Raw genomic sequence first — 288,358 nt, 5'->3', positions numbered from 1 at the left:
TCTTCCCTCTTAATGAGTAAAGGTTGTTGCCTAGTTTTAAAATTTCTGAGACATCCTTTTGCCAAAATAAATAACTTCTGTGTAACCTGGAATTGTGTTTCACACTATCAACTTTTTTGAACCTCTAATTACTAATTAGAGCTTTTAGTAAAAATTAATGAAATATAAGTACTGCTGTACATGTAAGAAAAGAAACACACTTGGCTATTGTTTTGAGGACATGCATTTAATTTTAAATTTTACAATTTAGATTCAGCATGAATTGCAATAAATGGATCTTCAGCAGAGTTACTAATAGAAAAATGAGCTTTGCCATCATCAGAAACGTAAATTTTAATGCCTGTGCAATTGCCATTAATTTTATCTCCAGAAATGACATCACAGTATGTGCCAGCAGGAAGACCAGTTTGCAAAGTTAAAGAAAATGACCTGTAAAATAAAATTTAAGGTTGATCTTCAATACAATGAAAATCAAGAATACAGACTAACACAAATAAACAGCATAACTTTATGTTGTAGAAACAAACCTAAGCAGTGAAGTCTTATTAAGAAGAAAACCCATATGCCTCTCTAGTAGGTGGAAATAGCTTTCTAGGACCAAAAGTAACCTTACAGAAAACCTAGCAATTTCCTGGTTAGTAGTGAAAATATTACCAAAACATCAAAGTTGAAGAATATCACTGAAGATTGGCAGGAACGGTCACACTTTGATAAAAGTTCTACCTTGGTAAAATCAAATTTGTTCTCAACTGAAATTAATACCAATTACTCTTAAAAATTTAAAGGGTATTATTTTTTAACCTCCTTCTTCTCCCATGAGATCAAAACGAATTTGGGATGCACATAAAAATAATCTAGCATTTCTATGAAGAAGTGATAGTTTGAAATATAAAGCTTTTTCACAAAAACTTATTTTGGTATTTTCATCTACAAAAGAAAGAAATTAAAAAACTAGACATGGGCTTTTTTGGCAGGAAAGAGATCAACTTGACTTGTATATTGATGTATTTATTTACTTTTCATCAGTGAAATATAATTTATACTAGAGTGAGCTAAGTATGAGTGTCAGTTGGTCTTGGACAGGGACAATTCAACTGTTTACACCAAGGTCTTCTGAGCTATATCTTAGATAATCATTTATGCTTCAGGTAAAGCATATAAGAATCACAGATGAAAGGCCAATAATGAGAAGTTTCAAAAATAAAACTCAAATCTCCTGAAGCAAAACAGTAACCACAAGATACATATTATTCATACATGTGCTTTAAAAATGTTATTTGTCACAAGGAGACAGAGAAGTGAAGAAAGTGTACCAAAAAACTACGTAGAGCAGTCATTGAGAAAAAGAGTTAGAAATAAAGATATTTTAGTACCTAGGCAGCATTTCTCCATGGTTAAAAAAGCAGGATTATAAGACACTTTTTTTTAATGATTTCACAATCCTTATATTGATTGTGATTTTATATATTGATTTTGTGGCATGTGTAGGTGAGCATATGCATGTGCATCATATATATGCATATGATACTGCAAGGGTGCACAGAAAGGATTCTGCTTACAACAGAAAGCACTTATGAAAAAAAAAGAACGAAGGAGTAACAGCCATCATCCTTTTGCTTCTGCCCAATTTTGATCTCTATTGTCTTCTTGCTCCACTGACTACATGATTTTTCAGATATGATAAAAGTCAATGAACAGAGAAAAAAAAGAATAAACCAAGAACATACTGGTACAAAATATTATTTTTAATTGATATTTACTTACCAGTCATCATTGTTGAAAACAATGAATCCTCTGTTTCCTCTCCCAAAAGCCACTTGGTTGCTCCCATTATCATACCAATTTGTAAAAGGCTGGCCATCCACTACATTGCGGAAAATAACCATGTTCCTAAAAACACAATACCATATAAAACGTTGATATTCTTAAACTTCAACTGTTTTAAATAAAATGCAGTGGAAAGTTTACTATTAGAGGACATGTCTAAATACATATTCTCACCTTATTTGGCGCCATCGATGTTCACAGACCCAGTCATTGCCACAAGTAGTGTCTGGATTAATAGTAACTTCTTTAATTACTCCATTATTATTTGGTGGCCCAACCCAATCATTAACATCCTTAAGTAGGGGGGAAAAAGCCAAATTTTACTATGCATGTATTTACCTCTTCCTTCTCCTTTACACCAAACCCAACCAATCCTGTTACTTGTGTCTCTGCATTCAGTGACTTTATCTAGAATCCAATGCCTTCATTAATGTTTATAGCCCTTTACTGGGTCTTCATCATCTCTCTATCCTCTGGTTTTCTTCTGGCATATTTCAAACAAGGTAACAAATTTTTATCCTCTCCTTTTCATTCCAAAGAACTGCAAAGGCTTCTTTGCTCTGTCACCCAGGCTGGAGTACAGTGGCATGATCATAGCTCACTGCAGCCTTGATCTCCCAGGCTCAAGCGATCCTCCTATCTCAGCCTCCTAAGTAGCTAAGACTGTTGGTGTGCACCACCGCAACCAGCTAATTTTTAAAAAATTTTCAGTAAAGACGAGGTCTTGCTAGCTTGCCCAGATAGGTCTTGAACTCCTCAGGTCAGCTGATCTTCTCGCCTCGCCTCACTAGGTGCTGGGATTACAGGTGTGAGCCACTGCACCTGGCCTGCAAGAGCTTCTTAACATCGTGGTAAGCCATGCAATGTCATTGAAATGGGAAGGGCATTAGTACTAGAAACACCAGGATTAAAACATAGGCTCTATTACTAGTACCTGAGAAAATTTAATCAATACACTTAATATCTCTGTGTCTCAGTTTCTTCATTTGTAAAATGGGAATATTGGTTTTTTTGCTATAAAAATTAAGTAATATATGTGAAAATGCCTTGAATGTGACATGTGCTGAATAAATATTAGAATCATTCATGCTTCTTTTTAGATAAATGTACAAAACAATACATCTGAACATTATTTATAAATTGACCACATTTTTCATATTATGGTTTTCTGATTGGCACTTTAAAAAATCTTCATTAAAAAATCCAGAGGAATCTTAGGAAGTTTTTCAGTGTTGACCTTAGAATCATGTCATATGGTGAAAAGTGAACAAAACTAAGAGTTTTTAGCATGCAGCAGTCCTGGCAAAGTGGAAATGTTATAGTAATAGAAAAAATAAAAATACTCTATGACTCCTAACATCAGAAATAAGACCAATTAGTAGAAATTAAAAGAAGTTGGCTCAATATAAAAGTACACCTTCTAAATATTAAAGCTGTTTAACAATAGAATAAATTGCTATACAAAGTGCGGACTTCTCAAACTGAAAGGAATCTAAAAAAAGCTAGCTAGATATCCGTGTGACTCATAGGAAGGAGGAATTTCTGCTTTAGTTCTGAAGTCTCTGATGCTGTTTCTGAACCCTTTAGTTTAAAAGAAAACCTTCTACTAGCTTTCCAAATATCTTTACACTGTAATTTCTCTGTTCCTTTTTGAAACTTCTCATCAGATTAATGTCTTTACCATACTCCCAAATATTTTTCTCATTCTTACCTTTCTTGGAATACTCTCTAAATTTCTATTCTTTAGTACATATCATTTCCTTCCTCTTATATGATACTTTCCCTATTTAACTCAGCTCAATTGATTCATTTCTTTCTATTCCATATAACTTTTTAAAAGTATTTAACAAACATTTATATTGTTCTCACTACGGGCAGATGATGTTTTAAGTTCTCTAAAAGTGTTGGCATGTATAATCTTCCTATCAGCCCTGAGGTAGGTACTTATTCGAAGTATATATTTTAATCCCTGTGTCTAGCTCTTAGTTTTGAGTGTTTTTCTGTTTTTTGTTTTTTGTTTCCCTGCGGGCTAAGGGGATGTTTGTCATATCTCTGAAACAGCTTGCATACTCTTTGTCAATGGAGAATATAAATTTTACTCCTTTAATATAACCTACATTACTAAAATCACAGCCCTGTATCCAGTTTACAATCAATTAAATATTTGTTGAATAAATATATAATTAATAGTTGTCATGTTAAGTTAGAATAAGATTGCTTCCTTTTTCTTCAGAAAAGGATATATTGAACAACTCCAAAACTTACGTTTCCATTTTGAAACTGTCTTGGCCAACGGTAGCTTGACATTACTCGTGTAAATCCGTAAGGATGAGCAAGCATAAATCCAACTGCCATTTTGTACAGCCTGGAAGTTACATAATTATATTTTCATAGGATGTCAGAATATTCTTGCCATCATTAAAAGACGTGTTAAAAAAATAGAGAACTTGGTTTTCTACCTAGCATCCCAGAAGGTAAGAATAGAGGCTCCTCCAGCCCCATGTCCTCGTTGATTGTCATGGTTATCCACAAAGACAAGCGCTCTGTCAGAAGGTACGAAACCCCAACCTTCTCCCCAGTTCCTATTTTTGAAAAATAAGATATACGTTGATGTATCATTTCACAACAGTTTGAGAGTAACTTAACTGTGCATCTCTCTCTGTAAGGCATGGCATCTGAAGATTAAATTCTTTCTCTAATTAAATGCTTTTCCTGTAAGAGATATATATATATATACACACACAAACACACACACACATATATATACACACACATCAAACACACACACATGTGTAATCTACATGTATGGTCCATATTTGTATATACATGTATGGAATACTTACATTCATATTACAAATATAAGATTTTTGTTATTAAAAAAGGTCCTTTCAGAGGTTTCAGCACATTATCATTTAGAGGCACTCCAGAAGGATCAATATCCATATCACATTATACAGAATTCTCTTCCCCACAACAATATTCATGTGCCTAGACCAAGAAGTTTAATCTAGTTTAATCAAACTAGACCAATCTAGTTTAATCAAACTAGATTAAAATAAGGCTTCAATACTGTATTGTTATAATATAAATATTTTTTATATTTTTAATTCATATAATACATGTAAATTCTACAGGATGGAAACTTTGTACATACTTCATAAATGATAGGATCATTTTAATAATAACCTGGCTTTAAAAGATTATATGCAAACATCAGTCAAATCCAGTATATTCATCTCGTACTTAGATGAAAACTCCTAGGGTATGTTTAGCGTTCCTAGACATATTGCCTTGTGACAGACACTCTAAATACAAAAGATGATTGATTAGAGTTTAGGGCACTAGAATACTTATCATTCACAATTGACTCTTTGATAGTTGTCTGAATAAGAATGTTCCAGAAGATAAGTCACACTGAGGTAGTATGACTAATAGATCCATGAAATACTTCAGGGAAAAGTTGTATTTATTTACTTTAAGTAAGACATCTTCTCTCCATTCCACTTGCGAATAACTGTGCCGAGTTTTGCACCATACTTGAATTCTGTCACCCGGCCATTACCAAAGTAGTCACTGCTTTTAATTGGCTCACCACCCAGATCAATTACCTAGTAGAAATTTAGGAAACAATAACATTTTGTGTAAGGACTTTAAAGCATTTTAACCAATAAGTTAATATTATATAAAAATAGCTTTATGCTATTTGTTATTTATTAATAAATTAAGCTATTTATTATTTCTTTTTGTCTTGTTTTGTTTTGTTTTTTAGAGACAGGGTCTTGCTATGTCGTCCAGGATGGTCCCAAACTCCTGGCCTCAAGCAATCCCCCTGCCGCAGCCTCCCAAAGTGCTGAGATTACATGCACGAGCCACCATGCCTGGTCCTGTTTGTTACACGAAATGTGCAAAATGGTTTTCTTATTCCTATTATCTCAACAGGTAATATTCTTATATTCTTTTATTTGATAAAGTATAGGCTACAATATTGAAAGAAGCATAATGTCAAAGATACCTGTTGTCCTGTGAAAATACTTACCTAATTTTTAGTCTTCTACATCAATGATAATAATAAGAGCTCACACTAATAAAACATTTAGTATCGACTGAAATTCCTTGATAAATATTAACTTGTTTCATTATCCAAAGAAAGTAAAGACATAACTATTATCAGTATCCTACATTCTGTGTACCTCCATAAAACATGTTGTGATAAAGAATTAGATATGCTGTATGTGAAGAAGAGGAGGTTAAAGAACACTGTTTTATGTAAATGTCTCATTCCTTATCCTACAGAAATTGCATTTTTAATTAAATCTTCCATTAATTTTCTAACGAATAAGATGATATTTTATAGGCATATAAGTATTGATGTACCTCCTGGTAAATGAAAGGTTTACTTCCTGCAGGGAACCAGTTACTGTTTAGATTATGCAGTTTGTCCAAAATTGCCTTTATGTCTCCAGGCCACATGTGCTTGGAAGCATCAAGTCTGAACCCTGCAACACCAATGTCAATGAGATGGTTCATATATTCGGCAATCTTAGAACGCACGTAATCCTTCTCCAGTGCAAGATCAAGAAGACCAGTCAGACGACAATCTCTGACCTGTTGAGGTAAAAATGTTATGATTGATTCATAAAACCTCATTTTTCTCCTGAGAATCCATTGGATTATTCATTTATTCCATGATTCCTCAAGAGATATTCTATAGTGACTTCCTTGCATTGGGCACTGGGGATGCTCACATTCTACTACAGATGTATCTTTGAAATATTTTCTAATAGAAAATAGAGAATTTAGGAAATAAAGTCGATGAGATTTTTAATTGGGAACTTCTTAGAAGTGGGCAAATGTGTATTGATTAAAAATCTTAAATCAATATTTGAAAGTTCTTAAATATGGATTTGAGTTTCTTAAAGTAGTCAAACTTGTTAACTTCTGTCCCTAAGAGATCTAAATTCCTATTTTAAATGAAATTCAATTAGCTACATGTCTACAAGAAAAGGCATATATTACTCTTTTATTCAGATCACTCTCGTAAAAAAATTACCTGAGTAGCATCATTGTAGTTCTCGATATCTCCACTTCCAGTTTTACATTTACCATCATTGAAATCCCATCCAGAATATGGGACTGCTGGAAAGTCCCTACTTCCAGGGTTGAAGTAACTTCCACAGGTACTGCTTGTTCCTGCACTCACAGCGTTACCACACATATGATTAATTACAGCATCCACATAAATACGAACCTAGAAAACAAAGTTTCTACTTCAGTGTGACTTACAGAGAGGTAGAAATTTAAAGCATTATTGATGCAAGTTTATAGTATGTTAATAAAACTCCAAAATATTTCATGATATCTTATAATTATTTTCCTACAAGATCAAAAATCAACTGTGAAAGGAAAGTAATGTGAACTAAACACCTACATGCCTTCTAGACACTTGGTCAAATATTTATAGGAATGATAAATTGAGAGACCAGAAACTACCATAAATAGGAGGAAATGCAAAAAGCCCACTTTGGGAAGACAAAACTCAGATGAGAGTGGAAAGGTTATTGTTTTGGAAATTTCAGTGGGTCACCAGGAGAAAGCCTGTACTCTCTATGAAGCTTTTGAAGACAAACAAGGTAGCTATTAATCTCAATTTATGCTCCTCATTAAATAGAGAAGCTAGCTATTCACCATGAAAAACCCAAGAATTACGGATGGAGACACAAGTCACCTAAAAATGATAGCAAACATTGTAACTGGAATTATACTTCCTAACCAGTAAATTGTTTCCGGGAAATACGAACAGTTATAAGGGTTAAAATTTGATGTTTTGCTTTAGAAGCAAATTCTGATTTAAACTTTAACTTACCTCTTTAGTAGATAGCACACACACAAATATTCACAAAAGTTGAACATAAATAAACAGTTAATTTTGAGTTTTAAATTATGAAGTAAAATTAAAAAAATAAAATACGGAAAATTTTCTGCTGAAAAGGAGCAAGAAAGAAGAGAGAGAAACCATTTTCCTGTCTGTTATTTTTAAAGGAAACTAGAATTCACTTACCCCAACATTGTTACATCTAGTCACCATGTTTCTAAATTCATCTTCATTTCCAGATCTTGTGCATAATTTATAGCTAACTGGTTGGTATCTTTCCCACCAAGGTCTGAAAGGGTTGTAAATTGCAACATTTTCATTTGGTGGAGAGACCTACAAATTAAACAGTCTTCATAAGTACCAAATTCTGTCTTACTGTGTATCATTGAATGTTCTAGAAACTAATCAATAGTATAAAAGATTCTTGAATCTTGGTATAGGCAGCTATCTCTTGAAAATATTAACAGCACATTGGAGGGCTCTTGGTGAAGAAAGATTATCTCAGAAACAAAATATAAAGTTGCCAAGAATACTACATAGATTTTCCCTCAGAAATCTCTTTTACTTAGAATACTTACCTGTGAAGTAAAATGTTGCCCAAGCTTCACAGATAAGATCAGAATACTATTTCCTACAAGCACAGTGAATTCCGCAATTGATACTATGAATCATACCCACCTGAACCCCTCCAAATCCCTTCGGAGCTAAATATCGCTCACATTCAAGAGCAATATCAACCCATCGCCATTCAAACAGATGAACAATAGATGTCCGTCCTTGTTGTGTATTTGGGGAATACTGAGCCCAGCAGAACCCAATGGTGAAAAGCAACAGAAAGAACTTCATTTTGCTTTGAAGTTGTCAGTGTCCTTTCCAGAAACTATTTATATTCCTGTAAGAAGCACATTTTACAAAGTAAATATTAGCATGAATAAATACTTGAGGGCAAACTGTTTATTCATAATCTGAAAAGGATTATCAATAATAATCCTAACAGGTAAAGAACATCAAAAAGTCTCTCATGGAAATCATCTAAATGACCTTTTAGATATTAATGTTTTTCTTAGGTTCTGGCAGCACTTTTATTTTTCCTTAAACAGTGACCTGTTGCTGGGGCCTAATGTTCTCACATAACAGTAGAAAACCAAAATTTGTTGTCATCTCTTTAAAGATCCAGAATGGCATACAAAAAAACTTTACATAAATTAAAAGGATGAATACTTTTACAGGTATAAATGCGAACCCCTTCCAACTCAAGGTAAGTAACAGCCCACGGTGCTCTGGTAGATAACGTAAGCTAAGAAAGGAAACTGGGTCCTATGGCTTGGACTTTCCAACCCTGACAGACTGACAGGACAGAAACAAGTGGTCCAGAAGCCCTTACCAGCCTCTAGACAAATCCCAGAACACTCAGCCCTGACACATTAATACCCTGTACAGATCAGAGACTGCTGGCCGCACAGACTCACCGAGCCAGACTGGTCTTCCACAAGCATGTTTTTAGCCATGAAGTGACCAAGCCACGTGTAGTAAAGACTGAAATCAAAGATATGTACAGATACCAAGGGCAACAGTTAACTTGAATACAAGGTCAAAATCAGCAACACATTCTACAATCCAGTGCTGATATTGAGAGGAGACAAAGACCCTCTCCTTGTTTTATATTGTTTTCTATTCAGTAAAAACAACCAGGAAGTACAACCAAAGACATGCAGCCCAGCGCCAGGCCTGAAACCAGGCCTGGGCCTGATTGGCCTAAACCCAGTAGCTAAAAATCAACTTATGATTTAGAAGCTGATATTATTCACAGATTCCAGACATTGTATAAAAGAACTCTGTGAAACTCCCTGCCCTGTTCTGTTTCTCCCTGACCAGCAGTGAATGTAGTCCTTGTCACGTATCCCTTGCTTGCTCAAATCAATCACGACCCTTTCATGTGAAATCTTTAGTGTTGTGAGCCCTTAAAAAGGACAGAAATTGTGCACTCCGGGAGCTCAGATTTTGAGACAGTAGCTGGCCGATGCTCCCAGCTGAATAAAGCCCTTCCTTCTACAACTCAGTGTCTGAGAGGTTTTGTCTGAGGCTCGTCCTGCTACAATGTCAGATACAAGCTTCAAGGACAACTTCTTTCCAAAGGCTTATTCCAGTTTGGTGCGGCTAGCATGTGGTGTATTTTTTAATTTACCTGACCAAATGCACAAAGGGAGAACACATTCTTTTTTTAATCGTCTATATAGAGTCAGAAGTTGAGTCTTTTAAAGGATTGAAATAAAACAGAATATTCTAACTGGACTAAGATCATACGGTATGCGCCTTATTAATATGAACATTTATTTCCAAATATTTTGTTTTTATAAGAAGTGTTATAATGAACATCTGTATACATGTTTACACATGGGTAATTCTGTATGCTAGATAAATGTATGGTAAACATGAAGCATATTTTTATATTTTCATATTGTGCAAAATTGCCCTTACAAAATTTATCAATTTTTACTCTCTAGTAGCAGTATATTATAGTACCTTTTGCCACACTCCCACCAAAAATTAATATTATCATAGCTCTAATTTTTGACTAATAGATTAAAAATGATTTGGGTCGGGCACGTGTCTCACTCCTGTAATCCCAGCACTTTCGGAAGCTGAGGCGGGCAGATCACGAGGTCAGGAGACGGAGACCATCCTGGCTAACATGGTGAAACCCTGTCTCTACTAAAAACACAAAAAACTAGCCAGGCATGGTGGTGGGCCCCTGTAGTCCCAGCTACTCTGGAGCCTGAGGCAGGGGAATGGCGGCCTGAAGGTGGTAGGTGGAGCTGGCAGTGAGCCCAGATCACGCCAATGCACTCCAGCGTGGGTGACAGAGGGAGACTCCATCTCAAAAAAAAAAAAAAAAAAAATGATTTGTGTTTTTCCCAATTACTAGCAAGGCTGAACATCATTTCACATTTTTTGGCCTTTTGAGTTTTCTCTTGAAATTTGCTTCTTCCTTTTCCCATCTAGTTTTGCTTTATTTTTTGTTTTTTATTGAGTGTTTCGAGTTCTTATGTTGTTATCATTTGTCATGTACTGGAAATATATTGTCCTAATATATCACTGTTTTTTGAAGTCTTTCCAGTGCAAATTTAAGCAATCATGGATGCTGGTAAGAATTAGGACAGTGCCAAAGGTATGCCTGCATTATTATTTTTTGTCCAACTACAGTCATGCATTGCTTAATGACAAGAGTAGGTTCTGAAGAGAAAGCCCTTAGGTAATTAAGCCACTGTGCAAATGTCATAGAATGGACTTCATTAACCTAGATGGCTTAGCCTATTTCTCCTAGACTACAAACCTGTAAAGCATGTTATTTTACTGAATACTATAGGCAACTGTAACACAGTGTACTTGTGTATCTAAATACACTTAAACATAGGAAACTTCCGATAAAAATATGGCATAATAAACTTAATGGGACCACCATCATTTATGTGGTGCATGACTGTATTCAACATGCAAAAGGTTTTAAGTTTTAAAGTGATGATTTGTTTAATTACAGTGATTCCTCCTCCCTCCATATCCATGAGGAATTTGTTCCAGGAACCACCATGGATACTTAAAGTAATAATTACTCAAGTCCTTTATATAAAATATAATATTTGCATATAACCTTTACATCATCTCAGATTACTTATAATAACTAATGCAACATAAATGCTATGTCAAAAGTTGTGATACTGTGTTGTTTAGAAAATAGTGACAAGAAAAAAGTCAACACATGTTCAGTATAGATGCAACCATCATTTTTCTTATCTTTTCCTTAGATATTGTTTAATAAGATTAGATTTAAGACTAAGTGGTAAGGAGGATGGGAAGAGAGACAGAGGAACAATGTATTAATGATAGCTTTGGTGGTGGTTGTTGTTGAGGTGGCCCTATGTCACCCAGGCTGGAGTGTGGAGATGCAATCATGGTTCACTGCAGCCTCAAACTCCTGGACTTTAAGTGATCCTCCCTCCTCAGCCTCCCAAGTTGTTGGGATTACAAGCTAGACCCATTATGCCTAGCAATGATAGGTTTTTTTTTTCAAAGTTAAATGTCATTATTTTTTATATTGAAATATCTTTTACTACTTTTTCGAAATATTACTGATTACTTAGAACCCAAAGTCTGGAAACCATTGAAAAAATGTATTCCAATAGTCTCGTTCACTGCTAACATTCTCTGATCCTATGATTTATCCTTCTCTTGGCATTCTACATCCTAATGGCAATATGAAAATCAAAGAGCTTAAGGAAATGTTGTGGCTGTATCAATCAGGACAGAATAGGCTATTCTGCAGTAATAAAAGAAACTAAAATTTTTCAGTGGCTTACAATAACCAAGTTTCTCATGTTCAACTAGGATCAACAAAGGCACTCTTATTAGTCCATTTGTAATGTCACAAAAACTTCATTTTGACACATGGTTTAGCAATTGGGAACTCCCCAAAGTAAAACATTCTTTCTGCTCACATTTCAAAGCCAAAGCAAATCATGTGTACATTCTCAAATTCAACAGGATGAGAGTATTTCATTTGCAGGGAGGATCAATGATATTTCTGAACAACAGTACACTGCATATATGAGATCAGAAATAAAAACTGTAACAGGAAAAATAAAAGAATTTTCATTAGAGTGAACATTTGAAAAACAAGAAATGCGAGTTTAAATATATATTTTTAAGGAAAATACAATATATACAGAGCTTCTCACATTCTACCTCAGTCTCTTACACCTCCATCCTTTCCTTTGATAGCAAGACATTCAATTTCTTGCAAGTTTATATGATCATTTCTATGCATGTTTTCATGACTTACTTCATCTAATGTTCCCATAAACAACATACATTGTTATTTTACATAGCTACCTTTTTCTAAGCTTTGAAAAGTTTCATGAAATTGCTCACATCTTCTTAAATTTTAGATATTCAAAGATTCTGGTATATAAATACCATATTAATTGCTATTTTCTAATTTACAAAAAAATTAAAATAAAATTTCTTATGTAAAAATGTATATATATATATTTTAATCTTACTCCATCACCCAAGCTGGAGTGCAATGGCGCAATCTCAGCTCACTGCAATCTCTACCTCTGGGTTCAGATGATTCTCCTACCTCAGCCTCCTAAGTAGATGGGACCACAGGCACGTGCAACCATAACCAGCAATTTTTTTTGTATTTTTAGTAGAGACGGGGTCTCACCTTGTTGGCCAAGCTGGTCTCAAACCCCTGACCTCACGTTGATCCGCCTGCGTTGGCCTCCCAAAGTGCTGGGATTACAAGCATGAGCCACTGCACCTGGCCTTTTTCTTTCATGTCTAATTGACACCTTTTAAATGGATATAACTGCCTCAAGTATTTATATATTAGTCATAGATGTTCTGGTCTTATTTGATTTCCTAGATTTTCTTCATTGCTTAGACCTTGTGCATGTTGGGTACAGGGTATATCTTTCCTGATGCATTTTCAATGCTGTGTGTGTGTGTGTGTGTGTGTGTGTGTGTGTGTGTAATATTTCCTGTTAGCTTTTATGTGGACACTCTATATAACGTTTGTTTTCAGAAAATATAGGGTGGGATATTTTGCAGCTTAAAACCCTGGGATGAGAACCCTCTATTCGTCTTGAAAAACATCAGTTGTTCCTCTTAGGTGTCTGACACAGGGGGTTAGCTCACATATCTACTGAATAATCCTACTGAGGTCATTAGTTATTACTATGCATTACTAAAGATAATTAAATGTAATAAAGTATCTTACAGTTGACATATTAAAGAACTTTCCATTACTCACAAAAGGAAGTGCTGTCTTCTCACAGAGTAGTAAAGACAAAATAATGACTACAAGCACTCAGCACAGTTCTTCTTGAGATTTCAGAATTCATTTAGATAATGGTTTCAATCTCCTAGGTTCTCATTTTCTTGAACTCATCTGCTTCCATCACCTTGCCTCTACGCTACTCCCCTCTTCACATCCTAAAACTTATACTCACTAAGTACTATATACTTAGTACTATTCTACTATACTTAGTACTATTCTACTATACTTAGTATACCATACTTAGTAATATTGTATACTATTATACTCTCATATTTTCAATTTCAGTCACCCCTCTCTTATTTATATCCCCCAAATTTCTAGTTCCCACCTCAAGAAGTCCATTGCATCTTCAACCACACTGCAATCTACAATTGATCATTCCATTTTCCACTGTCTCAACCTTCTTTATTTTCTCACTTCACTACTTAACCCAGACTACTTTCCACATCCCTCTTTTATAATCATTCTCTTAAATGTATCAACATCTCATCACTGACTGTTTTATTCACCTAGAGAAATCTCACCTTTAGTTAAACTGAATTCTGTACTTTTTCAGTGATAGCACCTATGCTGAACTCAACTGGAGAAAAACACAGAACCACATTGACTGATACCACTTAAATAAACCACAGATTTCCTAAGAGTATGCTTACTTTCCTACACTCCTATCTATTCATTTTACATCTCCTTTTCCTTCCTTACTCCTTCGTGACTTCCTCCCTCTTTATGAGCTTGCTTCCTGTTTCACTGAGAAAATATCACAAAAATTTGACATGCTCCTCCTATCTACTGGACTACAAACATCTGGAACTCCATAATCTGCCCTTCATCCTGCTGTTACTAATGAGCTGTTTGTGGGCCTATCTTTAAAACTAACCCTTCTATTTGTGTCCCAGGTCTATGGCTTCAGCAATATCCCTCTGTTTCCTGCATTATGCTTTTTCTGTCTACTGAATCAGTCCCATTAGCATACAAACCTACTATATCATCGATCTCAAAATAAACAGCTTTTTGATACTACATTACCCTCCATTAACAACCCATTTCTCACATCCCCTTGAAAGCAAGACTCCTTAAGTGTTGTCCTCAATACTCACTATATTAAATTCCTCTCCAACATTCTCTTGAATACCTCCTCTTACTCCTGACATCCACCAAGTTCGTCAAAGTCAAGGTCCCAAATCTTGCTCTACCCAATGCTTAATCCTAAGAACTCAACTTTCCTAACACATTAACAGATCACTCCTTCCTGTTTGAGATACTTTCTTCATTTAGCTTCTAGCTATTCCTCCGTAGTCTTCTTTACTAGTTCTTGAACTATTTGGTATCTCACCATTGGGAAGCTCCAGGGTTCACTTCTCCATGCTTCTAATTCCTATCTCTAGTGTTCTTACTTTCCCTACCTCACTATGTTGTAAAAGTTAAGAAGCTATGATTCATAACAGCATTTTTACAGAAGAGCTGAGTCTTTTTGGGCAGTGCCTCTAAGGTAAAGGTGTAATCACAGCCTCAAGAAAGTATCCGTAAAAAGGAATCAAATAGAACAAAAGGAAGTTTTCCTACTTATATACAGCTGAAACTCATTTCATTAAAGGAACAGAATAATTTTATGTGGGAAATATTTTCACCTTTGAGTGATGTTCTGACAGATGAAAGATTTGGGGGTACAAAAATGGAAGACTGTATTATGGCAAGGATACAAATTTTCTAAATTGGGATAAATACCCTACTTCCAAAAAACCAAAAGCCCAATAAAACTCAATGCCAGACAAGTATAAAATAATTATAAAAAAGATTACAATAAAAAAAGTGAAACTGCATTGATATCCATGTAAGAATTTTTAAAGGCAGTTTTTATAATCATAAATAAAATATATTATAAAATTGCCTTAAAAAGAAATTATGTAATCATCTAGTTATGTTCTGCTGCACATCTTAAACCAGGTAAACAAAAAATGCAAACACTATTCCATTGGAAAGAAAACAATTTATTATATCTGAGGAAAGTCATTACAATACATGTAATATATTTCCAATTTACTGATTTAAAGGCGTATGGATTTAATTTTTAAATACACTTTCAAAGCTGTTATGCACAGTTCCATAGTCCAGGTGGTCAATTTCTTCTTCTCAAAGTTGCAAAGCACTTGAAGGACATGGGAATCCAAAGAAACCTAAAAACATCATAAAAGCCCATTAAAAATAGTAAGTATAACACAGGTCATTAGTTTAAAAATAACTGAGAGCTGAACCATTTATATTTAGAAAATTAGTGAATCATGTCAGTTTAACAAAATTTATGTAAATGAACTGCTTATAAAGAAACTGATTTATAACATTTACAAAATCATTTCAACTATGCCTATAGAAAAATAATTACATTTTCAATATCTATAGGTTTTGTACTTTTAAGGTGATAATAACCAAATTTTCAATTGTTTTCATAGAACTAAGAATAGTATCAGATTTTTCAACAAAGAAACACAGAGGCGCCAACCCTTTATTTTCCTAGTTATTAATATCAGGTTGGGTGCCTATGTTGATACTAGGTACCTAACCATTTTACTCTAACAAACGAGTATCCAAACTGCTCAGTCCTTAGAATTACTAAGGAAACCTTTTCAAATCTGATTCTGATACTCCATTCCCAGAGATTCAGTTGTATTAGTTCTAGGATAGAGTATAGGAATCTTAATTCATAAAAACTCTTCCTTGGTGGTTCTCAAACTTGGTTGCACATTAAAATCAGCTTGAGAGGTTCATTCCAACATCTGTGCTACACTCTCAACACATCAAATGAAAATTCTGACCAAGGGAACCAGGCATCAACACATTTCTTAAGGATTTTTTTAGGAGGGAGAGGTTCTCACTCTGTCAACCAAGCTAGAATGCAGTGGAGTGATCATGGCTCACTGCAACCTCAACCTCGGGGGCTCAAGTGATCCCCTTGCTTTAGTCTCCCAAGTAGCTGAGACCAGAGGTGCAAGCTATTTATTACTAGCTATTTGTCCAAAGGTAAATAAATGAGTATATCAAAGAGATAACCACACTCTCATATTTATTGCAATATTCACAATAGCAAAGATATGAAATCAACCTCTGTCCATCAATGGATGAATGAATAAAAACAACATGGTATATATATACACAGTAGAATACTTTTTGTCCATAAAAAAGAATGAGATTTTATCATTTACAGCAAGATGGATGGAACTGGAAGTCATTGTGTTGGGTGAAATAAGCCAGGCACAGAAAAACAAGTATCACATATCCTTATTCTTACATGAAAACTAAAAATATTGATCTCATGGAGGTAGAGAATAGAATTATAGATAGATACCAGAGGCTGGAAAGTTTCTCTGGGTGGGAGGAATAAAGAAAAGTTTGTTAATAGGTCCAAACATACAATTACTTGGAAGACATATGTTCTAATATTTCATAGCAGAGTAAGGTGACTACATATAAACAGCAATGTATTGTATATTCCAAAATAGCTAAAGGACTTGAAATGTTCTTAACATATGGAAATAATACTTGAGATTATGGACACCCTGGTTACTTTGATTTGATCATTATAAAGCTTAGGCAAGTAACAAAATATTACATTTACCCTATGTGCATGTACAACTATATTAATGAAAAAATAGTCTTCTACAATAAAATTTTATTATTGTTAATCTAATTGAGAATTCATGATGATTTAAAGATTATTTGGCAAAAATGTTGCCTGTGCAAAGCAAGCTTTCCTTCCTATGTTGTGCAAATTATTAAAGTAATATAAATATGTATATAACTTCAAAAAATGATATTTCAAAATATTGTTCTACAACACTCAAGCTTTTAATGTCACTGATATTATGTTTTCCAGTAACAGGTAATAATTTAGCACTCCCTGTAAGTTAAGTTCTCTATTAGCGTATTTATTTTTTCCAACAAACTTACAGACTGGATATTTAGGTCCAAAAACTTTAAATAGCTTGTCTCGCATTACTTAGCAAATATATTGTATTTTTGAGATCTGACTTCAGACTCTATCTGTTGTATTACGCTAGTACTCCAATGCTAATCTCATTTTAATCCACTACAGGAGAACTATTTACTCTCTCTCTGGAAAATTTTAGCACAGCTTTTTATATGATTTTCTGAAATACATATAGTATTATTTATATATATATTATTATTTATATATTATATATAAATATATATAAATATACATAATATATAATATATAAATAATATTTCTATCAAGTTTATTTTTTATCTATGCATATTCTTAAGCTCCTAATTTTCTTTATCGTATTTTCCCTAAAATGTATTCAAACTCAACTTAATTAGATTTTTAGTTTTATGGTGGTATAATTCACAAATTAAAATTATATATATTCAACGTGTACAATGTGAGGTTTTGAGTTTTTTTTAATTAGCCCTAGTTGAGAAAGGCAAATGCTTAATGGTACATACTAAAAAGTATTCAGGACAAGGCTGCTTAACATAAACTTGCTAATTACCAATCAATAGACTACTCAAATGCTTTTTTGATAAACAAAAGCTACAATTGTAGGTAGCGTATTTTTACTGGTTTCCTTTACACTGAAGCATTTTTTCAACTAATATATATCTTACAAATAGTAAAATACATAAATCTTAAGCATATAGCATTATAATTTTTATAAGTGTATATATCCCTATCACCACCACCCAAATCAAGCAAGATATGGACGATTTCCAGCTCCCACACCCCTGGCTCTCGCACTTTCTCAACCAGTTACTCACCAATGGTCATCATTATCATGAAATCTATCACGATGGATTTCCCTACTCCTCAATTTCATATAAATGGAAACTTGCTGTATGTAATCTTTTGAGTCTGACTTGTTTCACTCAGTTGAAATTTGTGAGAATCATCTATGTTTTGTGTAGCAGCAGTTCATTGTTTAATTGCTGTGTGGTATTCATCGCGGGAAGCAAAAGTAATTTATTTATTCATTCTACTGTGAATGGGCATTTGTGTTGTTTTTAGTTTAGAAGTTATGACACATCAGTGATTTTATTTGATAAGAACCCTAGGAGTTGCTGAGTTATATAGAATCGATTGCCTTACACATGTTGTTTACGTTTTGCCTACTATTTTATATATTTCATCCTTGATCTGTTTGTCTCGCTACTGTTTGGAACAAACCTGGAGCTCCTTATAGGAAATTGATATCTTTTTTTTTCTTTTCTCAACTTCTATTTTAGGTTCAGGAGGTACATGGGCAGGTTTGTTACGTGGGTAATTGCATGTTGCTGGGGTTTGGTGTACAAATGATTTCATCACCCAGCTAGTGAGCATAGTCCCCAGCAGGTAGTGTTTTGACCCTCACTCTCCTCTCACCCTGCGCCCATCAAGTATATTTTAAAAGGACTTTCACAATCAAGCTAATTAACATATTCATGTCTTCACATAGTTATCATGTGTTGGGAAAGGGTAATAGTTAAGATCTACACTCAGTGAACTTAAAGCATACATTATTACTAACTATTTTTACCCTGTTGTGCATTAGACCTCCATAACTTATTCATCTTATAATGGCAAGTTTTCATTGTTGTACCTGTAGTATTTTTCATTCTCTGCCTGGCTTATTTCACTTGGCATAATATCCTCTAGGCTCGTTCATTTTGTTGGAAATGGCAGAATTTCATTCTTTTAAATACGGAATAATATTCCGTTGTAGATAGATAGATAGATAAATAGACAGATAGATGATAGATATCATAATTTACATACCTACTCATCTGTCAACACTTAGATTGTTTCCATATTTTGGTTTTTGTGAATAAAGCTGCAATGAACACAGGAATGCAGATATCTCTTCAAGATAGTGATTTTATTTCTATCGTATATAAAAGGAAAAGTATATAAAAGGTATATACCCTTTTTTTGAGATGGAGTCTCACTCTGATGCCCATGCTGGAGTGCAGTGATGCAATCTTGACTCATGGCAACCTCTGTCTCCCAAGTTCAAGCAATTCTCCCTGCCACAGCCTCCCAAGTAGCTGGGATTACAGGTGCCAACCACCACGCTGGGCTAATTTCTGTGTTTTTTAGTAGAGATGCGGTTTTGCCATGTTGGCGACTCTGGTCGTGAACTCCTGACCTCAGGTAATCTGCCTCCCTCACCTCTCAAAGTGCTGGGATTACAGGTGTGAGCCAACACACCCACAGGTATATACTTTTATGCCTAAAAGTATAATTTCTGTAACATACGGTACATCTTTAATTATTTGAGGAGTGTCCATGCTGTATTCCATAATGGTTGTACCAATTTACATTCCCACCAAAACTCTATAAGGGTTCTCTTTTCGACACATTCTTGTCAACACTATTTATCTTTTGCCTTTTTGATATTAGCTATTTTGAAAGATGTAATGTGACATCTCATTTTGATTCCAGTTTATATTTCCCTCATGTTTAGTGATTTTGTGCACCTCTTCATTCATGTGTTGGCCGTGTGTAAATCTTCCTTTGAAAAAATGTCTATTCAGGTCTCTTGCTCATGTTTTAATCAGGTTACTTTTTTTCTGATTATGAGTTTCTTATATGTTTTAGATATTAATGCATTATCAGATATATTGTTTTCAAGTACATTCTACCATTCCATGGGTGACTTTTTATTTATTTATTTATTTATTTATTTATTTACTGTGCCACAATCTTTTAGTTTGATGTAGTTGTATGTGTTTATTTTTGTTTATCTTGTCTATACATTGGGATTCATAGCCAAAATATCATGCCAAGGTCAATGTTATGGAGGATTTCCCCTGTTTTCTTCTAGGGATTCTTTGGTTTCAGATGTTATGTTTAAATTCCTTTTCAATTTTCAATTTATTCCTGTGCATAGCATAACACTCCAATTTCATTCTTTTGCATGTGGGCCTCCAATAATTCCAACGCTATTTATTGAAGAGACTATCCTGTCTCCATTAGGTGTTTTGGGCATGTTATTGAAGATTCTTTGACGATATTGGTGTAGGCTTTCTATTCTGCTCCATTCTTCTATGTGACTGTTTTCATACCAGTATCATATATATATATATATATTACTGTAGTTTAGTAATATAACTTGAAAGTGAGAAGTGTGGTACCTCCTACTTTGTTCGTCTTGCTCAAGATCAGTTTGGGTAATTATAGTCTTTTGTAATTTCATACAAATTTTAGGATTTATTTCTGTTTCTGGAAAAATGCCATTGGACTTTTGATAGGGATTACATTGAATCTGTAGATTGCTTTGTGTAATAGCATTTTGACAATATTAATTTCTCACATTGATGAACACAGAATGTCTTTCAATTTCTATTACTTTTCTACTCTCTATTTCTCTATTTTGCTTTGATCTTTCTTATTTTCTTTCTTCTATTAACTTTGGGCTTAGTTTGCTCTTCTTTTTTTCTAGTTCCTTGAGGTTTAATGATAGATTGTTTATTTGAAATATTTGTGTTTTTTTTAATGTAGGTGTTTGTCATTTCAAATTTTCATCTTAGCACTGTCTTACTGCATCCCACAAGCTTTGGTGTATTGTGTTTTCATTTTTGTATCAAGATTTCTTTATTTTCCTTTTTATTTCCTTTTTAAACCACCAGTTTTTAAGAATTGTGTTATGTTCACTTCTTTTTGAATTTTCCAGTTTTCCTCCTGTTAATTGATTTCTAGTTGTATACCATTGTGGTCAAAAGAGATACTTGATAAAATTTCAATCTTCTTAAATGTATTAAGACATTTTGTGACTTCAAGTATGCTCTATTTTAGAGGATGTTTCTTGTTAGCTTGAAAAGAACACCTGTTCTCCGGCTGTGGATGAAATGTGAACATACATCTGTTAGGTCCGTTTGGTCTAAAGTGCAGATCAAGTCTAATTTTTTTTTCCTTACAGATTGTCTGTCTAAATGATCTATCCATTGTTGTAATTGGAGTATTGATAATTTCAACAGTGTCAATAAGGTTACCTATATCTGTAGTATTATTGATTGCTCTGTATCTCTCCCTCCAGATATTAATGTTTGCTTTACATTTTCAAGTGCTCTAATGTTAAGTGCATATTTATTTATAATTGTTTCATCCCTTTAATCAACTCATCCCTTTATCATTATATAGTGACCATCTTTATCACCTGTTAGAGTTTTATCTTAAGGTATATTTTGCCTGATATAAGGATAGTTATCCATGTTGTTTTTTTGTTTTAATTTGCATGGAATATCAAATTTTCTCATCCCCTAAATTCACACCATATGTGTCCTTGAAGCTGAAGTGAGTCTCTTGTAGGCAGTATATTGTTGGGTCTCCTTTTGTAATCCATTCAGCCACTCTGGCTTTTGAATGTAGAATAGAATGAATTTATCTTCAAGGTAATTATTGATAGATAAGAACATACAATTGACATTTTGTTCATTGCTTTTCAGCCTTTTAACATATTTTTGTTCCTTTATTTCTCCCTTGCTGTCGTTCTTTGAGATTTTATGATTTTCTGTAGTGACATGCTTTGATTTCTCTTTGTCTTTTGGGTATCTACTATAGGTTTTTGCTTTCCGAATAGCATGAAGCTTATACATACTATCTTGTAGTTGGAGCAAACTATTTTAAACTGAGGTTTGATCATATTCAAAACTCTATACTTTTACTCAGCCCACTATATTTTATATATTTGGTGTCACATTATATATTTTTAATATTCTATATCTATTAACAAATTATTGTAGCTATAATTATTATTATTTTGGATTTTAAGCTTCATACTAGCAATAAAACTGATTTACACACCACTACTACACTATTAGAGTGTTCTGTATTTTTTATATATTTACCTTAATCAATGAGTTTCATACTTTTCTGTGCTTTCATGTTGCTCTATAGCAAACTTTTGCTGCAAATTCAGAAATTCTTTAAAATAATTATTTTGAATTCTTTGTCAAGAAGTTTATAGATTTTTGTATTTTTGCAAGGTTTTTCATGTCAAATAATTGTTTTAAAGGAGAGTAATTAGTTACAAGAGAATAAATAGGCAATTCAACCAAAACTTGAAAAAAAACAAAACACAAACCAATTGAGAAGTTCCACAGACAGATTGAAAAAATAGAACCCAAACTAAAATTCTAGAGCTAAAGCATAAAATAAATGAAATAAAGAATGTAAAATGAAGAATCAACAGCAAAATTGAGCGAGAAGAAAGAATCTGTGAATTTGTTTCAGTCAGGAGCAACCTGCAAAGGGTATTTCAGAGATAAGATCTCTTCATCCTAGAAAATATCAGTAGTCTCTTTCACCACAAGTTCAGCTGACAAAGAGACTAAACCAGTTCATCTTCCTTCTAGTCTTATTCCTCGGCCATTTGCCAATAAAGAGAGTGAATAGATTGAAGGTCAACTGCTTTAATTACGTCCTCACACTGCTGAATGAAGTTTGTTCAACAATTGCCAAGCTGATCATCTAGCATATTCTTTGCTATTGCTTACAACACGTCCTGACTTCTAAAATTAGATTTGTACATAGGCTCAAAGCCCAGCATATCCCAGTAGCTCACTGTTCAAAGTAATAAATATTTGATTAGGTCTTTAAGGCTAAAGACCTCAAAATTTCTAAGAAGTTTGTGCCATAGACAAAATCTGTTGGTTATTTTCTTTATATATAAGTCCACCTTTTACTGTATTAGTATTTCTATACTGGTCCTTTTTTTTTTTTTTTTTTTTTTTTTTTTTTGTGAGATGGAGTGTCACTCTATCTCCCAGGCTGGAGTGCAGTGGTGCAATCTCCACTCACTGCAAACTCCGCCTCCCAGGTATGGGCCATTCTCCTGCCTCAGCCTCCTGAGTAGCTGGGACTACAGGCACCCACCACCATGCCTGGCTAATTTGTTTTGTATTTTTAGTAGAGACAGGGTTTCACCATGTTAGCCAGGATGGTCTGGATCTCCTGAACTCATGATCCTCCGGCCTCAGCCTCCGAAAGTGCCGGGATTACAGACGTGAGCCACCGAGCCTGGACTCTATACTGGTTCTTATAACTTATTTGGGCTGGAAATCTCATAGTTTTAACATAGATGAAGGGGTTATTTTCCTATAGATTTTGATTTTTTTGTTACATTCAATTTTTATTAAAGGGGAGTTGGAGTGGAAATACTTTTGCTCTGCATCTTCAAATACAAAAAATGAAACATTTCAAAAGACCTACCATGCCATAACTGAAATTTCTGTGGTTTGAAGAAATCTACCAAAAAAAAAAAATTGCTTCAACTATATATGTTTGATTTTTTTGTGAATTAGCTAAAAGTTTTGTAAGACTTTATATTAACTTTGGAAAGATGCGAAAAGCTTTTGAAAAGCAAATGATTACATTTCTAGTTATTGTTTTGAATTCTAAAAGTGTGTGAATGACACAGGCAAATATAAGTGTAAAAACAAGGGTAAGAAAAGGAAAACCACAACTGATCTTTACATTCACTTTTAACTATTTTAAATAAGAATCATCAATGGAGTTCAATTTTATGGTCAGTGATAAGGAATTTAATTCACTTCAAGAAGAGAGCAAAAAATACTGCATTAGATTATGTAGGCATTTTAAAAATATATACTTTTGGTTAATATTTTTATATATTTTGGATTAACTAGAGAATCAAAGGTAAAATTATCCTAAGGCCTAAGAAATTATTGGCCAGTTTCCACTAAATGATAAGTTTTCTGGAGAAAATGCAATACCTGTTTTATCTTTTTACCTCTCATATCTAGAATTATACATTGCTGGTGGTGTGCATTGTACTGCTGTCAATTTGTGATAGAAATATTTAAACAATGTTTTGCATTTCTCTGATGGCCAGTGATGATGAGCATTTTTTCATGTGTCTTTTGGCTGCATAAATGTCTTCTTTTGAGAAGTGTCTGTTCATATCCTTTGCCCACTTTTTGATGGGGTTGTTTGTTTATTTCTTGTAAATTTGTTTGAGTTCATTGTAGGCTGGAGAGGATGTGGAGAAATAGGAACACTTTTACACTGTTGGTGGGACTGTAAACTAGTTCAACCATTGTGGAAGTCAGTGTGGCAATTCATCAGGGATCTAGAACTAGAAATACCATTTGACCCAGCCATCCCATTACTGGCTATGTACTCAAAGGACTATAAATCATGCTGCTATAAAGACACATGCACACGTATGTTTATTGCGGCACTATTCACAATAGCAAAGACTTGGAACCAACCCAAATGTCCATCAATGGTAGACTGGATTAAGAAAATGTGGCACATATACACCATGGAATACTATGCAGCCATATAAAAGGATGAGTTCATGTCCTTTGTAGGGACATGGATGAAACTGGAAATCATCATTCTCAGTAAACTATCACAAGGACAAAAAACCAAACACCACATATTCTCACTCATAGATGGGAATTGAACAATGAGAACACATGGACACAGGAAGGGGAACATCACACTCTGGGGACTGTTGTGGGGTTGGGGGAGGGGGGAGGGTTTAGCATTAGGAGATATACCTAATGCTAAATGATGAGTTAATGGGTGCAGCACACCAGCATGGCACATGTATACATATGTACTAACCTGCACATTGTGCACATGTAACCTAAAACTTAAAGTATAATAATAATAAAACAAAGAAATATTTAAACAATGTTTTTAAATAATATTCTCCTAATTAATTAGTATTTCTCAATTACAATGTCAGTGTTTTCTTTTCATTTATACCATGTCATTTGTCACTAAAGACCCTAAATATTCTTTCTAATGAGTTAAAAGAACATGAATAGCAAATTTTCAGCAAAACAATACTTGTCAAACAGAAAGATGGAAAAAGAAATCCTATTTAGTTTAAAATACAGAGAGGACTGACACTGATGGAATACAAATGTCTAAGAAAGAAGTGTACAGAATTCCTATAGTAACACTGAATTTTTGTAAAATATACCTCCAGGAACAGAGGCTCCATTTTAGATATCATTGTGTGTGAAAAGCATTCTTTCTTAGCAAAGTTCCAATATTCCTCTTCAATTTCAATATGACATTTTATTCTAAGGTTAATAGATATTACTAATGTCCTAATTGTCCTAATATGTAGAATATCAGCTACAACAAGACAAGAAATATACAGCAGATAATTCTGTGGCTTTAATGTTATTGCGAGACTAACAGAGAAATCAATTTGGACTCAATGTAAGATCTTCATACATTCAGTCCCAAATAAGTCCCAAATAAGGCATTGCCATTGTGAAAAACTTTGAGTTTAGGTCTGGTAAGATAAGTTACTAAATATTAATAATAATCACAGCACTCTGTTAAGGCACATATCTCAAAATATGTCTAAAATGTAAACATTGTAACAAGTGCTATATATTTGGACAACATTATAAATACATTTGGATGACTGAGTGAAACATGTCGGTTTCCAGCAGAATTATTTATACGTGTGTGCCAGAGGACAGGGAGCTTGGAGCAGTTCTAGGCACTGAAGCAAGTTTAAAGCAACAACCCCAGACAGTCCAAAAAGGAGGTAAATAATGTGTGTTTTAGTCTGTTTGGGATACAATAACCAAATACCATAAATTGAGTGGCTTATAAAAGCAGAAATTTATTTTCCACAGTTCGGGAGGCTAAATTCAAAATCAAGCAGATTTTGTGTCTGGTGAAGACTAACTTCATAGTTCCTAGAGGGCAGCTTGTGGCTGTGTCCTCATTTGCTGGAAAAGGCAAGCATCTTATTCATAATAGCACTAAAAAGAGTTCCACTCCCAAGTTCCTAATACTATGCCCTCAGGTGTTAAAATTTCAACATATTACATTTGGGGGTGCACATTCAGACCATAACAATGTGTGATTATTGAAATAATTCTAACAGTGTTGTCATTACTAACAGCTAATGATGGATTCATTGAGACTTCTGAAGTGTTCCTGCTTGCCTACAGGGTTTACTATAATACATACATATATATATATATATAGCAAGGAAACTGCAATATATATATATTGTAATGTATATAGTAATATATTTCTTGTTCTGAGAATAAGACAAGATCATGAGGTTGTATCCTAGAATGAAGTTTAATGCCTATAAGAATCCAAGAAACGTAATCCATGTAATCGGAAATGTTTTATTTCTTCATGGTGGATTTCTCGACATGATCAGAAGCTGTACTGATGGTATAATTCAACTAATGAGAAAGACTGCAAGAGTCAAGAACTTTCTTCTTCTCAAGAGATTGAGAAACCATTAGGGAAAAAATCTCATAAAGAAAGAAAGGCAAAACTTTGTCAAAGGATAAAGGACAACAAATGATTCTGAGATCTAAATAGTGTCTCTTGACCTCAGACTTGTTGTTCTTGTGGTTGTTGCTTGGCAAGTCCACAGACTGATGGTTAAGGCCAGAGAAGGAAATTATGCATACAAACTGAAAATCTTTGTCATAAATTTGGATTAAAAAGCAACAATGATTTGAGACCTAACGTAGCACATCACTGTTGAGGGAAAGAGATTCTTCACAAACAAAACAAGACTTTGGCATACAAAGAGCTTCCACCCATCAGTAAGTAGATGAGTTCCATTAGTGGTTTTGCCGTGAAAGAAGAACTTCAATACAGCATGACCTTTTTACAAAAAGCATTAGCATCAGCAGGAAAGAGACTGTTCCTATACTGATTAAAAGGCAATTTCACCTGGCTGCTTAACAGGCACCTCAGGAGCCATAATATAAAGAAGGAACATAGCTGGTACTGCATGATTCTGAGGAATATGTTCAGACATGAGATATGGTACCCAGCCCTTCAGATAGAGAATTTGGAGGCATTGAAAGCAAGCTGTAAGTGCCACAGTAATAAACGGTGTCAGTCTTAGACACACAATGAAACATAAAACTTGGAACTCATTTTCACTTAAATCTGGAAGTTAATACCTCACTCGAGAAACAAAGCTGCTCTTTAAAGAACACATTCTATTCAACAAGGCTGCACTTTCAGGGAGAATAACAGATTAATTACTCATGAGTCCAGGATATGATGAACAATTAAGATTACGTGGAAATAGAAGACCCTGGAGACATAAAGGGACATGAGGGACATATATGTGTGAGAGAAGGTGAAAGTGAGTACAGAGAAAAACAGTTTTGGAGAAAGACTACAGAACAAAAGAAGCAGTCAGTTAGGCTGGGTGCAGTGGCTTACGCCTGTAATCCCAGCACTTTGGGAGCCTGAGGCAGACGTATCAACTGAGGTCGAGAGTTTGAGACCAGCCTGATTAACACGAAGAAACCCCATCTCAGGATCCCTTGAACCCGGGAAGCGGAAATTGCAGTGAGCCAGGATCGTGCCATTGCACCACAGCCTGGGCAACAAGAGTGAAACTCCATCTAAAAAAAAAAAAGAAGCAATTGGTGTTAGGATAAATGCTTTGGCTTTTGAATGACAAATACAATCGAGCTGACTGAAGTACAAAGAAATCTGTTAGGCTTTCTAACTGGGATACGTAGGGATACAATATATTAGACCTAACTCCAACACACAGCCTGGAGTAAAGCCCAGGCAAACTGCAATATGAAGCAGAACTGCCCTTAAATAACCTGGAAATTTGGGAGAAAAAAATATGTTGTTTAACGTTACTGAGAATTTAAGGTTGTTTTGTAACATTATTGCAGCAGAAAATTAAATATTAAACATTTTTATCTACTTATGAGTTACATTCAACTCATTAAATGTACCAAAAATGCTTGGGGAAATAGTAACAAAATTTCCACATGTGATTAGATTATTTCACAGTACTCTTTTAAAAATTTTAATTTTTTAACATTTCAAAAACATTTCCCATGTAAGATATTAAAATAAAATATATAAAAATATCACATTTTAAATTTTATTTTCTATACTTGAATTTAAAGGCAACATTTTATGGCTGTATAAATGTTTTCAAGCCTGCTAGGACAGGGAGGAAAAAGGTGGAACAGGCGTTGATCTCACCTCAATCCACTGAAACTTAAGACAGAAAACCTCACTGAGAGTTTTTCTACACTGGGTTCCACATAACATTTCAATTTTCCATGGGGCAAGAAGGTGAGATTATTTTTCTACGTTAAAAAGTAAGTTTGTAACCTTCTTTACTACATAGTCATCTTACACAAAAAATTTTTAAAAATCTTCTTACTACTAAAAGTAATTTGTTTGTGTATCTCTTAATTAAATCTAAATATAGTTTAAAAACAATAATTATGCTAAATTAGACATCATAGAGGAAATATCTCCTTTCTTCATAGCATAGGTAATCACAGTATGAAAAAACGCTTTTTCCTATAACTCCTATAATCATATCATTTCCAGAAGATGTCCTGTGTTAAAAAATCTCAGTGTGATGTTAATAACAAATGGCATATTTTAATCCACTAAAGAGAGATCTATATCTCCTGCCATCTTTGAAAGTTTATATCTATAATTTTTTTCTTTCCAAAGCTGTGATTATTCCAACACACTATGATAACTTAAAAGTTATCAATGTAAAATATTTTGGTTCACTGGGAAGGATACACCTTTTTAAATTTTTAATTGTTGTTGGTACATTGCAGGTGTATAAACTTACAGGGCATGTGTCATATTTTGATACAGGCAGACAATGTGTAATAATAACATTAGGGTAAATGGGTTATCCATCACCACAAGCATTTATCCTTTATGTTACAATCCAATTATATTCTTTTATTTATTTTAAAATGCACAATTAAGTTGTTATTGACTATAGTCACCCTGTTGTGCTGTCAAATACTAGGTCTTTTTCATTCTTCTGTTTTCTATACCCATTGAACATTCCCACTTGCTTCCCATCCACCCTTCTCAGCCTCTAGTAACCATCTTTCTACTCTTTATGACCATGAGTTCCACTGTTTGTATTTCTAGCTCCCACAAATAAATGAGAACATGTGATGTTTGTCTTTCTGGGCCTGGCTTATTTTACTTCACATAATAATGTACAGTTCCATCTATGTTGTTGCAAATGACAGGATCTCATTTTTTTTTATAGCTGAATAGTACTCCATTGTATGTATGTACCACATTTTCTTTATCCATTCATCTGTTGATGGATATTTAGGTTGTTTCCAAGTCTTAGCTATTGTGAACAGGGCTGGAATAAACATGGGAGTGCAGATATCATTTCAATATACTGATTTTCTTACTTTTGGGTATATACCTAGCTGTGAGATTGCTGGATCACATCATAGCTCTATTTTTAGTTTTTTGATGAACCTCCAAACTGTTTTCCATAGCAGCTGTACTAATTTACATAACCATAAAAAGTGTATGATGGTTCACTTTACTCCACATCCTCACCAGCAATCCTTATTGCCTGTCTTTATATAAAAGCCATTTTAACTGGGGTGAGATAATATCTCATTGTAGTTATTATTTGTATTTCTCTGATCGATGATGTTGAGCACATTTTCATTTGCTTGTTTGCCATATGTCTGTCTGCTTTTGAGAAATGTCTATTTAAATCTTTTGCCCACTTTTTGATCCAACTATTAGATATGTTTCCTCTAGAATTGTTTGAGCTGCTTAGATATTCTGGTTATCAATTACTTGTCAGATGTGTGAAAGGACAATATACTGGGCCCCTGAAATCACTAGGGAAAATTCAAGCGGGAAACTGCCTAGGACAAACCTTCCTCCCATTCTACTCAAAGTCACTCCTCTGCTCACTGAGATAGATACATATCTGATTTTATTCCTTTGGAAAGGCTAAGCAGAAACTCAAAATACCAGGGGATTTCAAGATTTCAGTCTAAACCTTCACCCAGTAAGTGCTTTTTGTCCCACAATAACAGTCATTCATGGTACTCTATGAAAAGATATTTCATCCCGAGTGAATACCCTCATCCCTCTCCATTTTAGTTGCTTTTCCTTCATGTAAAAGCTCACCACTGCTAAATGAATTTGAACAGTTTATTAATGAGACAAGTTAATTTTCTACAGCTGGGAGGCATATATAGTGACAGTCTGTTAAACCTCAAACCTCTCTTTCTAGCTTCTGCCTGGAAGAAATTTAGAGTCACAGATTTTACCTAAATTTTCAAAACCTACAGCACCACCTCATGAGATAGGATTTTTTTCTGCATAGAGTCTTGTTGGCCCTTTGCCAAAAACCTCTAATACCCAGATTTCTTCCACTTTTGTGTTCCTCTGTCAGCAAGCAGACTCTATGCCCCATTTGTAGGGAAAAAAACTCCGCATTCAACAGTTGGGAGGAAGCCACCCTTGAGAGACAAATTCTAGCCTCAGTGCTGTTCCCATCAGAAGGAGGACAGCCATTAAATCCATATGTTCTTTTGAGGCACCTGTTCTGCTTCCAACAACATTGGCATTTAATCAGAAAGGGGATTTTGTGTTTAAAAGGCAATGGGTAAAATTTTCTGGGAATGCACTGCTTTTCCAGGGCCATAGCTAGAGGAAGCAGGAATAGGGTTAAAACACTCCCTCTGTTAAAGTGTCTCACCCAACTTTATCTACTGTACAATCTCCTGGGAGGCCTAGGAACCCAGAAGGGCAGTGAGATGAGGCATTGTGCTGGTAAGCATGACTACCCCTGCCAACTAGCACCTCCAGATACATGGGTGCAATTCATGCTTGCATCCATGGGCTGCACCTATGATGGTTGCCAGGACCCAAAGGAGATGGGAGGAAAGAGAAGAGGGACACCCCTGTAATCTTTCTCTTCAACCTGGGTCACTTCAAAAGTTGAAAGGAGACTAAGGGACACCTTCTACTCCCCTCTTTTTATGCATGGGTAACACCCCATCTTCAAGCCTGCATTCCCCTTGAGTTATTCTTTAGACTTCAGAGCCTGAAGTTCGCTCTGGGCAAGTGCCAACTTCTCTCATGTATAGAGGCCTTCCAGGATATAACCCAAGTATTTAAACTCTCCTAGAAGGATGTTATGTTACTCTGAAACCCTAACTGCTGTTGAGAGACAGGCAGCCCTACAGGTAGCAGAAAAAATCAGAGATGAGCAGCATGTTTCCTATAGCCAGTCAAAAAGGGAAAGAGGGTGAGAAACAGGCAGAATCCCCATTCCCAGTAGGAAAAGAGGCAGTATCCCTTGAAAACTCTAATTGGAACCCTACTAAGCCCATAGATGATTGAAAAATAGAAACACTTTCAGATGTATACGGTAGAAGTCTTACAGGGGACCAGAGCCAAACCTGTTAACTACTCTAAGCTATCCATGATAGATCAAAACCCAGATGAAAATCCCTCAGCCTTTTTATAAAGGCTGAGAGAGACTTTGGCAAAACATGCTTCCCTATCTCGTAATTCAATTGAGGGACAGCTCATCTTGAAAGACAGGTTTACTCAAGCAGCTCCTGATATTTGAAGGAAGCTACAGAAACAGGCTATAGAACCAGATGGCACCTTAAAAAACCTTCTAAGAGTAGCCACCCCAGTCTTTCATAACAGGTACTAGGAGGAGTCTCAGAAAAAGGAGAGAAAATACAAGAAACAATCAGAGAGAGGGTACCTTGGAACGGAATCCAGGCCTGGGACTCCGTAAGCTCACTGTTCAAGTCACCCCTGTAAACTGGTTAGTAACAAACTTTGCTGCAAGTCTCCATCTTGTTTTATGTCCTTGACCATAACCTGTAACAATGTGGCAGTACTTCTTTTTAGCCATTGCCTTTTTATAATGGTGGCCCGGGTTCGCTCCTGGTTTGGGTAATGAATACTTACAAGTTAATAGCTGTGTGACTTTTAATCTTCTCTTCCTCCTCCATGAACAACTCTAACTTCCTTTCTGAAATCTTCTTTTCTCTGAATTGACTTTAAAGGTTCTAGATCTGGTAAAAGCTGCTTACCACCACTTATAAGATATCTTGTATACTCGTGGTTAACTTATAACCTAATTGAGAGTTGTTGTTTCACCTTTGATATTACTTTTGGTAAAGTCAAAAGCCAGAAATATTACCTGCTTGATTTAGCTAAAGTCAGGTAACAGCATATTTCAAATGATTTTCTTAAAGAATGCTCAGCTTGATTAAAAGTGGATATTCATGTTATAGGTATATTTAAAAGGCCTTTATGTTTTTCTCTTCTTGGATTGTGTTTTTCTTGAAAAGAACTTTTGTGTTGACTGAATAAGTTTTCTCCACTCTGTCTTTCCACTCTTAATGAACCCAAGATAACTTTTGTTTTGACTGAATAAGTTTTCTCCACTCTGTCTTTCCACTCTTAATGAACCCAAGATAACTTTTGCTGGCCTGATACTTCTTGGGAAAAACAGAAAAGGCATGATGGGTTCCATTTTGGGAGAAACCTCTGTTTTCCTCATGGAATACCAGAATTTAGAGGCTCATAGATAGATTCCACTCAAAATCTGCTTTTGTCTTACAGCTATACAAGTTGATTAGGCCCTAGAAACTTCATGGTTTTCTATCCTTGCTCTTAAAGGGCTCCACTGGAAAGCTAATAATTCAATTAGGAAATGGGACAAGAAAAAAATCTTAGAACTACTGGATCTTCTTCTGTTTGCCTGTGTAGTGATATATGTGTTGTGTGTGATGTCTCTAATGAGCTCTAATTGATTGCCTTAAATAAAAATAAGCACTTAAATCAAATATTTTAGAGGAAAGTTAAAACTCTAATGCCTTTTAGTTTATGGGACTTTAACCTCTAAGAAATAGTAATTGTTTTAAAGATGAAATTGGTACAATGCAAATGTCATCAAAATGTAAATAGAAAGTTTAAATCATGTAAGTTAGATACCAGGTTTGCTAAATGTTTCAAGGTTGTATGCTACCTACCTTACAACTTGGTAAGGCCTGGGGACATATGAAATTAACCATGCCCCTAAATATGATGGAAAAATCAGACTTTATCTGCATCTAGTACATAATTAAAACAACTTACCAGGTTTTATATTAACGTTAAAATTGGTAAGATTTACCATTAAAACATGTAAATAAGACAACTAAAAATAAATTTACCTGCAAGGTGTGTAAGAACAGTAAAATGTGTTTGTCATAAAAGATTATAAAAAGGCATAAAATATAAACCTTGCCAATGAAAAAGGATTATTTTGAAACCAATGTAAGGGTAAAATTTGGCTTTCTTTCCCTTGTACAGATTTTTCATGTAATAGAGAAGAATAATGAAATATTTTGTTTGCCTTGTTGGGAGACTGCCAAAGAGAGAAAAGAGTAGACAGGAGACAAACTGTTTGGAAAGCGAAGTCCTCCCTCTTAAGGAGTAAAGGATGTTGCCTAGTTTTAAAATTTCTGAGTCATCCTTTTGCCAAAATAAATAACTTATGTGTTACCTGGAATTGTATTTCACACTATCAAGTGTTTTAAACCTGTAACATTTGACAGGCTTCCCAAAATCAAACTTCACATTCAAAATTGTCTCTCCTGAACCCTACCTTTTGTATGCTACAGAGGGCCCTGAAGCATCCAGAAGAGAAGTAAACAGAATTTTTTGACAGGTTCATGTAAGTGGGATTGACAAAATTATGTTTAACCTTATTCAGGTTATATTTTAGTGATAATATTAATATATGTTCCAAAATTGTATGGGATTTTAAAAATTCTAATGCTTGAGAATATGCTATGGATCATAATTAGGATTATTGTATTAAGTTATTGCAAACCACAGAAATAACCAAATATCTTTGCCAGTCATGTTTTTCACTGTAACTAACCTGAACACTATGTCATCTACAGATAAATGTTGTCTTGTTTTAATCCTCTTCAAAAGATGTTTTACAATCAGCTGTAGGACTTTACAATGTGCTCTCAAATGCAGGTTTCTGATAACTTTGGAAATCATGACATGAGAATAAAAGAAATCATACAAGAGTCATGAAGATCTTAACTGTTTATGAATATCAGACAGGAGTTAACTGCATGAACTAAACTAATAGAAGTCTGAAATAATCTTTTTTTACTTTTTGCTTAAAACATTGCTGTTCTTTGTTTTGTTCTTCAGAGTTAAGGAAACCTTTCTTTTAAGCTATCTACAGCTTTTAAGAATTAAGTAAGGTATACACCAGTGAACAAAATTTGGAGCGTATTTGTTTCTCTCTGCCAAGTTACTCCAGAATTTGGAAACTATTTGGGAATATTCTAAACTTATGGCAATATCGTTGTTTGCACCAGTGCAGTAAGAATTCATTTTCTTTTGCAACATGACACAATTGGAGAAACTGGTTGTTTTACCAAGGCTTTGATTGGATGGATATGCTTCTCTTTGAGGAATCAAGCTTCACTTACAGAGCCAATAAAAGCCCATTGGGAAATGTGGCCTCCTACCTTGTCTACATAATCTGTGTACGGGGTTTCTAATCTGTGATGAGTAAAGAATGTCACTATATAACAGTCCCAGGAACCACATATTCTTGTGACATTAAGAAGAGAGGAATTCACTCAACTCATAGGTATTTGAGGGTACAAACTCATGGCCGGGCTTGGCTTTAAAAAAGTCCTATCTGAGATCTCTTGTGGAACAGAGTTCCATCAAAGCTTATTTTAAAAGACTGCAAAAATAATTATTTTTGCTGCACATTATGCAAATAATCAAGCCAAGTATGAGCCTAAGTTTACATTGCAAACAACTCAGTCGTAATTTGTTTTTAACAAAATGACTATCATGATTTGTTTTGAACAAAAATGAGGACTGGAGAGAGCAAAATTTGATTCAAAACTTATCATACACTTGTCATTAAATTCTAATCTCATTAGTTGTTTTTAAGTTTTGCCTACTCTATTAGTCTGTTCTCATGCTTCTAGCAAAGACACATCTGACACTGGGTAATTTATTTTAAAAAGGATGTTTAATGGACTCACAATTTCACATGGTTAGGGAGGCCTCACAATCATGATGGAAGGCAAAAACTTGGAAGTAGACAAGAAAGAGGATGAAAACCAAATGAAAGGGATTTCCTCCTATAATACCATCAGATCTCCTGAGACTTATTCACTACCATGAGAACAGTATGGGGAAAAACACCCATCATGATTCAATTATCTCGCACAGATCCCTCCCACAACACATGGGAATTATGGGAGCTACAATTCGAGAAGAGACTTGGGTGGGGACAAAGCCAAACCATATCACGTACATTTTAGAATAACTCTGCTTATTCCTGTAAACAAACCAGCAATCTCTGGCTGCAACTCAAAATAAAAAAGGAATAAGTAGTGTAAAAATCTGAATCAATATTCTAGTTTTGGGCTATTATCCTGCAAATCCTACCAGGTTATGGGAGTATACAGGGTACCCATAACCCAGAGGTTTCTTTGTTTGGGAAAATAAAACCAAGGAAGTTCACCAAAGCAAAGCCCCATGCACCCAAATCTTAGTAGGCATAACTATAGCCACTATTTATCTGGGCATGGCTGAAGCCTTGAGATTTTTGAGCTTTCATTACCTATCCCCTTGTTTCATTTTTATACATGTCCTCTAATAATCCATTTTTTTTTCTTGCCTAAAGTCTATCAAACTACAAATGTTGATGCAAATGAAACCATGCATGGACACAAATTTCTTCCAAGGACCCTTAGAAAGCTCACAGAAGGAACCCTAGCTGCTGTTCCCCATACAATGCCCCTTTCCAGCAGGAAGTAGCGAGCATCACCCCACCTCGCTAACAGCAGTTAGGCTCTCCACTCCCGTGGGTAAAAATGAGAGAGGAGAAATAAACAAACCAGTCAGGCAGGCAGTTAGGGTGGGTACTCAGTTGAATTCATTCAAACAAAAGAACAGCCTAAAAAATCAAACTATAGTCATAGATAAGTAAACTTGCATAGGGGTGTTTGACTAAGACATTCCCACAGCCACACAGACAAGAAAATCTACACAGGTAACTTGTGCAGACATACTCACAATAAAAAGTTCCATCCCCAATGATGTGGTTTGGCTGTGTCCCCACCCAAATCCCAATTTTAATTTCAACATGTTGTGGGAGGGACCCAATGGGAGATAATTGAACCATGGTGGCAGGTTTTCCCATGCTGTTCTGTTCTCGGGGTAGTTAATAATCTCACAAGATCTGATGGTTTAAAAAAGGGGATGTTCTCTGCACAAGCTCTGTTCTCCTGTCTACTGCCCTGTGAGACATGCCTTTTACCTTCTGCCATAATTGTGAGGCCTCCCCAGGCACGTGGAACTGTAAATCCAATAAATCTCTTTCTCTTCTAAATTTCCCAGTCTTGGGTATGTCTTTATCAGCGGCAAGAAAATGGACTAATACGGTAAATTGGTACCAGGAGTGAAGTGCTGCTAAAACGATACACAAAAATGTGTAAGTGACTTTGGGACTCTGTAACAGACAGAGACTGGAACAGTTTGGAGGTCTCAGAAGAATACAGGAAAGTGTGGGAAGGTTTGGAACTCCCTAGAGACTTGTTAATGGCTTTGAGTAAAATGTCAATAATGATATAAAATCCAGGCTGAGGTGGTCTCAGATAAAGATGAGGAACTTGTTGGGAACTGGAGCAAAGGTGACTCTTCTTATGTTTTAGCAAAGAGACTAGTGGCATTTTGCCCCTACCCTAGAGATTTGTGAACTGTTGAACTTGAGGGAGATGATTTAGTGTATCTGGCAGAAGAAGTTTCTAAGCAGCAAAGCATTCAAGAGGTAACTTGAATATTGTTAAAGCATTCAGTTTTAAAATGGGAAACAGAGCATAAGAGTTTGGAAAATGTGCAGCCTGATATGATTGAAAAGGCAAATCTCTTTTTCTGAGAAGAAATTCAAGCCAGCTGCAGAACTCTGAATAAGTAACGAGGAGCCAAATGTTAAACTCAAAGGCAATGGGGAAAATGTCTCCAGGGCATGTCAGGGGTCTTCACAGCCGACTCTCCTATCACAGGCCCAGAGGCCTGGGAGGAAAAAGTGATTTCTTCGGCTGGGCATAGGACCCCTGAGCTGTGTGCAGCCTAGTAACTTGGTGCTCCTCATCCCAGCCCCTTCAGCCATGGCTAAAAGGGGCCATGGAACAGCTCAGGCTATTGCCTCAGAGGGTGGTAGCCCCAGTCCTTGGCATTTTCCATGTATTATTGAGCTGGAGGTGCACAAAAGTCAAGAATTGAGGTTTGGGAACCTCCCCCTAGATTTCACAGGACATATGGAAACACCCAGATGTCCAGGCAGAAGTTTGCTGCAGTGGCGGGGCCTTCATGGAGAAACTCTCATAGGTCAGTAAAGAAGGGAAATATGGGGTCAGAGCACACACACAGGATCCCTGCTGGGGCACCACCTAGTGGAGCTGTGAGAAGAGGGCCACCTTCCTCCAGATCCCAGAATGGTAGATTCCCCGACAGCTTGTCCCTGCACCTGGAAAAGCTGCAGACACTCAACACCAGCCGGGGAAAGCAGCTAGGATGAGGCTATACCCTGTGAAGCCACAGAGGCAGAGATGCCCAAGGCCATGGGAACCCACCACTTTTAAATAAATAAAAGATTAATAAGAGAGGGAAAAAACATATTTAATAATGTAGATAGCCAAGAACGTAAGAGGTATCCACAAAGAGAGTGCAAAAATGAAGTCCTTATGATATGGAGTTCCTCCCAGCAATAGCCAAAAGAAATAAAAATTTAGACAAACCCTCTGAGAGGGTTGGTAGAACATCAGTAGCAAGACAGTGCAACCTGCATCTCTATCTGACCATCTACAAATTCTCAGGGCATACAATCTGATGACTGACTGCCTGTACAGCAAGCCCAACAATGTGGACCCTGCCACCAGGAAGAAAGTGAATCCAAGCGCTCAAGACACAAAATGAGACACACAGGAAAGCAATGGCTCTCCCTGGGAGTGAAAGGGTCAATAACCAATGATACTCAGGAGAAAATTCACCAGAATCACATTCCAAAGAACTAATTCTTATAATTTTATTCTCGTGCAAATCTGAATTTGGAAAAGAAAAAACAGAGTTCTGTATTTGTATTTTTGTAGGCAAAATTCCAGGATCTGGTTCAGTAAAGTTTTCACATCAGCTTTGTCAGATCTCAATTGAGCTGCAGCCTCTGGAGCAAGTGGGATGCCCTGCCTGTCCATTCATGGTTGCCTAAGCCATAGGAAAGCAGAAACACTTTTTCTCTTCCATCCTAGGTTCAGTGTCTGGGACCCTACAAATTAAACTGATCACAGACAAGTTAACAAGAAAAATAACAATTAATTATGTACATACACATGGAAATTCACAAAGAAATGTGATGCAAAGAGGCAATTAGGATTTGGGGTGTATATCTTAGACTAGCCAAAGAAAAGAAGTTTAGGGCTGCTCGGTGCAGGAGGTAAGTTACGGGAAAGTGGGGGAAGAAATGTATTCTAAATCAGGATTGTTTAATAAAGTTTCTTATGCAGATAAGTCATCAGCTATTAAGAGTTGTCTATGGAGTAGTTTTCTTACAAGTACACTAAAGGGAGACGTCTTTACAAATTGAAATTTATGTCTTGCTTTTAGAAAGGTGAAAGTCAGTGAGCTAATTGCTTTCTGCTCAAAAAAATTATTGTGCAAAAATGGCATATTTTGGAGGGGCATATTTTGTCCACTTCAGGATATTTTGCTGGATGCAATTCTATATTTTAATGTATTATAGTGATATTCATCATAAGATATGAAAATACTTTATTTCTTCTACAAAGAGAGCAGTATCACTAAAATCATCAGTTCCTGGTAGAATGTGGGGCTTTCTTTAATTTTATAGCATGCTTGAGTTGTCATTTGACTGACAGCTAAATCAAGGGATAATTCTATTTTTTCCCTCCCTATGGTAAAAAACAGTAAGCAGGAAGCAGGTTGTCATAAAAATCAATTATTTCGACATATGCCAATAGAATCCTGGAGCAAGCATTGACAAATACAGGTTCACGCAAATCTAAAGCCATTCAGAGGTTGGCAGTCCTATGTGTTAGTGAGTGAATTATGATGGAATTTAGTTTCATTTAAATTACAAAGCTGGAGGCTGGGGGAGGAAGGAAGTAAACTATAAACGTAGTGTACCCTATAACTGAATAAGTTAATTCTATAGTAATATTAATAAAGGGACTGATAATTACTTCCTAGAATTTCCCAGTGATAACATATAATTATGTTGCGTAAGTACAGATATCTTTTATATTCAGAGATGACATTGCTGGTATGAACATATCAAATCTAATAAGAAAGTCTTGATAGAAAATGGATCCTTCTGTTATTGGTCACATTCTACCTTTTCATCATATTTTTCACTAGTGTTCCATAAACGTGCTTCTCTAGCCTCACTGATTAACTGATCTATTTTCTGCCATTCATCTCATTTATTCCTTTGTGCTTTTGTCATACTTTTTCTTCTTTTGGAATAAATTTCCCTCCTTTCTCTTCCTTACAAATCTCTCTTACCCATCTCAAGACCTTCCTTATCATTAAGCTTTCCCAGGCCATTTCAGCATATGTACTATCCCCTTCCTTTGAAATCAAACAACATATTTCCGTACTTTATTATGCATCACTTTAACTATTCCTCTGTATTCTTATTAACACATCATATAGTTATATTTTGCCTTGCCAGCTATCCTCTGCACTTAAACATGGGTTACATGTTTCAAAGCACCTAAAAGAGTGCTGCGAAAAATAAATGTATGTTGCATTGGTTGATGTGGGTCTTCACTGTAATGTACAGATTTATTTAATCTTTGCTTGAGGTCATAGAGCACACATAAGATATCTGATCATAATACCTGAGCGTAACAAAGCTGTTGATAAAGTTTTGGAATTAGACTTTCCTACAAATTTTATGACCTAGAACTAAATTAGAAACAACACTAAAGTTAAGACAGCATTTTGTGTCAACTAGCTTTCAGCTAACAGTACACAGACTGAATGTGGAAAGATGTCAAACAAGAATACATTACTTTCTGCTCCAATTCCAATGCTTTGTGATTTTTCTCTTTGAGTTAGATTTTAGGAGAGTATCAGTACTGTGCTGGCCCAAAGTACTGAGAATAACAGTTACTTTTTTTTTTTTTTTTTTTTTTTTGGGATGGAGTCTTACTCTGTTGCCAAGGCTGGAGTGCAGTGGCATGATCTTGGCTCACTGCAATCTCCCAGCGCCATTCAAGCCATTCTCCTGCCTCAGCCTCCCGAGTAGCTGGGACTGGGACTACCAGCATGCACCACCACTCCCGGCTAATTTTAGTATTTTTAGCAGAGATGGGGTATTGCCATGTTGGTCCGGCTGGTCTTGAACTCCTGACATCAAGTGATTCGCCCGCCTCAGCCTCCCAAAATGCTGGTATGACAGGCGTGAGCCACCGTGCCTGGCCAACAGTCATGTCTTTACTGAAAAGATGAGGAGGTATGCATTTAGCCAGAACCAGTGGTTAGTATATCATATATGGTTTCTCATTTGACACAACAAACTGAGAGAGTATATATTGTTTCCATTTCACAGATGAGAAAACTAGGTTCAGATAAGTTTTTCAAAAATGTCTACTGAATTGATTGTGAAAATATAATAATTACTCAAAAATATCTTTGAAAATATTAAAGAAAAAATAGTGAGTTACATTTGGTAAATTTGCAATTATAGGAAAATAATAAATACTACTTTATTGAAGTCTAAGTGGTGGTTGTTTTACCTAAAAACCTTTCAACACACCTGTTTCTGCCTAAAAACAGATTACATGAGTGACCCTGAGCCACACTTCTTTCTTTTATCTTCAAAGTTTATGTTTAAGGACAGGATAAAATGAGCAAATAGATAACGTATAATGTGTATTTGCACATCTGTTCAATTTCTTGTGAAAGGTGTTTAAAAGTCTTTTAATATATCACTTTTCCTACTGTTTTCTTAAATATCGTTTTTATTGACACTCCTAAATGATTTTTTCTAAAACTTTATGATTTCTTACCAAAAAATTGTAAGTTGCATCTGTTATATCTAGATTTTTTTATATCTCCCTTTGTGTGTGTGTGTGTGTGAGGAAAGTTGTAAGAGCAAACAAAACAGAAGAAAAATTGAGACTCACTTAAACTAGCCCTTAGTAAGACCGTGAAATTGTTTCCAGTCACTTTCAAAATAAAGAAGGAATTTGCTTTGATATATTCATAAAAATAAAGTGTTCTAAAACCCTTGGTTAAAATGCTTAGAGGTTTTTCTATCTTTTCCAAAAAAAAAAAAATCTCATTTTTCTAAAATGGAAAGTGATCTCTTTAAAGATTTGGATTATTAAAAATCAGTGTCATTTTGGAAGCTATCATATAGATCTAGCATTTAGGTACACTTTATGTGGAAGCTGATTGATAATGGTGATACTAATAATCATAATAATGAGCTCACTTTGGACAGGTACTGAGCTAATGCCCCAACCATTCCCTGTGACTAGTCACATTCTATGATTGTAAGTTCGTTGGTTCAGTTTGACTTGTAAACGGAAGTCTAATTATACATAGTAATGATTTTTATCACAAAGAGTTATTTTCTCTTCTAAGAATAGAGAAATAGCTCAGTAATTTCACAGGAAGAATTAGATCCGTAGATAAAATGAAATATCTAAAGGATGAAACTGCTATTATAAATTAGTATTACAAAGTTCTAAGAACATAGTAAAATGAATTTCACATTTATTATATTCAGATGAATGTGGCATCATTTTCCCAATAATATTTGAATTATTCTTCATTTACTTACTGAGAGTATAGCTCACCAAAGAATTTACTGTTGTTATGGCTTACAAATCCTGAAAACATGATGGGTTATTGCCAAAGTAGTTGATTTCCCCATGATTTTTATGATCTGAGAAATCAGGGTTAACCAGAAATTAATTAAATTTGGGAAGAAATAGGAAAAAAATGAGAGAAACATCTGTATTCCAGGGCCACATCTTCATTAAAAATGTTCTCCTTCTCAAAAATAGATACATTTTTTCTCTTATTTTTCTCTTTTATTATTATCTCAATTCATTTTACAAATAATTATTGATCTCTTCGTAAGACATTCTGGATAATGTCCTGAGACTAAGGATTCAATAAAGAACAATGCAGATATTTCCCACAGTACTATGCTGAGTGATAAGAAGTACAGAGATTGCTAACAGTCATCAGGGGACTTGACCTAATACTGAATAAATATTCATGCAGGATCAGCATTTGAATTAAGATTTGAATGATGAACAGGAGTTAATTAGGAGAAGAGGTAAGAAAAGAGCATTCCAAGCAGAAAGAGCAGAATGTCTCTTGAATTGAAATTAAAGAACTAAAAAGATCTTGTTGAGTTGCAGTAACTAAAAGATTAGCATGGTTAGAGATCAGAAATTAAAGAGGAGAATTGAGTGAGGTAAGACTTCAAGCACAGGGTTACAAGCCCTGATAAGAATTTTGGCTTTTTATCCTAAGGTAAGTGGTGGTGGTTATCTGATTTGAAAAGATCACTCTGATCGCATGGTAGATAATGGAATGGTTGGAGAAAGGACTGAAGTGGACGCTGATGCTGCAGTCAACCCCTCAATAATCAGCATAAGTGCACGTAAGCTATTCTAAAAGTTAAAATTTCAAGTAATAGACAGGCTTGTTTTATTCTCCGAGAAAAGCTCCGTAACCTCTTGTACAAATAAATTCCCTTGTACAAAAACTGATATCCCATTACAAAACCCCTTTCAAATATCCTTTTTGAAGCTTGCTAGCTTATGTCTCTAATGTTTATCTTTTCTCTCCTGCTGGGGGTAAAGATACATGTTCACCACTACCTGTGTATCAAGGGCACTCTCCTCTACTCCTCTGCTAACCACTAAAAATTCTTAAAGTGGCTCTCTGGTTACTCTCTTATAAAAATGAAAGAATGTGGTTCTGACATGTTAAGAAACTAATATGAAGTGCTCCCAGCCCCTGGCTTGTGATTACATTCTCTGTTTACATTCTGCAATGCATTTGTTATAAACAATAAAGTCTGGCTTTAAATTAAGAGTCGATAGTCTTTTCACCATATTGCTGGAAGTAAAATAGATTTTGGTCATTGAAGAAAAGGGTTACTAGATAGTAGAAGTAGAAAGAGAAAATAATATAGTGAAGAAATAGAATGCAAAAATCTAAAGTATTCAGTGCTTTATTTGTTCTGGGAAATGTAAGAGAAGAGGGTTTCAAACGTAAGCCCCAGATTTCTGAACTGCAGGACTGAAAAAATGGTAATGCTAGTTCCTGTGTTTGGGAGTACTTATAAAAACAGGAGCCAACCATGCTAAGAACTCAGTTAAGAGGATTCCAAAAGAGTGGAGAAACACATACAAAAAGTCCACAACATAAAATAAAAATACATGGCATATTTAATAAAATGACGAAAGACCAGAATACCTAAGGCTATGGGATTGTCAAGGGAAAAGAATAGAACTGAGGTTCATGTCTGATAAGGTGTGATTTTGTAGGCTACCATGAGTGGTTAGAATTATTCTGAATGCAATAAAAATTTAAGAGTTTTAAGCATTAACATTTTAATTGGATTTAAATTGTATGAATATAATGTTGTGGTCTTTAGTAAAATAAAGGGAGACAGTAAAATAATGGAAATAGGAGACCAGTTGCAGAGTTGTTTTGGAATGCAGAGAACAGATAATTGTGAGCTGGATAAAGGGGTGATAGAAGATACAAAAGAAGTGCAATAAATGAAGAGATATTTTGAAGATACAATTAATAGTTCATGCTAAGGTTTATATGAAGAGATAAAGTTGTTGAGCTAAGAGAGATAAATCAGAAAATATCCTGGGTTTCTAAGCAGTAAGAAAATAATGTAGTAAAAGGTTTATGCAAGGAAAAAAAATGAGGGTTCCATTTTAAATATGTTAATTATGAGATGTCTGTGGAACATGGAAGTGGTGATAACAAGCATCTGATGGAAGTATGAGGCTGAAGTCCAAGTTCTGAATTGAAGATACCTAGGTGTCCACAGAAAATATTTGTTTAAAATCCATGGAAATGATTCCAATCACCTAGAGAAGAGAAGATAAAGAAGAGAAATAGATAAAAGTTAGGACTTAGGTGGAACAGAATAAGATGATCCACCTAAGAATAAGATAAAAAAAAAAACAAAAACCTGAAACAGAGCAATCAATGAGACAGAAGGCAACCAGGAGAGTAGAATAACACGAAAAAAGGAAGATAGAAAGAGAAAGTGACCCACCATCATTAATACTGCTATGAAGTGGTTTAAGGTGAGGACAGAGAAATATATTGGACTGGTAACATAAATGTCACTCATGATGTTGACAAGAGCAGACTGAATGAAGTGATAATGGTGAAAACTGGACAGTAGAGAGATGAATAATGACGGAGGCTGAGGATGTGGAGACAGTGTGATAAAAAGAGATGTTTAATTAGGAGAGGGAGCAAGGAAATGAGCAAAGTAATATACCCAGAAGAATATCTGAGGATGGTCATTGATGTTTTTAATTGGAAGACTGTAATACATGTAATCTAGGATGACTAATGCAGAAGAAAGGGAAAGACTGCTAAATCAAAAGAGGGAGGATAATCTAAAGTCCTCCAAAAGATAAAAATGGAATGGTATCATTAACTTAAGCAGAGAAAATGGCCTTTCTTAGAATGACATGTACTTTCTTTATTGTAATAGGAGAAAAAAAAGGAAAATGCTAGAGGAAATGCAGGACAACTCTCCAAGTGGCCTTGGAGCAACCCAGGTTTTCCTCCTCTATAACTTGTGCATCTCAAGAATAGCTGTAGAATGAGCTGGGAATGCAACATCCTGAGATAAGTCTCAGACTCTCTTACTGTGCCTCTTAGAACATTTCCTTAAGTGCTTTAGCCCAGTGTATCATGGGATGCCTGGGTTATAAAACACGGGGCAGGCTTCTTTCAAGGGTCCCTCAGCTGTGGTACAAATAGGGCATGTGCAAATGAGTCTTCAACACCCTGGGCAAACGGTCTGAGTCTTGGGAGGCTGGCTCCTCCTGAACGCCGGGCTTCTGTGTCACTTGATGCCTATCTATAAGCAATAAGCCTGCTTCATGCAACTTTTTGTGTGTATGTTCTAAATCACTGGACTCAATCTTAAGTAGTAGAAACTGCAGCCCAAGATGCAGTGAGCCGAAGTGGTACCAATGCACAGTGAATCTGCTTTGTGGCAGGGACAATTTATAGGTGAAGAATAGACAGTTTCTGAGTTATGGCCTCTATGTTCTCATTTAAGCATAAACAAAACAACTGAGAGTTATAAGGAAACCTAGATGAGAGCCCTAATGAATTCCATATGTAAAGTCAAGATGAAGAAGAATGAATAGGTAGAGAATTGGGAAGAAAACCCAGACTACAAGGTGTCATGAAAGCCCTAAATAAATATCCAGATTGTAGAATAAGAAAAAGAACAAAAAGTCATATACAACAAGTCTAAGCAATTAGGAAAAAAATGAAAAAGAAGGAAGTCTATAAAGTAGGAGAAGATTCCAGTGAGCTCAATAGAACTGATAACTGTAGATTGTATAATTTAGGTTTCTTCTATTTTTTAACCTTATTAACACCAGAAGTACTTGCATATTATAAAAAGCATACAACCGGGCTAACTTTGCATGGGAATCAGCATTAAACCAGCTATCCCTAACTAACTGATAAAAACACTCCTTGGAAGGATTATAGAATGGCAGAAATTAAAGGTACACAGCTCGGTAAATGATGCTAATGGCAACAAACATATTGGTTGAGATGCTTTTCTGAGTTCATAGCTTAAATAGGTTAAAGTCAGTCTTCTAAAGCATAACAACTTGCTGACTATTATTATCTTACACTTATTCAACAATTAAGTGGGATTTTAATACTATTGGTTTTTTTGTGAATTTTACAAGTTGATTACTAATTAGAGCTTTTACTAAAAATTAATGAAATATAAGTATTACTGTATATGTAAGAAAAGAAACACACTTGGCTATTGTTTTGAGGATATGCATTTAATTTTAAATTTTATAATTTAGATTCAGCATGAATTGCAATAAATGGATCCTCAGCAGAGTTACTAATAGAAAAATGAGCTTTGCCATCGTCAGAAACGTAGATTTTAATGCCTGTGCAATTGCCATTAATTTTATCTCCAGAAATGACATCACAGTATGTGCCAGCAGGAAGACCAGTTTGCAAAGTTAAAGAAAATGTCCTGTAAAATAAAATTTCAGATTTAACTTCAATACACTGAAAATCAAGAATACAGGCTAACACAACTAAACAGCATAACTTTATGTTGTAGAACCCTAAGCAGTGAAGTCTCATTAAGAAGAAAACCCATATGCCTCCCTAGTAGTTGTAAATAGCTTTCTAGGACCAAAAGTAACCTTACAGAAAATGTAGCAGTTCCCTGGTCCGTAGTGAAAATATTACCAAAAAATCAAAGTTGAAGAATATCACTGAAGATTGGCAGGAATGGTCACACTTTGATAAAAGTGCTAGCTTGTTAAAATCAAATTTGTTCTCAACTGAACTTAATACAAATTACTTTTAAAAATTTAAAGGGTTACATAAGTATACATGTGCCATGCTGGTGCGCTGCACCCACTAACTCGTCATCTAGCATTAGGTATATCTCCCAATGCTATCCCTCCCCCCTCCCCGTACCCTAAAATTTAAAGTATAATTTAAAAAAAAATTTTTAAAGGGTTTTATTTTTTTAATCTCCTTTTTTCCCCATAAGGTAAAAAAGAATTTGGGGCATACATAGAAACAATCTAGCATTTCTATGAAGAAGTGATAGTTTGAAATATAAAGCTTTCTCACAAAAATTTATTTTGGTATTTTCATCCACAAAAGAAAGAAATTAAAGAACTAGACATGGGCTTTTTTGGCAGGAAAGAGATCAACTAGATTTATGTATTTATGTATTTATTTATTTTTCATCAGTGAAATATAATTTATACTAGAATGAGCTAAGTATGAGTATCAGTTGGCTTTGGACAGAGACAATTCAACTGTTTGCAACGAGGTCTTCTGAGCTATAGGTTAGGGAATCATTTATACTTCAGTAAAGGATATAAGAATCACAGATGAAAGGCCAATAATGAGAAGTTTCGGAACTAAAACTCAAATCCCCTGAAGCCAATCATTAACCACAAGATACATATTATTTATGCATATGCTTTAAAAATATTATTTGTCACAAGGAGACAGAGAAGTGAAGAAAGTATACCAAAAAACTACATAGAGCAGTCATTGAGAAAAAGAGTTAGAAATAAAGATATATTAGTACTCAGGCAGCATTTTTCCATGATTAAAAAAACAGGAATATAAGACATGTTCTTTTAATGATTTCACAATCCTCATATTAACTACTTTGTGTATTTTGTGGCATGTGTAGGTGAGCATATGTATGTGCATTCAATATATGCATAAGATATTGCAAGGGTGCACAGAAAGGACTCTGCTTACAACAGAAAGCCCTTAATAAAACAGGAGAATGAAGGAGTAACAGCCATCATCTTTTTACTTCTGCCCAATTTTGATGTCTATTGTCTTCTTGCTCCACTGACTACATGATTTTTCAGATATGATAAATGTCAATGAACAGAAAAAAAGGAATAAACCAAGAGCATACAGGTACAAAATATTATTTTTAATTGATATGTACTTACCAGTCATCATTGTTGAAAACAATGAATCCTCTGTTTCCTCTCCCAAAAGCCACTTGGTTGCTCCCATTATCATACCAGTTTGTAAAAGGCTGGCCATCCACTACATTGCGGAAATTAACCATGTTCCTAAAAACACAATACCATATAAAACGTTGATATTCTTAAACTTCAACTGTTTTAAATAAAATGCAATGGAAAGTTTACTATTAGAGGACATGTCTAAATACATATTCTCACCTTATTTGGCGCCATCGATGTTCACAGACCCAGTCATTGCCACAAGTAGTGTCTGGATTAATAGTAACTTCTTTAATTACTCCATTATTATTTGGTGGCCCAACCCAATCATTAACATCCTTAATTAGGGGGTGAAAAGCCAAATTTTAACATACATATATTTACCTCTTCCTTCTCCTTTAAACCAAACCCAACCTATCCTGTTACTTGTGTCTCTGCATTCAATGACTTTATCTAGAATCCAATGCCTTCAATAATTTTTATAGCCCTTTACTGGGTCTTCATCATCTCTCTATCCTCTGGTTCTCTTTTGCCATATTTCAAACAAAGGTAACAAATTGTTATCCTCTCCTTTTCATTCCAAGGAACTGCAAAGGCTTCTTTGCTCTGTCACCCAGGCTGGAGTACAGTGGCATAATCATAGCTCACTGCAGCCTTGATCTCCCAGGCTCAAGCGATCCTCCTATCTCAGCCTCCTAAGTAGCTAAGACTGTTGGTGTGCACCACCGCAACCAGCTAATTTTTAAAAAATTTTCAGTAAAGACGAGGTCTTGCTAGCTTGCCCAGATAGGTCTTGAACTCCTCAGGTCAGCTGATCTTCTCGCCTGGACTCGCCAAGTGCTGGGATTACAGGTGTGAGCCACAGCACCTGGCCTGCAAGGGCTTCTTAACATCACTGTAAGCCATGCAATGTCATTGAAATGGGAAGGGCATTAGTACCAGAAACACCAGGATTAAAACATAGGCTCTATTAACAGTAGCTAAGAAAATTTAATCAACATACATAATTTCTCTGTGTCTCAGTTTCCTCATTTGTAAAATGGGAATATTGTTTTTTTGCTATAAAAATTAAGTAATATATGTGAAAATGCCTTGAACGTGACATGTGCTCAATAAATATTAGAGTCCATCATGCTTCTGTTTAGATAATTGTACAAAACAATACATCAGAACATTTTTTATAAATTGACACCAGTTTTAATATTATGTTTTTCTGATTGGCACTTTAAAAAATCTTAATTAAAAAAACCAGAGTAACCCTAGGAAGTTTTTCAGTGTTGACCTTAGAATTATGTCATATGGTGAAAAGTGAACAAAACTAAGAGTTTTTAGCATGCAGCAGTCCTGGAAAGTGGAAAAGTTATAGTGATAGAAAAAATAAAAATACTCTGTGACCCTTAACATCAGAAATAAGACCAATTAGTAGAAATCATGATAAGTTGGCTCAATATAAAAGTACACCTAAATATTAAAGCTGTTTAACAATAGAATCAGTTGCTATACAAAGTAACAGACTTCTCAAACTGAAAGGAATCTAAAAAAAGCTAGCTAGATATCTGTGTGACTCAGAGGAAGGAGGAATTTCTGCTTTAGATCTGAAGTCTCTGATGCTGTTTCTGAACCCTTTAGTTTAAAGAAAACCTTCTACTAGCTTTCCAAATATCTGTACACTCTTATTTCTCTGTTCCTTTTTGAAACTACTCATCAGATAAATGTCTTTACCATACTCCCAAATATTTTTCTCATTCTTACCTTTCTTGGAATACTCTCTAAATTTCCATTCTTTAGTACATATAATTTCCTTCCTCTTATTAGATACTTTTCCCTATTTAACTCAGCTCAACTGAATCATTTTTTTGTATTCCATATAACTTTTTAAAAATATTTAACGAACATTTATATTGTTCTTACTGTGGGCAGATGATGTTTTAAGTTCTCTAAAAGTGTTGGCATGTATAATCTTCCTATTAACCCTGAGGTAGGTACTTATTCGAAGTATATATTTTAATCCCTGTGCCTAGCTCTTATTTTTAAGTGGTTTTTTTTTTTTTCCTGTGGGCTAGGGGGATGTTTATCATATGTCTGAAAAGGCTTGCATACTCTTTGTCAATGGAAAATATATATTTTACTCCTTTAATATAACCTGCATTACTAAAATCGCAGCCCTATATCAGGTTTCTAATCAATTATTTGTTGAATATATAATTAATAGTTGTCATATTAAGTTAGAACAAGATTGCCTTCTGTTTCTTGAGAAAAGGATAGTTTGAACAATTTCAAAACTTACGTTTCCATTTTGAAACTGTCTTGGCCAACGGTAGCTTGACATTACTCGTGTAAAACCATAAGGATGAGCAAGCATAAATCCAACTGCCATTTTATACAGCCTGAAAGTTACATAATTATATTATCACAGAATATCAGAATATCATTACCATCATTAAAAGATGTGTTAAAAAAAATAGAGAACTTGGTTTTCTACCTAGCATCCCAGAAGGTAAGAATAGAGGCTCCTCCAGCCCCATGTCCTCGTTGATTGTCATGGTTATCCACAAAGACAAGTGCTCTGTCAGAAGGCATGAAACCCCAACCTTCTCCCCAGTTCCTATTTTTGAAAAATAAGATATATGTTGATGTATCATTTCACAATAGTTTGCGAGTAACTTAACTGTGCATCTCTTTCTGCATGGCATGGCATCTGAAGATTAAATTCTTTCTCTAATTAAATGGTTATTCTGTAAGATATATATATATATATATATATATACATACACACACACAAACACACACTCAAATATATATACACACACACACCATATACACACACGTGTGTAATCTACATATGTAGTCTATATTCGTATATACAAGTATGGAATACTTATATTCATATTACAAATATAAGATTTTTGTTATTAAAAAAGGTCCTTTCAGAGGTTTCAGCACATTATCATTTAGAGGCACTCCAGAAGGATCAATATCCATATCACATTTTACGGAATGTCAAACTAGGTTAAAATAAGGCTTCAATACTGTATTGTTATAATATAAATATTTTTATATTTTTAATTCATATAATATATGTAAATTCTACAGTATGGAAACTTTGTACATACTTTATAAATGATAGGATCATTTTAATAATAACCTGGCTTTAAAAGATTATATGCAAACATCAGTCAAATCCAGTATATTCATCTCGTACTTAGACGGAAACTCCTAGGATATGTTTAGCGTTCCTAGGCATACTCACTTGTGATAGACACTCTAAATACAAAAGATGATTGATTAGAGTTTAGGGCACTAGAATACTTATCATTAACAATTGACTCCTTGATAGTTGTCTGAAAAAGAATGTTCCAGAAGATAACTCACACTGGGGTACTATGACTAATAAATCTATGAAATACTTCAGGGGAAAAGTTGTATTTATTTACTTTAGGTAAGACATCTTCTCTCCATTCCACTTGCGAATAACTGTGCCGAGTTTTGCACCATACTTGAATTCTGTCACCCGGCCATTTCCAAAGTAGTCACTGCTTTTAATTGGCTCACCACCCAGATCAATTACCTAGTAGAAAATTAGGAAAAAGTAACATTTTGCATAAGGACTTTAAAGCATTTTAACCAATAAGTTAATATTATATAAAAGATAGCTTTAAGCTATTTGTTATTTATTAATAAATTAAGCTATTTATTATTTCTTTTTGTCTTGTTTTGTTTTGTTTGTGATAAAGAATTAGATATGCTGTATGTGAAGAGGAGGTTAAAGAACACCATTTTATATAAATGACTCAGTCCTTATCCTATAGAAATTGCATTTTTAATTAAATCTGCCATTATTTTCTAATGAATAAGATGATATTTTATATGCATATATGTATTGATGTACCTCCTGGTAAATGAAAGGTTTACTTCCTGCAGGGAACCAGTTACTGTTTAGATTATGCAGTTTGTCCAAAATTGCCTTTATGTCTCCAGGCCACATGTGCTTGGAAGCATCAAGTCTGAACCCTGCAACACCAATGTCAATGAGATGATTCATATATTCGGCAATCTTGGAACGCACATAATCTTTCTCCAGTGCAAGATCAAGAAGACCAACCAGACGACAATCTCTGACCTGTTGAGGTAAAAATGTTATGATTGATTCATAAAACCTCATTTTTCACATGAGAATCCATTTGATTATTCATTTATTCCATGATTCCTCAAGAGATATTCTATAGTGACTTCCTTGCATTGGGCGCTGGGGATGCTCACATTCTACTATAGATGTATCTTGGAAATATTTTCTAATAGAAAATAGAGAATTTAGGAAATAAAGTCGACGAGCTTTTTAATTGGTTGGGAGCTTTTTAAAAGTGGGCAAATGTGTATTGATTAAAAATCTTAAATCTATATTTAAGTTTTTAAATATGGATTTGAGTTTCTTAAAGTAGTCAAACCTGTTAACCTGTGTCCCTAAGAGATCTAAATTCGTATTTAAAATGAAGTTCAATTAGCTACATGTCTACAAGAAAAGGCATATATCACCCCTTATTCAGATGACTCTCATAAAAAAATTTACCTGAGTAGCATCATTGTAGTTCTCGATATCTCCACTTCCAGTTTTACATTTACCATCATTAAAATCCCATCCAGAATATGGGACTGCTGGAAAGTCCCTACTTCCAGGGTTGAAGTAACTTCCACAGGTACTGCTTGTTCCTGCACTCACAGCATTACCAGACATATGATTAATTACAGCATCCACATAAATACGAACCTAGAAAGCAAAGTTTCTACTTCAGTGTGACTTACAGAGAGGCAGAAATTTAAAGCATTATTGATTCAAGTTTATAGTATGTTAATAAAACTCCAAAATATTTCATGATATCTTATAACTATTTTCCTACAAGATCAAAAATCAACTGTGAAGAAGTAATGTGAACTAAACACCTACATGCCTTCTAGACACTTGGTCAAATATTTATAGTAATGGTAAATTGAGAGAACCAGAAACTACCATAAATAGGAGGAAATGCAAAAAGCCCATTTCGGGGAGACAAAACTCAGATGAGACTGGAAAGGTTACTGTTTTGGAAATTACAGTCGGTCACCAGGAGAAAGCCTGTACTCTCTACTAAGCTTTTGAAGACAAATAAGGGAGCTATTAGTCTCAAATTATGCTCCTCATTAAATAGAGAAGCTAGCTAGTCACCACGAAAAACCCAGGAATTATGGATGGAGATACAAGTCACCTAAAAATGATAGCAAATATTGTAACTGGAATTATAACTCTTAACCAGAAAACTCTTTCCAGGAAATATAGATAGGTATAAAAGTTAAAATTTGATGTTTTGCTTTAGAAGTAAATTCTGCTTTAAACTTGTTTCTTTGGTAGATAGAGAGCACATACACAAATATTTACAAAAGCTGAACATAAGGCAACGGTTAATTTTGAGTTTTAAAGTATGAAGTAAAATTAAAAAAATAAAATATGGAAAACTTTCTGCTGAAAAGGAGCAAGAAAGAAGAGAGAGAAATCATTTTCCTATCTGTTATTTTTCAAGGAAACTAGAATTCACTTACCCCAACATTGTTACATCTAGTCACCATGTTTCTAAATTCATCTTCATTTCCAGATCTTGTGCATAATTTATAGCTAACTGGTTGGTATCTTTCCCACCAAGGTCTGAAAGGGTTGTGAATTGCAACATTTTCATTTGGTGGAGAGACCTACAAATTAAACAGTCTTCATAACTACCAAATTCTTACTCTATATCATTGAATGTTCTAGAAACTAATCAATAATATAAAAAATTCTTGAATCTTGGTATATGCAGCTATCTCTTGAAAATATTAACAGCACATTGGAGGGCTCTTGTTGAAGAAAGATTATCTCAGAAACAAAATATAAAGTTGCCAAGAATACTACATTGTTTTTTCCTCAGAAAACTCTTACTTAGAATACTTACCTGTGAAGTAAAATGTTGCCTAAGCTTCACGGATAAGATCAGAATACTATTTACTACAAGCATAGTGAATTCTGCAATTGATACTATGAATCATACCCACCTGAACCCCTCCAAATCCCTTGGGAGCTAAATATCGCTCACATTCAAGAGCAATATCAACCCATCGCCATTCAAACAGATGAACAATAGATGTCCGTCCTTGTTGTGTATTTGGGGAATACTGAGCCCAGCAGAACCCAATGGTGAAAAGCAACAGAAAGAACTTCATTTTGCTTTGAAGTTGTCAGTGTCCTTTCCAGAAACTATTTATATTCCTGTAAGAAGCACATTTTACAAAGTAAATATTAGCATGAATAAATACTTGAGGGCAAACTGTTTACTCATAATCTGAAAAGGATTATCAATAATAATCCTAACAGGAGAAGAACATTAAAAAGTCTCTCATGGAAATCATCTAAATGACCTTTTAGAAATTAATGTTTTTTTGGTTCTGGCAGCACTTTTATTTTTCCATACACAATGATATATTGCTGGGGCCTAATGTTCTCACGTAACAGTAGAAAACCAAAATTTGTTGTCATCTCTTTAAAGATCGAGAATTGCATACAAAAAAACTTTACATAAATTAAAAGGATGAATACATTTATAGGTATAAATGCAAACCGCTTCCAACTCAAGGCGAGTAACAGCCCATGGTGTTCTGGCAGACAACAGAAGCTAAGAAAGGAAACTGGGTCCTATGGCTTGGACTTTCCAACCCTGACAGACCGACAGGACAGAAACAACTGGTTAAGGAGCCCTTACCAGCCTGTAGACAAATCCCAGAACACTCAGTCCTGACACATTAATACCCTGCACAGATCAGAGACTGCTGGCCATGCAGACTCACCAAGCCAGACTTGTCTTCCACAAGTACGTTTTTAGCCATGAAGTGACCAAGCCACATGTACTAAAGACTGAAATCAAAGATATGTACAGATACCAAGGGGAACAGTTAACTTGAATACAATGTCAAAATCAGGAACAAGTTCTACAATCCAGTGCTGATATCAGATACAAGCTTTAAAGACAACTTATTTTCTAAGGCTTATTCCAGTTTGGTGAGGCTAGCATGAGGTGTATGCATTTGCCAGGGGCAAATTTTTACTTCTGAATTAACCCATGAAGCAATTGCTAGCCATCTGCTCACAGTCCATTTAGAAGCATTTGCGGTGGACGATGGAGGGGGCCAAGTCATTGTACTATTGCTTGCTAATCCACATCTGCTGGAAGGCTGACAGTGAGGCCAGGATGGAGCCGCTGATCCACACGGAGTACTTGTGCTCTGGGGATGCGATCATCTTGATCTTCATGGTGCTAGGTGCCCGGGTGGTGATCTCCTTCTGCATCCTGTCGGTGATGCCTGGGTACATGTTGCCACCAGATAGCACCGTGTTGGCCTACAGGTCTTTGCGGATGTCCACGTCACACTTCATGATGGAGTTGAAGATGGTCTGGGTGGATGCCACAAGATTCCATGTCCAGGAAGGAAGGCTGGAACAGCGTCTCGGGACACTGCAACCTCATTGCCGATGGTGATGACATGGCCATCAGGCAGCTCATATCTCTTCTCCAGGGAGGAGGAGGATGTGGCAGTGGCCATCTACTGCTCAAAGTCCAGGGCAACATAGCACAGTTTCTCCTTGACGTAGTGTCTGATCTCCCGCTCGGCAGTGGTGCTGAAGCTATAGCCAACCTTGGTAAGGATCTTCATGAGGTAGTTGGTCAGGTCCTGGCCAGCCAGGTCCAGATGCAGAATGGTGTCAGGGAGGGCGTAGCCCTTATAGATGGGCACCATGTGGGTGACCCCATCTCCAAAGCCCATGACAATGCCAGTGTGCAACCACAGGTGTAGAGGGACAGCCTAGCCTGGATGGCCACGTACATGGCCAGGGTGTTGAAGGTATCAAACATGATCTGAGTCATCTTCTCTCTGTTGGCCTTGAGGTTCAGGGGGTCCTCGGTCAGCAGCACCAGGTGCTCCTCCAAGGCCATGTGCAGTCCCTTGTAGAAGGTGTGATGCCAGATCTTCTCTATGTCATCCCAGTTGGTCATGATACCATGCTTAATGGGGGTACTTCAGGGTCAGGATACTGTGCTTGCTCTCAGCCATGTAGCCCACATAGGAGTCCCTCTGGCCCATGCCCACCATCATGCCCTGGTGCCGGGGGCACCGATGATGGAAGGAAACATGGCTGGGGGTTGTCGTCCCCAGCAAAGCCAGCTTTGCACATGCTGGAGCCATTGTCAATCACCAGTACGGCAATCTCTTCTTCCATTGCGACTGGTGGAGGAGTGGGACAGTGGAGCGGCAGGACAACATGGTGCATGGGCTGGCAGAGGTGACTGGTTTTTTCTTACTGATAAAATCTTAACCTTTTTAAACCTCTGGCAGTGTACACACACACACACACACACACACACACACACACACAAACCCACATAAATAAGGACAGTAAATATATATTTAAACACATAAGGACTGTATTTATATATATATATACACAAACACACACATATCTACACAGTCCTTATGTGTGTGTGTGTATGTATATATAGACTCTGTGTGTGTGTGCGTGTGTGTATATATGTATATATGTATGGTTTGGCTGTGTCCCCACCCAAATCTCATCTTGAATGTAGTTCCCATAACCCCCATGTGTTATGAGAGGGACCTGGTAGGAGGTAACTGAAATTGAATCATGGGGGCGGTAATCCCATACAGATGTTTTCATGATAGTGAGTGAGTTCTCCCAAGACCTCATGGTTGCATAAGGGGCTTTTCCCCCTTTTGCTCAGAATTTCTCCTTCCTGCCATCAAGTGAAGAAGGATGGGTTTGCTTCCCCTTCCACCATGATTGTACATTTCCTGAGGCTTCCTCAGTCATGTGGAACTGTGAGTGGATTGAATCTTTTTCCTTTATATATTACTCAGTCTTGGACACTTCTTTATAGCAGCATGAGAACAAACATATATATATACACACACATACATACAAACATATATATATACACAAACATATATATATTCCATATATATATAATGCAGTGTATATATATATAGTCTATATAGTCTTTATATATGTGTGTATATATATAAATCCTAATAACAAATAAGGACTGTCTTTTGTTTGTGATATCCGTCACTAATAGAAAATAACAATTGAAGCCAACTGAATTCTCAAAATATTTAACTATTTTCAAATTTTTGTCATGTTTCCATTTCAAACAGACATATTATGTGATATTTCCATTTTTAAAATCAGCCCTGTTTCCCATCCTTAATTCAAAGTTTTGGTTATTTAAATTTCTCCATTAATGATTTAAGAAAACGTTTAAAATCTCAAAGCCCATGAATTGGAGAAACTAACTTTTTTCCCCTTGATCAACTCATGTGCTTAATATAGTGCATATAGTAGTAGGATTGGTGGTGGTGGTGGTTTTCTCCCTGTAGGCAAATATTTCTTGTACCTGACAAAATGCTAAATAAATAAATTTGTGTAATTTTTCCTTCTTAATGTAATGTAAGTGAAATGCTATGAAAGGGAGTAATAGTACAGGTAGGAAAAACTTCATCCATCCATTCAACAAGTGTTAAGTGTGTGTCTGCTTTTTGCTAAGCACTGTAGGTGATGTTCAGGAGACAATTATGAAAAAGACAGGTTTCTGTTCTCAGAGAACTTACATTCTAGTGGAAAGAAAAGAAAATATATTAGTAAATAACAGTAATAGCAACAGTACTAACAGTGATGATAAAAATAATTTCAGATAGCAATAAGAACTAGTATAAAATCATAAAATAGAAAGTGACTTTTCCATCAGGGTATTATAGACTGGATGGTAAGGGAAGACATCCCTTAAAAGAGTGACTTTATGATGTGATTTGAAGGATTAGAAGTGTCCAGTCATTTAGAGATCAGAGAAAGAGCAACAGATAGAGGAAAGAGCAAGAGTAATGTCCCAAGAAAGGAAAAAGCTAGTACATAAGACACATTAAAAAGAAATCAGTGTGGCTAGAGCACATGTGATAAAGGGTGGGATAAAATGAGATGAGATCAGAGAGGTAGGCCAGATCATGTAGAACCTTGTAGAACATGAAGAAAGAGAGAGCTGTTAAGGCTGTGACATGGGGAACTGAAAGACTAATAAACTTTAAAAGAAAATCACCCTGCTTCTGGGAAGAAACCAGATTATAGGAGGATAAGAGTGGAAAGGGGTAGATGTTAGAAGACTTTTACAGTGGTCCAGGAAAGAGGTGAGTGGCTTGGACTAGGGCATAGACAAGGTATATTTCAGAGGTAAACAGGCAGTAGATTTATGAATAGATTAGAGCTGAAGGATGAGGAAAAATATTAAAGATATAGGTATTTGGGGATGATACCATTTTTTAACATGAGACAAAATGAGGAAGTACCAGCTTTGACGAAGGGTATCAGGAGAGCTGTGGATCTTAACTATTCCACTGTCGATCCTGATGCTGCCCTTTGGTCCTTCCGCCAGCCAATCCTGTGAACTCTGTTCATTGCAAAACTAGAAGTTCCTCATATTTTATATGAAATATCATACCTTCATGAATTTCCTAGTGGTTTTGTTTCCCATATCATCCCCTTCCACATCCAACTTAGTGTGGAAGCAACTACTTTTCCTTCCACATTAAGTTGAAACCACAACTTTATGAAGCTTACCCTCATATTCTCAAGCATAGTTAGCTCCTCTGTTGTATGAAAGCTTCTTAATTTATATGACATTAAGCTATATTTGACTTCTTTTGTAAGTATATTATAATTAACAATTTACTTGTCTGTCATTCTGGACCAAGCTTCTTGAAGTTAGACTTCATATCTAGTATTTCCAAATCCTAGTAAAATGATTGACATTGTCTTATGTGCTCAATAAATGGCTATAACATGAAAACTCTAGGTTCCAGGTATTGTGCAAAACATTGGCATAACATGGGTTATGTCCTCATTGATTTTCTAAAAATCAATGAACTCTATATTAGAAATTGTGCAATAAACTTGACTCTAATCCTAGCAAAAGTGTTGTACACATGTTGGAACTAAGGCCCAGACAGACTGGGTAAATTGTCCAGGCTCATATGGTAAGTGACAAAGACAGGATTTGATAATAAGTCTGATTGCAAGTCAACATTCTCTGTACTACACTAATGTTTCTCCTAGAATTCTAGAGTTGTGATGTCTAATATGGTAGCCACTAGAAACAATTGGCTACTAACCAGTTGAAATGTATGTGGTTTCAACAGAGATGAGTAGTAAGTGTAAAACACACTCGGATAGTGTGAAAATAAAAAGTAAAAAAATATATTTTTATGATGTTTACAGGTTGAAATAACATACTGTGATACATTAGGCTAAACAGAATTTACCATTAATATTAATTTCCCTAGTGTCTTTTGGTTTCTTTTAATGCAGTTAGTAAAATACGTTAAATTACATATATGATTTACATTCTATTTGTATTAGACAGAGCTGTTCTAGAAGTTATGTTCAGTTAGAGAAGGGATATGTCCATACACAAAAACAAACAATAAAGTGAAAGATATGAACATAGTTTTAAGAGGGTTACGATTAAGTGCTTCAGGATTTAATTGGTAGGAAAAGTTCTTTCTGACAGATGGGAATAAGGGGAGATAAAATTGACTTGAAGAATGGGTTTGACATCAATGAAAAGAGATAGGTAAAATTGCTTTTAAGTAAGAAAAACATGTAGAAGAGCAAGGAAAATGGCAAGAAGTCAATACAGTGTTTTAGAAACAAGTCAAGTGTGAGGGAGACATGACAGTTAAATTTGGAAAGGTATATTGGGGACACTCAAAATCAGGGAGAAGAAAAAAGTACTTACCTCAGAAGGTTTTTTGGTTGTTTTAAACAGGAAAGTAATAATAAAAACTTTTAATTATATCAGATGGACCAGAAAACAAAGAGATAGGAACATTAGTAAGCAGAGCAGTGACAGAAATCTGAATTAGGATTACAGCAGTAAGAATGAAAATTAGGGAAGTGTGATAGTTATATTAAAGGGCATCCAATGAATGACACTTCCCAGTATCCATACCTATATAAAGTCTCTCTCTACAAAGACTATGGAATTAGCTTGATATTTGTTTTATCCGATGGGATATCAGCAAACAAGACACAAGCAAAGTTTGACTGGGGTTTGCAGAAGGGAGTTTGATCTCTTGGAACTCTGAGATCATACATTGTGTTGTGAGCCTACCTGGGATGAAAGATCACTTGAAGTCTAGTTGTCCCTAGTCATTCCAACAACGTGAGTTGACTCGCCAGCTAATAGTAGTTGAGTGATGTGCCAGGAAAAAACATGGTGTATATAGTCAGCCCTCCATATCCATGGGTTCCACATCGCCAGATTCAACCAACTGTGGAAGAACATATTTTTAAAGAAGGATAGTTGCATCTGTACTGAACATATAGACTTTTCTGTCATTATTCCCTAAACAATGTAACTATCTGCATAGCATTTATATTACAGTAGATATTACATCTCTAGCAATATAGAGATGATTTAAAGTATACAGGAGGATGTGCATTGGTTATATGCAAATACTATGCTATTTTATATAAGGCACTTGAGCATCTGTAGATTTTGGTATCCATGGGAGGTCCTGGAACCAATCCCCCACAGATACTGGAGAGATGACTGCAAAAGGCTTGGTACTATCTGTGGTTTCAGGCACCTGCTGGGGGTCTTGGAACATATACCCCTGGAATAGAGGGGAAATGTTTATGTAAAACAGAGAGGGGAGATATAACAGACTTGGTGGAGACTGTACAGAAAATGGTGGTTAATCAGATATAAGAGAATAGAGAATATAAAGAGTCAAATGGGGACTCTGTGATTTAAACTTTGGGTGAATATTAGAATGGCAATGTCTTTATGACTGATAGTGCAATCTAAAGGCAGATTTGGTTTAGAGAAACCGATGAATATGGGGACATATTGAATTAGAGGTACCATTTTTAAAACAAATGGGTATATAAAAACAATTAAAAAAAGATATGAAGAAAGAAGCAGAGAATTGGTAGTTTTCAACAAAGCAATGACAGTCTAAGAAATGGAACAAAAAATACTTAACTGATTTAACACAGACACTGAACAGAACAGATGCTATCCCTAAGCAACTACTATACAGAGGGCAGTGTACACTGGCTGAATTATCAGGCCTGGAGAGTTGTACCCTTGAGGGCTGACAAAATACCAAAAAAGATATTGGATGAAGTCACCAAGCTTTATAAATGATGGGGTACAGGGAGTAGGAAGGAGATAATAAAGAGGTGCCTTCAAAGTAGCAAAGGGAGTTTTATTACCCGAGATGATTTTTAAAAGCAAATAGGGAAGGAAAATTTGCAGGGAGTACAACAAACTAACTGGATACGGGTGAGTATCAGAATTTAAATAGAAGACTGACTAGATAGTGATACAGGGCTGATGGTGTAAAGAGTTGACAGAGAAGAGGGGCACCATTTGAACTTCATGCTTGACTCAAGGTTCCAAATGTGAAAACGCAATTATTAGGAGTTAAGACAAACTATAAATCCTGACTTTTCCATTTATAACCTGTGTGATGCTGGAAAATAACTTCTCTAAATGTATCTATTAACTAGAAAAAGTAATGTTTACCTCATAGAGTTATTGTGATTAAACGAATAATGCAAATAAAGCTGTTATCCCAATGTATGGATATGGTAAAAGCTCAATATGGTTGATAATGTTATTTTTGTATTGATATTTTTACCTGGTCCTATTAAAAATCCTATCAACTCATACTGTCTTTCCGCCTTCGCTCTACTAACACTTGGCCATTCTGTCTTCCCATTCTACCCTTCTTAACTTCTAATACTTTCTACTTCTCAGAAGTATTTTCATTTCCAGTAAAGGAATGGACAGAGATGAAAAAGAATCACCAATATTTTCTACCTGCAATTTTTTCCTTCCTTCCCTCACAGTATTCTTCTTGCTTATTCGCTTAGGATTTCTGGCAGATCCATGGTAGTTTTGAAATATACTTTTCAACAATGCCAGATCAATGAACTCTGTTCTTGTAATAGCAAATCAGCATTTTTCACAATGCATTTGGAATGTTGGTAAAAAAAAAGGGATAATTTGCAGATATAATTTAGGGAATTTAGCACTGCATGAAAGGTAGAGTTAGACACACATATAATAAGCTTCTACTAAGAGTCAGGCATTATCATATATTTTCTCATTTGATCTTAATTTTCACCTCAAACAAGCAATCTGAAGAGCTATATACCCCATAGGAGAAGCATTAAAACAATTAAAGTATATTTATGTCTTCTGAAATAAAAATCTGCACAAACAATTCTTAGCATCTTCGGCATCAAAAACACAAAAATAAGGATTTAAAATAGTTGTTATATCTACTTTCTGAAATAGTTATTCTAAAAGAGTTATCCTTAGAGAAGCTATTCAGTTATTAGTAATATACGGCATTATTGCCCATATTTTGTACTTCCTAGAATGCTCTACAAAGAGAAAACTTCCCTTTACTCTAAAGCTCTAACGGTTACTATCATGTGCCAAATGACATATCTTGGGAATTCCCTAAGAATATGAAATAGGACATTTGATAATATCCTGACGACAAAGCAATAGTCACTAAAGATTTATATTTGGAGTGTCAAAACATATTCTCTCTTCTCATTTGGGCTCATATAAAAAATAAAATATATCCGGTATCAAGAATTAACTCAAAATTAGCCAGTTTCTGAGGGTCTCAAAAGTATTTTTTCAATCAATATCATATATGAGGTATCTATTTTGACATCCATAATATAAATGGCATTATAGGGAAACGGCTCTAGTGTAAACTCAGTATCCCTCTTGACACATCAAGTACCATAAATTTAATCATTTAGCTCAAAGCCTACTTAAATCACACCAAAGCCTTGACTTAAATAAAATGAAAGAGCTCTATTGTTAAGCAGAAAGTAGCAACTTCCAAATAACTTGTCTTTCTAGAGCTCCCTTTCTACTTATATAACTATCAGTTATTTACAAGTTCTTTCCCCCTATCCAAAGTAGCCTCACATTTATACCAGATATTATAGTTTTTTAACATGCAAATGAATTAACATTGACAAAAAAAAAAAAAAAAAAGACAAGTTATCTATTAATGTCATTCGTAGTTCTTAGCCTAGATGCCTTATAAATATCTTTGGAAGTAATTTAAGTGTGATTAAAAATTACAACTGAAATACCTTAATGTCACATTTATGAACTTGATCAAGTTAGTTGTTTCTCTTACTAAAAAATAAAGTCTTAATTCCTCTGAGTTTTGCAATAAATTAGGTACAATTTTCTCAAAATAGTAAACCTTCAACCACCAGCCCTTCCCCCAACAGTTTTCTGTTTTTCTTTTGAAAATAAAATAAGAAAGAAAATAAACCTGAACTCAGGATAAGTTGCAATGTAAAGGTTAGAGAAAAGAAAGCACAGATAATCAAGTTTGCCTAACAGATCTCTGAAATCAGAGAAACCTTTTGAGCCAAGGCTAAGACACATTTTCAATATAAATAGTACATTTTGTACTGCACAGCACTGAAACATGATTTGTCAACAAACTGAAAATAGATTGTGAAACTCTATATCAAATCATGTGACAGAAACCACTTATTTCAAGACAAAAAGTTGGAGGAGGACTTACATAATACTCAAAAAACATTAAAACAACTTACCACATTAACTTCTCTCAATCAGCAATCTCCCAAACCCACAGTTGAGTGTTTTACAATCATAAAATAAAAATCTCACAGTTCTGGTTTTGCTTTTTCTTCAGTTGGAAAAAAAATTGCTGAATTTAGAATCTTATAGATTTTCTATAACCTCTTACTTTCAATATGTGGCCCTAGAGTCCTACTCCAATTCTCCAAATCAGATTTGTACAAGGAATCTTCTCTGAACTCCAGTATTACAACAGGTTGATCACCACACTCCTGTTTCCTAAGCAAACCACTGTCTTCTCTCCTCTGCTCAGTTTGCTGCCCTGCCACCTCTTCTTACTACACTATATCTCGTCTGCTTTCTGTCTTCCTTCCTTTTTCTACAATATCCTCTCGCAATCTCTATTTCTTTTCCCTGAACCATTTATATTTATAATATATAGGGAATATATAGATAATAAACATATAGGGAATAAAATAATCTTAATAAAATAACCTTAAAAATAAAATAACCATATAAAATAAAATAACCTTAAAGACCCGATTGGCATAGGGCTGGGTTAAATTAGTTAAATGAGACTAGAATGTAAGCAGTGTCACTAAATCAAAAATTTAACTCTTTGAGACCAGCCTGGCCAACATAGCAAAACCCTGTCTCTACTAAAACTACAAAAATTAGCTGGGCATGGTATCTGGCACCTGTAATCCCAGCTACTTAGGAGGCAGAGGCAGGAGAATTGCTTGAACCCAGGAGGTGGAGGTTGCAGTGAGCCGAGACTGCGCCACTGCACTCCAGCCTGGGCAACAAGAATGAGACTCCGTCTCAAAACAAACAAAAAACCAAAAAAAAATTAACTCCATGCATCACCATCTACTAGATGCTTCACCATGTACATTTTTTTCTGTATGAACCTTAGAAAAAAATTAAAGTCTATGGATTTCATACTAGGTTCTCAATTAGGAAATGAAGATATTGTTGATAAATATAAAAATAAAATAACCACTAACAACATATAGTTACTATGTGCCATTTCTATGCATTATCACTTTTACTTATCACACACGCGTACCCTACATGATAGAAATATGATTATCCTCATTTTTAAAATGAGAAAAAAACACTAAAAAATTAAATAATGGGATTTATTAATGGTCAAATTGTAGTACATGTTGGGACTGAATTTCAAAGCCAAGAAGCCTAACTCCACAGTGAGCTCTTACCTACTAATCAGTCTTATATTCCCTTTCATTGGATTGTTAGAAAAATCAAATAAAATATTATATGAAAATATTTTAAAACCTGAGTTCTGCTTAATCTGATTAATTTTTAAAAGATTAACAGTAGAAAAAATTCTGCAAAAATAATGTCTTGGAGGATTAAAAATACAGAAGTAATTTCAAAAATAAAAACAACTGCAAACTGGAATAAAACAGTGTTCAAGTATTCTAAGGTCACATTATTGTCTTTGGCAATGGACATAGGCATTAACTTTGGACTGTGAGAATATGCATGGGTATAATCAGTGCTAATCATTAACAAAACAGAAAATGTGCCTAATTCCTGTGGTATAGGGTAAAAAAAATTCAATGTAAATTGATTAAATGTTTCTGCTAAATGCATTTTTAGACAGATTTTTTAAAAACAGATAGAAAAAAGGTAAAGGTAAAGCTAGAACCAAATAAATGATGTAAATTCTAACCAAAGGAAAGACAGTGAGGCTTTATTAGTATTGGACAAAGATCTAAGGCAAAATTAATACCACAGTAAAATGGTTGTACATTTATAATTAAAAATGTTTGACTCTCTGACTAGAAATTCAACAAATATATGTTTACTCACCTTATAACATGTTTAAAATTACTAAAGCAAAAATATTGACAGTACAATAATAGGGAAATCTACAATTATGAGAGAGTTTTAACAACCTTATTAAGAGCAGGCAGATTTCAACAAGTTTTAATTAACCTGACCAAATGCACATACGGAGAACACATTATTTTTTTAATTGTCTATATACAGTCAGAAGTTGAGTCTTTTAAAGGATTGAAATAAAAAAGAATATTCTAATTGGACTAAGATCATATAGTATGCACTTGTTAATATGAACATTTCCAAATATTTTGTTGTTATAAGAAGTGTTATAATGAACATCTGTATACATGTTTACACATAGGTAATTCTGTAGACTAAACGTAGTGAAACTTGAAGCACATTTTTATATTTTCATATTATGCAAAATTGCCCTTACAAACCTGTCAGTTTTTACTCTCTAGTAGCAATATATTATAGTACCTTTTGTCACACTCCCACCAAAAATATTATCGCTCTGATTTTTGCCTAATAGATTAAAAATGATTTGTGCTTTTCCCAATTACTAGCAAGACTGAACATCATTTCACATTTTTTGGCCTTTTGAGTTTTCTCTTGAAATTTGCTTCCTTTTTCCATCTTCTTTTGCTTTTATTATTTTTCTTATTGAATGTTTCCAGTTCTTATGTTATTATCGTTTGTCATGTATTGCAAATATATTTTCCTAATATATCACTGCTTTTTGAAGGCTTCCCAGTGTAAATCTAAGTAATCATGAATGCTGGTATGAATTAGGACAGTGCCAAAGGTATGCCTGTATTATTATTTTTTGTCCAACTACAGTCATGCATTGCTTAATGACAGGAGTATGTTCTGAAGAGAAAGCCCTTAGGTAATTAAGCCACTGTGCAAATGTCATAGAATGGACTTCCATAAACGTAGATGGCATAGCCTATTCCTCCTAGGCTACAAACCTGTAAGGCATGTTATTGTACTGAATATTATAGGCAACTGTAACACAGTGTACTTGTGTACCTAAATATATTTAAACATAGGAAACTTCCGATAAAAATATGGCATAATAAACTTAACTGGACCACCATCATATATGCGGTGCACGACTGTATTCACCATGCAAAAGGTTTTAAGTTTTAAAGTGATTATTTGTTTAACTACAGTGGTTCCTCGTCCCTCCATATCCATGAGGAATTGGTTCCAGGACCCACCATGGATACTTAAAGCAACAACTGCTCGAGTCTTTTATATACAATGTAGTATTTGCATGTAACTTTTACATCATCTCAGATTACTTATAATAACTAATGCAACGTAAATGCCATGTCAAAACTTGTTATATTATGTTGTTTACAAAATAATGACGAAAAAAACTCAATACATGTTCAGTATAGATGCAACCATCCTTTCTCTTGTCTTATCCTTAGATCTTGTTTAATAAGATTAAAGACTAAGTGGTAAGGAGGATGGGAAGAGAGACAGAGGAAAAATGTATTAATGACAGCTTTTTTTTTTTTTTTTTCAGTTGGGGTCTCCCTATGTCACCCAGGCTGGAGTGCAGAGATGCAATCACGGTTCACTGCAGCCTCAAATTCCTGAGCTTAAGTGGTCCTCCCTCCTCAGCCTCCCAAGTTGTTGGGATTACAAGCATGACTAATTATGCCCAGCAATGGTAGGTTTTTGTTGTTGTTGTTTACAAAGTTAAATGTCATCATTTTTTATACTGAAATATCTTTTAATACTTTTTTTTGAAATATTACTGATTATTTAGAACCCAAAGTCTGGACCATTGAACAAGTTCATTCCAATAGTCTCTTTCACTGTTAATATTCTCTGATCCTATGATTTATTCTTCTCTTGACTTTCTACATCCTAATGGAAATATGAAAATCAAAGAGCTTAAGGAAATGTTGTGGCTGTATCAATCAGGACAGAATAGGTTATTCTGCAGTAATAAAAGAAACTAAAATTTTTCAGTGGCTTACAATAACCAAGTTTCTCATGTTCAACTAGGATCAACAAAGGCACTCTTATTAGTCCCTTTGTAATGTCACAAAAACTTCATTTTGACACATGCTTTAGCAATCGGGAACTCCCCAAAGTAAAACAATCTTTCTGCTCACATTTCACAGCCAAAACAAATCACATGGACATTCCCAAATTCAACAGGATGGGAGTATTTCATTTGCAGGGCGGATCACTAATATTTATGAACAATAGTATATTGCATATATGAGATCAGAAATAAAAACTAACAGGAAAAATAAAAGAATTTTCATTGGAGTGAACATTTGAAAAATAAGAAATGCGAGTTTAAATATATAAAGAAAAATACAATATATAGAGCTTCTCACCTCCATCCTTTCCTTCGATAGCAAGACATTCAATTTCTTCCAAGTTTGTATGATCATTTCTATGCATGTTTTTATGACTTACTTCATCTAATGTTCCCATAAATAACATATAATGGAATTTTATGTAGTTACCTTTTTCTAAGCTTTGAAAAGTTTCATAAAACTGCTCACATCTTCTTAAATTTTGGATATTCAAAGATCACGGTATACAAATACCATATTAAGTGCTATTTTATAATTTACAAAAAATTAAAATTTCTTATGTAAAATACTTTTTTTTTTTTTAATCTAACTCCATCACTGAAGCTGGAGTGCAGTGGCCCAATCTCGGCTCACTGCAACCTCCACCTTCGGGTTCAAATGATTCTCCTGCCTCAGCCTCCCGAGTAGCTGGGACCACAGGCATGAGCCACCATGCCCAGCAATTTTTTTTGTATTTTTAGTAGAGACGAGGTCTCATCGTGTTGGCCAGGCTGGTCTCAAAATCCTGACCTCACGTTGATCCACCTGCGTTGGCCTCCCAAAGTGCTGGGATTACAGCCGTGAGCCACTGCACCTGGCCTCTTTCTTAATTTCTAATTGATAACCTTTTAAATAGATACAACCACCTCAAGTCTTTATATATTAGTCACAGATGTTCCAGTCTTACTTGATATCCTGGCTTTTTCTTCATTGCTTAGACCTTGTGCATGTTGGGTACAGGGTATATATTTCCTGATGCTTATTCAATGTTTTGTGTGTATGTATGTATGTATGTATGTGTGTGTGTGTGTGTGTGTGCGCGCGCGCACGCTTTAAGATTTCCTATTAGCTTTTAAATGGACGCTCTATATACCGTTTGTTTTCAGAAAATATAGGGTGGGACATTTTGCAGCTTAAGTACTTGGGATGAGAACTCTATTCTTCTTGAAAATCATCAGTTGTATCTCTTAGGTGTCTGACACAGGGGGTTAGCTCACATATCTACTGAATAATCCTACTGAGGTCATTATTTGTTAGCATGAATTACTAAAGATAATTAAATGTAATAAAGTATCTTACAGTTGACACATTAAAGAGCTTTCCATTACTCACAAAAGGAAGTGCTGTCTTCTCACAGGGTAGTAAAGATAAAATAATTACAAAAAGCACTCAGCACAGTTCTTGTTGAGATTTCAAAATTCATTTAGATAATGCTTTCAATCTCCTAGGTTCCCAATTTCTTGAATTCATCTCCTTCCATCACCTTGCCTCTATGCTACTCCCATCCTCACATCCTAAAACTTATAATCACTAAGTACTATATACTTAGTACTATTATACTATACTTAGTATACTATACTTAGTACTATTATACTATACTTAGTATACTATACTTAGTACTATTATATATTATTATACTCTAATTTCAATTTCAGCCACCCCACTCTTATTTAAATCTCCCAAATTTCTAGTTTGTACCTCAAGAACTCCAATGCATCTTCAACCACACTGCAATCTACAATTGATGATACCATTTTCCACTGTCTCAACCTTCTTTATTTTCTCACTTCACTCCTTAACCCAGATTACTTTCCATATCTCTCTTTTATTATCTTTCTCTTAAATGTAACAACATCTCATCACTGTCTTATTCACCTAGGGAAATCTCAACTTTAGTTAAATTGAATTCTGTACTTTTTCAGTGATAGCACCTATGCTGAACTCAACTGGAGAAAAACACAAAACCACATTGACTGATACCACTTAAATAAACCACAGATTGCCTAAGAGTATGTTTACTTTCCTACATTCCTGGATACCCATTTTACATCTCCTTTTCCTTCCTTAATCCTTCATGACTTCCTCCCTCTTTATGACCTTGTTTCCTATTTCTCTGAGAAAATATAACAAAAATTTGACATGCTCCTATTTACTGAACTACCGACATCTAGAACTCCATAATCTGCCCTTCATCCTACCGTTACTAATGAGCTGTTTGTGTGCCTATCTTTAAAACGAACCCTTCTATTTGTATACCAGGTCTATGGCTTCAGCAATATCCCTCTCTTTCCGGCATTATGTTTTTTCTCTCTACTGAATCAGTCTGATTAGCATACAAACCTGCTATATCATCAATCTTAAACAGCTTTTTGATACTACATTGCCCTCCATTAACAACCCATTTCTCACAACCCCTTGAACGCAAGACTCTTTAAGAGTTGTCTTCGATACTCACTATATTAAATTCTTCTTCAAAATTCTCTTGAATACCCTTACTCCTGACATCCACCAAGTTTGTCAACGTCAAGTTGACAAAAAAGAATGTTTTCCTACGTATATACAGCTGAAACTCATTTCATTAAAGGAACAGAATAATTTTATGTGGGAAATATTTTCACCTTTGAGTGACGTTCTGACAGATGAAAGATTTGGGGGAACAAAAATGGAAGACTGTATTACAGCAAGGATACAAATTTCTAAATTGGGATAAACCCCCATTTCCAAAAAACCAAAAGCCCAGTAAAACTCAAAGCCAGACAAATATAAAATAATTACAAAAAACAAGATTACAATAAAAAAAATGTGAAAGTGCTTTGGTATCCAGGTAAGAATTTTTAAAAGGCAGTATTTGTAATCATAAAAAAATTATATTACAAATTATATATATTTTTTATAATATTATGTTTTCCTAGATGTGTTAAACCAGATAAAGAAAAAATACAAACACTATTTTATTGGAAAGGAAACAATTTATTATATTTGAGGAAAATCATTAAAATACATGTAATATGTTTCCAATTCACTGATTTAAAGGCATATAGATTTAATTTTTAAATACACTTTCAAAGCTGTTACGCACAGTTCCATAGTCCAGGTGGTCAATTTCTTCCTCTCAAAGTTAGAAAGCACTTGAAGGACACGGGATTCAAAAAAACCTAAAACATCATAAAAGCCCATTAAAAATAGGAAGTATAACACAGGTCATTAGTTTAAAAATAACTAAGAGCTGAACCATTTATATTTAGAAAATTAGTGAATCATGTCAGTATAACAAAATTTATCTAAATAAACCGCTTATAAAGAAACTGATTTATAACATTTACAAAATCTTTTTAACTATGCCTACAGAAAAATAATTACATTTTCAAAATCTATAGGTTTTGTACTTTTAAGGTGATAATAACCGAATTTTCAATTGTTTTCACAGATCTAATAATAGTAGCAGATTTTTCAACAAAGAAACACAGAGGCTCCAACCCTTTATTTTCCTAGTTATTAATATAAGGTTGGATGGCTAGGTTGATACTAGGTACCTAATCATTTTACTCTAACAAAGCAGTGTCTAAACTGGTCAGTCCTTAAAATTACTAAAGAAACCTTTTCAAATCTGATTGTTATACTCCATTCCCAGAGATTCAGATGTATTAGTTCTAGGGTAGAGTACAGGAATCTTTATGCATAAAAACTCTTCCTTGGTGGTTCTCGACCTTGTTTGTATATTAAAATCAGTTTGAGAGGTTTATTCCAACATCTGTGCTACACTCCCAACACCTTAAATCAAAATTCTGACCAAAGGAACCAAGCATCAATATATTTCTTAAGGATTTTTTTAGGAGGGAGAGGGTCTCACTCTGTCACCCAGGCTAGAATGCAGTGGTGTGATCATGGTTCACTGCAACCTCAACCTCTGGGGCTCAAGTAATCCTCCTGCCTTAGCATCCCAAGTAGCTGAGACCAGAGGTGCAAGCCACCACACTTGGCTAATTTTTGTATTTTTTGTAGGGACAGGGTCTCCCTACATTGCCCAGGCTGGTCTCAAACTCCTGGGCTCAAGTGATTCTCCCATCTCGGACTTGCAAAGTGCTGGGATTACAGGTATGAGCCACTGCACCCTTTTAAAATTAGTATTTAAGTTCCAGATCACTGCAATGTGCAGCCAAGACTGAGAACCACTGTTCTTGGTGATTACGGTCATCAACCAGTCTGGAAACCACTATTCCTATATACCTGCCAAGACTGTTTTTCCTTAATGCACTACCCTTAGTGGGCATTATGTGTTCTCCCCTCTATTACGCTTTTCTTCTCTTGTTTAGAAAAAGAAAGGGGAAAGAAGAAAGATACTTCTATTGCTATCTATGTCAAAAGAGATTCACTAAGACTTCAGATGAGAGGTCTGCTACTCTCTAGAATTTACATAGTAATCCAGACATCTTAATTTTCAATGTAAGTACTTTTTAAAAGAAAAACATTTCCTTTGCCCAAATTTTAAACACATTATAAATACCTAAACCAGATATATTACACAACAGAAAGCATATGTTATTGAATTAGGTTTAGGAAACATACAAATAGAAGAAACAAGACTGTATTCTGGGTTAAAGTAAATGAACACATTCTCTAAGTAAGTTGACCTGATTCACTAACTTTCCCTCAAAAAATTATATAAAGGACAGCACAGAAAATTCAACAACAAATCTAAAAACACATAAAAGATCTGTTCAGTCTATACAAATAATTTTAGAAATATTTCATTTGAATAAAGTGTAAAAAAGTATTCCTTAACCTGGATCAACAGGTGGGGGAAGGACAAACATTTCTAGGAAAAAAACAAAAAAACACTGCCCCAAAAAGGATACGACAAGAAAGGATACACTTTGCATGACAGTATTACAGCAGTATTTACGCAGGAATGCTTCTAAAGAAGAACAGCAGAATGCAGTTTAATTTTTTTCTTATTTTTCAGCACCAGATTTAAAATAAATGATGTTTAAAAATACAGACTGAAATCCATCTTTCCTCTAAAGTGTTTATAAGACTTGTGACTACCCAGTATAGACGTACAACAAAATTCAAATATTCAAGCCATCTCAGAAGGACTAAATATTAAACAAAATTTTCCCTTATTTACCCATATTTGGCAGTTAAACACCAGTAATTGTGACCAATTACTTCGTGTTCTTTTAGTTTACAGAGGAACAAAAATTTAAATAAAAAACAAAGGAATATATTTCTACTTATTTCTTGAACAATGTAACAAACATTAACATTTAAAATGCTTAATTCTACCATATTTAATCATCAAATTAAGTATGCACTAAAATTACCTGTTTTAAAGACAAAAAATATTTAACTCCACAAACACATATTGTTGTGAAATGTGTTAATAATTTTATATACTCAGCACTGTAGATTTTTTTTTTTTTTGAGATGGAGTCTTGCTCTGTTGCCAGTGTGGAGTGCAGTGGCGTGATCTTGATCTCGGCTCACTGCAACCTCCACCTCGCAGGTTCAGGCGATTCTCCTGCCTCAGCCGCCCACGTAGCTGGGACTACAGGTAGGCGCCACCACACCCAGCTAATTTTTGTATTTTTAGTAGAGAGTCGGTTTCACCATGTTGGCCAGGATGGTCTTGATCTCTGGACCTTGTGATCCGCCCACCTCCACTTCCCAAATTGCTGAGATTACAGGGGTGAGCCACCGTGCTCAGCCAGAATTATTTTTAATGACAGTTTGACTTTTTTTTTTAACTTTTATTTTAACATTTACTTTAGGTTAATTTTAAGAGTTAGAAAATGTATCTGTAAGTGTTTATTCCAGGAGTTTTCAAGCTGTGGTCTCTGGATAAGATGCCTCATCATTACCTGAAACCTCATTAATCTCGCAAATTTTCAGGTGCCAACAAGGGTGACCGACCTGTCTTGGCTTACCAGACACATTCCCCATTTCAGCACTAAATGTCCAGCATCCTGGAAATCCCCTCATTAAAAGGAAAACTGGTATAAACAGTTTCCCTAGGTCCCCACATCAGACCTACCAAATCAACTCTTTCAGGGAAGGAAGGAACCTACGAATCTGTGTTTTATTAGGCTCTCCAAGTGATATGATACATATTAGGGTTTAAGAACCATTGCTTTACTATAGGCAGAAAAAGTTAAAAAAAGAGTAACAGGCACACTCCCCTTATAAGATTCATTCTCCAAACTTAATTTTCACATATAAATGGGTTTTAATCTGTAGTTATAGTTTTGACGTTTAATGGGACTTAACTGCACAGATAGGTATTTCCTCAAAAAAAAAAAAAAAGAGATACCTGAATTACTACCTTGTCAAACTTTTATTCTTAATTTTATCTCAAGAATTAGTCTTGTCTTTTTATTATGTTTTATTCACACTTACCTTTATTAATTTTTAACACTTTCTTTTTCCTTCCTTAGGATCTTGTTTTGGTCTAGCAGATCGAGCAAACTGCTAATAATTTAAAATTAAGGTTTCCTTCATGAATATGCAAGTAATCTTTTCTAAATAATTCTCAAAAACTTTCTAGTGTATGGTGGGAGTATGGTTTTTTAATTTACCTTGAGTGCCTCCTGCCTCTCTTCATGACTTGAGAGGAAATTAATAATTAACTTTTCCTTTACAGTCATTATTTTTTATACCTGGGCCTTTGCTTCTTTACCTATCTTGCTGATTTCTAGTTTGCAAACTGCATTGACTACTAAAAGCAAGATGGTTAATCAATGATATACTCTAGTTATTAAAATTCTCATGTAGAAATATAAATTACAATAAAATGATAAAATGAATTAGTTCTTTTATGACTCCAAATGTACTTCTGGATACTCTAGTCTCTTAGCATGCCTATGTACTTTTGAGCTGCATAAGTGAAACATTTAAACTTGGCTGAAATTGAACAACCTCATGCTGCTGAAGCTCTTTTATTAAAAATCTAAATAACACTGTCATCTGACTCAGTAAGGTGGGTTTAATTGTAACGAATGAATATCTACTGCTAGAATGCCAATTGTGGAAATTTCTAAAGGGTAACATGAAAATTAATTTCAGTTATATCCTTCTAAAAATTATATAGTTTTGAAATAGATGGATTTAAAGGATACAACCACCATGGGTTTTCCAAAAAGCACATATCCATTAGCTTCCTTTAAGGCTTTTGCTGCTGCTTTTTCATTAGGAAGTCCAATGAAAGCTTGTCCTTTCATACGACCTTCTTTCATCAAACGTATATCAAACCTAGAAGGAAGAAACAGTTTTGATTCAAAGAATGTCAGTTTCAATGTGAATGAAAATGTGTTGAATAATCTAACATTTTGCTATTTCAAATAAAAGTGACTACACTATTTGATAGGCACGTCAATTATTCAGTTTTCTAAAAATATATTTCATGTTCTGCACTAAAATTGATTCTACAAGTAGGTAGTATTTGTTTAAGATATACTTTTAACTATTCTCAACTATCATAAAAGTATGTGATTTAAAAATTATACTATTAGCAACTAGAAAACCAAACTTCTTTTTTTTTTTTTTTTTTTTGAGACAGAGTCTCACTCTGTCACCCAGGCTGGAGTGCAGTGGCATGATCTCCGCTCACTGCAAGCTCCATCTCCCAGGTTCACGCCATTCTCCTACCTCAGCTTCCCAAGTAGCTGGGGCTCCAGGTGTCCGCCACCACGCCTGGCTAATTTTTTGTATTTTTAGTAGAGATGGGGTTTCACCGTGTTAGTCAGGATGGTCTCGATCTCCTGACCTCGTGACCTCGTGATCTGCCCGCCTCGGCCTCCCAAAGTGCTGGGATTACAGGCGTGGACCACCGCACTGGCTGCAAACTTCTTAAATTACTATTTATCTCAATTTTTTAAGTTCCTTACAATCTGGCACTATCTGCTCAAGTGATTAAAAAAACAACTACTACTACATAACCAAGAATGGAAAAATAGAAAGGATTAACAGCCAGTTATAAGCAATTATAGAATTCATTATATTATTATTATTATGATTATTATTATTTTTGAGACAGAGTCCTGCTTGGTTGCCCAGGCTGGAGTGCAGTGGCGTGATCTTGGCTCAGTGCAACCTCCACCTCCTGGGTTTAAGCGATTCTCCTGCCTCAGCCCCCCGGGTAGCTGGGATTACAGCCGTCTACCGCCATGCTTGGCTAATTTTTGTATTTTTAGTAGAGATGGGGTTTCACTATATAGGCCAGGCTGGTCTTGAACTCCTGACCTCAAGTGATCCCCCCCGCTTCGGCCTCCCAATGTGCTAGGATTACAGGCATGAACCACCACACCTGGCCTAGAGTTCATTATATTATTATAAGCAATTACAGAACTTCGGAGTAGAAAGGAACCTCAATGATTATCTAATTAAAACCATAATTTTACAGGTGATGTCCAGAGACAGTGAGTGACTCTTCAAAGCAGATAGCTAAGATCTAAAGTCAGAAACACAAACCAAATTTTTAAATTCCTAATATAGTGATCTACTATTCCATGTATCCATTTTTTGAAATTTTTGAGAGAAAATCATAGTCAAAAGCTACTTAGAAAAATCAGATTGTAATTTGCAACTGAAATATTACCTAATATTTAGTCTATGAGACTACCAAAGTAATACATAAAAAACTATCAAAAAATGCAGTAAAGTAATTTTTTTTTCCTTATAATCATGACTCAAAGATGGCAACAAAGAAAAAGACCTAGCATTTTGCATGGCCAGCAGAAAAAATATATTTTGGCATTCTGGTAAGAAGAGGTATTTGCCCCTAATGGATATAAATAGAGAATTGTGAAACACGGTTCCATTTGTGTATACCTATCTAAAAAAATACATAGGCCAGATAAGATTTGTAAAGTATTGGTGTCACTTGAAGATTAAAACAAAATTTAGTTATAGTCACTTCTTTATTTTATCTGCACTCAAAAGCCTCTTACCTTTTCTACTTCTTCTTACTTTTAATTTATATGACAGGGAGTCTTTCATACTTTGGAATTAACAAATACGGTATTGTAAAGAATGAAATTCTAACTCCAAACATTAGCTGATATGGTTTGGCTCTGTGTCCCCAAATCTCATTTGAATTGTAACTCCTACAATTCCCATGTGTCATGGGAGGAACGCTGTGAAAGGTGATTGAATTATAGGGGTGGGTCTTTCCTGTGTTCTCATGATAGTACATGAGTCTCACAAGGTTTGATGGTTTTAAAATAATGGCAGTTTGCCCGCACGAGCTCTCTCTTTTTGCCTGCTGCCAGCCATATAAAATGTGACTTGCTCCTCCTTGCCCTCCGCCACGATTGTGAGGCTTCCCTGGCCTCGTGGAACTTTGAGTTTTCCATTAAACCTCTTTCCTTTGTAAATTGCCCAGTCTCAGGTATGTATTTATCAGCAGAGTGAAAACAGACTAATACAGTAAATTGGTACCAGTAAAGTGGGATACTGCTGAAAAGATACCCAAAAATGTGGAAGCAACTTTGGAACTGGGTAACAGGCAGACGTTGGAACAGTTTGGAGGGCTCAGAAGAAGACAGGAAAATGTGGGAAAGTTTGGAACTCGCTAGACTTGTTGAATGGCTTTGACCAAAATGCTGATAATGATATGGACAATGAAATACAGGCTGAGGTGGTCTCAGATGGAGATGTGGAACTTGTTGGGAACTGGAGCAAAGGCGACTCTTGTTATGTTTTAGCAAACTCTTTGTTTTGGCAAAGAGACTGGTGGCATTTTGCCCCTGACCTAGAGATTTATGGAATTTTGAACTTGAGAGAGATGATTTAGGGTATCTGTCGGAAGAAATCTCTAAGCAGCAAAGCATTCAAGAGGTGACTTGGGTGCTGTTAAAGACATTCAGTTTTAAAAGGAAACACAGCATAAAAGTTCGGAAAATTTGCAGTCTGACAATGCAACAGAAAAGAAAGAGGAGAAATTCAAGCCAGCTGTAGAAATCTGCATAAGTAATGATGAGCCCAATGTTAATCCCCAAGAAAATGAGGAATATGTCTCCAGGGCATGTTAGAGGTCTCATGGCAGCCCCTCCCATCACCTGAGGACTAGGAAGAAAAAGTGATTTTGTGGGCCGGGCCCAGGGTCCCTGTGCTGTGTGCAGCCTAGGGACTTGGTGCTCTGTGTCCCAGCCACGGCAGCTGTGGCTGAAAAGGGCCAACAAAGAGCTTGGGTGGTGGCTTCAGAGGATGCAAACGTCAAGCCTTGGCAGCTCCCACATGGTGATAAGCCTGCCAGTGCACAGATGTCAAGAACTGGGGTTTGGGAGCCTCCACCTGGATTTCAGAGGATATATGGAAATGCCTGGATCCAGGCTTCCCTGGTGGAACTGTGAGTTTTCCATTTAACCTCTTTCCTTTGTAAATTGCCCATTCTCGGGTATGTCTATCAGCAGTGTGAAAACAGACTAACACATTAGCTTTTATAACATTTATAAATCACAACCCTCTCTTTTGCTTTTACAAAACTGGAAGCCTTGCTCAATGCAGTTCTTTTAAAAGATGACAATCTACTGTCAGAATAAGAATCTAAAAAGTTTTGACTCATTGCTTCATATTCCTGGATGATGCATTGAAAGAATGGTTTTCAAAGCATAGTCTTTGGATCAGAAGCTGCAGCATCATCCAGGAGCCTTTTAGAAACAAATTCATGAGTCCTACCCATGAAACCTAGAAAATCAGACTCTCTGCAGGTGGGCCCAGAAAACTGTTTTGCCAGGCTTTCCAGGTGATTCTTATGCAATGTTAAAGTCTGAGAACCATGTATTTAGAGGGAAGATTACGGTCGGAATCCATCACCGACCTGTTTCTGTAAAGAGTTTTATTAGAACACAGCCATGAATATTCATTCAGGTTTCATGGCTGCCTTCACAATACAACTACAAAACTGAGTAATTCCAACAGACACTGTATGGTCTGCAATAAAATAAAAATATTAAATTTTTACTATCTGCCCATTTACAGAAAAAGTTTGCCAACTCCTATTCTAGACATCTAAAAGATTAATTGTGCAACAGAATAGACGAACTTTTTCATATAATTTTTATCTCTAAAAGGAAAATGATGGGATTAAAATAGTGGTAAATTTGTAATAGATAAAAACAAAATATAATTGAAGATTGTATTTTACTGTCACTTACATGATCCGCTGTGTTTCTGATGAAAAGTCAACATATCTTCCAAAAATATATTTAAGGTCCTAGAATTTCAATAAGAAAAAGACAAATAACAAAGCCAGGGGAAAAAAACTTAATAAATAAATAAATACATCAATGCATCAGTAGAAGAGGTCATACTGGACTAAGGTAGGCTTTAATCTAATATGACTGGTGGCCTTTCAAAAGGGGAAATTTGGACAGATACTCACAAAGGGAGTATGCTATGTACAAAGGCAGAAATTGTGGTGATGCTTCCACAAGCCAAGGAAGGTGAAAGTTCGCCAGCTTCTGCATACCAGCAGAAGCTATGGGAGAGGCACAGAACAGATCCTTCACTCAAAGCCCTCAGAATGAACCAATCCTGCCACACTTTTGACTTCAGTTTGCCTCCAGAACTGTGAGACAACACATCTCTGTTGTTTCAGCCACTTAGCCCTAGGAAATTAATACATACCACAAACTCTGTCTCAGTATTTACTGCCAGAGAACCCAAGCTATGAGAGTATTATTTTAATAAAAAATTAACCTGAAAATACTAAACAATAATTTGTCATGCCCTGAAGCACAGTAAGAAAACCACATTCTTAAAGGTAGTTTCAAACAGACTTTAACACATCAACTATAAAACCTTCAAATTATTTTCATTTACATGAAAAAAAATCAATTTATACCTACCTTTTCTTGAACATGTTTAGCTAAATTCTTTACATAAATTCTACAGTTTGGTTCACCCGGTTCATAACTTCTGAAAACTGAAAGTGTTTCCATTTCTTATTAAAAAACAAAAAACAAAGATATAAAATTAAAATATTTTAAGCAAGTTTTTAAAGATAATTACAATTTTGAAACCTAATTGTTAAATAGACAAAATAAGCTTTATGAAAATGTTAAAATTTTCACTTTAACATAAAATGAAAATTAGTTCATTTTCATATGAACTAATTAGTAACAATATTACATAAAATTAGTAACAAAATTAGTAACAATATTACAAATGGGTTTAAATATACTCACTGAAAATCTGAATTGATTATATAAAAAACTTTATATATATATAACTTTTGTTTTAAAAATTTCAGACTTCTAGAGTAACTACAATTTGTCCAATAAAATATCTACTATTAAAGGTCCGTTAAGATGAGTCATGTTATAAAAAAGAGCAAAGTATATATGTTAATTGATTTGGGTACTTATTTTGCTTAAAGTGAATTTCCCAAACCATCAGCCACCTCCATATTTAAATGCAAGAATGAAGTAAACACAGTATCAGGCATCTCAGACAAACCATGGCCTAAGAACCCTTGTATAGCTCCTCTCATTTAATGTCAGTAATCTGTTCTAGAAAATCAGATAGATGTTTTGTGTAAAAATCCTAGCTAGAAGTCTATTTCCCATTACCGTAGGAAAAATTATGTGCTACACATCAATCTAAAGCCTCTAAATATTTTCTGACAATGTACCAAAACAGTAAAAGTCTTTGAGAAGTAGAAAATTATCATGTTAGGATATAAAATCCTAAAATCATGTATTTCTAATCACCATTTTTTTTTAAATCGCTTTGTATGTATCTCAGACACAGTATTTGTGACAGTCTATCAGCTGCATTTGGAAAATATAACTCCAGACTTGTGGGACACACTGACTTATTTTAAATGCCACATGAAAGTTTTAGGAATGAAAACAAAATTTTTTCCTAAATATAGACTGGAAACACTGTATGGAAAGGAACGTTCCCTCCACTATAAAGTATGAGTATTTAAAAAAAACAGAAGAAGTGATTACAAACATTAATTGGAGAGATGTTTTAAAGTATGTGCCTTAAATTAAGGTAAATGGCATGACAGATTTGTTTTGTTTCTATAGAGTCAAAGATATGTAAAATGGAATATGTGCTTAGTTTATTTCGTGACATTACCTTCTCTAGAAATTCTGCCCTTTTCCAATTCCCTTCTAGAAATACATTCTGAAGGCATTTCATCAGAGTCTTCTTTAATCTCCTCTGTGATGTCCAAATTAGGTTTGGGGAAGATTTTTCCAAATCCTATATTGGATGCATCAACTTCAGTAGCAGGTAAATCTAAGAGTTCAATATTAACATTAACCATTAAGAATCTCTCCTTTAAAAATAGTTTTTGGGTCCCCACCTCCTATTTTATATTCAATAATATATCTTCTGGCACTAAAATTCTTTGGTGTTTCTCAATATACTAAAAGAGGCATACACAAACATTTTCTATAAAGGTCCAAATAGTAAAAAAAAAAAATTTTGTTAAAGGGTGACTAGCCATGAGATAAGAAAAATTTATAAAAAGAAAAATGTTAAATAAACACACTAAAAAGGAGCTACCTGAAAAGGCACTACATTCTCACTCACCATCCAAGATAGGAATTAAAACTAGTCACAGTTTTTCACTCACTATGTTTGCAATACTTACTAGAATTCTATCCTATATTCACACAAGTGCTCAAAGATATATGTGCAAAGACATATTCCAGTATTTTCTGCAATAGTAAAAGAAGGGAAACAACCTCAACTTCTATGAAAAAGGCATGATAAAATATTGACAAAATTATATTAAGGGCTATTATACAGCCAAAAAATGTAAAGTATATGTTTATGCTTTGACATAGTAAGCTACCCCTAACTAGATTGTAAACTTCAAAAAAGAGACCATGGCAAACTTCTCCATGGAGGCCGCTAGATAACAAACTTTCAACAAGTCATTAATGAGTGAATGATAAATACCGTCAAAACATTATGTTCATTTAAAAAATAAGAGTGAAATGTGTTCATACATATACAGGATAAGGTCTGGAAGGATACATACATACACACACACAAACACACACACATGTATGTATATACACATACCAAATTGCTAACAGTATTTGCCTTTAGGTAGTAGGACACAGGAGAGTGAGGTTTGAGGTGTTAACTTTTTAACAATTTTACTTTGTTTTGGTTACATTTCTATCAACTTGTATTATTTCAGAAATTTCAAAATAAAGACTTAAAGAACAAAAGAACACCATTATATCATCAAGTTCATGGTTAAAACAAGTAAAAAAAATCTGTAATTTCAATACATTTGTTTTAAACTTAAGAATAGTATTCTTGGCAAACAATCTTCCATGTCTTTTGGATTAAAAAATATATATATGTATTTTTACATTAAGTCTACAACTCACAAAATAGTCACATTGCTTGTTTTCTAACCAGTATTAATATAGTTACACTAATAAAACCATAGGCCACGGCATGAAACAAGAAATGAAAAAGTCAATAAAAGAAACTCCATTATATTTTTAGTGTAAACATCAGCAAAAAGCACTAAATTTCATTCTAGAGGTCATTATTAGCAAAGGGTAACAGTGACAATCTCACCGTTTACCATCAATTTCTGTTATATAAAAAAGTTGAAAGCGGATATTATTCCATGATTTTGGGAAACACTAATTGCATATTTTAAATAAAGTTGACAAATACTAAAATATGAAACATTATATGTAAAACTTAATTCTAACACAATAAGTTGATTTCAGCATGTGAAATAACTAGAATATCCTTACCATGATTTTTTTCCTCACAATTTTGTTCCTTTTCTAAATCTTTCTTAAATGCAGCTGGCATGTCGGTAGATATATGGAATTCAATTCTTTTGTTACCTACAGGTTGTGGTTGGTCAAATACATCTGAAGGTAACAGCACTGGATGTAAACTGCTATTTAAAAACAATCATAGCATTAGTTTGTAATTGCAAATAAAATCCTGAGTAAAATATTATTTCAAGTTTATTTTAAATTTTAAAAGTTAACACTGATAAAGGACTCACTACACTTTTGATATTCAATAAAGTGAGTGACTTAGACTTATTAGTTTAATAAACTTTAATGCTCTAATATAGGTACTACTAAATTATTAGTTTACACATAAAAAGACCGAGGTTCAGCGATGTCAATAATTTGTATAAGGTCATTCTGTAAATGACAGAGAAGGGATTTGATGACTCTTGATTCTAAACACCAGGATATTTATTAATATGCAAAACAGTGCATTCTATGTTTGATATTTTAAACATATCTATATAATATTAGACTTTGATGACTTAAAATTGTCAATAGTCACATTAAAACCATGAAAAGAAACAGATGAAATATTGATAATATAACGTATTATTTCTCATTATATCCAAAATATTATTTCAGCATATAATCAATATAAAAAGTTATCAAGATATTTTACATTATGTTTTCATACAATTTTAATGTGGCTCACATTAATTTCTACTGTTCAGTGTCACTATAAAGATTCAAAGGGAAAAAAAGGTAAAATACTCCAAATCAAACATGTATAAAACAAGTATCATTTTACTGGCAACTTCTGGACTATAACAAAATGTCCAAAACACAGTGGAAAGGTAAGGTATATCTACTAACATTCTTGGATAACTACGGTCTGACCCTTATCCCAAATCTGCAAATTATTTAGGAAGTTTATTACAAGATAAAGTAGTGCAAAAGGAATTCTTAATTTTTAAAAATATCAATGGCATTCCAATGGCTTCTTCAATAAATTCAAACTCCATCGCCTAACATTTAGGGGAGGTTTCACATCCTTCTAGCTTTCCCTTTCATCATTTCTATTCCTATTCAATACATTTTCCTACCTCTGGAAACTTTCCTTTTATTCTTCCACTCACATAGGATACAGTTTCCCTGCCTAATTTTTGTCTCCCCTCCTTAAAGGGCCAGCTCAAATATCTCCTCTCTCTTACAACCTTTTCAAATTTCTCAACTGGCTGTGACCTCTCTTTTCTCACAACCTTTTAGTTCTTAGTTTATATTTCCTATGTCATGTATTATAATTGCTAATGCAATAATCATCTGTGCATTTGGCTTATTATACTTAAGACTATTAACTCACTGTTTGAAAAGACAGCATTAAACTTTAAAAGCATGCTTCAAACTACACACAATATTTAGCAGAAAACCTTACCATACACTCAATAAATACTTAAAGGCACTCGGGTTAGTCCTGTGTGCCAAGTAAAGATATGTGAATTTTTATCTGCTGGGTACTTTTTAAGTAAAAAATGTTTGATATCAGGTGATGGAGTTAAGAGAAACTAAATAACTGTATATAAACACACTGATGTTTATATTAGTGACATTATTCACTAATATATTACACTAGTGACAGTAATGTCACTAACAAAACTGTAAATGCACGAGGAGAAAGAGAAAAGAAATGATAAAAGGAAAGTAAATGAATTTTGTTTTCGACAATATCTTAAGTGCCTATAAGATATTCTGAGTCTGCAGACAGGAAGCTGGAAGCAAATACCTTAAGGCTTACGACAGAGAAGAGAGTAGTGGTCAACTGTGAGAGAATTATGAATATTTGTAAATTTGGTAACTAGGAAGCCAATGTAAACCAAGAACACTGACAGGAAACAAATGCCAGAATGAAGAATGATGTGAATTAAGCAAGTAAACAAAGTACATACAGACAACCCTCATTTCTTAGTTCAAATAAAATTACCTGTGTGAAGGACACAAAGGTGTATTCAACATATCCTTTATTTTTCTCTTTTTTCTCACATGGCGCTGCTTTATTGTTTTAGGTCTTTTGGGCTGAAGATTTGCTAGTTCCATTAATTTGTTCATTCTACAATGAGGAGAGGGATGATAAACAAAATTTCCTTTCTAGAAGCATAGCTATTTACCACTGTTTCTATTAACGTTAAATTTGTATTTTGGTGTATAATTTAAATTATAAAATGATTTACTTACATCAAATATATAGAACACCATCAATTAAGAGATAATCAATTTGATAAAAGCTCAAATACTAAATTGCCTTGCTTAGCTTTCATCTTACTTAGAAAAAATTAAAAATAGACTTAATTACATATTATCAATTTTTAAAATGTATGTTTCATCATAAGCAGTTGCCGAAATAAAATGGCTGGACTTCATGCCAAACGGCTGAACAAGATACAATAATAAAATCGATATAATATTAATGTTCTTAAATCATTTTTATTCATATTCTAATTATTAAACGGAGCCTGGACTGAAATATGTCATTTAAAAGCATTTTGTGAATAACTGTTGCAAATCATTATATAAATAAGGTAACTTAAATTACCTGAGAACTGTTTTCAAATACTGTACTATGCTCTGAAGTAGTTTCAGGAAGTGACAACACCTGTACATAGCTTTTCTCTATTAAGAATATGAATATTTAATATTAAAGATAGATCTTGTCTAGGCATTTCTGTATCATCTACAGAGCAGGAACTTGGAAACCGCTAGTCCCAGCTCTACTTCTCAGGGTGGTATTTGTAAAATACACACACAACAAAATACAAAAGAGAGGAAGGAGGGCATTGTTCAAATAAGCTTTAAACCTTTTTTCCCTGAGGAAAAATGAAAACATATGCTGTAATTTAAACCCTTTTAAAAAACCATGGTTTACCAAAAACTTTATGAAAAAATTTAGTTATTCAAAGTATATGTCCATATTTATAAATTGCTGACCCAAAGTACACCAAGCCTCTACAAGAGTGCTAGGCATATATTCAGTAATTATTGGCTGAATAAATGAATAGTACAGGTTGAGCACCCCTTATCCAAAATGGCTGGAACCAGAAGTATACCAGTTTTGTAATATTTGCATATACGTGAGATCTCTTGGGGATGAGACACAAATTTAAACACGAAATTCATTTAAGTTTCATATACAACTTATACACAAAAGACTGAAGATAATTTTATACAATATTCTTAATAATTTTGTACATGAAATAAAGTTTGTGTACATGGAAACATCAGAAAGCAAAAGTGTTGGCTGGACATGGTGGCTCACGCCTATAATCCCAGCACTTTGGGAGGCCAAGGAGGGCGGGTCACTTGAGCCCAGGATTTTGAGACCAGCCTGTGCAACATGGTGAAACCCTATCTCTACAAAAATATGAAAAATATTATATTAACCAGGTGTGGTAGCACATGCCTTTAGTCCCAGCTACTGGGACTGATGCGGGCAGATTGCTTGAGCCCGGGAGGTTGAATATGCAGTAAGCCATGACTGTACCACTGCACTCCAGTTAGGGCGAAAGAGTAAGACCCTGTCTTAAAAAGAAAAAAGAAAGAAAGAAAACAAGCAAAGGTGTCACTAAGCCAGCCATATGTGGTATCATACTGGTACTCAAAAAATTACAGAGTCTGAAGCATTTTGGATTTCAGATTTAGTTTAGAGATACTCAACCTGTACCATTTTTCTTTTGTTTAGGTCTTGTTACATTTCCTGAAGATAAAAGAGAAGCATGAAACTAGAGCTTGGTACACTCAAAGGCTATGTTCTCTCTCAGGACTCAAGATGAATTACTGGCAGAATTCCTCACTACATCCTTTAATGGAAACCTAAGTAAACAAACAAAAAAGGGTTTGGCCAGGTTACTGTAGCATTTCTAATTACTATCATTATTTTTATAAAGAAAGTGAAGTTCACAGAGGTTAAGTAATTAGTCCGCAGTTAACACTCAACAAGTTAAAGTAACCATCTATCAGGCACTGCCTGTTTCCCTAAATGTCTCTTTTTAAGACAGATAGTGTATTCACTCCCATTTTATAGTTTCAGCCCCACCTATGCTTTGATTTTAACTCTTCCCTTAGAAAGATAATATACTGCACATTGTACCACTACTTGGGTGGACACTGACTCAGTCAAATTGCGATTATTTGTATATGTTGCTCAGAGTCTGCTTGGGTTCTGCCTCATGCCAACCACTCACACCTCCTATATACCACTTCTTCCGTGCACAGTCACCTAAGATTTTGATCATTTTCCCATTAGAGTCCTGCAGACAGGGGTTGACAAACTACAGCTCAATGACCAAATCCAGCTAGCTGCCTGTTTTTGTAATTAAAGTCTAGTTGGAATAAGGCCACACCAACTCATTAGGTATACTATCTATGGATGCTTTCCTACTACAAGGGTAGAACTGAGTAGCCACAACAGAGACCACATGACTCTCAAAGTCAAAAATATTTACTCTTTGGACCTATAAAGAAACAGTTTGGCAATTCCTGTTCTGAGCCAGGCTGTGGATTATATACATGACCATTATTAACAATGTACTATTCTATGTCAGAATCCTTAAATAAAATGCATAGATTGTCAAGAACTATCAATAAAAAGAATAATTCATCTGCAGTAGTTACTAATTATAGTTTTGTATGAAATCCTAAAGAATTACTCTAGAAATTATTCTGAGGTAAGTAGAGTCCAGAAGAATAAGCATCTGTCAAAACATGAACATGGTCGATGTATGTTATGTTCTAAGTTATGTTCTAAGGTTACCATAAACACTAAATCACTGTCCCTAGGAAAATTCAGCATTAGGTTCTTGGAAGTCTTTGTTTACAACATCTTGTCATCTGATCAATACATTACCTTGTTTGATATGTGTTTATGTCTAAGAACACCTTACTTAATATACACTGTTGATTCATTAACATTGACTCACAGTCAATACTATCGTAACTCTGGCCTGAAGGAAAGCCATGTATTTTCTCCATCAGGCTTGACATAGCGTTCTTGAGCTCAGGAACACTAAAGAGCACTTCAACACCATGCTCAAGGGCCATTTTAAACACAAGAGTCACAACAAAAAAACTCAAAAATGTGAAAAAAGGTAGTGCTGAACAGACTATGAAAAGGATACTTGTTTGTAGTATAAGAACTGAAACAAGAAGGCAGAGGGTGTCTTTATTTGACTTCATCTCAGAACGTGTGTGTTGGCTGACTCAAATTTTTCATCACATGGTACAATGTCCATTTCCACAAAAAAACTTTAAAAAGTACATCGAGGCCAGGCACGTGGCTAATGCCTGTAATCCCAGCACTTTGGGAGGCTGAGGCAGGCGGATCACCTGAGGTTGGGAGTTCGAGACCAGCCTGACCAACATGGAGAAACCCCATCTCTACCAAAAATACAAAAATTTATCCAGGCATGGTGGCACATGCCTGTAATCCCAGCTACTCGGGAAGCTGAGGCAGGAAAATCGCTTGAACCTGGGAGGCAGAGGCTGTGGTGAGCTGAGATCGCGCCATTGCACTCCAGCCTGGGCAATAAGAGCGAAACTCCGTATCAAAAATAATAATAATAATAATAATAAATAAAAAGCACGTCGATTATTGATTTTGAAGTCACAAATAAATTTTAGCACATAGGCAAATTCTCAGATATGGAATCCACAAATAACAAGGCTCGAACGTACTTTATAATACCATAATCATCAATCTAAAAAATTATGCATAATCCAAAAATTTTCACTTAGGTCTTGTTATCTATTCTCAGGTCTTAATTTATAGCTGCTATATATGCCTGAGGTGCTGGGGGGCTGAGGACAAATTCTAATCACCCCAAACTATTAAGTATTATACACACAAAATCTAGGGAGAGCAAGAGTCTCTTTCTTACATTCTATGTTTCTTGGAAACTAAACAAATTTTTCATGTTACAAACCTCTGTCGGTCCTCATCATCAGTGCTTTCATATTCTGATTCTTCACTAGATAATTCCTCATCCTCGTCTGGCAAAGGAGGTTCCTCAGGTGGCTGAGGAGATGTGGGTGGAAGAGGTGCATGCAATGGCATATAGTCTTCATACTAATTAAAAGAATAAAACAAAAATACTATGGCAGTCCAAAATATTTATAGAACAAACTCCATCTGAATACTTCATTCTCATTTCTATCACATGGTCTTTTTTTTTTTTTAACACATTCTACACATATTAAGGGAACACCTTGTATGGCAGATCACTAGCTGATGACAAAATTTGTCTCTTCTTCCTTTACCCTCAGCTGAACTAAATTTTCAAAGCTCCTCTGCAGTTATATTTCTCCTTGTAACTGAGTTATAGCCAATGAAATGAGACCATTAAAAACTCCCACATACAATTCTTCCTTCCTGATCTGCAGACTGTGTAGCAATGTCTTCATCAACCTGGGAAGGCACATGGTCGAAACAATTCAGGTGTTTTTCGTGGCTCAGTAGAACAAAATATCCCTCTGCTCTACTTTTGGAAAGGATCTGACATAACCAAAAATAACTTTTATTGTATTAAATGACTAAGAATTTATTTGTTAACAGCAGCTAGTATAACCTTAACTAATTCTCCAGTAATATATCAAGCATTGAGTAGGTGTTGGGGTTACAAAAAGAAAAAAAAAACAAATCCTAAAGTTAATAGTACATACATTAGAAAAGAAACAAATCCCAAACCACATTCTCTTCTATTCATATATGAACACTCAAAGTATTAATAATTTTGCATTGCTATTATTCATAAATATACTAGTACTACAGCAAAAGAATAACTAAAATTATTCAAGAGCAGGTATAGCCTACTTCTAAATTATTGACAGATTTGCATAGTCAAGTCTAATAAAAATATCAGCTCCCTTTTTCGTCTTTTGCAAAAAAAGCTCTATTTGTGACAAAACCAGAACTATGAAATCTTTAGGTAATTTAGTTAAATATAACTACCTTATAGGATGGCACAATGTTTTGGCTCAAAAAACTTAACAACACTGGATGAAATGATAGCCTTTATTGACAAAAGCATTTCTTTCATATTCCGGCTTTTACTCACTTAACAGTTCTCAGTTCTACTATTATCATCATATTACTTTATACCCGTTCCTTATTTTCAATGTACATCAGAGGTTGCTACAACACCTGTATAATTCAGCCTCAATAATCCCATTCAGGAAGAGAAATTTTGACTTGAAAATTCTAAGAGTTTTCTTACCATGGGAGGTCGCGCAGTAATTGGTCCAAAAGGTGTGGGCAAATTCATTTTATTCATAAGATGAAGGACCTTAAAGTGGTAAGACATTTAAATTCACATATAAAATGATTCAACTCACATCTTGTATTTTATGTACTAAGAAACTTTGCTATAACACTATTTATTGAGTGTAAAGGAAGACCTGCCCATCTCTTGCCTTTAAAATCTCTGCATAAGGTAAAACAAGGCATTAGTATATCTCAGATTAACCTTCCTAAAATGTCAATTCTACATGTTCAATTAGTCCCATCGCTAAGAATGTAACGTTCTTGCAATATAAAAACCACTGAAATGATTTTATATCTTTAACCCAATTATTGTAAAATTATAAAATAGAGAAATACATTAAAAAATAAACATCATCTATACTTTGTACTTCAAAAAAATATGTTATTACTGCCAATATTTTTAAGCATTTGCTCAGGGGTCTACTATAACTTTTCTTTTAAGAATCTCTATGTTAATGATGTATTCTAAAGTAATAGAGAATTATCACAAATTACATTTCCCAAACTAGCTTCTGTTTATTAGTATCCACTTATACGATACCTTATAAAAGTCTCTACTTGGAAGTAGAAAATATTTAATTACATTTAAAATACTGTATCACTGGCTGTCTAGAATTAGTCTGATTACTTTTATGAGAATCAGCATGAAAAATAAAGTATCAAGCTATACAACAAGTCCTTTTAGGAAAAGTTTTATTCTACTTACCTGTACATAGAACTTAGGCACGCTTGCCAAGGCATTTACAATGTTTGCTAGGATTGTGCTGGAAGGTGGTGGGTACATATACTTGAGGCATGAATTTAAAGGAAAAGTCAGCCTATAAAACAAAAAACATTTAAGATGCTTATGTTTTCATAATTTCATATCAGTAACTCATTTTAGGTAACCTGATAACAAACACACTGCTCAAATGATACAGTACTATTAGATTTACCTTGTTCCTAAAAGATCCAAAGTACATTTAAAAAGAAAAATAAGCTACTGCATTTCTTGGCAGAGGTTTATCTTGTAGCTCTGAACATCTTAATAGATGCTTTATCTGCACTGAATTCAGTGACAAACTCAACTCAAAATGTTTATTCAACATATTAAAAATATGCATGACATTAAATATCTTTGTTTTTAAAATTATCTTATTTGCAATAAGATATCTGTATATAACACAATATACAATAAGCAATAAGATATCTGTATATTACAATATATAATAAGCAAAAAGCAGTAAGATATCTGTACATCTGTATATAACACAGAACAAAAGCAAAAGAAAAGCAAACAAAAATGCTAACCCATGGTTTGGTGCAATTCCATTTTCTACTGTTAAATAACCAAGTTCTTTTTTTTCTTTATCATCTTCGACAGGGTCATCAGACCTGGGACATACAGAATCAAAGTTAATCTTATCTTTCCAAAGGGTGAAAAACTGCACACAGAAAAGATAAATTACCTTTTCAAACATGTCATTATAAAAACAGCTTCATTAAAAAAAAAAAAAAACTTTCAAGTATTTCTCAAGCAAACACCAATAAATGGGAAGGGAACTAAAATTAACTAAAAGTAACCTTCACTGAATCCTTTCTGTATTATTATTACATTGAGCACTACACATTTTCATATACTCTTCACAGCAAGACTATGAAGATGGCATAATTGTCACTGAACAAAAATAAAACTAAAGTTTACATGGTATAAAACAGTGGTAATCAAATGTCTTTAATGTGTGTCATAATCACTTGGAGAGTTTATTAAAACTCATAGACTTCTACAACATTTTCCCATCCCTTCCATCCCTCAGTTAAGTTTCTGATTCAGTAAGACTGGGTTAAAGCTCAAGGTTCTGTATTTTGATCAAGTTTACAGATGATACAGCTGATCTAGGGACCACACTTTGAGAACCACTAGTGTAAAGCAAATTTGTGAAGCTGTACTACGAAGAGTCACAGCCAGAAACAAAATGCCAGTCTTGATTTCATGACACTGTTATATCTCTGATACAAAGACTTCATACTAGTTATTTTCCCTCCATTGAAAGTTGAAGATGAATTCGTTTCAGCCCACTCCCTTGCCACTTCACAATGATTAACCCATAATATTAAATCTGGTTCCTAATGCACAATTAGCAGCAAAAATAAACATACTGTTTTACTGTACTAGGTTTAATGGAAAAATCTGTCATTCCTCTTCCAATTACTTGCTAGTCTGAAAACAATACAATAACTGTATAACTGATTTAAAAAAACACACACTTTAAAAATGTAACAAAAATGTATGATTTACTGATCTACATACCTTTTTTTTTTTTCAGAGCCTGAAGTGGGACATGGGGAGTGAACTCGATCTTGCTCTTTTGCAAATTCAACGACTAAAGTATGACCTAAAAGTTTCAGTTGATGGAGTCTTGTCAATGCCTTCAGTTAAAAGAACAAGAGTAAACATTTCACAATTGTACCAAAAATGATTCGTTAGAGACCAATTTTTATACTTTTTTTTTTTTTTGCTAATGCTGTAAACAGTTCCTTGACTATTTCCTAATTTATTTTTAATCTCAGGCTATCAAGCCTTTATTACTTATTAAAGGACTACTTCCTATAACTTAGGAAAATAAAAATCTAGCTAAATCCCACTTTATGCCAGCTCTGCTTATACCCAGGCAGCTGAAAATGGCTAGAAAACAAACTAACAAATTTCCCTGGCCTCACTTTCAATTTATAAAAACTACCACAAATCTCAGGGTGATTTTTAATTATGCCACAAAATTACTTATTACAATCTTAGTCTATTTTTTCCACCTATATCTCAGAGAGTATTTTGTACTTTCTCCTTGTTCCTTAACCTCACAATATTTTTCTTGTATTCCGTTAGCTTAGCACCTTGTTTTCTACTTTGAGACAACAGAATTGATGACATGAGAATATCAGACTCCCACTATAACCCCCCATCTACCAGCATATGCATGCTATCTGTTATCATCTATTAACTATCCACATGCCTATCTAAATCCAGCTGCTTAACTTATATACTAAATTCCATCCTCTCATCTCCTCAAGGGTCTTTACTTAGCTATGCTCTGGAATTGTGTGTGGTGAGGGGTGTGGAGGGTGATCTTATTTATACTGTTAATTTACTGTCCTCTATTGGATTATCCGTATCAGTATGAAAACATGCTCCTATTTCTCCCATCCTAAATTTGTATTATTAGTTTTGCAGTAAAACTCTGTACAAGCTATCTAAACCCTCTATCTACAACTCCTCTCTGCCTATTCAGTTTCAAACCTATTTCAATCAGGTTAATGCTTTAATAAGTTTACTGAGACTGCTTATCATAGACAACAAATTTTGCATTGTTGGGCTAATGATCAACTCCTAGTCTTCACTTGGTTGCATTTAACATAGTTAATCACTCCTTCCTGGATACATGTCATTCACTTGGCTTCAAGACTTCATACATTCTTAGTTTTCTTCCTAGCTCGCTGGTTTGTACTCCTCCATCTCTTTGACTTGTGCCTTCTCTCACGTTCTTAATGTTAGAATGCTCCAGAGCTCTTGTCCTGGTCTTCCTCTCTCTCTCAACATATTATGTTGGTGATTTAATCCAGCATCCGAACTTTAAATCTGTATGCTAATGATTCACTAATTTATAATTTCAGCACAGACTTCTGTCCTGAAGTCAAGGAACACATATTCAAATAATGGATAGCGCCCCATAGATATCTAACAAACATTTCAAATTCAACATTTCACTTAATCTTTCCCCCAGCCCCAAATGTGCTCCACCAGGAGCCATCTCTATTTCAGTTGATAGCAACTCCATTCTTCCAATTATTCAGGTCAAAAATCTTGTAATCATCCTTAATGCTTCTTTCCTACATTCCATATCCAAGTCATTAAGAAATCCTGTTTGCCTATACCATAAGGCCATAGTCATCAAAACAGCATGGTACTGGTATAAAAATAGGCACATAGACCAATGGAACAGAATAGAGAACACAGAAATAAACCCAAATACTTACAGGAAACTGATCTTCCAGAAAGCAAACAAAAACATAAAGTAGGGAAAAGACACCTTATTCAACAAATGGTGCTGGGATAATTGGCAAGTCGCATGTAGAAGAATGAAACTGGATCCTCATCTCTCACCTTATACAAAAATCAACTCAAGATGGATCAAGGACTTAAATCTAAGACCTGAAACCATAAAAATTCTAGAAGATAACATCAGAAAAACCCTTCTAGACATTGGCTTAGGCAAAGACGTCATGACCAAGAACCCAAAAGCAAATGCAACAAAAACAAAGATAAATAGATGGGACTTAATTAAACTAAAAAGCTTCTGCACAGCAAAAGAAACAATCAACAAACAGACAACCCATAGCGGGAGAAAATATTTGCAATCTATACATCCAAAAAAACCACTAATGTCCAGAATCTACAAGGAATCCAAACAAATCAGCAAGAAAAAAAACAATCCCATGGGCTAAGGACATGAATAGACAATTCTCAAAATAAGATACACAAATGGCCAACAAACATGAAAAACTGCTCAACATCACTAATGATCATGGAAATGCAAACCAAAATCATGAGGCAATACCTCCTTACTCCTGCAATAATGGTCATAATGAAAAAATCAAAACATAATAGATGTTGGCAGAATATGTGGTGAAAGTGACTTTCACACTGCTGGTGGTAATGTAAACTAGTACAGTAAGTATGAAAAATAGTGTGGAGATTCCTTAAAGAACTAAAAGTAGACCTACCATTTCATCCAGCAATCCCACTACTGAGTATCTACCCAGAGGACAATAAGTCATTATACAAAAAAGACAGTTGCACATGCACGTTTATAGCAGCACAATTTGCAATTGCAAAAATACGGAACCAGCCCAAATGCCCATCAATCAATGAGTGGATAAAGAAATTATGGTATATATATATATAACATGGAATACTACTCAGTCATAAAAAGGAACAAAATAATGGCATTTGCAGCAACCTAGATGGAATGGGAGACCATTATTCTAAGTGAAGTAACTCAGGAATCAAAAACCAAACATCGTATGTTCTCACTCCTAAGTAGGAGCTAAGCTATGAGGACCCAAAGGCATAAGAATGATACAATGGACTTTGAGGACTCAGGAGAAAGTGTTGGGAGTGGGGGTGAGGGATAAAAGACTTCACAATGGGCACAGTGTATATTGCTTGGGTGACAGGTACATCAAAATCTCAGAAATCACGACTAAAGAACTTATTCATGTAACTAAACACCACCTGTTCCCCCAAAACCTACTGGAATAAATACAGTAAGAAATCCTTGCTTCTACCTTCAAAATATATAAAGAATCTAATCACCGCTAACCACTACCATTGTGGTCAAGGCAACCATCAATTCTGGACTGAATTACCACAATATTTTAACGGATTTCCCTGTTTCTACCTTTCCCTCCCTTCAGTCTAGTCACAACAGCAAAAGCAATTCTTTGAAATACCAAGGTCACCCCCTTGCTCCAATGGCTCCCTATTTTACTGACAGCAATCTAAGTTCCTTACTATAATCTACATAATATAGATTCTATGACTTCTCTGACTTCAAATCCAATGATCACTCCCACTCCTGCTCCCACAGATCACTCCCACTATGTCTGCTCCAGTCACAGTGGCTTCCTTGAACAACGTGACAGGCATGGTCACATCCTAGAGCCCCTGTTCCAGCTGTTCCTCTAATTCAAAGGTACTTCTCCCAGAAATTTCATTAGCTAACTCCCTTCGCATCCTTCAAATTGTTGTTCAAATATAACCCTAACTACAGCCTGACCTCTCCCCACTTAGCACTCCTGATCTTATTGCTCTACTTGTCCTTTTTCCATAGCATTTATCATCTTCTAAAATATTAAAGTTTATTATTTATTGTCTGTCTCCCCTTTTGAGAATATGAACTATAATCATCTTTGTCTTCACATATAATCCCAAAACCTAAATCAGCATCTAGCACATAGTAGGTACTTAATATTTTTGAACACATGAAAGTACAAGCCTTAACCAGAGACCGGTTTTGTGCAAGACAATTTTTCCACAGGCTGGGGTGGGGGGTGGGGAGAAGATGGTTTCGAGATGAAACTGATTCATCTCGGATCATAAGGCATTAGTCAGATTCTCATTGAGAGCGCAACCTAGATCCCTTGCATGTGCAGTTCACAACAGGGGCCAAGGCACTGCTGATCTGACTGGAGGTGGAGCTCAGGCAGCCAGGCGGAGTCGCCCTGAATAGAGATAAAGCTTCCTCAGCCTGCCAGTCACCTCCTGCTGTGCGGCCCAGGTTCTAACAGGTGGTGGTTAGGTACCAGGCCGTGGCTGGGTACCAGTCTGTGTCCCAGGGTTTGAGGATCCCTGCCTTACATCATCATACAAAGTTAATTTTAAAATGTTTCAATAATTTTCAAGACCCTAAATGAACTTTAGACCTCTTTATTATCAGTGAAGCCTTGATTATCTGAAATGAAGGTCATCTAACCTGACTTACTCCAACTTTCTTCTTCTCAAATGGGTATCACATATGTTCTTATTTTCAAAGATTTATGGTTTTTCATTTTTAATGTTAACTCCTCCTACCTGACTCGGCTACTTACTCTATTCTTGAACATTTCTCCCTTTGTTTTCTTAATCTATCACTTTCCAATTAGGCCAAATGCTCTCTAGCCTAAAAGCCCTATCAATATTGCCGTTAACCTCTTACTGCTTCCTTTCACTACAGACATTTCCAAAGACAATGACTGGCTCCATGTCCTCTCCTCCAAGTTATTCTTGACCCTAAAACAATGCGTTTTTCATTACCATACTTTATTTACAATGTATTATGATATATTTTTAAAAATACTTTTTTTCTGAAAAAAAATTACCTACCATTATAAAAGTACATATTAATATAATATGAAAGCCCTCTGTAATCCTACTCTCAGAGAAAGATGTTTTTAACATTTTGGTGTATAGTTCTGCCATATTTTTTCTGTGTATATGCTAACATGTATACTATTAGTTTCAAAAAATCTGAGGTTACATCATATATAATGTTTCACAACTTTATTCATGTACTCTATCTGGGCTATCATTCCATATTAACACATACCATTTGACATCATTCTCAGACAGTTGCAGTCCAGTATATGGATATAATGTGATTTAAGGCTTCCCTTCCTTTTACCGATGAGAATTTGGGTCATTTCTATTGTTTCATGGCAAAAAGACTTTAATAGATGTGTTCATTCCTCATTTTGCATCATCACAGGATTTCATCTTCTTAAAACACACTTCTCTTTGCATCAGTGATAATTTCCTTTCTAGTTCTCCTACTTTAACTGCTCCTTCCCATTCTTCTCTCCTAGCTTATTATCCTTTGGGCAAACATATCTATTCACATGGTTGAAGAATCTTTCCATTCTTCACCTTGCCTCAGCTCTCATTAATATTTTTAAATATTTCCATAAAAGTAGCCCAATGACCCCTCCAAGTTAACAGATGACAAGTGAATTCATCCTATGCCTTTGCAAACATCCTCTGGATCCTCATGTCAGCTAATATAACAACCCAAATAACTCAATCCTCAATCTAAATATCCTGAACTATTCTCTCTCAACCCCTATATTATAAAACCTACAAACTCAATCTCTATTGAATATATATTTACTTCCCCCTTTGTCTTCTTACTGTCTTCTTCAGATAGTTATTCTTGCCTTGGCCATTATAACAGCCTTCCATTTGGTCTCCTACCTCTAATAATTCTGCACATCCAATCCATGATATGAACTATACCAGATATCTTTAACAGGCCTGATCATATTATGAGCCAGCTCAAAAGTATCAAGTGTCCACCTACTAAACCAAACTCAATACCTCTCTCCCAGACTCAAATCTATTTTTCAAGTTCCATTTCCATCTCAACCCTTAGCTCCTGCTCCACTTATAACTTCCAATGTCTCACAGCTTTATTTGGTGTTCTGCAAGCCCAGAAGGCCCATCTCCACTTGTTTCCTTCTGAAAAAATCCAATTAATCATTAGACTTCTAGCTAAAAGATCACCTCCTGTGAATGATTCCCTGGCATTATAAAGAAATGTATATTCTCCTTTTAACACTTGAAACATCTTACCTTGTAACAGTCACAGAGATATTTATCAATCTAAATCATTTAGAAATTGTTATTTTAATTACATACGCAGTTAGTTTTTCTTTATAGATAATCTACTAAAGGACTGGGCAAGATCTGCCAACTGACAAATCAAATGTAGTCTGTTGGGGAAACTGTTGGAATACAAACGCTTTTGCTTCTTAAAAACCACAGTTAAACATTATCTGAACCAAGATTGTATAAGAGGATCCTGTTGACAACTTTAATCGTCAAGAAAAAGTCATACCTTTATAGCTGCTTTTTCATTAGGGAATGTGGCAAAAGCTGTATGTTTCTGAAACAGAGTTAAGGTACAAATTACTTCCAATATAATTTCAGTTTCTCACAAAGAAATCTGACTTTTTACCAGTGGAGTAATGTGACATGTTAATAAAATCACGGGAAAGGATGAAAACTCAAGACCATTTAACTGATTACTAATTTCAGTCCAGTGGTTTTCAATACTTTTTGAGTCAGACTTGAGATGAAAGCTATGCAACCTCTATCATATAAAGACACACGTTTTACACATGCAAATAGTTCAAAAGACCAAAAGTTTAAAGACCTGTTCTACACAGAGGGTCACTTTTAACCAACTAAAAATTTATTTCCTTCATTTATGACAGATCTAAAGATTTTAAACTTTCCTCTATACATAACAATGCGTAGTTTAAAAACATTCACCAACAGAGAAATCGTTCTTCAAGGTGCATATTTCCTTTGTGCTTTATCTTTGTAATAATGTTCAATGGGAGAAGTCTATTTTTAAACATAAATTATACGGATTTTAAAAACCATCAGAAAAGAAACACAAATCAACAGTAAAAGAATCACTATGCTAAGGAAGAGCTCTGGTCAATGCTTATTAAAAGTTACTTTAATAATTATATCGCACATTCTAATTTTGTCTAATCTGATACACGATGACCTGATGTACTTAAATTGAGCCATATATAATTTTTTTTTTTTAATTTGCAGGCATAAGTGACATTTAAACTGATCAAAATTGGTCTTTCTTCTAATTCAGTAACTCTCAACTTGGGCTGCACATTAACATTAAAATCACCTAGGGAAACTTTAAAACCACTGAGTCTTGCACCATCGCTATTCCTATTTTAATGAAGAGAAATCTAAAATATCTTTGGATATAAAGCAAAACAAAGTAATTGTGTAAATTCCTACACAGGTACTCTTAACAGCCCTAAAAAATTGTTCCCTAAAAGATGTCATCGGGAAATTTTTATGAAAAGCCTCTTTTTCTAGTTGAAATTCTGCATTTAATTTACGCAAGTCACCAATGTAGCTTCTCCTCTATTTTAATGAACGATTTAACATTGGCTTATAAATGAAGTAGGACTTTAAAAAATCCCTTGATGCACATTTGTAAGAATACTCTTGAGTCCAGGAGAAATAACCCCAAATTCAAAAAAGTTGTGAGGCTCTCAGGATGGATCCGAAAACTCAATATAACTAAGCTAATTTCCATTCTTCTGCTTTGTCGTTCTCACTTGCCCTTTTCTGCAGTGCTATGACTAATCCAGACTCGAGCCGATTAAAACTCCACTTCGCAGAGCAGATATTTTGATAAAAAAGAGGTAGGATGGGGGAGCTCTCATCACACAAGTCCATCTTCCCCACTCGTTTCCATTTTACTCTTGTCAGCGCTCCCCCTCCCCGGTCACTTCCCAAATGCCTTCCCGGGAGACTCCGGAGGGGCGCGCCCTTACCAGTCGCCCCTTATCTGACAGGACCCGCACAGACTGAGCCCCGAAGTACTTCAGCAAGTCCTCTTTCTCCTCAGCAGTAAGCTCAGCCGGCAGGTGCCTGACCAGAAGGGTTCGGTCGCCCCGAGGCGGGGAAAGCGAGGAGGAGCTCGTGCATCCCCTTGATATCGCAAGCGGCTGCTCGGGAGCTGCCATTTTCCTTGGAGAAGCAAAAACAGAAATCGTGGGAAGAAGTCTCAGTCAAAATCGCGGCATCAACACAAGCTGGGAGAAATATTTTTTCCGCCTCGCGCTAAGGATTCTGGAAACCAGGAAATACCGAGAAAGAAAGTCACCTTCTCGCGAGAACTGCGCCACCGAAAAGCGGCAACCCTTCGAAGACTCTTCGGGGAAGGGCGCGGTGCTAATGATTTAAATTCCAGGGGTCTCCGGAAAGACTTACAAGCAAAAATTGGCCCAGAGATGTGCGAGGGTTAACACAAGTTGTCAATCAAAGAAGGAAACAGGAACCCCAGCCACTTCAGGGAAAGAAGGTTGACGCTCAAGGACAAGAGGACTCACGACTGCGCATGTGCGGGCTGGGACCGTCACAGGGCGGGGCGGGGCGCACGGCGGGGCGGGGCGCACGGCGGGGCGGGGCGCACGGCGGGGCGGGGCGCACGGCGGGGCGGGGCGCACGGCGGGGCGGGGCGCACGGCGGGGCGGGGCGCACGGCGGGGCGGGGCGCACGGCGGGGCGGGGCGCACGGCGGGGCGGGGCGCACGGCGGCGAGCGCTATCTGGAGCTGACCGTGCGGCTCTTAATCCCTGGCCTTGGGAAAGTGAATTGGCCTGAATAGCAAGGAGGAGAACTTGGGTGTGGAAATACCGGGTATGTTCTTACAGTATTTAGATGGTAAAATATAAAGCTAGCCAGTTATTCTGTCAACTCATTAGACACCATTGTAGGGAGGAGAACTCAGTTTAAGGGGCAAAACGTTGAGAGTTCAGACTTTTTTCTTGAATCAGTAGGCATTTAGCAGACGGATAGGCCCCTGCCAGGGTTCATTTCGCAGAAATGGCAGCCTCTAGGGAGAGGTAACCTAATAAATAAATTATTGCATGTGTGTGTATGTGTGTGTGTGTAGGGGTGTGTGTGTGTGTGTGTGTGTATGTGTGTGTGTGTGTAGGTGTAGGTACTTTTCTCCCTATTTTACAGCTGAGGACACTGATGTACAAAGAGGTTAAATCACACAGCTAGAAAGTGGAAGAACTAAGTTTTGACCCTTGGTGTTCTGACTGGGGGTCTACATTCTAATCCACTGTTCTGCCTAGATTCTGAATGGAGTGAGGCAGGGATCATCCCCGGAGGGTCAGGAATGTACCCCTCACCCCATACAGAGAGGGCCTTGAGGATTCTAAAGAGAGGTTTTATGCTAGATGTAGCTGCTACAGTCTGGAGAACCAGAGTTCCTCTTACAGTTCTTTTTGCCACTTAAATAAATGTTAGAGATACAGCAGTAAGCAGTATACCAGCAATCTGCTGTCATCCCGCATTGGTTGGGGAAAAGGAGAGAGACAGATATTAATGAAAACTAGAAGACAAACATGAGAAGAACCTTCCCCACACACCCACCAAAATATCAGATAGGTAGAGCCAGACCACGTAGACGCTGTAGATTTGTTAGGAGCCCTTTTTATTTGAGGAACATTTAGAAACTGACAAATTCTTTAAGTAGGTGTGTGTTGAGGGGAGAGAATCAAAGTTTAGGTATGAAAATTTCTCCGGTTGCAATGCAAAAAACAGAAGCAGAAAGACCAGTTGGACTACTGTAGAAGTCTGGAGAAAAACACTACCATAATAGTTTGGTGAAAGTGGACATGTAGAGAAGGAACTGGAATTGAGATACGTTTTAGAAGTAGTTGATAGGAACTTGCAGATGAAGAATAGTAAGCAAGGATAAATTCTGGATTTTTGGCTTAAGCTAGATATTATCCATCTGTAGATGATGATGCCATTTACTGAATGTGAGAAGATTGACCAAGTATAGCTAGGTTAGAAACTGTAGTGGGACATTGGGAATAGAGGAACATATATTAAGTTTAAGGTATCTATTCAGTATCCCTGTTTCAAGTAGGAAGTTGAATGTGTGTGTTTGGCATTCTTGGGAAAGGTTACCACGAGGTATGGCATCAACCTATATGGTATTTATATCTGAAGAATGACAAAGGGTATAGATAGAATTGTGCCCATAATGGAGTCATGGGACATGCAGATGTTGAGAAGTTGAGGCAAGGAAGAAGAAGAAGACAATCAATTCCTGCCCTCTCAATGCTTACTTTCTAAAATCAAGACAGAATAAATATGTAAATAAAGTTCTTTTCAGAGAATAATAAGTGCTTTGGAAAAAATAGGGTAGTGTTATAAACCGATTGGAGTGGTCATGCTATTTTAAACACTATCCTTCAGCGGCTTTTTTGTGTGTGTTCTTTGAAGACTTGTTTGGAGCTTCTAGCAAGGGAGCACTGCTACACGTATGCCCTTACAGAAAAATCATCCTCCTTTATGGGGGTAAGTCATCCTCCTCAGCCGAGTGGGCAGCTTTGGAAGAGACATATATGGGGCAGTTAGGAAGGAAGGGGAACCCAGCTAGTTAGCCAGATCAGCCAAATCAACTGTTGGGATCAGTTGGTGACAGGTGTCATGCAAAATGACCGTCACATCCTCCCTGTGACTCTTATGTTTAGTAAAATGTTCCAGACATAGTGCACATTCTGTAAATATCTATTCAATGAATGAATGCATGAAGGAATTCACTTTTATATTTACCACTGCCTCCTACGGTTAGGAATTACTACAGGGGCTATCAGGCAGAGTTTAATGGTCATTATCTACTGTAATTCAGGTATCATGACTGAGTGGAATAGTTACATGACAGAATTTTATTTTCTCTCTACTTAATTGCTTTTAGTTGTACTCAATGAAATCTACCTTATCCTTTCCTTGACAATATCTCAGGTAGAGGTCATAATTTTCTAGTCACTTTCAGTTGCTATCAGTACAGTTGGTTAGAGATGTCAAGTCCAAACTCCATTAAGGTGTCTCTTCTTACACTCCCCTCATATCAGGCTTGACCTAAAGGATTGCAGGAATATGTAATACACTCTAATCTTTTCTGTGTCTGAGTGTAGGTATGTGTGGTCGTATCTGAGAAGTACCTTTCTCATTCCCTCCTCTTTGTCTAGCCCAGAAGTTGCCAAACTTTTTCAGTTATTGGTAGCTTTATTGTCCCAGCAGTTTTTTCTAGCACCCCTTGATGCCACCTTATTTCCTATTCCACTCTGGTTTTCCAGGAAGCACTTGTTTTATATGAGAGCAACAGCCAAAAACCCAGCTTTTCAAATATATGACATTCTTAAAAGGAATTAAACAGTATCTAATGTTCAAATTGAGAAACATCTCAAGCTGGTAGTTCAGGTAGTGTCTGGTAAACAGTGAGTATTGCTATGTTTCCCTCAAATATTTAAAATATCCTATAGTACCTCTATAAGGTGGCAAGGGTACCTGGGGCACCTTAGCACAGTTTGAGAACTGTGAATTTAACTCATTTTCAGTCTTGATTTTCTATGTTGGGGAATGGGAGGCGGGAAAAGTAGTGGAGCTTGGGAGTGTCTGACTTCACTGAGCAATTGTTGGTTCTTTATCTCATTCTTATTCTCAGGGGTTTTGTGTGTTGATGGAGGTCCCCGCTAATGTGGTGGTTTTCTTGGGTTAATTTTCATCTTCATCAGTTCCTCCATGTTACTGAGTACCTTCTCAGACAGAATTACCTTTTTTGCTTCCTTTGGTTTATGTCCCTAGTTTTCCTCACTTGACCACATGGCTACTTGTACTTCCCTATTACATCTTCCCTTTTACCCCCAAACTCCCCATTTTTCCGCATGAAGACAGGAAAACTGCTGGGTCCTATCTCTGGCATGCTTTGGAGAACTACAATAGGGAGAAGGGTTGATCCCAATATTTGTCCTGGCTTCTAGCCAAAAGCATTCCCCTCACCCTTCATAGCCAAGCTTCTAAAGAGAGAGACATAATTATTCTTATTTCTTCATCTCCCATTCACTCCAAAGTGTGCTCCTGACTTCTGATCCCATCAGTCCACAAGGTAGTTCTTCTTAGGGTCACTAGTTACCTCCCAGTTACTAAATCTAATAGGCCTTTTCAGTTCTCATTTTAGCTTCTCAGCAATGCTTGGCATACTTGACCACTTCTTCGTTGAGACGCTATCTTCCCTTGGTTTCCAAAACACACCACTTCTCCTACTGTTCGATCTCACTTTCTCTCATTGCCTTACTCTAGTAAATCTTTGACTCCATGCTTTCTCCTATTTCCTGTCACCTTGAATCCTTCCCACTTTCATTCTTAGATGGTGACCTTGCTTCTTAATCTCATTTGGGGAAAAAAAGTGAACCAAGTTATAGAGGATTCCCATACCTATTAATCCTAACTGTATCTGTGAGTCTTGGTTAAGCTAACCTCTCTCGGGAAGTAAATCTCCTGCCTTCTCATGTACTTTACTGAGCCTTTCTCATCAGTGTATACAAATGCAATTATTTACCCTTTTGTTTAAAAAAGCCAAAAGCAAATAAAATAATTTTTAAAAACTCTCTTCTTTCCACTTTCCTCTTTGGCTACCATTCCATTTCTTTCTGTTAATAGCAGAACTCTTGGAAATGGTGGTTTATATTTGTTGTCTCCAATTTTCTTCTCCCATATTCTGTTTAGAATATTCCAATCAGATTTGTATCCCAATTGTTTTTCTGAAATTGCCCTTCTCGAGGTCATCAGTGACCTCTACACATTGCTAAATCCAGTGGTAATTTCTTAGATCTTATCCTACTTGATCTATAAGCATTGCTCACCAAACACAGTTGTTTACTCTGCTCTAAAAACAGTCAAACAAAAAACACCCTACAAACAACCAATAAACCAAACTCCCTTCATTTGGCTTGCTGAACACCAAACTTGCCAAGTTTTTCTCCTATCATTCTGATCACTCTCTTTGTTTCTTTTGCTGATTGCTCTTCATCTCCTTGACCTCCAAAGGCTGGAGTTTCCCATGCTCAATCTTTTCTCATTTTGCCCTACTTGTACTGGACAAGTCATCTCATTCAGTTTTATGGCTTTAAGAACCACACATTGATGACTACCAAATCATATCTTCAGCCTGAACCTCTTCTCTAAACTCCCAATCCATATATTGAACTGCTTACTTGACATTTTCTCAATGTTGTGTAATAAGCATCTCAAAACTAACAGGCCTAAAACTGAGCTCTTGATAGTATTCAAAACTTTTCTTTCAGTTTTTCCCATCTCAGTTACCTGTGACTCCTTTATATCTTTTATATCTCATGCCTTGACATTCAGCAAATTCCCTTTATCTTACCTTCAAATTATATTCAAAATTTGACTATTTTTCACTGTTCCCACTGTTTCTACCATCCTTGTCCAAGCAGCCATGATCTATCTGGAATATTGTCATAGCCTCATGGCTAGTCTCCTACTTTTGCCCTTTCTGTCTGGACGACACAGTAAGACTCAACAATTATTTCATATATTCCTTTCCATTTCCCAACTCTCTTGTTGTTAGTTGGGACTATGTGATTCATTTTGGTAGATGGGGTGTTAATGAAAGCAACATGTGTCAATTCCAGAGTATTGCATGGAAGATTGGGTATGAAAACAGTGATCATGTAGGCCACATATTGAGGTGATAGAACCTCAAGCTAAACATAGCCTAGAGTACCAACTCACCACATCAATGACAGCTCCCCTACAGAATAACTTCCCTCCCACCAAACTTTGCATAAGTAGTAAATAACTTTTTTCTCTTAAAGGTATTGATAGCTTAGGACTAGTTTTTACCATGAAAAGTCCATTTTAACATGATTAAAAATATATTGCTTCTTCAATATATTTTTATCACAGCAGCTAGAGTGATTCTGTTAAATCTTCAAAACTCTGCAGTAGCTTTCCCCCTCACTTAGAGTAAATGCTGAAGTTATTTTGATCTGTGAGAATTTACATGATCTAACTCCTCCAGTATATTATTTTTATGACTTCATCTATTCTTCCCCTCTTCTTTCCCTCTGCTATAAATACACTGACCTTCTGGCTGTGCTTGAACACTTCAGACCCATAACTAAGACCTTTGCCTTTACCATTCTCTCTTTCAGGGATGCTGTTCCTACAGATATCTGCATGCTTAGCTCCCTGACTTTCTTCAGATGCTTACATATGACTTTCTCATTAAATTCTTCATTGTCAGTCAACACCATCTCTGCCTCCTCTATTCTCTTCCCATACTGGCAAAGGAAACAAAAACAACAATAACAACAACAACAACAAAAAACCTGAACACTAGATTTTTCAGTGTTTTGGTTGTCACTGTGTAATAAGCCATCCAATTACTTAGTAACTTAAAACAAACATCATCAAAGTCTTTTCTTTTTTCCCAAGGTAGAATTCATGTCTTCATCCCATTTGTTATTGTAGAACTTTTCACCTCTGTTATAAAATTATCATAAATATATTTTATTATAAATAATTATGTACATAATTTCATTATTACTAATAAGCTCCTTGAAGACAGGAATTTCTATATTCGTCTGTATATCTTCCAAGCATTAACATAGTACCTTACAAATAGATTAATGATCATTGAATGTTAAAATATATATTAGTGAATATTTGACATATGTTTTAAAACATTTATCAGTGAATAAATTAATGTTATTATCAAGAAAATAAAAAACACTGCTGACAACCAGGGATTACATATTCAGTGGTTTGCATGATGACTTTAGGAAACCTGTCTAAAGATTTCTATGCAAAATGATCAGAAAGTTAAAATGTCAATATTATTTTTGTTATTTATTGATAGATTAGATTATGTGTGGATCTCACACATAGTTATTTGTAGACTTAGTCTCTGCCTTTAAATAACAAATGAACAGAGGCAGGATTTATGTGAACTTTTGGCTATTGCAGGGGTAATTAGCCTTTTCTTATGGGGTATAGCTTGCTTATGTCTTCTGTTCTGGGATGGAATCTAGAGAAGATAGGGAAATAGCACCCGAAAAATATTCCTGTTCTAAAATACTTTCTTAACTCCATTTACAATTTGGAATCCATTTGGATGGCACATTTTTTTTAATGTATGCAACCTGGAAGGCTATTTTTCTTAATATAAACCTATACATTTAAGTATTAGTTGATATGGTTTGTCTGTGTCCTCACCCAAATCTCATCTTGAATTGTAACTCCCACAATTCCCACATTTTGTGAGAGGAACCCGGTGGGAGGTAAAGGAATCATGGAGGCGAGTCTTTCCCATGCTGTTCTTGTGATAGTGAATAAGTCTCATGAGATCTGATGGTTTTTAAAAAAGTTTCCCTGCACTAGCACTCTCGCTTTGGCTACTGCTATTCATGTAAGATGTGACCTGCTCCTTGCTTTCCACTATGATTGTGGAGCCTCCCCAGCTATGTGGAACTGTAAGTCCATTAAACCTCTTTTTCTTCCCAGTATCAGGTATGTCTTTATCAGCAGCATGAAAACAGACTAATACATTAGTCAATCAAAAAATTAAAATGTACTAAACATTTCAGAAGATGCCTAGAGAAAATGTTTCACCTGATAAATGGTACTGTCATAAGTAGTTGTTTTTCTGTAATGTGACAATGCTAGATTATCTTCTCTTACGTAAAAACGTCAGAAAATACAGCTGGTACCAAAAAATTGGAAAAAGAAAGACAAATTAATAGAAAAATGTGTTTAAAGAATATAAACAGGTGATTTTACAAAAAGGAAACCTGAATGGCCCATTAACATATGGAAAGGTGTTTAACCTTACTATTGGTAATGGGAATGCCAATTAGACCCCACAAGAATATACCAATTCTCAGTTCTCAAACTGGAAAACATTATACATAGCTATAAAATTTAATGTAGGTGTGTGCATGAGGGCAAATGTTTGTCACAGGCATTTAGAAAAGTAAATCTTCATATTTATTTGGATAAATGTTACCATACTTTTTGATCCAGTAATTCTGCTTTTCAAATCTATCTTATAGAAATAAAAGCATCTACATACAGATGCTGAAAGGTTGAATTAGCTGGACCTAATGGGGCTACCAAAAGAAAATCAGAAAACAAAACAAACTATTTTACAATTTCAACATGCTTTATTGGATCTCCCTTCTCTGCAGTCACCCTTAGCATTCCTATTTATTTTGATTTTAAAAACAATCTATTATTTATAATTAAGATTCACTTTCAGTTCAGTTTTTAATACTAATCTCACTTCTAAATATACACCCTTCTCTAAGCTCAGGGAACCTATGGTGGGGAAGGTGACGTAGTCTTTTCTTTCATTTTCTTCATCTCTTTTTCTTTCTGCTTTAGAATCCACTGGGAAAAGTAGTTCTCTCTTTGCTGTTGATGTCCTATCAAGGCAGGCAACCAAATATATGGGTCACCTTAGTTGTCCTTTTGAGGGCCCTGCAGCATTTATGCCATATAGTCTCATGATATCAGTAATATACTTGCTGGTTGACCTCTTACGATTCTTCTTCAGTTCCTGCCTCTAACCCCTCTGAGTCATTCACCCCAACAGATAAACCTCTTGGGTATGGCCCTATACACATAGAGTCCAGCTACCACCTACAGTGATTTGCTGGTCTAGATGTCAATTATTTTCCAGGAAATCTCAAACTTCTTAGGACTAACTTACAAGTGGCCTGAACAAAATGACAATTTTTCCCTCACTTAACTCTCTAAGTACCTCTGATCTCCCCCTTATTCAGTCACAAGAGAGGGATGCTCCTGACTCATATCAAAACCAAGGTATTAAAATTAAACTTTAATAAAATATACTAAAAGCTATAGTGGTGTAAAAGTATGAAATGATTTCTTTTGTCAATTAACTCCAGTGACAGCATTGAAAAACTTTGTTCTGTAAAAATTACAAACTGTCAGAAATTTTGCTTTTTGAAATTATGTTAGTGAGACAGGAACACCCCACTATTGCCTGAAGAGCTAAGCTATGTGGGTACTTTGACACAGAGAAGCAGCCTCAATTTTCCACCCAGGTGCAAAGCTTCAGATAATGTTTTTCAGATACAAGATTCCACAGTCATCTTAACTTTGTAGATTTCAAGGAAACAGAACCCTATACCCACTTCTTAGTCCAGGCTTTATGCTAATACAGCCAGGCTATTCTTTCAGCCTATCAAAGAACTGTTCATTTAAATTTTATTTAAACCCCACCTTACTCTTAAATGAATCAGAATGCTGGCTCTTCCTTCATCTGTTTTGGCAAAATGCCCCATCAATTGTGTAGTCTTTTTTTACTGCTGCAAAATGATAAACTTACCTTTGTCAGACCATAGATGTGTCATAGTCTGGTGGTCTTTGAGCAATTTATTAGTCATGCCTGAATAACATTTTCTGTGCCCAACACTCTCAAAGGTATTAAAAAGACATATATCACAGTAGATGAAAACCAGTATGTAACTGAGTTGTTATAGGGCTGAAAGCTGCTTAAGAAAGTAGAGAAAAGAAATAAAATAAAGCAGAGCCTAATTTTTATCTCCGGAATCCTTTAAGTCCCTCCATTTAGTTGACTCTTTATGTTTCACCCTTACATTCACCTTATGCTACATGGAAGCTAAACTATACTTTCTTAAAGACACCCACATATTTTTGTCTTTCTATACTCAAATATGCTGCATAGGCCACACCCCTAATGATTTTCTTGATTCTCATCTAAATGTGACCTTTCATTTGATTTTCAGAAAACTCTTTGGCTTGTTATGACACATACAATTTCCCTTTTATTATAATTATTGGAAAATGTGATTTGGTTGACTTTTAGATTTCATCATATGTCTTCATCATTTTCTCTTACCTGGAATGTTCCAATAGCCTCTTGATTAGTTTCCTCGCTTCTATTCTAGGCACTCTACAGTGTATTTTCCTCACACTAACTCATGTGATTTTTAAAAACATAAATTACATCAGATTACTTTCCTGTTTGCAACCTTTTATTGGCTTCCCATCACAGTTGGAATAAGACCTACAGTCTTTCTCTTGTCATATAAAGCCCTTCTTGGTACTTCTATCATCTTATGTCCTACTTCTCTGCTTCATGAGCACCCCCCATTAGTCATTCTTGCAGCAGTGGGAGTGGGGGTATAAAATAAAAAACCGAATCTTTTCAAATGTCCTTTATCTCTCTAACATTCCTCTTCCAGATGCTCATATCCCTCATGTTTACTCAGTTTTTATTCAGATGTGCTTTCCTCAGAGAGGACTTTCATGCCATCTCTGGAAATAGCATTTCTCCTCACCTAACCAACACTAATAACTTAACCTTGCCTTATTAATTTCTTGTAAAATAACAGCCCCAAAATATATACTAATGTGTGTGTGTGTGTGCACGTGCATTTGTTTGTTAGAAGCTCTATGAGGTAAGAGTTTTTGTCATGTTTGCTACTTTGTTCACCTGCCAAAAGTAGTACCTGGCACGTTATAGGTATGCAATAAGTAGTTGTTGAATGAGTGAATAAACAGATGAATAAATGAATGAATGAAAGTTTTCCAATCATGTATTTACCTTGCTTGTGTTTGCCACACTATTACACTTTTAGTTTTATATTCAGAAGTGGCTAAATCATAGACTTGAGAGGCAAAATATCTGAGATTTATATACCTGCTCTGTTATGTGACCTAGGAGAAGTTACTTAATCTGTCTTTTTCAATGTTCAAATATATAATAGAGATAATGATATGTATATCTCATAGGCTTATGAGTATTACATTAATTAATGTGGCACAGAGTGCTGTAGAAGTTGTTATATTTGTTATTTTAACATTTAATTGGTGATTATTTGAATAATATCTGTCTTCTTCGTTCAACTTTTGGGAGCCATATTAATTTTTATCCATCACTTTATCTTCAAGCCACAGTTTGTAATGTGTACTCTATAAATATTCTTTGAACTTTTTTATAAAAAGCTGGTTTCAGTTTTGAGATCATGCATGCATGTATGTTTGAGTGCACTGGGCCTATTTTCATATTCTGTAATTACCAGTCATTGTCACTAGATGGCAAGTTTGTCCCAGCCAAGGCAAAATGTTTTAAGACCAGAAACTGAAGAGTAGCCCTAAATAGGGGAAAATGTCATGTATGTGTTTTTGTAGACTGGTAGGATGATAAACATTTACTTATCAATAATAATTTTCCATATTTTATTCTTTTTTTCATTTCATTAGGTACTCTACCTTCCTGGGGAGCTCTTTTGTATAGTGATGCATTTTAGCATTACTGTCATGCCATTGACCCTTTGTTAGTATATTCACACGTTTCTATTTAAAAAGCAATGTTTAAAAAGGTCTCTTAATGTATTCTTTATCAACAGATGTTTCCCAAGTCTTTCAAAATCATACCTTTTACCTGCTGGTTCCAAATATGTTTTGATTTTGTCTAAGACATAAGCTACCCTTTTTGAGCAAGAACTTTGTCTTTTTTTCTGATTACTAGCCACCCTATATCAATGTGAAGTATATGTCCCTTTTGATTATTTTAAACTCTCAATGTACCATCTTGGAAAAAGAAACTGTTAGGCTCAATGCTATTGTACCTGTCCAGCTTCACCTATGTTTAGCAAAATTATCAAAAGGCTCCTGGTGTAAAGGAACAAAAAAGAGTGTTAAGGAACCTACAAATTAGATAATCAATCTGTAAATGATCATCTTATTGAATTATTACAATTATCTTCATAAATATAAATTTCTTAGAATTGGTTAAATGTATATATATGCTTTGGCAAGTTAAATTTACCAAAATACATTAAAATTGTGGGCATGTAAACAAATATAAATAATAGTACCTTTAATATGGTGCTGATTGTTTTTAGTACAGCAATATTTAGAAAGAATCATTATTTTCTTTTAGGAAGTTAGCTACTGAATAAAATAGACCTAAAAATTAACTATTTTTTGATATCCTTTTTTTCTGTGCCTTGATGCGTCATATTATAGGTTAAAAGAAAGAAATGTGGTTACTTTTCTTACAACTGCTAAAATACTTTTTCCCTCTTTTCCTCTTGTCTTAGTCCATTTGGACTGGTATAACAAAATACCATGAACTAGTAGCTAATAAACAACAGAAATTTATTTCTCACAGTTCTGGAGCCTTAGAAGTCCAAGATTGAGGCACAAGCAGACTCAGTGTCTGCTGAGTTCCACCATTTCCTGATTCAAAGATGATGCCTTCTCACTATGTCATCACATGGTAGGAGGGTCAAGGCAGCTCTCTAGGGCCTCTTTCATAAGACCATTAATCCACTCATGACTTAATCACCACACCAAAGGCCACATCTCCCAATATTATCTATCACCTTGGGAGGTAAGATTTCAACATAAGAATTTTGGGCAGAATACAAACATTCATACTTTAGTATGTCTTCTTATTATGAAAAATGACTATCTTGGCTGTGCGGGCCCTTTTTTTGGTTCCATATGAAATTTAAGTGGTTTTTTTTCTAATTCTGTGAAGAAAGTCAATGGTAGCTTGATGGGAATAGCATTGAATCTATAAATTACTTTGGGCAGTATGGCCATTTTCACTATATTGACTCTTCCTATCCAGGAACATGGAATTATTTTCCATTTGTTTGTGTCCTCTCTTATTTCCTTGAGCAGTGGTTTGTATTTCTCCTTGAACAGGTCCTTCATGTCCCTTGTAAGTTGTATTCCCAGGTATTGTATTCTCTTTGTAGTAATTAGGAATGGGTGTTCACTCATGATTTGGCCCTCTGCTTGTCTATTATTGTTGTATAGGAATGCTTGTGATTTTTTCACATTGATTTTGTATCCTGAGACTTTGCTGAAGTTGCTTATCAGCTTAAGGAGGTTTTAGGCTGAGTTTTTTTTTTTTTTTTTTTTTTTTTTTTTGACAGAATCTTGCTCTGTTGCCCAGGCTGGAGTGCAGTGGCATGATCTCGGCTCACTGCAACCTCCACCTCCCAGGTTCAAGCGATTTTCCTGCCTCAGTCTTCTGAGTAGCTGGGACTACAGGCACGTGCCACCATGCCTGGCTAATTTTTTGTGTTTTTAGTAGAGACGGGGTTTCACCATATTAGCCAGGATGGTCTCGATCTCCTGACCTCGTGATCTACCTACCTAAGCCTCCGAAAGTGCTGGGATTACAGGCGTGAGCTACGGCGCCCAGCCAACGATGAGGTTTTCTAAATATATAATTTTGTCGTCTGCAAACAGAGACAATTTGACTTCCTCTCTTCCTATTTGAATACTCTTTATTTCTTTCTGTTTCCTGATTGCCCTGGACAGAACTTCCAATACGATGTTGAATAGGAGTGGTGAGAGAGGGCATCCTAGCCTTGTGCCGGTTTTCAAAGCGAATGATTCTGGCTTTTGTTCATTCAGTATGATATTGGCTATGGGTTTGTCATAAATAGCTCTTACTATTTTGAGATATGTTCCATCAATACCTGGTTTATTGAGAGTTTTTAGCATGATACAGTGTTGACTTTTATCAAAGGCCTTTTCTGCATCTATTGAGATAATCATGTGTTTTTTGTCATTGGTTCTGTTTATGTGATGGATTACGTTTATTGATTTGCATATGTTGAACCAGGCTTCAATCCCAGGGATGAAGCCAACTTGATTGTGGTGGATAAGTTTTTGATGTGCTGCTGGATTCGGTCTGCCAGTATTTTATTGAGGATTTTCGCATCCATGTTCATCATGAATATTGTCCTGAAATTTTCTTTTTTTGTTGTGTCTCTGTCAGGTTTTGATATCAGGATGATGCTGGCCTCATAAAATGGGTTAGGGAGGGGTCCCTCTTTTACTATTGTTTGGAATAGTTTCAGAAGGAATGGTACCAGCTCCTCTTTGTACCTCTGGTAGAATTTGACTGTGAATCTGTCTGGTCCTGGGATTTTTTGGTTGGTAGGCTATTCGTTACTGCATCAATTTCAGAAGCTGTTATTGGTCTATTCAGGGATTTGACTTCTTCCTGGTTTAGTCTTGGGAGGGTGTATTTGTCCAGGAATTTATCCATTTCTTCTAGACTTTCTAGTTTTATTTGCATAGAGGTGTTTACGGTATTCTCTGATTGTAGTTTGTATTTCTGTGGGATCAGTGGTGGTATCTCCTTTATCATTTTTTATTGTGTCTATTTTATCCTTCTGTCTTTTCTTCTTTATTAGTCTTGCTAGCGGTCTATTTTGTTAATCTTTTCAAGAAACCAACTCCTGGATTCAATGATTTTTTTGAAGGGTTTTTGTGTCTCTATCTCCTTCAGTTCTGCTCTGATCTTAGTTATTACTTGTTTTCTTCTAGCTTTTGTATGTGTATGCTCTTGCTTCTCTAGTTCCTTTAATTGTGATGTTAGGGCATTGATTTTAGATCCTTCCCATTTTCTGATGTGGGCATTTAGTGCTATAAATTTCCCTCTTAACGCTGCTTTAGCTGTGTCCCAGAGATTCTGGTATGTTGTCTCTTTGTTCTCATTGGTTTCAAAGAACTTCTTTATTTTTGCCTTCATTTTGTTATTTACCCAGTAGTCATTCAGGAGCAGGTTGTTCACTTTCCATGTAGTTGTGCGATTTTGAGTGAATTTCTTAATCCTGAGTTCTAATTTGATTGCACTGTGGTCTGAGAGACTGTTATGATTCCTATTATTTTGCATTTGCTGAGGAGTGTTTTACTTTCAATTATAGGTCAATTTTAGAATAAGTGCTATGTTGTGCTGAGAAGAATGTATATTCTGTTGATCTGGAATGGAGAACTCTGTAGATGCCTATTAGGCCCATTGGTCCAGAGCTGAGTTCAGCCCTGAATATCCTTGTCAATATTCTGTCTTGATCTGCCTAATATTGACAGTGTAATGTTAAACTCTCCAACTATTATTGTGCGGGAGTCTAAGTCTCTTTGTAGGTCTCTAAGAACTTATTTTATGAATCTGGGTACTCTTGTATTGGGTGCATATATTTTTAGAATAGTTAGCTATTCTTATTGCATTGATCCCTGTGCTACAAAGCTGTAGGCATCATGCTACCTGACTTCAAACTATGTTACAAGGCCACAGTTACCAAAACAGCATGGTACTGGTACCAAAATAGATATATACACCAATGGAACAGAACAGAGGCCTCAGAAATAACACCACACATCTACAACCATCTGATCTTCAGCAAACCTGACAAAAACAAGCAATGGAGAAAGGATTCCCTGTTTAATAAATGGTGCTGGGAAAACTGGCTAGCCATATGCAGAAAACAGAAACTGGACCCCTTCTTTACATCTTATACAAAAATTAACTCAAGTTGGATTAAAGACTTAAAGGTAAAACCTGAAAACATAAAAGCCCTAGAGGAAAACCTAGGCTATACCATTCAGGACATAGGCATGGGCAAAGACTTCATGACTAAAACACCAAAAGCAATGGCAACAAAAGCTAAAATTGACAAATAGGATCTAATTACACTAACGAGCTTCTGCACAACAAAAGAAACTATAATCAGAGTGAACAGGCAACCTACAGAATGGGAAGAAAATTTCACGATCTATCCACCTAACAAAAGTCTAATATCTAGAATCTACAAGGAACTTAAATTTACAAGAAAAAAAAAAAAAACCATCAAAAAGTGGGTGAATGATATGAACAGACACTTCTCAAAAGAAGACATTTATGTGGCCAAGAAACTATGAAAAGAAACTCATCATCACTGGTCATTAGAGAAATGCAAATCAAAACTACAATGAGATACCATCTCACACCAGTTAGAATGGTGATCATTAAAAAGTCAGGAAACAACAGATGCTGGCGACGATGTGGAGAAATAGGAACACGTTTACACTGTTGTTGTGAGTGTAAACTAGTTCAATCATTAAGACAGTGTGGCAATTCCTCAAGGATATAGAACCAGAAATACCATTTGACCTAGCAATCCCATTGCTGGGTATATAACCCAAGGATTGTAAATCATTCTACTATAAGGACACATGTACATGTATGCTTATTGCAGCACTATTTACAATAGCAAAGACTTGGAACCAACCCAAATGCCCATCAATGATAGACTGGATAAAGAAAATGTGGCACATATACACCATGGGATACTATGTAGCCATAAAAAATAATGAGTTCATGTCCTTTGTGGGAACATGATTCAAGCTGAAAACCATCATTCTCAGCAAACTAACAGGTATAGAAAACCAAACACTGCATGTTCTCACTCATAAGTGGGAGTTGAACAATGAGAACACATGGACACAGGGAGGGGAACATGACACACTGGGGCCTGTCGAGGGGTGGGAGGCAAGGGAGGAAGAGCATTAGGACAAATACCTAATGCATGTGGGGTTTAAAACCTAGATGACAGGTTGATAGGTACAGCAAACCACCATGGCACGTATATACCTAGTTAACAAACCTGCACATTCTGGACATGTATCCCAGAACTTAAAGTAAAAATTTTTAAGTGATTATCTGTTACTTTATTCTACTTTTTAAGAATGTCTTAAAATGAATATTAATTTATTCTGGCATTGATTTTTTTCCAAGTCAACCCAAACATAGCTGAGATGCTACCATTAGCAATGTAGGGATTCAAACATACTGATAGTCTCTCTCAGGTTAATTGATTCAATGTAAAAGTAAACATTCATTGACAGTGATTTCCTGTATTACGGAAGACTTGTATGAGACTTGCATTGACTTCTACTTCCTCTTTATTTTTCCTACCCCATTTCCAACTTCCCTTTCAAATCTGACTCATAAATTTATTTTATATCCAACTTGAGAAGATATTAATGACATAATCTAATATAATGAGAAGGCATTATCCAAGTACATTTTTCAACTATATACTATCCTACAAATCTCTGAGATTTTGTCACTGTCTCACTTTTTAAATAATGATTATAACTTAGTTGAAATTATACATTACTGTTATCAAAAGATAATATGTAGTTATTGTTGAAACTATACTGATTCACAAAAGAAAAAAATGTAACCCTAACAACTATTGATAATCTTCTAACAACTTAGTATAATTCCTTCTACTCCTTTCTCTTCCTGTATTATTAATATGTATTTATAAAAATTGAACTCAGTATTACCATTCATATTGGTTTGTAATGGTTAGCAATGTTTAGTTAACTTTTTTGTGTGATTATACATTGTTCTGCAAATCATGTTTTGTAGGATTCTGACACTGCCTAACACTGTGCATCTACGTATCTGTACCTCCTGTGACATTATATTGTTGTATCTACCTATGGGTTTATACTTCTTCAGAAGTAATCTAAATTTCTCTTCTGTATGATTTCAGAAGGCTTAGTCTGCAAAATGGTCTTCACTTCAAATGTCACCAAGTTACCCCCAAATGCTTGTATGTCCTACAAATTTGTATGGGTTGCTGATTACCATCTTAGTTCCCTACTTTTCTTGCTTTACATTCCCCTCCTCTGCCACTTTTTGATGGGTGTGGCAATCGTGTTTCAAATATGGATGTAGGTTCATTCCTTAATTTTCTCTCTCCGTTACCTCAGCCTTTAACAATAATGTATTAAAGACGGGGAATAATAGAAGAAAGTTTCAATATATTTTTAAGAAGAAAGCTTGAAACTAGAGATGAATACTCCCAGAGTTTATAGTTAAGTCCTCTTTGGTGTTATATGGGTACCCTATTGGCCCCTTCTCTCTTTAGTTTCTGCTTATAGAATTCACTTCTTATTTAAAAAGGAATGCCTTTGAGAAAGTTTATTTTCCTAGATGTTCAAGTCTCAATTCCAAATCCTTACTTTCCATCATGAATCTCCTCCCTTCCAAGATGACTGACAGTTGGAGTTCCAACACCCTTTGGAAACACCTTGACTCCTATTAATATGAATAGGTCTTGTTCTAGAAAGCACCATCAGGGAATATCCAACAGGGTGTACCCACTAGGACACAGTATCGTTCTACACTGGTAAATTTCCCAATGTAGAAGAATACCCTGTGAGGGAATTAGAGCTGAATAATCCAGGTTGGGTTCCAACAACCTCAGTCCTGCTCCTAAAGAATCTCTCCATTTGCTTAAGCTCAAATTTTACCTTCTCACCTTTATCTAGTATCTTGTTTTGATTTATTCCTGTGTGTAACTCTTTCAATAAGGATAGGCAGACAAAGGAGACAGATATCCTATCTCTGCAAAATGAATACTTTTCGGAGACATTGTCTTAATCTAAGTTTAGCTAAGATCTATTCTTATAAAAGAAGCAAGCAACATTAATGCAACTTCTCTCACAGTAAAGAAATTATTCACAACATTATACAAAATAGGTAACTCTTCATCTTTTTACATTTTTTAATCCCAAATTAGGATCTTTGCTTTACTTTTTTTAACCGAAGGCTCATTAAATTATTTCTACATTCAGAAAATAATGAAAAAACACCCCACAAACTTAAAGCTTTCTTCTGCTTCTGTCAAGATTTAAAAAGTTTTAACTACTTTTGGATAGCAAGTTTTAAATAATCTTAGCTAGATTATTTATTGTATTTAATTAAGTCAGAGAATAGCTATTCCTTAAGAACAAAAACAGTATCTTACACTATTCTTGGTAATGGTTATGGCATACTTAACCAATAGAAGGCTAGCATCTAGTCAATATTTGCTAAATAAAAGATTTTGGTCAGTACAGTTATTCAGTAACACCACAGTTACCTAAAATTAAACAAACTAGCAGCTTATCCTGTATAAAATACAACCTAGCAAGAAAAAGAAATAATTGGCAAAAGTCTCTGAGCAGTGCAAATAAATGTAAAAAAAAAAAAAGTAATGCAATAAAGCTTATCCTATGTATGTAGAACTTCTCCCTATCTTACCATTTCTCAAACACAAAGTTTGAACTGGGTTACCTCACCCTATTTCAAGGCTAAACTCATATTGGCTTGAAGTAATCATGATCTGGTAGTGAGCAGGACTGCTGATCCAATCAAAGTACACTTCAGGGCTTCTGTGGTGAAAATGCCAAAACAGATCCTCTCTTCAACACTGGACTTGAAATGACCAGTATCTTGAAAGTAGCAGGACATTTTGCTAAAGGAGAGAAGATGGCCTAAGATCAGGGTCTCTGAAGGGAGTAGAGCCTGGAAATTTATTCTGGTCAAGTTCACTTTCTGTCCTGGGAATAACTCTACCCATATGATAGCCAGTGTCTTTTTTTTTTTTTTCTGTCATCCAACTTTGTTGAGTTTCCTATCACTTGCAATCAAAAGAATCCTTACTGATTGATTTATTTAGAGGTGACTTCATTAGTTCTTTATTTAAATTCATATCTTTAGTTTATGAACAGTTCTAAAAACCGCTTTTTTGTGGATTTCAAGCAAACACTAGAAATAGAAATTTGAAGGAGAATGATGGGCAGGCCCATTTTCATTAGTAAGCCATTCAGTCAGTCAGTGTTTGTTAAACATATGAGGCTGGAAGATTCATGAAGGCATTGGAACATGTCTTCCTTATATATGTCTTTGTCCTCATCCTTAAAAAAGGTCTTGCACATTGTACCTGCTCAATTAATATTTACTGAATAAATGAGTAAAACAATTATAATCTAGTATAAGAATTTAGGTTTATAATTTAGTATAAAAATCAGGATTGTTTAAAATATTTGATAATTAAAGAAAAACAGATAATTGTGTATGGTTAATACATGAAGCTACAGATAGTATAAATGGGTAAGAAAAAACTCTTATTATTAGTTTGTGATCCTAAGAGTTTACTTTATTCCTCTAAACCTCATCTGCAAAATGTAAGTAATATAAAAGTGAGCTAATGAAGTTCTGTGAGAATGTTAATGAAATAATATATGTGAAGTGCCCCATTAGAGTTCAGTATATATTAGCTACTATTGTTGTAATGAATAAATCAACTTTGCCTTAATGTAATAATGCTTGGTTGTTACTGTGTTGTTATAACTTTTAAATTTTTATTGAAAACTAAATTTCATAGTTAAATTTGACACTAAGTATATTCAGTCATGTTTGGTTTTACATATTCATTATTATGAAGTAATCATGTCAGATTTTCACATCAAATGTTTCAATTTAAGAATATTGCTGTCAGATGCTTTTATAGAATGCCTAACAACAACAATGTTGAAAATCTTCATTGACTTGTCCAACTACTTTTTTATAGAAAATACTATTTATTAGAAAAGAAACAGAACTAGAGCTAATTAGCACTACAGTCATAAGGATCAAGAACATTTTAATAAAAGAATAAGACAACAAATTATTGAAAGTCTTCAACTAGAGCTAATTAGAACCACAGTCATTAGAATCAAGAACATTTTAATAAAAGAAGAATAAGACAACAAATTATTGAAAGTCTTCACTTCTGCTAAGTAAAAATCAAAGAGAGCCTGAAAATCATCTCATTAGGTCTTTTCCAATTAGAAAATTCTAAATAACCACAGAGTTAGTACAAAAGATAATGAAACAAAAAAACAATTTGCATCTTAACTTACCTTGTCCAAGTGTGCTTTAAGTGTATTCATTTGTCGCATTTTTTCTTTCATGTTAAAATTACCTATCAGAAAAATAAATATTCAAGAATCAAGTACTACTTTTGTCCACTGTTACCTGCTATCTTAATTTCTTTTCTCTTGCGTTCTTACACTGTTATAGATACATCATATATCTACCTCACTGGTTTGGAGTATATAAGATTTATATATATATATATCTCACATTTACATATACATATGAATATACACAGGCATGCATACAAGTTGAGTATCTCTTATCTGAAACGTTCGAGGCCAGAAGTGTTTCAGATTTTAGATATTTTCTGATTTGGGAATATTTCTATATGCATAATGAAGCCTCTTGGGGATGGGACCAAAGTTTAAGTATAACATTTATTTATGTTTCATATACACTTTATACATATACCTGAGAGCAATTTTATACAATATTTTTAATAGTTTTGTGCATAAAACAAAGTCTGTATACACTGAGCCATCAGAAAACAAAGGTGTCACTGTCTCAGTCACCCATGTGGACAATCTGTGGTTGGTTGCCATCACCATCATCCTTGACTCTGAATTCATATGCTACCAATAAACAATTATTTTCTTACACTTACTTGCACATAGATACTTAATAGTCAAAAATAAAGGCATACCATTAATACAGTAAGAAAAAAAGTAATGTATTCAGGGTAACTAAGGAGCACAGTAGCATCAGCAGAATTCCTGTATCAGCTATTAAACAACAGCAACAACAAACAACTGCAGGCTTTCAGTCTCTACCTACAATTCTGCATTTTGATTAATAGGTTACTGTACATGGTATTTTTTTAAGTTGAGAAGAAGTATTAGAAGCAGATGAGAGACCAAGAAGTGAGTCTTTTGGATTAGGGCTTTTTCTTCAGACACATCTGCCTCATTAACAATGTTTTTTGCTTTAGAAATCCCTTTTTTATTTTATAAACTTACATCATGTCTTGTTCTGTTATGATTGTATGCTTCTCTAGTCCTTCAGCAAGCCCATATACATTTTCATCATGATGTCTGTAGGCACTTTTTCTGTAGAGTTAACAACCTTATCTTCATTGTTACTATTATCATGATCACCTTGATTCAGAATCGTTTTGGCTACTTCACCATCAGTCAATCAATAAACAATTGGAGCTGCATTATCAGTGTTCAAAATATCTTCAAAATCCACTTCTTCCAGCTTACTGTCAGACTCTGATGCTATTTTTTTTGTGTGTATGTAAGGAAGTTAGATTTTCTTTTTCAATTGACATGGAAATACTTCAAAGTCACCACCTAGTTCATGGTCATCATTGAACATAGTCACAGGCCAGAGGTTGTGCCAGGCATGCACAGCTATGTCTTTAGTTACTATTTTCAAAGCATTGGCAACAGAATATAAGACATCCTTCATGCTAAAGCCTATCAAAAACTTTTCCAGCCCTCTGTTCACTGCTGCTAGCATGCTGTTCACGAAAGGGCTTTTGCATTTACTGTTCATTGATCTACGTAGACCCTGGTGTCATGGCTGAATTAATGAAGTCACGTTTGAAAGAAAATACATGAACATTATTTCTGATGAAAATTTTAGCTGCAGGATGAGCAGAATAATTGTCAAGGCATAGCAAAATCTTGCAGTTGCCATTTAATCCAGCATCCCTACAGTGAGCATGAGCCACTATTACAAAATGTTTGTGAAACCAGTCAGAAAAGATATTTCTGTTATCTATGCATTTTTGTTAGCATAATAATGGACTGGTAAGAAATTCACTCCTTGAAAACAGTGAGGACAAAAGCTTTTGCCTATCACAGCAAGTCTACATGTATGCACATCTGCTGCATTAGCACATCCTAGCAGTACTTCTGTCTTTGGCATCCTTAATTTTTGTAGGGGCCATCTCATCATTTGTAGCCGCTATCTTTCTGGGGTAATAATGTTAAAACAGGGATGTTTCATGAGCATTTTGGACATGTTCTGGCATTAGATTTTCATCAGCAGAGACCTTGGCAAACTTGTCAATGAATTGAATTTCTTTGCTGTTTTGTGATCAACAGATAACTTTATATCTAGAAATCTTTAAAAACTTAATGTCATGTCTTTTCTTAAATTTATTCAACCAGCCTGTTGAATATTCACAGTTCTCTTCAATTTTCAGGTAATCATAACAAATTTTTGCTTGTTTCTTGATCAGCATACCATTAAGTGGCCTGTGTTCACTGTGACGCTGACAGATGCACTGTTTCAATACACAACTGAAATCTTCATTTTTTAGCTTTATGCAGTGCTTTTCTGTTTTTTATTAGCTGCTGTTCACTACTTTCAGCACATAACTTCAAACATTTATTGTTTTATCTCTTCAGGTCATATATGGTTGTCCTTCCAATACCATACTCTTCTGTAAGATAATTCACACTTACAGCGCTGTCTGATTTCTCTAACAGCTTGACTTTCTGTGCTATAGAGAAACATAAATGCTTCCCCTTTTTTTAGTCACTGCCACCAATGTGGATATCCACAGGTCTTTTTGACATTTTAATAGTATTTTCACTTAGACGAGAATTAAAAAATATAAAAAAGATCACAGTGAATAATGCTTGTAAGTCTTGGCCCCACGTGGAGCATCATGGGAACCTGCTGTTGGCACCTCCCATTTTATTACTCTTTGTGGGCATGCATGCATAAGGAAATCTGGGCATGCACAGAAAAGATATATCCTGGCTGAAGGGAGTTGGGAGGGTATTTTCTCCCTTGGGGATGCTGAATAAACTTTGTAAAGTGTGCCTGTGTTTTGACTGTAACATGTCACATGAGGTCAAGTGTGAAGTTTTTTACTTGTGGCCTCATGTCGGCGTTCAAAAGTTTTGATTTGTGGACCATTTGGGATTTTGAATTTTTGAATTAGGGATGTTCAACCTGTGTATACATGACACACACATATACATATATGTATATACATATGCATATATACTGGAAATGTAAATAAATAGAGCAATATTTATAGAAAATTAGGTTTTTGGTGATTTTTTCACTTGTGTGGTAGATTGAATTATTTGCTTTAACCCCTCTCTGAAATCATTTGCCATGTAACCTTTTAATTCCACCCATACACACACAAAAATACTCTTCCTTCATTACCCTTTGATGTTGAGTTCAATCATGTGACTTGCTTTAGCTAGTAAGATTTTAGAAGATAAGACACAATGTGTTTTTGTGAATTCAGCCTTACCCTCCAGCTCTTTGCCATCACCATGAGAATAATAATCCTGGCCAGCTATTGGCTCCAGAAGAAGAATGAGAAATGTATGGAGCCGACCCATCCCAGCAAAAATTACAGACATTTTAAAAACATATCTTTCAGAAAACCTTCTGGATTTTCTTTCTTTTTTTCTAGGCTGGAATAGATGCCTCTTTCATATCTTTGTAATTGTTATCTCCATAGCTTTATCACTGAGTTTACCACAATGTACTAAGATTGCTTTTTACTTTGTCATAATCTTTCACCAGACTGACTTCTATAGAGCTGGACATATCTCAAAAATTTTGGAAAAGATATCTGTGCCTTGATACCATAGTAGCCAAATAAGTATCAAATAAATTACTTAATTTACAGTACTAAGTCTAATATGCAAAGTGAAATTACATTCACATTGAAATGATTCAATAAGATCTTATAGTCAATTGACTGACTTGTCCCAGTTTTTACTTCCTTATAATAGTAACATATGTCTACACCTTTGTCATGTGTCAAGGTAGAGGAGGTATTTCAGCTCTTAATTTTGGACTTGGACGTACGCCTTGCAATGGCCTATGGACTATTAGCAAACATGACACAAGTAAAAGCCTGAAAATAATGTAGCAGTTGAGCCTACCCTCGGGCTTATTATTTTCATGTGCAAAACATGTCCTGGGTAGCCCATTAGTCCCATTCGTCCAAGAAAAACAAACCAAGAGAACTTGGATCTAACCTGTAATTTGGAGCCAAGCTCAGCCTAAATCAGCCAGCCTCTAGTAAGCACACACATTTATGAGGGAGAATCAATGGTAGTTATTTTTTGCCTCTCAGTTGCAGGGTGGTTTGTTACAAGAACGATTGTGGCAAGAACTGATACTTATCTATGAAGAGATTTTTTATTCATGTAACTAATGAATAAATCACAGTTTATTTTGTATCCAAAGAGAAATTTTCTAGTGCTTGCAAATTGTCATAATCAAAATGAATCCAGAATGCTTTATTCACAGAGTTAAATTAAATCACCATCACCATATTAACAGATGGATGGCCATAATTTTAATTAATTTTAACTGATAACATTACCTACTTCTTCCTCTAAATATTTATATACGTATACATTCACACATACACATACATACATGTATATATCTACATAATTATTAAACTAAGGTTTAGATATGTGGTCAATACTGCTGCATATGTATGTCCCATCTTCTCTTTTCTCCATTTTTCACATAGTTCCTCACAAGGCCATCTGGACTAAAGAAGAGGGTTTGTAGTTTCCCTTCAAGCTAAGTGAATTTGTGTACTGGACAACAGGATGTCAGAAGACATAATCTCTGCCACTTGTATGTAATACCTTAAAGGAAAGGAAAATGCTGCTTCTTCCTCTTTTACCCTTTTACTATTAGCTAGAATTTGGATAGGTGGTGGTAAGCCATTTAAGAATCGAGATGAGCAAAACACTAGGTAAAAGAAGGCTGACTGATTACTTTGTATAGCACAGCTACCATATTACCTTGGGCCTTTAACTCGTGAGAATAAATGTCTGCCTTGTTTAAGCCATTGCTAATACTGTATATAAAATGTATGTAATAAAAATGCAAGGTATATATCCTGTTCATTTGAATTACTCTAATTAGGTGGCCTAATTTTTTAATTAAATATTTTTAGAAATTATAAAATTAACGTGTGTTAATGCACTTGTTCATTGAGTAAAAAATATAAATTTTACTGTCTGAATTCTCCTCTCTAGGAATTGTCATGAATTTGGTACTATTATTGCCTTGCCAGACTAGGCTAGTTGTCTTTACCCTACTCCCAACTGTGTAAGGCATTATATGTCAAATATTTGTCACCAAAGCCAGTGGTGGCAAGCAATTCAAAGGTTTTTCACTCTCAGGCATAGGCTAACTGAGTTTGGAGACCACAAATGAGAAGAAGGGAGAGGAGGAGAGGAAAGGAGAGAATAGGGGAGGGGAGAAGACGGAAGAAATGTATGATAGAATACTATCTGCTGCATTTTTGAGGGCTGATGGTGAACTAATATTGTGTGTCTTTTCCTAGTAGGAGTGGGCATTGGAGATTGAAGCTGAGATCAATGGCAGACAGGGCAGCATGGCTTGCACATGATTTATCTGTTCGGCATAGCAGAAGTGATTGAAACAGGGATGGGTACTTGACAATTGTTTTTGCTTGTTTTTTTCTGGTAGTGACTTATTTCACTCAGCTCTTTCTCATATGTGGATATAATTCTACTTCAAATTTTGAAGTTGCACTAAAATTGGTTACATTTAAGGAGGGTTGTAGAGGCTGGGCCACATAGCCTAAATATATGATCAAACCTTATTCCAGATGCTTTTGTGAGAGTGTTTCTGCATAATAGCAACGTTTAAATCTGTGGATTTTGAGTAAAGCAGATTGCCCTTTGTAATGTACATGGGCCTTATTCAATCAGTTGAAGGCCTGAACAGAATGTTGATCTACAACACACACACACCACGCACACACTCTCACACACACACAAACATATACATATCTTATTGGTTCTCCTTCTCTGGAGAACCTTGATATATAGGGGGCATACCAAAGTTACTAAATATGAAATATGTTCATATGCATTTTCTAGAAGAAACTTATATTCTACATAAAAGTAAAGTGATGATTGTGATGAAAATGATAATTGCTACTAGATACTTAGATTATAATTCACTTTAAGAATTCACAGTGTTATATTGTCATTAACTTAGTACCTTCCATCTATCCTGGCTCTTATGTGTTATTTATTAATTTATCACACAAAGCTATTGTGTATAGTGAACTAGTTGAACCATAAATAAAACAGTTTACCATAACAAGTAAACAGGAATGTTTACCCAGTAAGTTTTACCTTCAGTTTTGTCTGCAACCAGTGGAAAATGCTGTCTTGTATTAATGAATAGATTCAGTGAGGCTAGCCAAAGCACCTGCCAAAACACCTTTAAAATGTTTCTTTTAAGGAAGTTAAAAAAATTCGTGTTCAAAATGTTAACTCAAAGTATTCAGGGAACAAGCACATACCTTGTGTTAACCAGTATTTATATGAAGTGGGAGTTCAAATTACTGAGGCTTAATTTTGTGAAGGTAGCTGGAACATATAAATAACTTTGGGGTAAGGTGTTTGGATAAGGCACTACTCAAGTAAAGACCTTCTTTCTTTCTTTCCTTTTTTTTTTTTTTTTTTTTTTTACTTAATGAAGTATCTTTCTAAGTTTCCTTTTAGAAAGATGCTTTCTAAAAGGGTGTGGATGCTTTTCTAATATACCATGGATAACAGGAAATGACAACAATAATGATAGCAGATACTTATAAATGTGTGGGTCAAAAATGAATATTCTTCGAGTTTTAGGTGGAAGCTTACTCAAGATGAGATACTCCATGAAAATCTTTTCCCAAATATTTGGGTCTTCCATATTGATACCCATCCTTACCACCTGTCTCACAGGGAAAGATGACTTAGGTAAATACCTTTCTTATGCTTTAAATTCCATCCACTCCCATTTCATCAAGGATATTGTTTCACAGATTACCATTATTTTTTCTTGGCTTCATTTTCTCGCTCTTTGCTGTCTCCTTCTCTTCAAAAAATAAATGCATGTATTCAATTTCTCCTGTATTGAAAATATCTCCCTTAGTTCTGTGTACCCCAGCTACACTCATGTCTTCACCTCCCAACCACCCTTTTTGTCAGGGCTGTACAGGTTTGCTCTCTCCAAGAATTTATTTAGTCATCCAGAAATATTTCTAAGCCAAGCCTTAGGGATTGGTCTTTGTATACATTATAAAATTTAATTCTTAAGTGTCTGACAAAATACATGTAGATATTTCCTATTCCTAATTTATAGATGTGAAAACTGAGACTGAGAGAGGCTGAAGGATATGCTGAAGGCAACTGGAATCCAAAGCCTGCCCACTAGAATGTGGATATTGTCATCCTCGCCTAAAATGTTCAACTGGTGCTCATTGATTGGGTGCCTACTGTGTTACTATGTATCAGGCACTATCAAGCTTTCTGCCCATTTTTTTTAAGTCTTTATGACATTCCCTGTGAAACGGGTACTCTCATTAGTCAACTCTGTAATTCTCTCAAATTCAAAATGAAATGGTTTTTTTAAAGTTGTGAATAAAGTGAACACTTCTTTTTTCTTTTTATTTATTCCCCATATTATTTGTTATTTCTGAGCACTCTTTTTGGAGGAAGATGTCTTCGTGGCTTATATATATTTGTAACAGAAAAATTTGAAAAATACTTACATAAAGAAGAATGTAAAAATCAACAATCATCCTACTATTCAGATGATTACCATTACCATTTTACTGTATATATTTTCAATTTGTTTCTGGTACACATTCACACACACAGAATACACACACATACACACACATATTTGGAAAAGTAATATCTTTTTTCCTCACCCATTGCCAGGTACATGGTTGAGACCTTTAGGCATATTAACAAGAGAAAAGCATATACATTTATTTAATGTAAGTTTTACATGACATTAAAATCACATTCATGCCTTTTGGAATGAAGACCCAAATAAACAAGAAAAATCTGTGTATTTTATGGTCAGTCATGGGGAACTATGATTGGAGGACAAAAGGGTATAATCTAGTAAAAAACTGGGGGAAACAGCAAGACATGTTTGTTCAGATTCTTCTTGGCATCTCTGTGCCTTCAGACATTAAGAACATTTCTTTCCTCCAAGTACAGGGAGGATCCTTTTGGAATGAGGGCCTTATTACTCACTTTGGAGGAAGATCAGGTAGGTTTTGCAGTCTGTTGCAGAGGAGCAGATTGGGGGAAGGGGTGCAAGTGCCTCTCTTGCTTCTGCTGTTCCCTCAAATACCAAGGTGCTATATGAGGTAGCATATTCTAAATTCCATCATAAATATGTGGTAGTTTCACAGAATGGCTCTCCTGTTAGGTATTTAACCAGGAGCTCTATTATTGGATTTTTAGTTTGTTTTTGAAATTTTATTTGGCTATTTTAAAAAATGCTGTGGTTTTCCTGAGGATAATTTGCCAAAAGTATAATTGTAAGTCAAAAGTTACTCATATTTTCATTTGCTTTTTATCATAGTTATTTTTAACGTTTATTTTAGGTTCATGGGTACATGTGCAGGTTTGTTATATAGGTAAATTGTGTGTCACAGGGGTTTGGTATATGGATTGTTTTATCACACAGGTAATAAGAATAGTACCTCAAAGGTAGTTTTTTGATCCTCTCCTCCTACCCTCCACTCTCAAGTAGGCCCCAATGTCTGTTCTTCCCTTCTTTGTGCTCAATGTTTAGCTCCCACCTATAAATGGGAACATATGATATCTCATTTTCTGTTCTTGGATTAGTTAACTTAGGATAATGGCCTCCAAGTTCATCCATGTTGCTGCAAAGGAAACGATCTCATTCCTTTTTATGTCTGCATAATATTCCATGGAGTATATGTACCACATTTTCTTTATCCGGTCTAGCACTGATGGACATTTAGGTTAATTCCGTGTCTTTGCTATTATGAATAGTGCTGTGATGGACATATGCATGCATGTGTCTTTATGACAAGTTGATTATATCCCTTTGGGTATGTACTCAGTAATGGGATTGCTGGGTTGAATGGTAATTCTGTTTTGAGTTCTTCGAGAAATCACCACAGGCTTTCCAGAATGGCTGAATTAATTTACATTCCTAACAGCAGTGTATAAGAGTAAATGCCATAAAATGTCAACAGTAGATGAATTTGTGTCCTGCAGATTTAATGGAACAACATAGTGTTCTTTGTTCCATTCTCACGCTTGCTTATTTTTGAAAATAAAGTTTTCAGAAATTTAAGCTATAAAAAAAAAAAAAAAGAGTTCCCTTTTCTCCACAACCTTGGCAGCATCTGTTATTTTTTGACTTTTTAGTAATAGTCATTCTTACTGGTGTAAAATGATACTTCCTTGTGGTTTTGATTTCCATTTTTCTAATGATTCATGATGTTAAGCATTTTTTCATATGCTTGTTGGCCAGGCATATGTCTTTTTTTGAAAAGTGTCTGTTCATGTCATTGCTCACTTTTTAATGAGGTTGTTTGCTTTTTGCCTGTTAATTTGTTTAAGTTTCTTAAAGATTCTGGATATTAAACCTTTGTCACATGCATAGTTTGCAAATATTTCCTCTCATTCTCACAGAGTAGACTGTTTACTCTGTTGATAGTTTATTTTACTGTGCAGAAGCTCTCTAGATTAATTCAGTCCCATTTGTCAATTTTTGTTTTTGTTGAAATTGCTTTTGGCATCTTTATCATGAAATCCTTGCTAGGGCCTGTGTCCAGAATGGTATTTCCTAGATTACCTTCCAGGGTTTTTTTCAGTTTTAGAATTTTTTTTTTTTTTTTAAGACGAAGTTTTGCTCTTGTTGCCCAGGCTGGAGTGCAATGGTGCGATCTCGGCTCACTGCAACATCTGCCTCCTGGGTTCAAGCGATTCTTCTGCCTCAGCCTCCTGAGTACCTGGGATTACAGGTGCCCACCACCATGCCCGGCTAATTTTTTTTATATTTTTAGTAGAGATGAGGTTTCTCCTTGTTGGCCAGGCTGGTCTCAAATTCCTGACCTCAGGTGATCCGCCTGCCTTGGCCTCCCAAAATGCTGGGATTGCAGGCATGAGTCTCCATGACCAGCCTAGTTTTAGGTTTTACATTTAAGTCTTTAATCCATATGGAGGGGTTTTTTTTGTACATGGTGTAATAAACGGGTCCAGTTTCAACCTTCTGCATATGGCTAGCCAGTTATCCTAGCATCATTTATTGAATAGGGGGTCCTTTTCTAATTTCTTGTTTTTGTCAACTTTGTTGAAGATCAGGTGGTTGTACGTGCGTGACATTATTTGTGGGCTCTCTATTCTGTTCCATTGGTCTATGGGTCTGATTTTGTACCAGTACCATGGTGTTTTGGTTACTGTAGCCTTGTAGTATAGTTCAAAGCTGGGTGACATGATGCCTCCAGCTTTGTTCTTTTTGCTTATGATTGCCTTGACTATTTAGGCTCTTTTTTGGTTTCATGTACATTTTTAAATACTTTTTTTCTAATTCTGTGCAGAATGTCATTGGTAGTTTGATAGGAATAGCATTGATTCTGTAGATTGCTTTGTGAAGTATGGCCATTTAAGCAATATTGATTCTTCATATCTATGAGCATGGAATGTTTTTTCATTTGTTTGGGTTATTTCTGATTTATTTGGGCAGTGGTTTGTAATTATCCTTGTAGATATCTTTCACCTCCCTGGTTGGCTGTATTATTAGGTATTTTATTCTTTTTGTGGCTATTGTGAGGGGATCGTGTTCTTGATTTGGCTTTCAGTTTGGATGTTGTTGGTGTGTAGGAATGTTACTGACTTTTGTACATTAATTTTATATCTTCAAACTTTGTTGAAGTTGTTTATCATATCTAGGAGCTTTTGGACAGAGACTATAATATAGAATCTTACCAAATTCTCATAGAATTGTATGATCTGCAGAGATAGTTTGACTTATTCTCCTCCTGTTTGGATTCCTCTTATTTTTTTTTTCTTTTGGCTGATTGTCTGGCTAGGACTTCCAGAATTAGGTTGAATAGGAGTGGTGGGGGTGGACATCCTTGCCTTGTTCCAGGTCTCAAGGGGAATGCTTCTAGCTTTTACCCATTCAGTATGGTTGTGGGTTTGTCAGAGATGACTCTTATTACTTTGAGGTATGTTCCTTCAGTGCTTAGTTTGTTGAGGGTTTTTAACATGAAGGGATGTTGAATTTTATTGAAAGCCTTTTCTGCATCTAATGAGATGATTATGTGGGGTTTTTTTTTAGTTCTATGTGATGAATCACATTTATTGATTTACTTATGTTGAACTAACCTTGCATCCCAGAGATAAAACCTATTTGATCATGGTGGATTAGCTTTTTGATTTGCTGCTGGATTTGGCTTGCTAGTATTTTGTTGAGGATTTTTGCAGTTGTGTTCATCAAGGGTATTAGCCTGAAGTTTTACTTTTTGTTGTGTCTGCACCAGGTTTTGGTATTACAATGACGCTGGCCTCATAGAACAAGTTAGGGAGAAGCCCTTTCTCTTCAATTTTTTGAAATAGTTTCAGTAGGAGTAGAACCACTTTTCTTTATACATCTGGTAGAATTCCACTGTAAAGTTACACATATTTTTAAAGCCTGGAGTACATATTGTCAAATTTCTCACAAACAAATTTCTGGCCCCTACTTGATTTGCTTAAATCACTCTTTCCTGGTTACGTATCTACTTCCTCAAACATTATCTGTCAATATCCTTTACTCATAGATTCTTTCTGTATGCACACCTTAAAATGTTTTCCCGGGATCTGATTGTACTCTTCTCACTATACATATTTTCACCAGGATATATCAAGTAGGCATATGATTTCCACTTCTAGAATCCTATAACAATTTTCTTACCATTTTTCAACATTCACCCATAGTTTTATCTCTACTTTTCAGGGCTCCACCCTTAACTCAATTCCAAAGTCAATGTCATTTGCTCTACAATTTTAATACTGCAAACTCAAATTATCAGTACCTATGTCTGTATCAATTATTTATTGCTGCCTAACAAACCACATAGAATCTTGGCAGCTGAAAATATCAAATAGTTCTGTGGATCATCAATTAAGCTAGGCATAGTTTGGATCCTTATATTCAAAGGCTGCAGTCAACTGAAAGTTCAGCTGGCGATGAATGGTCTAAGATGACTTATTAGTTTTCTTTTTTTTTAATTCTATTGTCATTTATTTTACTAGTTTTTAAAGTTACTTTAAACTAGGGATCACAAAGAACATCTCACCACTCTATTTCCAACCTTAATTATAAGAGTGTACACAAATTTTACTCTGACATAACTCCATTTCCTTCCCCTCTTCAATGCTGTTATTGTCATCAAGATTACATCTTTATACATAGTATACCCATCAACACAGATTTGTAATTACAGCTTCATGCAATAGTCTTTAAAATTAGATAGTATAAAAAGTTGCAAATAAAAATATAATTACATTGTTTTTATATTTATCCATGTAGTTACCTTTACCAGTGTTATTTATTTCTTTTTTGGGGGGTGGGGGCAGCTTTCCTTTTTTAGTCAGGAAACAACAGGTGCTGGAGAGGATGTGGAGAAATAGGAACACTTTTACACTGTTGGTGGGACTGTACACTAGTTCAACCATTGTGGAAGTCAGTGTGATGATTCCTCAGGGATCTAGAACTAGAAATACCATTTGACCCAGCCATGCCATTACTGGGTATATACCCAAAGGACTATAAATCATGCTGCTATAAAGACACATGCACACGTATGTTTATTGCGGCACTATTCACAATAGCAAAGACTTGGAACCAACCCAAATGTCCAACATAGACTGGATTAAGAAAATGTGGCACATATACACCATGGAATACTATGCAGCCATAAAAAATGATGAGTTCGTGTCCTTTGTAGGGACATGGATGAAATTGGAAATCATCATTCTCAGTAAACTATCGCAAGAACAAAAAACCAAACACCGCATATTCTCACTCATAGGTGGGAATTGAACAATGAGAACACATGGACACAGGAAGGGGAACATCACACTCTGGGGACTGTTGTGGGGTGGAGGGAGGGGGGAGGGATAGCTTTAGGAGATATACCTAATGCTAAATGACGAGTTAATGGGTGCAGCACACCAGCATGGCACATGTATACATATGTAACTAACCTGCACGTTGTGCACATGTACCCTAAAACTTAAAGTATAATAATAAAATAAAATAAAGACATTAGTTTTCTATTGCTACTAGAACAAGTTATCACAAATTTAGTAGCTTAAAACAATACAAATTTATTATTTCACAATTCTATAGGTCAGATGTCAAGAATGGCTCAGCTGGTTTCTCTGCTCTGGATTTCACAAGGCCAGAATCAACGTATTGGCTGGCTGGGCAGTTAGGGGAAACTCTAGGAAGAAACCACCCCCAAGCTTATTCAGGTTGTCAGCAGAATCTAGTTCCTTACAGTTGTAGAACTGATGTCTTTATTCCTATACTTGCTGTCAGCTGGTGGTTATCCTTAACTCCTAGGGGAATGTTTCTTCCCCAGTTATTGCATGTGGACACCTACAGCACAGAGCCAGCTTCAGTGTATTGAATCCTTCTCATGTTTGGAATCTTTCTGAGTTCCCCTACTCCAGTATATAATGATTAACATGCAAATCACTCTGACTCATTCTTCTACCTTTAAATGAAACTTCAACTAGTTATATAAAAGAAAACACATTAACATCAGGACTCAAAGTAGAAATTGAGGCTTCTACTTTGCTGGCTGGTTATCCTAATTCCTTGTTTTTATATGAAGGGGTGTTTATATTAAGGTGCTGTAATATGTTTTTTTCTGTCAAATTATTTTTGTTTTAAGGTACCAAAACCTATGTAAACTATGCCAACTGAAGAAGAGTTGTTTATTACAAAGCCACAGATGTCTCAGTGTTCCAAAGAATGGGAATAAGTAATGTTGGTTCTCATGAGGACTGGATTTGGGATATCAAGAACTGAAACCACTCTCTGTGATTCCTAGGAGCCCTGTGGACTCTAAAATCTTTTTTCTAGTTTTCTAACTTCTGCTTAGCAACCCCGTTTTTCTCTCTGTCCCACCATCTTCTTATTCATTTATATGATATTCATTGGAACCACCAGTAACAACTCTAAGTTATTACTGCTCAGCATGTATTCCTGTTAGTAATTGATTAAAATTTCTTTGTCTCAGCTCAATTCTTGAAAGACTCAGATTTACCACTGGCCTGCCATGGTAAATCTGGCTTTGGGCCAGAGAATTTTCCATAGTTGGACAAAAGGAGGTGGTTGACAAGGTCATAAAGCCTGTCCTTTTAGGACCTGTGGTTATAGCAGATTTTAGAAATGAATGTTTAGGAGAAGAAATTATAGATATGTCTAGTATACTTGTTAAAAATAAAAGGAAAGGAGAGTTTTAAGGAGAATTTACATAATATAAACTTTCAATTATATATTAATGATTAAAATGCTGTACTCTCTAGTCTTTGTACACATTTTGTAGTTATGTGTGTATACACACATATGTGTATATACACTTTTTTGTTACCTACATATAAAGAATAAAGATTTCCTAGATCTTAAATGTTCTCACCAAAAAAAGAGAAAATGATAACTATATGAGGTGATAAAAGTGTTAATTAACTTGACTGAGGTAATTATTTCACAATGTGTGTGCATATATATATATAAATATATATAGAGAGAGAGATAGGTAATGTCTAATACCTCAACTTGGTTGAGGTAATTATTTCGCAATATATATTATATATATACACGCACACACACACACATACACACACATTTAATACATATATATCAAAACATCAAGCTGTACCTCTCACATATATACCATAATTATTGGTCAATTAAATCTCAATAAAGCTGAAAAGAAGACAAATTATAAATGACTACATCATATTAAATTATTTGGCTATATAACTAACTTAGCCATTCCTCTAATATTGCACATTTGGTCTGTTTTCAATGATACAGATATTGGTATGATGATCTCCTTTAGATCAATAAAATTTTTGTTTGTATTTTATATTTTACTTTTTTTGAAGGAGAGGTAGATTTCTCAAAGTATGTAGTAAGTAAGCACAGTATGATTTGTAAAGCTTTTGAATTTTGCCAAGTTATTCCAAATTTCTGGAAGGATTATATCATTTTACAACTTTGCTTCTGTTAATCATTTTTACTTGTGATCTAGTGATGAACAAATGAAAAATAATAGTCCTGAGAACATGAATCTTGTTGAAATTTAATTTTAACTCCAGGAAGAGAAATCTAGGTTCGTACTTTTATTTTAACTAGACTTTTGCTCTTTGAAATAGAGGCAGATCATGAAAAGTACTAGACATTTTTGTGAAAGATCTAATTAACCATGATCTATTAAACTAATTTTTTGTTGCATCATTTGTCTTTAGTCCATCACTTTAACATAGCCTAAACATAACTTGATGAGTCCTTTCAGACTGGTAACTCAGTAGATAGTCTCTTGGGCTTTTATAGCAGAAAACTATTTATGGCCTTCACACTTGTTATGCTAGTATAGTGCTGTGCTATCTAGGCTAAAATAATTACCTCATCAATGACTGGCAGCATACTCTCTGCATATTGATGCTTCATTATCTTAAAGTCTATGATTGGTGATCTTAGTGGGAACTCCTTAGAAGGAAAATCATTAGCATAAAGATTGAAGGCTTGGCTCTGAGGTCACAGAGACTTGGTTTCATATTACAGATTTGTTTCTGTTACACATTAGCCTGGATGACCTACAGTAAGTTATGCAACTTGTCTTTTTCCTCATCTGTAATACAGGGTAATGCTGGAACTCATTTCATGTTGTTGTTAAAAGAGTTAAATGGGTTATTGCATGTCAGCAACTGGATCCATAGTAAGCACTCAAATTTTAGTTAATATTATTGATTTGTAGAGCTAAGAGATGTTAGCCATTAATTATTTCTGCCCTATATCCTTTTTGTTATTTTTACTTTGTCTAAACCTTGATTCTTTGAAGCAAATCAAAAATCCATGTCTCTCCTCACCCTTATTTTCTCCATATGTGCTTTTAGATCTTACTGGATTATTAACTTTAATGATAACATTCCCACTACATGATCCGAAGTGTAAAGTGGAAGCCCATCCAATATTACAAAAACTGATTTTTTAAGATCTCATTATTAGTTATAATAAAAAATAAACAGGAAAAGTAATACTGAGTTTACTGTAACTATATTGCTTATTAAGTAGCACATCTGTGTCAATAGCAGTGAAGATATAGTATAAAATTCAGTAAAAACAAAGCCACTATGTATATGTTTACTCAATTAAAATCAATTAGTTGATTTCATAAGTCAATACTAAGAAAGGAAAATTAGCCCTTGACATCTGGGAGCTGACCCGGTACTATCAACCAGGCTTTGGTGTTTCTACGCACTGGCCCCACATTCACAGTTAAGTCTTAGTGTTCTGTTAAGCACAGAACAATTTTACAGAACACAAGCATCAGACAAGTCTACTCTGTGACCATTATGGAGTAAAACAAAAAGAGTTCCACTTTGTAATCATGTCTAAACACAAAACATGAACAACGTAGAAGCAAGTCAGCAAACACTTCCCTCTCCTAGCTATACGGCTGACTGTTGCTTCTTTAACAATTATAGCCATAGCCTCACTTTACTCTGCCTTTTCTATAGATTAGATTTTTTGAGATACCCAACCATAAAATTGTCCCTGCCCTCTGTCAGAACCCAGTCCAGGGCATTCCTGCTTGACCCTCCTCCAAATCCCCTAAGCAAAGTCTTTAGTAACAACCCCTTCAAAGTTCCATAATTCTCCATATTATCCCTTCTTTCTCACTGCAAAAAGTAATAACCCTAACTTGTTCAACTATAATTGTGTTTCTGGTGGTCTTTGGCTGAAGACCATTGATCACACATAAGAGTTATCGACCTACTCAGATTGTCTTTACTTTTGTTCAACATCAATTATTATCCATTTTACCAATAGTGAGGGTACTTTTAAAATGTCATCGCTAGGCTGAGCGCGGTGGCTCACGCCTGTAATCCCAGCAGTTTGGAAGACCGAGGCAGGTGGATTACTAGGTCAAGATATCAAGACCATCCTGGCCAACATGGTGAAACCCCGTCTCTACTAAAAATACAAAAATTAGACAGGCATGGTGGCACACGCCTGTAGTCCCAGCTACCCGGGAGGCTAAGTCAGAAGAATTACTTGAACCTGGGAGGTGGAGGTTGCAGTGAGGGAAGATTGCGCCACCGCGCTCGAGCATGGGTGACAGAGTAAGACTCAGTCTCAGAAAAAACAAAAAAACGAAAGTCATAACTTGTCCTTTAAAATTAAGCTTTCAAAAATTATGTATAGTTTTTATAGCTTCAAAAACTTCAGCTCTGTGGTTTTTTTTGATTTAGTGATTGCTGTACATGTTACTTTCTATTAAATATCTTTCACATATTGTGTTTACCAAACAAATGCTTTTAGTTACTATTTAATTTACTTAAGATAAGTTCATTTAGGAGATCATTAGAGACACATTTTGAATTAGAATGCAACATTTAATAGCATGCTGAGACAGTTAATGGTTTGTGATTTCAGAGTACTATGTGTAAACTTTATAATGCTGTATTTTTTAGCAGGACAAAATGAGATATAGTTATACTACTTTCCATATTGAACTACTGCCTAGAAGAATTGTTTAATCACCAGTTCCAAGGATGGTAATATTTAACAAGATAAACATTTAAGTAAATGGAGCTTTTTAGTACTTTGCTGTCAATTGCAAATTCACTTTAATAGAGAAACTTTCTCATGAATTCCTTTTTCGCTTTTTTATCTAGCTTAATTAAACTAGTTTTGGCATTTTTTTTCTAAATTGTTATATCAAAATGTCAGGGAGTGGAAAGAAATAATACTACTATTGTACATGTTATAAATAAAATGCTTAATCTACCAAATATCAATTCATGTTTATCTTCTAATTTGTCATAAAGTTTATATGTAACATCAATATGATATGACATTTTTATGTTTGGGTAATTAAAAGTCTAGGTAGACAATAATGTAACAATATGGTCAATGGAACTGTGAATATTTGATACAAAGTTAAATTTACGTGTCTATCAACTAGATCTTTTTAAATGACTATTATGGATCAACAATACCATGGGAAGCAAAAGAAATATGGAAATACTCTTTGTCTTTAAAATGCTTTTAATAAGACTTAGTTATTCTAAGTTAACTGGAATTTGAGTGTGGGAAAATAATTGAAAATAATAATCACAAACACTAATTGAGCACTTACTATTAATAAGGGATTATTTTTTCCTTTTTTTTTAATTATACTTTAAGTTTTAGGGTACATGTGCACAACGTGAAGGTTTGTTACATATGTATACATGTGCCATGTTGATGTGCTGCACCCATTAACTAATCATTTAGCATTAGGTATATCTCCTAATGCTATCCCTCCCCCCCTCCCCCCTCCCCCCACCCCACAACAGGCCTCAGTGATGTTCCCCTTCCTGTGTCCATGTGTTCTCATTGTTCAATTCCCACCTATGAGTGAGAACATGCGGTGTTTGGTTTTTTGTCCTTGCGATAGTTTGCTGAGAATAATGGTTTCCAATTTCATCCATGTCCCTACAAAGGACATGAACTCATCATTTTTTATGGATGCATAGTATTCCATGGTGTATATGTGCCACATTTTCTTAATCCAGTCTATCATTGTTGGACATTTGGGTTAGTTCCAAGTCTTTGCTATTGTGAATAGTGCCGCAATAAACATACGTGTGCATGTGTCTTTATAGCAGCATGATTTATAATCCTTTGGGTATACACCCAGTAATGGGATGGCTGGGTCAAATGGTATTTCTAGTTCTAGATCCCTGAGGAATCGCCACACTGACTTCCACAATGGTTGAACTAGTTTACAGTCCCACCGACTGTGTAAAAGTGTTCCTACTTCTCCACATCCTCTCCAGCACCTGCTGTTTCCTGACTTTTTAATGATCGCCATTCTAACTGCTGTGAGATGGTATCTCATTGTGGTTTTGATTTGTATTTCTCTTATGGCCAGTGATGATGAGCATTTTTTCATGTGTCTTTTGGCTGCATAAATGTCTTCTTTTGAGAAGTGTCTGTTCATATCCTTTGCCCACTTTTTGATGGGGTTGTTAGTTTTTTTCTTGTAAATTTGTTTGAGTTCATTGTAGATTCTGGATATTAGCCCTTTGTCAGATGAGCAGATTGCAAAAATTTTCTCCCATTCTGTAGGTTTCCTGTTCACACTGATGGTAGTTGCTTTTGCTGTGCAGAAGCTCTTTAGTTTAATTAGATCCCATTTGTCAATTTTGGCTTTTATTGTCATTGCTTTTGGTGTTTTAGACATGAAGTCCTTGCCCATGCCTATGTCCTGAATGGTATTGCCTAGGTTTTCTTCTAGGGTTTTTAAGGTTTTAGGTCTAACATTTAAGTCTCTAATCCATCTTGAATTAATTTTTCTATAAGGTGTAAGGAAGGGATCCAGTTTCAGCTTTCTACATATGGCTAGCCAGGTTTCCCAGAACCATTTATTAAATAGGGAATCCTTTCCCCATTTCTTGTTTTTGTCAGGTTTGTCAAAGATCAGATAGTTGTAGATATGCGGCATAATTTCTGAGGGCTCTGTTCTGTTCCATTGGTCTATATCTCTTTTTGGTACCAGTACCATGCTGTTTTGGTTACTGTAGCCTTGTAGTATAGTTTGAAGTCAGGTAGCGTGATGCCTCCAGTTTTGTTCTTTTGGCTTAGGTTTGACGTGGTGATGCGGTCTCTTTTTTGGTTCCATATGAACTTTAAAGTAGTTTTTTCCAATTCTGTGAAGAAAGTCATTGGTAGCTTGATGGGGATGGCATTGAATCTATAAATTACCTTGGGCAGTATGGCCATTTTCATGATATTGATTCTTCCTACCCATGAGCATGGAATGTTTTTCCATTTGTTTGTATCCTCTTTTATTTCATTGAGCAGTGGTTTGTAGTTCTCCTTGAAGAGGTCCTTCACATCCCTTATACGTTGGATTCCTAGGTATTTTATTCTCATTGAAGCAATTGTGAATGGGAGTTCACTCATGATTTGGCTCTCTGTTTGTCTGTTATTGGTGTATAAGACTGCTTACGATTTTTGCACACTGATTTTGTATCCTGAGACTTTGCTGAAGTTGCCTATCAGCTTAAGGAGATTTTGGGCTGAGATGATGGGGTTTTCTAGATATACAATCATGTCATCTGCAAACAGGGACAATTTGACTTCCTCTTTTCCTAATTGAATACCCTTTATTTCCTTCTCCTGCCTGATTGCCCTGGCCAGAACTTCCAACACTATGTTGAATAGGAGAGAGGGCATCCCTATCTTGTGCCAGTTTTCAAAGGGAATGCTTCCAGTTTTTGCCCATTCAGTATGTTATTGGCTGTGGGTTTGTCATAGATAGCTTTTATTATTTTGAGATATGTCCCATCAATACCTAATTTATTGAGAGTTTTTAGCATGATGGGTTGTTGAATTTTGTCAAAGTCCTTTTCTGCATCCATTGAGATAATCATGTGGTTTTTGTCTTTGGTTCTGTTTATATGCTGGATTACGTTTATTGATTTCCATATGTTAAACCAGCCTTGCATCCCAGGGATGAAGCCCACTTGATCATGGTGGATAAGCTTTTTGATGTGCTGCTGGATTCGGTTTGCCAGAATTTTACTGAGGATTTTTGCATCGATCTTCAGCAGGACATTGGTCTAAAATTCTCTTTTTTTGTTGTGTCTCTGCCAGGCTTTGGTATCAGGATGATGCTGGCCTCATAAAATGAGTTAGGGAGGATTCCCTCTTTTTCTATTGATTGGAATAGTTTCAGAAGGAATGGTACCAGCTCCTCCTTGTACCTCTGGTAGAATTCAGCTGTGAATCCATCTGGTCCTGGACTTTTTTTTGATTGGTAAGCTATTAATTATTGCCTCAATTTCAGAGCCTGTTATTGGTCTGTTCAGATATACAACTTCTTCCATTTTAGTCTTGGGAGGGTGTATGTGTTGAGGAATTTATCCATTTCTTCTAGATTGTCTAGTTTATTTGCGTAGAGGTGTTTATAGTATTCTCTGATGGTGGTTCCTATTTCTGTGGGATCAGTGGAGATGTCCCGTTTATCATTTTTTATTGTTTCTATTTGATTCTTCCCTCTTTTCTTCTTTATTAGTCTTGCTAGCAGTCTATAAATTTTGTTGATCTTTTCAAAAAAACAGCTTCTGGATTCATTGATTTTTGAAGGGTTTTTTGTGTCTCTATTTCCTTCAGTTCTGCTCTGATCTTAGTTATTTCTTGCCTTCTGCTAGCTTTTGAATCTGTTTGCTCTTGTTTCTCTAGTTCTCTTAATTGTGATGTTAGGGTGCCAATTTTAGATCTTTCCTGCTTTCTCTTTTGGGCATTTAGTGCTATAAATTTCCCTCTACACACCGCTTTGAATGTGTCCCAGAGATTCTGGTATGTTGTGTCTTTGTTCTCGTTGGTTTCAAAGAACATCTTTATTTCTGCCTTCATTTCGTTATGTACCCAGTAGTCATTCAGGAGTAGGTTGTTCAGTTTCCATGTAGTTGAGCAGTTTTGAGTGAGTTTGTTAATCCTGAGTTCTAGTTTGATTGCACTGTGGTCTGAGAGACAGTTTGTTATAATTTCTGTTCTTTTACATTTGCTGAGGAGTGTTTTACTTCCAACTATGTGGTCAATTTTGGAATAGGTGTGGTGTGGTGCTGAAAAGAATGTATATTCTGTTGATTTGGGGTGGAGAGTTTTGTAGATGTCTATTAGGTCCGCTTGGCGTAGAGCTGAGTTCAATTCCTAGATTTCCTTGTTAACTTTCTGTCTCGTTGATCTGTCTAATGTTGACAGTGGTGTGTAAAAGTCTCCCATTATTATTTTGTGGGAGTCTAAGTCTCTTTGAAGGTCACTAAGGATTTCTTTATGAATGTGGGTGCTCCTGTATTGGGTGCATATATATTTAGGATACTTAGTTCTTCTTGTTGAATTAATCCCTTTACCATTATGTAATGGCCTTCTTTGTCTCTTTTGATCTTTGTTGGTTTAAAGTCTGTTTTATCAGAGACTAGGATTGCAACCTCTGCCTTTTTTTGTTTTCCATTTGCTTGGTAGATCTTCCTCCATCCTTTTATTTTGAGCCTATGTGTGTCACTGCTCGTGAGATGGGTTTCCTGAATACAGCACACTGATGGGTCTTGACTCTTTATCCAGTTTGCCAATCTGTGTCTTTTAATTGGAGCGTTTAGCCCATTTACATTTAAGGTTAATACTGTTATGTGTGAATTTGATCCTGTCGTTATGATGTTAGCTGGTTATTTTGCTCATTAGTTGATGCAGTTTCTTCCTATCCTCGATGGTCTTTTAAGTGCTTCATATGTATTAATTCATTTAATGATCACAAAAATCCTCTAAGGAAAAGTGACATAACTTCTAAGTGCCAGCCTAAACCACAGCCTCTTCTTCCTTCTCAGCTGACAGACATTCCTCATTTTCATTGAAGTTAAAAGTGGTCATGTGACTAAGTTCTAGCCAGTGGAATATGAAAGTGATCTGTGCTCCTTCCAGGTCTGGCTCATAAAACCCTTCTACAAGTGATCCTCTGTGCTCCTTTTTGTCTTATGGTTGACAGAAATGAAGATGTTCCCTAGAATGTCCTTGGAAGGCCTAGGTTAGAAATGAACCACCACTGTCTTCAGTCATTGAAACTGAATCTCTGTTATAAAGTCAAACCTAATTGTAACTGATATGGTTCTAACACAACATACATGAAAAGGTCTTTTAATTCTTAAAGCAATCTTAAAATTATATCTCATCATATTTTGCACCATATAATTTCACTGTTCATCTTCTTGGGTTTTCTTGCTACAGATATTTAGAATTATATATTTTTATATTTCTCACAACCTATAACAAAATACTGTCTAATAAATATATTAAGATGCATCGATAAATGCATGAACAGAGATTTACTGCATATATTCCCTCTAATTTCTTAAGTTCCTTGAAATACCTAAAATATTTTAAATATTAAAAGACTCTAATTTCTAAAATAATTGGGAAAGCTAAAATACTTGGAAGAGATAAATACCAGAGACAAAATAAAACATCAGTATAAAAAAAGTACTTAAAAATGTAATTATAGACCAAATTCTTGTAGAATGCTTGTCTCCTTGTGTTTAAGAACAGAGAATGACTTAGTTTGTTAAGAAAGATTGTTAAAGATTTAAATTTGACATTTCAGTTTTAATCAGGATGTTCCTTTTGTTCTTTAATCTCTAGCCTCTATTATCTGTAAATCGTGTAGCTACTTTGAAAAATTATACTGCCTTTGATTGCTTCTGCATGGTGTACTCAGAGTACAAATAGTATTAAAGTAGCAGCATATTCAGAAAACAAATAATATTAAAGGAGAACTTTAACAATTGGAGCAAACAATATAAATGTGAAGATTTTAAGAGGATACATATCTTAATGTTCATTCTTCAAAAAATTATTGCTTAGATGTAAAGATCCAATTGAATTCAAGTTCTAAACTTTGTGTAAGCCTTTTCAGCAGATTTTACAGGAAAGAGCAAAAGATTGATGACTAAATGATCCCAGTTTTTGAAATTTGCAATACAACCTTGAACCTCTAATGTAAGGCTTATTATTATTTCCTTACAGATACAGAAAGAACTGGGCATACTCTCACGGTATATTATATTTCTTCAAAACACAGAACAATTAAGTTCATTGATGGGTGTAGGATGTTAGAAGGAGGTCTGAATATAAATATGACGTACAAAAGGTCAACTTTTGATTAAATACAGCTCATAAGCTTTTATTTTGATTCTTTGCATATGAGTTAGTAGACAGTATGTCTCTTGATACCACAGTGACTGGATACTAGCTATCTCTATTCCATGAAGTTTGGGAATGCTAAATATGTTCCTGTTAAGTATGCAAAGCTATCAATAGTGAAGGTAGTGAAGGATGTGACAGATGTGTTTATATAATCAGATAAGCAATGTAGTAAATTAAGGTACCACATTTCATCAAATTGAAGATATTTATTTTTTCCAAATATTAATATATCTGAAGCTAATATGCATCTTACAACTATTGTCAACTAAGTCTCAGTTGTGACATAATAGTCGGTGCCTGTACACATCTAAACCTGGCATAGCAGTTTATATTTTACTCACCTCGTTAAGTTACATGTGTTGTTGGAACTAGACCTATTGTTACTATACACTTAATGGTGCACTTGAAACTGGAAAAATTGCCAAATCCACTGAAGTAGATAAAACAAATTTGAAAGCAAAAGGAGGCTGCTATGACCATATTAATGTATCACACAAGATAACTGTTAGCGTATTGAAACATCAATTTGTTAACAGTCTGTTGTCTTCAAACAGATCCTACTACAATTTTAACAAAATGTAATTGAATTGAGAAAAAATAAAAGTATGAGCTTACTAAAATAGAAAAAACACCTGCATCACAACTTTTAGATTGGGTGTCAGCAACTTGAAAGAAAATCTTGGAAGACTAGAATACAAGACTCTTTTAAGAAATGCTGCCTCACCAATTATTTTGATGGGACAGAGAACAATATTGTTTTGAAAACCAATAGAGTCCAACATTAACAAAGTTTTTAATAAATGAATTAAATGGTTTTACTAACATTTTTCTTATGTGATATACGTTAAAAACCTGTCTGAATACAAAATGATGTTTTCAATAAAATTATAAGCGAAAAGCCATTTATCACAATGTAATTGGGAGCATTTTGCTAATGTTGTATAATAAATGGTAATGGGACATCTTATCAATAGCTTCTTGGATTAGATAAAATATAACATTATAATTTCCATGAATGAACAGTACAGTATTTTTGAGATCTTTCTTAAAATCATAACTCTAAGGTTAAGGATATGTATTATTTATATGTTAAAATACCCATATATTGGCTGTTTCTCTGTCCATCTTATGTTACAAAAGAATTAGGCTATCTCTCATTGAATCTTTCTCACCCCTCTTATCTAATAGAGGGGAAGAGCTACTTCATTACCATAATCATGGCTTATAATGATTGAATACTTGCAATTATTGAGCACTGAGCCAAGTGCTCTACATGGACTACCTAATTTAATCCTGGTAAGGATCTGTATAATATATCATTCCATTATGCAAATTAGGAAACTGAGGCTGAGAGAAATTAAGCTCCAAGTCACATACTTAGTATGTAGTGAAGCTGTATTTTGAATTCAGGATATCTGGCTCCAGAATCTGTGCTCATCCCCACTGTACTGTACGGAGAGGCTGTATTGGGTAGTGATTAAAGAATAGGCTCTAAAGCCTGATTAGCTGGATTAAAATTCTACTCTGCCATTAAACTTTGTGTGACCTTAGAGAAGTGACAGAGACTTTCATTCTCACTTTTCTCTTCAACAAAATGGCAATAAAAATAGTAATAGTGTTTTTCTCATTAGAAAGATATAAAGATTACATAAAATAATATACATATCAAGCATTTAGAACAGTGTCTGGTGACTAGGGTTATCTACATCTTTGTCATCTCTTTGTGTTATGAGTGGCCAAAATAAAAGATTATTTGCCCTGAAGTAAACAACTTGGAGATTATAGAAAAATCAATCAGGAATTTAAAAAATTTTCTGCGGCCTACATTTATTTTTACCTGGACACCAAATAGGTTGGGGCTTTTTCAGTTGTTCTATTTAATTGAGCAGTTAGAATTAAAGATCATCATTTTCCTTGATGAGTTTTCCTATAACTACATTAACCCTACTCTTTAAATTGGTGTTCAATGGACCTATTCTCACTGAAGGCAGCAAAGTCACAAGTAAAGTCATTGTTATATTCCCTCCTTAGGGAGCTAGATACTGCTACTTTAAAGTTTGCTTTACATTGCTAACGAGTTTTTTTAAAAAAGGGAAGAATGCCAAGAAAGATTAAAAGGACTCTTTGAAAATCACAAGGACAAATTACACAGTTGTAGAGACTATTGCTGAAATGTCTTTAATGTTGGATTCTTGTTGTACCAATTATCTTGTTGAAATAAACTCTTCTTGATAGAAGTAAATTATTTGTCTTAGCTCTAAACATTACCTAGTATATCATAAATGAAAAATTACACAGTGACACAGATGTGGATTTTAAATCTGGTTCTGTTCATTATTAGTTGTATGATGCTGAACAAATTGTTTAACCTTTTTGTGTACTGTTTCTTAGTAAGCAATAGATTCATGTCTATTTTATAAGCAATTGTGATAATTAAATGAGTAGGTAATATAAAACATCTAGTACAGACACTCAAAAATAGTTGTTCATTCTACTCTTCTCTCACTTTCTTATGCCCATCCTCTGCCGCAGCCTTTTCCAAGAAGTAGGGCCACTGCTAGAATATATGGGACAGCAGGAAAATATTTTTTGGTGGGATTGAAATAAATAATTTGATTTAAAAATTTGCAAAATTCATGAGTCTCTATAAGGCATGATGATGATAATTTAGAGCAGTGAATAAAGAAGAAGCACATACATTTTTACAATTGCCAAGCAGTGCAAGAGGATTCTTCGTAGTGTTTAGACACTATCCTTTCTCATTTAGATTGAGGAACCATTTCTTTTCGTTCTTTATTGTCAAAGTGCAATTCTTGGATAATTTTATATCTCTCATTACAAGAAAAAGGCAGCAACACTTCTTACTGACAATGACATGGCTGTTTGGAATCTATTAATATTAAAACAATGCAGGTCTTTTCACCTCTGCAATTCTTATACCACTTATTTAATGCTGGTTAGTCATTTCTTATGGTTCCATGTCATCCATCATGCTGCTGTGAATACTGGCTTACAATGCCTTTCTCAAAGTATTTCACTGGTAATGATACTCATGCAAGTCTTAGAGCAAGCAGAAAATGTAATGATAGCTTATGTGATATAATTATAATTTCATAAATTGTCATTAATTTTCTGCTCTTAGTAAATTTACTACTAGGAATTGAATAGTATAAACTTAGAACAACTTATTTTCAGTGATGTCTTCTCTTGAACTCGTAGGCAATAATGACTGCACTCCTAAGAGATAATCTCTTTCAATACAGACTGCACCCCTGCCTACATATACTGCCAACAGTGGGGATAAAAGATAAGGGGCCTGTTGGCAGTGCAAGAAGAGTTGTCTCATTGGCTGTTCTTCAACAGGCAAGTCTTAAATGTACCCAGAAGAACATGACATTACTACACAGATTAAAGACAATAGAGAACATCAATTGGAAGAGACCATTAGCATCACAGAGCTATCATTTCAAAAGCCTTCTAATGGGCACCACTAGAAAATAACTTAACATGTAATGTGGAGTCTGCAGAACGGTGGGATGACCACTCTGTGTGCCATTGGCAGAGGTTCACAGAGTAAAGAATGTTAACTGCTACTCCCATCTCCCTTCTGTATTGTTGACTAAAGTTGATGCTGTGGTTAAAATATGTACAAAGGATAACCCATGCACAGAGCCATACATAGAGTTCAAGGCCAAGATTTGATGATAAACCAATGACAGCCAATAGCATTGATCTTGGCTTGTGTTCAACATGAGTGAGTCATCAAAAATTATCATATGAGTATGATTCTAGGGCCAATCTCACAATACACCATTACAGAAATACTACTTCGGCCAGCAGGAGTGAGCCATTTGCTAAACCATGTCCCAGGAACCAGGGCTCAAGCATAGTTAGTATAGCTGAAAATCTCAGACTACTCACACCATTTGGTCAAGACCACACACAGAATGGAGGTTTGGAGAACACTCAAAAGGGGAAAAACAGAGACTGTGGTCCACATGGGCCCTGGTCTGGACTTAGCATGCCTGGATGGCCCTGGATGGTTTCAAGAACCATAAGAGAACTTGGGAAATATTAAGGATGTTAGTCCAAAGTGTGGAAACTTTCAGGTGTGGGGCTTGCAGTAAGGGTTTTATTTGTCCTCTTCTAAGGGTGATTCTCTATAGGATTATAGTCTCTCTGAGATTCTTGAGTAACATAGCAAGGATCATTCTGTTGGTTACTTTGACTTCCAGAGTCTTATATAAATTTATTGACATAAGCCATTCCCCACAACATCATCAAAATAGTTAGAATATCTCAAGCCAAGTTGCAGTAAGTAAATGTTTTCAAAAGTTTAAAATCCTATCTGTATTCTAGCATCTTTCGCAGCCTTCCTTCAAGTTCAGCCTCTTTCCATTAACCATTATAGGGTTAATGTTATCAGGAGCTTCAAATGAGTGGGCCTACAAATGGATCCTTTGCCTTGTATTCACAGGTATTTTTCTTCAGAGATTTCATCAAGCAATCTTTTTTTTCTTCTAATAGATTTTTGGCATTTTGTGCCTTACATCTCATAATTGTTAACACAGATGCTTTCTTGGCTCTTGACAAACATCTTGGCACCAAGGATTCAGCTCTTCATGTTTGGCAAACATAACTATTACATATCAAGCCTTATTTCATTCATAATATGACACTGCTGACAACTCCAAAAGAAAAGAAAACTAACAAAGAGTTCACAAATTAGCTGGTAATACAGTATATTGAAGAGTAAAAATGCAACAATGAAAAGGAGAAATCAGCTGAAAATATTTTTAATTACTCACCTCTACTTTAATTAAGTTGCTTATACTACAGTTCATCAAATTCTGTCTCACTCTCCTCACCTTTGAACCCAACTCAACCATGTAAGCTAGTTTTTAAAAATTACTTTTTAAATTCCTGTCAGTTTTTCAGTGATTCCGTTTTGCACTTCTTTTTCTTAATGCTGTCTCTAGGGATTACAATATGCATCCTTAATCTGACATAGTCTGTTTCAAGTTAATATAATACTGTGCTGCTTCACATGAAGTGTAATAACCTTACAAGAGTAACATTCCATTTGCACTCCATTCTTTTGAGTATTGTCATCATATACTTTAAATCTATGTATGTAATAAACATCACAATAGAGTGTTCTTATTTCTACTTTAAAATGCTGTTTTGAAGCAAATATAATTTTTTTTCTTTTAATGTTTACCCACCAATTTAGCACTTCTGGTGCTTTTCATTTATTCTTGTATGGATTTCTACGTAGTGTCATTCCTCATAAACCTCAAAAACTCCCTTTATCATTCTTGTAGAATAGATCTGTTGGTGACTTATTTTCTCAGCTTTTGTTTATTTGAAAATGTTAACATTAAGCCTTCATTTACATGAGATATTATCACTTAATATAGACTTCTGAGTTCTTTTTTCTATTAGCACCTCAAAGATGTTTCATTGTCTTCCAGATTTTCTCCTAAAAAGTCAGCAATAATTCTTACTGTTCTTTCCCTGTATATTTGTTTGTAGGTGCTTTTGAAATATTTTTTCTTCTCTGTTTTTCAGAGGTTTGACTACAAGAGTTATACTGTGGATCTGTTTATATTTATTATTCTTTGGATTCCTTGGACTTCTTGAATATTAACTTGATTTTTACACCAAATTTGGGAAACTTTTTGATGATGGTTTTCTGAAATATGTTTTTTGCTGTATCTATCCTGTCCTCTAAAATTCCTAGTAAACTGCTTGATACTTGTTCACATGGCACAAAGGCCCTGGTTATTAATTTGTAATCTCTTTTCTCTATTCAATCTTCAGATTGAATAATTTATTTTGATATATATTTACCCCAGTAACTCTTCATTCTGTGATATCTTATTTGCTATTAAATCAAAACAGTATTTTTTTCATTTCAGATATAGTACTTTTCAGCTTTAGAATATCCATTTGTTTATTTTCTATTCCCATACTCCAACCTGCTCACTCACTAAGTCAGTTTTTCAGTTATTCCTCTTCATACTTCTTTTTCTTAATGCCTTCTCTAGGGATTACAATATGCATCCATAATCTCCAACCTGCTCACTCACTATGACCACGTATTTCATTAAATCTTTGAACAGAGCTCCTGTAAGCCCTTGTCTGCTAATTCCAACATCTGGGTTATCTTTGGGTTTGTTTTTATTGGCTGCTTTTTATATTCTTCATGTGGATTACCCTCCCTTGTTTCTTTCAGGCATAGTAATTTATAATTTTAGTAAACACTGTGAGTGGTTCAGTACATAACAGAAAGTCTAGATTAAGTGGTCTTCCTTTACAGGGTGTTGAAATATGTTATGGAAAACTGTTAAATCACTGGTGAATTTTATGTATGTTTCAGGCATGGTTTTATTTATTTATCTTTATGGTATAGTTCTTTCTGTAATGGGGCATCAGTACTCATGAGATGTAGCCTTGCAGAACTCAAGTAATTGACCAAAATTCTCAGTGAAGTGTCTCCACTGTACCTGGATTGTAACTCCAGTTTGTTGCAGCACTCTGGCATCACCATTCAGTTTTCAGACGTGTAGGAGGCAATCTCTGCTAGGCTATGCAGGGCCTCACATTTTGCTTCTACAATTTAGCTCCTGACCAAAAAACAGCAGGTAATCCTCATGAATTCTCATAAGCTTCCTATCTATTAGGCTGTCCCCTTTCTGGTAACCTGGCCCACAGTTCTAGCTGTTTCAGCGCCCAGAATTCTGAACTCTTCCTTCTCAACTACTGAATAAATGAGTTCCACTTTATTGTACAGTGTTCAGAATGGGTATTGCACAATTTATATTATAAAAAATTAAAGAAGAATTTTCAGGAAACTGAGGTTAAAACCCTCCAAAAGTCACTATTTCTTGTCCAGTTTCTAGTTCTGAGCAAGTGTTCATACATGGAACCCAATGAATGAAAACACTATAGCCATTATGTACAGTAAAGATTCTTCAGGGTTTTTTTTCCCCCAAGAGACCTACAGCTATTTATTAGGGTATCATTACACTGAAGAAAGGGGAATATTCAAACATTTTGAAGATGGTTTGATTCTTTGTCTGAACTGACATTGGTACCCAGGTATCCAAAGCATTATCTTGATTCTCTGTTAGAGTTGGGGTTTATGGTGGCCCATAAATAGAATCTTGGTCCAGGTCCATTTCACAGTGGATTAACTGATTTGATGGACCCACTGAGTGGTCATTTCTCTAGTTGCTGACATAAATTTTAAATGGAGACACTTAATAGTTGTTAGAGCTCTATCTTGATTCCTAGCGTATAGATAAAAGCGAAAATACTAGGGGAGATCAAGTGCAAGTCTTACTGCTTTCCAGAACTATTTTCCAAGTCCTTAGAGAATGTTTAATCACCAAGAAAGGATTCTGCATATTGCTGTATCAAAATGTGGAAGACTATTCACAGCAAAATAGGTATGGTGGTAGTAGACACCTGCATATAGGATCTACACAATGCTTCATCCAAAAGTTTCCAGTCTAATAAAAGTGATGCAACAGAATTTTGAAGCTGGGGCTCCAGGTTGGAGATAAATTCTGCCAGGATGGATAGCCATTTTCCAGAACACAGTATAAATAAATGCTAAATGAATTATAGTAGTTGATACTTTGTTATCTATGGCTACAATGTCTATTCTTAAAATATGAGTGAAAAAATGTGATGAGAGAAATAATGAGTAAAAGTAGGAGTGGCTTGATTTATCATCACTCTCAGCTACGCACTTGAACTTGTACATTCTATTCTCACAGCTTTGGCTCTTTGGCTTTAGACATTCCAGTTGACAGAGTGCGAATTCTTCCATCAGAGGTCAAAATAAAAGACTCGATAAACTCTATTATGGTACTACACAATGACTTCTGGTTCCCTGTACCAAGAAACTTGCAGGAAAAAAAAAAAAAGTGTAACCATTGTCTGTAGTGATAGGGCTAAAGCTTTTCCGTTAGTACTTCTCTTTTACTTTCCTTAAAAAAAATGATCACCTAGAATATTAGAGGAGATATTACCAGATAGGGTAAACTTATTATACATATAGAGTGGATTTGAGGGGATTTAAGTGGACTGTAGTAAATAATGCTGTATTAGACTGCCTAGATTCCCCCTTCAGTACCAAGATTCTTAGTACAGAGATGCCAGCAGTGTTAGTTTCTGATAGCTCAGTCTTTCTCTCCAAATCTCCCTTAGAACAAGGAATCTGCCTTACTATCTCTGCACGGGCAGCCTTCATCCAATGACTGATTTGTGTCCAGCAAGAAAGTCACTGCCCCGACTGGTGCAGTGGCTCATGCCTATAATCCCAACACTTTGGGAGGCTGACACGGATGGATGGATTGAACACAGGAGTTCGAGACCAGCCTGGGCAACATGGCAAAGCACGTCTCCACAAATAATTTTAAAAATTAGCCAGGCATTGTGGCATGTGCCTAGGGTCTCAGCTACTTGGGGGACTTTGTCAGGAGGATAACTTGAGCCCAGGGAGTTGAGGCTGCAGTGAGCTGTATTCAAACCACTGCATTCAAGCCTGGGCTACAGAGAGAGACCCTGTCTAAACAAACAAACAAAAAAGTTACAGCTCCCTTTGCCTACATTCCGTACAACTTAGAAGTGACATTCTTGTTTCAGAGCTTTTTGGGTGATGGACTGAAGCCTTTTGTTACTTTATAATAATTCAACTTCTTCCACTGCCCAACATTATTTAGCCATTCACAGGTGTGGTTACACAGTGAACTCTCCTAATAATCTTTCTAGATGTTAATTCCTCTTTCAGTCTTGTTTTTTGGGGAATCTAGCCTAACATTTGTTGATTGTATTACTATTTAGTGTTTTAAAGTTATAAAAAGAGAAGTAGGAATGTAGCAACTCAATTACTTCATGAAAAGCACTTTTGTTTTTCATCCTTGCCAATATAGTTAGATTAATATTTTTCAGTCTGGTATGTGGTATCTCAATTTTGCTTTTATTTGCATTTCTCTGATTGCTTGTAATTTCAAGCATAATTTTACATTTTTTTTTCTTTTTTAGTTTACCTATTGATGTGTTTTTTGAGATCTTTGCCCACATAGTGGATTTTTTTTTTTGCAAAAAATATGTTTACACCAATACTCTTCAACTTACAATGTGATTACATACTGATGAGCCCATTGTAAATTTAAAATATCATGTTAAAAATATTAACTTACCAAACATTATTGCTTAGCACAGCCTACCTTAAACGTGCTAGGAACACTTAGCCTACAGTTGAGCAAAATCATTGAACGCAAAGCTAATTTTATAATAAGGTGTTGAATATCTCCTGTAATTTTTGAATACTATACTGAAATTGAAAAGTATAACAGTTGTATGGGTATTTCAAATAGTTTCTGTTGAATGAGTATCACTTTCACACCACCATAAAGTTGAAATGTAAGTAGAACCATCACTAGTTGGGGGAACATCTGTGGTTGCTACATATTCTGCAAATAAACACTTCATCAAATTTATGCAACAAGTGTATTTTTCTACGTATGGCTTGACTTTTCACCGTCTTTATGTTGACTATTTGTAAATAAAAGCTTTTTTATTCTTTTAGTGTGTTTGAATTAATCAACAATTTCTATATATTTTGTGATTTTTTTTTTGAGACTGAATCTCACTCTGTAGCTCAAGCTGGAGTGCAATGGCGTGATCTCGGCTCACTGCAACCTCCACCTCCAGGGTTCAAGCGATTCTTGTGCCTCAGACTCCCGAGTAGCTGGTACTACAGGTGCACTCCACCAGACCTTTTCTGGTATATATATATTACCTTAAGGCTTTTTTTTTGTAGTTACTGTAGCAATATGCGTATTACTTTAGTTAATATTTGTCTGATTTTTTTTCCATATTAGCTTTCAGTCTTTCAGTGTTTCTTGCTTATTTTGGTCATATTCAGTATAATTAATAAACTAGGTATTTCAGCTCTACTTTCTCATTTTTTTCTAACATTGGTGATATGGTTTGGCTGTGTCCCCACCCAAATCTCATCTTAAACTGTAATCCCGTCAATCCCCATGTGTCAAGGGAAGGACCTGGTATGAAGTGATTGAATCATGGGGGCGGTCTTCTCCATGCTGTTCAAGTGATAATGAGTGAGTTCTCACGAGATCTGATGGTTTTGTAAATGGCAGTTTCCCCTGGGCTTTCCTCTTTCTTTCCTGCTGCCTTGTGAAGAAGGTCCTTGTTTCCCCTTTGCCTTCTGCCATGTTTATAAGTTTCCTGAGCCCTCTCCAGCCATGTGGAACTGTGAGTCAATTAAACCTCTTTCCTTTACAAATTATCCAGTCTCGGGTATGTCTTTATAACAGTGTGAAAATGGGCTAATGCAATGGGAAAGAAAGAGAGAAAGATACAAAGGAAAGAAAGAAGAGAGAAAGAGAGAAGGAAGGAAATAAGGAAAGACAAAAGAAAAGAAAAGAAAAAAGAAAGGAAAAGAAAAGAAAGAGTCAAAGGAAGGAAGGAAGGAAAAAAGGAAGAGAGGGAGAAAGGAAAGAAGAAAGGAAGAGAAAAAGAAAGAAGGAATAAATTTCTAGAGGTAAAACAGAACTTTTGTGACAATTAAATGGAAATGTTTTCAAGACTATTACCTAACAGATAAACATGAGGTGATATCATTAATGCATCAATGACTTTTAATTCAGGGTGTCCCACCCTAACTTAGGCTAAAAATAGAAGACAGTACTTATGGAAAACAGTACTCTTGGAAGTCAGTATCTCCCTGGCCAAGGATCAATTGTATCACATGAAGTTATTGATGAAATTTCTGCAGTATAAACACACTCAAAACAATCAGGTTGTGAAAATTCATGGGATTAATTTAATATCAAAGCTCTAATTTTACTAGATGTTGTAGAACTTTGTTGCATTAAAAGTAATAGCAAAAACCACAATCACTTTTGCACTGACCTAATAGTTTCCCATCTCAGAAATGGCTTGTAAAAACAGTACACCCTGCATAAGCAAGTACTATTTTCTTCTGAGCCTGGATAAAGTTAGAATTTCTGTCCCATGTTTTATAATCTACAGCACATGAAATAGAAGGCCCACAGAGATTTGAGACCATTACCAGAGTGATAGGAAAGTAATGCTTAATTTATCTCTAGTCTCATACAACTACTTTCCTACAGCCGCACCTGACTTCCCCTTTACATGTCTATGTCATTAACTTTGTCCTACAGGATAAGAAGACTTCCCCCAATAAGTACCTGGATGTGCAAAGACAGATGTAGAAAGGAAATGACATATTCCCAGGAGCACAATAACTGACACTAACTGTGGCCAAATTCAACAAATGAGAGATACAGATTTATAGTTATGTATTTTTATGATGGTACTCTTCTAGCCATTTTTGGAATTTTGTCATTGAATTAATAGTTCGATTCTACAATATTCCAGAACAGATCATCAACATTATAGATGTCAACATTTTTGTTAATATGAAATCTATAGTACATAAAAGTTTTATCAACTTCATCAGTTAGCCTTTGCTTCATAACATACTACCCCACAAGTTAATAGCTTAAAATTTCTATGTATTTTGTTTATGATTCCAGGCTGGCCTCCACTGGGCAGTTCTTCTGGTCTGGGCTACACTTGGCTAATCTTGACAAACCTTTCGCAAGTGTCTATGATCATTTTGTATATTGGCTGGGGCTGGCTCCTTTATGATGGTTTTATGAGGAAAACAGGAATGATAAGCTTCTGACATTGTTTCAACCTTTCACTACACTGGTCAGAGATCATTCATGTGATGGTGTCAGAATTTCAGGAGCAAGAGAAGAAATTGCAAAGCTTCTTGAAGTCCATTCTTGGAACTTACTGAATAGTACTTCTGGCATGTTCTTCTAGCCAAAGTAAACCACTAGCCATGCTTGAATTAAAGAGATAGAGAAACCACTTCACTTTTTTATAGAAAGAATTGCAAAAAACTGTGGCCATTTGTGGAATTTACCACTTCAAGTAACCTGTGCAAAGAATTCAAATCAAATATTTATCTCTGACGTCGAAACTTTAACAAAAAGGAAAAAATTTACTCAAACTTTAAATGTTTTAACCACAAATTTAATAATCCCTTACAGCTGGAAACAAATTATTTGACTTGACATAACTTATCCTGAATTTTTGATATTCATAATTCTTTCAGTCTTTGTCAGAGGAAATAGAACATAAAAATATCAATATAGGAAATTATAATATTTCTTATTAGTACTCATAAATAGCGTGGAAAGTAGGACATTGGTTGAAATAAGGTTTTGGATTACTTATGGATTCTATATATCCATCTTATCACTATCATTAATGTAAAAATTCATGTTATTTATAAACTGAAATTGATAAAAAATTTGATAATTTTAATAATGTTGGATTAAAAATGAAAATTTTATGGAAACCCTTGAGTGCTTAACCTAATTAGAATTTTTCTTTTCTTTTTTTCTTTTTTTTTTGCGACAGAATCTCACTCTATTGCTCAGGCTGGAGTGCAGTGGCCACAAAGCGGGAGGTGAGTGGTGGGTGAGTGGGTAAAACTTCATCTGTATGTACAGTCACTCCCCATAGCTCACATTACCACTTAAGGTCCACTTTCTGTGGGATCTCAGCTCACTGCAACCTCCGCCTCCTGGGTTCAAGCAATTCTCCTGCCTCAGTCTCCTGAGTACTGGGATTACAGGTGTGTGACACCACAACCAGCTAATTTTTATATTTGTAGTAGGGATGGGGGGGTTTCACCATGTTGGTCAGGCTGGTCTCGAACTCCTGACCTCAAGTGATCCTACCCGCCTTGGCCTCCCAAAGTGCTGGTATTACAGGCATAAGCCACCACACCTGGCCTAACCTAAGTAGAATTTTTTATAAATTAAGAAATAAATGGAAATTCTGAAGTGTTAGAACTAAACATAGATTAATCCTTTAGGTTTTTTCAAAACTATAAATTTAATTTACATTGGAGTAATTAAAGGCTGTTCACACCTGTAGCTTCATCATCCTGTATTTCTAATTCTTCAAGCACTACATTAAAGGCTTAAAAAATAAAGTTCTAAAAAATAACATTCTCCAGAAAAATGTGTTTACCGATATAGCATAATAAATACTGTACGTTTTATGGAGTATTGCATGTTATTAAAAAAAATAATTAAATTATTCATAATTTTGTCAACATTAAAAAAATCAAGCATACATTAATTTGTATACCTACCTATTAAATTATATTTTTAAATTGTATGAGTATAAATATTATACAAAAAGCAATTGTAATTCATTATTTTCTACTATTTATTGCACTTGAAGAATGAAGTAAAATGAAGGCGGGTATTCAAAGATGTCTAATTCCAACTGTGGGTTTAAAGGAATTCACCTAAGAATACATGGGGTAAGGCTCTAAAAATTTAAATGGAGAAAAATAATGTCTAGTTCAGAAAAAAACACAAGGAAAAGATTAACATTACAGAGTTTTTAGAGACTGAAGAAACATATTGTTATGAAAACTGAGCCTTGGACCCACTGAAGGTTACAAAACTAGTGAGTTGTGGGTTGGAAGTCAAATTTCATAGCCTTAAGCCCGTTGTTTTTTCTTTAATATGATATTCTAGAAAAAGGTGGATAAATAAGCTTCCATGTCTTTGTATCACATTTTAGGAGGTCTGCCTCATTTATCTATTTTATTGTTATTCTGAAGCTTGTCAAAGTTTTGATGATTTTTAGAAATTATTTCTAATGATAAATGTCAAAAAACTGGGAACAACATGAACCCTTTTTTCATGAATATCTATGTACCTGTTGCCTCATAATAAAAAAGGTGAGTCAGTCTCATTTTCTATTTCTCCAACATACATACACACAAATACACACACACACACACACACACACACACACACACACACACACACACACAACATAGAACCTGAAAATGTTAAAGATGCTTTTTCTTTTCTCATCTCCATTGGGGCCAATAGCTACCCAACCCATATATCTTGAGTTAATTTTAGAACTTTTTCCCCACTTGATTTTCACATCACAAAATCTAATTGATTCTACATCCCTACTAACTCTTAAAATAAAGCTTTCTGAACAGCTATTGGCTTTTATCAGGCCTCGTAAGTGACCTCCCAGGCTGCTTTTGCCCTCTACCTAGCACCATCTCCTTAATCCACCTTTATAATCTGGGTCCCACATTCTACATTCTCCCAGAGTAGCCTAAGCTGCAGTCAGACTGTACCATTTGCTCTTCTTCCAATTAACCATGCTCTCTCATGCCCACATGCATTTGCTCATTCCATATCCTATGCCTGAAATACCCTTCTCCACTTCCACTGCTTGATAAAAACTCAGCAGTGTTTTTTTTTTTTTAAGACAACTCAGATATGGTTTCTTATGTTCCAAAAATGATTCCATTAGCACGGGGTCCCCAACCCCCAAGCCACAGACCAGTAGCAGTCTGTGGCCTGTTGTGAACTGGGCCATACAGCAGGAGGTGAGTGAGTGGTGGGTGAGTGGGTAAAACTTCATCTGTATATACAGCCGCTCCCCATAGCTCACATTACCACTTGAAGTCCACTTTCTGTCAGATCAGTGATGGCATTAGATTCTCATAAGAGTGTGAACCCTATTGTAAACTGTGCAGGCTGGCCATGGTGGCTTGCACCTGTAATCCCAGCACTTTGGAAGGCCGGGGCAGATGGAACACTTGAGGCCAGGATTTGGAGACCAGGCTGGTCAACATGGCAAAACCCCATCTCTACTAAAAATAAAAAAAAATCACCAGTCTGGTGATGTGAGCCTGTAGTCCCAGCTACTTGGGAGACTGAGGCAGGAGAATGGCTTGAACTTGGGAGGCAGAGGTTGCAGTGAGCTGAGATTGCACCACTGTACTCCAGCCTGGGCAACAGAGTGAGACTCTGTCTGAAAAAAAAAAAAAGAAAGTGAATTGTGCATGCGAGGGATCTAGGTTGCCCACTCCTTATGAGAATCTAATGCCTGATGCTCTGATGATCTGTCACTGTCTTCTATCACCCCCAGATGGGACCATCTAGTTGCAAGAAAAGAAGCTCAGGAATCCCACTGATTCTATATTATAGTGAGTTGTATAATTATTTCATTACATATTACAATATAATAATAGAAATAAAGTACACAATAAACGTAATGTGCTTGAATCATCCCAAAACCATCCCCCTACACTTGGTTCATGGAAAAATGGTCTTCCACTAAACTGGTTCCTGGTGTCAAAAAAGGTTGGGGATTGCTGCTTTAGCAGCAGTAACAATATCTCCTTAACAGAAGATGTTCTTATAAGACAGTTGGGTCAAATCAAACTTTATGAAAAGCTCTGAATGCTTCCATAGCTACAAGAAACATATATCCCTTGCAAGGTATGGATATAGAAAAATAAAACTGGTTACAGTAGGTAAGTTGTACTTCATTACATCGTGAATAAAATCTATTTTAGACTTTTTCTTTTTTTTCTTTCTTTTTGTATTTCCATAGGTTATTGGGGAACAGGTGGTGTTTGGTTATATGTGTAATTTCTTTAGTGGTAATTTGTGAGATTTTGGTGCACACAATACCTGAGCAGTATACACTAAATCCAATTTGTAGTCTTTTATCCCTCACCTGCTTTCCACCCTTTTCCCCTGAGCCCCCAAAGTCCATTGTGTCATTCTTATGCTTTTGTACCCTCATAGCTTAGCTGTCACTTATGAGTGAGAACATACGATGTTTTCCATTCCTGAGTTACTTCACTTAAAATAATAGTCTCCAATCTCATCCAGGTTGCTGTGAATGCCATTAGTTCATTCCTTTTTATGGCTGAGTATTATTTCATCATATATATATATATATATATATATATATATATATATATATATACTAGTTTATTTATCTACTTGTTGATTGATGGGCATTTGGGTTGGTTCCACATTTTTGCAATTGCAAATTGTGCTGCTATAAACATGTGTGCGCAAGTATCTTTTTCAGATAACGACTTACTGTCCTCTGGGTAGATATCCAGTAGTGGGATTGCTGGATCAAATGGTAGTTCTACTTTTAGTTCTTTAAGGACTGTCCACACTGCTATCCATAGTGGCTGTACTTCCTACCAGCAGTATAGAAGTGTTCCCTGTCCACTGCATCACGCCATCATCTATTATTTTTTGAATTTTGATTATGGCTCTTCTTGCAGGATTAAGGTGGTATCACCTTGTGGTTTTGATTTGCATCTCCCTGATCATTAGTGATGCTGAGCATTTTTTCATATGTTTCTGGTTTCTCTTCAAGTCATATAAATCTTTCACCTTTTACTATTTTAGACTTTTTCTATCCCCATTCTATTTCATTCAAGTGTATTGGATCATATTGATGACAGACAAATCTCAGTGTGGTCAAACTACTGAATACCAATCAATATCATATGGAAAATTTGTTACACTTTAAGAGTTTCGTGTCACAAACATACATCTTAATTTTCCCATTAATTATTCTAAAACTTTTCATATTTATATATGCTTGTGTACCTTTGACTTGTTCTGAATCCTAAAATGGTATATTAAAGTCCTGTATCATATGGTAATTTTATTAAAACCTCCTCGAGTTTCCAAAAAAAAGAAGCTTTTGCACTATATAATTGTATTTATTCTAAGTGCTGCAACTCCAAATAATTTTGAAAAATTATGTACCACACATATTCTAAGTTGACTTCTAAACTTTTTATTATAAGCTGAAAGTTTAATAAGTTGCAAAAGTATGTAATTGTCATTGTGTATTATAAACACTTCATTTTTTAAAAAATCCACTTTAATAACATGAAAAATGCCTTGGCAATTTAATGCCTACTGTACTAGGTTGTCCAGAGTCCCTTGAAAATCCTTGTTCAGAACCATTTTATTTTGGCAACTCTAAGAAACTAATACAGATTTTGATACTGACAGTAGGGTATAGAGTAGGCTGCTGTAACAAACGCTAAAAAAGTGGAGGTGGCTTTGGAATTGAGTACTGTGTACAGCCTAGAAGACTTTTGAAATGAATGATGGAAAAATCCTAGATTGTCTTGAAAAGACTATTGATAAAAATATGGATGTTAAAAAAGATTTTGGTGAGGGCTCAGCTGGAAATAAAGAACATGTTATTAGACATAGGAAGAAAGGCAGTCTTTGGTATAAAGTAGCAGAAAACTTGGCTGAATTATATTCTGTCAGTGGGTGGAAAGTTAACTCGTAAGTTATGAACTTGAATACTTAGCTGAAGAGATTTCTGTGAAAGTATGGAAAGTGTGTCCTGGTTTCTTTTTGCTGCTTATAGTAAAATATGAGAGGAAAGTGATAAATCGAGGAAGGAACAATTAAGCAAAAGGAGCCAGAATAATAATTGCTAATTTAATATTCTATAAAAATATTTTTATTTTATCAAACTCCTTAAATATTTTTGAATTATTTTTTAAATATATGAAAAATAACATTAATTTAATTAGCACAATCTTCATTGTCTAACAAATCAACCAGATTCTGCCTACTGTTTGTCTATAAGTCTACCTTTATTTAAAAAATAAATTAAATGTGTTACTGTGTGTATTTCAATCATCCCAGGTCAGAATTGGTCAGATTGATAAATAGATGGATTAGGTATGCAATCTGCCATGAGATTTTGAAATAAAGTGAAGCTACCTTTAATATTTTCCTACAGATATTCTTTTTGCTTTGTTCTCATGGAACTTATTCTAAAGAATTAGGCATTTTTGGTGAGAGTTTGGGGGACAGAAAAAGTGACATCATTAAACAAAATTTTATCACTTCTGCAATGTACCTGAATGCATTCTACAAAATATCTGAATTCAGAACATCTTTTCATCATCTAGACTACCTTATATCTACTGCTAAATTGAGCCTTATCAGATTATTTATATATTTATATATCTGCTCTCTCCCTCCAAACCCTTTTTTATAACAGGTTCTTATATTCAGAATACAGATCTTCATGACATTCAGGCAAGAAGATCCAGGAAGTACTTCTCTAATCTTAAGTTCGTAGTATTTATGTATGTGATGCGCGCAGGGATGCTTAATATATTATTTTGGAAAATTTCCTTTATGCTTAAAATATTGCATAATTTTTAAAATTTTAATATTGGTAAAAAAACATACAGAAATGTACCATCTTAACCATTTTTAAGTGCACAGTTCAGAGGTGCTAAGTATATTCTCACTGTGGTGCAACAGATCTCCAGAACATCATTATTTTGCATAATTGGAACTCTATATCCATTAACTACTCCCCACTTCCCTTTCCCTGTAGCTGCTGGCAACCACCATTCTACTTTCTTTATCTATAAATTGGATTACTTTAGATACTTCATATAACTAGAATCATATATTATTTGTGTTTTTGTAACTAGCTTATTTCACTTAGTATAATGTCCTCAAGGTTATTCCATGTGTTACATACATTCCATGTATGTAACAGGATTTCCTTCCTTTCTATAGCTGAATAATATCTCATTGTGTGTGTGTGTGTGTAAATATTGCATTTTTTATTTACTTATCTATCAGTGGATATTTGGATTGCTTCCACCTCTTGGCTATTGTGAATAGTACTGCTATAAAAAAACACAATATGCAAATATATCTTTGATATTTTGCATTTAATTCTTTTAGACGTGTGCCCAGAAGTAGGATTGCTGGATCATGTGGTAATTCTATTTTTAATTTTTTGAGGAATCTCCGCACTATTTTCTATAGCCACAGCACAATTTTACATTCCTACCAGAATGCACAAGAGTTCCAATTTCTCTACATGCTTGCCAACACTTGTTTTTTTTTTTTTTATTTTCTTTGTTAGTTTTAATAGTAGCCATTCTAATGGATGTGAGGTGATTATGCATAATTTTAAAATAAAAATATAGTAAATATCATTTTCAGTATTCTATTGAAAAATGCACTACAGAGTTAATAACATAATTAGTGAAATGTATGTGGCATGCATAAAAATAGGTTTCCATTTTTAATGGCAAGATTAGAAGCAGAACATTTTTAAAGACATGAGACAGAATGAGTACTTCCAAGATTTTTCAAAATTCTGACTCATTACTGTTGTGTGAATTTTAGTAGAATCAGTTTCTTTAACACATATAAAGCTCTGTGCCAAGCACTATTCCAAGTGCTTTTCAAATATTAAGCATCCACTCATACTAATTTTTCTATGATATAGATATTTTTATGCTCATTTTACACAAGAGGAAATTGAGGCTTAGAGGGAGTCTTAGCAAGTAAATGGGAGAGCAAAAATTCATTTAATATTGACTAAAATTAACTTCAGAAAGCCAAAGATATTTCAATCATATCTTGTTATTTTCAAGAGATTCTGCCTCATTTTACTGGGAAATACTTGTATTTCTTAATCATATTCTCATATTGTCAAGTTCCTCCTTCTGAGAATAGGCCTACCAAGGTAGAAAAGCAGACATTGAGGGTTGGAGTTCTGCTAGCCTAGTGGCACAAATAGAATAGAGTCAAGGAATGTAAGGTATTAACAAGAGAGTGCCATGGCTAGGAAAAATATAGAGATTTCAGTGAACATGATGGCTCAGTGAAGTCAAAAATACAGGAAGTAGATGAAAGAATAAGAGTTTGGAGTCAGAACAATGTGATGTATGAATTTATAGTTTTCAGCGGTTCATTAGAACATCCAGTTTAACTAGAGAAAAATAACATCAAAACTAGAAAGCTTAGTTATTTAATTGAATATTTTTTTAGCTGACTTGAGTAAAAGAAAGTTTTAGAATAAAAGTCCAATATATAATTTAATTACATGTAGCAATATTGAAATGTTTCTCAGTTTATTTGTGTAAACTTATCAAATTTAGTATTTCAAACCAGGATACTTTAACTTGTGTGGACTTATCGAAGTACATTGTCATTTAAAAACCATGCATTAGTCACATATTAAGAAAACAATAGTGTACAATGTAGTCTTATAAATGCAAATGTTCCACAATTACTCATTTGTAGTATTGTTTTAAAAGTAATTCCTTGGTGAATAAGAAAAAACATACTGTCAAAGCTCTGAGGTAAGATAGATTCATTTTTTTATGTCAACTTTCCATATTCACATACTTTTCAGAAAAAGAATCTATAATATAATGTTGTCTTCTTAATTTTACATTATAAAAAGATTAACATTACATACACTTTGGGGTTTTCTGCTTCTAAGCTATTTCTTCAAAATTTATTAATTCTCTTTGACTAAATCAGCTAAGACCTTGTCAAGTATTAGTTTGTTTTGAAATTAGACTCCACAAATGTATATAAGACAATTACATTCTTGTCTTGAGCTTAAAAATTTAAAATATAGTTTGGCACTGAGGGTCTAAGATATTTTAAGTTTAATAGTACAATTATACCACTGTTCACTAAATAAATCTTGAGTCTAGAGCAGCTACCTAGGGATTCTATGCTATTGTTATGATTGACCTGTAGAGGTCACTATTAACAGACAAATGAAAAGCTTTTTGCAATTACAGGTTAAATAGCTAAATTTTAATTTCTGTCTGCTCCAAATTAGTAGAAAGATTATAACACTACCTGGCACTAAGACATCATAAAATGTAACACAGCTTTAAAATTATATTTTTAGATAGTTAAATGATTAAAGTAGATATTACTACCTGAATAAATTAGCCAAATCATATGATTTCCTAAACTTCCAATTTCCATAGTTCCTTAAGCAAATTGACAGAAGACAGACCCTACTGAATTGAGTTTTAATACTTTTCTATTTAATTATCTTCTCTAGTATTTAATATAAGAATCTATGACAAGCAAAGGGAAACCAGACCTTGTTTGAATTCTCTGAACTTGAGATGTATCCTAGGAAGTGTGAATTTTACCCATTAAAAAAAAAAAAAAACTGAGCAGAAAACACTAATAAAAAGTGATATAAAGTAATCAACTTATAGCCTTTTCAGTTAGATGGCAACCAGGTGGATATAGGTAGGGAAAGAGAGGAAGACTGTTCAATAGAAAAACCATCCTTACCATGAATGCCAGTAAAACGCCCTCAGAATGAAGGGAATCTGTCATTTTGTGTAAATTCTCTTCTGCTTCCATAAACACAGCCGTAATCAATTAAAGACCAACTTGTGAAGGAGCCATTGTTTGCAGTTCCATTCAGACATTGCTGAGTTGTCTTTTAGACTGCCCGTGCGGAAACACTGGTAAGGTGATGAGAAAGTTCAAAGCACCTAACTTTTCAATGTGGATTTTGTTCCTTAGACTTTATTTTATCTTTTTATTCATTAAAAAAATTGGAGTGTCATATATGTGTTGATTTTTGCTTCTGGGAAATGAAGGGGGCTTAAGAACATAGCAATGCTTGAAAATACTCTAAAGATACAATTCCCTGTGACTTTCAGAGAGCAGTGTCTCTCATACATGAGTTCAAGAGGAATCAGTGTTAAAAATGCTTGTTAAGAAAATAAGCAATACTACTTCATCAAAATTCTCTTGGTAGAAAGTGAGAGTGTTTTCTTTAACATCAACAAATCACTTTTTAAATTTTCCATGATTGCCATTTTCTTCTTGTTCTCAACCTCTCTCCTATGCTCCTAATTTGAGAGAGGCCCTATTATTGGCACTGAAGTTGTCAATGTCCAATCTTGATTGCTGGATTTGGGAGACTGGTGGAACTTTACTGAAGAGGAGATGTAATACTACATTCAAACTATTTGGCATAAATGATTTTTAAAATTAACATAATAATGATGAATCAACATTAAACATTTAATGCTATTGGTATGTATGAAACTAGGAGTAACCAAACTCTTTCTCTCTCTCTCAGACATAGGGAATAAAAGTTACTTAGTAATAAAAGTAAACCCTTAGATGCTTTTCTAGACAGAAATGGTCCAAATTTCTTCCCTGCCTGCCTAAAGAATAATCTGGAGTAGGCCTGGATGAAGTCCCATTCAACCATAGTTGAATATTCAAGCCAAATATAAAAGTTTATAAAATGGAAATTAAAGAATAAAGTGATTCAACAAGAATATGTTTTTTTTTCCTAAGACTTCTTTACTTTTCTAGATCAAATAAGGAGAACAATTCTCTTTGGGACTACAATTTAATAAAACTGCTGTGTCTTGTCCCCATTATGTGTGCACATAAGCCTCTCTCTCTTCTCCTTGAGTGACATGTCTGGGGAGGTTATAAGGAAAAGCCTTAGTGCCCAGACCAGCCACTGTACAGATGACTCAGGACACCTTCACTAAATCCATTCATTACCCTGGCCCTAGTGGGAGTTACAAGCAAAGCCTGCCAATTAGATGTTGGTAATGTGGACTCTGCTTTAGGGAATTGGGTAAGACTGCCAGAATTCATTCCTGAACTTTAGCAGCCACAAAAGCGTATTTTTCTGTCGTCTGAAACTGATTCAAAACCAGGTCCCAAAAGGACAAGCTTCCTTTTGTGCACCATGTATCCTCAAGTCCAACGACTACTAATGTCACAACATCAGGTTTTGCACAGGATCACAGGAAACATCTGATGAAGGAAAAGAGAAGAAAAAAGTCATCGTTTGAGTTGATTAACCTCTGTTTTACTCTATTTTCTAATTTTTGACTATTCTTTTTGGAAAATTATTCTTTGGTAGTTCACCACAAATTAATGGTGTTTTATTCTTAAATGAGAGATTAAATGTGTGACATATCAGAATCATAAAAAAAGCTTTCCAAAATCTTTAGATGTTGAATTTAGTAATAATGTCATTTCATATTCAGGGCTGCTTGTCCTTGCCTTGAAAAAATATTTCCAAAATCCTATTCTGAAGCTGTATTGGCGTCACTATTTCTTTCTCTGTTAATAAACACACATTAAGTGGAAATGCTTTGCTTTCAAGTTCATTGACATTATCATTGTTTCATTTTTATTTTTTATTTTTTGGTTTTTATTTTTACATGTTAGTTTGAATGTTCGGGTGATGATTTGAAATTGTTGAGGGGCAAAGGTAGATTTTCTTAATAAGGATTCTGTGAGTTTAAATATCTTATTAGTATAATAAACAAATCTTGGAGAATTTCCAAGTCATTTTGCAGAAAATGTGAGAGAACTCTAAACAGTAAGAACTTTAGATAGTAAAACTGCTAGTACATGTAGACTCAAACAAGAAAGATTTGACTCTGTATCAAGGTGATTTTTTCTTTTTTTCTTCCTAAAGCAATGTATTCTTTTGGCTTCTAGTCCTAATTTTACTTTAGAAATTATTTTTTAATGTGTTTCAGACAGGGGCCTTCTGTCCAGGTCTTGAATACAAGTACTGTATCTTTGTTTTGTATTCTTGTACAAATATATTTTATTGGGAACCTATTTCAAAATGCTTGTTAAACATATGAGCCTATTCACATAAATGCACTCTAGTGCTGTAAATGTAGGGGCAGAAGTTGGAACAGAGGAACCTATGTGTCCTGCTCATGGCAGCAGCTCACTGTTTGGGGAGAGAGGTTTTTCTTCATCAGCTCACTGCTTGTGCACACGCCGCACTTCATACGCACTTACTTCTCTCTGCTGTGACATGCAAGCACAGATACGCACACACACACACACACACAAACACACACGCGCGCACACACACACACCCATTTATAATTTAAGGGAAAAAACATATTAGTCATAAAGCTTAAGAGTTGAAAGTAAGCAAGTAAGGCCAGGATAGTAACTGTTCAGAACTTGAATGAATTGCCACAGTTTTCACCAAGTAACTGGCTGGCCCTTCTCAGGCAGGCTCCAAATTCCTGTTGAAATGAAGACTTTCTTTCCTGGACTAGGACTGGCATTCCTGGGAAACAATGGCCCTTTTCAAATAGGCTCTGAAATTTCACAGGTGAAGGGAGAGGGGCAGTCATTTGATCCCACCCACAAGAAGCCTGTTAGTATTTTAAAAAGTGAAGACAGAGCCTATCATGGAAATACAGGCAAAGCTGGCTAGTGGCTAAGAGCTGCAATCTAGACCCACAGTTCTGCAGATCCCTGTGAAATATGAATCAATTTCAATGTTCTGTCTTCGACTTACATTGCAACTCTTTTTTCTAGATTTTCTAAAGAGCAGAGTACAGAACCACTGAAATTGAGTTTTACTTCATATTACATGTTCTAGAAGAGCAATACAGAAGTTTAATTAGGGCATGATATTAGAATCTATAAAATAAACATCTACTAATGTATATGTGTGTGAATATATAAATACATATATAAATATATATATAATAATTTTGAAAGAGATGCAAGATTAAAATACCAAATAGATACACAAAACTCACGCATATATAATAAATATCATATACAACCTAATATGATAATTTTACCTTGCATCTCTTCTAATATATTTGAGTTTGGTCTAATTATATTTTAATTCAGTGATTTAAAGATTTAAAATACTAAGATAATTTAGGGAATTCTTTATAAAAACATAGACTATATCCAATTTGAAAGAATTTGAGCATATTGATTATTGTAATTACAGTTAATCTCAGGTGTATTTCATAGCTTAAACTTTTGAGAATAAATTCACAGCTATTTTTGAAACTTTTATTTGATCAGATCTCTCTGTGATTAAGGTACACTGTGGGTTTTAGTACTCTGTTTCATGTATGAAAAAACCAAAGAATGTTCCAATTGTGATATTTATTATTAATAAAATAGGCAAAGCTTATTAGACACACCTTCCTGCAAGTGACTATATCATTCCTTTTTTAGTCTTTCCAACGATCCTGATAATTGTTCCAAGAATGTTGTTGCACCCAGTATTTAGCTTAGTCCTAACTTGAAGACTGATTTTAGATGTATATTACTGAAGACTCAGAAAACACTTATTTTTTCCTTAAAGGCAAATACAAATCTATTTATGAAACTATTATTGAATTATATAGGCCTTCTCTAAGAAACACAATTACCTAATCTTTTTGTAGCAGTATAACATTTTGATACATTTTTCCTCTTTTGGTTACTACATGGTATTCTTTACCCTACCCCCAATATCCACTAGTACTAACCCGAGTTCTAGCAGGAAGGAAGCAGGGTTTTCTGAGCTTATGTCCTAGAAAAGAGATGAAACATTAGCCAGGTGTGGTGGTGCACACCTGTAATCCCAGCTGCTCAAGAGGCTGAGCCAGGAGAATCGCTTGAACCTGGGAACCAGAGGTGGCAGTGAGCCGAGATCGTGCCACTGCACTCCAGCCTGGGCAACAGAGGGAGACTCTATTTCAAAAAAAAAAAAAAAAAAAAAGAAAAGAAAAGAGGTGAAACAGTAAAACAACAATAAAATTAAAGTATAGACTTTAAAGTTTCAAAAGCAAAGATGTAAATAATTGGAAACACACACGTATACACAATAAATGATAGAAGGAAAAAGTCACTTTCTAATACTTAAACTTATTATCAATCAAAGCCAGTTTTTTCAAATCCACCAAGAAAAATTTCCTGGGTTGGAGAGAGGACAAGAAACAGAAGAAGGGTATTTAGATGTCGATATGTTATTTGAAAAGGGCTCTTAAATACTTTGTTTTCCCAATGCCTGGGTTGTGTTTGATGATTAACAATACAACAAATACATAAGCTTGAGGTTCTAGAATTAAGACAACTAGTTTCCCTAGTGGAGCTTACAGACTTGTCAAGCTTTATACTGTCCTTCTCTTCCCCTGTCTCCAGCCATGTCCCCTCCCCATGTATGGAGAACAAAAGAGTAGAGATCGGTGAGGTCTGAGATAATAGACCTAAGATGGCTTCTCAGAATCTCTTGTCCCTGTAGGCTCTTAATAAAGCCTACAGAGCAGCAGAATGTTTTCCCGGTGAGCTGAGGGTAGCATGGACATGGCACAAAGAACTAAGAGACTGGCGGAGAAATTATTTTAAAGAGGAGGATGATACAGCTGAAATCTGCATAGGTCAATGACAGGGACCAGGAGAAAATATGTACGACACATTGGAAGTTAGTGTGAAGTGATTGCAGAGAACCATATATAACCTGCTAATTGTGTGATAATACCCTCTTATACACATCATGTATTGCTCAAAAATGGGGTTTCATTCTGGGATATGCATAATTTGGCAATTTCATCATTGTGCAAACATCATATAGTGTATTACACAAACCTAGATGGTATAGCCTACTATAGACCTATGCTATATGGTATAACCTATTGATCCTAGGCTACAAAACTGCACAACATGTTACTGTACTGAACACTTGGGCAACTGTAACACAGTGGTAAGTATTAGTGTATCTAAACACATCTAAATATAGAAAAGGTACAGTAAGAATACAATATTATAATATTATAGGACTACATATATGTGTTCATTGCTGAATGAAGCATTGTTACAAGGTGCATGACTTACTTGTTATGAGGTGCATGACTTACTTGCAGTGTTTGTAAGGAAGACTAGTAACTGAAATGATTGAGATTACTCTAAATTGACCAAGTTTATTTCTACTCCCCAGCAAAATGGGAGCATATAGTATAAATTAAGTATATTTATAATAAAATACAGTTAGTAATTTTTCACACTTAAGTTTTAGAAACTGAAAGTCATACCTTCTATACTTATTACAAAGAATAAAATTCAAAAGAAAATATCTGGCCAGGCACAGTGGCTCACGCCTGTAATCCTAGCACTTTGGGAGGCCGAGGCGGGTGGATTGCCTGAGCTCAGGAGTTCGAGACCAGCCTGAGCAACACGGTGAGACGTCATTTCTACTAAAATACACACACATAAAAAAAATTAGCCGGGCGTGGTGATGTGCACCTGTAGTGCCAGCTACTCGGGAGGCTGAGGCAGGAGAATTGTTTGAAACCAGGGGGCGGAGGTTGCAGTGAGCCCAGATTGTGCCACTGCACTCCAGCCTGGGTGACAGAGCAAGACTCTGTCTCCAAAAAATAAATACATACATACATACATACATACATACATACATACATACATACGTACATAAAAGAAAATATCTAAGTCTCCTGCCAGTTAATCTAACAAAGCTAGTTTTATTGAATCATTTATCTCTGCTTTCCTACAACCTCATTTGAACTCACATTGAGACTTCTGGACATTTAATGGTACCCCAAAGCCTTGGCAGTTTACAGTTTGCTGCAAGCTACTATCTGGATTCTTCTTGCTCTTGTTGCTTCAGCGGGCACATATCAGAGTTAGTTGTAAATGTGGGCAATGCAGTCACTTCAATCTTTAACTGTAACCAGGGCATTTTCTATTTATACCTAAATTCTAGCAATTCTCACCAGTGATGCTGTCAAAGCCAACATCCTTCATTCTGATCCTACATGAACCAATGAAAAAAAATAGAAAATAAGAGAAAAAGAAATGGATATTCTAAGTACTTTGCGAAGATCTCATTATTATACTGTCTCTTAAAATAGACCTGAATTTCAGACCATATCAGTCTGAAAGCAGCAGCAATACTCCTGGCTCTACACCAAGCAGATAGTCAGCCCTTTTCTCCTTTTCTCACCCTTTAAATAGACTAGGCAAGTGTCTGACTCCAAGTTTCAAGACCCTCCAATATCAGGAAACACATATAAAGCTCCTGGATGGTCTCACTGAAACCTTTTTGGGGCTGAATTGGAAGCATCCAGCCAGGAGACTGAAATGCCGCAGCTATGGAAACTTCCAAATCCAATCCACAAAAGCATCTCATAAGAGAATAAGCTTTGATCCTCATGTCAGGCACAGAGAATATGGCACAATCAGCAAGGACAACAACATTTCATTCTCTTACCATTCCTGCTTACTTTGACCCTGGAGTGTTCTGAGAAAACAGCTACTCAGTGAAGGAGGAGGTAGACATGTAAAGGAAAAGCGTAGATGAAAACCAACCATTCTCATTGTGTTGAGGAAGGCAACTATAGGCCTTGGCTTTGGGAAGAAGTCATAATTTGAATGGCCATTGAAACATTGATTAATAATTTTGATTGTATATATTATAATTATTGAATTGAGATAGTGTTTTGTGACTTAAGGAGTCATAAACTACTTACTACCTAAGAGTAGGCTGGAAAGTAATAAAATCTAAAACAATTTTCCACCCAGGGGCAGGAAAGATTAGCCAAACTTAATGAATTTTAAATGGGTATTAGAGATAAAACAGAATTGTGATTTGAGCTTATCTTACAAGTTGCATGTTCAACATACTAATTATATATCTTATAAAGATTTCACAAATGCTATGCAATCACAGCTAATAAACTGACCAGCTCTTGTACCAAAGCACTGTCGAGTAATATAAAGATCACTCAATAAGGACTCGCTGGAGCATTGTTTTATTTTTAGCTCCCTCATCTTTTTTGCTGGTCACCTTATCTAAGTTTCACAATGTTTCTTAATTTCAGCTTCTTTACATGTAAAAATGAATAAAAGTGTAATAATGCAGTGTGAAATGCTTTTTGCTTCAAATTAGATGATATAAATCAAATCAGGTAATGAACACATTTTGAACACTAACTGCAATATATGTGTAGTATTAATATTATTAAAATAATGACAACCACTTTTTAGTGGAACTTATGAACTCTATTTTGTTAGACAAAAAGACGATTTTTAGCCCAAAAATTGGTGTTCATATGCATTTCAGACATTTTTGTGAAATATACATACACAACATACATAGTTTACTTATAAATTTTTCTTATACTTTATATATAAATGTATTTATTATACCTTACTTTGTTATTTATGCACTTTTGCACCTTAAAATGGGAATTTTGTCTCAATGTTAAGGCATACATAGACTGAGAATAAAATAAGTGATAAAATAAGTGACAAGTCTGTATATACTGTATACTAATAATTATATATAGTATATTATTAGTGAACATGAATACATATATACATATATACATAAACACAGTACAGAATATATGTAAGTGTGTATACATACTGGGCAGGTATATATGCTGACGTGTATAGAGTTGCGTGTAAGAATGTGTACATAATTAATTTAATTCTCATAACTCCATGAGATTTATGGTATTATTTAGTGTATTTTACAGGTGGAGAAACTGAGATGCAGAAAGTTTAAATAACTTGATCATGGTCACAGTGCTGGTGAACAGTAGGGCCCCCAGCACAATAGCACAAATTTGTCTTCTTATATTTATACTCTATATTCAGTTGGCCCTCTGTATCCATGGGTTTCACATCCACAGATTCAAACAACCGTTGATCAAAAATATTCAAAAAATAAATAGTTAAATAAAAAACTAAAAAATAACAACAACAATAAAAATAGAAATAAAAATATAGTATAACAACTGTTTACATTGGATTTTCTTTGCATTAGGTATTATAAGTAATCAAGAGATGATTTAAGTGTATGGGAGGATGTGTGTAGGTTACATACCAATACAGTGCCATTTTATATCATGGACCTGAGCATCTAAAGATTTTGGTATCTCTGGTGGAGGGGAAGGTTCCTGGAGCAAATGCCCCTGCTGATACCAAGGGATGACTGTACACCTTCTTCCCTTCATTGAGAGAGAGAGCCACAATACAATCAAGTACTAATTACAAGGGAAGTTACTAAAAATCAGCTTTGGAAAGGTCAGTGTTTATATAAGAGAATGTTAATAATTCAGTTAGAAAGTAGGGAGTTGGAAAGACTGCCAAGGTAATATGGGTCCTCACGAATGGAAATGGATTGCTTTCCCACTTACAAGTCAAATGAGAAAGACATTAAGAACAATACAAGTACAACTTGGTAAGTTCCCCTTACAGCCTGGGGGACATAGAGACTTACAGGTGTCTGATTTACATGTAAGAAATCAAAACAGCAAAGTTTGACTGAAGCAGCTTGTGGCAGCATAGCAGAGGATGCAGGTAGAAGGTAACTGCACTCTCACTGAGATTAAACTAAAGCTGAATGTTTCCTCTGCTCCAGATGTAGGCTCTTACAACAAGGAGTCTGCAGGGGTTGTCTTAGACCCATTATCAGATGCTTGTCTAAAAGGAAGAGGAGAGACCACAACAGAAAGATACGGACAATGAGGATATGTATCATAAGAAACTATCCAGTAGCTAGGTTTTTGCACTCATCAAGGGAGCCGTTGGTACAAGACCTCAGTGATTGGAGATCTCCAAGGAACCCACAAAGTGATCCAGAAAACAAGTGATAGATACAGGAGGCAGATAAGACAGGGAGGTGTCCCAGACAATCTCCAATCTGCCCCACAAGTGTTTATACCAGATGTTTCTGTGCAGGGAGTTTTTTATACCAGTTTAAAATTTGGGAGTATTACAGAGAAGCTTCATGCTTGTGCCAGCAATTCAGAGTGAATGGAAAGAAACAGATTGACAGTGGCCTTATTCCATAAAAGTGACTCAAATGATAAAAGAGAAAAAAGAAAATATGCACCTGTCCTCCAAGATCTTATAGTCCTGTCTAGGGAAACTAGAATCTTCTTAACTGTATATAACACACTATCCCAGAAAAAATACAGCTTTAATAATAAAAATTTCAAATAAAATAATAGAGTTGAAAGCTCTTTATTTAGTTCAATAAATTCAATTTTCTTCATATTTATCTTAGATGAAAACAAAAATAGATGCTGGTTGATTCTTTTCTATTTATTGATTTTTTTCCTTACAATATTGTTTACCTGTAAAAATACAGTAATTTTTTATTTTGCTTTTGGTGACATTTTCCTTTCTTCAGGAATTCTTTTATCTTAATTAGAAAATCTGTTTACTATGATCTTTCCATATGGTTGTCCAGAACTTCAGAATTGATACACATCTTAGAAGTCATTTATCACAGCACCTTTATTTTAAATATAGATAAATTGAGAAGCCTAAAGGTTAAGTAACTCACAAATGACAGTAAAAAAGAAATGGCAAGAGTCCACATCTCCTATTACACAGACAATTGTTTTTCATGTAGTATGCAATATCATATTGCTTCTCCACACACATGACAAATTCATTTTGGGGGGGAAGAAAGAATGATGCAGTTCTAGCTAACCATCAACACAAAGATAAGATGAATTTACATTGTTTCAATGCCTTTATTTGATAAGCGATATCAAACATATCATTTAATAATTTCACAATTAGCAGGCACTAAAAGTGGGTTAGATTCTTGTTAAAAATATTTATAAGGAACAGCCAGGCAAAAATATGCACATGGACTTTTTAATGTTATGTACCTAGGAACTATCAGTGCTGGTTATTTTTACTGACTCCTCCTACCGTCTTGTTAGTCCTGATAATGAATAATTGTAAAATATTTTTGAAGACTTAATTTACAAATTTATTTTTTAAATTCTTTTTGGGCATTTCAATAAGTCTGGAGAAATATTGGTTGATTAGAACTATTAATAATTAGAAAAGAACGAACCTCAGCCTCACTGTGGGTGACAACATAAGTCTTTGGTGTTGTGACTTCTCCCGTGTAAAGACTATATCGAATAGCCTTGGGTCAAATTGTTTTTTGGAAGAAGGTTGAAAATACTTGGTCACCAGCTATCTGATTAGGTTGTCTTGACTACAACTGGGGCCATTTAGAAAATGACCACAGCAACTCAAGAAGAGATTTTTATTGTAGTTTCCAATTATTACAAAAGTGCAGATTGTGGGTCCCAGGAAATTTAAGAGGTCTTTGCCCTCAAGTGGATTGTAGTCTAAAAAGAGAAATTAGACCTTATTTTGTATTTAGCATGGTACATAAAGAGAGCAGGAGGAATCTCATATTTGCAAATAAATTTGTGATGTAGGCCAGTCTGGAGACCAGATTCTTCATGCTTGTTAAGAATGGAATAAGGTATTTTGAGCATATTTGTTCCTAAAACAATAGAGTTGAAATCTTCAGTTTTTCCAACACATAGTTTAGGTTTTGTTTTACAGACACTGCTTTAATTAGTAGTTAAGAGAAAAATAAAGCTTAGCATCTACCAGGCCACATTCATTTGTATGTGTGGAACTGGCTCATGTTTTGCTGGAATTCAGCTTTACCAAACTGGTGTTGTACTTGGCTAGGTAACATTTTTATTTAAATAAATGTAGAAATTTAAGAAAAGTAAAATACAGGGTTTACTTTATTCAACATATTTCAGGGAAAAAAAGGCTTATAAAGCTAGTTATATATCTATTCTAAATATTAGCTAAAGACTAAATAGCTCTTTTTATAGTCATGGTAGATAAATAATACTGAAAAATTAGTCTATTAGGCTGTTATATAAGACCCATTTTAACGTAAACTATAGAAATTATAAGACTTAAGAGGAATACATCACATGCTTTGTTTCAATAAACTCATACACAAGAGAATATATGGTGGCATGCCTCCCTTTATTGTGCTGCACAGATATTGCATTTTCTTACAAACTGAAGATTTGTGACAATTCTATAGTAAGCAAGTTTATCTGTGTCACTTTTTCCAACAGCATGTGCTCCCTCACTTCATGTCTGTGTCACATTTTGGTAATTCTCACAATATTCCAAAATTTTAAGTTATTGTTAGGTTTGTTATAGTAATCTATAATCAGTGATCTTTAATGTTACTACTGTAACTGTTTTGGGGGTACCATGAACCAGGCCCATATAAGATGGCAAACTTGATGGATAAATTTGTATTGTGTTCTGACTTCTCCACTAGACCAATGGTTCGCCTGTCTTTCTCCCTCTCCTAGGGCCTCCCTATTCCCTAAGACAAAACAATATTGAAATTAGTCCAATTAATGATCATACAATAGCCTATAACTGTTCACATTAAAGGAAGAATTACATATAATTACATGTCTCTCACTTTAAATCAAAAGCTAGAAATGATTAAGCTTAGTGAAAAAGGCATAAATGCTGAAAGCTGAGATAGGCCAAAAGCTAGTCCTCTTGTGCCAAACAGTTAACCAAGTGGTTACTGGAAAAAAAAATAGTTACTAAAGGAAATTAAAAGTGCTACTCCAGTGAACACATGAATAAGAAAGGAAAACAGCCTATTGTTGATATGGAAAAAGTTTTCGTGGTTTGGATAGAAGATCAAACCAGCCACAACATTCCTGTAAACCTAAACCTAATCCAGAGTAAGGCTGTAACTCTCTTTCATTCTGTGTCAACTGAGAGAGGTGAGGAAGCTGCAGAAGAAAAGTCTGAAACTAGCAGAGGTTGGCTCATGAGGTTTAAGGTTAGAGGCTGTCTTCATAACATAAAAGTGTAAGCTGAAACAGGAAGTACTGGTGTAGAAGCTGCAGCAATTTATCCAGATCTAGCCTATATCACTGATGAAGCTGCCTACAATAAGCAACACAAGAAAGCCATCTACTGGAAGAAGATGCCTTCTAGGACTTACATAGCTAGAAAGGAGAAATCAATGCCTAGCTTCAAAGGACAAGATGACTCTCTTCTTGAAGACTTAGGCAGCTGGTGACTTTAAATTGAATGCTTATTTGCCTAATTTACAAAAATCCTATGGCCCTTATGAATTATGTTAATTCAACCTCTGTGTGGACACTATAAATGGAACAATAAAACATGGATTAAAGTACATCTGTTTACAGCATGGTTTCCTGAATATTTTAAGCCCACTATTGAGACATACTGCTCAGTAAAAAAGATTCATTTCAAAATATTACTACTTATTAACAATGCTTCTGGTCATCCAAGAGCTCTGATGGAGATGTCCAAGAAGATCAATGTTATTTTCATACCTGCCAACTAAATGTTCATTCTGCAGCCAGTGGATCAAGGACTAATTTTGACCTTTGAGTATTTTGATTTAAGAGGCCAGGTGTGGTACCTCATGCCTGTAATCCCAGCATTTTGGGAGGCTGAGACGGGAGGACTGATTGAGGTCAGGAATTTGAGACTAGCCTACGCAACATAGTGAGATCTCATCTCTATTAAAAATACAATTAAAAAAAATAGCTGGACATACTTGCATGTGCCTTTAGTCTCAGCTACTCAGGAGGCTGAGGTGGGAAGATCACTTGAGCTCAGTAACTCAAGGCTGCTGCAGTGAGCTATGATCACACCACTGCATTGCATCCTGGGTGAAACAGCAAGATCCTGTCTAGAAGAAAAAAAAGTAAAGAAATAGCTGCTATAGATAGTGATTCCTCTGATGGGTCTGGACAAAGCAAACTGAAAACCTTCTGGAAAGAATTCACCATTCTAGATGCCATTAAGAACATTCATGATTCAGGGAGGACGTAAAAATATCCACATTAACAGGACTTTGAAAGAAGTTGATTAGAACCATCATGGATGACTAAGCAGTTCAAGACTTCAGTGGAAGAAGTAACTGTAGATGTGGTAGAAATAGGAAGACACCTAGAGTTAGAAGTGGAGCTTGAGGATGTGACAGAATTGCTGCAATCTAATGATAAAACTTGAGTGGATGAGCTGTTACTTCTTATGGATGAGAAAAGAAAGTGGTTTCTTCACATGGAATCTATTCCTGGTGAAAATGCTGTGAATATTGTTGAAAAGAAAACCAAGAATTTAGAATATTACATAAATTTAGTTCATAACACAGCAGCAGGCTTTGAGAGGATTGATTCTAATTTGAAAGAAGTTCTATCTTGGGTAAAATGCCATCAAACAGCAACACATGTTACAGACAAATCTTTCATAAAAGGAAGAGTCAGTTGATGAGTAAACTTTACTGTTTGTTATCTTATTTTAAGAAATTGCCACAGCTACCCCAACCTTCAGCAATCACCACCCTGATTAGTCAGCGGCCATCAACATCAAGGTAAGATATCTCAGCAGTGAAACGATTATGACTCTCTGGCTTGAGCCCAGGAGTTTGAGGCCAACTTGGACAACATGACAAAACCGTGTCTCTACAAAATAAATAAAAAAATACATACATACATACATACATACATACAATAAATACGAAAAATTAGCCGGGTGTGGTGGCGTGTGCCTGTAATCCCAGCTACTCAAGAGGCTGAGGTGGGAGGATCCTTTGAGCCTGGGAGGTCAAGGCTGCAATGAGCTGAGATTGCACCACTGCACTCTGGCCTGGACTGGAACCTATCTCAACAAAATAAAATAAAAATATAAATAAATAAATAAATAATAAATAGATTATGACTCTCTGAAGGCCCTGACAATTATTAGCAATTTTTTCTTCATATTTTCTTTTAAGTTCAGTGGTACATATGCAGGATGAGCAGGTTTGTTGCATAGGTAAATGTGTGCTATAGTGGTTTACTGCACCGATCATCCCATCACCTAGGCATTAAGCCTGGCATCCATTAGCTATTCTTCCTGATGCTCTCCCTCCCCAGACCCAACCAACAGGCCCCAGTGTTTGTTGTTCCCCTCTATGGGTCCATGTGTTATCATCATTCAGCTCCCAATTATAAGTGAGAACATGCAGTGTTTGGTTTTCTGTTCCTGTGTTACTTTGCTGACGATAATGCCTTCCAACTTTATCCATGTCCCTGCAAAGGACATGATCTTCTTCGTTTTTGTGGCTGCAGAGTATTCCATGGATGTATATGTACCACATTTTCTTTATCCAGTCTCTCATTGATGGGCATTTGGGGTGACTCTATGTCTTTGCTATTGTGAATAGTGCTGCAATGAATATAGACATGCATGTGTCTTTATAATAGAATAATTTATATTCATTTCAGTATATACCCAGTAATGAGATTGCTGGGTCAAATAGTATTTCTGCCTCTAGGGTTCTGAGGAATTGCCACACTGTCTTCCACAATGGTTGAACTAATATACACTCCCACCAACAGTGTAAAAGTGTTCCTTTTTCTCCATAACCTCAGCAGTGGTTTTTTTACTTTTAATAATAGTCATTCTGACTGGTGTGAGATGCTATCTCATTATGGTTTTGGTTTGCATTTCTCTTATAATCAGTGATGTTGTGCTTTTATTCATGTTTGTTCGCCTCATGTATGTCTTCTTTTGAGAAGTGTCTGTTCGTGCCCATTGCCCACTTTTTAATGGGGTTTGTTTTTGTCTTGTAAACTTGTTTAAGTTCATTGTAGACTCTGGATATTAGACCTTTGATAAATAGATTGTAAAAATTTTCTCCCATTCTCTAGGTTGTCTGTTTACTCTGATGATAGTTTCTTTTGCTGTGCAGAAGCTCCTTAGTTTAATTAGATCCCATTTGTCCAGTTTTGGTTTTGTGGCAATTGCTTTTGGTATTTTCATCATGAAATCTTCCCCTGTGCCTATGTCCTGAATGGTATTGCCTTGATTTTCTTCTAGGGTTTTTATAGTTTTGGATTTTACATTTAGGTCTTTAATTCATCTTTGGTTAGTTTTTGTATATGGTGTAAGGAAGGGGTCCAGTTTTAATTTTCTGCATATGGCTAACCATTTCTCCCAGCACTATTTATTAAACAGGGAATCCTTTCCCCATTGCTGGGTTTTTGTTTTGTTTTGTTTTGTTTTTTAGGTTTTTCAAAGATCAGATGATTGTAGGTGTGCAGTCTTATTTCTGAGTTCTCCATTTTGTTCCATTGGTCTATGTGTCTGTTTTTGTACCAGATCATTAGCAATTTTTAGCAATGAGGTATCTTTCAATAAATGTATGTATATCATTTTTAAGACATAATGCTTTTGCACACTTAACAGGCTGTAGTGTAAACATGACTTTTGTATGCATTGAGAAACAAAAAAATTTATATGACTTGATTTAATTCAATATCCATTGTCTTGCAGCAGTTTGAAACTGAATCTGCAGTATCTCTGAGATATGTCTGTACAAAAAAGAACCATTTAATAAAATTATTAAAGGAGTTCAAATATGATAAACACAAACATTTTAAAAAATAAAACTGCATACCTAATTTAGACCTTAATCTTGAAAGGGCAAGTAATGGCTATTGTACCTTATAGAATATTATGCTCAAATATGGCAGAATTAGTATAATAGATACCATCAATAGTTTACATGTAAAATACCATGCACATATTCATCAAAGAAGAAATTACACATAATGCTCAAAGAAAGTAATCAGGATCACATCTAGGATATCACATTACATTAGTTTTATGTCTCCTTATGTGCCTGTTAGTTTTGATAGTTTCTCAGACTTTATCTTTATTTTTATTTTGAGACAGAGTATCCCTCTGTTGCCTAGCTGGAGTGCAGTGGAACAATCACAGCTTACTGCATCCTTTGCCTCCAGGGACAAGTGATCCTCCCACCTCAGCCTCCCAAGTAGCTGAGATCACTGGCATGTGCCACTATGCCAGCTCTTTTTTTTGTGAAGATGAGGTTTCACCATGTTGCCAAGGCTGACCTTGTATTCCTGGGCTCAAGCAATCTGCCCACCTTTGCTTCCCAAGTGCTTGGAGTATAGACGCGAGCCATCACGCTCAGAAGACTTTCCTTATTTTTAATGACCTAGGTAGTTTGAGAAATATTGGTTAAATATTTTGTAGAATGTCCCTCAGTTGGAATTTTTGTGATGTTTTTCTCAAGTTTACACATGGGGTAATGTGTTTTAGGTAGGATGATCACATAGGTAACATGCCAGTCTTTGTAGTACATTGTGGTAAAGATACATACACAAATATGACTTATCACTGTTGATAATGTTAATTGACCACCTGGCTTGAGCTAGTGTTTATCAGGTTTATCCACTGTAAATTTATTTTTTTCTCTCCCTTTCCATATTGCACTTTGTGGAATAAATCAGTGTATATAACACATACTTAATGAGTGTGAAGTTATGTGGCTCTTCCTTAAGAAAATAACTATTTAAAAATATATTTGTAATTCTTCTGTATGAGAGATTTGTCTGTTTTTCATTTATGTGTTTGCTTAATCATTTTATATCAAAATTGACTCATGGATAGTTATTTTTACTTTGGTTTGTAATCCAATAATATTTCACATTGTTGCCCAAATTTGCCATTGGGTGTTCTTCAGTTAGCTCATGCATCCCTTTGTCATTCCCCCATCGTTGGGATATTTTTTTCTTTAAACCCTTTTTTACTTTTTGATAGAACAAAATGCTGTGTTCATCTTGTATATTTCATGTCCCAGCTCTAGATTCAACCATTTCTCCATGCATCCCAAGTTTTTTTTATTAGAGAATGATATTAGACCCAAAGATCTGCGTGCTAGTTGTGCTCATTGTTAATAGGGTGCCATTACTTCTATGCCCTCTCAACTGAAAGAGCAAGTCAATATATGTTTGTATGTTTACATATCTATAAATCTATATCCAGCATATGTGTCTGCATTAAGCAAATGAAGAGTGCATACTGATATATCCAATTCTATTCCATTTCCACATGGACCACTTCAGTGGGTCCACTCTCTTGCTTCTCTTCTACTCCAACAGTGAGAAACTTGGTTCCTACTATCTGCCACACATTTCCTTAAATGTCCAATTTCAGTATATCTGTATTGTGTTTCAGAATTGTTAACCTGCATGTCAATCGAGAATAACTGTATGAATTAGAGTATAGCACTTAGGTACGGTTCTTTTTACCTGTAAGAAAAGAAACTTTACTCCAGTCTCCATTAATTTCCAAAATCTTACATCAGTATCTTTTTCTCTTTTCCCTTTCAATAAGGTTGGTTCATACATTTGTAATACATTTACTAATAGATTTGTTTATAACATTCTGCATCTCACCCTGGGATTTCTGGACACTTAAATTGTTTTGTAAAATTTGCATGCATTGAAGATTTTTGTGCTGTTTTTCACAATATTCTTTGTGCTATAAAATTCACCCAATTTATGTGTAGAAATTAATGTCATTTATTTACAGAGTTATCTAATCATCATGACTTTACCTCTCACGATGGCAACAGTAGGAAGAAAGCTGAAGTTCCCTGGGTCATGAGGATACATTATGCTTTAACCTGATCTATGTAGCTAACTTCTACTTAATAAAAAAGGACTTTTAGACAATGCTCAACTTTAGGCTCTGGTTCATTATAGAACACCCAATTTTGATGGACAGCGCAAATCACATGGTCATTTATCCCATGGTTGGCCATTCAGTCTTGTGCATATTTTAATAACAACATAAGAACTGTTTTTCAAAGGAAAGGTAGTTATTTGCTAAAGAATAAGTTTGCTTCAAAACTTTGTGGGACTTCAGTATGATTTTCTTATTGTGGATTGCTATAGGCTCCGATCAGCCAGAAGCATTTTGAGCATCACTGAATTTGCTGCATTATAAGGGTCTTGTGTAGAGCAACTTGCTCTGCATCTTGAACAACTGGAGAACAGCACACCCAAGGTAGTGTAAAATGCCTTCTAAATTAAAAGCAAAACAAAAAATGCCACGTGGTTTGAGGTAAACCTCCTTAAGAACGTTAGGATGTGCATGGTGCAGAAATCTATTACTTAGAGGAGCACTAGATTCATGGCTAAGCTTTGGAGAGGACAGTAATCTGTGAATGGTGAAAAGGAGTGATAAATGCACGGTAGTGTTAGCCAACGTAGCAGTGAAGTTAGAATAAATCCAGCTTTTGAGGAGGTGAAAAAGTACAGGAGGTAGTCTTCAGGAAGAGCCTATTATACATATGTGTTTAGGTAGAGAGAAAAAAAATCCTTACTATTTAAATTAGGCTAAGACGAACTATTTAAATTTTCTCAGGCAGTTTCAGAGACAATTATTTTGAGAGTGAAGATGAAAAGCTAAATAAGAATAGGATCCTTGCCCTTGTTTCCCAAGAGTACATGGAATATAAAAAAGGTATTCACAAGCATGAGAAATAATTTTAAAAGATAGTCCTTTAATATCAAATAATTGTCTCTCAAAAATATGCCCTTCATTTTGGAATTTTAATTGCATATGCTTGTATACCTATTGGTGGATGTCTCTCTATTTGCAATTTTTTGGGTTAAAGTCTCAAATTTATGCTTCCTCTAACTGTTAAAAACAAGGAGCTCACAAACTTCATCAATGTTTGTTAAAAACAGGAAGAAATCTCTCTAAAGTTTACTATAGACCCTACTATGGAGAAGCAAACTTGGACACCTGGAGATATCTGGACAAGGTAGTAAGAAATTAGGTAATAGGGTCACAATAGCCAATAATATGTCCTATCTGATTTCAGGTAAGGAGACCGAGTAATTTAGACAGTGTTATTTTTGTCTGGTAGTTAAAAACTTTCTGTCAGAGCAAAGATGAATGTAGCTATTTCTTTTTCCACCTTGTGAATATATCAAGCTTTTGAAAATTCATTCTCTAGTCAAATTGTTACATTAATCCATGATATGCTAACATCTCTGTGCATTTTAAAAGCGACTTTCTGCTTTGTCTCTAATGAGGAGAATTCCAGGAATGTCCCTAAGGAAAGATATGTTTAGCAGGTGGGACCTCTTGGTATTTCTCAGGTCATACCACCTACTCATATGGCCAGTCTTAGGAGCCACTGAAATCTAACCGAGGTATGTTTTCCTAGGTGTAACTCCGGAGCTAAGGAACAAAAAATCACTTCTCTCTTAAAATGACTTTTCCCTGATTATTTGTCAGGGACTGCATGCTGTCCTTCAAACTATAAGGTTGGTGCAAAAGTAATGGTAGTTTTTGCTGTTACTTTTAATGGTAAAAATCACAGCCACTTTTGCACCAACCTAATACAGTTTGGGCCAAAGTAGAGATGAAAGATGAGGGCCGAGAAGTAACTTAAAACAGATGCTATAGCTATAATCCTGTGTTTTTTACTAGTCAAGTACTTCATGGAATTTTCTACAGTTTGTTTTATCAACAATAGGAGTAACAACACCTTATATTTATGCATGCCTTTATAATCTTCAAAGCATATTTACATGCATTATCTCATCTGAACTTCACAATATGTGAAGGTCTGGAAAATATGTATATGTATGTGTTTATATATGTACATATGCATATATATACATATACATACATATACACACATGTAACTGATGTTTATATATCACTTCACATTTAACTTGATAAATATGACAAACATTTATCAAACAAAAACTTTATAAGGTGACAAACAATATCACATTTAATCTTCACAAAATCCCTATCAGAGATATAGAAAATGTATTACTAAATATCCATTTTTTACAGATAAGGAAGAAAATTTTGGAGAAGTCAACTGTCTTGCTCAAGACACTACAGTCAATAAGCAAAAAGAGACTGAATTTAACTCGACTTCAGATTTCTCATGTAGTTTGGATCCCACTAGACTAGCTATTTAACTGAAGAGAGTTCAATAACCCCAGTGCTCAAGTTGCACTCCACAGTAATTAAATAGGAATGTTTGGGGGTGGGACTCAGGCAGCAGTATTTTTTTTTTTAAGATCCTCAGATGATTCCAAAATTTGGGAGTATGCAAACTACTAAACTAGTCTTTTTTATTGTAATTTAACCTGACAAATATCTATTCACTTTTCAAAGTATGTTTCTAAGTTGCCGTTAACATAACTTCTCATTTGCTTTTTACCATGAATTTTATTCACAGAAGCTGTGAATGGTATCTCTAAACATATAAACGTGATTAGTAGGTTTTTATCAATGAAATCACATATGCTAGAAACGTGAAAAATAAATCGGCATTTATAAGTCCTATAAGAGGAAAGATTAAATGCTCACCTCTCTAGTTTTGCCAACCTATTAAGAAAAAAACAGACAAAACACAAATATGAATTCCTGAGAAATATTTTTAAGCGAAAATTCCTGTTTATTCCTTTTGGGAGCTACTTGCAAAGTTAGCCTACTTATCTCATTCTCTTATTATCATCTCTACTCCTTTTCTGTTTTTTTTCAAAGGGAATTTTGCTAATAAGATCAAAGGAAAACAAGCAACTTTTGCTATCAGTGGATATGAAAGAAGGTCATAGATACCCAGGAAGCCACTCTATGCTTTTTATAAACTAGGAGTCCAGGAATCCAGGTCTAATTTGGCAGGATTTTCTGTGCCCAGTAGACCAAGAGAATCCAATTCAGAATACTCCAGGAAGTCTGCCCTTATTGGAACCAGAAACTAGTATGATAATGCTTTTGAGGTAGTCCAAGTGGAAAACTCAGTCAAATGTTCAGGTTGCCCATCAGGTACAGGTTTGTTATCAACAACTACCTTCAAAGCTTCTGTCTCTAGTCAAAGAAGTAAGTGTACTTTAAAAGCAATAGTAAAAATAAAAAAAACCTCCTTTTTAATGGTTCTGGGCAGGTAGACTCTTTGAAAGAGCCAGAAATTTGTGGCAATGAGGATAAGATTCAGTGGGTGCAACTAGAGCAGTTCAGTATCTCACAAAGTCAACCAGAGTGTAATCCCTTAGAGCAAGAATGCAACTGAGAACTTACTCATTTCTAGTTGATTCCTCAGATTAATTGGTCATGGAACTTCTAAAAAGTTTGAAAATAGCTGTGAGAACCCCCAGATGGTTTGTGAAAAATGTCTTCCTGGCATATTAACTACTTTCAATAGAGTGGGTATTTTTCTTTTTCTCTTTACCTTCTTTGCTTTTTTTCTTTTTAGAAAATTTGAGCATGTCAGTTTCATTCTTTTAAGTACAAGTGGTAACATTTCAGTATTTAAAAAAAACACACCTGTGTCAGGGACAGACATTGCCCAGCAAATTCAATATGTGAAATCTTACTGTACTAGCAGACTTATGTAATACTGTCCTTGTGGTCTATGTTAGGATGACCTATAAAGCTGCCTGCTTTTCATTGTGGTACAACTAAATTCATTTGAATGTGATCCAAGATAAATTGGTTTTATACCATATTCTCCTCAGGATGAGTAGAGATTATAGAATTGGCACTGGATTCAGAGTCAGAAAATATTTTATTTTCTTGGCTCTGATTTTACATGTGCAATTTAAATTCTCTATGTTTCAATTTTCTCATTTATTTTTAAATGGACATGAATATACTTTTTTCTGATATACTGCCAGAGGTTAATCAAGGGTCAAATATGAAAGTTCTTTGCCAAAAAATAAAGTTCGAGGTATTATCTTTCACGTAAATCTTTCAAAAAGTGCACTTTCGCCTCTGTTTAAAAAGGTAGAAAGTGTCAGCTATTGCCTATGTCATGCTTGTGAAACAGTGGTGTGCATACCTTAGGAGAAACTATGTGGCATGCTGTAGTGCCACAACATGAGCACAGGAATTTTCACACAGTGTCAACATCACATTAATATACAGGCGAAAGTTTTATACTTTGATAAATAATACTAATATCTTGTATTAATCATGAACACACAAATTTCTCCTGAGTTTTAACAATAACACAAAAACATTCAGTATTTTGGCAAGTGGCAAGCAGCTTCAATAATACCTTGAGAACACTGAGGCATATTTATTTATGTTCTTCTCTGCTACTCAGAATAGTTAGGCAGAACATTTTGAGAAGCCCTAGTCCTGTATCAAAGTATCAAACTCTTCTGATTCATATATGAGCCTTCCATAATACTGGATCTAATTGTCTATTGACTCTCTTTTCCACTATATCCTATGTCTCAATTGAGGTTCTGATTGGTATATCTCCTTTAACCCATTGCAGAATGACTTTGAGGAGGTATTATGTATTTTATAAACAGTTCAGGCTGGGCATAGTGGCTCATGCCTGTAATCCCAGCACTTTGGGAGGCTGAGGTGGGTGGATCACCTGAGGTCAAGAGTTCGAGACAAGCCGGACCAATATGGTGAAACCTCGTCTCTACTAAAAATACAAAAATTAGCTGGGTGTGGTGGCACAGGCCTGTAGTCCCAGCTACTCGGGAGGCTGAGACAGGAGAATTGCTTGAACCAGAGAGGTGGAAGTTGTAGTAAGCCAAGATCACACCACTGCACTCCAGCCTGGGTGACAGAGCAAGACTCCGTCTCAAAAAAAAAAAAAAATAAATAAATAAACAGTTCATTCTATAATATACTAGCTTGCTTCCCTGTATTAAAGTTGATTTATCACCAGGTACCTAGAAGAGGGAAATAGGCATATTTAGTGTGTGTATGGGAGGGGAGGCAAGCACATGAAAACTGAAAGATTGAAATGACTTTAGTTGCTCAGCTCCTCTACTTTTCCACCCTAGGATCCATGGTACAAGTTTTAAGGTCTGAGCATCCTTTTCTTCATGGTGAAAGTTTTCCATATTAGATGATTATAACATCAATCTTCTTATACCATGGCTTATCTGTGAGCATTCTCACCTTCCCTATAAATTAAATTTTTTTTAAAGTTGTAAGGGTACAGATGAGTGTCAGGAAAGCTTATTAACAAGATTGATGTTCATCCATGTTGTTATATATATATATATAAGTACTTCCTTAATATTGCTAAATAGTATTTAATCATATTGATATACATTAATTTACTTGTTTGCCTATTGATGGACATTTGGATTGATCCAATTATTGGACAATTATTAATAAAAACTGCAATGAATATTCATGAGAAAGTCTTTGTGGGACCATACGGTTTCATTACTCTTGGGTATGTTGCCGGAAGTCAGGGACCCCGAACAGAGGGACCGGCTGAAGCCATGGCAGAAGAACATAAATTGTGAAGATTTCATGGACATTTATTAGTTCCCCAAATTAATACTTTTATAATTTCTTACACCTGTCTTTACTGCAATCTCTAAACATAAATTGTGAAGATTTCATGGACACTTACCACTTCCCCAATCAATACCCTTCTGATTTCCTATGCCTGTCTTTAATCTCTTAATCCTGTCATTTTTGTAAGCTGAGGATGAATGTCACCTCAGGACCCTGTGATAATTGCGTTAACTGCACTAATTGTTTAAACAATATGAAATCTGGGCACCTTGAAAAAAGAACAGGATAACAGCAATGTTCAAGGAAAAAGGGAGATAACCTTAAACTCTGGCTGCCTGTGGGCCAGGCAGAACAGAGCCATATTTCTCTTCTTTCAAAAGCAAATAGGAGAAATATTGCTGAATTCTTTTTCTCAGCAAGGAACATCCTTGAGAAAGAGAATGCGTCCCTAAGAGGAGGACTCTGAAATGGCCACTTTGGGGACGGCTGTCTTTTACAATCATAGATAAGGGATGAAATAAGCCCCAGTCTCCCGTAGTGCTCCCAGGCTTATTAGGATGAGGAAATTCCTGCCTAATAAATTTTAGTCAGACCGGTTGTCTGCTCTCAATCCCTGTCTCCTGATAAGATGTTATCAATGACAATGCATGCCAGAAACTTCATTAGCAATTTTAATTTTGCCCTGGTCCTGTGGTCCTGTCATCTTGCCCTGCCTCCATTTGCCTTGTGATATTTTATTACCTTGTGAAGCATGTGATCTCTTGACCCATACCCTATTTGTACACTCCCTCCCCTTTTGAAAATCACTAATAAAAACTTGCTGGTTTTGCGGCTTGGGGGGCATCACGGAACCTGCCGACATGTGATGTCTCCCCTGGACACCCAGCTTTAAAATTTCTCTCTTTTGTACTCTTTCCGTTTATTTCTCAGACTGGCTGACTCTTAGGGAAAATAGAAAAGAACCTACGTGAAATATCAGGGGTGAATTTCCCCCAACAGGGTAAATAAAAGCAGAACTGATGGTCAAATTGCAAGTTTATGTATAACTTTTAAAGAAAGTTCCCAACAATTTTCCAAAGTAGGTTTTACCATTTTGCATTCTGATCACCAATGTATGAGAGTTCCAGCTGCTCCACATGTGTACCAACACTGAGTGATATCAGCCTTTTTTTTTTTTTTTTGAGACAGAGTCTTGCCCTATTGACCAGGCTGGAGTGCAATGGCATGATGTTGGCTCACTATAACCTCCACCTCCCGGGTTCAAGTGATTCTCCAGCCTCAGCCTCCTGAGTAGCTGGGATTACAGGCATGGGCCACCACTCCTGGCTAATTTTTGTATTTTTAGTAGAGACGGGGTTTTACCACATTGGTCAGGCTGGTCTCGAACTCCTGACCTCATGATCCACCCACCTCGGCCCTCCAAAGTGCTGGGATTACAGGCATGAGCCACAGCACCCAGGCACTATCGACCTTTTTAATTCTAATTTTTTGGTCATTTTGCAGTGGTATCTTCCTGCACTTTTAGTTTGTATTTCTTTGATGATAAAATTGAGCATCTTTTAATGTACTTATTAATCATTTATATATGCTCTTTTGTGAAGTCACTGTACACATTTTGTGTACTTTTAATGGACCTGTTTGCCTTCTTATTAGCAAGTTATAGTGTATGTGTATATGTTGAAAATATTAGCTCTAGATCTGTAATTTGCAGAATTATCTCAGGTCTGTATTCATAGAATATATAGTGATGTCATCTCTTTCGTTTTTATAGTTACTATTTGCTTCTTCTCTGTTTTGTCTTGGTCAATCTGGCTAGCAGTTTATTAATTTTATCAATCTTATAAAATAACTTTTTTTTATCAATTTCCTCTGTTGATTTTCTATTTTCAATTTCAATTATTTTTACTTGTATCTTAATTGTTTCAATTCTTTTAGCAAGCTTTAGGCATATTTCATTTGGATTTTGCCAGTTTGTTCAGTTGGAAGTTTAGATTTTTTATGTGCTTCCAATTTCACCCTCTCACCTTTGAACTTTGCTGTCATATATTCTGTTTTCCACATATACTATAAACACATATTCGAAGGCTCTAATTTTGCTTAGAAAGTGCAAATACCTTTTGGAGAAATTAAAAATAAAAATCAAATATATATATTTTAACTTTCATTTGTATAATTTTCATTGTCATTGCTCTTCATTTATTTACTTATATTTAAGTTTCTCTTTGGGGTACTTATTTATTTATTTATTCTGCAAAGCCCTAGAAACCATGGGGTATTTTTTTTTCCTGACAGAATTTTTAAAAAATATGTCTCATTAGACAGACTCATTGGTCATAAGTTCTCTAAGCAGTATTTTTCTCTGGAAAAAAAAAGGTTTTTTTCTTTATTTTTAAATATATTTTTATTGATAATAGAATTCTGGGCTTATAAAGTTTTTTCAAAGCACTTTAATGTTACCAATTCATTATCTTCCGGTTGATTGTATATTATCTAACAAGAAGACTGCTGTATTTCTTCTTTTATTTTCGTTTTTATTTTTTTGAGACAGGGTCTTACTCTGTCACCCAGACTGGAGTGCAGTGGCCTGATGTCAGCTCACTGCAACCTCCACCTCCCAGGCTCAAGCGATTCTCCTGCCTCAGCCTCCCGAGTAGCTGGGATTACAGATGTGAGTCACTACCACCGGCTAATTTTTATATTTTTAGTAGAGACTGGGTTTTACCATGTTGCCCAGGCCGGTCTTGAACTCAAATTATCCGCCCGCCTCGGCCTCCAAAAGTGCTGGGATTACACGTGTGAGCTACCGTGCCTGGCTTGAACTTCATATAATTGTTCTTCTATACATAATATGCTGTTTTCTTCTGGCTGCCTTGTTTTATTCTTTGGCTTTTGGCACTTTTAATATGTTGCACCTAGTATTTTTTTTTCTTTTCTTAATTCCTGTTCTCCAAGTTTTTGGTTTTGTGATCTAATTTATTACATAAAAAATTCAACTATTCGTTAAAATATTTTTTAAATATTTAAAAATATACTTTGCCCTTCTTCTCTTTCTAGTATCCCAATTACACATCTGTTAGACTGTTTGATATTGTCCCATCGCATTGGATTCTCTGTCATTCTCTCTCTCTCTCTCTCTCTCTCTCCTCTTTGTGTCTTAGTTTGGGTTATCCTTTTTGACCTATCTTGACCTTTACTAATATTTTCTTCAGCTATGTTGAGCATACTCATGGACCCATTGAAGGCATTCCTCAGCTCTGTTACTATGTTTCTATTTTTTTCTAGCATTACTATTTTATTCTTTCTTATACTTTTCATCTCTTCAAAATACCTCATCTGTTCATGAAAGATGTCCACCTTTTCCTCTAGAGCCTTTAACATCTTAGACACTGTTATTTAAAATTCACTGATAATTCCAACATCAGGGCCTAATCTAATTCTAGTTTTGTTGATTGCTTATTGAGTTGTATCTTAACCTTCGTATGTGTTTGGCGGTGGGGGTGTTGTATGGGTATGTACGTGTGCGTGTGTGTGTCTGTGTATTTTATACACAGGCATCATGTGTTGGCAAGCAGAGGCTGAGAGAAATACTATTGATGCCTGAAAAGTGACAACCATCTTTCCTGGACAGTGAATTAAGGTTATGAGTATATCTAGCTGGCAGTGAAGCTGGTTTGTTTCTTTTTTTTTTTTTTTACACCTCCAGGTTTAGGTGGGTGCTCCACTGTTACCTTGTGCTTGAGGATTGGGAGCTGAATTACAGGAGGATTTTTCTGTGTTCCTACAGTACTCCCAGCCTTAGGCTTTCTCTACATGCAGAATATGTATATGTTCTTGTCCCTCTCCCAGTGGTTTGTTCTTATTATTTTATGCTTATATGCCTGACAACCTACCCAAAAGGGGTGAGGGTGGGGATAGAAGGTTATACTTTTGTGTTTTCTGTTGTCCTGGTTTAGTCTTAAGTAGGCTTTGTGTCCTTGATTCTTGAGGTTGTGTCTTTCTCAATGATCATGTCCTGCCCTAAGCAGTAAGGAATCTCAAATAGTCTGAGCCCAGAGGCTTTCCTACCGCCCCACAAAAGGTAGAGAAAAAATCAGTTCTTTCCTCCCTAAAATGTGGAAAGATGTCATCATCTATAATTCATCTAAAATATTAAGATGTCTTCATCTATAATATCAATGAAAGAGATCATTTGCTGCTCTTCCCTCAGTGGTTTAGGCTTGTGTATTGTAGGGAAGAGGGATCCAGGTGAAACTCTTGCTCTACAGTGTTGGCTGTTCTTCTCCCACAGATTGGCACGAGGGATACCAACACCGGAATATGTGATGAGATGTGTGAAGAGCATGGCAATGGATGCAAACTCCCTTTGTGTTTCTGGCTTTAAGCAGCTCTATACTCTCATGCTGTCCTACACTCAGCAGCAATTTGTCACAAGTTTGGGAAATTCTTCCTACTCTTTTGAACTCCAGCCCAATTTCCTTTCTATCACTGCCCTAGGTAAGTCAAAAATTGTGTCCTGTCTTTCCCTGAAAGTGCCTGTCATCTTAGATTTAGGGCTATTTGATTGCCCTGCAACATTAATTCTCTCATAGGTTCATGGAAAGTTATGATTACATAGGTTATCTGACTTTTTCTAGGTGTGAGGGTGGTCACACACTTTTTTCAGCTTATTCTATACTAAGCAGACAGGATAAGTTCAGATTCTTGTAGGGTTTAAAATGTTAACATTTTAAATAATGTGATATACTAAATTTGAGAACTTAATGAATGTAAACATTTGATTAAATATTTCTATCAGGTTTAAATATTTGGGACAATTTAATTTGTTAACCTTCTACATCTTTTGAACTTTTTATTTTGAAATAATTATAGACTCACAGGAAGTTGAAAATACAGTAAAGAGAGTCCTGTTACTGTTCACCCAGCTTCTCTGAATGTTTATATCCTGCCCAACTGTAATATAATCTTAAAACAAGTAAATTGACATTGGGAAAATCCCATTAACTAGACTACAGAACTTATTCAGATTTTACCAATATGTGAATGTGTGTGTGTGTGTGTGTGTGTGTGTAGTTCTTCACAATTTTATTGTGTATATAGATTCATATAACTAATACACAGAAATGTTTCATCACTGCATAGAAGCTCTCTTGTGCTAAGCATCTTCTCATCAACTCCACCCCCACAATCACTAGCTCCTGTTAATTGCTAATCTATTTTACTTCTATGTTTTCATTTTCAAGACATTTTATTTTGTCATTTCAAGAATGCAAAAGACATACGTAGAGTTGGAATATGTAACCTTTTGAGATTGGCTTGTATTATTGCTTTTCAGAGTCATTAAAATTTTTGCATGTATAACTTGCTTGTTTCTTTGTGTTACTGAGTAGTATTCCACTGTATCCATGTACCATAGTAACTTCAACCAGTCCCCTGTTGAAATTTTTTTTTCCAATTTTTGGTTATTATTGATAAAGCTGCTATGAACGCTTATGTGAAGAAAAGTTTTCATTGCTTTGAGATAAATGTGTAGATATGCAATTATTGGGTCATCTGAAAAGTGTATGTGGTTTTATAAAAAGCTGCCAAACTATTTTCCAGAGTAGTTGTACCATTTTACACTCCCAGCAGCAATTTATAAAAGATAGAATTTCTTTGTATCCTTATTAGAATTTGATAATATCACTATGTGTAATTATAACTGTTTTACTATATACGTAAAATTCAATTGTTGTTTTAATTTGTATTTCCCTAATGGCTAGTGATTTTGAACATCGTTTTATGTACTTTTTGCCATCTGTATATTGTCTTTGGTGAAAAGTCTACTCATGTCTTTTGCCATTTTCTAATTGGATAGTTAAAAGTTTTTTTTTTCACTAGTTAAGGAGTACTTTATATATTTTAAGTATGGTTTACAAATATTTTTTCCGGGTTTTAGCTTGTCTTTCATATTCTCTACAGAATTTTTTTGTAGAGAAAAAAACTTTAATTAGGTCAAATTTATCTATTTTATTCTTTTAGTGATTGTGTTTTATTCACATCTAAGAACTCTGCCTAATCTCCCACCTAGAAGATTTTTTCCTTCATTGTCTAAAAGTTTTATAATATTATATCTTACAATTAAACTGTTGATTCATTTTGAGTGAATTTTTATAAAGTGGAGGTTTTATTTCACGATGTATTTATTTTGGTGATGGATATCTAATTGCTGCTACATCACTTGTTGAAATGTACACATTTTAGCTTTAAGATTAATACTTATTTAATAATTAAAAGAATATTTATTGCTTACAAAAAATTATAAAATGTACAAAAGGTGCTAGTGACTATCGTATTTCATGTGCAAAAGCCTTTTGGCAGTTATGAATCTACCCACACTAACATGGTGATAACATGTTAATAATTATAACAATAGTAGCATGATGAGAGTATTACGAGCACAAAATTTAATTTATTGAGGAAATACTGATAAAGAATAACAGTGTAGAAGAAAAATAGAATGTGAACAAAGCAAAGCAAATCTATTGCACAATTTTAAGGGTCATTGACATTTGGGAAGATTACTTTTCTTTATAGCACATTACATATTATATGTGTAAAATATAAACATGCCGTTAAGCAATGTTATTTTTTAAAGTTTGCCTTGTTTCTCTTGTGTTTTCCATATTCTTTTTCCAAAAAGCAGTATCTAAATCCGAAATGACTAGAGCATGCTTCTTATACTCCTTCTGTATTTACATCTTCTTTTGTCTCAAGGTAAACTTTCTCACTATTCAAGGAAGCTATAAAATATGTAGATCACTGCCACAAATTTTTTTTATTATTTTGAGATAAAATGGAACCTAGAGAACTGACATTTTATCCAGCTGAAATGAACCAATGTTAAATAACCTGGAACCCTCTAGCAAAAACCCTGAAGTTTTAGATTTTTCATCCAAAGAAATTAGACATTATCTAACCAAAGGTACAATTATAAATGTACCTAACCAAAATGACTGCATTATTGAGTGGGAGTACAGGTTTACAGCTTAAGAGAAGTTTATAAAGTTAAAATTTATGAAATAATATTTAATAATTGTTATTAAATATTTTTATTAATTATGTAATTTATTGTTATATACTTATATATAATATATAAAACAAAAAATTGATTTGTATTGTTTTTATAAATATATTTTATTTTAAATAAAGATAACTAAAAATTGAGCCACATGAAGAGATACACCATATAATTAGACATCCAAAAATTGGGTTGTAGAAAGGGTATATAATACTTTAATTCAGATAGAATTAAGCCCTATCATATTAGCAAATAGTACAGTTGCAATGAAATAATAGTTTTGATGCAGACAGCATGTCTAATATATTGGGCCATAATTATTTATTCCGAATAAATGCTTTTCTGGATTCCTAAGAAGCTGCATTCATTGTTCAAAATTATTAAATTGCAGATTATTGTTAATTTGAAAAGTCTACATTTAGAAACCCCTTAAATTGTAATCGTTTGTGTGTTGTGTTTGTTAAAATGCTATAAGATACTTGAAGCTATATATGTCTATTTCAGGATTGATATATATGTTATTTACAACATGTACTTTAAGCTGCTTCTCAGTGTCCCATTAATTGGAATAGGCAAGAGATATGTATAAATGAATGCCTTCATTACTTTTAAATTTTTCCTTGAAAAACTTCTAGCTCAAATATCACCAAATGACTTAGCATATTATTTATTTATGTCTTTATACTGAGAACATAGAGAAAAAAATAAAATTAATTTTACTTATCACAACCACAATACTTGTAAGCAAATAGGTAAAAGAACAAAAAATCTGAAAAGATATGTTCAGAGAAGTACAGAGTTAGGAAAAGGCGAAAATCAAGGGGTCATTGCCATGGCAACTTGTCTATAGTCTGCCTCAATAACTACAATTCTCATATGACCCTCATATTTCTTCTCTTCATATACAAGGAGAAATCTCATTCTTCTTTCTTCCACATCCTGAATTATATTTAGGTCTTACTCTTCCAGAAGAAAAAGGGAAAACCCAACCTGAATGTCCCCTAAAAGTGAAGAAATGTCCACACTTCTATGTGCAGATTGGTAAGAACTTTCTCTCATTTCCATTTACCTCCTTGGCTGGAATGAAGTGAGTGCTGGTAAAATTGCTTCCTCTTACCCCCGGCTGGTGATCGATGCAGGTGAGAACAATTGGTATTACTAGTGATGATTGATTATTTCTCTCTGGAGTATCTGAGGGAAACCCAATAACACTTCTTTTTAGGTAAAAAGAAGATATTGGAGCTCAGAGCCCCTCTTGGTTTAATATATGTGCTCTGGGGTATTTTCCGGGGACCGTCTTCAACTAGTAAGAAAAGAGGAAAAACAACTTGGCTGAGAGTTATGTACCTGCTTTGTATTATCTACCTATGCATGTAATATTGAAGATTTCATTCAATGAGTTATAGCAACTCATAGCAAAGTGGAAGCAGAAATAGTCTTTGGTTTTTAAATGAAAGTTCTCTAACTGAAACTTTTTGATACTGGAATTATCTTCCTTTCCTTTTCTATTATTCTCTTATTGAGTTACAAGGAAACAGAAAATAGAGACACCCAACCCAACAGTATGCTTTTTGAGACAGAATCGTACTCTGTCACCCAGGCTGGAGTGCAGTGGCCCCATCTTGCCTCACTGCAATCTCCGCCTCCTGGGTTCAAGCAATTCTCCTGCCTCAGCCTCCCAGGTAGCTGGGATTACAGGCACATGCCACTAGGCCCAGCTAATTTTTGTATTTTTAGTAGAAAAGGGGTTTCACCATGTTGGCCAGGCTGGTCTCAAACTCCTGGCCTCAAGTGATCTGCCCACCTCGGCCTCCCAAAGTGCTGAGATTATAGGCATGAGCCACCATGCCCAGCCAACAGTATGTTTTTAATGGAGTAAAGCAAGATCCAAGTTGTCCCATTCTAAGTCATTCTAGAATAAAATTTATATAGAATTTATATAGAATAAGATGTTGGTAAGGACTCTGAGATAGACGGCATCGTTATTCCGAATTGCTTACTCTTATACTTGGAGAGAGTGAATACATCACTGCCCACTGCCATGTGATGTGCAATGCTCCCTCTTAAGAGAGAGTCTTACTCCTGCTTCATTCATGCCTTATTTACAGCATGCTTTGGCCATATGAGTAGCTCTGACCAGTGAAATAGGAGTAAAAGTGATGTATAGCATTGCTCATTCATTGCATGGTTGCAACATTGCTTTTCTTCTTTCATAAGATCAAAATAGGGCTGTTCTTTACACCTTGGTCCAGCAGTGAAGACAATATGAGGCAAAGCCACAACTGAACAGTGAAGGATGAGTAACGTGCAAGAATAAACCATTGTTGCTGTAAGGTTATTGCCACTAAGATTGTTGGGGTTATTTATTACTGCAAAATAACTTAGAAAAACTATTAGCAAACTTAACATAAACTCAAAAAAGAACTAAAGCTCTTATATGAATAATTGTGCCTCTTAATACTCACCTTCTAAGATAAGCTTCCTCCCCACTTTTTCTCCATTTCTTTCATTTTTTTCTTCATTCATGTTTGTGTGTGTGTACACACATACATAAAAATTTGGTTATCCATAGTAAAATCAAATGTGTTTTTAATACTTTTAGAACAGATAATTTTAAAATACTGAGCATTCTTAAGCTGAAATTGAAACTTGGAAAAACCACCACAAAGCTAACCTTAAAAATGAAAATAAAAACAACCAAAAATGTAGATGGAGTCAATTAGATCTTGGAATTGCTAGGGCAAACAAAAGAAAAGTTTTAATTTTCTGTTTTCTGAATGTTCAATTTTCTTTTCTTTTCTCTTTCTCTCCCTTGTTCAATAAAATGAGGAAAACTCTATGACTACATTTTATTTTTGTCATTATTACACACATGGTAGTAAGAATAATAATGCAACTGAGAACAATTTTAGTCTACCTCTATGCCATTCATGGAAAGAAAATCAATAACCATCCCTAAATTGAAAATGTAATACTTCTCTATTAGATATGATACCACTAGTAATATTTCTGCTTAGTCAAGGAGGGGAAAAGAACTCATTTGCTTATCTACTCTCCTATTTTCTCATCAATTCTTTCTCTTGTCAGGACTGTGCTTTCCCTGAACATGATGAAAACACAAGATTGAGTGCCATCCTATTTATTGTTGTGGTTGTCCTAATCTAAACTAAGCCTACTTTTGAAGTTTCCTGGATGCAAAGGTGGTTAAATCCCAAATGCTTATGGTTCTTAAAAAATATAAACATTCTTTCCCTCTGGGATAATAGAAAGTATAATTTTAGAATTATTCTCCTGGTATTAATTTATATGCTCTATTTTATTCTTTCCAAACTTGTGTTTATTCAGTGGGCATGCAATTTTAGAAATTAAATTAATAAATGATAATCTCACCTCATATTTATTCTAATGCTTACAAAGAGTATGTGTAACTTTTTCCAGTGCTACCTTATTAAGCTTCCTTCCCCTAACCTGCAAAAGAGGGTAGTCTTAAGTGCTTACAGTGAATTTGTAACAAGAATCTCTTTTTCCACCTCATTTTCTCTCTCTCTCTCTCTCTCTCACACACACACACACACACACACACACACACCCAGACACAGAACTGGTGTCTCAGGTTTCATTACTGCTATAGACTCTTACCAAGGAAGAATAAAGCATCTTCTTTCTCCATACCTTCCCTGTTCCCTAAAAGTCAGAAATCCTCATTATATTAATATTTTTTAAAGTCGGTGTTCCCCCAAGTAAGTAATATATTCAAGAGGGAAATGAACAACACTTTTTAAAGGCGAGATTATTTCAGAGAGGTAGGCAGTGAAAGTCCTTTTTTAGTGGGAGCCGATGTGACTAGCCCAAGAGTTTGAAGTTACCTGAGATTTACAAAAGGAGCTTTGGCATTTCAGTTTGCTATGGAAACTTGTGTCCAGACGGCATACATTGCCCCAAAATGGGAGTGGATTACAAGATTGCTGTGTGCTTTTAGATGAAGGTCAGTGCAGAGAACTGGAATGGCATGAATATCTGAATTTGGTTAAACTCAGAGGAAACCAGTGCCTAAAAGGTAGTCAACATCACTGCTCAATTGCAGCAGCGAGAAGCTAAAGGAGCAAGGCTAAGGAGAAAATCATGATGAACTGTTTTTTAGGCGTTGTATAAACTCAGGAGTTTTCAATGTTTAATGAGAGAGTCTCAATATTGACTGAATTGAAATTATTGTCAGTATTTCGAAGCTTGGAGGATATTTGATTTAACATGGTGACTCAAAATAAAATTCCTTAGACTTGAATATTATGGGGGTAAAATTAATATCAGTTATACATGAAACAATTTGGGTACTATTATAAAACTTTATGAAATATATATTTATGAGGAAGACTAAAATACTTAGAATTGAGGGTTGTTAATTTTCAGATAACGGCTTTTACTATGTTGGAGAATTAATGAATAGTGGAACTCCCATAAAACCCTGTGGATTTGGGGAATACCAGTGATCTGATACGAGATTTAGTGTGAATGGGGCTTATTAAATATTTTAAACATTGGGAGCAGATATATAGTGATTGGCAGAATGCTCATTAAGGGAAGAGAATTTAGCCTTTTTCAATAAATAACTTTGTTATTCCCAAGAGACTATTGAGAAATAAGGAACATGGAAGAAGATATTTAAGTCCCCTATCTCAGACTTCAAATTTCAAAAATGACTTGATCATCTCCATCTGAGAGATGAATACATACTAGCCAATGTCCTCAGTGTCCTTCAGGAGTTTTTTCCAAATTATTTTTGGGGCCCCTTAGTGAGTTATGAAATCAATCTGGGAAATCACCACAGGCATTTAAAAAAAATCAAATGAAAATATCTCATTGCATCACATAGAATAAGACTCTGTACTGTTTTATTTTTGTTACATATATTTTTATATACCTATATACACTTATAAACACATAAAAGTTTGTATAAAGAGTCATAATGAAAACCATTATTTCTGACAGAAATTCAGATCAAATGAGTTGGAGACCTCTGTTTTATTTTATGGAAACTTCCATATTCCTCCTAGCTTAAATATCATTTAAATATGGGCTGAAATTTTAAGACAAGGGAAAACTGCACTGACAGTGAGTGGATAAATCCCATGAACTCTGTTTTTTGAAGAGGATGAAACTTTGGGTTGATTGAGAAGTCCATTTGGAGAAGATTCACTGCTAGAAGAATGGAAGGCGTCTGGGGTCCTGAAATACAAACAATGATGAAATGGAGTTAAAGTCTTGAGTCTGAGGCTATTTGAGTCTCAAAAAGTGTTCAGTGCCATGGCTGAATGTCTCAGTAGTTTAGAATAAGCTTCTTTTCAGGTCAGTTTTTAAAATACCATCCAGAGGGTTGGTTAAAAGTTTTTACGTTGACTGACGCTAGAGGCTTTGGAGACTTGACTTTGGCCAGAGGAGCCATAGACCCAGGGAGTATGGCTCAGGCCCAGCATGAGCAGGCAAAGGGAGGGGCTGCTCTGAGTAAACTCTCCACTGTGAGCTCAGCCTGGTGGAAACTGAACCCCTCCCTTCAACTGTTCAACTGTTTTCAACTTTAAAAACTCATTAGAGAAGAAAATGAGGGGGAAGTGGTTGTTCACTCCAGGAGAGAGGGAGTCAGGCATGAAAGAGATGATTTTAGTGACCCAATTTCAGACTCTGCCAGCTAGGGCAGATGGAGACTTAATATACCAACTGAAGACTTGATTGTTGCTTTGTGTATTCCATTAATCTATATGTGGGTGCTCCTCCACAAGATCCTTAATATCCCAATACTTTGGTATCTGGGCAATCCTTTATCCACCATTTTGCAGTAGCTTGGGCTATACACTACAGAACTGAAGACTTCTAAGGGAAGTCTGAACCTAACACAAGACTATAAAGCATACTGCTCAACTACAAAGAAGACCATTTCAGATGTAGCTGTCTAAGATTTCAAGAAAGCATAAGGGGTATTTACTTTACTTCGTGAGTAGGGAAGTTAGATATTTCATGCAGATTTTTCTTGCAGTTGTAAATGCTAAAGCCTAAAAGCAGTCGTAAAAGTTTCTAGGACTGAGTCTGCGATGAATAAAAAGGCATTTAAGAGGTAACTGTCAGTGAGTCTGAAGCTTCAGGGCCTACCAGATAGACAGTAGCTATCAGAATTTCAGACTAGCATCAATGTGGCCAAGGGAGCAATAGTCAAGATGGCAACAATCTTGGAGCATAGACCAAGAACATTCCCTGCTTTTCTACTGTGACACTTGTCCAGAAATTGTATATTATCCTGTGGATCTATTGTGGCGAGGAGACTTCAAAATGAGTGACAATGAATTTCTTACCATCCAGGCAGGTGCAAGTTCAAAGAAGATTAAATTTGATATAAAACAATAATAGAATATGAAAGCTTTTATGCAGTGTTGTGATGTGATAAACACACACACATGTAAATGCATATAACCTATTCATTTAAAATTAATATATATTTATAATGCATTTAGTTCTCATTTCAAATTTATTCATACACATTAGGTTTAGTGTAGAGTCTATGTGTATGGGCTCTGGAGTCAGATGGCTACAGCATGAATCTCAGCTTATTTACTATGTGATCTCGGACAACTTGCTTACCTTTCTGAGTTTCAGTTTCTCACCCATAAAATGAAGATGATAACATAGTTGATCTGCTTAAGTGATTCTTGATTGCTAAATTTCTTAGAAATTTCTCTTGAATGTGGAAAGAATTTAGTAAATAATAGATCTCTTTAAAAGTTCTCTTAAGACATAAGCTATTTTCTCTTTTGAATACATGCATTTGACATTTTAACTTATTTTCTGTATTTTTTATTTTTTATTTTTATATATATAATTTACCCTCCAAACTGCACTTTTCTCTGTCACTTCATAAACTAGTTTTCACCCCGCATACCTGTATATACTTGCACGCCTTCCCCCAAATTGTATGCCCAAAGTCTGCCCCAGAGTTTATTTAATATTTTCTCCTCTTCCACTCTCAATTTTGTGTTTCTTATGTGGCAGTAAAAATTTTGGACACAATTTTACTTCTAGTTTCATGACTGTCTGAGACTGAGCATCAAGTTCCACTTTATTTATGTATCACTACATTCTCCATCCCAATTCCTGATACTGGATTCAAGGCTGCTCCTTAGTCCGTGCACTCAGTCAACTAACATTGGTTTTGCTTGTTTTCTCTCTGCCAGGCAGTATGACAATCACTAGAGATTGTCACAGATAAAATAACTCCTGATATCCATTGATATAGCTGTAAATCTTGCATTTGCGTGGTATGGCTTTACTAGCCAATAAAGTTCCCCTTTTACTTAAACCAATGTCTTAGTCCATTTGGGCTTCTATAACAAAATGTCACTGACTAGGTAGCTTATAAACAGCTGAAGTGTATTTCTTACAAATCTGGAGGCTGGAAAGTCCAAGATTAAGGTGCCAACAGATTCAGTGTCTGGTGAGAGCCTGTTTTCTGGTTTGTATGTGACACCTTCTAGCTGTGTCCTCACATACTGGGAGGATCAACACACGTCCCTGGGGATTACTGGTATCATTGGATCTTTGTCCTCTCCAAATCTCATGTTGAAATGTGACTCTCAATGTAGGAAGTGGGGCCTAATGAGGTGTTGGATTATGAGGGCATATTCTTCATGAATGGCTTGGTGCTGTCCCCTTGGTGATGAGTGAATTCTTACTCTATTAGTTCATGGGAGAGAAGTTGTTTAAAAGAGCCTGGCACCTCCTTTCTCTCTTGCTCTCTCGTAACACCTCTGCTTCCCATTTGCCTTCCACCTGGTTGAAAGCTTCCTGAGGCCCTCACCAGAAACAGTTGCTAGCACTATGCTTCTTGTACAGTCTGCAGAACGATGAGCCAAAATAAACCTTTTTCTTTATAAATTACCCAGCATCATGTGTTCTTTGGAGCAATGCAAAATGGACTAAAACAGTCACTAATCTCATTTATGAGGGCCCCACCCTCATGACTTACCTCTCAATGGCCCCAACTCCTAACGCCATCACATTGGTGATTAAGTTTCAACATAAGAATTTAGGGGCGGATTGGGTGGGACACAAACATTAAAACCATAGTAACCAATTTGAGTTGGGTTTCTTTCACTTATAACCCTAAATGTCCTGAGTAATATGAGACCACTTCATCATACACTAAATCCTCATGTACACTAGAGTCCTGTTTTGTATGATATATTCTAATGTATTGATTTATGAATTTGTACCAGTCCTTGGACTTGAATTGCATTGTTTTATTATAGTAGCTTTACAATATATTTTAATGTGTTACTGGAAGAATCTTCACTAATCACATATTCACATTTTGGAGGGAGTATTTTATATGTTGATTTTTCCAAGTGAACTTTAGATTTATTTTGTCTTGTTTTGTTTATAAAGCATAGAAAAGGAACAAGAACTCTGAAGTGTATGTTGGTGTTTTTACTGAGAATATATTAATTTTATGTGTTAATTTTGAAGGATTGAATCTTTCCAATATTGAATTTGACAATACAAGAGAACAGTATATTTTTCATTTATTCAAATCATTTACAATACTTAAGTGAATTTTAATGTTTACTTCCATACAGTTATATTGATTTTTAGATTGATTTACTCAGAAATATGAAAATTATTTTTTATACTTACGCAAAAAAATCTTTCCTTTTGTTATACTGTCTTTTATTTCTTTCTTTCCATTTTTTTTTTTTTTTTTTTTTTGAGACAGAGTCTCACTCTGTTGCAGGCTGGAGTGCAGTGGCCCAATCACTGCGACTTCCGCCTCCTGGGTTCAAGCAATTCTCCTGCCTCAGCCTCCCGAGTAGCTGAGACTATTAGCATGCCACCACACCAAGCTAATTTTTGTGTTTTTAGTATAGACAAGGTTTCCCCATGTTGGCCAAGATGGTCTTGATCTCTTGACCTTGTGATCTGCCCACCTCAGCCTCCCAAAGTACTGGGATTACAGGCGTGAGCCACCGCACCTGGCACCTTTTGTTATACTTTCTAAATGGTTATTATTTGTGTAAATGCAGGATTTTGATTTTTATAATATGCTATTTTCAGGTATTCTCATTTTAATTTCAATTGTTTTTGTTTCTAAGTATTCAAACCATCACTGCAGATAAAATAAGTTTGCTTCTCACTTAATTTTCTTGTTTAATTACATTGATTGTACCTTTCAAACAATTTAAAATAAAGTGGTAACAATTGTTTTACTCCTGACTTTGCTAAGAATGCATGCTTATTACACAATTAGGCATAAGGTTTCTGCTTCAGAAATTATATATGGATGTTTAACTTTTAAAATGCCTTCTTTGTGTTATATGATCTTTATTTGACCTAATTTTATATGATTTTTAATTGATACCAAACCTTTTTTTTTTTTTGCATATCTAGAATAAATCCCTTTTGGATTTGCTATGCTCTTTTAACCTTTATTTATAATCTTTGCATTGAAAATAATGAGTAAGAATCACATGCAATCTCACGCTGGATGCTTTTGAAACTTTTTTTCCCCTCTATCTGTAGAATAATTTAAATTCCAGAAAGATAACAGTTTTTTCAAATAAATATACTTTTTGAGAATACCAGCAAGAGCTTGTCACCATTCTTTTAGAAAAAAATCTATCTACATTACACAGAAACCCTAAAAACCCAACCAATTTCCTAGAGTATAGCTGAAATATGAACATTTGTAAGAGTGATGAACTATTTGTTTAGGATTTAATTTGGTTAAAACATGACTTCTAATCTCAAAGTAATTGACATGGTTGTTAAAAATTAGCTGCTTTGTATGCAGAAAAACCTTTTCTTCTATTTAAGTCAGTTTTTTCCCTTAAATTGCTTAATTCTCTAAAATTTCCTCCAACACTTTCTCAAAAATGTGGATACTAAACGCACAGCACTAGTCAAAAAGAAGATCATGCTGAAAGAATGGTAGAGGATAAGACATAATGGTACAGTTGCCTTGCGTATGACACTGTGATGCACTGATCATCAGCCATATCTATGCCTGAATCTGCCAGCCTGTCAAGTGTATTTTTATTGCAACTTGAATATTTTCCTGCACACCATTTTCATGAAAGTGTTTTACAAAGTGTAGAGGATTAAAATATATTTTTTTCCTTTATTACCGTTGACCAAAACCTTTGTACTGAGAAATAAGTATATTCTCTGAAATTTAGGTATTGAAAACCAAGAGGTTTTCTATCAAGAAAATGTTTCTATTATAAAAACATAGAAATATTTTCTATTCTTGCAAAGACCTATATGTAATCTTAAAATCTTTTAAAAGTTCACTTTCCAGAACAAGTTTTGAAATATTTGTTGCTAGAGTTTCACCTTTCCTAGATAATTATCATGTCTACTACTATCACAGATGAATTTTGCAGCACTTATTATTAAGATAAACTTGATAAGACAATTTTTACTTGTTCATGTATTAAAATTGTACAATTTTCAAATATACTAGTTGTGTCCTCCAAGTCTATTATAAATGGAAAAAATTCAACTTCATATTTAAATATTATAAGAAATACTTAAATGCGAGTAACAGAAGGCCAATGACAGTAATAGAATCTTTACTTTTGAGGTAGTTTTAGTCATAAGTAACAGATGCCAAGAACAAAATGGAACTTATTGAGATAATATTGATGCCTAATGGGTTCAGAGATCTTAGGAAGGGTTGACACCAGGACAGCTCCAGAAAACTTACCAGCAGAGACACTGGGACTTCTTTTTGGAGCCAGAACTTTAATGTGACCCATCTCAAAATAATTCTGTCTCTTTCTCTTTCCATTAAAAACTTTAAGTTCCTGTATAAATAATCTGGACTAGAAGTATCAATTTTCCACTGTTGCTTTGATATTTGACGGCCACTGTGAGATGGTCATCAGATGCAAGTGTGGTCACCCTGGACCTATTCTTATATATCAATGACAATAAGTACAGTAAAGGACATTTTAAGCTACATTGATGTTTTTCAAAGCTATCATATTGTAATTCTAATCTTTCTGGAATTATTCACTATGTTCATTGTTCCCAGGAATGAGCAAAATAACTTTTACCATTTATATTTAATAGTGAATTATTTAATTCTATCCCAGTCGTGGGTGTTACAAGACAAATATCCTACTTGGGAATTCCTTATATCTTAAGCAGATGAATTAGAAGAATGGAAAATTGGCTGCTGTTTTTTTTTTAATGTGAAAATACCTACAAATAGTAGAATTAATAACTATGTTAAAAATGAATTTTTAAAGTCTGCATCTAAAATATTAAAATGCTATTTTTTGAAGCTATGTGCAAAATTTCAGTTTGTAGGATTGCATCCTGAAACTGCATCATCACCATCAACCAAAACCTTTATTTCTAGGAGTTAAAGAGTGTATGTTTCTTTATATTAATAATGTACTTTATATTAATTAGCAAGAAAGGCTTAATGACTTGATAATGGTTATGTAATCTGACATACCTTACATAGGTATCTACATACAGACCTCTTGGAGGAGTCAGACAAACAAGATCTTGAATCTTTACTGATCTCAGTTGAAAGTGAGTTTCTATTTTGTGTGGCAAATATTTAAGAGAGAGAACACAGGAGCAATTTGTTGCTGCATAATTATGTTAAACTTTAAATTTGACCAGTGTATTTTAATGATAAATTTCTAGTAAAATTAAATTACTTTATAGAATTTCAGATTTATTTTTACATTGCAGAAGTTCATTCTATGATGGTTATATTTTAACTTTGAAACATTGACTCTGGTTGAGTGTTGATTTTAATTCTTGGGCATTTGACAGTTCACCAAAAAGTCTTCCCAGTATATCTCTGTTATAGATCAAATTCTCTATAAATAGTGGTTGTAACAAGGGAACATGGTGCCTTGCATGCTTTTTGGAAAATAGCCATCTTTTATTAGGAGAAGTTTTCCCTTGACTCAGGAGCAGCTTCAGGATATGCATATATAGAGTAAAGAGGAAAGGAGAGGCTATATTATCTATTCATTAATTCTGGCAATTTGTGATGCTTGAGGTAGATATTAAATTTGCTTCTTATTTTTTTGGATTACAGTAGACCTTTGGAATCTACATTCAACATTTGATACTGCGTGTGACTCCTGATGAACACGCTGAAGATACATGATGTCCAGTAATTTTTACTGGGGATAATACCTGCAATATACATAAGATGGTGTCATTAAAGTACATTTAAAATTACACAAGACATTTTAAAATTACATAAGTGTATATAAGGAGTTTAACACAAATTTCAATTACCTTGGCTTAAGATGATTTAGCTGTTTCGTAAGTTAACAAAGACCTACCATTTACTTCCTACTTAGTCTATGGCTGAATTTGGCATTTTTGAAAATCTTTTGATAGCCTCTGAGAACTTACTATTATTTGTACTCATTTACTTCCTAATGAAAGCTATTAACAAGATTTATTTTAGGAAGTTTATCTCAGACAGGTTTATGTCCTTATGGAGCTTTCAATCTTAATTTCAAAGACGAAAAGGAAAGTTGTGTGTGAAACAGCACAGAGTACTTTACAGCTTGTTGCAAGAGCTACAGGGAGCAGCATGGACAGTGGAAACTCACATAAAGTTCTTCAAAATTTACTTTTTCTTTTGCTCCCTGAAAATTGTAATCAGTTCCTCTTTTCCTACTTAACATGAAAAATAAGTCCAATGGAATAGTCTGTTGATTAATAAAGTTCTATCATTTCTTCTTCATGAAATGACTAATTTAACAAATTAAATCCTTCATTTATTAAGGTTTGTTTATTACTTATTTTTCCTCTATTCCTTTCTCTGAGCTACAAATCACAGAGATTTATATTTACTTAAAATTTTCTTAGCACTACCAATTTGCCTATTTAATGATCATTTATGGCCCATCTGTTGTATTACTTGGGATATTTTAAATTGAATTGATAGAACTTTATATTCAATTAAGTAGAAATACCAATTCCAGAGAAGGACTCACTATCTTTATTTAGACTATGATTTGGCTTTGTGTCCTCACCCAAATCTCATCTCAAATTGTAATCTCCACCTGTCAGGGGAGGGATCAGGTTGGAGATGATTGGATCATGAGGGTGGTTTCCCCCACGCTGTTCTCAGGATATTGAGTAACTCAGGATAGCTGATGGTTTTAAAGTGTGGCACTTCCTCATGCTTGCACTTCTCTCTCCTGCCACCATGTGAAGAAGGGCCTTACTTTCCCTTTGCCTTCCACCATGATTGTAAGTTTTTTGAAGCCTCCCCAGCCATGTGGAACTATGAGTCAATTAAACCTCTTTCTTTTATAAATTACTCAGTCTTGGGTATTTATTTATTTATAACAGTGTGAAAATGGACTAATATAGACCATGTGCATAATGCTTAACAAATTATTGCCAGAAGAATTTGGCATGTACCATGATGAGTCTAGACTGGGCTGTTTGCCCAGAGAAGAGGTGCTGGAGGGAGAAGTTGAAGATATGTGTATATAAGACAAAGGAGAAAACTAACCAAGTCTGAGATGTAGTTTCCTTAAGAATAAAACTTTATATTTTATTAATTTTTTTTTACTGTTCTTGGAAGATAATCTGGTTCAAAACTGATGCTCAATAAATCATTGTTGAATAAACGAATGAATGGGCAATACTGCTTCCTAACATAGTACATTACTCTTCTGAGTAACTCTGCTAGTTTCTAGCACTGCAATGATTGTCTATCCTTAGGTCAACAGTATAATAAAACATTATTAAATATTGTGACTCAGATTTGCATAATACTAATTACTATAAAATGAATGAATCCATAATTCTTCAGTGTATGGTGGTTTTTCTAACTGCATTGGAAATCCTTTGAGAACAAAGATAATAGCGTCTACTTTTTTTGGTGTTCCAATATAGCAAGTAAATGCTCGCCTTGTTAAATTGTGTTTGAATGAAGAGAGGCTGAAAAATGAGAGTTACTAACCAAATAGAGGATTAATTTGGTAGAATCAGCTGTAGTCTTGGTACAGCTATATTTTTTGTAGAATCTGATATATTTAGTCCTGATAGTTAAATTAGCTACTTAATTATATTTGTTTACTTTGTGAGTTATGTCTTCTGTAAAGTCTGAAGGCAAGAGAGTGAATTATTTTAACATACTTCCAAAAATTACATAACACTTAAAACTTCTATTTCATAGGTGATTCATTTATTTGTGATTAAATATTTAGAAGATTGCAGCATGTAATTTAAAGATAAGGAATTCAAACTTTTTAATCCACATTTGTGTTCTTTGAGAATGAACAACTGTAGACTGTGAGCATGAGTTCCTTTTTCTATACCTTTCTATACTTTGAATGAGTATTCAAATAATATCTGATTTCTATTTGTGATGTAACCATGAATTAATTACACACATGGAGATTCTGTTTTGAATGAATTTTTTTATTCAACATTTTTGTGCCTCTGTAAGGTTTCTTTTTCTATTAATACTTTAATATTCTACTTTTTGGAATATATTACAGTAGTGAAATAAGAAATTTATTATTGCTAATTAATGGTCATATTACATGATGCAGAGATATAATTTTAAATGCTTATTTTTATTTAAACTATGGAGTGCTTTGATTAAACATATTTTTCTAATATAAATATTTGATCGTTGAAAAAATTGGAAACCATGTTTATAAATGGAAATTAGAATCTTTGGGCGGGAGGTCTTTGGCAAGGCAACTGCTTTACACAAACAACTGAATCTGTGGGAGGGGACCACACGAAGCCTGCATCCCCTTTTGAACCCTCAGTAGCATCCTCCAGGGAAAGTCACTGTGTGAAGATTGTTTAAATGGCAGCAGTAGGGTGCATAGTAACACTGCTCCTCAAAGGAAGCATCACCTTATCTGACCCAGTCTTGGAGTTAGTCAGGCGCCTGCTTCAGCCAGTTGACGATAATGTCTCTAACCATTTCCATTTTTTAGCATTCAGGAGCCATCCGAGGACATCTTTTGTTTGTATAATAGATCTACACAGGATACATTTTGTCAAAACTTAGGATGAACGTGATCTTTTGCTGGACTTTAGCTTCTAACAATATATAACTCTACGTATTTCTCAAGTTGTATGATGGCATTGATTAAGCATCTAACAATGATATCAAACAACATGCTCTTACCTACCTGAGCCATTTGGTAGAATAAAAGTTAACATCTTTTGGATTTGCAATAAGTATTTGAAGGGTTGCCCTTTTCATTTAACATTTTCTGAGACATTAAGTGTATGGTTTTCTTCCCCTATAACGAGCTTCTTAATTTAAAGAAGTATAAAGTTATGTTTGTGAAAAAAGGTATTATGCAGCTTGAAACGTAGGCAGCAGTTACCTTGTTCAGTTTGTGGGAAATGATCCTCTTGGCAAAGCACTTCAAATGCAAAGAGCTGTGAAGAACACATGGTTGGTTTGATTAGTACAGCATGTTCAGTTATGATTCTGTCTATCATGGTCTTGATTAATACAATATGTTCAGTTATGATTCTGTCTATCTCTTCACTGAAAGATCAGTGGTTAAGCATATGCTGTTAGCTGCCAGAGTCAACACTTATATTTTTCTTTCCATTCTGTGAGAAGAACTTTAAATGTTATTATTCGTAAAGGCCTTTACTGCAGCCCATTGGTCTGGACTAAGAACACACATTATTCCATGTCATATTAAGAATTCCAACCTAGAAAGGTCAACTGTTAGGTTTATCACAGTGTTTATGGAGGTACTGATTATTTACTTACAACTGCAGAGTATTTGAGATATTTTTTAAATTTATAAATTAGAATGAAATATTGCTACAGTAATTAGCAATGTAGCATCATTATAATTTATCTACTACAGCACATTTTTTTCATTATTTGTCACTCCTACTTCTATATATATGAGCAAACCAATGTTTGTAAAAAAAAATTAAGTATAAGTTGATAAATGGTAGTATTCATTTCCCACTTTTTTTTTTTTTTTTTTTTTTTGAGACGGAGTTTTACTCTTGTTGCCCGGGCTACAGTGCAATGGCGCAATCTCGGCTCACTGCAACCTCCACCTCCTGGATTCAAGCAACTCTCCTGTCTCAGCCTCCAGAGTAGCTGGGATTAAAGAAGTCTGCCACCATGCCTGGCTAATTTTTTGTATTTTTAGTACAGATGGGGTTTCACCATGTTGGCCAGGCTGGTCTTGAACTCCTGACCTCAGGTAATCCACCCGCCTAGGCCTCCAAAAGTGCTGGGTTTACTGGTGTAAGCCACTTTTTTTTTTCTCTGTTTTGTTTCAAAACATTTGTTTGTGTCATACTGAAAGCAGCTTTCTAGACAATCAATCAACATTTTAAAAAGAAAAGAAAATGAAATAACTGATTATTAATTATGAAGTTCCTACAATGTCTTATCTAGACTTACAAAAAAAGTAATACGGAAGGAAACTGATAATATAAGGCACAGTATAATTTGGAAACACTTGCTTTTTAATTGTGTGAGACAAAAGTATTGTATCTTTCATTTCTTTTTATCCAATAACGAATGAATTTTAAAAGGATAGAGACCCAGGGTAGAGTAATACGCTGTCATAGTATTCAGTGCTAGCCAATCTAGAAAGTCTGAGGGACACAAGACTTCCCCTTTTGCGATATCAATTGCAAGGTCAGGAATTTTGAAAAACCATCTAGTTTGATAATTCACTGAAAATACCCACAGAACTCATGGCTACATTTATTACAGAGAAAAGATACAGAAAATTAGCCAAAGGAAGAGATGGTCAAGACAGAGTCTGGGGGAGATCCAAATGTGGAGCTTCTGTTTATTCTCTTCCCATGAAGTCATGAATGGTGTTATCTCCTCCTTGCCACGGAGTGTAACAATATATACAAAGTATTGCCAGTCAGGGAAGCTCACCTGAACCTAATCACCATGGAAATAACAAAAAGAACAAGAGAAGACAAATGAAAAATAAGGACTGTGATATCGAGACCATTGGGCTATAAAATCCTATCTTTATGTTTTTAATGGTATCATTTAAATATATAAGAGAAATGTGCAATACTGTATTATTGGCCAAAAGATTATCTCACACTCAAAAGGAATTAGCATTAGGAAACCTAAGTTGAAGAATGCTTTATCAAAATGTATTAGAGTTAGGAAACCTGAGCTCTTGTTCCAGTCTTATAAGAATATCTATGTAATTATAAGATGTAATTTATGATATATATTATATATAAGATATCCATGCAATTTGTAAGAATATCTATGTAAATTATAACATTTTCTATGTATTCAAGCTACTCTGAACCCCAGTGATTTTAGGAAGAAAATAAGATAATTTAATTTCCTCTTTTGGGGTCACAGAGAGATTCACTGATGTTCAGTAATGAAGCCATGCACCCTCTCTCTAAGAAAATGAACAAATGCTCTTAATAGTCACAACTGTCATGAATTTTCCATGAGTTCAAGACATTTGACCCACATCCCTAAACCTAGTTTAGGAAACTCTAAAATTTGGTGACTTCCAAAGAATCTCTCAGATTTAAAATTGTAGATTGTTTTATAACATAATAACAAAATCATATGTGAAATTCTATTTTTAAGTGAAATGGATATAGTATAAAAAGTGCAATCGTTTTCTAGAATGTCTAAGGAAAGTCAGTTGTTCTTTTATTCCTTCTGTATTGTTCAAGTTTTACTATTGTGTGTATAGTGAGAAATATGTGGGTGTATATTTATATATGTACATGTATATATGTGTATGTACATACACACAGACACACATACACACACATGTTGTTTTGTTTCTCTGGTAAAGCCTAACTAATACAACAGAAAATAATTTGTCAGAATTTTAAAAGCATTTGCTCATTCTCCTTCTGAATCCACTGTCATTATTAAGTCCAATGCTATTCTTATTCCAGATCCCTTGTATGTCACCTATTTATGCTCTTTACAAACTTTCAGATCTTATTTTTTACCTATTTCAGATATTCTAAATTTCATACTAAACTACTATTATTTGGAACATTTTTAATTGTATTTTCTGCGTGCAATCAATTTGAAAGTCCAGGTACTTTGGTTCTAGAAAATGTCATCACATCATTTGGTTAAAAACTGTTTTTTTTTCTAATTTTTCTAATCTTTCTGAGGCTTCCATTATTGGAATACTACATTTATGAATGGAGCTTTCTAGTTTACATGTTTTGGTCTTTGTTCAACTTATGGAGTGATTTCATCAGAAATAAAAGATATCTCTTTACTAAAGTTATTTATGCCAAAAAGTGATACTTTAGTTTCTAAGAGTGCCTTTTCCTCTAAATTTTTCTTTATTAAGGAAAAACTTTTTAATGCATGAATACGAAATCTTCGATTTTTGTGGATATTAATTTTAGTTCTGCTCAAATTTTATTCTTACCCTTCATTGTTTTTATTTTCTCTAAATTCCTTTATTTTCTTGAAATGTTGATCTCTGTTTAAGCTTCTGTCTTAGCAGCTATCAGTCCATATTTGTGAATAGAGCACCAAGAAACTTATTGATAACTCGTGTGTGTGTGTGTGTGTGTGTGTGTGTGAGAGAGAGAGAGAGAGAGAGAGAGAGAGAGAGAGAGAGAGAGAGAGAGAGAGAGAGAGTTTCCAGAATGGAACTTATTGAGTGGTAAGCTTTAATGTAAAATGAATGACTGGGAAGGCACTCATCTCTTTCTTTTAGAATGACTATATGTCATTGTTTGAAGATATTTTCTCTTTGGCCAATTTCCCCAGAAAGGAATCTTTCCATGTACTAGTGTGGCAGTGGGGGCCACATAGAGAGAAGAGCCTGGGGGCTGACTGTCCAATGGCAAACTTTCACTGAGTCCTGCTAGTTTTAATAGAGGTCCCCAGTCTTCATTGAGACTGTTGTCTCAAGTTTAAATTACCTCTAGTTCAAACTTACCAGAGAATAAACAACAGGTTTTCTGAAAGTCAGGAGCTTATCCACAATTATGTGAAAGTATGAAGGGAGAGGAGTATTCACATGGCTGTGTAGGACAGGATAGCTGATTGAGAGTTCTGGCGACTTTTTATACAGACTTTCTGCCTATCATCCTCTTTGTTCTGTTAGAACTGAGACCCTGCCTTCAGAACCATCTAGTAATTATCTTCCTGAAATGTTCTTTGCTCCTCAACATCAGACTGTGCTTCAACCCCTTCCCTAACCCCCATCCTTAGAGGCAGTTAAGTAGCTTCTGGCTTCATCCAGTCCGCTCATATGGCTGCTATTCATTCCTGAATTTTCCAGTTTACAAAACATTGTGATTTCTTGTGCTCTTTCCCATTTTAGTGCAGATCCTGTGTTTACTTGTCTAATTTTACCAACATTGAATATAGTCTCAAAAGTCAAAATGACCGTCATTAGCTCAGATGTTATAAAATATAGTCTGTTTTCTAAATACCAAAAACCATTGAACAACAATGGATGTTAGGTGGAGATTGAATATTTGAGTATCGGTTAGTATGTGTTTTGAAGTGAGCTATGTATTGGGGAAATTAATATAGTTACGGGGCATAAAAGTTTACTAATTTGTATTTAATACTTAAAAAAATAAAATTGAATTGAAACACAATGACGAAGACTTGGAAGAAAAAGAGACATTAAATTATAATCATTTTAAAGGTTAATTAGGCATTATCTTCCCATAAAACCAAGTGTGCAATTAATGAAATGTCATAGCAAGAATAAATCTTATCTTCTAATTTTATACTTTTCTTATAACTAGGTATTTTACTTTTTTATCATTCTTATTCTCCTAGTTTTTTGTTGGAAAACTATAGTTTCCAAATTTAACAACGAATATTTTTCACTGCATTTAAAATCTCAGCTACAAGCAGATATCCTTGTAAATTCTGAATTCTCCATAAATTTTTACATAAAGTCTGTTTTATTTAAAATTTTAATTTAAAAAATGATTTCTTAGATACTGCGTGTAATTCTATGTTTTCTTAGAATTGCACCTATGTCACTGGCACCCAATCACTATGAAATATTAAGAAATAATTATTTAGCAAACATAGGATATATTTAGAAAACCAAAGTTTTTTGTCCGCATGTTATTAAAATTGATTGCTGAAACTGTGATGTAGACAAATGGAACACTTATTAGTATAATACTTTCTAAATTATCAGTGGTATTTTAAGACAAAGAACTCATTTTTAATTTTAAATAAGCCAATGTAACAGACTGAGTGGGACATTTATTTACTTTTAGAGTCACTAAAATGGTTCGGATTGGACCTATTGCCATACAACAGTCTGAACAAATGAAGTCTTCTGTAATAAATTACAGATAAAATTATAATGACACTGGTCATTGCATTGAAGGTACTAGCACCAACCAACATACCAGCTGAAATTGAAAACATATTTTGCCATGTTTAAAACAAAATATAACTATGAACAGATTTAATGTTCTGCTGGTTGAATTTATTGCCAGTTAATAGAAAATTTCTGTTTTTAAAATAGAGTTATTTGATGTCTGATGCATATTGTTCTTTAAAAATCACATTAAATATTAAAATAAAATGCTTTTTATAGATGTGATTATAATTTTTTAATGATCAGGAATAAATCTAGAACTCCATGTTGTTAAAATAAAATGGAAGTGGATAACAGCCCAGTGTTTAAAAGAATACAGGATTAACATGATGTATTTATTATTAGTGAATTGCAGCCAATCTGGTAAAATTTAATTAGAATTTAAAATATATATACCTCAAAGCTTTTCTAATATTGCTCTGCCAATTTCATTTACCACTAATAAGAAAAGATATACATTGTTTTTATCTTTATTTATAGAGGATTTCAGTTATTTTGTGCTAGAGTGGCATTTCATATTGAGCTATAGATTTTTTTCTAAAAGTATAACCAACTTTCTCTAGACAAGAGTCAATTTAAGGTTCAATTGAAATTCACCAAACTTTGATATATTTTCAAGTTAAGTTATTGAAAGAAATAAGAACATTTAACTTTTATTATGTGAGAAAAAAGGTTAGTTATATTTTTCGTACTTAGGGTTCAAGTTAGTGCATAAGAATTATAAAATGCAGCATTAGTAAGTCTAACGAGCATCAACAATGAAAAACGTGTCTTAAGAAAATCTAACTTGTGCTATCCATTTCCACTGATATATAGCCCAGAGTGGACAACTCTCACCAGATGGCATTAAATTATAAGCAAGAGCAGGAAAGGAACTCCCAACACACTTGCCCTGGTCTTTTCACTGCGATACTGCCAGCCATAATATTTTTAAGTTGGATTTTCAGACTTCACTAATGGTGTTATGACAGATTTACACTATATGTTGTTTACAGTTTTTGCCTCTATGTTCATGGATGAAATTAGCTTATGATTTTTGTTCCCATACTATTCTTGTCATTTACTGGTATTAAGATTTTTCTATGATAATAATGACAGGAAAAACTTACAAAGTGCTTAATATATGCTAGACTCTGTTGAAAGCACATTACAAGCACTAAGTTATTTAATCCTCATAATCACTTTATGAGGTGAGTAGTATTATTAATCCCACTTTGTAGATGAGAATAGTGACAGGTAAGTCATTTACCCAGACAAGGATAAAAAACAGTAGAGCCTGGAAACGTTTGTGAAAGATGGCAGTTTTATGTTCCTTTTATATTTGGCAGGGTTCAATTCTAGGGGTTTCTTTCTTTGTGAACAGATTTACTACACACTCAATAAATATACTGGTCATAGAACTACTCAGGGTTTCTATTTATTTTTGAGTAATTTTCTAAAAATTACTTCAATTTTTTGAATATTTTTATTTACATAATTTTATAATCTTTTCAATTTCCATTGCATCTATAGTTTTATGCCTCCTTTGTTTTTAATGAGCTTACCTGTAGCATCTCTTTTCTTGATGAAGTTAGATATGTAGCCTAGTTGTTATTAAGTTTTCCTTTGACACATGAGTTTTATTGAAATATGCTTATTGGTTTCCAAATATATTTGCTTGTTTGTTTGTTTTTGTAGTTTTCAACTTTACCTTGCAAACACATATTGTGAATCTTTTAAAATATGTTGAAAGTATCTTCTTTGCCAGATTGTTATCAAGTTTTGTAATTTGGTTAAAAACAGAGTTTTGTCTAACTGTTGGGTGCAGGATTCTATATATGTCCACTATTTCAAACTTATTTTTTTTATCTTTTCTATTATTTTTTTCTGTTGAATATACAAGTTATGAAAAGAGATATTTTAACATTTTTCACTTTGACATGCAGTTCAACTATTTCTCCATATAGTTAGTTCTGTTAAGTTTTGTCCTTATGCATTTTGTGTATATTTTATCTAGTATACATATTCAAGTTTGTAATTTTTGTTTCTACCTGATATATTGAAAACTTCATTGTTATGAAGTTTCCCTTTATATCCATAACAATGCTTTTTACGTTGATGTTCATTTGCCTAATATTATTAGGTTGATACAAAAGTAATTGTGGTTTTGCCATTAAAATTAAAATTAATGGCAAAAACTGCAATTAGTTTTGCACCAGCCTAGTAGTATAGCTGCACCAGCTTCATTTTTATTAGTATGTACCTAGTATATCTTTTTATCACTTCTTTACTTTTAAATTTTCAGTGTGCTTATGTGTTAGATGTGGCTTTCATAAATAGCATATACATGGATTTAGCTTTTTAATTAAGTGTGACAAAATTTGACTTTTATTGATAACATCCATTGTGCATTTCCTATAATCACTGATATTTTAAAGTGCATTTCCACTATTTTGTTTTCTCTTCCAACTTTTGTTTTTTTGCTCACTGTCCTTCAATATTTCTTGTGAATTGATTAGCTTTTCTCTTTCTACATTGTTTGTTTGTGTGAATAAATGGCCATAGGTTCTTTTTGGGAATGCACTGTGGGAATCATTACTATACATTTAGAGGTATTTAAGGATTTTTCCTCACGGGTGCCTGACTTCTCCTACATTAATGGGATTCTGGGCCTGAGAAAATGGCTCATTTCAGAAACTGGGCAAGGCATGATCATTTTACTAGAGACGTTTCCACAGGCTCATGATCATCCATCTTTATTTTCTTCTGCTTGTATAAACATAGCAGTATCCTTCTTGGCTGCCCATCTACATATCTCATCTCTAAGAACATCTGGCTTACATTCAAACTTTCCTGCTCTTTATACTGAATATGCTTATCATGCTTCTAAATTTTAGTCAATACCACCTGGACTCTACTATTTCAGGGTTCTCTCCTTTCTGTTGTTAACAGGATTCCAAATATTTAACAAGCCTGGTTGTAGATAACAGCTACCACTGAGCTTTGCACTTTTATCATTTTAGTAATTCTGACCACATGCATTTCATTAACTATCACATGCCCACTTCTAGCTTTTTGATCCCTTCTTTTACAATCTACCACAGTAGTTCCAGCATTTCTGCATCACTTTTACTGTGGACTGTCACTTTCTCCAGGCTTCCAAGGGTCATCTGAGCAGCGGTTCCCAAACTTTTTGGCACCAGGAACTGGTTTTGGGGAAGACAATTTTTTCATGGACGGGGTGGGGGATGGTTTCGGGATGGAACTATTTCACCTGAGATAATGAGGCATTAGTTAGATTCTCATAAGGAGTGCCCAAGAGAGATCCCTCACATGTCCAATTCACAATAGGGTTCACACTCCTATGAGAATTTAATGCCTCCGCTGATGTGGCAGGAGGTGGAGCTCAGGTGGTAATGCTCATTTGCCTTCTGCTCACCTCCTGCTGTGTGTCTCTGTTCCTAACAGGCCAGGGACTGGTATGAGTCCATGGCCCAGGGGGTTGGGCACCCCGATCTAAGCAGTGTGTTAGCACCATTCTTGCCAGGGTGATTATCATGTATCGCAGAAAATTGTTCGTATTTTATTAAGCTATGTTTTATTCAACTTTCTATTGTCCTTGATCCAGTACCTTTGGATGCACTGTATACATTGGTTTATTCTCTTCTACCCTTGGCAGGTGCAGCACTTTCTTGGCTGTCTGTCTTAGCCAAAATTTTTGATCTGGTGGGTAAAAGGGAAGTTGGGGACACATGCTCCGGTGTTTCTATACCATCTTTGATAAGGATGACACTAGCCTTTAACTGGAAGGAATGAACTACTTCTTCAGGAGGTTTCAGAAGAATCTGGAGATTCAATGTATTCAACAGTGTCAACCCAGCTGGTTCAGTCAAATCTCAGTGTTCCACTTTGTCCAGTCAGGGACCTGAACATAGCGTAACGCCCTAGCCATGCAAACTTCTCTTCAACTTTGCCATCCTTAGAATTAAAATCTAAGCCTCACTCACAACATTTGTCTGCATTCCAACTATAGGAAATAAGAGACTATTTATATGATGCCAAGAAGGCCCTCAATTCTACTAGTGATTAATCACTTTAAGCCTTTTATTGTCTTTCACTAATGCATCAGTGTCACTCAGCAATACCCATCTGAATCTGCAGTCCTAGTAGTTACTATTATGTCTGCATCTCTCAAACACTCAAGACACTGAATCTGCCAGTGCATTCCCTTCCTCTAGTATTTGATCCCAATTCACCTCTAGTTGAGGTTTCATCAATGGCAATGACATAGTATAACAGGAGCCATTAATTTTCCATGTAGCAACAAATAATGATGTCCTAATTGCTAACCTGCCAATGGTGACACAAACCATTGGCAAACCCATTTTTGGGTCGGCTTCCTAGAATTACTTCTCATATTGGTTGCCTTATAAATTGTCATATCAATTAATTTATTAAAATACGGGCGCTGAAATGTAGATTAAGTGTGAGAAATGCGGTTTGAGTTATCTATTGCTGCATAACAAAAAAACGTGGGCTTAAAAAAACTGCTTTATTATATCCCACAATCATGTAGGTCAGAATATAGGTACGGCTTGGCTAAGTGATTATTTTATTCCATGTGCAGTTGACTGTGGTCACTTGGGGTTATATTCTCTTGGCAGCTGGACTGATCTGCAGATCACTCACACATCTCATGTGTTGGGAGAGCTTACTAGAAAGTCACACTCATCTGGACTCTTCTCTCTTTCCATATAATTCCAGGAATTCCTAAGGTTCTAACTCCTCTTAAAGATTAGCTCTAAACTGTTATATTGTTCCTTCCACTGCAGTCTGCTCATCGAAGTAGTCATAGGTTAGCCCAAGTTAAAGGGGAAGAAACTTAGATCCGACCCCTGGGTGGGAGGAGTGTCAAAGAATGTGTGGCCATCTTTAATCTGCCACAAGTACACTCAGAGCAATGCATATTAGGTAATGGGGGAAGCAAGGTAGGGCAGAGGGAGAAGTTAAGCTGTGACAGGGACCTAGGGCAATCCCATGGGGTGTTCTGGGATTGGAGTAACTGTTGTTGTCTTGAATTGTGGCAAGGAGGCCAGGCTTGTGTGTGGCTCCCATAGGCCCGTCATTTAATATGATCTGTTCCTTTGGAGGGAAGGCATGAAACTTTGGTTGAGGAAGCTCCTTTTGATCCAGGGCAATCCTCAGACAAAAACTAAGCTGTGAGCCACTAGCAGCTAACACTCATGGCAGATTAGCATCTCTGTGTGTGGTGCACCACAACATCCATTATACACCAGACAATAAATTGAGCCTGCAAACACATTATTATTGCCCAAATACATCCATTAAAAATAGCAATGCACAGAAATCAGTAGCAATACAAATTAAAATACTGATATGAAAGGAAGAGCTGAGATCAATGCAGTGCATTCAGCTTGAAAAGGTAAAGATGTCAAAAAGAGATAAACCAGTAAAATATAATCAGTGTCTCTGAAGGGAGAATCCAATCAGTGGAACAAAAGATGATTTCTAAGATATATATCAGGAAGAAAATAGGAAAGAAACTACTCTGGAAATGAAAGGAGCATATGGTATGCAAGGAAATTATGTAATTGGCTGCTGAACATAAAGCCAGATTATTTTGAAACTATTGCTTTTCAAAGGTAAAAACAGAATTATTCACTTCTAGTAAATGTTTTCCATTTTCCTACTATGTGTGTTATAGAAACAACAAGGCAAGTTAAAAAAAAAAACACTGCTTCCCTTTTCTATTGAAACTAGAAAACAAATATATCCCATAGATTTTTAAAGTGCAAAGGCTGCTAAAGGCAAATAAAATTGGCAGAGAAAATGAATGAATTGAAAAATAGTATGAGTTATATGGTTTGGCTGTGTCCTTACCCAAATCTCATCTTGAATTACAATTCCCACAAATCCCACATGTCATGGGAGGGACCCAATGGGAAGTAATTGAATCACGGGGGTGGGTCTTTCTTATGCTGTTCTCATGATAGTGAGTAAGTCTCACCCTATCTGATGGTTTTAGAAAGAGGAGTTCCCCTGCACAAGCTCTCTGTTTTTGCCTGCCACCATTCATGTAAGACATGACTTGCTCCTCCTTGCCTCTGCCATGATTGTGAGGCCTCCCCAGCCATGTGGAACTGTAAGTCCATTAAACCTCTTTTTCTTCCCAGTCTGGAATATGTCTTTATCAGCAGTGTGAAAATGGACTAATACAGCAAATTGGTACCAGTAGAGTGGGGTGTTGCTAAAAAAATTCCCAAAAATGTGGAAGCGACTTTGGGACTGGGTAACAGGCAGAGTATCAGGGGAACCTTCCCCCAATTTCATGTAGGTTCTTTTCTATTTTCGCTAAGCATCAGCTGGTTTCAGAAATAAAGGGACAGAGTACAAAAGACAGAAATTTTAAAGCTGGGCATCCAGGGGAGACATCACATGTCGGTAGGTTCCATGATGCCCCCTGAGCCGTAAAACCAGCAAGTTTTTATTAGTGATTTTCAAAAGGGGAGGGAGTGTACGAATAGCGTGGGGGTCACAGAGATCACGTGCTTCACAAGGTGGTAGAATATCACAAGGCAAATGGAGGCAGGGCGAGTTCACAGGATGACAGGACTGGGGCAAAATTAAAATTGCTAATGAAGTTTCAGCATGCATTGTCATTGATAACATCTTATCAGGACACAGGGTTTGAGAGCAGACAACCAGTCTGACCAAAATTTATTAGGTGGGAATTTCCTCATCCTAATAAGCCTGGGAGCACTATGAGAGACTGAGGCTTATTTCATCCCTACAGCTCGACCATAAAAGACAGCCACACCCAAGGGGGCCATTTTAGAGGCCCACCCTCAGGGATGCATTCTCTTTCTCAAGGATGCTCCTTGCTGAGAAAAAGAATTCAGTGATATTTCTCCCATTTGCTTTTGAAAGAAGAGAAATATGGCTCTGTTCCACCCGGCTCACCAGTGGTCAGAGTTTAAGGTTATCTTTCTTGTTCCCTGAACATTGCTGTTATCCTGTTCTTTTTTCAAGGTGTCCAGATTTCATATTGCTCAAACACATATGCTCTACAAACAATTTGTGCAGTTAACACAATCATCACAGGGTCCTGAGGTGACATACAACCTCCTCAGTTTATGAAAATGACAGGATTAAGAGATTAAAGTAAAGACAGGCATAGGAAATCACAAGGGTATTGATTGGGGAAGTGATAAGTGTCAATGAAACCTTCACAATTTATGTTCAGAGGTTGCAGTAAAGACAGGCATAAGAAATTATAAAAGTATTAAAGTGGGGAACTAATAAATGTCCATGAAATCTTCACAATTCACATTCTTCTGCCATGGCTTCAGCCGGTTCTTCCATTTGGAGTTCCTGACTTCCCACAACAGCAGAGGTTGGAACAGTTTGGAGTGTTCAAAAGTAGACAGAAAATGTAAGAAAGTTTAGAACTTCTTAGAGAATTGTTGAATGGCTTTGACCAAAATGTTAATAGTGATATTAACAATAAGGTCCAGGCTAGGTGGTCTCAGATGGAGTTGAGGAACTTGTTGGGAACTGGAAAAAAGATGACACTTGTTATGTTTTAGCAAAGAGACTGGCGGCATTTTACCTCTGCCCCAGAAATTTGGAACTTTAAACTTGAGAGAGATGATATAGGGTATCTTGTGGAAGACACTTCTAAGCAGCAAAGCATTCAAGATGTGACTTGGGTGCTGTTAAAGGCATTCAGTTTTAAAAGGAAAACAGAGCACAAAAGTTTGGAAAATTTGCAGCCTGACAATGTGATAGAAAAAAAAATCTCATTTTCAGAGGAGAAATTCAAGCTAGCTGAAGAAATTTGCATAAGTAATGAAGAGCCAAATGTCAATCCCCAAGACAATGGGGAAAATGTCTCCAGAGCATGTCAGAGGTCTTTATGGCAGCCCCTCTCATTACAGGCCCAGAGGCCTAGGAGAAAAAAATGGTTTCAGGGGCCGGGCCTAGAGTCCCCATGCTGTGTGCAGTCTGGGGACTTCATACCCTGCATCCCAGCTGCTCCAGTCATGACTAAAAGAAGTCAAAGTATAGCTCAGGCTGTGGCTTCAAAGGCTGCAAGCCCCAAACATTGGCAGTTTCCATGTGGTGTTAAGCCTGCAGGTGCACAGAAGTCAAGAATTAAGGTTTGGGAACCTCCACCTAGATTTCAAAGGATGTACAGAAATGTCTGGATGTCCAGGCAGAAGTTTGCTGCAGGGTTGGGGCTTACATGGAGAACTTCTGCTAGGGCAGTGCAGAAGGGAAATGTGGTGTCAGGGCTCCCACACAGAATCACTACTGTGGCACCACCTAGTGGAGCTGTGAGAAGAGGGCCACCATCCTCCAGAGCCCAGAATGGTAGATCCACCTACAGTTTGCACCGTGTACCTAGAAAAGTCACAGACACTCAACACCAGCCCATGAAAGAAGCTGGGAGGGAGTCTGTACCCTGCAAAGCCACAGAGGTGGAGCTGCCCAAGACCATGGGAACCCACCTCTTGCATCAGCATGACCCAGATGTGAGACATGGAGTCAAAGGAGGTCATTTTGGAGTTTAAGATTTGATTGTGCTGCTGGATTTTGGACTTGCAGGGGCCTGTAGCCCCTTTGTTTTGGCCAATTTATCTCTTTTGGAGTGACTGTATTTACCCAATGCCTGCACCCCTGTTTTATCTAGGAAATAACTAACTGTTTTTTAATTTTACAGGCTCATCAGTAGAAGGGACTTGCTTTTTCTCAGATGAGACTTTGCTGTGGACTTTTGGGTTAATACTAAAATGAGTTAAGGCTTTGGGGGACTGTTGGAAAGGCATGATTGGTTTTGAAATGTGAGGACATAAGATTTGGGAGAGGCCAGAGTGGAATGATATGGATTGGCTGTGCCCCCACCCAAATCTTATCTTGAATTTCAACTCCGACAATTCTCATGTGTCATGGGAGTGACCCAGTGGGAAGTAATTGAATCATTTAATCATGACGGTGGGTCTTTCTTGTGCTTTTCTCATGATAGTGAATAAGTCTTGTGAGATCTGATTGTTTTAAAAAGAGGAGTTTCCCTGCACAAGCTCTCTTTTTGCCTGCCGCTATCCATGTAAGATGTGACTTGCTCCTCATTGCCTTCTGCCATGATTGTGAGGCCTCCCCAGCCATGTGGAAATGTAAATTCATTAAACCTCTTTTTCTTCCCAGACTTGGGTCTATCTTTATCAGAAGCATGAAAATGGACGAATACAATAAGCCACACAGAAGTGAAAGAGCAAAGTGACCCAGGAGCAGCAGATCTCAGGGAAGGCCAATATGAACAAGGGACCATGGGATCTGGAGAGGACAAAACAGAACCTGAAATGACAAATGGGGCAAAATGAATAAAATAAATATACAGAGGAGAAAAATGGATGAATGGTGACATATCTTAGAAAATATTGGTGAAATTGTACTTCTTAAAGGAAAATCTTACAATATCTAGACAAGAAAAATCTATTTTATTCCATAGTTGGAAGTAAAAGTTAGCCCAACATTGACACAAAAAATACTATAAGAAATATAATGGGAAAGACTTCCTCAAAGAACAACTCACAAAATGAAAAGGGACGGGAGAAATTTCTAACCAAAAATTTAATCATGAACTAAAAAGTTAGAAAAATCAAATAATAAAATAATTACTTCTATGAGGAAAGGCCTAAAAGTGAAAACACAAGATTTTAGGGAAAATATGGTAAGGAAACAGGAGATAATGAAATGTATGTTGACAGAACACAGGAAAAAAGTAGAAGAAACAAAAAATATCACAGAAATGAAGAAAAAATTGGAAGAAGCACAAGGCAATGTATACATTGAGGATAACAGAGGAAGAGACCTGGAGTACAGAATGAGAAAAGTTACCAAAATAACATGGAAATACGGAGGAGTTCAAAAAATGTCAAGGGAATGGTTAGATACTGAAGAAAAGTAAAGGAAATAAAATACACATAATTGGAGTTAAGCAAGAAGAAAGCTAGAATAATAGAACAGAATATAGAAACATATAATTAAAGCAAACATTCCTGAAATAAAATAAGGCTTGGTTTCATATTATTCAAAAGGCATACCATAGGCCAGGGCAACTTAAACCACAATGGTCAATACTGAGGTACATCTTAATAAAGTTATTGATTCTTAAAAATAAAAAGAATGCTTTTCAAAGGTAGGCCTAATATCAAGTCAGGTAAAAGAGAATAAAACAAATTGATCCAAACTCATGTTTTTCTTGAGCAGTATTCAGCAACACAGGACAATAGAGTGATACCTATATGATAGGCAGGGTGAAATGTGTAAGCCAATAATTATCTGTTCAGCCAAGTTATACTTCAAGTGAAAATTCAACAGATAAATTGTTTTGAATATATAATTTATTCAGGAGTTATTGCTCCCATAAGTGCTTATTGAGCAAACTGTTGACTGATGAACCTTAATCAAACAAGGGGCAACTGGAAAGCAATGTAAAAGTAATGAACTTGGAACACATTGTTCCAACTTTTGCACTCCTGTTGTTGTTTGGTGAGAGGGAGGAAGTATTACAACTCTTTTACTCCTGCCACCAGTGAGCTCCAGGTTCTTGTCCCATGGTCAAGAAGAATAAGGCACATGGACACAAAAGAGTAAGGCAGAGTCAGATTTATTAAATGACAGAAAAGGTCTCAGCAAAGAGAGGGGACCTGAAAGAGAGTTGCTGGCTGTGGGGCTACGTTTGGGGTCTTTATGGACTGGGAAGGGGTAGGAATGTGCTCACTGGTCTGTGGGCTGTTTTGAAGAAAGCACCACTCAGAAAGAGACACAATAGTGAAAAGAACCAATTGAAGGCAGAGATGAAGGCTTGGCCCCCAATCATTCAGGGGCTGGAGTGACATTACACTTTTTGCAAATGAAGATTCATCCTGTGGCCAATCACAGAAAGATAGGTATACATAAAATAGGTGGAAGGTAAGGACCAGTTGGGAGGAAGCACATGAAATGAGACAAAGGTGCACAGGAGAGGGAAATGTGTCCAAAAAAGGAGTGGAATTTGTTCATCTAGGTTCAGAGAGTAGGCATTTCCATTCAAGGATGTGGGCTCTTTCTTATCTGGAGCTGCAGCTTGATTTTTAGGGTGTTCTTATTTTGAAAGAGGTTTACTTACTGCATGCCTGACTGGTTTATTCCTTCCTCCTCTCTATATCTTATTAAGAACCAAGACTAGAGGGAATGTGGAGATGAGGACAAACCAAATATAAATTTAATAAGCCCTAACAATGGGAAAATGTCAACCATTTACAAAGTAGGAGAAGAATAGAGGAAGAACATGGAAAATAGAGTAAGTTTGTTGATTGCCATATTTGAAATATCTGTGAGTCAAAGTCATTCTAAAATTTTAATTATGTAGTATATAAATAAGCATACTAAATCACATGAAGGAATACTGAATTATCTGTTGTCAAACTGATATTACTGCTACTATCTAAGTCTGGAAACTGTTTCCCAGATTCCTCTTCATTCTGTGGTGCCTGGTTAGAAGTGGTCAAAGGCAGGAATTCCTGCAAGGTCTGGAGGGTGGAAGGGAAGCCAAGGACATTTCTTTCGGAAGACCGTGGTGGTCAGACATGGTAATGGTCAAATGCAGCTTACCTGGTAGACCTCAGCTATTCTTGTCCTCCTCCTGCTTTGAGTCAATGTATCTCCTGAACATCTGAGCTGCTGACCAACACTGACTTAGTGTTCACCATCAGGGCCATGGTTATGCACAGGCAGAGGCTGCAGAGCCCACACAGGAGGCCATTTTCTCTAGTCACTCTATAAACATCCCCAGTGCAGACTATGTTTGTAGACAGATGTGCATGGCTTCTTGGATGTTCTGACAAATTCAGACATCACACCCATGCCTGTACTTTAGGCAGTGTGGTAGGTGCCTATTTCTCTGAACCTCCAATTCCCCATTTCCAGAACTTCACTTTTCTAGCTCCTCTAACATTTGTGTAATTTCTAATTAATTGCTAAATTAACCCTTTTACTGCTATGATACTTACAGTGGCTTTGGTTTATGGCTGACACAAAAAGGGAATGTTAAGCAGGATAATTTTAGTGACTAACAAAAATAAATGATGAAAATACACATTTAAAAGAAAAAGTAGGAGTGGTGATCTTAATATAAAACAAATAAAATTCAGACCCCAAAGCGTTAAACTAGATGAAGGAACATTTCTTTTGCTAAAGGCTTCTATTTATAATTAAATCATACATTTATGAATATATATGCACAAAATATCACAGTTACACTATTAGCTAAAGATGTTATCACTGAGATCCTGAGTTTTCTTTTTATTTTAGTGGCATTGCTTTTAGTATTTTCTATTAAGCATGATGCTGGATTTGAAGGAAAAATATACAATTCTTATGTTAAGGAAGTATTTATCTATGACTAAATTATTGTGTGATTTTTTAAAAATCCAAAAGATTGTTGAATTTTATGAAATGCTACATTAGCATCTATGGAGACAGCCATCATAGGATATTTTTTCTTGGAGTTATCACCATGTTCAATATTGATTCATCTGTGTACTTCTGGAATAAATCCCACTAGGTCATAATTCTCTTAATATGATGCTGGGGCTTTTAAAAATATTTCAGGAGGGGCGGGCCACCATCTTTACTGTTTGGAAAACTTAGCCATTTCAGACTCTTGGCTTAGGAGAGTCCAGACCATCTGGGGATGGAAGTGGTATGCCAGCATGGCACAACTTCTCTATGAAAGCATGGAAAGACTGCTTCCTTAAGCAGTTCCCTGATCTGTTCCTCATCACTGGGCAGTACTTCTGAACCAAGGCCTCCAGCCACTCCCATTGATGTTCTTTGGCTGACAGAGATTTGAAAACTTTCTGGGACTGAGTTACTAAAGGGAGGGGTGGACTGCCATCTTTGCTGTTTTGGCAACTTAGCAGTTCCAGCCTCCAGGCTTTAGAAAGCCCAAACCAAAGAGGCGTAGAAACAGCACCTCAGCACAGCACAGCACAGCACAGCTCAGCTGCTCTACAAAAGCAGGCTAAACTACTTATTTAAGTAGGTACCTGATTCTGTTCCACTTGGCTGGGTGAGACATCCCAACCAGGGTCTCAAGCCTCCTCCCTCCTGTAGGTGCATTCAGGCTAGCAACAGCTCTGTATTCACCTGGGATGGAACTCCCAGAGGAAGGGGCAGGCAGTCATCTTTGCTGTTTCACAGCTTTTACTGATGACACCTTCAGGTACTAGAAAATCTGAGGTGACTCAGGACTCAAGAAGATGCCTGGAAAACTGCGCCAGCACTACAGAAAAGTGGCCAGACTGAAAAAAACAAACAAACAAACAAAAAACACTCAATCTAAAGGTCAGCAACCTCAAAGATTGAAGGTAGATAAGCCCACAAAAATGAGAAAGAATCAGCACAAAGAACATGGAAAACTCAAAAAGCCAGAGTTCCCTCTCTCCTCCAAATGACCACATCTCTCTCCAGCAAGGGTTTGGAATGAGACTAAGGCTGACATGGCTGAAATAACACTAGACCTCAGAATATGGATAAAGATGATCTTCACTGAGCTACAGAAGCACATTCTAACTTACTGCAAGGAAGATAAAAATCATGATAAAACATTGCTGAAGCTGACAAAAGAGCTAGGATAGAGAAGAACATAATCAACCTGATAGAGCTGCAAAACACAATACAAGAATTTCATAATGCAATTGCAAGTATTAATAGCAGAATAGATCAAACAGTGGAATCTCAGAGCATGAAGACTGTCTTTCTGAAATAAGACAGGCAGATAAGAATAGAGAAAAAAGAATAAAAAGGAATGAACAAAACCTCCAAGAAATATGGGATTATGTAAAATCTTAAATTTACAACTGATTGGTGTACCTGAAAGAGCTGAGGAGAAGAGTACCAATTTGGAAAACATATTTCAGGATATCACTCTGTAGAACTTGCCCTACCTTGCTAGACAGGCCAACATTCAAACTCAGAAAATGTAGACAACCCCAGTAAGATACTCTGTGAGAAGATCATCCCCAAGACACATAATCTTCAGATTCTGCAAAGTTGATATGAAAGAAAAAGTGTTAATAGCATCCAGGGAGAAAGGCCAGGTCATCTACAAAAGAAGCTCATCACACTAACAACAGACCTCTCAATGGAAATGCAAAAAGCCAGAAAACATTGGGGGCAAATATTTAACATTCTTAAACAAAAGCAATTCTAACCCAGAATTTCATATCCAGCCAAATTAAGCTTCGTAAGTGAAGGAAAAACAAAATTCTTTTCAAATAAGCAAATGCCGAGGGAATTCATTACCACCAGACCTGCCTTACAAGAACTCCTGAAGGAAGCACTAAATATAGAAAGGAAAAACTACTACCATCGACTTCAAAAACACACTGACCAGTGACACTATAAAGCAACCACATAAACAAGTCAGCAAAATAACTAGGTAGCATCATGATGACAAGATCAAATCCATACATAACAATACTAACCTTAAATGGAAACAGGCTAAATGCCCCAATTAAAAGACATGGAGTGACAAGCTGGATAAAGAACCAAGATTCATTGGTATGCTGTCTTCAAAAGACCCATCTCACATGAAAAGACACACATAGACCCAAAATAAAGGGATGGAGGAAAATTTACCAAGCAAATAGAAGACAGAAAAAAGCATGGGTTGGAATCCTAGTTTCCAACAAAACAGCCTTTAAACCAACAAAGATCAAAAATGACGAAGAAGGGCATTACATAATGATAAAAGATTCAATACAACCAGAAGAGCTACGTATCCTAAATATAAATGCGCCTAACACAAGAGCACCCAGAGTCATAAAGCAAGTTCTTAGAGATCTTCAAAGTTAGACCCTCCACATGATAATAGTGGGAGACTTCAACACCTCACTGACAATATTCGACAGATCATGAGATACAAAATTAACACAGATATTTAGGACCTGAACTCAGCTCTTGATCAATTGGACCTCATTGATATATACAAACTCTCCACCCCAAAACAACAGAATATACATTTTTCTCATAGCTACATGACACTTACTCTAAAATTGATCACATAATCAGAATTAAAACACTTCTAGGAAAATGCCAAAGAACTGAAATCATAACAAACAGCCTCTCAGACCACAGTGCTATCAAATTAGAACTCAAGTCTAAGAAATTCTCTCAACACAATACAATTATGTGAAAATTGAATAACCTGTTCCTGAATGACTTTTGGGTAAATAATGAAATTAAGGCAGAAATCAAGAAGTTCTTTGAAACTAATGAGAAAAATGATAAAATGTACCAGAATCTCTGGGACACAGCTAAGGCAGTGTTTGGGGGAAATTTATATCACTAAAGGCCACATGAAAAAGCTAGAAAAATCTCTAATTAAAAATCTAACATCACATCTAAAAGAGCTAGAGAACCAAGAGCAAACAAATCCCAAAGCTAGCAAAAGACAAGAAATAACCAAAATTAGTGCTTAACTGAAGATAGAGAGGTGGAAAAACCATTCAACAGATTAATAAATCCAGGAGCTGTTTTTTTTTCGAAAAAAAAAATTAATGAAATAGGTAGAACACTAGCTAGACTAGTAAAGAAGAAAAGATAGAAGATTCAAATAAACAAAATCAGAAATAATAAGGGATATATGTCCACAGACCCTACAGAAATACCAACAACCATCAGAGAATATTATAAACACCTCTATGCACACAAGCTAAAAAATCTGGAAGAAGTGGATAGATTCCTGGATACACATACCCTCCCAGGACTGAACAAGGAAAAAATTGAATCCCTAAGCATACCAACAATGATCTCTGAAATTGAAGCAGTAATAAATATCCTACCAACCAAAAAAAGACCAGGACCAGAAGGATTCACAGCTGAATTCTACCAGATGTACAAAGAAGAGCTGGTACCATTCCTACTGAAATGATTTCAAAAATTGAAAAGGTGGGACTCCTCCATAACTCATTCTTTGAGGCAAACATCATCCTGATACCAAAACTTGGAAGAGACACAACAAAAAAAGAAAACTTCAGGCCAATATCCTTGACAAACACAAATGCAAAAATCCTCAAAAAAATACTGGCAAACCAAATCCAGCAGTGCATCAAAAAGCTTATCCACCGTGATCAAGTAGGCTTCATCTATCAGATGCAAGTTTGGTTCATAGGCAAAACAAAAAATGTGATTCATCACATAAACAGAACTAAAGACAAAGTCAGGGATGATAGTTTATGCCTGTAATCCCAGCACCTTGGGAGGCTGTGGATGGCAGATCACATAAGGCTAGGAGTTTGAGACCAGCCTGGCAGACATGGTGAAACCCCATCTCTGCTAAAAGTACAAAAATTAGCCAGAAGTGGTGGCACACACCTGTAATCCAAGCTACTCGGGTGTCTGAGTCATGAGAATCACTTGAACATGGGAGGTGGAGGTTGCAGTGAGCCGAGATTATGCCACTGCACTCCAGGCTGGGCAATGGAGCAAGGCTTTGTTTCCAAAAAAAAAAAAAGGACATGATTATTTCAATAGATGCAGAAGAAGAGTCTTCTGATAAAACACAGAATCCCTTCATGTTAAAAACTCTTAATAAACTAGGTATTTAAGGAACATATCTCAAAATAATGAGCCATATATTGGCAAACCCAGAGCCAGCATCATACTGAATGGGCAAAAGCTGGAAACATTCCTCTTGAAAACTGGCACAACACAAGAATGTCTATTTTCACCACTCCTATTCAACATAACATTGGAAGTTCTGGCCAGAGCAATAAGGCAAGAGAAAGCAATATCGGGCATTCATATAGGAAGAGAGGAAGTCAAACTATCCCTGTTTGTAGATTACATGATCCTAGGACTAGAAAACCCCATCATCTTATCCCAAAAGCTTCTTAAGCTGATAAACAACTTTGCAAAAGTCCCAGGATACAAAATTAATGTGCCAACTAACATTCTTATACACCAACAATCATCAAGCCAAGAGCTAAATCACAAACAAACTCCCATTCACAACTGACACAAAAAGAATAAAATACCTAGGAATACAGCTAACAAGGGAAGTGAATGATCTCTCTGAAGAGAACTATACACCATAGCTAAAAGAAATCAGAGATGACACAAATGGAAAACACTCTCTACACTTAAGAATAGAGAGAATCAGTATCATTTAAGTGGCCATATTGCCCAAAGCAATTTATAAACTCAATGTTGTTCCCATTAAACTACTACTGACATTTGTGCAGAACTAGGAAAATCTATTTAAAATTTATATAGAACCTAAAAAATGCCCAAATAGCCAAGGCAATCCTAAGCAAATAGAACAAAGTTGGAGGAATCATGCTACCTGACTTCAAACTATACTACATGGCTACAGTAACCAAAACAGCATGATACTGGTACAAGAACAGGTACATAGACAAATGGAACAGAATAGAGAACACAGAAATAAGACCATACACCTACAACTATCTGATCTTTGAAAAACCTGACAAAAACAAGCAATAGGGAAACAATTCCCTATTTAATAAATGGTGCTAGGAGAACTGGCTAGCCATATGCAGAAAACTGAAACTGGAATTCTTCCTTACACCATATACATAAATTAACTCTAGATGGATTAAAGACTTAAATTTAAAACTCCAAACTATGAAAACCCTGGAAGACAATCTAGGCAATATCATTCAGGACATAGGCACAGGCAAAGATTTTATGATGACACCCAAAGCAATCGCAGAAAAAGCAAAAAATTGACAAATGGGATCTAATTAAACTAAATAGCTTCTGCATAGCAAAAGAAACTATCAACAGAGTAAACAGACAACCTACTGAATGGGAGAAAATTTTTGCACACTATGCATCTGACAAAAGTCTAATATCCAGCATCTATAAGGAACTTAAACAAATTTACAAGAAAAAAACAACCCCATTAAAAAGTGGGCAAAAGACTGAACAGACACTTCTCAAAAGAAGACATACATGCAGCCAACAAGCATATGAAAAAAAATCTCAACATCACTCATCATTAGAGAAATACAAATCAAAACCACAATGAGATACCGTCTCACACCAGTCAGAATGGCCATTATTAAAAAAAAAAAAAAAAGAGATGCTGGCGAGGTTGTGGAGGAAAAGGAATGCTTATACACTGTTTTGGGGAGTGTAAATTAGTTCAACCATTGTGGAAAACAGTGTGGCTATTTCTCAAAGACCTAAAGACAGAAATACCATTCAACCCAGCAATACCATTACTGAGTATATACCTAAAGGATTATAAACCATTCTATTATTATAAAGACACATGCATGTGTATGTTCCCTCAAGCACTATTCACAATAGCAAAGACATGGAATCAACCTAAATGCCCATCAAAGATGATAGACTCAATAAAAAAAAAAAATGTGGTACATGTACACCATGGAGTACTATGCAGCCACAAAAAAGAACACGATTGTGTCCTTTCCAGGGACATGGGTGAAGCTGAAGGACATCTTCCTCATCGAACTAACATGGAAACAGAAAACTAAATATCTCATCTTCTCATTTATAAGTGGGAGCTAAATGATGAAAATACATGGACATATAGAGGGAAACAACACACACGGGAGCCTCTCAGCGGTTGGAAGGTGGGAGGAGGGAGGCGATCAGCAAATAACTAATAACTAATTTTGGGTTTTACATTTAAGTCTTTTAATCCACCTTGTGTTAGTTTTTGTATACCAGGTCTAATACCTGGGTGATAAAATAATCTGTACAACAACCTCCATGTCACATGTTTACCTGTGTAACAAACCTGCACATCCTGCACATGTACCCCTGACCTTAAAATAAAAATTAAGCTAGAGTAAAATAAATTATGTCATTATGGACTTTTACATCAATATTCATGAATACGATTGGTCTGTATTTTTGTTGTTTTATGTTTTGGAATTTCTCCTAAGTGTTGGAATCAATTTTATTAAAAATAATGTATTATCTACTCTTTAACATTTTGAAATTGATGGGATCTTTTGCTTTATGGAGGGATAAAGGGAATTTTTTAATGGAAATTGGCCATTTAATGTTCTCTTACTCTGAAATTTATTTTATTCTATTTTATTATACAATTATCAATTTTATTTATACTTCCAAATTTTTAATGAGAATATAAATGAAATATTATAGTGAGCAATTTGACTCAGTTCAAACTCAGGTTGAAGACCTTAAATTCTGAAGAGGCACAAATATCCTGAATGCATAATCGTTCTGTAGCCAGATTGATTCATATAGGTAGAAGTTTAGAGAAAGAAAGTTTAAATTGGTGTCATTTGAAGTTTATAATTGAGAAACATGAATGTGGAGATTAAGATAAATTAATATAGTTTTACTGAATATTTTTCTATCACTTAAAAGGCAACAGAAAAGAGAAAACATAACATATGGTCACTGCCTTGAAAGCACTCTCAACTCAATTGTGAGTTTCTTCAGGACATAAGACCAAAAAGGATATACTTCAACTATTCAAAGTAGTTATAATTAAATACTAAAGGAGTTAGTTTATACTGTAACCCTTATACGATTATAGAGGCTGGAGAGATTACTTAGGGTTGAGTTTGTCAGAAGTCTTATTGGAGGAGGCAAATTCTACATGAAAGGCAGGATTAAATTGGCAGAACTCCAGGTACAGGGACAAGAATATAACCTGAATCGGCACAGAGGCAGCATACAGTATCTTCTCCATCAATATTTGTTGAAGGAATAAGTATGTGGATAAATATGTGGATTTATGTAGACCAAGAGATAAAAATAATTGCAAAGATGAAAAGATCAAAAAGTCAAATACTACAAACAGGTCATGTAAAGTGATTGCAAAGTACACATCAGATTTCCCAGCTAGGGATTGTTGACCACGCAGAGAACCATCTCAGTGGAGTAAAACCAGGTTTCAGATTTTAGTAATTAAAATTTTTTCTTTCTTTCTCTCTCTCTGTATATAAATGCATCTATGTGTGTGTGTGTGTGTTAGTGATTTGAAAGTGAATGTGTTGAGAAGGAAAATAGTAAAGGCGATTATAAACAAAGAACATATTTGTTGTTGTTTGTTAAGGTGGGAGAGACAGCACATTTGCAGATTGTAAGAAAGGAATTAGATGAGGGAAAATATTTAATGACATAAAAACAGTTAGTATTGATGGAGACCACAGGAATAAAGATAGACCTTAGACAGGAACAGGACAACCTGCTTTGAGATAGAATTAAAAGTAGAGATGGATGCAATTAAATCTGGTTGTGGGGTATCAGGAAAATTGATGAAATTTTGTTAAAGTGATCTTATTTTCTTTTACAAATTGGGAAATGTAGACATTTGCCAGAGGGAAGAAGGTGGTGCTATAGGCAGTTTGAGAATAATGAATTTTGAATTGGATTGCAATGAAAATGGCAGTGAGGAAGGTACTTCTCATTTCCCAATTTGGTACTTCTCAGTTTGGAGACCTTAAACTTTTTTGATCACAAAAATATAGATGCACAATTTTTCTGTAGTGATGTGTATACAATCAGATAGAGTGTACATTAGTCAAGTGTTTGGAGTTTTTAATTAGTGTAAGAAGTGGATTGAAAGACTGGTTGAAACAATACTATTTCGTCTATATTACATCAGGAGGAAAGAAAATCAAAGAGCCTGATAGGTTGGGATGAAAATAAGTGGTACAGAAAAAAGATGTTTCAGTGAAATTGGATAAGATGACTTAAATAAGAGAGACACAAAGAAAGAAGGTATGATTTTTTTTAATAGCCTATTAAGTCTCAAGATTTTAGAGGCTGATCCTTATAGAAGACAAAAGGTTTTCTGGAGTAGGAGATTGAAATTGAATGAAAGTGAAGATCACTGAAACTGAGGTTGACAAACTGAAGGTAAAATCAACGTTGTATACAAGGTCCCAAATGTTGACATCTGTCTCCTCTGTCTGCATTTGTGTCTGGAAAACGTAAGATGAACTAGCATTCTATGAAGGAATTGGAAACCTAAAGGAGAATCTTTAGGGTAGAACAGAATTCTAAAAAGGAAAATTATAGAAGACTATGAGGAAAGGGTGCAGTGGTAGGATGGGTAAGGAGAGAGGAAACATACAGCAATACGAAGTTGAAAATATGTGGAAAGAGAAAACCAGAAGACCTACCAATTGAATAATAGCAAGGGTGATAGGTATGAGCTTAGAGCCTGGTGCAGTGTACTCAATAGTCAGATTCTAGATGAAAACTAAAGTAAAAATTATTTACTTATTGGTGTTTGCTGATTCTTTTCCCGGTGATAGAAACTTGGGGATATTAGGACATGATCATGCCACATATAAGTGATTGAGTCTGAGGATATAAGATGTGTTATATACTTTTTAATTTTTAGAGAAATATTAAAATAATTAAATATAAACAAGTAAAATTACATTTCAAATAAAAATATGAATTTCTCAAATGTAAGTTTTATTTAATGACAATCATCTCAAAAGAAAAAAAACCTGAAACAGTATAGAAAGTTGCATTTTTGATAGAGTCAAATATTTTCCTGAGATTTAAATTTGCTGGCTCTATTTCACATAGAATTTGATTTACATTTAAAAAACATTGGCCATTCCAAAATCTTGGGTATATAAAAGATACATTTTAATGCTAGAATAAAATTTGAGTGAGAATGTAAATAATGCAAGCATTAAAATATGTGCATTTTAGATAGTATTTAAAACTTTTATTTGAAATGTAACCCAGGGCTGACAGATTTTCTTTGTCAGCCTTGATCAACATGTAGGTAGCAGGCTGCATGAGACTCATAAACACACTGGAGGCTTGCCATTTGCCTGCCTGCTGCGTGGGAGGGAGTCTTCATGACTGGCAGCTTCACAGGCATCAGACTGGAAACAATAGGCCATCATCTGGATATGATAGTCACTTATTAAAATCTCAGATGTTTGCATTATTCTTAAAAATACCATATTTAAGATATTCCTTAGTAATTGAAACAAAGTTTTTTTAAGCCTTCTAGAATGATATAAATAAACCTTTGTAATGATTAAATAGTTAATTTGAAAATTATTTTGTAAGTAGTTAGTGACATAAGTAAAATAGAATATAGTGTTATTTGTAATAATTTATAAAATATGAATTTAGTATAGTAGTAGAAATTTCAAATGTTAATAATACTGAGTAATATATCTCCTCAAATTCCACAGATTAGTGTCTACTGACCTCAAAATTGAATTTTTTCTTTTTTTTTTTTTGGTCTAAGGCAGCAAGTATTTGATTTAGGTTTCATATAAATTGGCATTTTCTGGGCTCACAAGAGCCACCTCATCTTGCACATATTTCTGTTCTTTATTGCCACAGTGGAGAACAAAGAGAACTAGGTCCAAGCACAAAGTGACTTGATATTTGGCTCAAAAACAGCAACTCCCAAACACTTACAAAACTTTCCTTAGGCCTTTTCAGAAGGTGTAAGACTGTTTGGTCCGTACAATGAGCACTTAGCCAACGAGGGATCATTTTCTCCGTTTATAGAGACCCTAGGACTTTTTCCCAGTAACATAACCCATCTCATAAAGGTTGACAAAACAGTGGTGATTATCTTGTCAGAAACAAATGAATATATCCGAAAGAAGGGAAAAAGATCACACTGTGGGAAGAAAGAATCATTTAGTTCAGCATTTAATTTGTTTTCATTGTATGGCACATCTATGAAACTTTCCAGAACTCTTTGCAAATATTTCAGATTAAGAAGGAAAGAAGGGATTGTTCCCTGTGGTCATTTAGCTTTTCTCTGGTCAAATCATTAATACGTACACTCAAACACCTATCCATAACACACCACACCATATATGTGTCAGCATTATGTGTCTTTCCTTACTGTGTGGTTCACTCTAACTTTATATTCCACATGTTGGTTCAAAAAATAACATAGAGGACCAAAGATCCCATAATTCCAAATATTTCACAAAAGATTTTCAGATGTATTTTCAAGCATAAATTTCACCAGGATGTAGGGCACCATAATCTCTCATTGGGGTATGGCAATAGCTTCCTAACTTGCCTCTCTGCTTCCATTCTTTCTCTCCTGTACTTTGACAGCAGCCAGAGTAAGCTTTTTAAAATGTCATCTCATGTCCCAAAATTCTCAAAAGAATTCTCATCTAACTCAGAATTAAAGCTCAAATTCTTAAACAGCATGTAAGGCTCCACACACAATCTGCCCTCATCTCCTACCTCTTCTTCCTTACTTGCCCTGCTCCCGGCACACTGGCATCCTTGATGTCTTTTGAGGCATTTGCTGCTCCTTTTCTCAGGGATATTTCTTCGCCCCAACACCTCAGATGTGTGCATGGCTTGCTCCCTTATCTCTTCCAGATCTTCATTCTGATCACAACTTTGTAATGAGTTGTTTTCTGAGCACCTTACTTAAAATTACACCTATTACTCTGGAATTATTACCCTACTTAACTTTTCTTCATGCTAAGCATCTTCAAACAAGCATCCAGTTTACCTATTTTTTTTAATTATCTGCCTCTCATCTCTGTAATAAAAGCGCCAACAGGAAAAATGTTTTGTTGTCTGTTCACCGCTGTATCTTCAACATCTAGAACAGTGCTTGGCACATGGATTTTGTTAAAAAACATTTGTGAAAAGTTGTTGGAATTCAGAGTCCCATTTTCAGGAGTATAGATATGAGGAATTTCTCATATATCAGAAAAATTCTTAGGGATATAGTAAGCAATTTCTGCTTGTTTACATTTTTATATTTTCTCCAAAATCAAGACTATTTTAAGAATAATGATGAGATTTAGGTTAATTTGATAGGAATAGCATTGACCCTATAAAGTGCTTTGGGCAGTACGGCCGTTTTAATAATGCCAGTCCCTTCTATCCATAAGCTTGGGATATTTTTCCATTAGTTTGCCATTTGTTTGTGTCTTCTCTGATTTCTTTAAGCAAGGTGTCTTAATTCTTATTATAGAGATCTTTCACCTCCCTGGTTGACTGTATTATTAAGTATTCTATTCTGTTTGTGGCAATTGTAATTGGAATAGCCTTCCTGATTTGGCTCTTTGGCTTGGCTTTTGGTGTACTGGAATGCCAGTGAGTTTTGAACATTTATTTTGTATCCTGAAACTTTGCTGAAATTGTTCATAAGCTGAAGCAGCTTTGGGGCCGAGACTACAGGGTTTTCTAGATATAGAATCATGTCATCTGCAAACAGGAATAGTTTGACTTTCTCTCTTCCTATTTGGATGTCCTTTCTTTCTGTCTTTTGCCTGATTGTTCTGGCTAGGACTTTCAATACTATGTTGACTCAAACTATCAATGACATTCTTCACAGAATTGGAAAAAAATCCATTTTAAAATTCATGTGGAATCAAAAATAGCCTGAATGGCCAAGGCAATCCTAAGAAAAAAGAGGAAAGCTGGAAGAATCATGCTACTTGACTTTAACCTGTACTTCAGGGCTACAATAACCAAAACAACATGGCACTGGTACAAAGACAGGCCTGTAGACTAATGGAACAGAATAGAGAACCAGAAATAAGTCCACACACATACAACCATCTTATCTTCAACAGAGCTTACACAAAAAAATGAAATGGGGAAAGGATTCCCTACTCAACAAATAGTGATGGGATAACTGGCTAGCCATATGCAAAATATTGAAGCTGGACCTCTTCTTTATATCATATACAAAAATCAACTAAAGATATATTAAAGACTTAAATATGAAACCCAAAGCTATAAAAACCCTGGAAGACAACCTAAGCAATACCATCTTGGACATAGAAATGGGCAAAGATGTCATGGCAAAAAATTGCAAAAGCAATATGCAACAAAAGCAAAAATTGACAGATGGGATGGAATTAAACTGAAGAGCTTCTGCCCAAAGAAACTATCAACAGAATAAACAGACAGCCTACAGAATGGGAAAAATATTTGCAAACTATGCATCTGAAAAAGGCCTAATATACAGCATCTATAAAGAACTGGAACAAATCTACAACAGAAAAACAACCCTATAAAAATGTGGGCAACAGACATGAACAGACACTTTTCAAAAAAAATGTACATGCAGTCAACAAGAGTATGGAAAAAAAAGCTCAATATCATTGGTTATTAGAGAAATGTAAATCACAACCACAATGAGATATAATCTCACATCAGTCAGAATGTCTATTATTAAAAAGTCCAAAAGTAACAGGTGCTGGTGAGGTTGCACAGAAAATTGAACACTTATACACTGTTGGTGGGACTGTAAATTAGTTCAACCATTGTGCGGTGTGGCACATTCTCAAAGAGCTAAAAGTAGAACTACCATTCAACCCAGCAATCCCATTACTGGGTATGTACCCAGAGGAATATAAAACATTTTACCATAAAGACACATGCATGAAAATATTCATTGCAGCACTATTCACAGTAGCAAAGATGTGGAATCAACCTAAATGCCCATCAATGACAGATTGGATTAAAAAAAAAAAAACATACACAAGATGGAATACCATGCAGCTGTAAAAAGGAACAAGATCATGTTCTTTGCAGGGACATGGATGGCCATTATCCTCAGCAACCCTTAACACAGAAACAGAAAATCAAATAACATATTCACATTTATAAGTGTGAGCTAAATGATGAGAACTCATGAACACAAAGAAGGGAAAAACAAATACTGGGATCTACTTGAGGATGGAGGGTTGGAGGAGGGAGAGGAGCAGAAAACATAACTCTTGTGTTCTGGGCTAAATACCTGGGTGATGAAATAATATGTACAACAGACCTTTACATGTAGCCCCATACTTAAAAGTTGAAAAAAAAAAAAAGAAAAATAGCAAGGAAAGATAAAACTTAAAAAAAAAACCATGCTATTTTGGTTAGGCATGAGGTTATGCATTTATGTTATCTTTAATGTTAAAAATTTGAATGAGATATTTCAATTATATAGAAAAAGACAAACATATAAAAAGTGAATGTGGGCTGAATAATAAATTTTATCAGGTCCTTAAAATTTTGTTATATTTGTTTCTCATAATTTGGTAGAAAAAAATAAAATAAAATGTTAGAGATACAATTGAAACTTCTTGAAATTTCCAAGGATTCAATTTTCCTCTTACCACATCCCTTGGTTATGTATTATATTAAATTTGATATCTGGCTTTCCCATGGATTTGTATACATAACAACATATGGGTGTACCACATACAATATATAATATTATTTTATATGATTTCAAGCTTTATATAAGTGATGCTATAATTTGTTTTATTCATCACATGCTTCCTCCCTTACTATGATTATGTTGATAGGACATTTATCTGCTAATACTTTCAGCTCTAATTAACTAACTGTAATTACTATATAATATTAAATGATATGATTATACTAAAATGTATTGATTCATTCTCTGTTGATGAACATTGATGATTGAGGTGTTTCAAATTATTGCTATTGTACACTGTTGTGCTTAGTTTTTTGTACACCTTTCGTGAACATGTGCAAGAGTGTCTCTAAGAAGTGTATCTAAAAACAGAATTTTTATTTTTTTTATTTTTTTTAAATTTTATTATTATTATACTTAAAGTTTTAGGCTACATGTGCACAACGTGCAGGTTTGTTACATATGTATACCTGTGTCATGTTGGTGTTCCGCACCCATTAACTAGTCATTTAGCATTAGGTATATCTCCTAATGCTATCCCTCCCCACTCCCCCCACCCCACAACAGTCCCAGTGTGTGATGTTCCCCTTCCTGTGTCCATGTGTTCTCATTGTTCAATTCCCACCTATGAGTGAGAACATGCGGTGTTTGGTTTTTTTGTCCTTGCAATAGTTTGCTGAGAATAATGGTTTCCAGCTTCATCCATGTCCCTACAAAGGACATGAACTCATCATTTTTAATGGCTGCATAGTATTCCATGGTGTATATGTGCCACATTTTCTTAATCCAGTCTATCATTGATGGACATTTGGGTTGGTTCCAAGTCTTTGCTATTGTGAATAGTGCCACAATAAACATACGTGTGCATGTGTCTTTATAGCAGCATGATTTTTAGTCCTTTGGATATATACCCAGTAATGGGATGGCTGGGTCAAATGGTATTTCTAGTTCTAGATCCCTGAGGAATCGCCACACTGACTTCCACAATGGTTGAACTAGATACAGTCCCACCAACAGTGTAAAAGTGTTCCTATTTCTCCACATCCTCTCCAGCACCTGTTGTTTCCTGACTTTTTAATGATCGCCACTCTAACTGGTGTGAGATGATATCTCATTGTGGTTCTGATTTGCATTTCTCTTATGGCCAGTGATGGTGAGCATTCTTTCATGTGTTTTTTGGCTGCATAAATGTCTTCTTTTGAGAAGTGTCTGTTCATATCCTTCACCCACTTTTTGATGGGGTTGTTTGTTTCTTTCTTGTAAATTTGTTTGAGTTCATTGTAGATTCTGAATATTAGCCCTTTGTCAGATGCATAGGTTGTAAAAATTTTCTCCAATTGTGTAGGTTGCCTGTTCACTCTGATGGTAGTTTCTTTTGCTGTGCAGAAGCTTTTTAGTGTAAATAGATCCCATTTGTCAATTTTGGCTTTTGTTGCCATTGCTTTTGGTGTTTTAGACATGAAGTCCTTGCCCATGCCTATGTCCTGAATGGTAACGCCTAGGTTTTCTTCTAGGGTTTTTATGGTTTTAGGTCTAACACGTAAGTCTTTATTCCATCTTGAATTAATTTTTGTATAAGGTGTAAGGAAGGGATCCAGTTTCAGCTTTCTACGTATGGGTAGCCAGTTTTCCCAGCACCATTTATTAAATAGGGAATCGTTTCCCCATTGCTTGTTTTTGTCAGGTTTGTCAAAGATCAGGTAGTTGTAGATATGCAGCATTATTTCTGAGGGCTCTGCTCTGTTCCATTGGTCTATATCTCTATTTTGGTACCAGTACCATGCTGTTTTGGTTACTGTAGCCTTGTAGTATAGTTTGAAGTCAGGTAGTGTGATGCCTCTGGCGTTGTTCTTTTGGCTTAGGATTGACTTGGCAATGCGGCCCCTTTTTTGTTCCATATGAACTTTAAAGTAGTTTTTTCCAATTCTGTGAAGAAAGTCTGTGGTAGCTTGATGGGGATGGCATTGAATCTATAAATTACCTTGGGCAGTATGGGCATTTTCATGATATTGATTCTTCCTACCCATGAGCATGGAATGTTCTTCATTTGTTTGTATCCTCTTTTATTTCAGTGAGCAGTGGTTTGAAGAGGTCCTTCACATCCCTTGTAAGTTGGAATCCTAGGTATTTTATTCTCTTAGAAGCAATTGTGAATGGGAGTTCACTCATGATTTGGCTCTCTGTTTGTCTGTTATTGATGTATAAGAATGCTTGTGATTTTTGCACATTTATTTTGTATCCTGAGACTTTGCTGAAGTTGCTTATCAGCTTAAGGAGATTTTGGGCTGAGATGATGGGGTTTTCTAGATATACAATCATGTCATCTGCAAACAGGGACAATTTGACTCCCTCTTTTCCTAATTGAATGCCCTTTATTTCCTTCTCCTGCCTGATTGCCCTGGCCAGAACTTCCAACACTATGTTGAATAGGAGTGGTGAGAGAGGGCATCCCTGTCTTGTGCCGGTTTTCAAAGGGAGTGTTTCCAGTTTTTGTCCATTCAGCATGATATTGGCTGTGGGTTTGTCATAGATAGCTCTTATTATTTTGAGATACGTCCCATCAATACCTAATTTATTGAGAGTTTTTAGCATGAAGGGCTGTTGAATTTTGTCAAAGGCCTTTTCTGCATCTATTGAGGTAATCATGTGGTTTTTGTCTTTGGTTCTGTTTATATGCTGGATTACATTTATTGATTTGTGTATGTTGAACAAGCCTTGCATCCCAGGGATGAAGCCCACTTGATCATGGTGGATAAGCTTTTTGATGTGCTGCTGGATTCGGTTTGCCAGTATTTTATTGAGGATTTTTGCATCGATGTTCATCAAAGATATTCATCTAAAATTCTCTCGTTTTGTTGAGTCTCTGCCAGGCTTTGGTATCAGGATGATGCTGGCCTCATAAAATGAGTTAGGGAGGATTCCTTCTTTTTCTATTGATTGGAATAGTTTCAGAAGGAATGGTACCAGGTCCTCCTTGTACCTCTGGTAGAATTTGGCTGTGAATCCATCTTGCCCTGGACTCTTTTTGGTTGGTAAGCTATTAATTATTGCCTCAATTTCAGAGCCTGTAATTGGTTTTTTCGGAGATTCAACTTCTTCCTGGTTTAGTCTTGGGAGGGTGTATGTGTCAAGGAATTTATCCATTTCTTCTAGATATTCTAGTTTATTTGCATAGAGGTGTTTATAGTATTCTCTGATGGTAGTTTGTATTTCTGTGGGATCGGTGGTGATATCCCCTTTATCATTTTTTATTGCATCTATTTGATTCTTCCCTTTTTTCTTCTTTATTAGTCTTGCTAGCATTCTATCAATTTTGTTGATCTGTTCAAAAAACCAGCTCCTGGATTCAGGTTTTTTGTGAAGGGTTTTTTGTGTCTCTATTTCCTTCAGTTCTTCTCTGATCTTAGTTATTTTTTGCCTTCTGCTAGCTTTTGAATGTGTTTGCTCTTGCCTCTCTAATTCTTTTAATTGTGATGTTAGGGTGTCAATTTTAGATCTTTCCTGCTTTCTCTTGTGGGCATTTAGTGCTATAAATTTCCCTCTACACACTGCTTTGAATGTATCCCAGAGATTCTGGTATGTTGTGTCTTTGTTCTTGTTGGTTTCAAAGAACATCTTTATTTCTGCCTTCATTTCGTTAGGTACCCAGTTGTTATTCAGGAGCAGTTTGTTCAGTTTCCATGTAGTTGAGCGGTTTTGAGTGCATTTGTTAATCCTGAGTTGTAGTTTGATTGCACTGTGGTCTGAGAGACCGTTTGTTATAATTTCTGTTCTTTTCCATTTGCTGAGGAGTGCTTTACTTCCAACTATGTGGTCAATTTTGGAATAGGTGTGCTGTGGTGCTGAAAAGAATATATGTTCTGTTGATTTGGGGTGGAGAGTTCTGCAGATGTCTATTAGGTCCGCTTGGTGCAGAGCTGAGTTCAATTCCTGGATATCCTTGTTGACTTTCTGTCTCGTTGATCTGTCTAATGTTGACAGTGGGGTGTTAAAGTCTCCCATTATTATTGTGTGGGAGTCTAAGTCTCTTTGTAGGTCACTCAGGACTTGCTTTATGAATGTGGGTGCTCCTGTATTGGGTGCATATATATTTAGGATAGTTAGTTCTTCTTGTTGAATTGATCCGTTTACCATTTTGTAATGGCCTTCTTTGTCTCTTTTGATCTTTGTTGCTTTAAAGTCTGTTTTATCAGAGACTAGGATTGCAACCCCTGCCTTTTTTTGTTTTCCATTTGCTTGGTAGATCTTCCTCCATCCCTTTATTTTGAGCCTATGTATGTCTCTGCATGTGAGATGGGTTTCCTGAATACAGCACACAGATGGGTCTTGACTCTTTATCCAATTTGCCAGTCTGTGTCTTTTAATTGGAGCATTTAGCCCATTTACATTTAAGGTTAGTCTTGTTATGTGTGAATTTGTTCCTGTCATTTTGATGTTAGCTGGTTATTTTGCTCGTTAGTTGTTGTAGTTCCTTCCTAGCCTTGATGGTCTTTACAATTTGGCATGTTTTTGCAGTGGCTGGTACTGGTTGTTCCTTTCCATGTTTAGTGCTTCCTTCAAGAGCTCTTTTAGGGCAGGCCTGGTGGTGACAAAATCTCTCAGCATTTGCTTGTCTGTAAAGTATTTTATTTCTCCTTCACTAATGAAGCTTAGTTTGGCTGGATATGAAATTCTGGGTTGAAAATTCTTTTCTTTAAGAATGTTGAATATTGGCCCCCAGTCTCTTCTGGCTTGTAGAGTTTCTGCCAAGAGATCAGCTGTTAGTCTGATGGGCTTCCCTTTGTGGGTAACCCGACCTTTCTCTCTGGCTGCCCTTAACATTTTTTCCTTCATTTCAACTTTGGTAAATCTGACAATTATGTGTCTTGGAGTTGCTCTTCTCGAGGAGTATCTTTGTGGGGTTCTCTGTATTTCCTGAATTTGAATGTTGGCCTGCCTTGCTAGATTGGGGAAGTTCTCCTGGATAGTATCCTGCAGAGCGTTTTCCAACTTGGTTCCATTCTTCCCGTCACTTTCAGGTACACTAATCAGACGTAGATTTGGTCTTTTCACATAGTCCCATATTTCTTGGAGGCTTTGTTCATTTCTTTTTATTCTTTTTTCTCTAAACTTCTCTTCTCACTTCATTTCATTCATTTAATCTTCCATCACTGATACCCTTTCTTCCAGTTGATTGTATCAGCTACTGAGGCTTGTGCATTCATCATGTAGTTCTTGTGCCGTGGTTTTCAGCTCCATCAGGTACTTTAAGGACTTCTCTGCATTGGTTATTCTAGTTATCCATTTGTCTAATTTTTTTCAAGGTTTTTAACTTCTTTGCCATTGGTTCGAACTTCCTCCTTTAGCTTGGAGTAGTTTGATTGTCTGAAGTCTTCTTCTCTCAACTCATCAAAGTCATTCTCTGTCCAGCTTTGTTCCTTTGCTGGTGAGGAGCTGCATTCCTTTGGTGGAGGAGAGGCGCTCTGATTTTTAGAGTTTCCAGTTTTTCTGCTCTGTTTTTTCCCCATCTTTGTGGTTTCATCTACCTTTGGTCTTTGATGATGGTGATGTACAGATGGACTTTTGGTGTGGATGTCCTTTCTGTTTCTTAGTTTTCCTTCTAACAGTCAGGACCCTGAGCTGCAGGTCTGTTGGAGTTTGCTGGAGGTCCACTCAGACACTGTTTTCCTGGGTATCAGCAGCAGTGGCTGCAGAACAGCAGATATTGTTGAACCGCAAATGCTGCTGCCTGATTGTTCCTCTGGAAGTTTTGTCTCAGAGTACCCGGCTGTATGAGGTGTCAGTCCACCCCTACTGGGGGGTGCCTCCCAGTTAGGCTACTCGGGGGTCAGGGGCCCACTTGAGGAGCAGTCTGCCCATTCTCAGATCTCAAGCTGCATGCTGGGAGAACCACTACTCTCTTCAGAGCTGTCAGACAGGGACATTTAAGTCTGCAGAGGTTATTGCTGCCTCTTGTTTGTCTGTGCCCTGCCCCCAGTGGTGGAGCCTACAGAGGCAGGCAGGCCTCCTTGATCTGTGGTGGGCTCCACCCAGTTCGAGCTTCCTGGCTGCTTTGTTTAACTACTCAAGCCTCAGCAATGGAGGGTGCCCCTCCCACAGCCTCACTGCCATCTTGCAGTTTGATCTCAGACTGCTGTGCTAGCAATGAGCGAGGCTCTGTGGGTGTAGGACCCACCAAGCCATGTGCGTGATATAATCTCCTGGTGTGCCATTTGTTAAACCCATTGGAAAAGTGCAGTAATAGGGTGGGAGTGACCCAATTTTCCAGGTGCCATCTGTCACCCCTTTCTTTGACTAAGAAAGGGAATTCCCTGACCCCTTGTGCTTCCCGGGTGAGGCGATGACTTGCCCTGCTTTGGGTCACACATGGTGTACTGTACTCACTGTCCTGCACCCACTGTCCAGCACTCCCCAGTGAGATGAACCCAGTACCTCAGTTGGAAATGCAGAAATCACCCGTCTTCTGTGTCACTCACACTGGGAGCTGTAGACTGGAGCTGTTCCTATTTGGCCATCTTGGCTCCCAGACAAAATAGAATTTTTAAATGAAAGATTATACATGTTAGCTTCATCCATGTCCCTACAAAGGACATGAATTCATCCTTTTTTATGGCTGTGTAGTATTCCATAGTGTGTATGTGCCACATTTTCTTAATCCAGTCTATCATTGATGGACATTTGGGTTGGTTCCAAGTCTTTGCTATTGTGAATAGTGCCTCAATAAACATATGTGTACATGTGTGTTTATAGCAGCATGATTTCTAATCCTTTGGGTATACACCCAGTAATGGGATGGCTGGGTCAAATGGTATTTCTAGTTCTAGATCCTTGAGGAATCACCACACTGTCTTCCACAATGGCTGAACTAGTAAAACAAACACCGCATGTTCTCACTCATAGATGTGAATTGAACAATGAGAACACTTGGACACAGGGTGGGGAACATCACGCACTGGGACCTGTCATGGGGTGCGGGAAGTGGGGAGGGATAACATTAGGAGAAATACCTAATGTAAATGATGAGTTAATGGGTGTAGCACACCAACATGGCACATGCATACATATGTAACAAACCTGCACGTTGTGCACATGTACCCTAGAACTTCAAGTATTAAAAAAAAAAAAGAATATGGAAGGTCAGTCGTATCAAACAGATTTGCAAAATTAATCGTACTATAGTCATGGCACATTATTTTTAAAAATACCAATAAAACAAGTAAAATGTAAAAAAAAAAAGATTATACACATTAGATAACAAAATTATCCTGGAATTGGTTATACCCATATACACACATAAAAGTAAGGTTGCGCTTTTGTTTCTTCAGAACATCTTCAGCATTCACAGTTGTCAGATTTTATTTTTTTCCTATTTTAATTGTGTGAAATGGTGTTTAGCAGTTAGTGTATTTGCATATCCCTGATTTCTGAGGAGATTGAGCATCTTTTTGTTGTGATTAGCTATGTAGCTTTTCTCTTCAATGAGTTCTTTGTTCAATAGTCACTAACCATTGTCCTCTAACATAGTTAGTCCTTTTTTGTAGACTTTAAAATATTCTTTATAAAATTTGTACATTAAACTTCAGAAAGTTTTATTTAAGGTGACCATAATCACTTATTTAAACTAAAACATTTTTAAGAATGAAAGAGTGCATCCTTAATAATTATGTCCAGATAAGAGAAGAAAACTAGAACTACACTGGGCAAATGGAATTGCATGGTTTCCTTATTTATAAGTATTGATATCTGAGTTAAACTTTGTTTCCAGTGTCTTTCACTAAACAGATTATTTCAATTCTAATGTAATCACATCTAACAATGTATAATGCCACTCACAAAAGAAAAATGCTGTGTGATTCAATTTATATGAAGTACCTATAGTAATCAAATTTATAGAGAAAGTAGAATGATGGTTTCCAGGGGCTGGGAGAAGAGGAGTGGGGAGTTACTGTTAATAGGTACAGAATTTCAGTTTTCTAAGATGAAATGTGTTCTGGAGATGGATGGCAGTGATAGTTGTCCTACAATGTGAACATACTTAATGCCACAGAACATTACACCTAAAAATGGTCAAAATGAAGAATTTTATTTTATGTATATTTTATTACAATAAAAATATAAAATTATTTTAAAATGCGCGTAGTTTATTGCATTTGGCAAATATTCATTTCTTCTTTTAGTGAGTATCTAAAGGTTTTAGAAAACTGTAGTTTTCATTTGTTTGTTTATTGAGAATCTTCATTTTGCCCACACATTTCATGGTTGTTTTTAGCTGGATACAAAATGCTTAGAAGGGCCAGGTGTGGTAGCTCATGCCTGTAATCCCAGCACTTTGGGAGGCTGAGGTAGGAGGATTGATTGAGCTCAGGAGTTTGAGACCAGACTCAATATTTTCTATTTTTTGAGACCAAAAAATAGAAAATAAATTAGACAGGCATGGTAGACCACATCTGTAGCCCTGGAAACTCCAGAGGCTAAGTTGGGAGGATCCCTTGATCAGGAGTTTAGGGCTGCAGGAATCTACGATTATGCCACTGCACTCCAGTCAGGGCAACAGAGCAGAGACCCTGTCTCTAAAATTAAAATGCAAAATAAATAAAATAAAATACTTAGTGGCTTATGTTTTTTTCTGGATATTTTGTGTTCAGCATAATAGTTATTTGTGGGAAATACATTTTCTCTGTGATAAACTTGTATCTTCCCTTTCACTTTGATTGCAGTTTTATGAAACTTTCATTAGTTTATATTCAGCATAATTTAATGTTTTTAGTGATTAGCTTTTACTACAATCTGAGGACTTGGGTATTTTGTGGTTGTGGAAAGTATTCTGTCACTATTTCTTTAAAATACAATTGTTTCTCCATCAGATTTTCATTGAATTAATATTAAATAATTTAATTTTTCTTAATCAATCTTACAATTCCCATAGTTGCTCTTTATTTCTCTATGTTGAAAATGTTGGTAAATATTTTTAGACTAATTTTTAAATTAAATTTTATCTTGATTACATAAACTTTATTCTAACTATTGAGCTTTTTTTCAGAAAATAGATTTCATTTTCAATATTTTTGTTGGTTCTTTTTTATATTCTCTATTTTATTTTATATGTACTGCTTTTTAAATTGTTTTTAATAAATGTTATTTCTTTACTTCTCTGACCAACCTAGGCATGCTTTTGAGAAGTCTCCTTTGGAGTGTTACCCACATTCTTTTCATCTGGAATGGGTTGACACTTTGCTAACTTTCTTGGTTACCTTTCTTGGCATTTAATTTTTATATCTAATGAAAATTTTATATTTTGGTTTGGTAATCCATGGGAAATGAAAGATTTTTAGTTTCACATTTGTTTTCTGTTAACTTTCCTCTATTTCTCTCCATATAGAAGATTTGGGGGTTTTGTGTTTTCCTATACTTGTCTTTGTGACCTTACTGAAGTATCAGCTGGTGTAACATTGGTTTGAGTCTCCTGTCTTACTGTAAGATAGCGGAGCCCCAAGAAATGGTTATATAAATAGTGAGTAGTTGATTCAGTTCCTGAGTCATGAGTGTGCGTCTTTTTTTGCTCACTACCCTAGGTACAAATATTCCCTTGAAAATCTAGCCCAAGGCAATGTTTCAGTAGCTTTTTAACGTCTTCTTGTATGACTGAGAATTCTCATAGTAACTCTTGCCTCAAGCAGTGATTTTGACTCTTGCCTTCCATTTCTTATGGATAATTTAAATATTAATTACCACATAGTTATCAAACTATTGGGCAACACTGCCTGCTTCCAGCCTTGAAGGCCATTAGGCCTGTAATTTTCTTCCAGGTTACCATTTTGTGCTTTTACTTCAGATCCATGCTTTATTGCTATTGATATGTGTTTGGAGTAGTAGTATATCTAACCATGCACATAATAGTTTGACCATAATCATCCATTAAATATAATTTAAAATGAGACATATGACATTACAGAAAAGACTGGAAATAAAGATTTTTATCTTATTTCCCAAGGCTCAAAAGCTATCCTGGAATAGTTTAAGAACTAAATAAGCTTCATTTGAAGATAATCTTTGACACTTTTTCTTGAATATTCCATTATTCTTATCCTGATAAGAGTTTTTCGATAGCCCTATTTTTCTTTCTGAAGCCTTTAATTAAAGTGGGTATTGGGTGATCAGGAATTAAGAAAGATAGAACCTTCAGTGGACATTTACAAAAAAATTTATTTCAGCCAGGCTCACGTCTGTAATCCCAGCACTTTGGGAGGTCAAGACAGGTTGATCACCTGTGGTCATGAGTTCAAGACCATCCTGGCCAACATGGCAAAACGCCATGTCTACTAAAAACATAAAAATTAGCTGGCTGTGATGGCACACGCCTGTAATCCCAGCTACTTGGGAGGCTGAGGCAGGTAAATTGCTTGAACCTGGGAGGCAGAGATTGCAGTAAGCCAAGATTGCCCCATTATACTCCAGCTTAGGTAACAGAGTGAGACTCTGTCTCAAAAAAAAAAAAATCCATTTAATTGATTGGAGATGGCTTTAAGTATTGGGCCAGACACTATGTGAATCCTCAAAATACAATGCCTTCTGTTTGTACAAAGCTGACTGTGATATATATTGATTTTGAAACAAAATATTTGTTCATTCCTAAGAGACATTCCAAAATTCCCACAAGATTTAGCTCTTAGGAAATCAAACCACTGTGACAATGAGCCAGTCTACTGTTGCTTTGACTGACCCAGTTTTCCTGTGGAAACAAGGCTTCATCAGATGGTAAAAATAGATAATGCTGCTTGTCAATTAAATACAAATTTTAGTAAAATAATGTGAAATATAAAATGGAAAACTGCATAGTCAAAATTTGAAAGGTCACCTGTGAGGCTCTAGTGATCCAATCTTTTTTAAGTGAATAATAAAATTTTTTGGGGGGGGACAGACTGATTGAAAAGTCTGGTATAAGAAATAGGTGGCTTCAGTTCATAAAGGAGATTAAAGGGTAAGTATTTCTAAAGTTGTAATATTCCACTGACTGCCCAATAGCTTACAATATTATGTAATTCTAGAATAGCTAACATATTAAGTATTTAATACTGGGCACTGCTAATGCTGTTCATGTATTATCTTACTTAATCTTCCAAACAATTCAATGAGGTAGGCATGATATTAATCCGTACTTTAGAGTCTGATAGTTAAAGTGGATAGGTTACTTATCCATAAATGTGCAGTTAGTGTATCATAGATTCAGCCTCGAACCCAAGTTATTCTAAGCTTAGCAATTATTCTAATTTGTGTCTCAATAATTTAATAAATTTCCAATAGACAAAAAAAGTGGTGATATGAAGTTTTGTAAATCTTTCAATTAGGACCAGATTGCAAAATAAAACTTAAAAGCAGGAAGTTCTCAAAAACTGATGGAAATGCATAAAAAAATAGATGAGTCTACTTGAAGGGACTTCCTCTAACCAAATATGAAATATTTTGAACATCAAAATTATAATTACATCAATGGATTAAAATGTAATGAAAAATTGTTACTGGATCCATTATGTTGCTTAAATAAGAGGGAGGAAGGAGGGAAGAAAAGCTTTTGTTTTTTTCTTTTTCTTTACTCTTTTCTTTTTTTTGAGGTAAAGTCTTTCTCCATTGCCCAGGCTGGAGTGCAATGGCATGATCATAGCTCACTGCACTCACAGTCTCCCAAGCTCAAGAGATCCTCCCACCTCAGCTTCCTAGGTAGCCTGGACCACAGATGCACATCACCACACACAGATTATTTTTCAACTTTTTTTGTGGAGACAGGTTCTCTCTTTGTTGCCCAGGCTGGTCTCAAGCTTATGAGTTCAAGCCATTTCCTGCCTCAGCCTCCCAAAATGCTGGAATTATAGGCATGAACCAGCATGCATGGCTAACTTTTCTTAATAGAAGAATGCCAACTAATAAATGTAGAAAGAATGATAGAGATAGAAAATTACCATTTGCAAGTATCATTGTAATAATTGATTCAGTCAAAGGTTACCAATAAACACTGAAATTATTGGATTACAGATTTTGAGAATAAGATATTCATGCAGGGTCAAAGTGTTACTCCACAGATTTCTTGTCAATTATGAAGAGAAGAGGGTCCTTTGCAATGAGATAGTTGATGAACATGACCTTAATCACACGTTCAAAAGTAATGTCATCAATTATTTAGAGAAAAATTCTAAAACTGTGTTTCTCTTCTGCTCTTACACCACCACAGCAATCATCAACATAGAAGACTTATGTGAGCAAATGTCTGGGAATTTTCCTCCACACACCAAGTAGCAGACACCAGCTGGCTGTCCTCCAATTCAATTGCAACACTATCTGGAGATAGTGTTAGATCCCGCAGCCTGAGAGGTCAGCCCCTAGGACTGTTCCCCAAACCCCAGAAATTAGTCTGGGCTTCCAGAACTTCTGATCAACTGGCTGCAAATTGGGGTTCTGGAATTCCATGCCCTCCCTGGGTGTGCCACCCTCCAGGAACCTCCTCATTTTCTGCTATCTGGAAGCCCAGGAACCCAGCCTCTTGGGTTTCGGTGGAAGCTGCATGATGTTAGCATTCTTTACCCCAAGACATAGGGAGGGACCCTCTGTGGAAAGGGTCTTAAAACCCACAGTCAGGGAGGTTGGGTAAAATTGGAGTCCTGCATTGAGGCAGGTGAAAAGGAGGCAGAAGATCAGAGTGATTCTATTTCCTTAAGCCTGCCCCTGAGGCCTAACTACCCAAATTAAAACAGAAGGTTGTAACAAGGGCTATGGAAGTTATGAGCCAGGAACTACGAAAAAAAACAGTGTGTGTGGGCGTACATATAAAATTGTCAGATTTTCCTATTATTGGTATGATGTTATTATATATATATACACATATATGTATATGACATATAAATGTCATATACATATTCACATATGTATATGATATGCATATGTATATAATATGTACATATGCATACATGTATATAATATGTATATACATAACATCATACCAATAATAGGAAGACATGCCAAATTCTGTTACTTTGTTACGATATAAGTATATAATACCTATTATAAAATATTTTTGAAAAAATATTTAATATGTATATAATCAAGAAGAAACAATTATAAAATTCTAGAATGTAATATGATCTACTGAATAACTTGGCCAGACTTAAAAAAAGGGCAATGTCATGGGTAAAAAAAGGAAAAGAAGGAGTAGAAGGAAGAGAGGAAGAAGGAGGAAAAGAAAAGGAGTTGACAGTTCTAGGAGAGTAAAGGGACTTGATAACTTAAATGCAAAGTGATATTTGATTGGATCCCATATAAATGTTAAAATGACCAGAAAAACTATTGAGACAATGGGGAAATTTGAATGTGAACTATTTTATACAATATTAATCAATGCTAAATGTCGCGAGTGTGATGGTATTACCCATGTGCTGAAAAATGTTCTTATTCTTAATAGATACGTGTTGAAATATTTAGGGTGATGGATTATGATATCTGCATCTTACTTTTAAATGGATCAAAAACAGGTGCATCTAATAAAGGGTATGTGAGTATGTATTGTACTGTCTTACTCAACACTTCTGAAGACTTGAAATTTTGCAAAATAAGAAAATGTTGGAACAATAAAAATTTCATATATTTGTATAATTGATTTCATAAACTTATTTGACTTCAATAATGATCTAATGTAATAATGACTGAGGATATTTGGCGAAAAACTATAATTAGTAAAAACTCCTCCCCATTAAGTGGTCATGTCTCTCCTATGAGAGACATCGTCTCCTATGACGATTTTCCTTTTCTATTTTTTCTTTCTTTGTTCTTCTCTTTTCTTTTTTTTAGGAAGAAATATAGGAATATTCACTGGCTCAAAGCAACATAATTCCAAGCTATGCATCACCATTTCTCTGATGACTGCAGAAATATTTTCTCTACCTTCCTAGTTAAACTTGGCTGATGGAAGGGCAATGTTAAAACTTTGACATTTGGACTTGGCAAATATAGAATTCTCTTAAATATAAACTTAGAAATAACAGATGGAAACTTTATGGTTTCTTAGGTTATTCAAGAAGTAGGCCATTCATCACTTACAGTTTAATTTTTTAAAAGCCACAGTAAGCTACTAAAAGAGTTCTACTTAGGTAAGCATGCATATTAATTAGAAAATATTTATGTTTTATTCTAGTTTAATGTTTCTATGTTTCGGGTTCAAAAACTTATGCTAAAGCAAGCACTTTTAAGAACTTTATACATTAGCTATAATGTGAAAATTTTCTACCCGATTTAGGTATTATTCCCACACTTTAAAAATGAGAAAACAACTCAGAAATGTTAAGTATTTTGCCCAGGTCCCTACTACTTGCTTAGTGTTTGAGTTAGCCTTCAAACCAGATCTATCTTGCTGCAAAGCCCTTTCCCTATCTACCACCACAGACTGTTTCCTTTATTGACTATCTTAGTTCATATACTCTACAATGCATGGTTGGCAAGAGTAAAAATTATGTGTTTATGTATGTGTACAGATACTCATAGCCTACTATACAGCAACATCAAATAAATAATTCAGTCTTTATTGTTTATTCAAATCTTCTGCTGTTTATTCAAGGTAAATGACTGGAGGGTAATGAAAAGACAAATAAAACATGGCTTCCTCCTTAATAAAACTTTTGGATAGAGAACAAATTTTCTTTTCTACTTTTATTTTAGATTCAGGGAGTACATGTGCACATTTGTTACAAGGGTATATTGTGTGATGCTGAGGCTTGGGATACAATTGAACTCGTCACCCAGGTAGTGAGCCTAATACCCAAAAGATAGTTTTTCAGCCTTTGCCCCACTCCCTCCCTTCCTCTCCCTCTTGCAGTCCCCAGTGTCCCTTGTTCCCATCTTTATGTCCCTGTGTACCTGATATTTAGCTCCCACTTATAAGGGCAGTATTTGGTTTTCTGTTCCTCCATTAGTTTGCTTAGGGTAATGGCTTCCACTTGCATCCATGTTGCTGCAAAAGACATGATTTCAGGGAATGAAATTTTTTTAAAGTTCAAAGACATCCATAGCAGAGTTGGCTTCCTGACCAATACAATTCATTTTACTCTTTCTATTTCATAGAATTTATATTCTATTCATAGTTCTAAGGGAATTGTCAATGGAAAATTTTTGTCCAGCAAAGTAACTTAATTTCTCAGTTCGCTTTACATCATGGCATTGTCAAGAGTTCTCATCAATAAAAAGCAAATAAAATGGATGTTTTTACTTCCAAGACATAGGTTTTAAAAAGCTAGTGTGCTTTGTCACACCTTTTACTTTTTCATCTACTGAAACCTAGATGGTGCTGTCAAAAGATGAGATGAGCTAGGGTCATGGGTCATTATGTTGCAGAAAGCCACGACAGACCAGGAGCACTTGTCTCAGCCTGTTATGAGTTAAAAATAAACTACCAATGAATTAATATATTTATTTGCTACAACCATTAGTTTTTTCCCAAATAGTACAGATATTAGTACCTTGAAGTCAAGTCTTCTTATTATAACAAAACCAAAAAATATGTTACACTGGCTTAACATTTTGTGTTAAGGAGAAAACAGGTGTTGGAGGTTAGAAATATAGAGACCCTATTATAAGAAATCAAAACCTTTAACAAATTACCTTCTGTTCTAACCATCAAGACAAGCCAGGTACCCACAGAACCTGTACCTCTAAGGAAAGAGATTAGAAAACTCAAAAAAGTTATAGTGTATTGTTATTTGCTCTATGTAACAAGGTACTAGAAAAGATATGAGCTAAGGCAGGTATTAAGTGGTTTAAGAGAAGAAATAAAAGAAAATTATGAAAATTCAAGAATTTTGTTCTTGTAGAGTTGGAAAAGCAATCTGTTTTTGAAACCCCAAATAACTGAAAATAAACTTTAAAAAAGTGTAGTGCTATAAAACCCCATTAAATTGTTCCAGTTAGACAAATAGGTTTATATTTGAGGTAGAGATCATATTAAGGAGTTTTCTTTCACTCTAAGTCTGTTGTTTCAGATGCCAGTAGCTATAATCAAATTGAAAAGAGGCATTTAGATGACAAAGCAAGGAAAAAAGTCAGCATGTGAACTATGTCCAAGAAATAGTTTTTGATGAGGTTACTGACAAATGAAAATGGCTACAAGAAACTTGATTAGAAGTTCATTAATCTTTGTAATTGTATTGCTGGATAAACCATGAGTCTGACATGAAAAAGGCTTTGACTGAGATTTTTCCAGAGAAAATAATATATGGGGAAGAGCCACTCGGAAGGCATTAGGTTGAACAATGTATAAAAGAATTCCTCCCAGAAAGCAGAATATCCATGAGGGCACTGGAAAAGTCCGAAGGAAAGATTTCTCACAATGCCTGACCAGCAGAATTCCATTACTTTTATGAATCACTTGCAGTTAGGTATTCCCACTTTTTCTTTCCAAAAGAGAGATTTTAATGCAGATATCCTGCCTCTGCCTCAGCACTTTATTTTCGGTGTGGAGCAGAAGACAAATAATTTATCTTTCTAATTTATAATTTACTGGATTATAAAGAGTGATATTCGAACCAGAAGGGTGGTACTGAGCATGAGGTTTTGGAGTTTGAGCTAGAAAAGATAACTGGATTTACCTTCTGTATTAGTCCATTCTCACATTGCCATAAAGAACTACTTGAGACTGGGTAATTTGTGAAGAAAAGAGGTTTAATTGACTCACAGTTCCATAGGCTGTACAGGAAGCATGGCTAGGAGGCTTCAGGAAACTTACAGTCATGGTGGAAGGTGAAAGGGAAGCAAGCAAGTCGGACAATGGTGGAGCAGGAAAGAGAGAGAGCAAAGGGGTAGGTGCCAGACACTTTCAAACAACCAGATCTCCTGAGAACTCACTCACTATCACCAGAACAGCAAGGAGGAAGTCCACCCCCATGATTCATTCACCTCCCATCAGGACTCTCCACGGACACATAGGGATTACAACTTGAGGTGAAATTTGGGTGAGGACACAGAGCTAAATCATATCACCTTCCTTGAGGAGAACTGTGTTTCATGTGTAAGAGAAAGGTGTAATGGCAGAATTTTGCAAAGTTGCCAGCTATGATCTAGATTCTGTGCTCTACTTGCCATGGAATACTTATCACTGGGAAGACCATTTTTATAAATTTATATTAAAACTAAAAATTATCAGTCTTTTTAATGTTTGCCGATATGATGGATGGTAAATTTCTCATTATTATTTTACAACATGCTTTCCTGATAGTGAACTTGTGCACATAACAAGGTATGTTTATTGGCCATTTTTGTAGTTATCTTCTGTGAACTGCCTGGATGTAGAGCAGATACCATTTATGTACTACTTCATATTCATTTCATCTAACATATTCTGAGACCTTGGACATTTGTGTTGTTCAATACACTACTAGGGCGACCAATTCTGTATGAGCTCTGACTGAGTTATGCGGGAATCATGCAATGATTCCTCAACTCATGCCTATTTGATGAGCCCCTTAGCTTCGACCTCACAAGATCTGTTTGGAATCATGTATGTATAATCCAGTAGTCTGGGAAAGTTAAAGTCCCCTGAGACACAATTTTCACAAGAGTGAGACAGAACGAAAAATAAATACCAAGAATGACTCTAGAACACAGAGGCCTCAGAATGAGATTTGAAGCTAGATTACTCATCATTCTAAAGGCAATAGGAACCCCAAGGTAGGTGGCAAGTGGAGTGGCTATAGTCCTCCTATAATCCTTGGTACACAAGAGGTTATTATCATAAAATAAAATCTTATATACATCTTATATGATAAAGTCTTTCTCTCTCTTGAGCCACTCCATTTGGATTATATAATTATATAAATATATATATTATATATAATACATTATAATATATAATATATATTATATATAATAATTATATATGTTATATATAATATATATAAATTATATATCTTATATAATTATATAATAATAATTATTATATCATATATAATATATATTATGTATTATATATATATTATAATATATTATATATGATATATTATATATAATACATAATATATTATATATATAATATATGATATATATAATGTAAATATAATATATTATATAATAAAATATTAATATATTATATATTATATATAATGTATTATATAATATAATATTAATATATTATATATTATATATAATATATTATATCATATAATATAATATATTATATATAATATATAATATATTATATTATATATTATATGTAATAGATTATATTATATATTATATATTATATATTATAAATAATAAATAATATATGTTATATATTATATATTATATATAATATGTTATATATAATATATAAATAATAAATAATATATAATATTTTGTATATTATATATAATATTTTATATATTGTATATGATTATATATAATATTTTATATATTATATATGATTATATATAATATTTTATATATTATATATGATTATATATAATATTTTATATATTATATATGATTATATAAAATAATAAATATATATAAATAATATATAAATATGTCTATAATAATATTATATTTATATATTTATTATTTTATATATTTATATTATATATATAATTATATTATATATAATATATAAATATGCATAATATATAAATATACATAATATATAAACATATATAATACATAATATATATATAATATATATGCATAATATATAAATATATATAATATATAAATATACATAATATATAAACATATGCAATATATATTTATATATAATATATAAATATACATAATGTATAATTATATATAATATATAAATATATATAAGTATATATAATATATAAATATATACAAGTATATATAATATATAAATATATAAGTATATATAATATATAAATATATATAAGTATATATAATATATAAATATATAAGTATATATAATATATAAATATATATAAGTATATATAATATATAAATATATATAAGTATATATAATATATAAATATATATAAGTATATATAATATATAAATATATAATTTTATATAATATATAATATATTATATATCATATAATTATTATATAATATATAATATATTATATATCATATAATTATTATATAATATATAATATATTATATATCATATAATTATTATATAATATATAATTATATTATATATTATATATAAAATATATGTTATATAAGTATTATATAATATATAATTATATATTTTATATATAATATACAAGTTTATATTATATATTCATATGTAATATATAATTATATATAAATATTATATATAATTTATATATAAAATATATATAAATTTAGGTATTCATTTTTATTTATTTATTTTATTTATTTATTTTATTTTTAATGATATAAATATATATTATATATAATTGTATAATATATAATTCTATATAATATATAAATATATGTAATATATAATTCTATATAATATATAAATATATGTAATATATAATTCTATATAATATATAAATATATGTAATATATATAATTATATATAATATATAAATATATGTAATATATATAATTATATATAATTATAAATGTATGTAATATATATAATTATATACAATGTATAAATATATGTAATATATAATTATAAATAATATATAAATATATGTAATATGTAATGATATATAATATATAAATATATGTTATATATAATGATACATAATATATAAATATATGTAATATATATAATGATATATAATATATAAATATATGTAATATATAATGATATATAATGTATAAATATATGTAATATATATAATGATATATAATATATAAATATATGTAATATATAATGATATATAATATATAAATATATGTAATATATATAATGATATATAATATATAAATATATGTAATATATAATGATATATAATATATATTTGTAATATATATAATGATATATAATATATAAATATATGTTATATATAATGATATATAATATATAAATATATGTTATATATAATGATATATAATATATAAATATATGTAATATATAATTATATAATATATAAATATATGTAATATATAATTATATAATATATAAATATATGTAATATATAATTATATATAATAAGTAGATACATGTAACATATAATTATATGTAATATATAAATATATGTAATATATAATATATGTAATATATAAATATATGTAATATATAATATATGTAATATATAAATATATGTAATATATAATTATATGTAATATATAAATATATGTAATATATAAATATATGTAATATATAATTATATATAATATATAATATATTTAATATATAATTATATATAATATATAAATATATATACAGTCCTTGATTTTTTTAATATATATAAGTATATGAAAGTATATGAAATCTCCCTCTCTCTCTCTCCATATATTTATATGTGAGCCTAGAGTCTCTTCCTCGTGTGTGTATATGTGTATATATACACGTATACAGACACATACATATATATACACATATACATATATACACACATATACATATATATACACACACACACATATATATACATATATATATCTAGAGCGAAAGAGAGCGCAAGAGAGACTGTGTTGAAAATAGCCTTAACATCTAATTGTAATGCTTCAGAGGCACAAAAGAGATTGAACGTGCAGCTTCAAAAGTCTCTTATGTGAAAGTCAGACACTGACAAGACATGGAAGAGACCCTAGGCCTGAGATGGGGATGTTTGAATAAAGGGCCTGAGAATAATGAACATATCAATTTCCCTGAAATTTCTAGGTCAGTAGAAATACCTCCCCACTCCCACTTTCCAGAAGAAACTGACTTTTCCTTGCCTCGAGGTTATGCGGTTATGCTGTGGCCTTGTCTGAAAGCAGATGCTGTGTTAGATGATGCTTACACCTCCCAGTCCTTATTGTGCCAGGATCAGTTTTCGTAGTCTGAGTTGGAAAGTACAGTCTAAGCTCCAGAAGAAATAGCTTAAACACAAAAAAGTTGAAGGAACTAGTTAATATATGCCAGCAAGGACCAAGGGAAAACATATGGGGAAGGATATTAAGAAGGTTGAAAGAAGAGAGTAGATTTTTAGGCTGGAAAAAGAACTTTTTGACATTGGGATACTCACCTGTGCTTCAGACTTCAACATTTCAGCAAGAATGCTTGGATGAGTCACAATACTATATTGGGGTGTTTCCTAAAATGTATGTGATTAGTATAGCTTGGGCATATGCTAGTCACATTCTTCTCACACTCAGTTATCTATGCTACCAAATAAAGTAGGAGTACATGGGTATTTTATTGTCTCAGCTTTGCTTTCTGGAGAAATCGGGCTGAGTTTAGCTGTTTGATGCTTTGTTACTACTTTGTAGAAACTCCTTACATTGTAAATTTATATTATATGTATATGCAGATTGTAATACATGTAACATATACTACATATGTAATATGCTATATTTATGTTTTAATATAATACATATTTACTTTCTGTATCATAGATGTTTTCATCCTTTTCTGTATATAGTGCAAATATTTATCTTTCATCTTTGTTTTTTGTCTTTTAACTTTATATGTGGTGCCTTTTACCAAATAGACATTTTTGACTTTAATATGTAATTTTAATATGTAATTACTAGTTCTAATATATAATTAATTTTAATATATAATTATAGACAAATCATGTTAATTTTTCTTGAATGAATTCTGGGATGTTGTGTTACTTAAGAAGTCTTTCCAACCCTAAGGGGAGAAAAACAGGACTAGAGTTCTATTTATTTGTTCTTTCTTCTATCCATTTGATGACTGCTAGTTTTCATATGATACAGTTGGAGACACTTTCTGCCTTTTGTCTTATTGATGATTACAACAATTGATTTACTACTACTAGTAGTACTAATTTTAAATTCTTCATTTCTTAGGGAAAAATACATGTTTATAGTGGAGGATAATTGTATTATTACTGGTTTGAATTAAAATTACTTATTACTGGATTGGATTGAAATATTATTAGGATATTTAATATACATTAAGTATAATTGTTTAAAGTGGGCATGGTAGGAAAGATCTGCCTTAAGCGTGCATATATGTGTGTACGTGTTTACTGAAATATTTATGCAGTGAGACTGAAAAAACAAGAAGTAGGAGGCTCTGGAGCCAGACTGCCTGGGCTCAAAAACATAATTCAATAATAATGTTTATATAACTTTACAAAACTAACTTAAATTTTCTCCCTCCATTTTGGCATCTGTAAAACCAAGATAAAAGTAACAGCTGCTTTAAATGATTATATTAGTATATTTTTCATTTACTACATTAAAAGTGCCTAAACAGTGCTTTTTTTTTTTTTTTTTGACAGAGTTTTGCTCTTGTTGCCCAGGCTGGAGTGCAATGGCAGGCTCTTGGCTCACCGCAACCTCTGCCCCTGGGTTCAAGTGATTTTCCTACCTCAGCCTCCTGAGTAGCTGGGATTACAGTCATATGCTACTACACCCAGCTAATTTTGCATTTTTAGTAGAGACAGGGTTTCTCCATGTTGGTCAGGCTGGTCTAGAACTCCCAACCTCAGATGATTTGCCTGCCTCAGCCTCCCAAAGTGCTGGCATTACAGGCGTGAGCCACTGCACCCAGCCATACCATGCATTTTATATAGCAGGGTCTCTAAATGTTATCACTTCACCTCATTTTTCCTATATTATTATTATTGTTATTTTTTTTACTATTGTTTTTATGTAAGGCTTACACATTACAGTTGTTCATGGACTCCACTTCGTTGTATTAAAATATGCATGACCTGAGTCAAATATTTGTGTCATATTCCTGGTCTTGATTAGGCATTTGTGTTTGAGACCCTGATCTATTTTTCTTTTTCCTGCCATATTTTCATTGTTTATATGAATAACTTGCTTCATAAATTGAACTGTGTAGTTTTCAAACCTGTTTTTGTCTATTCTAACAAATTTTATATTTCTAAAAATGCTAATAAAATGAACTGAACTACTGGTCCTGGAGGATTTGGGGTGTTGATGGGTAATTATTTGGTAATTTTATTAGTTTCCTTTTCCTACATGAATGAATTTAGTAATAAATATGTTTCCTGAAAATCAGTATTTTAATATTTATTAGCATAAAATGATAACTAGTATGCTTCTTTATTTAAAAAACTCATGAATATAAGTTACAAATTCTGAAACAAGTTGGGGTTTCTGGGAGGCAGAAACCTTTAGTGTTTTTTTGTTTAGTGTTCAAAAGTTTATAGAGAGTGCTTTTGACATCAACACCTGTGGATGGCAGGGGTAGAAGCAGAGTAGGGCAGAAGTCAAGATATTTTAACTGGATTGAGAGCCTCAGCTGACCTAATTAGGTCCTTCTGAGCTGAAATGGTCCTTCTGGTTATCCCACCGTGAATAGCCAGAACTTTATACCTTCACCTTGATCAGTCCTTGGCTGTGAGGAAAGGACATGCTCTTGGGAGAGGAGTCTATGAAGGAGTTGACAGCTGAAAGTCATCCTTTCACAGCACACCCAAAGGCAGGATAAAGAGTATTCCCTTGAAGAGTGATGTGGTTAATGCATTGCAAAGCCCATCATAGATTCCTGTTTATAATCATTCTTTTTTCTTTCTTGTTACTTTAAGCAAAATAGCAAGAGATTTTCAGAACATTTGTCTATATTATTTTAAAAACTGTGCTTTTATTTGTGCTTTTAAAAAATTTACTAATTTATTTTTTTCTTCTCATTTTCTTTCTTTTTTCTTTCTTTTCTTTCTTTTTTTTTCTTTTTTTTTTTTTTTTTGAGATGGAGTTTCACTCCTGTTGCCCATGCTGGAGTGCAATGGCACGATCTAGGCTCACTGCAACCTCCCCTCTCGGGTTCAAGCCATTCTCCTGCCTCAGCCTTCCGAGTAGCTGGGATTACAGGCATGCGCCACTATGCCCGGCTAATTCTTTATTTATTTTTTTTTTTTTTTGTATTTTCAGTGGATACAGGGTTTCTCCATGTTGGTCAGGCTGGTCTCGAACTCCCGACCTCAGGTGATCCGCCTGCCTCGGCCTCCCAAAATGCTGGGATTACAGGTGTGAGCCACCATGCCCAGCCTTTTTCTTCTCATTTTCACACACTCATGATTTCCTTGGGGTTTATTTTTAAATTATCTTTCTAACTAAGTTGAATATTTAGTAAATTTATATTAATTTTTAGTTCCAAACCAGAAAGTCTTTAGTCATCTTATATTTCACACTTTTTAAAAACAAATTTATGAGGTATATATGCAATTTTTTATATGTACAGATTGGATAATGGTCAGGTCAGGGATTTTAGGGTATTCACTATCCAAATAATTTATATCATACCCTTTAATTTCCCATCATTCATCCCTAGACTCCCCAACCCTCTGTGTCTCCATTGCCTAACATTCCACTCTCTAAATCTGTGTGTACACGTTTTTTAGCACCCACTTACTAGTGAGAACATGAGATATTTGACTTTCCATGCCTAGCTTATTTCTCTTAAGATAATGTCCTTTAGGTTCATCCATGTTGTTGCAAAAGACATAATTTTATTGTTTTTTTATAGCAGAATAATATTTTATTATGTATACGTACCACATTTAAAAAATCCAATCATTCATTGATGGACCCTTAGGTTGTTTCCACATCTTTGTTATTATGAATAGTACTGCAATAAACATACTACCAATATCTTTTTGATATAATGATTTATTTTCTTTTGAGTAGATACCCAACAGGGGTATTGCTGGATCTAATGATAGTTCTACTTTAGTTCTTCATGATACCTTAATACTCTTGTCCATAGTTGCTGCACCAATTTACATTCCCACTAACAGTGTATTTAGTTCTCTTTTCTTCACATCCTTACCCATATCAGTTATTTATTTCTTTTTAATAATCATCATACTGACTGAGGTAAGATTCTATCACTTTGTGGTTTTAGTTTGCATTTTTCTGATGAGTAGTGATGTTGAACATTTTTCATATGTCTGTTGGCCATTTATGTGTCTTATTCTAAAAATATTTGTTCATATCCTTTGCCCACAATTTAATGGGATCATTTGGGGGTATTTTGTTCTTATTGTTGAGTAGCTTGAGTTCCTTGACTTATCTGGATATTAGTCCCCTGATGGATTAGTAGTTGGCAAATATTTTCTCCTGTTCTGCAGGTTGTCCATGCACTCTATTGATTATTGATTTTGCTTTATAGTAGATTTTTAGTTTAATTAAGTCCATTTTGTCTATTTTTGATTTTGTGGTCTCTGCTTTAGAGGTCTTAGTCATAAATTATTTGCCTAGATCAATGTCTAGAAGTGTTTTTTCTACATTTTTATTGGTATATTTATAGTTTTGGGTCTTATGTTTAAGTCTTTAATCCATATTAAATTGATTTTTGTATATGGTGAGAGTTAGGGATCCACTAATATTCTTCTGCATATGGAAATTTAATTTTCCCAACTCCTTTTTTGAAAAGAATGTTTTCCCAAAGTATATTCTTTTTAGCTTTGCTAAAAATCAGTTGGCTGTAGGTATGCAGCTTTATTTTTGGCTTCTCTCTTTTGTTCCATTGATCTATTTATCTATTTTTATACCAGTACAATACTGTTTTGGCTACTATAGCCTAATTCAGTGAAATGTGACACTGATATTTTCATTGTGATCAAACTGAATCTATAGATAGTTTTGGACAACATGGTAATTTTATCAATATTAATTCTTTCAATCCATGAGCATGGGCTGTTTTTCCCTTTGTGTTAGTGTCATCTATGATTTCTTTCATTGGTGTTTTTTAGTTCGCCCTGTAGAGATCTTTCATTTCCTTGGTTAAATTTATTCCTAGTGATTTTAATTTTTGGAGTTATATAAATGAGATTGCCTTCTTGTTTTCCTTCTCTGCTAGATTGTTATTGGTATAAAGACATTCTACTGGTTTTTGTGTGTTGTCTTTGTATCCTGAAACTGCTAAGTTCATTTATCAAATCTAAGTGATTTCTGTGGAGTATTTAGGTTATTCTGTATATAAGATCCTATCATCAGCAAACAGGGATAGTTTGAGTTTCTATTTTTCAATTTTTATGCCTTTTATGTATTTCTCTTGCCTGATTACTCTGGCTGGGATTTCCAGTGCTATGTTGAATGGGACTGGTGAAAATGGGCATCCTTGTTTTGTTCCAATTCTTAGAGAAAATGCTTTGAATTTTTTCCTATTGGGTATAATATTACCTGCGGATTTATTGTATGTGTTCTTTATTATTTTGAGGTATGTTCCTTCTAAGCATAATTCATTGGGAGGTTTTTATCATGAAGAATGTTTTTATGCATTTATTGAGATGATCATGTGATTTTGTCCTTGATTCTGTTTAGGTGATGTATCACATTTATTGATTTGTGTCTGTTGAACCAACCTTGCCTCCCTGGTGTAAAACCTGCCTGATTATAGTGTATTATCTTTTTTCTTGTGCTGCTGTATTTGGTTTGCTAATATTTTGTTGAACATTTTTGCGTCTATATTTATCAGAAATATTGGTCTTTAGTTTCCTTTTCTGGTTTTGTCTTGTCTGGCTTTGGTATCAGGTGGTACTGACCTCATAGAATGAATTAGGGAGAATTCCCTCTTCCTTGATTTTTTGGAACAGTTTCAGTAGGATTACTACTAGTTATTCTTTGTACATCTGGTAGAATGCAGTTGTGAATTCATTTAGTCCTGGGCTTTTCTTTCTTGGGAGATGTTTTTATTACTGATTTAATCTCATTGTTGGTTGTTGGTCTGTTCAGGTATTCTATTTCTTTCTGGTTCAGTCGTGGGAGGTTGTATGTTTCCAGGAATTTATTTATTTTCTCTTGGCTTTCTGGTTTGTGCACATATAGTTGTTTATAATAGTCTCTGGTGATCTTTTGTATTTCTGTGATATTTGCTGCAATGTCTCCTTTTTATCTCTGATTTTGTTTATTTAGGTCATCCCTCTTCTTTGTTAGTATAGCTAGCAGTTTATCAATTTTCTTTATCTATTTGAAGAACCAACTTTTAATTTTGTCCTTTTTTCTTTTTTTTTTTTGGTCTGTATTACATTTATTTCTGTTCTGATCTTTGTAATTTCTTTTCTCCTGATAATTTGGGGTTTGGTTTGTTTTTGCTTTTCTTTTTTTTTATTATACTTTAAGTTTTAGGGTACATGTGCACAATGTGCAGGTTAGTTACATATGTATACATGTGCCATGCTGGTGCGCTGCACCCACTAACTCGTCATCTAATATTAGGTATATCTCCCAATGCTCTCCTTCCCCCCTCCCCCCACCCCACCACAGTCCCCAGAGTGTGATATTCCCCTTCCTGTGTCCATGTGATCTCATTGTTCAATTCCCACCTATGAGTGAGAATATGCGGTGTTTGGTTTTTCGTTCTTGCGATAGTTTACTGAGAATGATGATTTCCAATTTCATCCATGTCCCTACAAAGGACATGAACTCATCATTTTTTATGGCTGCATAGTATTCCATGGTGTATATGTGCCACATTTTCTTAATCCAGTCTATCGTTGTTGGACATTTGGGTTGGTTCCAAGTCTTTGCTATTGTGAATAATGCCGCAATAAACATACGTGTGCATGTGTCTTTATAGCAGCATGATTTATAGTCCTTTGGGTATATACCCAGTAATGGGATGGCTGGGTCAAATGGTATTTCTAGTTCTAGATCCCTGAGGAATCGCCACACTGACTTCCACAATGGTTGAACTAGTTTACAGTCCCACCAACAGTGTAAAAGTGTTCCTATTTCTCCACATCCTCTACAGCACCTGTTGTTTCCTCACTTCTTAATGATTGCCATTCTAACTGGTGTGAGATGGTATCTCATTGTGGTTTTGATTTGCATTTCTCTGATGGCCAGTGATGATGAGCATTTTTTCATGTGATTTTTGGCTGCATAAATGTCTTCTTTTGAGAAGTGTCTGTTCGTGTCCTTTGCCCACTTTTTGATGGGGTTGTTTGTTTTTTTCTTGTAAATTTGTTGGAGTTCATTGTAGATTGTGGATATTAGCCCTTTGTCAGATGAGTAGGTTGCGAAAATTTTCTCCCATTTTGTAGGTTGCCTGTTCACTCTGATGGTAGTTTCTTTTGCTGTGCAGAAGCCCTTTAGTTTAATTAGATCCCATTTGTCAATTTTGGCTTTTGTTGCCATTGCTTTTGGTGTTTTGGACATGAAGTCCTTGCCCATGCCTATGTCCTGAATGGTAATGCCTAGGTTTTCTTCTAGGGTTTTTATGGTTTTAGGTCTAACGTTTAAGTCTTTAATCCATCTTGAATTAATTTTTTTATAAGGTGTAAGGAAGGGATCCAGTTTCAGCTTTCTACATATGGCTATCCAGTTTTCCCAGCACCATTTATTAAATTCTAGTTCCTTGTGGTGCCCTTTCAGATTGCTAATTTGTAATCTTTCTACTTTTTTGATGTAGGCTTTTAATGTTATAAATTTTCTTTTTACCACTGGTTTTGCTATATCCCACAGGTTTTAGTATGCTTTGTTACTATTTTCATTTGCTTCAAAACATTTTTAAATATTCATCTTAATTTCTTCATTAACCCAATGGTCATTCAGGAGCATGTTGTTTAATTTCTACATATTTTTGTTTGTTTGTTTTTGAGTTTTCAAAGTTTCTCTTGGTATTGATTTTCATTGTGGTCGGAAAAGACACTCAATATTATCTCAATTTGTAAAACTTTGTTGAGAATTGTTCTGTGGTATAACATACATTTTATCATTGGGAATATTCCATGAGCTTATGAAAAGAATGCATATTCTGCAGTTGTTGGGAAGGATGTTCTGTAAATGTCTGTTAGGTCCATTTGATTTAAAGTACAATTTTAAGTCCGTTGTTTGTTGGTTTTCTGTCTAGATGATCTGTATAATGCTGTTAGTGGGGTGTTGAAGTCCTCTACTGTTACTACATTGCTGTATGTCTCTCTCTGTAGCTCTAGTAATATTTGTTTTATGAATCTGGGTGCTCCAGTGTTGGGTGAATATATTTAGCATTGTTATATACTCATGCTAAATTGATAGCTTTAGCATTATATAATGACTTTTGTCTTTTTTAAAACTGTTTTTGACTTAAAGTCAGATTTATCTAAGAATTGCTACTCTTGCTCACTTTTTCTGCAGGTTATTTCATAATAATAATATGGGTTGTTTCATATTAATTAACATTATTGGTTATTTCATAATAATAATTGTTAATAAATCAAAGGTATTTGAATACTTACTGGTCTGAAAATTTTGAAAGAGTATAAACTTTTAAAAAATATATCTTAGTTGCATTTTCCAACAATATGCTCAAAATATTTACATTTAATTTCCAAACACATTTTCAGGTAAAATGACTCTAAATTTAAAGAAATAAATTTTAGATTTAAAGTCATTTAACATTTTAATTAAACATTTAAATTTTTAAATTTAAATGTTTAATTTCTTTAAATAAAAGAACTTACTTATTTATTCTGTAATTAAAGAATACATGACAGCCAGGTGCGGTGGCTTATGCCTGTAACCCCAGCACTTACTGAGAGGCCAAGGCTGGTGGATCACCTGAGGGCAGGAGTTCAAGACCAGCCTGGCCAACATGGTGAAACCTTGGCTCTACTAAAAATACAAAAATTTGCTGGGTGTGGTGGCATGCACCTGTAATCCAAGATACTCAGGAGGCTGAGGCAGGAGAATAGCTTGAACCCTGGAGGAGGAGTTTGCAGTGAGTAGAGATTGTGAGATCGTGTCACTGCATTCCAGCTTGGGCAACAAGAGTGAAATTCTGTCTCAAAAAAAAAAATAAATTACTATTATTGCAGAATAAATACAATACAGAGTCCAAAAATTTGATAACTCATGGAAATGGTTCAACTTTAGTTGGAATATTTTTATATAATGCAACTTTAATAATAATTTAGAGTTCAAGTAGGCAGGTGGTTAAGCCCATTATTTCTTATTGTAGGTTGGCTGTGGCTCAAACTTAGTGTTGGTAATACTCTATAATTGTGTTTTTATAGTTTTATAGTTTAGTTTTCTTCCGTAGACACATGATCTCCCTCTTGTCCAGTGGCTTTAGAATCCTTATTTTCATTTTCTAGGCCAGCAGTAAGGGCTTGAATTTGGATTTCACAACAGTTTTAAGTTAATTGGTGTGCCTTTTTGCTGCCAAGACTGATCCTCCAGAATGGAGAGCAGATGTTGTCAATGGTTCTGTCTTAGTTTATTTGGGCTGCTATAACAAATACCATAAACTGGGTGGCTTATGAACAACAAAAGTTTATTTTTCACAGGTATGGAGGCTGGGAACTCCAAGATCAAGGAGTTTCCACATTCAGTCTCTGGTGAAGGGCCACTTCCTGGTTCACAGACCATCTTTGTCACATGGCAGATAGAGCAAGGGAGTTCTCTGAATCCTTTTAATAAGATCACTAATTCTATTCATGAGCATTCCATCCTCATGATCTAAGAATGTCTCAAATATCCCACCTGAAAATGCCATCTTGAGAACTGGATTTCAACATATGAATTGGAATGTAGTTGGTGGTGAAAATATTCATTCTGTAGCAGCTTGTTACTCCAAATTCCCAATTCCCGATTGAGTAATGAAAAAGTTGATGCTATGTTTGGCTTCAAACTACACATCAATACACAAAAGTGGAAGGTCTAGTTGTTATTATCAGTCTACTGTTTCCCATCATGATGCTCTTATTGGTTATGCCTTTGTCCTACTTTTCAATGATTATCTTGTCATTCTTTTCAGCCATATATTCAGGTATTCTACTTAAAGAGCTCTTTGCCACATCATGACAGGTATTTGAGTACTGAGTTTATTCTTTGAAAATACGTGTCAAAATTTAGCATCTCCAAAATAGCAGAGGAGATCTTTCCAACATTACTTCTAAGGCCTTAACATCAATGATCTTAGGGCCAAAAGTAGACACAAAATGTACCCAAATCCAACTGAACATCACTTAAACGTACCTGAAAATTTTGTAGGTGCCAGATAGAAAAATTTGAAAAGGAGTCAGGAGAGAACTAGGCAGTAAATAACAAACTCAATCAAGAAGTAAAACATCATATGGTAGGACTTAAGAATTAAACATTCAACTTAGAGAGAGGTAATGTATTTATAACTTAAATCTAGAGGATTTGTTAAATAAATTTAATTAAATAAAAATAGAATTCATGAGATTTATAAATGCAGTTATATTGTTTATAATCGTTTCATTGACTGTGTTTGTAAATGAAAAATGTCAAAGTTTTCCTACAGTTCATCCAATGTTACCATGAAAATAAAATTTGCCAGATTAATAAAATCTTTAAGCTGGCTTTATATGTCTTTTCTGCTGCTGGAATAACAACTTACCATAAATTCAGTGGCTTAATAAACACAATTGTATCATCTTACAGTTTTCAAGATCAGAATTCTGAAATGTGTCTTAGAGTCTAAAAACAAGGTATTGGGAGGACTTCATTCTTTTTGGAGGCCATGATGGTTAATTTTGAGTGCCAACCAGATTGGACTGAAGGACTGGATTGAACAATACAAAGTACTGTTCCTGGATTTGCCTGTGAGAGTGCTGCCAAAGAAGGTTAACATTTGAGTGAGTAGACTGGGAGAGGCAGACCCACCCTCAGTCAGCGTGGGCTCCATCTAATCAACTGCCAGTATGGCTAGAATAAAGCAGGCAGAAGAGGGTGGAAGGAGCCAGCTCGCGAGTCTTCCGGCGTTGATCTTTCTCTTGTGCTAGTTGCTTCTTGCTCTCGAAAATCGGACTCCAAGTTCTTCAGTTTTTGGACTCTTAGACTTACACCAGTGATTTGCCAGAGTATCTCAGGCCTTTGGCCACAGACTAAAGGCTGTACTTTTGGCTTTTTTACTTTCGATGTTTTGGGACTCCTACTGGCTTCCTTGATCCTCAACTTGCAAGCAACTTATTGTGAGACCTCACCTTGTGATCTGATTCAATACTCCTTAATAAACTCCCCTTTATATATACATCTTTCCTATTAGTTCTGTCCTTCTGGAGAACTGTGACAAATACAGAGGCCCTAGGGGCTCGCCCATTTCATTGAGCTTTCCAGCTTCTAGAAGTCATTTACACCTTGGCTCATAGCTGCTGTCCATTTGTCCAGCTATCAGTGTAGCATCCTCAAATCTTTCTCTTTGATTGCAAACCCTGCTTCTGTTATCATATCTCCTTTGACTCTTATCCTCTTGCCCCCTTCTTATAAGAACCTCGTGATCACATTGGGCCCACCAAATGATGCAGGATAATTTTTTTTTTAAGATTCTTTAATTACACCTGCAAACACCTTCATTTTGGTATGTAATTCTAGAAATATTCACAGGTTCTGGGGATTAGAATATATATATGTATCTCTTATATATATATCTTATATATATAATATATATCATATATATAATATATATATCATATATATATCATATATCATATATATATCATATATATCACATATATATCATATATCATATATATATCATATATATCATATATATCATATATATCATATATATATCTTATATATCATATATATCTTATATATCTTATATATATATCTTATATATCTATCTTATATATCTATCTTATATATCTGTCTTATATATCTATCTTATATATCTATCTTATATATATCTTATATATATATATCTTATATGTATATATCTTATATATATCTTATATATATCTTATATATATATCTTATATATATATCTTATATATATATCTTATATATATATCTTATATATATATCTTATATATATATCTTATATATATATCTTTTATATATATATCTTATATATATATCTTATATATATATCTTATATATATATCTTATATATATCTTATATATATATCTTATATATATCTTATATATATATCTTATATATATATCTTATATATATATCTTATATATATATCTTATATATATATATCTTATATATATATATCTTATATATATATCTTATATATATATATCTTATATATATATATCTTATATATATATCTTATATATATATATCTTATATATATATATCTTATATATATATCTTATATATATATATCTTATATATATATCTTATATATATATCTTATATATATATCTTATATATATATCTTATATATATATCTTATATATATATCTTATATATATATCTTAATTTCTTACCCAAGATATATATATATATATATATATATATATCTTGGGTAAGAAATTATTCAGGTTATCACAGCCTTAAACAGATGAGAAGAAAAAGCCTTTTGAATGTAGAATTATAATACATTTCATATTCATTCTTATAACTCAGTTAACTTCAAATTTTCTTTCTGTGCTCGTAAGGCATTCTCAAGGCCACCAGAAAATATAACTGGAACAGCAGCCCTTAGTTCGCCAGACCGTTTACCTTTCACTTGGGTGATTATCTGTTATTATTTTCTTATGCTGCTGCTATTTGTTTATAGTAAGGTTTAGATCCCTTTTCTTGAGTTCTGTGAAACCTGAAGTACAGGATCATCTTTTCCAGCAGTTCATTGATGAGTGAACCATTACTCTTGATGTTCATGGACCCTGGCAAAATTTGTAACTTATAGTAGAATTCCAAGGCCTTATAAGCACTGAAATTAATTTTATCCATATTTTTATTTTTATTATTTAACCTCAGTTTTTGGTGAATCTCATAGCATTACCTCATTTTTTAAGACAAGTGGGGCATAATAAATAAAAACGGACACATTTTATAAAGAAAAACTTTTAAAAACTTGTAAAAAGACTCAATTTGTTAGTTGTTCTAGAAATAGGGAATTTAAGCCCTTATATATGTTAAAAGTAGAAAAGTAGTGGGATGGTTAATTTTATGTGCTGATTTGACTAGACTACAAGATGCCCAGATATCTGATTAAACATTATTTCTTGGTTTGTCTGTGAAACTGTTTCCATAAGAGATTAGCGTTTGAATTGGTGAATTGAGCCAAGCAGATGTCCCTCCCAAAAGTGGGTGTATATCATCCAGTCTGTTGAGGACTTGAATAAAACCAAAGGCGGATGATATTTGAATTCTCTCTCTGCCTGACTGCTTCAGGTGGAGCTTCAATTTCCTTCCGTCCTCGGCACTCCTAGTTCTCAAGCCTTCAGATTAAAAATGGAATCCACACTACTGGATCTCCAACTCTCACGACTTGGAACTGCATCACTAGCTTTCCGGTCTCTGGCTTGCAGATAATGGGGATTCAGTCACCGTAATCATGTGAGCCAATACCCTATAACAAATCTCCATAGAAATAGATTTATTATAAGGTATAGAAAATTATGTATATATTCCTTATTGGTTCTGTCTCTCTAGAGAATCCTCACTAATGCAAATATATTATTGCTTACTTCCGTAATTTTATTTGACAAATTCTGATTTTTGTATCTCCTTGATGTTCCTGGTGTTTTCTGGTTTTTACTGTTTAGAACTGAACTTGCCAACTGATAGCCAAAAGGTAAAACCTATTCCTTTAAAAAATTTACTTATTTATTTCTATGTATTTATTAATTTTGATGAAAACTCTGGTCTATATATTTCTTCTTGAATTTATAAGTTTCGCATAAAAAATTCAACATTCTGTCTTCTCTAGATAAACTGTGAGATCTGGAAATACCTTGTGTGAAGCTGAAAGATTACTGCTGCTTTGGAGGGACAGGGCAGTACAAATGTGACTACAGTAAATTTAGCCTTCATCAGGCACAATACAAAATTTAAAATGCCCTTGTCTCACCTTCCTGCAAGACACTTCATACTTTGCTATTAAGATCAGATCATAGAGACAATTACTGTAATAATTTTCTATTGTCTTTCCAACACCTTATAATCTGTTCCCTATGTAACTCCAAAGGTATCCTTTTCAAAGCTAAGCTAGATAATATTAGTCCCCTGTTTACAATTCTCCATTGGTTTTCCAACTGCCATAGATTAATATCCAAATTCCTATGTGAGTAAATTGCCCAATATTAAGTGGACCCTGAGTAGTTTGCCACTGACAACATCTTTCACTCTCCCTCTCGCTGAGTTTCTGTCACAGTGGCCTCCCAGTTCTTCCTGGAACCATGACAAGCTCACTCTCACCTCAGGTACTTGACACTTTCCAAAATCTCTTCAGTAAGACTTTTAAAAGCCTCATTCCCTCATTTCAGTCAGTTTCCTGTTCCTTAAAAAGGCCTCCTGGAAGCCCCCTATCTAAAATTGCAGCCATGTTTTATTTCATGGCCCTCTTCTATGTTTTTCATAGTACTGATCACTATGTGACATTCTTTGGTGTTTAACTCCTCTCTCATCTGACATAATGCATCTCCAGCAAAGGAGGACACAGTGTGCTTTGTTTTCTCTTATTTCCTCTATATTTACAAGAGTAGATGCTCAGCAACTTTGCTGAAGGCTGTTTGGATTCGTATCAAATTGTGTTAATTTAATATCTTTAAGTAGTGTTAGTGCTCATCACCAGTACTTTTATTTTGATTTATATTTTTATCATTTGAATTGTATCAGTGATTCTTTTTTTTTCCAGAAGAATATTTGGCTGCAATATTTTCCAAGTCCTTACAACCTAGGAATGCCTTCTGTTGCTTTAATATTAGAACAATAAATTGGTTGATGTGGAATTTTCAGGTCACACACTTTTTCCATTAAAATTCTGTAGACATTCTGTGTTGTCCTCTGGCATTCAGTTATGTAGAAGAGAAATTTGAGGACAGCCCAACTTCTGTTCTTTTATAGGTAGCTTTTCTTCCTTCTCTCTCTTTGTGTCTAGGTGCTAACACTTCATATTAAGTCCTTTTTTTTTCATTATGTTTTCTGGGTTCATTAAGCTAGTTCTTTTGATTCATAGGCTTGAATAATATTTCTACTCAAGTATTATTTTTCTATTTAAGGTTTGGTTATTGCCTGATCTCAGTTATTTAGATTTCTCGCCTGAGTGAAATATGTTCATATTTCTCAGGCCTATTAACTGTCATCTATCCTGTATAGCACCTTTTATAGCCCCCCCACCACCACCCCATAGGGAGAAAACCACTGATTTAGGTTTCTGCAGTATCAATTCTGCTTTTTTAGGTCTTCGTATGAATATTGATTTGCCTATTGATTTTTAAATTCCATCTTTCATTATTTTGGCCAATTCCACTTTAACTTTTTGTCTATTTTTTCTTTATTAAACTCAGTATGTCTTTCACAGAGGCATATCTTTTGCATATTTTTCAGTGGTCTGAGTAGATATTTTCTATCATATTCCTTTTCTATAGGTTACTATAATTTTAAGAAATATATATTTATTTGGAATGTTTAGAATAAGGTTCCTTTTCCATTATGCTACAAAACTTTTATAAATCTTCACATTTTTTAAAAAATTTAGACTTAAATAGAGAAAGATATATCCTGAGAAATAGATTCTAGTATCTGCACAATGTAAGAATGACTTAGATCCTCTTACCATGTCTTTGTTCTAGAAGCTGTTACATGGTTTTCTCTTAGAACCCCAGGTGGACAGCAAGTTGACATCATACATCCCACCTCAATAACTAATTCATATCATGGATTTTTCTAGCTGGTTCTTCTACACTGAAAGTTTCTTCTTTCCTTTGCTTAATGTTGAATCCCTTACCTACATTATAACTTAAGATGGAAGAACAGTTATTTACATGTGTAGTATTTAAAGGTCATAACAAATATTGATTTGTCCTGACACAAATACATTCCTTCCTAACTCTTCTCATTTAAGTAAATAACAATTGCTTAAGCCAAAACCCAGGAGTTGTCACTGACTCTACCTCACATTCAATCTATTTCCCTTTTGTTCATTCTATCAAAGCTATTTTTGCTCCCTTTCTATTTCTTGAGTTTAGAGCCTCAGAGGTGAAATGCTTTCCCCCTTGATCTTCACAGATCTGTCTCCTTGTCATTCTGAACTCAGTTTTGTTTTGTAGTTTTTGTCACCTCCAAGCAACTTCCCCTGATCACTCCAGCTAAAGCAATGTTTCCTCCTCAGTCATTCCCTACCTTATTATCTTGATTTCATTGTCTTCATTAGAATTATTTAAAAATATTTATTTGTATATTTATTGTCTGTCTTCTCCCAAAAGAAAGTAGGCAAAATCTTATCCAGTATTATTACCCCAAGTGTCAAGAACTGTGCCTAAAATTTAGTAAACACTCTATATTTGTTGAATGTCTATACATTTTTCTCTTTTTGTGTGAAGGTCCCTCCCCTGCCCCAGGGAGGATAAAATGAAAATACAGTTGATGAGACTTCATGCCACTGATTAGATTACATTTATTAGAGTTCAAGGTTATTTGTGAGTCAAAACATAGACAATCACATGAGAATAGCATTGTCTTCCATATTTTCCTTCTCTGAAGATAGATTAGAAATTGACTCATCCCTGCTGCTCAGGCAAGCTAGCCAACTTGGTCTCTTCCCTCTTTTTTATTTCCCAAATGAAGGCCACTCCAAGGTTTAGCAATTGGTGCTCAATTTTCTTTTTCTCTTTTTTTCTGCTCTTACATGCTATAGTACGCCCATTCTTCCTGGCTTGGTGGCTGACAGGTGGCAAGCTTGGGAATTACGTGAAGAATTTCTTTGCCTGAGCTTTGACTCCGTGGCACACTCCAACCCAGTTACTTACCTGTGCCTCCTACATAATTCGCTATTATTATTTGAGGATATATTGCTGAGAAAATCTTTGGATTAACCATGACTGCAAAGAGGATGTGTACATTGCTAGGTCTCTGGTCATTATCTTAGCTAAAACCCTTTACATCCTCAGATTTTCTCTAATGCTTTTGTCTCCCTGCTTAAAGCATTTTTTTCTGTGTTTTCTGTGCACCTCAAGATATAAAGAATCTGACCTTTTTACTGACTTTGTACACCTGGAGCACGTGTACAAAAAGGGAAACAGATTCTGATTTGTTCAGAGAAAGCATGGTAACAGTCTCTGATGTCCAGATTCAGGCACATTCTGAGTATGAAGCAAAATCTTTACTTTTTGATAATTGTCTTTCGTCCGAGTTTAGAGGATGTAGTGTAGATCTAGACTACATTCCTCAGCCCATCTTTTTTGGTTGATGAACTTGCCCCTGGACTTTGGTATATGGCTTATTCCCTTCAGTCTTTTGAATTTGTGAAATAATAAGATATATATATATATATGTATATATATATATATATATATATATATATATATATATATATGTATATATATGTTTCTGTCCTAAGTCTCTGGTACAGTGCTCTGAAAGCCCTTATAATTTCCTGAGTGATGGGGTAATAGGAGAATCTTTTCTTCCAGTATTTGGTCTATTTCCCAGTTTCCAAGACAGAGCTTTTAATGATGCCCTTGTAAGGTACTAAGAGAATCCTTCATTCTAATATTTGGTCTTAGATCTCAGTTCTTGACACAGAGGTCCTAAGTTCCTTGGAATTTCCTGGGTGATAGGAGTGTCTTTTGTTCTAATGAGGTGACTCTTGGCGGAGTGCTGAATGGTGCTGGTTACCAGATCGACCAAGCCATGATTATGAGCTTGGATGTTTCAGCCACACCTCCCATTCTTTGGAGAGAAAGAGGGGCTGGAAATGGAACTGATCATTAATCATGCCTGTGTGATGAAGCCTCCATAAAAATCCCTGAACAATGGAGTTTAGAGAGTTTCTGAGTTGGCGAACACATCAGTATGCTGGATGAATGGTCTGCCACACCTTTACAAGATCCTTCCAGATCTTTCCCTATGTATCCCTTTATCTTGTTGTTTATCTATATCCTTTATTAATAAACCAGTAAATGTAAATTGTATTCCCCTAAGTTCTCTGAGCCTCTCCAGAAAGTTAATTGAACCCAAGGAGGGGTATTGGGAACCCTGATTTATAGCTGGTTGGTCAGAAGTATAGGTGAAAACCTATTACTTGCTATTACATCTGAAGTTGGGGGCGGTCTTGTGGGACTGATCCCTTAATATGTGGAATCCAGTCCTATCTCCAGGCAGTGTTGGAGTTGAGTTGAATTACAGGACGTCCAGCTGGTGTTGACAGAATAATTACTTGGTGGAAATACCCCTACACAACTAGTGTCAGAAGTGTTATGTTTGCTAGGCACAGTGGCACATGCCAGTAATGCCAGCACTTTGGGAGGCTAAGGCAGGAGGAATGCTTAAGTCCAGCAGTTTGAGACCAACCTAGACAACATAGCATAACATTTTTTAAATTTTCCTTACAAAAAATAAAAAAAACAGTTGGCTGGGTGTGGTGGTACAAACTTGTTGTCCCAGCTACTAAGGAGGCTGAGGTGGGAGGAATGCTTGAAACCCTGAAGTCGAGGATGCAGTGAACTGTGATTTCCATCACTGCACTTAGGCCTGGGTGACAGAGCAAGCCCCTGTCTCAAAAAAAAAAAAAATAGTGTTTTGTTGAGTGACTGTATAAGAGAGTAGATTAGGAGGAACATTTTTTTGCTCTCTCTCTCATAGGACTTTTGTAAATTGTTTTTGTTCTCTTCATGTATTTTAATGTTAATGTTTAGGATTCAGTTCAAAGACTACATATCAGTACCCATTTATATTGTCTTGATCTTGCTTTTTTCAAGGCATTGTAATTGTATCATTAAAAACAATAATTAACTTAAAATATGATACTCAATTTTGCATTCTGGGGTGTACAATTTTTATCATGATCTCCCTAAAATTTGCTAGCATAGTAAATACAGTGTGCTATTATAGAAGAACTCAATCTAGCAAAAATCAATTCTGCTTGATTGCCTTTACACATATGCTTAATAATCTTGCAGTTATAAAACTTCACTCTCGTAGTCTCATATTTTTTGATATAATAATTTCACTTAAAAATAATAAATAAATCCACTAGCTATAAAATGGCTTCTGTGCTGTGAATTCTATTTTCAAATTTATGAGAGAATTTTATTTTACACTCAACTCTGCTATTGACTGTGTTAATGAGTATTAACTTGATAAATGCTATGTCTAATATAATTTCAGAAAAAGCTAAGCTTTCATGCTGGATTGTAGTTTCAATACCAAATTGACCAGGCAATTTGCTGCCCACATTATTGTGTTCAAATTACCCATCCAACTTTTCCATATCTGCTAAAGCTTTGTAGATGACAGGAAGTGTGGTTAAAAATAAAAGGTGCTGTTTTTCCAGCAAATATAGATATGCCAATAAAATTAAAACTCCTGTCTTGCCTCAGCATGTAGATTTTAAGGAATGTTTGTAGCTAACATATCAAAAACAAAGAAGATTATGAAACATAAGGTTTTATTATTTAATATCTATTAACTTAGCCATATGCAAGGAATAGTAATTAGCAGGCTAATACAGTATCACATACAGTAATTTCCAAGTTAATGAAGGGATAAGACTATGAAACCATATGGTATATATATTATAAGCTACTCTGCTCTATTCTTTTAAGTTGCTATTACTGCTTTTGACACAGCTACAGGAAATAAAAAGGCTACTGGAATGCAGACCAGGGAAATGTATTCTCACAAGGCTTTGCAAAATGCAAGTTAGAATCCCTGAGTGGAAACAGATTTCTAAACCATCAGCTTTCTTTAAGTTGAATTCTGAGGATCCATAAAGGAAAAAAATAAAATAATAAAATTAAAAATTAGCTTTCAGTTCTCTATAGCAAAGATGATTTTGGTAAAAAATGAAATACATTTTATGCATTGTATCACATTATTGTAGTTTTTAAAATATGACAGAGAAAAATTATTGCCACAGAAGTCGGGATGCAGTACCTGGAACTCAATGTGAAAAACAATAGTGACATGACACTATAACATAGTAGTGGCAGTTGAGGTTGAACTGCTTTATTATATTGTACATAACGTTCACCATGCTCACTTCTTTCTTGTCATTTTTAAGAAAAAGAAAATTCCTAGTTCTTCTGGATATCTATAGCTGTGTAACAAATCACCCCAACATGTAATGGCTTAAAACAATAGTCATTTTATTTACGCATGGTTTTGTGGGTCAGGAATTCAGACATGGCACAGCAGGAAGAGCTTGTCTCTGCCCTGTGTGATATCTGCTAGGGTTAGAAGGTCCAAAGTGCGTCTCATGACATATCTTACATATCTTAGCCTCAGCCTGGAGGGCTTAAAAAGCTGGAGCTCTCTGGAACTGTGCATCCAGGGTCATATGTTTAGGCTCTCTGCACTGTCAGCTGAGTTTCTTGGTTCACCTTCATGTAATTTCTTTCTTTGTTTGTCTGTATGTTTGTTGGTTTGTTTGTTTGTTTTGTGATGGAGTCTCACTCTGTCGCCCAGGCTGGAGTGCAGTGGTGTGATCTTGGTTCACTTCAAACTCCACTTCCTGGGTTCAAGCGATTCTCCTGCCTCAGCCTCCCGAGCAGCTGGAATTACAGTCACCTGCCACCACGCCTGGCTAATTTTTTTTTTTTTTCTGTTTTTAGTAGAGATGGGGTTTCACCATGTTGGCCAGGCTGGTCTCAAACTCCTGACCTCAAGTAATCCACCTGCCTCTGCCTCCCAAAGTGTTGGGATTACAGGCGTGAGCCACTACGTCTGGCCACTTCATGTAATTTCAAGGCCATGCTCTTTCCACCTGCCTTCTTCAAGATCTACATTGTCTCTCCAGCTGGATGGCTGAACTTACATCACAGCTCAGGGTGAGTTCAAAAGCAGAAGCTATATTAGGCATGAAACTGGCAAAGTGTTACTTTTACTACATTCTATTGGTGGGAGCAATAGAAAATCATGGAGTCCAGATTCAGGGGGAAGGGACTAAACAAGGAATACCATGAAGTGTGTGTTTTTTTTTTTTTTTTTGAGAGACCATCACAGGATTAGTCTTCCACAATTCACTTTTTTTAATGTTAAAATTTCATTTACAAAGCTTTTTTGTTGTACAGAAAATAAAAATACTGTTACATTCTTGGTGTAACTGGTAGCCACAGACGGTTGACTCATCAATCACACTACCCATGCTACAGCAAGAGTCTTACATAAAAACCTAACAATACTTACAATTTTGTTGGGGTGAAGTCCCAAGCTTGGTGGGAAATTACCAGAGGGACTAAATGAAGAAGATTAAGATGAGTATGCGGATGAAGAGGAGGAAGAAAGCAGGAAAGGTGAAAAGAGGAAGAGAGAAACAGATGATGAAGGAGAAAATGAATAAGACTGCAGATGACCTGAAGAAACAGAACTATTCAGTATTGATTGGACTGCTCATGGATTTGATAGTTGTTGAAAAATTAAAAAAAAGGTAGCTGTGATACAAACCCCAGGACACCCATGCATCCAAATAACCAAAGAATAGTTCCTGTGATATTCTGCCTTCCTCTGCAATTCACTTTTTTGACCCTAAGAGTTCACAATCCAAGCACAACCAAAATGTCCTCTCCCAAGATACCCAAAAACTCTTCCAATTTTGGTATCAGATTCAGTCTAGTAGTCCAGGATTTCATCATCATAACAGGAACAGGTATAGATAAAAAGTCTTTGGCATATCTTCTCTCATTCTGAAGACCTGTGAATTAAAGAGACAATTTATCTGTCCACTATACTCTCAATACACAATGAGAAGTTTGGGGCAGGAAAATTGCAATATTCATTTCCACTATAAAAGGGGATAAAATGGGGCTAGAATTATAATAGAACTAAGACTGTAGTAGATGAGATTGATGCCCCTTTGAAATCCCTTTTACTGATCCAGTGTTTTCGTCTTCAAATTACTGTGACTATTGACACAGGTATCAAACACTATTGGACTGGTACCTTTAGAAAGTACAATACATATCAGAACCAGTGGACCTCATGGTCATGTGTTTTGGGGAAATTGTGCTTCCTGTCCCTGCAACTATAAGCTTTGTGGTTTTAAATTTGGTTACTGGAAGGGGGACACTTCTTTTTACTAAGGTACAGAGCAGGAGTGTCACTACACTTAAAACTATAGCTTCTACCTGTTGACTTTGGGCTCCTGGCACAGATAGAATAGAAGAGACAGAAAAGGAATTATTACTGGCAGGAGTAATCATACTTGATTATCATGAGAAGGTAAGATTCCTGCAACATAATGGGTGCAGGGAGAAATACATTTGATACTCAGATGATCCACCCAGCATCTCTTTCTAGATTTCACTGTAAATAAATGAATACAGCAAGCAAGCTCTGGTAAGGGTACCTGGGGCCTAAGATCCCTCAGAAAGAAGGGAGGGTCTGTGCCACTGAAGTTGATATTATTGTCTCTCCCACATCCTGCCTCTCTCATTTCCTCTTCTCCTGTGTGTGCCCTAAATAAAGCACTTCTGTAAGAGTCCTGTTCTCAGGCTCTCAGTGTTATTAGTTATTAGTTAGATAATCTTGTATAATTCACTGGATATCCTTAAGCCTGTATTATCTTCCTCAATTTACGAGAGTAATTTTGTAATAAAGTTTTTGTGAAGAGTAAATACATTCATTCAAATAATTTTGCTGGGCAATGGTACAATTGGAACAATGGCATGCAGATTAAGTATTCACATATTTTACTTAATTTTACTCTTATTCCCTTTTCTTCTCCCTTGACATGCATTGGGCCATGCTTCTTTTAGGGATTACATATCAAACGTTAATTTCACATAGAACTGTTTCTTCAAGGAAAAGTGCTAAAGCTGATTCTCTTTCACCACCCAACCAAAACACTAATCAACAAATAGAAATTAGATAAGTGTATTCTAAAGAAATACAATTATATTCTTGTTATTGGTATATATATCTATCTCTTTCGTCAGGCTGTGTTGAGGAAAGAACCATGTTTGTTTTTTATCATTTTAGCTCTAACGTATTTGTTGAAATAAAATGCTTCACATCTGTCATATTTAGCCTTTTGATTTTGATTTTCATGCATGTCTCTCCAGACATATATTTTTATATGGTTGATGATTTTATAGTTTAGTTTGCTTATTGGATCGTATAATTATCTTTTCTATTATTTTATCATAATTTTAGCTGTCTCAGCTTGACTTAATCTAGTATATCTATCAAAGAATGCTCATACATTTAAATCTCAACTGACTTATTATTATTGAAATACTTGACAGTAATGATTTGACATGTGTCCCATATGAGGCATTACAACTTGGTAGGTAACTTTTGGCAATAAATAGTTTTACAGCTTACTGTGAAATCAGACAAATAATAATAAAAACAGAAATTTTAGCTAAATAATGGAAACATGACATACTATTCAGTTCATGCCTACCACAAGGCAGAATCTGGACAGATTTTTATGTTAATTAATTTAGGCTCTACTCCTCCATTCCAGTTTAAACAAAATATTTTTAAAAGAAATAGGTAACTCTTGTATACTATGGTAAGCTGAGTGAATCACAGGCCATTAAAACTACCTACTTCAAATACACTAGTTTATATAGAATGGTCAGTTTTTCCAAGTGGCTCAGCCAATTTTTGGGAGTGTCACTGGGTTCTTTTGGAAGCTGTAGTAGACTTAATATTAAATCATCACTTCACTGTAGCAAATGGTATTACTGTGGAAAAGTTATTTTAAAATTATTATTAATTACCTCAAAATGGTCTCTAACAAACCAGAAGAAATTGCTTAACAGTTTATTGATTAAATATAATGTACAGTGTTAGATGCAGTATATGGTCTTTGATTATAATTAATTTGTGAATAAATACACATGAATACAATTAAGCAAAATTTTATGTATTATAAACTAAATATATATTTTGACAATTTGAAGATAATGGAATAGTCAAACTAAGATTGAAGGAATTGTTATAGTGCAATGAGGATCCTACAAATCCATCAAAAAATAGAAAATGAGCAAACTACATATATGAACATGTAATACAGAGTAAAGTAAATGTGTAGTCAACAGAAAGATGTTTGAGTTTTTAGGGAAATGCAAATTTGAAAAAAGTGACACCACAAAACATAAAATTAAAAGGACAAATGATCTATGGCTAGATAGTTTTCAGAAAAATGGGTACTCTTATACATTACTCATAGGGTTATGAATTGCTTTATTCTTCAGGAAAGTAAACTGGCAGTATCTATTAAAATTAAAATTTCTGGGCTTCCACTCCAAGCTGACATGATAATTGTTACATCATTAGACTCCCACCATAAACTATAAACTGAATAATCTATGTTAAGCAACTATTTATAGACATTGGAAAACAGGCAACCTAGTATTTTGATCTTTTAGAGAAGAAAAAGACACAGGCCATGCATATATGGTTTTTGTCTGGAAACAATTTTTCAAACCATGATACATGGAGGTGGAGCCCAAGTAAAGCACAGAGGTCTCACTGAGGCAGAGATTGCATTTCAGAGCTGCTGAGCAGCTGGAATTTGTGAGGTAAGAGAGGAGAGATCTCCAAAGACAACACCCTACAATGCCTCCTTGAGTGGCTGAATACTGAAAGTCACAATGACAGAGATGTTGGAATTAACAGACAAGGACTTGAAGACAGTTATACAACATTTCTTAAGGATTTAAGGGAAAGGTGGAAATATGAGTGAAAAAGATGAGGAATATCAGTAAATAAATGGAATCTACAAAAGAATCAAAAGGAAATTTTGGAACTGAAAGAAAAACAATACCTAAAATGAAACAAAACAAAACTAAACTAAAAAACAGCAAGAAAAAACAATGAGTGAGCTAAAAACATACTGGACAGTACAAAAACGAAAACAAAAACTAAAACAAAAAGCATAAACAAAATTCAGTAGAGACTGTCCAAGGTGAAGAAAAAAATAGACTTTAAAATAAGTAAAGCCACGATGGCCTGGGACAAATATTAGGCGGCCTAAGTTACGTGTACTTGGAGTCCCAGAGGAAGAGGTGGAAATAACCTAGAACAGGCCATTTGTCATTACTTTAGAAACCTAACATGAAAATTGATTGTAATGTTTTTGTGTTCTAGAAGAAAAAAGGAATAAATCATCTCTTGGCTATGTGAAAAATAAAATAGTTTATGAAACTGTACCAAGGCCTCTAATCATACAAAATGCTTGTGGTTTCAAAACAACCCAACCATTTTTATTTCTTTGTACTGTTG

General features: G+C 35.0%; 3 protein-coding genes, 1 long non-coding RNA gene and 2 pseudogenes across 10 annotated transcripts, besides 3 other annotated features; 1 reads left to right on the top strand and 5 right to left on the bottom strand.

The window, feature by feature from the left end:
- Positions 1–205: 205 nt before the first annotated feature.
- Positions 206–9,335, bottom strand: AMY2A (amylase alpha 2A). 2 transcript variants are annotated; one of them, XM_047418085.1, is made up of 11 exons: positions 9,169–9,335; positions 8,378–8,591; positions 7,886–8,032; positions 6,878–7,075; positions 6,202–6,432; positions 5,302–5,435; positions 4,287–4,409; positions 4,093–4,192; positions 2,002–2,120; positions 1,765–1,890; positions 206–429 (listed from the first exon to the last, which is right to left on the bottom strand). In XM_047418085.1, the coding sequence occupies exons 2-11, from the start codon at positions 8,543–8,545 to the stop codon at positions 240–242; spliced, it is 1,536 nt and encodes a 511-aa protein (XP_047274041.1). In that variant the 5' UTR covers positions 8,546–8,591; positions 9,169–9,335; the 3' UTR covers positions 206–239. The 2 variants fall into 2 exon arrangements, with proteins under 2 accessions (XP_047274041.1, NP_000690.1); NM_000699.4 differs by lacking the exon at positions 9,169–9,335 and having other exon boundaries at positions 8,378–8,559.
- Positions 9,336–46,451: 37,116 nt separating this feature from the next.
- Positions 46,452–71,342, bottom strand: AMY2B (amylase alpha 2B). 3 transcript variants are annotated; one of them, NM_020978.4, is made up of 12 exons: positions 70,877–71,342; positions 60,392–60,551; positions 54,216–54,429; positions 53,730–53,876; positions 52,726–52,923; positions 52,048–52,278; positions 51,593–51,726; positions 50,641–50,763; positions 50,446–50,545; positions 48,378–48,496; positions 48,141–48,266; positions 46,452–46,675 (listed from the first exon to the last, which is right to left on the bottom strand). In NM_020978.4, the coding sequence occupies exons 3-12, from the start codon at positions 54,381–54,383 to the stop codon at positions 46,486–46,488; spliced, it is 1,536 nt and encodes a 511-aa protein (NP_066188.1). In that variant the 5' UTR covers positions 54,384–54,429; positions 60,392–60,551; positions 70,877–71,342; the 3' UTR covers positions 46,452–46,485. The 3 variants fall into 3 exon arrangements, with proteins under 3 accessions (NP_066188.1, NP_001373038.1, NP_001374366.1); NM_001386109.1 differs by lacking the exon at positions 70,877–71,342 and adding an exon at positions 63,892–64,198; NM_001387437.1 differs by lacking the exons at positions 60,392–60,551; positions 70,877–71,342 and having other exon boundaries at positions 54,216–54,397.
- Positions 54,595–56,582, bottom strand: ACTG1P4 (actin gamma 1 pseudogene 4; annotated as a pseudogene). The gene has a single exon (NR_024438.2). The product of NR_024438.2 is annotated as an actin gamma 1 pseudogene 4 (transcript).
- Positions 68,278–68,496: a silencer, noted in NCBI's record as "fragment chr1:104100112-104100330 (GRCh37/hg19 assembly coordinates)". NCBI's record gives its function as "represses an EF-1alpha promoter that drives an FKBP-Casp9 reporter gene in an ReSE screen in K562 erythroleukemia cells {active_cell/tissue: K562}" and the evidence as "EXISTENCE:reporter gene assay evidence [ECO:0000049][PMID:32094911]".
- Positions 70,747–100,287, bottom strand: RNPC3 (RNA binding region (RNP1, RRM) containing 3). Its single transcript, NM_017619.4, has 15 exons — positions 99,724–100,287; positions 98,244–98,291; positions 92,129–92,247; positions 91,129–91,212; positions 90,545–90,656; positions 89,792–89,860; positions 88,502–88,644; positions 84,511–84,636; positions 82,539–82,690; positions 80,884–81,045; positions 79,644–79,738; positions 78,951–79,009; positions 74,913–75,045; positions 74,194–74,265; positions 70,747–70,952 (listed from the first exon to the last, which is right to left on the bottom strand). Exons 1-14 carry the CDS (start codon positions 99,913–99,915, stop codon positions 74,206–74,208), a joined length of 1,554 nt encoding a protein of 517 aa, NP_060089.1. The 5' UTR covers positions 99,916–100,287; the 3' UTR covers positions 70,747–70,952; positions 74,194–74,205.
- Positions 99,836–100,075: an enhancer, noted in NCBI's record as "active region_1413". NCBI's record gives its function as "activates an Ori minimal core promoter by ATAC-STARR-seq in GM12878 lymphoblastoid cells {active_cell/tissue: GM12878}" and the evidence as "EXISTENCE:reporter gene assay evidence [ECO:0000049][PMID:35858748]".
- Positions 100,396–100,495: a silencer, noted in NCBI's record as "silent region_1128". NCBI's record gives its function as "represses an Ori minimal core promoter by ATAC-STARR-seq in GM12878 lymphoblastoid cells {active_cell/tissue: GM12878}" and the evidence as "EXISTENCE:reporter gene assay evidence [ECO:0000049][PMID:35858748]".
- Positions 100,478–209,006, top strand: RNPC3-DT (RNPC3 divergent transcript). 3 transcript variants are annotated; one of them, NR_168319.1, is made up of 6 exons: positions 100,478–100,590; positions 156,596–156,644; positions 192,890–193,095; positions 196,613–196,699; positions 207,171–207,241; positions 207,762–209,006. It is a non-coding gene; the product is annotated as an RNPC3 divergent transcript (long non-coding RNA). The 3 variants fall into 3 exon arrangements; NR_168320.1 differs by lacking the exon at positions 156,596–156,644; NR_168321.1 differs by lacking the exons at positions 156,596–156,644; positions 207,171–207,241.
- RN7SKP285 (RN7SK pseudogene 285) lies at positions 102,107–102,424 on the bottom strand (annotated as a pseudogene).
- Positions 209,007–288,358: the final 79,352 nt, after the last annotated feature.

This window comes from Homo sapiens, chromosome 1 (genome assembly GCF_000001405.40).
Source record: "Homo sapiens chromosome 1, GRCh38.p14 Primary Assembly".
Classification (NCBI taxonomy): Eukaryota; Metazoa; Chordata; class Mammalia; order Primates; family Hominidae; genus Homo; species Homo sapiens.
The sequence above is the reverse complement of the archived record's forward strand: the minus strand, read 5'-3'. Positions and strand labels throughout refer to the sequence as shown.

Coding starts and splice junctions, on each gene's coding strand:
- AMY2A (XM_047418085.1), bottom strand. CDS start 8,545: ATGAAGTTCTTTCTGTTGCTTTTCACCATTGGGTTCTGCTGGGCTCAG. Junction 4,410..5,301: donor GAGAAGATGTCTTACTTAAA/GTAAATAAATAC, acceptor TTTCAAAAATAG/GAACTGGGGAGAAGGTTGGG. Junction 2,121..4,092: donor GACAGTTTCAAAATGGAAAC/GTAAGTTTTGGA, acceptor CCCCTACTTAAG/GATGTTAATGATTGGGTTGG.
- AMY2B (NM_020978.4), bottom strand. CDS start 54,383: ATGAAGTTCTTTCTGTTGCTTTTCACCATTGGGTTCTGCTGGGCTCAG. Junction 51,727..52,047: donor AACCTTTCATTTACCAGGAG/GTACATCAATAC, acceptor ATTTTCTACTAG/GTAATTGATCTGGGTGGTGA. Junction 50,764..51,592: donor GAGAAGATGTCTTACCTAAA/GTAAATAAATAC, acceptor TTTCAAAAATAG/GAACTGGGGAGAAGGTTGGG.
- RNPC3 (NM_017619.4), bottom strand. CDS start 99,915: ATGGCAGCTCCCGAGCAGCCGCTTGCGATATCAAGGGGATGCACGAGC. Junction 84,637..88,501: donor GATGATGAGGACCGACAGAG/GTTTGTAACATG, acceptor TCCTCATTGTAG/AATGAACAAATTAATGGAAC. Junction 74,266..74,912: donor TTGGAAAACCCATGGTGGTT/GTATCCTTTAAA, acceptor TTAAATTATTAG/CAGTTTGCTCGATCTGCTAG.